Consider the following 245,342-nt stretch of genomic DNA (forward strand, 5'->3'; position numbering starts at 1 on the left):
CTATGTAGTAGCAAGGCTTTGTATGGCAAAATGTACTGTGCATCAGAAAAGGGATTCTCACAGTGTTCTAGGTGTGATTGTCCTGAAGAAACCAGTGTTTCAGACAACAGCTCTGATTCCTGTTTTTTCTTCCTTCTGAGTTTACATCTGTGGCAAGTGGAATTGTCAATGGTAAAAAGATGTGAAAAGCTGGGCAAACGTAGTGGAGCAGGACTTTCCACAGGTAACGAAAGGTGAGAGCTGAATCCAAGGACTAGATATAGATATTCTATCATGAGCCAAGCATTGCTGAAGCTAATATAAGTGTTTTATATTGAAGAAGAGGCAGGTGGACTCTATACCCTCCATTGCTAAATCAATAATGTTGGGGTGTGCTGCTGAAATCCAGCTGTGTGTTTCCTTTTTTTTTACCTCTAGTGTCTCTAATCAATATAGAAAAGGTGAAGAGGAAAAGAACAAACAGTAGTGTGAGGTAGCTTTGGTTCTCATTAAGGATATTCTCTTCAATCTCGGTAACATGAGATCCTTAGAAGAAAATTCTGGAGATATTTGCTGGCAACCATAAGACTTATCTCTTTACTTGAAAGGATTCATCCGTTGTGTCTCCTCAACTCCATCCAAAAAAAGTGATGACAAAGCTTTTAAGTTTGTACAAAAAGTTATATTTGTCTTATTGGTATAATTTCTAGTATGTATTATGCAAAACTTGAAATCTCCAAAGAATTATTTACTGAATGCAGGAGATAGGTGATAGCTCCAAGACTGATGAGTCATCACATGGTGGTGCACATTACAAAACACAAAACTAGTGCATAAGAGTACAACAATGTTTGAGCAATCATATTCTAACATCAGCTGGATGCTGCTGGAAAAGAAATCGGATGGGTTTACTATTTTTAAAGGATAGCCAATGTTTTATTTCTTTGGCTTACATTTTTAAGTCACTCCTAAATACTTCATAGAACCTTAGACTGTACACTGCCTGTAATCTTAAATGCATCCAGGAGGATACATAAATAGATATAAAACACCAATGAAGGAATAATATAAAAATATTCCATCCTAAATTGAAAAATATGCAGAGTCATTTATGTTTGGAGAAAAAAAATCTTATATTGCTCAAGACATGATAAATACAAGGACTTTGGAAATATGTGACAATCTGAACTTGGGAAAAAAATCTCTAAAGCTCCTACTTCAGTTGTAGCTTGCATAGCTGTAAACAAAGCAGGTGTGATCAAGTTAATTTCTGCTTTTGGACAGTTACTTGGCATAGTGCAATGCAATAGATAAAGAGACTTTTAACTTTTCCAGTATTTTCCAGTGGATAGCAACAACAACATGCTCCATGGTGGCCTCCCTTCAGGTCAATGTTTTCATAGTGCTTCACAAATTATTCACACCTCAAACATATCTGCCCTATGAGTATTTAGCACTCATTTCAGCCCAGCTGATTTAAGTGTGTTGCAAATCCTTCTTGCTAAATACTTATGTGACCAGAGAGCACATACCCCTGAGTACAACCCCTGAGAGTGTATCTAAAAAACCTAAGGTCCTGGTTTAACTTTAAGCAAAAGTAGTTTCTTTGAACATAGTAGGACCTCTCACATCCTTAGAAACTATACAAAAGGTGTTCTCAGTGTCATGCTTGTTGAGGGCCCCTTAATGGGTAGAGCAGTTGGCTGGGGACCACATAAATAAATTCTTTTAATGTTTAACATGTTCAAAAGATGTCAGATGAAGAAAGCTCCCTCTGTAGATGACATGCAAAACCTTTGTAGGACATAGGTGGCTGTTGGTTCTGCTCTAGAAGACTTTGGTATAACAGAAATGAAACCACTTAATAGTTGACATTAAATAATTAAGTACCTCATTAGAATAAAGGTTCATCTGTATGCTACTTGGTTGAGCCTATTAAAGATGCAGATTTTGTGGATCTCTAAGGCTAGTATTTTAGTCTCACAAAATTTGTTCCCAGTCTTTCAGATTTTTCTGTTCTTGATAGTTAATACTATGTTCCTGCTCCAAAAGAGATATTAAATTAAAGTACAATACCTTACTCTCTAGACAAGAGGAAGTCTACGCTATTAACAAGCTTAGGGAATAAAGCCATTGTTGATTTAAATGAAAGGAAAACTCCCAGTTGTTCTCAGTAATGGCCAGGATTTCACTTTCTAAAAAAAAACCAAAAAACCAAAAAAACCCAAAAAACCCAAAAAACCAACCAACCAAAAAAAACCCAAAAATCAAAAAACCAAAACAAAAAGACCCAAAAAAACCCAAAAAATAAAGCTGCTGTTACCTCAGGGGCAGTACTTATTAGGAGGAGTTATATAGGGTATATATCACCTTCAGGTTTTCACTACAGATTATGTCTATACCTTTTTCTTACCTTCCTTCCGAAATTTGTTTTTCTCAAATCCTTTTCTTCCCTTCTTCCCTCTTTCTCCTCCACTCCCTTGCCCCCACCTTTTGTTTGGATTTCTTCTACTTTCCCTCCTACTCCTTTCACAGCATCCCTAATATAGCCTGTGAACCCATAAAATTAACATTCCAATTAAACTTCAAGCTCTCAACATTTGAATAGATTAGAATAGAGGTGAGCTAATAAGCAACCCCTTTTGCAGATCTGGTATAAAATGGTGTCATCAAGACCAGTGGGACAATTTCCCCAAGAATAGGGTATTCAGGAGACTATAAAATGTAGTTTTGGCTTCTGCTATCTTTTTATTTTTCCTCTCTATAATAAAATATGAGAGGAACTTTCTTAATTTTCACATCAGCATTTGCAGCTCAGGACTCCATTAATGCACCCCTCTCCCTGCTGCTGTTCTCTGCCCTAGTTTGCAGTCAGTTCATTCTGCACTGATGTATATTTCATTGCCCAAGGCTTAATTTTGATTTATTGTCCATCCATAAATTAGAAAAATATGCTCTGGAATTCCATCCCGCTGAAAAGCTGTGCCTGATGTCAGGGGACTGGGTGATATTTAAGATGTCAGAAATACATATTGGATTAGTGTGCTTTGTTTCCCCACAACAGCAGGTGTTTAATCATAGCTGATGGCTGAAGTTAAATGCATTAGGACAGGATCAGCCAAGAAGATGGAGTTTTTCTAAACCATACAAACTCCTGATAAATAACTCAAAACTAATTGTGTGTCCACATCTTAGATACAATTTTATTTACTTTAATACCTTAAACAATGAATATAGACCCTGGTACTTAACTCCTCATTTAAGATCTGTAGAAATATTTGATGCTAATGAGTGACTGGCTTTTGCAGGATATATATGCTCCCTTCTTGGCCCTTCAATGGCTTAAGATGTTTTCTACAGTACAGATAATGAAAAAAGAAATACAAGGGAGTAAAGTTCCAGAAATGATACACTGTTATTTGAGGTTTGGTGGGGGTTATTAACATACAAAATTCAGGACATGAATTCCTAAAAAAATCACTTAATATACACAAGACCCTAAATAGCACAGACCACATTCTACATCTAAGAGTTTTCTTTAATTTTCTTCTTTTACTGCTGATTTTTGTTTGTTGCAGTTAAGCTTGCTGCTCTGTTTATGTTAATGAGAAGTCTCTGCGTGCAGAAAAATGATCAGGCCTGGTCTTGAGCAATTTAGCTGGAGGCCGAAGAGAAGACGCTTAGGAGAGCAAACATTTTCAAGGTTAACCGGTGAACTGTAACAAGCCAGTGAGATTCATGGCGAGAATTGTATATTTTGACACAACAGCGATTTGATTAAAAGAGAAAGTAATGGGTTTAAACAGTCGCTATGAGGATGTAGCCAGACTTTGTTAGCTTTTCGCAAATTACTTAACAGAGCAGTGATGGAACTGGAAATAGGGCTGTTTTGTGTAAGGTAAAGAAAAGAGGGTTATGTTCAAAACAGGAATAATAAAGGATGCTAATGTTTGGTGTTCAGTTTCACTTTATTCACATTGCAAAAATTTCTTGAAAGTTTAGAATATTATAAATATTATAGACAGTTATGATAAAGTTTTCTAATATTTGAAACACAGTTGCTGTTACTGTATTTATAAAACCACAGCCCTTTATGAATAAATAATACTCTGCACATACAAGACCCTTCTCACTGAGGTTTTAGATCACTGCAAAAGGCAGGCCATGGAAGAGTTACTGTTCACTTCATATGCTGTAGGGAGAAATTGAGGCAGAGAGGCTCTGATTTGCACAAAATGAATGAATCAAAGGAAAATGTATGATACAGGGCCTCATTACCCAGTCTTTAGATCCAGGGCCTGATTGTACATGGTATTTAAGTGTGAGCTTGTAGTCTAATACTGGGTACTCCAAAATAATGTTAGGCCCATCTTTCCAACCTTTGTTGTCTCTGTATCCCAGCTAAAGAGGGGATGCTAATATACAAAAAAAAAAAAAAAAAAAAAAAAGCTTTTTTTTACTGACATTGTGATTCTTTTGCCTTCCTGATTTAAAATTATTTTAAACAGAAATTTGAAACCATGGTACAAATTCAACCCTTACCATGAAGTGAACTCCAGTTTGCATGTGTCCTGGAAGAGACATTTTCTGCACATAAATTCCACCTTGCCTCAAAGCAGAGACGTACTAGTATCTGGACCTTATGCAGAAGAATAAAACTTAATGTTTATAAACAACATTATGAGCATTTTATGAGGCTGGGTGTTTTAAAATTATATTTACTGTGAGTGTCCACTGGAGACTCATATTCCAGCAAAAAATGGTCCTTTTCCTTCTCCTGTTGCATCTCTGTTTAATGTTGTTGACTTAGCTTCTTTGTATACACAGAGGTTATGTGACAGAGGGCACGTCTGCTTTAAAAAAATCCCCAATGAGTAAACAAAAATTCCTGTTCATGATGAAAGATCAGTGTCCTACAGTGGCAGAGCAGGAGCAGGTGCTGGAATCTTCCCAGGCATACGGGCTGTAAGATAAGACCATGGTAGCAGGATATCATAGATAATTGAATGTGACCATAAACATCAGAATCATAATTTCTGTTGGTGCAGGTTGTATTTCACAAATAATCTGTTTAGAAAAAAAGTGATTGTGCTTTCTTAGTCATAATTTCTTAAGCTCCCAGTATTCAGGGTATATTATTGAGCGGTGAGGTGAATCTTCACATTTGAATTAAGCCCACCTCAGGCCACGCTGCCATCAGAAAGAGGCAGCCCTGCCTTACTCAGTACCTTGTGTCTGTGCTCTCCAGACCGCACCAGGACCACACCGAGACTAAAACCGGTTCTCTAACCTGGCTGAAATTCAATTATTTTTGTGGTCAGCTAGGTCACTGAGTCAATCCAACTCACCACACAAAAATGTAGTCACTACTAGTTACCTTCAGGAAGTGGAGGGAACATGTCACTGGGGGTTAGATGGGGCAGGGCAGAAGAGGTTGTGCTGACCACTGACCAACTTTTCTAAAATCACCTTTAAGTTAGGTTCTGGTGCTTCAGCACAGCTTCAAGATCTGTTCTCTTTAGTCTTAAGGCATAGAAAGATAATGATGAAAACCTGCTACATACTAAGGTGGGTGAGAATCCTCAAGTAATTTGCCTTAAGTTTGCTTTGTTTAGAATTAGTATGATATTGTAGCTGCCCTCAGCAGACAGGATTTGCTAACAAACCCCCTTTATACTAAGGCCAAAGGAGGTTCAAGGCATACTCCTTGTAAGGATTCTGTGGACAGTGAAGATGGTTTTTATTTTAGGAAAATAAAAGTAATGAATTTTCAATTTGGTGTCATTTATTCAGAAAAAAATTCCACTGAATTGCTCCCAATAAGTAAGAGCTGGAGCATATACCTCTAATTCAGATTTCCTAGCAGTATTCGAGAATGTAATTCACAAATTAATGCTAAATTAATTTTTAATCTAAGGAGTGGTAATTCTGATTTAAGACTGCAAGGCAAAATCTAATGGGATAACATGTTTAAATATGCATAAATAATAAATAACAGCTTGTCTTTAGCAGAAAAAAATTATATTATATTATATTATATTATATTATATTATATTATATTATATTATATTATATTATATTATATTATATTATATTATATTATATTATATTATATTATATTATATTATATTATATTATATTATATTATATTATATTATATTATATTATATTATATTATATTATATTATATTATATTATATTATATTATATTATATTATATTATATTATATTATATTATATTATATTATATTATATTATATTATATTATATTATATTATATTTTAATGATGTAGTAATGTAATAATATAATAATATGGGATCTACATATTTCAAATTATTGGTTAATTTAAATGGAAAAATATTAACAATGACAAAACTCAATACCAACAAGAAATGTCCAAGAAAGATTCCAGACTATTCCTCTATGCAAAATCAAATATATCTGTCTTCACTTGATCTCCAGATTCAATGTTTTGCAATTCAAAGCCAGTGGAAAGGATCTTCCAGTTATGTACATCATTTGACCCCTACAAAATCCTAATGTGCTACCCTTGGTATATGTAGTGAGTTCCTTCAATTTTCACTCAAGCAGACCCCAAAATTTAATTGTCTCAAAAAATATTTTCCAGGGGAAGATTTTGGATTGAGCAGAGTATTTATCAGGAATCACAATTTGGAATTTCTCAGCTCTTCCATGGATTCCTTGTGTGACCTTGAATAAGTCAACACACTTCCATTTCCATTGTAGAACAAAAGATATCCTATTTATCTCCTAGTGGCCTTGTGCATCTCAATCAATATTTTTCATGACATTTTGAGATCCACAGATAATTAGAGATTCTACAATAATAAACCATAACTACTGTACACATTTTAGAGGCTGTTTTTTCCCCTGCAGTGTCTTGTAATACCAGTGGTATGAATGAATATCTGCACATATTTCTAGTGTACACTAAAAGGAAATAACTTGCTAAAAAGAACCCAGACAAGACTACCAAACATTTCTCCTGTTTCATTGTCCAAGATGTCCTATGAAGGAAAATAGAAATTCTGATGAGCTCTGACGTCTATCTTTTCCTGCAGGATCACATCACTACAGGAAAATGACCTATCATTTTGAAAAGGAAGCACAGAAAGTTTGATTGTGCTTGAAGTCTAATACAAAACTTAAAGATAATTGGAATCTTAGAAAAACTGTCAATTAAAATCTAGAACCTAGTAGTATCATAGGACATTTCTTTGGAGACAATATACAGGGAGGGTCCCACACTATTTGTGTGGTAGACAATAGATGTTTCAGTGAGATCTGTAATTAAATGATAAATGATATTGTAGTCTGCTATGTTTCCACTTGCTCTAGTAATAAATCACTGGGACATTGAAATGTCCTAGGTTTTGCTACCAGGCCTGCTTCTCCTGAGGCAGAACTTTGAACTGTGAATTTTCTCCTCTGCATGAGATACTTTACACTTCAGAAATAAGAAATAAGGGCAGAATTTCATATGAAAACTTCTCTAGGCACTATTTATTCTTAAGAATTGCGGTTACACACTTTGTACTGTAGGGTCAGCACTGTACAGAAGTCTGGGACAATTCACAGAGAAAACATGCAAAGTATTTCTGATGAGTCACATATTGCATCATGTCATAATGCCACGTTAAAAAGATCTGAAAATATGCATCAGAAATAAAACCATTATTAAGAGTGGTAGGTTTCTGGAGTCCTGTCCATCTAGAGACCACAGGAATAATCAGGAATAATATCTCCACAACAAAATTGATCTGGATACCACATGGGCTGAGATGATGAAAGTCAAACTTTTGTCCTAGCTCTAAGCAAAACCAACTTCTTCATCATCAGCTGGGCAATTTGTCTATCTGAAATAACTGAATTTGCTAACAACAATGCTGATAATGAAGTCATACCTATTATTTCAGACTGAAGACAAATGACTGCAGATAATGAAAAGTAAAATACATGTTTTTTATCTATTCATTTGAAAACTGAAGTACTGTTTAGAGCTGTTGAAATTACAAAAGGAAGCTCATCACTTCCTGGATATGCTTTTAAATCACATTTGCAATCTTCTAAATGTTTAGTAACTAATTTTTCATACTTCCTAGTGGCACAAATAGTTCTTTAACTTTTTTTTAAGCTGTTCATGATGATACACATATGGTAACACTAAGATGAGGCAATTCACAATTATGCATGCTGTCTATTCCAAAAAGTGAGTAGGTAAAAGATTCCTGTTGTAAAAGTCAGGATAGTGACTAATGGGTAATTGATTTATTAATTAAAAAAACTCAAGCAGACCGCAAAATTTAATTGTTTTTAATTGAATATATTTAATGTTCTAATTGCCTATCTACAAATAGAATAATTTTGCTAGTCCCATAGTTTTGAAAATGGGGCCTGTCTTCTATCAAAATTATGTTGGCAACAGGCACAGACTACAACTACCTCTGCAGCAGGTTAGTTCTTTTTTTTAAATCATACATACAGCCAAATGACTTTGGAAGATGTGAATCTTCCAAGATTTCACTTGAAATCAGATTGGATTTAACTACTTTGAGAATTCTGTCACAACTCCAAAAATCATACCAAATATTCAGATGTCCTGAGTATATAACTAGAGACAAAAATGTGGTTTTATAAAAACCCATAGCACTTAGTTTTGATAAAAATCAAGCTAAAGTTTCCAAGGCTGGAAAGCAATTTTGTCAGTTTGAAATTTTACAAAATCTGCTGTGTTACAGTTGAATTTTATTTTGACTTTATTAATACTCTCTAGAAAGGGGATTCAAATTATCTGAGAAAATGGAAATCCTTGCGAACAGAAATGGATACTGAATTAAAAATGTAATTCTTCATGCACCTCTGGTTTAACTTGACAGAGCATAACAATTTCAAAGGAGTATTTATAGTTATTTAACTAAAGATAACAGAGAAAACACTGTTCTCCCCTACTCATTGTCTCTTACCACAGCTGGAACTAGTGGGATCCCTAATTATTTCCTCCAACCACTGCAGAAAATTATGTTTCATAGCTTAGCTTTAAGAGGGAGGATTTCTTTCAGGGTTAGGCAGCTCTATAGTATGTTGGGAATGGAGAAGTCAGTGAGGAGCACAGATTAGTCTACAGAATGAGTAGCACCTTCCTTCTTCTTGGTGATTATCATAAAATCATAGAATGATGGAATAGTTTGAGTTCGAAGAGATCTTAAAGACCATCTAGTTCCAGCTCCCCTGTCACTGGGCATTTCCCACTGGAGCAGGCTGCTCAAAACCCCATCCAACCGGGCCTTGACCATTCCCAGGAATGGAGCATCCACAACTTCTCTTGTCTCACCACCTTCACAGGAAAGAATTTCTTCCACATATTAAGCCTAAATTTTCCCCCTTTTCAGTCTGAATCCATTGCTTCTTGCCGTATTACTACAGCTGCTGATGAAGATTCCCTTTCCAGTTTTCTTGTAGTCTCACTTAATTAATTTTATTAAAGTCAGAATATCTGTGTTGCACAAATATAAATCTACAGCCCTTCGTCATCTGCTTCAACATGTTGGACTCATCTATTTGTGCTTAATATATGGAGCTAGTCAAAGGTCCATGATGCACTACTGTCTTCATAGCTCTTTTAATTTCCACAGTTCCACTTCAAGTGCATGTTTTGAAGAACCTTATGTGCTGATGAGGACAAAGGGAGTGATCGTAGGCATGGAGCGGCTTCCAAACACAGCAATTTCATCTTGGAAAAGAGACAAGTAAGTGAGGAGATAATGGAGGCAAGTAAAATCTAGCTGATGAATGGATGAATAAATGAGAACAGAATAGCGAACAGGGTCAGACAGATCAGTCAGTAGGTTTAAGACAAAGTATCTTTTCACAGAACATGAACATAACCTGGAAACATAACCTGTTGAGGAAAGCCTAAGTATATACATATTTAATAGAGGATCAGATACATGCATGGTAGGTAGAGCTACCAAAAGTGAATAAATACATGGTTCCAACATGCCTTAAATTTCCTAAATGGCTGATTGTCAATGAGAAGAGGGATAACAATGTTTTTATTTATACTTTACAGAAGCAGGTTTGGAAAGAAAACTACATTAGACAGGTCTTTCACATAGGTCTTCTCATGTATTTTACCCTAGCTAATGTAGTTTGGTGTGTAAACTGAAAAATCCCTGAAAAGTTTACAATATCTGATGAAATCAATTATGAAAGCTGAGAAGCCTTTGCAAAATGGCAAGCCCTATAAATTTTCTTTCACAAGACTATGGTCTAATAGTCTTCACCAGAATAGAGAAGCAAATAGGAACTGAGACATATCATTTAGGAGTGTTCCACTCCTGATTGTCGTGCTACAGGTGATCACTTTGCTGCTGGATCTTACACATAAAGTTAAGGAACAGGGAAAGTAAAATAAATCTGACCTGCACACCAGGGCTTGTTTAAGGGCTCTTCTCCCTGTAGCTCTTCTGGATCTGCTGTAAACCTGATAAACTCTCTATGAATGTTGTTCTCCCGCCACTAATCTCAGGAGAAGCTCTGATATCATCTGTACCTGCTGTGCTCTGCTGATGTTGAGGGAACAGTGAATAATTCCATGGCATGATAGTCTGGCCTTGGATGTGTTTTCAATGCTGCGACCAAACTTGCAGTATTGACCCACTTTATGGGTCTTCACAGGGAAGAAACAAACCATTGTCTAGAAAGATATCTGCAGAACTCTGATGAGAGAATAAAGAGGCCTGAAAATTTTCAATGTGCAGTCCTTTTCATACTCTACTACTCTACTACTGCTTAATGCTCTCCTTTCCCTTTGATTCTTATTAATTCTCACCCCAGCTAGATACATCCAGAAGGTGGGAATGAACATGACTCAGTCCTATGTGCCTTTTTCTCAAACTGGACCCTGTGCCCCTCTCAGGTTTTGCCAAAAAGTCTGAAGGAAGGGATAACATGTCCATGGTCCCTGTATCATAATAGGGCATGACACCATGGAGTCTTTGGCTCTATGCTGCTGCTTTCTCCATATTTATGGCTTTTATCATTACTCAGTTCAGCCACACAAGGCAAATTGTGTTTAATAAATTAGCCTAATGGATTCAGCAAGTGGTTTGTGAGCAGGGTGCTTCCTCCGGTTAAGAAAAACATTTATATTCCCTCTCTCTTTGCTTTTCATGACAAAGAGGGTAAGCAGAGGGCAGGGTACAGTGGGGAGGGGGGAGCAAGCCTGCCTGTCATCCCTAGGGCTGGGGACATCATCAGGGCCAGCCCCAGAAGGTTTGTGGGAAGCCTGGGGCGCCGGTGCCCTTTGTCTTGTCACTAGTGTCCAGGCAGCCCAGGGCTGAGGTACCTACCACAGCCTCCCTGGCAGGCAGCTCCCTCCCCTTCCCTGTGCTGCACATTAAACTCTTCCAAAGGGGCCTCTTTAACAGCTCCCCATGAAATAATAATTCATTATGTCACTAGGAGGGAAGAAAGGGAGTGTAAGTGTCTTGATGGGATTAGCGTAAACCCCCGCAGAGATGATTTAGGAGCCGTGATAATTCATTTAATAGGGGCCTGGGGTAAATTGCTAGACAGGGAAATGTAACTGAACCAGCTTAGAAAGGGCGCATTACAGGTCTGTATATGATAACTGGCTTCATTAGCAATATTTAAGAGATTTCATTTAAGAATGAGTCATAAAATGCAGAACTATTTCATCCACCTGGTTTGGTGGCCTTTAGCTTTACTCTGTCTGAATATTAAATTGGAAATGGCGCTACAGCAACACATTTTGGAAACTGTTCTTTTGGCTGTTATTTGTATGGTTGGTTTAGCTTCTCATTTGTTAACCTTTTAAAGTGAGTATCATTGAAGCGGCTAACGGTACACCCAGAACTCAGGGAGATGAGAAGGCTGCAATGGCTGAGAACAGACTGCTGCAAAACTTACAAAAAACACCAGGTTCCCACCACAGTACACACACAAGGGTCCAGAGAGTGTCAGCGAACAGAAAATGCTTTCCATGAAGCTCAGTAAGCTACCTCCTTTCCCACTGAATACCTCTGATTTTACAACAGCTTGGAGGGGTGGAACAACAAGCATGCATACAGACATATGTCAGATGGACTTTGGGAAACCTACCATCCTGTACCATGGAGCTGATGTTTGCCTTGGATACTGTTATTAGTAAATGCTGGGTTTGAGTTTGGAAAGATAGATATGATAGTTTTCTTCCACTTACCAACATTTTTAAATTGGTAATCCTGAAAAAAGTCTGCTTTTTTTCAAAGCACAGTCCAAGTAAATTTTAATTGTGGCCTAAGTAATTGACTAGAGATTCCTATTCTATGTATGGGTAAATATTAAATGGGTAATATTTAAGGAGTAATTACTCTTGTGTAAAAATTAAACTGTATTATATGAGGTTAGAGAACATAAAGAACTTAATTCTGTATAGCCTTGCAACTTCATTAACTCCTCTGGGGCTGTGACACGTAAACAATGGGAGAACTTGACCTGGTGCTTACATGGTTTGGATGTGTGTGAGGTGATGTCCATTATTCACACAAAAGGAATTGTTCATGATTAAAACTAGTGTAAAGTGTTTTATTCATCCTAAATATAGGGGTCCTGTGCTTGTCAAGTTATGTTTCAGTAATATTTGTCACCAGTACTTATGATTTCTTTTGGCCCATTAGATGCATTTTAGAAGTCATTTAGGATGCATTTCAAGATTTGAGAGAATGTTTAACAAAAAAGGATTAATAAGCCTACAAACTTTTTCAGTGCTCCCTTTTTATTTATCACTATTGATTTTTTTAAATCACAGAAAACAAAGGAAATGCCCTTATAAAGAAGCACCATCAAAGAAATTATTAAAATAATTCTGTTATAAAAATGTGTGCTACTTATTCTTCTGCTGAAATATCAAAATGAAATAGTGATATTTTAACCACTGCATAGGATTAGATTAAGATTTGATGATCATATTTTATCTGAGGATGTTGCCAACTGGAGTGCATTGTAATTCACTGTGCAAGCTACTATAATAGAAAACAAAAAACTAAATTCTTTTCAACCCTCAGTTAAAGTGTGGATATATTAATAAACTCTTCTAATAGAAAAGACAAGTAATTATACACAAAACAATGCAATAAGAAATATAGGGTTGTAAAAAATGAAACAGATTTTCTTTGGGTATTAAAATTTAGCAAAACCTCTTCTGTCTGTCTACCATAGAAATCCCAATGATATTAGTACCCTTTTTTTTCAACTTTAAAATACCACAATGAAGAGGTTGCACTTGATATACTATTGTAAACCATTTAGAAATATAGCAAGCAGTATCTTTATCAAAGGTAGCTAAAGATATTAATAACCATGACTGTCAAATGTAGGAATAAGACAAGTGTTTTAATAAATCTTCACTAATACTCCATACAAATATAAAAGAATGACTAGCTTTCTCTCCTTTCCTTTCCCTAGTGACCACTGCCCGTTATGACTTTGAATGATTCTCTCTAATGGAAGACAGCCAATACTGTCCATTATTCCAGATGGTCAGCTCGGCTGTGAAGTTCTGCTAATGCTTCTCAGCATTCAGACATAATTCGGCAGGTTGGGGTTTTTCGTGTGTGTTTTTTTTTTTGTTTGGTCAGTTTTTTGGGGTTTTTGTTGGTTGTTTTTTTTTTTTTTTTTTTTTTAGCTTTATATGTATATCCAGTCCAAGATCAGCCATTTAATAGCTGGCAGAAAAAAAATCTGGGCTATCTTGCTGATTAGTTACAAAATCTATTTTGGTATTCATGCTAGAAAGTAAACAGTGTTTTCCTGCTCAGTTCATATTAAAAGAAATTCAAAACAGACCAACAGCTCTGTAATAGCCAGTAGAGTAATACATTAATCACTTGATTCTCCACAGCTAAGAGGTGACAGGTAAAAATATAAGCAGACTTTCTGGGCACATTCTCAACTGGGCTGTACCTGCAAAATAATCCTGCCTGTTACCACAATCTGCACTGAACACAAACAGGATTTGGTCCAGTATCTTCCATGTAGCAGATGTTGCTTTTTCATATATTGGGGATATTTGACATGCTTTGTCCTGATTTCTGTAAAAGCAATACAAATCATGCAAATATTTCATGCTCTAATCAGCAGAAAGTAGATAAGTACTGGCCTGTGCATGCAATTTACCAAAGCTCAACTAATTTTTCAGTTAGTAGATAATGGCTGGATATTATAAAGTAATGTTCATCACTTCACACAAGCAGCATTTGCTTAGTGCTGTTCTCTATTAATACAAAGAGGCATTAGCAGACACTTGTAAATTTTCCTATGTACAGCTTACATAAAAACTAATGACAACAACAACAAATGACAACTGCTCCCATTTAAAGGCACTGCACCTAGAATAAATATTCTAGGTGTCCTTGGGGACAAATATTTCAAGTGCTTAGATATCTTTCTGGTATGCCTTCTAGCATTCTTCTCCTCTGAAAAACCATGCTACAAAAAGTGGGCTTATGCACTACTTACAAGACACTCTGTAACAGGAAGCTTATAATGCTGCATTTCTGGCCTGAAAATTAAAATTATGTGATTAATTTTACAAATAATTCTATTAAAAATGGAATGGTAATTTTGACATTGAATTATTCTCAGTTTTTATCTTTGATCAGGAATGCAAATTGGGCTGATAACTGTGCATTTCATTTCAGCAATAATCACTATTTAATCAATATATTTTATTCCAGGCAATAAGATATTTCTAAATATTCAAGGAACATTCAGCTAGAAGGCACCATTTTTTTTTTTACTAAAATTGTTTTTGAGAGAAAAACTAGCTATACATTTGATCTGCTGACTTTTTCAGAAATTATTATCCCTAAAGCACTCTTTAGGTACTCTTGGTACTCTTGATAAAATAAAGTTTAACAGTTTAACTTGTGTTTGAAACACACATTACAAATAGATGTATAGATGAATGAGATATTGAGAAAAGGAAGAGTACAGATTATGAATATTAAGATTTATATTAATCTATAAGTCTATTAAAGTACAGTAAAACCTGTCCTTCAGACCACCTTTTTAAAGATATCACCTCCCTGATGGGACCACTAAATTTCGGGCCAAATTATTTTCCCATAAAGAACAATGAAAAGAAAATGATTATATTAAGACTGCTTCTACTATGGTTTCTTTTCATTGTTCCACCAAAAATGATTCCAAACAGTAAAATAACATTGATTTTGACCTTGTTAATGAACCTGAAGAACTTCAAGGCATACTTGACCATAGATTTCCCTTTAAACAGGAAAAAGTAGTCATCATAATTTCATCAGCCTTGGCAGAAGAGATGTAATTTTACTGATATTTTGGGTAACCAGCTTGTCTTGATATTGTTAACGTTCCACAGGGACAAAAGCATGGGGTTTTTCATCATACCAACACTCTTAAATGATTCTGTAATTTGTATCATGTTGATTAAGTCTTCTGAGAGCTAGGAATATTTTAAAAGGCTGTGTTGTATAGATTTATATACTATTATGGGATTAATTTAATTTTTCTAAGATGTCCATCTTCCCTATGGTTGGAACTTTCCAGATGTGTCTCACTGGGACTTCCTCACTCCCTTTAAGAGGCAAAACCTTGTCTGTGTAAAGCATAGATGATCACAGTTTCCATTCATATTATGTCCTAGAGATACAGGTCCCAGAGTGCAATGTCCCATTTTGATTTAAGCTGCTTTGCATAGACTGGGACCTCCAAACAATACCCCTGACTGGTTTAGGAGATTTCAAAATATGGGTTGCAAAAAGCATGTAGGTCCATCACCAGCCACAGTCTTTTTTGTATTTTCACATTTTTACCTCTATGCATGCACAAAATTCATTGTGCTTCCCACATATTTTTGCTACTAATTTTCCTGTGTTTTTATCAGTGTACTTACATGAAATCATAAAACATGCTGAGCTGGAAGGAGCCCATCTCCTGGCCCTACACAGGACACCCCAAAAGTCACACCATGTGCCTGAGAGCATTGTCCAAATGCTTCTTGAACTCTGTCAGGCTTGGTGCTGTGACTGCTACCCTGGGGAGCCTCTTCAAGTGCCCAACCAACACTGGGTGAAGATGTCCAACCTAAACCTCATCTGGCACAGTTCCATGCCATCTCCTTGTCCTGTCAATGACCACCGCAGAGAAGTAACCAGTGCCTGGCCCTCTGCCTCCCCTCAGGAGGAAGTTGTAGGTCTCCTCTCAGTCTCCTCTTATCCCTAGCCAAAGTACCTCAGCCACTCCTCATATGGCTTCCCCTTCAGGTCTTTCATCATCCTTATAACCTTCCTTTGGATGCTCTCTAATACCAGAATGACTTTTTCATACTGTGGCACCCAGAACTGCCCCCAGCACTCAAGGTGAGGCTGCCGCAGAGCAGAGCAGGACAATCCCTTCCCTTGCCTGGCTGGCAATGCTGTCCCTGATGCCCCCCAGGACACGACTGGCCCTCCTGACTGCCAGGGCACTGCTGACTCATGTTCAACTTGCCACAGATCCCTTTTCATGGAGTTGCTCTTCAGACTCTAGCTCTCCAGTTTGTCCACACATGCCCTGTCCCAAGTGCAGAATTCTTACTTTATGTGAAACATCCTAACCACTGCTGTCACGGGGAAGCACATAACTTGGTCTTTACATCTACAATACGAATAGCTTATTATGTTCTAAATGGTTTTCTTTCTAAGGCAGTGAAAAAACACACTTAAAACCCAAACAAGCATCATCTTCCAAACTCAGAATACACTTGAATAGTAATTCTGCATATAACCTTAATTTTCCTGGAACCATGCATTTTTAATGTTAAAAATCAGACCCCAAATCAGATCTTTAGGATTATTATGTTACTGCTTTCAGAGCTTTGTATGGTTTTGTTTGGAGTGTATGTCTTGCTGTGGTGGCACACAGGGACCTAGTGATCATCATAGACAGAAGCAGAGAGAAAATCCATTTAGAGAAGAATTAGAGTTTTCCCTCATCAGAATTTCTTTGGCATCTCAATAGTGGGAAATGTCCATCCCACCCAGGTCCTGATGTCACACTCAGAAAAGAAGAGGCAAGGGAATTTTTCAAGGTGTACATTGTTTGCTGTAGTTTAAGTTGAAAGGCTTTCTATACTTCAGCTGTCTCAATGGAAAAACCCTTACATCTGAATTGGGGGTTCTCAGAGGACCCTGTGCTGGTGACCCATTCAGTCAAAACTGCCCCACTGTGATTGGAAGTACCATAGGTGGTTTCTGCACCTTGACTTATTTTCACTTGTCAACATGAGGTTCAATTAAATTATTATTCTGCTAGATGAGGCACAGTCTACCAAGCTGCCACTTGCCTTTAATCCAGTGCTTTTACTGGACTTGTGCCCTCTTGCCTCCAATTCACAAGCTATTCATTGTGAATGCTAATAGTTTTGCTAGTACTTTAGCCTTTGTGTCGGTAGTCTTGGTGCATGAATGCTTCAAGTTAGTGTTGTCATTAGATAAATCATACAACAAAATCACAATCCAGGTCTGCAATTGTAGGAGTAGCTGTCTCGTGGTTTGTTGATTCCCAGAGAGGCAGATCTTGACTCCTCTCCTCACTAGTCCTTTCTTCTCTCCCCCTTCCTCTTTCTCTCTCTCACCGTTGCCACATGGTCCCACCACCTGCCTTGTACCATCTTTGCTCATCAGAACCTCCCTCCTTTTCTTTCAGCTCAGTCACCCAGCAGAAAATCACCTCCTTTTAGCTGCGTTAGTTTTCTGCCAGGTTGGCATGCGGAATCAGTTCTCAGAGGAGCCTGGGGACGGTCAGTGTGCATGACAAGTGCCAGAAGGGCCTGGCTGGGAGCAGGGGGAGAGGAGGGGAGGAAACAGAATGGAAGTAGGACCTTCCCTCCCTGGTGGCTGTGGGCTGGCTGAGTGATTAGCTGATCCCATCATGCTGAAGAAACCAAAAATATGAAGGCACTTTATAGGATCCAGTAGCTGATTAGATAGATTACTCACATTTCTTTGAGGATGTTCAAACCCACTGGTAAACTCTGCTTTGTTAACTCACATTATTAACCCTTCTAACCAGTGCTTTTATTACTAAAGAGAATAGTTGCAACTTACAGTTAGCAGTCTGGTACTCACAAAACAAAGTGGTAAGAAATACAAAGATTAATAAAAAAGCTGATTCACTGAAATTAAACTCTGTGATTTAGGTCTTCCATGCCCAGACTTTAATTTACACCATGATACTTTGTTGTGTGAAAATGTCCAATAGAGCCAAGATTGCGTTCCTGCTTCAGCCCACCTTTCTGTAATGGGTGTTTTGGCAGAGTAATTTGGCAGCCCTACAGTACTTGAAAGGCTGTTTTTTACTTGTGCTTTTTTTGCACAACAGTACCCCTTTTTGTTCAAATGAGATTTTGTTGAAGCCTCTAATAATTTAAACCAACCCTCAACTGATATTTGTTCAAACACATATTTTAATATGATGTTTAAAATGTTTGTGTAGGTGTGTTAATACCCATCATATATTTGGGCTAAAAAGCAGACCATCATTTTAATATTGTTTCATTACTAGTATTTGATGTGTGACACAAATTCATGACTGGTTAATGAACAAATGTCAGCATGGCACAACTATTTCTGTTACAGAGCAATCAGTGTTTCAATAAGGGTTTGTTAAAGCCAGGGTTTAATTGTTTTTCCTTCCTCAACAGTTCAGTGAACTAAATACAACTTACTGTCTTCTCACTTTTTTCTCATTCTTCCTGAAACATCCCAGTGTTTGCCTTGCTGCATCTGTACTGGAAGCCATGATCATCTCTTTACTATTATCATCTATACAGCATGATAGATGCACTTGGATGATTTATATATAAATAAAACAAAAACTCTTTGTCCAGAGGAGCCTACAATCAACTGTTTGAGTGCTGCAATTGCTATCACATGGGCGGGATTGCTGTGTCCATGTGTTATCAAGTTGAAAATTGTGGCTGAAAGCTTTAATTCTGCAGTCAGCTCTGCTAGTGAGGAATAGATTTAGGCCCCAGTCCTGCAGTTGGCTCTGCTGGCCAGCAGCCCAGCGCCTTTGCGGAGCCTGGCAGCAGGCATCACCAGCAGACAGGATGATGCAGTGAGGTCCTTCACAATTGGATTGTGCTTGTTAGTGCTACAAATCAACGCATTTTTTTTTTCTTTTTTTTTCTTTTTTTTTTTTTTTCCCTGTTCTTCTTCTGCAGGAAGGGCTCTAAATTCTCATACCTAGTGGCACATTCCTGTTTGTGGGGAAAACACAGGCATTTTCTTTTGGGCAACACTATTCAGAATCCCTCAGTGCAAAAACACTCTGATTGGCATGTTTTGCTGCTAATTGTGCAGTCCTTGTTCAGGCAAAATTCCTGTTGTCTCATCTGGGCATTTTGCCCAAGTAAGGAAACAGGATCCATTTTACATCAGTCTGTAAAAATGAGCATCTTCCAGTTCTAACCTGTTTCAAACAGTTCATTGGCTATGAACAGTGAATCTATATGGTTAAAAAATATTAACTGGCAAATTTTAGGTAATTAAAAAATAAAATATCAGTATTACATAGATTTAAGAAACTATCCCTTGATTTATAAATCTTTGCTGATATATTGAACAGTATTGCCCAATATACATGATATGTGTTGTAGTAATTATGTATTACAGGGTTGTATATCTTTTTGAAACAGCAAAATGTAAAATGTGTATTTAAAGCCTTTGGTCACCTATTGGGACCGATGTTAATTATGATTTGTGAATTATTTTCTGCATGAAATCACAATCTTTACAATAACAATATATAGATTATGAACTTCTCAGAAAACATAATGCCTGTGGGTGATATTTTTGTTGTTTAAGTACTGTCATTTTGGCAGAGCATTAATTTAGATTTTCATGCTCTAGTCAGCATCTTGGATGTCCTTAGAGTTTTACACTTGGATTAAAAATACATTGAATTCATCAAACATATTGTTAGCAAAATGAACTTGGGACTTCCCTGTTGCAAACCCAGTTTTATGATTTTCTGACTCTAAGTGACCTGGGAGAAACACAGGAATGTTTGCAATTTTGTGGTATAAACCTTTTCTCCCTACCCTTGTGCAGTTTTGAATTTCTGAAATAAACTGTATGTAAATAGCTATTGGACTGGTTTCAATATTGAAAATTGATCTTATTCCTTCTCCAATTATGTCAATAGCAAGGCTACCACTTCCTGGAAATCATTAAGCAGAGTAGATCAGATCTGCAGCTGGTTCAATTTCAGACATGGATATTTGAAACATTTCTAAATGAATCTAAAGTTTAAAGCTCGCAAACCCAAGGTCTGTCACCTGCACACACACACAAAAAAAAAATCCTATCTATAAGCAGGGGAAGATCAGGATGCAAGAGAAATAAGGGAAATTTGCATCAAAGTACATTCTATTGTGGTACAAAAGAAATAAATCTTATGTGTATGAAAATCATAAGCTTTAAGATTTGGAGAGAGTTGTGCAATTGACAATCAAATGGAGCTTAAAGGAAATTATGAGGTTTTACACTAAAGGCCTGAAATAAAGAAAGTAATATTTTACTGCAAAAAATTGCAAATGTCAAGATTAAATCATAAGACTGCACCATTGAGCCACTAGCTAGTTCTATAGCTTCTTCACTTCTTAACACGGGGAAAGACCAACTTTCATGGTCAATAAAACTTAAGAACTTTAGAAATACATTTAGTGATATAAATCATGTATTTGTGACTTTTTCTCCTTCAATAGCTAATTATGGGAAAAATGAATACTTGAACTCCATGGCTGCTAACCTATTTTTGCATTTGTTTTCAGGCTCACTTTTTAATCACTTTTGTTTGTTCCAAGGAAATTATACTAATTTCTCAATTTAAAAAGAGGTGGCTGCTGTAAATGAAGAGAACAGGGTGGTTTTTGTCTGTCTTACTACAGTAGTGAGATCTTGAGTAGATATACCTTGGAATAAGCAAGACAAACCAGATTCAGAAGTGGAAAATCCAGAGCTCAAATGCCTAAACTGCTTCCTCCAGTCCAAAGCTGGACAGGTGGCGACCCAGATTGAATCAGTAGTTGTGGGAATGATTTGATTCACAAACAGGGTTATAAAATTTTATATAGAGATGCCAGTGAAAGTCACAAGATCATAGAGCAAAAGACCTTATTCACATAAATTACCTGAATGGCTATGAAGCATAAAGGAAATAAATTGAACAATATTGCCTATACTTAGCTTACAGGCATATGGTACATAGCTTCACATGATATACATGCTAACAATGGGCATATTTGTGAATCCATTGAATAATATTGATACATACCCCCTTAATAATTCACTGAAGGAAGCAGTTGCCTTGTTCTGAGGGTTATGAATTCACACATATGGATTATGAATTTTACTGTATAAAGAAGGCTTTTTTAGCACAGAATCTTGTCTGTCTTTCCTCATGCTGTATCAGCTGATATAATATATTTCCTTTCCTTACAAGGCTTACTTATTTTATCACAGATACAATCACACATACACATCACAATACACACATATCCAAGTATGTTTGTACAGAATTAATTTTGGTAAATGTGGGGGTATTCAAAGGGGGATACGAATTTCTGGAGGGGGAGCCTCTGATGGTACCTGGCAGTACAGCACACATGGTTCACATTTGGCACGAAAACAAATTTTTTTTTTATGGCTAGCTCCACACCTGTACCATATGTAAACACATATAACAGCAAAATATTTCCAGCCCTGTCTACCCAGCTGATGCATTGATCTCAGCGGATTCTGAGATATAAACTTCAATTTGGCCCACAGTCACTTAGTGGACACTGCCACCAGCAGCTCTGACACCGGGTTATTTGTTGTTGCTGTTTGCTGTCCCTGTTTGCACATTAATCCAGTGACAATTAGGTGTCAGCGAGCGTTGTTTCTGCTCGCTGATAGCCTTGGGCTCTGCGCTTGAAGCCCTAATCAGGAGTGTAAACTCTGCTATATTTCAATTTGGAGAAGCGCTCTTCCGCTAAGAGGCCCCTAGCACTGCGATAAATAAAACGCCTATTTACTCTATTGCCACACTTAGACATCTAATGCACTTACTACCGGCCCCCTAATCATGGCCCACAGTTAAATCTGCCTATAAATCACTCCATTCTCATCCTGCAGATTAGTGAAGCCATTTTCCCCAAACCCCACAATGAGCACTGTTTCCTTTTCTTGTTAGTCAAAAGCGAGATGATTTTTATTAGGTTAAAGACAAGCTCACAGATGGTAAATCGTGTGGAGGGAAATAAGATGAAGAGTCCTGTGGCCTAGTGGGGATGGCAGGTGGGACAGGGTGGGCCATGACTCTGGTAGGCATTATCCCACCCTAGTGCATCACACCCCCAGTAGTGCATCATCCCAAGCTCCAGACCCAGGCGACATCTCTCCACACATTGCACAAAAAGGCAGCAGCCCACAGGTGTGGCGAATGTGTCTGGCTTCAGCAGCCATCAGTGCAGGCAGTGGGGAAAAGGGGCATGTGGGGGGTGCTTTTCCATTTTGTATCACCCACTGCTGGGTTTATCTGCAGAGGCTTCTGGGTGTGCATAAATGGGGCTGGCACAGAATAAGATCTGGAGAAACAAGCATGTGCCATCGATACAGTCCCACCAGGAACAGTCCAGCTTTATCCTCCACAGCACTGCTTCGCACAGTGGGAGCAAACACACACTGAAGCAGTGCATTTATTACAAACAGCTTGGACCTCCTTCAAAACAGGACTCTATATCAAGCCTTCTTTATACCTTCATATAAGTAGCACTACCTTGTGTACAGCTGTTTTAGCATAGCCAGGCACCTAATGTAACTGTAATGCATAATACATTTTGCATTTTTTTCAGTGGCTGGTAAGAAAGAGATTCTAGGTTTTTAAAAATCTATTCATTATTCTCAACCATTCACTGAATATTTCTGTGAACAATTTCTAGTCTTATTCAGGTGAATTTGTTGCAAATATATGATATTTCAAATTCTATCTGGGTTAATTGGTTGCAGAGGTCACACACTTGTCTGCATATCTTTGGTTGAAGGAGCACTGTGCTGAGATACCAGGTTTTCTGTGCAATAACTATAATAAATTAAAAATTCATTATCTGTAAATATTCCGTGACATTTGCTCTAAATTTTGGCACAAGGTTCTGATAGCAGACCCCTGCATCAAGAGGACCACAGAAAGCAAGCAAAACAGAGATGCAAAGCACAGCCTGATCAAAAACCTCAGAGTGAATCAAAGAAATCATACTTTTATTTTTACAGCATTAGTCTGTTACCCTTGATATGTGGCAGAATTGTGTCCCCTTTCTGGGTAGGGAAGCTTTCACATATACACGTTCACGCAAAAGCCATCCAGCAGGATGACAGAGATTTACATCACCCACGGAACACGATTTACTACATACGTGGACGTGCACCCATATGGGCCATTGAGGGGGAAGTGGCAGCTGTCATGGTGTGGAGGCCCACACCACCACAGGCTCTGCAAATTGACCCTCTAACACTAAGTCCTAGTTCCATCTCAACATCCATGGGGATAAGATTCATCCCCTTTTCTCAGCCTTCTCTCCCTGCTCCTTACTTTTCAGGTTCTAAACAGGATAGATTGCAGTGAAGAGCTCCCTGTAATCTCTCTTTAACCATTTCCATATGACAACTGCTTTGGATCCCCACAGCCGAATGAAAAGGCCAGAAGCCTTGGCTCTGCTGGGGGGTGGGTGCCCCTGGGGAAACATATGTAAACAAAGCCCAGCTCTGTAGCCTTTTGCACCTCGCTCTCTTTTTCCATTCTTGCTTGGATCTCAGGTGGAATTAAAGGGATTAAAGCTGAGCGTAAATGAGGCGAGTGTGTAAAATGACTCCTTTCTGAACCAAACGGCATGTTCCGTGCTGAGGAAATGAGATGCCCATTTAAATCTCATCCATCCACCGCCTGTGGCCACCACCATGTACCTGCCTACTTAGCCCAAGGGTTAATTAATTGAGGCTTCAATGCACTATTGCAAGAGCATTATTGCATTTGATACTCTACATCTGTGATTTAAAACTCTTTCAGTCCCTTGTCAGCAAGGGAGGGTTTTAACTAGGAAATTAGCATTCAGATAAGGGTACGCTCTATTTGCTTCTGAAAGGAAGGAAATATTAAGGATGCTGGTGCACAAACCAAGCTGTAATATCCTGTCCCATCCTAGAAAGGGCTCTTGGGCCCCACTTCCCAAGGGGACACTGTGTACAAGGGGACTAGAACACAGAAAAAAAGAATTACAATTTTCAGTGGAAATTTCATAAAGTAGAAAACAGACAACAAATTGTGGTTTATTTTTCAGAAACTTCTCCTTATTTCATAATAATTATATGTTTCCTGTCTTGACACCTGGCTTATTTTAAATACCCAAACACCCAACTGCCTTATATCCATACTATATTTCAGTCTTCTCATGGAGTTCAAATATTATTATCCCTCCCCATCTAGTTAAGAAGATTTTAATAATAACTTTTATTTTCTTTAAATAAGCAGAAAAATAAACATTCCTTTTCTTCACATAATGCATTATAGTCAATGGCATGTGTGTGTTATCCCCACCATTGAAATGAAACACACATTTTCCAGAAATAAAACACAATAGTTTGGGATATGAAGTGACAAAGGAAGTATCCATCTGAAACAGCAGGAAGAATTAAAGGTAGAAAGTATGCAACTTGCCCAGCCTTGAGTCTAGCTACGAAACCTCAAAACTGTGAGAAAAATGAAAGCCATACATGAGCTATGGTGATTGACACAGTAGGTCACCTTGCTGCAAATTTCTTACTGCTTAGTTCACATGGAGCTTCATTCCTGCCTCTTTTGGAAAGGGCCACTTGCACAAGAAGAATTTCAGAAAAAGGGCCTGATGGGTTTAATCTAGAGCCACGCCAAAATTGTAGCATGCTCCCGCTCTGCCTCTCCAGTCCAGAGATAAAAACCTAGAAATGAGTTTGGTCAGGCAAGAGGCCTGGAGTGAGATGGACAGCCACAACTACCCATGCCAAGGGATGATCCATAAGGCATTGTGCCTTGGAAAGTTGGAGTTACATGACTCAGCAGGATGTCCCACCAAATAAGTGCTATTGCCATGTGCTGGTGTTGCAATGATTGATCTGTTTTGAAGAGTGCATTCCCTTTCCAGGATGTCACACCATTTTGTTGAAAATAAAGGTCACAACTATGCCCTCTTCTTCCACTCTCCTTGGGGAATTCGTGGCTGTGCAACATTCAGTGTGCCTGCACTGGCTGTCACTGGAGCATGTCACAGGAAGAAGCACAGCAGCTGTGTGTCCGAGCACAGCAACAGTTGCACGGATATCTAAAACAGGAAGTGCAGATTAACTTGTCCAGTTGAAACTACAGGGGGAATTTAGGAAGACAGAATGCAATCAGCCAGGACACTGAGGTTAACACAGTTAATCTTGTGGAAAGTGCAATGGGACCTTTAATAACTGCAACTGGTCAAGGCCTCAGTTTTATGTCTCATCCCAAAGATGGCACTTCCCAGTGTTTGGTGGTGCTGTTGTGGCTGGAAGAGGGGAATAGTGCCACCTACTGCAACAGCATCATCTCTCATAATACCTGGGCTTACCTGAAAAGTGTCGCCAGCATCCTGGATTGTCTGAAAAAATAGAGTGCTAAGTACAGTTTTTACTGGTTTTCATTTATAGGTGGTTTGTTCTTCCTTAGGACCCATTTCATCTATTAGCTATGATGTCTGACCTTGGCAAGCAGAGTTGTTAGTTGGGGGATGGCCAAGCACTGTCCCTGAGGAGTACTGTATTATCCCACCAAGCATGGGGATGGGAGCAACTGGTGCTCTTTTTGACCAAGTCCTGTCACTTTTGTTTGAGCTTCTTGACAGACAGCTCTTGAGTACGTCACAGGGCTAATTGTCATCGACTTAAGATGCTTGTTAGATGTTTGCACAAAGGTTTTTATCCTTTCAGCAATTAATCTTTGAACTACAGTGCTTAATAAGGCACTATGAACCTCACTGTGGTATTTTAACAAAGCACTGAGACTGCTGTATGCAGTTCAGGTTTATGAACAATGACACAGGACTTTATTTAGCAGGAGGCAATCTATCCAGTGTAAATCAAATATCTCTAAGCCAGCCTCAGAACAGTGGTGGGCATAAATCAATGTGTTGTCAAGCAGGCCATATCTGGTCTTTAAGACATATGTCTGTTCTGTGTCTTCCTTTGATCCGTGGAGCATACACACAGTTTTACTACAAAGAGCATTTCATGAGCCCAGGTTTCTTAGTAATCACTGTATTCCTGGAATAGCTCTTTAAAGTAGGACTACCTTTGAAAGTCTGTAAATACATGCATATGTTCTGATACTCACTGGTAGTTCTGATATTCTACCCACAGTACAGAGGGTACCTGCACAAATGTTTGCATATGAGGCATACTGCAGAAGGCTTAAAAGCAACGGGAACATTGTATATTTACTTTCCTAAGATGTAAATAAGATACAAGCTCTTGCGTGTGCACTATGTATTTGTTGCAGAGGTTAAAAAGAAGACATAATGATTAAAACCAGAGTTGTAATTCCAAAAATGAGAACTAAGGATTAGTCCCGCAAGGGCTTAAATATGCTTTCAATTCTGACAGAAAAAGAGAGGACCTTGAGGAAGTTCATGTTATAAGGTTGCATGTTTATATAGGGTGTGATTAACAGAGAAGAAACTAAAAAAGGTTACCAGATGAAGGTCTACATCCTGTGGGTTAATCAAGCACCGGGCAGAGAGGAAAGTACCTAATACTCCAGAGATGAAATGGTTTCATGAGAGCCACACCCCCGAAGTTGCCTTTTTAGAAAGTGTAATAGGACTTTTTCAGTTTCATAAAGTATCTTGATAACTGGAAAGTGCCAGTTAATGGTACAATGTTCCAACTATGAATTTTACAAAGATTAATCTACCCCTTTAGGATCCAAAGGAGCCAATCAAAAGCTGCCCAGTCTTCAATGTTTTACAGTCTCTATGGGCAAAAAGCTCAGCTGAAACTACCATTCCACATCCTAAACTGTCATCTTCATCTTCTTCTAGCATAAAAATACATATTTTTCCCCATAATAAAGATTTTTTATAATAGCAATAAAGTAACTCTAGAGAACATGGTTGTCTTGAGATAGCTTAACTGTGTGTGGTACCTCATAACACCCTGGGGACCCAGCCACCTCATAATAATCTCTTTCTTTACCATGCCCTGCTTAATTAGGGAGTGAAGCCAAAAGGTCAACGCAGGATAAAAATGTAAATCTTGAAGTTTTCTTGTGGACCCTAACTCCATATAATAAAATATATATAGTGTGCTCATCACAAAGCTTAGTACATTAGCAGATAGAAAGTGTAATGTTTTATGTTCTCAACATTTTAGTGTTTTAGTGAGACAACAAATAAAAGCCTTAGGTTCTTCTGTATAAAATTATTTCTTTCTTCTGCAACAGATAATTACTAAGTTATTAATTTATTCTCTGTGTATGAAAACTTCTTTAGCCTTGTACTTGTCTTTTATAAATATGAGATATGATAAATATAATAGTTTTACAGTATTTGGGTGTACCTAAGACTTCCTTTATTTTACTTGCATATACCAAACACTGTGCATGCCACTCTGGAGAGACACACAATATGGTACTACAGTCTTCTCATTGTTGTTCCAATTCTCCAATGAACGCAAACATAATTTCATTTCCAGATCTTATTACTACATTTGAGTATTGATGTCATAATAAACAACATGCTTTGGTTGTTTATCTTCGTTCTTTCATTATTTTCTGTGCTCCTTTCCAGTTGCCTCCTGATGTTAAAAACATGCCTGCATTCAAACTGTATGTATTTCTGACACTGTTAGATATATACTTAAACTCCAGTCTCAGTTCTTAACCTTTTTTTATCATAAGTGATGGTTGCAAACTAGTAAATACTTATTTAGCTTTAGGTTACAGAGATTTCAGATTTCATTTATGCATTCAATAATCAATGTAACAATGCGATTCTGCCAGAGATCCAGTTATGTGGTTTTTTCCCCTTCTCTGATTCTAGGTAAATAAGTGGACAAGACATATGTTGCCCTGATTGACATGTGACCAGCTGATCTGGATTTAGATCAGATAGACAATATAAAAAATACAATCATTTTGCCCCTCAGATCTTAATTCCCCCTTGTCTTTAAAATAGCAACACAATTCTAACAAAGCATATTTGCTCTCAGAATTGCAGGTACATGATTTTTCTGGATATTCAGTTGTGAAACATTTCTTATTTTCATTTTTTATGGTATCATTGCTGTGATTGACACCCTGTCTGTACCAGAACCCACAAGACATTTCATTAGATAGTATATTGAAGTATGTAGCTGTTTTACAGATTAGGTCTAAGAGAAGAGAATGTGCTTTCCCTTTTGGTTCAGTTACCTATTAAGGAATAAACACCTACATTTACACATCTTATATAGGTTTTCCTGACAGCCAAAGTTAAGTAATGCTGTCTGGATGTTTATATCTGCTTGTTTAATCTACTATTCAGATACATCACTTATATAATACTTTCCATAATGAGTTGTGGTTGAGATGTTTATACACCATTTTTGTATAAGTCAAAGAACAGGCAGCTCAAGAATCTCCTTCCAAAGTGCTGGTTGTGTTGCACTATCCAGTCTAAAAGTTCCTTCAATTCAAGACCTCTAGATCCTTCAAAATCAGATTCCTATTTTTATTCACAAGCACAGTAGACTGCAACAACACAAACACACCTAATGGACCTCAGCTCTGGACTGAAGGAGGACACATTCTGCTCCGTCACCCTGTCTCCATTTCCATTCTGAGTCTTCTCTAAATTGCTATACAGTGTGATAATTGTTTCTTACAGAGTGGGCAATTGCTGCACCAGAAACTGAAATGGTTCTTCAAATAGCTTGGAAGAGGCCACCACTCCTTGTTATCAGCTGCAGGTCTCGTAGCAGCAGAGAAGGCTAGCCTTCTAGTTGCCTACTGGAAGCCTGGAACCCCTCCAGACTCTCTGGAACTCTCCATTCAACACACAGAATATTTCAGCCCTTGCCTGCAGTTTTAACTTAAAAAAAATTTAAAAGTGTAAATCATCTACCTTCCATTCTGCTGGGTTTGTGTTCTGATGTGCTAACAAGCAGAAATATTCCAGCAATGCTAGGAAGAGGTTAAGAACGTTATCTATAATTAAAACAAGAAGGTTGAAGAGAGCTGGAAGGAAGATTTTTTTTTTTTCTTTTCCCCAAACAGAAAAGACAGTAATGGTGCTGGAAAAGCAAAGCATCTAAAAATTTAGCACAAAACCCCTCAAGCCATATCAAACACATATACTCACCCACAACCTCCCACTCACCCACTCACCCACCCACATACACCCATATGTACTTTTTGAAATGGTCCTTTAATAAGGTGTGAACATACCCCTGGATTTCAGCTCAGGGCAAACTGTTCCAGAAGTTGACAGGATATTGGACCATTACATTATTTTCCTGTCATTTTATCCTCATTTATTGGTTTAGAAAGAACAAAAACAACCAATAACATTGTTAAGCAGGAAAAAATGAAAGAATAATGCCACACCAACATCCCAAAAATTATTTCCATTATGTTTTCTAAGTGGATGAAAATGTAACAGAGGTTATTTTTTGTGCATTTTTTGCTTACCTATACAAGATGAAGAAAGCCTGAAGTGTTAGGACAATACTGGTACTAGGAGGGTTATGAAAGCCTTTACCCCAGTGGTAGACTTCACATTTTTGGTACCTGTTGACATGATCCGTGCCTCAAGTTTGCCCTATTGCCCCTCAAGATGAGCAAAACTGAGTAATCCTAAAGATTCAATGCATCCCAAAAGAGACAACACTTGGGCACTGCTTAGTTATCTCCTTTTCAAGGGACATACCTTTGGATTCACACCGTTATCTTCACAACTCAAAGTATAAAGCCCATCATTTAGGTCCTGCATGGTGACAGGGCATATTCCTAACTCCAGTCAGCACTGGCTTGTTAAACATTGTTTTTCAGAAGTTAATTACTATTTGGTGTAGCTAAGAAATTAGGATTCAGTTAATTATTATTACTATTACTATTTGGTGTAGGTAAGAAATTTGGATTCCAGTTGCATTTGATGGACGATGGGAATGGTGTCTCTTGGCTAATTAAAACAGTTTTTTGTAATGCAGAGCATAAGAGGCAAATAGGCCTCAGATTTGATTTGAAGGCCACTGATTTCTTGTGTGAGGATCTGATAGGGAGCTGTTTTATGTTTATTAGTATATTCATCATGTAGATGAGATGAATTGTGTAAAACTTGCTTAAATAATGTGTGCACACTCTGGGGTACCTATGTGTTTGAGGACAAAGAGCTGAAAGAAAGTGAAAGTATCCTATTAAGCCTCATTTAAGAATGGCTTTAGCATTTGTGAAGTGTAGGGCCTCATTAAAGCCACCATTTCTGGAATCCAGGCAAAACACTTTGCACAATTCAACTGTTGTTTCTACAACTAATTATTTTTATTTTCTAATATATGCCTTGTGCCACGAGCAAAGAGCAGATTTTTTCCCCCATTCCATTTAGCACAGCTTCAAATGCTTACAATAAAGGTGAGTGCATTTTACTGCTCTTTGGCTTCAGCTATTTTTGTTCTATAACAAAACCAATTAGACTGGTGTAGTCCCAATTTTTCCCCCTCATTTCCAGCTGCTGAACCTGGATCTCTCTCAAAAGTACTTTCTTCCTTAGCCACAATATTTTTTTAATGTCATCATCTACTGATTGTTGTTTGGTTTAAATAGAAGAGATGAGAAAGCAATGGAACAGGCAGCTTCAGAACAAAAATTGGAACATGAAGAGACACTTCAAGTCTTTGCTTTTCTACTGATGAGGCAATCTCTATTTATGAAAAATAAATTAATTCCCTGCTTATGTTTGCTGTTTTCCTAGTTATATGCATTTTCACCATTAATTAATGGAGAGATGAGAGACGGCAGAACAACAAGCCCTGTGCAATATGAATGGATGCTTGGGCTGACTGAATAGCTATTCTCCTTCAAGCATTGTTTTAGGTGGTGGCTGCATCAAGGATAAGACTCTTTCTCCCTTTTTGTGGTGCATCCTGAGCAGCCGCTAGAGACCTAGTCATACATCTGAATAAAGGGTAGGAATCTTACCAACAGGGAAAACATTAGTATGGCAGATAATATAATGTTCTGTATGGAAAAAAAAAAAACAAACCACTCATTGGTTTGCTTATTAAAAAAAAAAAATGAAACAATTCTCTATAGAGACTGTCGGAGAGAAGCAAGTTCTTTCTAGCTGTCCAGCTCCAGTGCATTTTTAGTGCAAATAGATATGTTTGACTACTGGCCTGTCTTGAAATTCTTCCTCTGTAGGTCTTTTGTCAAGTTTAGATGTCATTTAGACGTCATAGTGTAAACAGGTGCTGTGTCTTTGTCTTATGTTAAAATAGCAAAGGATCAGAGGAAGAGCACCTAGCCTTTTACCACCCGTGTCCGTGTTGCATGCTAATTACTTGCTACAGTATTAAACTATTTTTGGTAGGTACCAAGCAAACTTCATCCCTTTGTTTAAGATCTGGCTAAAAGGAGTAAGAAGCTACAGCATCTTCAGATTTCCTGAGAAAATAGTGTGCAATAACTGGAGAAGGGAAGATCCTCCATACTGCTATATTCATGGTTTACATGCTAAAGTCTTGTTAGCTTTTGAAAAAAGTTACACATAATGCCTGAAACACAACACATCCTTAGGAATGACAAGAGGATATCTAAAAACCTAATATTAACAACCATAACAAATCTATTCTAGCAGTAAAATGAAGGAAAGTACAAGCAGCTAGAGAAAGTTCCTTAAAAATGTGAGACTCCTTTAATCCATGTAAGCTTGTCACAGAGCTATGTAATAAAGCCAAGTCATGTGAATTTGTAGTTAAAAGATGAACCAATTAGAGACTGAATAATTTGTGATATAACTGATAATAGGTCAAAGTAAGGTTATTGCAGGAAATGGACTTGACTTTGGAAAGAACATTGGATATTTGCAGGGTTAGCAAAAACAGCTTCTCAAATTGAAGTGTTAGTAAGCAGTGAAAGAACAGAAGTGCATCTCATTAAGAACAAATATAAGGGTATATTAGGGTATACAATCAGAATAAAGGACCACAGTCAATGAAACAAAACCAATACAATGAGGAGGGCAATATTCCATGTATGATTTGAAAGAAATCATGTTTAGTTTTCATTCCAATGTGGACTTTTCTTTTCAAAAAGGAAGATGTTTATATATTTGCATTCGGTATTTAAATAATGCAAAAATCCAGAAGAAGCAGGCCAAAATTGTGGCTCACTTATTCTCAAAACATGCACAATACCAAAGATATGACAAAGAAAATCATACCAAATTATCTGCAGCACAATAAGATCAATCTCTGCTGGTGGGCTTCCAGACGAAGTCTTCCTCATGGCAAGACTATTGTCAGGTCTATCTCTGGTTTACTTCTCAAGAAGTAAATGGCAAGACACCTAGACTAGTTTGATAAGAGATATATGTATACACAAAAAAATGGACCTCCACCTTCTTATGGAACCTATTGCTTTGCTTTCTGTTAAAAAACCCACCATGCCTACGTGTGGCTGAACATTCTACACACAATTCACGCAACCACACCACTCCTGCTCATATGATGACACAAGGGAAGTATAATGTAAAAGGAGGCAGTGTAACATGTATAAGGCATGATAATTTTTATTTAGAACTCCACAAAAGCACTAAAAACCCCCTTAAATATAGACACATACATCCAAATATATCAAAGTCACACTTCTCATCTTGACTGTAAATGCAAATGGAGAAACCATCCTTTCTCACACCTAGGGCTGTGAGAAATATGTTTCATATGGGAAACACAGAGACTATGACATATCTCACAAAAATCTAAATAACACATACTATTTTTCTTCTGCTTTGTCTAGTGACCACTTTGAAAAATTTTCTAGTTTTGCCATCATTCCTAAAGCTGCCTATTTATTTGCCCTGTTTGGATTCTGTACTATAATGATATCACCTCAGTCTCTTTGGATCTTCCATACATGTGCTAGCATGAATGGAATTTCTGTGAAAACATAAAGAAAACATACGAATTTAGAGTGGATTTGAAGGTGCAGGAGAAAAAGCAAGAGCTTTCCAGCCAAACTTTAATGGGTTTGCATGGCAAGCTTTTGGTAGGGCAGGATTACTGGGGTGGCTTCTGTGAGAAACTGCCAGAGGCTTCCCCTGTGTCCAAAAGAGCCAGTGCCAGCTGGCTCTAGGATGGAAGTGGGTAAAAATCTGCCCAAGAGCAACTGCAGCCTCAGAGAGGAATGAGGTTATGTGAGAGGAACTACTCTGCAGACACAAAGTCAGTGGAGAAGGAGTGTCAGGAGATTATCCAGGCACCAAAGCTGAGATTTCCCCACAGACCCTGGTGCAGATCATGGTGAGGCAGATGTGCCCATGCAGCCCATGGAGGACCATGGTGGAGCAGAGATCCACCTCCAGCCCATAGAAGACCTCAGACAGTCTTCTGAGGCAGGTCAATGTCTTTGAAGGAGACTGTGACCCCATCGGAAACCCATGGTGTATCATGTTTGCTAGCAGAATTTGTGATTCCATGGGAACCCACACTGGCGCAGCCTATTCCTGAAGAGCTGTATCCCATGGAAGGGAACTGCACTGGAGCAGTTCATGAACTGCAGAACATGGGAAGGACCCACACTGGAGAAATATGTGAAGGAACATCTCCCATGGGAGTGATCCAACACTAGAGCAGGGGAAGAGTGAGGAGAGAAAGAAGTGACAAAGTGTGTTGACCTCACCACAGCCCCCATTTCTCATTCCCCTGTGCTGCTGCTGGGAGGAGGAAGACAAAAAAGGCAATAAAGATGAACCCAAGAAGAAGGGAGGGATGGGGGAAGCTTTTTTTAAGATTTGGTTTTATTTTTTATTGTGTCATTATCCTACTCTGATTTGCTTAGCAATAAATTAATTTCCCCATCAAACCAGTTTTGCCCATGACAGTGGGTGATCTCTCCCTGTCCTTAGCTCAACCCATGAGCCTTTTGTTATATTTTGTGTCTGCCAGATGAGGAGGGGAGTGACAGGTGCTTTGTGGAAATGTAGTGTCAACTCACTACATAAACCCATTAATTAATTGCAGATAAAATGAAGAACCAAAGGGAAACATTTGCTTTACAGCAACTTTCACTTCAAAGTATGTGAAAAGAAAGGACAAATTTTCAATTAACACAACTGTACCATCCCCTTAAAAGGTGAACCCAGGTATTTCAGCACACTACCAGTCTCACCAGTGCTCACTATGGATTTTACTTTCAGGTACAGGGAAGAAGCCATACAGTGAGGATGCTGGAAGCATTGCACTTTCAATAGTTTTATCTTTCCCTTTTCTTTGTGTTCTGCAAGTTGGCCCAAGGAGTTGCTTTCGGAAGTGGAGCAGTGAAGTGAGACTTCCTGGAAAACTCTGCTTATAGCCATTAGAACTCCAGAAGGAAAAAAAAAAACAAAAAAAAACAAAACAAAACAAAACAAAAAAAAAACAAAAAAACCAAAAAAAACCCACCAAAAACAAAAAAAAAAAAAAAACCAAAAAAACCCCAAAAAACAAAACAAAAAAACCCCAAAAAACAAAAAACAAAAACCAAAAAAAAAAAAACAAAAAAAACCCAAAAAAAACCAAACAAAAAACCAAAACAAAACAGAAAAAAACACAACAAAACAAAACAAAAAAAACCCAACAAAACAAACAAACAAACAAAAAAAACCCCCAAAAAAACCAACAAAAAAACCCAAAAAAAACCCCAAAAAAACCAAAACCCCCCCCAAAAAAACCCAAAAAACCCAAAAAAACCAAATCAGTAAGAGAAGATGGATGAATGTGCTCTAAATATTATGAAATTGAAGACAAAGATGAAGTCCTTGGGGAAAATACTCTATTTAAAACCAGCAACTTTTAAGGGTCCCTGGAAATTCAGCCCAAAAATTTCTTCATAGTTAAAAGAAATACTTTGAAAAAGGCAATGTAAGTGATGCCATCTGCCTGATTCTTCAAAAAAAGAACAGATTTTTACTTTTTTTTTTCCCCTCAAACATATAAAATACAGTGCTTGGTAAATAAACTGCAACATTTGAATGGAAAAACTCACAGAAAAGCAGAAGCAATCAAAATGGGTACCAAGCTATGAAGAACTGCTTTGATAATAGGGCCCTGAGAAAGAAAGGCAGTTCAGATATGTTGTCAAGAGAGATATGATGGAATGCAGCAAGAGTAAATAGGTGAATTATGAAATTCATCAGTGGAGACAGTGCTGTTACTTTTTAATTGTTCTGTAGAAAGATTTTACACCTCCTGAGAAGTACATATTTCTGACAAGCAAAATAGGCGTATATTTTGTTACAGAGAACCAGTGCAGAAGATGTTCTTTCTCTGGAAAGGCAGGCGCTAGCAGCACTTAGCAGTATAAAAAACAGTCATGTGATGTGTATTACTTAGTAGCAATAATTTGAGTATTGGAAGGCACGTAATCTTAATTCATAATTTATGCAACTACACATCTTCATAATTGTGTGTTTGACCACTTCACAGACCAAAGAAAAAGAAAGGGAGACACCTGGCCAGGAGATGAGAGCACAAAAAGGAGCAAAGCAGAACTTGCTTTTGTTCCCTAGTGATATAGTCCCAGTATATAAACTTAAACAAGGAGTATGTAGGATGAAAGATCAACTAGATTTGAAATATTCCTTACACATTCACAGAAAAAAAAAAAAAAAAGAAAAAAAGAAAAAAAAAAGGACTGGAAATTATCTTGTCAGTGTCCTAAAGCTGTACTGTATGTCATACTGACAGATTCTTTATTTAACTTGTAATGATTTCTAGTTCTGGAACTTCCAGAACCACTCCAGCCAGCCTGTTCTGTGACTGTACTGTCCCTAGTGTCAGATATTTTTCCTGTGCCTCAACTTAGCCTTGCTACTTTACTTTCTATTCATCATGGACATGGAGAACACACTATTCAATGATCTTCCCAAGGGTCTTTTAAGATATTGCAATAACAGTTTGCATGTTACCTAAAGGCTGTTACACTGTCCTCCACAAAGGAGTGGTATAACCTGTGTATCACAAAGCTGTTTACACAGGAAAAATGACATCTTCCCTGAATAATAAAGTGTACAAGCCGGCTGAATTAAAAAACTACATACTGATTTTGAAATTGTTCTCTTGTTCATGGTGCACCATTGTATGTGCACAGATCTACTCTGCAGACGACAAATTCGGACCTGTACTTTGGATGTCATCCACAGAATTTCTAGGTTGCATTGCCAAAGATAAAATCTACGTCTGTCTTATTCAAACCCAAAGAAAACAAATTATGGGCAACTTCTGATCTCCACTGAATTCATAGGAGGGCTAGGCAGTAAACCAGAATATGGAGAACTCATTGACAAGTCAAGGTGTTACAAATGCAGGAGCCACAATCTCACCTCAAGCAGATAAAGTCTGCTTGAGATCATGATATTCTAGACCAAGCTTGCAATCAGATGACTGTTACTATCTGCAAGCCATTGGGTACAGCTGGATATAGGCATATCCATCTCACTTGTTTCAGCTTTTGTGTGTCCAGCTGAAGATGGGCCAAGGATTTGCTTCTCAGTGGACCATGAATTGAACAGAGAAAATCAGGTGCTGTCTATAGTTTCCAGTAATGTATGATGCATTTAAAATTACTTATTATTTCTGAAAATGTACCCCATAAACTTTTTCTACTAAAGTCTGTTCTCCATTTGTAAGTTCTACCTCCTGGTGCCAGATTAGATGCATATCTGTCATATCTTCCAAATGACTTTAAAATGGACTTAGTCTTAAAAGCAGGACAGTAGCCAATTCCTCCAGAATAGAATTTAGTATTTTCTTTAACTTATTTCTGTTGTCCCTGATATGTACATTGTGCAAGATGCTGTTTTAGGATGGCTGCCACATAAAATTCTCCTCCACTAATATTCAAGATGGTAACATTTTGGTTTCTAGAACACAATTTTTTGATATATCAGTTTTGAAAATTTTCTGCTTTTTCTGGGTGAACTACTTGTCCCTTAATTTTGTTTGGATGTTGCTTGTGGCTGTGACCCAGGAAGAGGGTAGTTAGCTTTAATTTTAACATTTTTGGCATATTCTTACAGCCATTTCTGGATGTATTTCTGGTGAAGAAAGACTGGTCTTTGGGTGTTTGCCAATGGAAACAATGGCAAAGCCTTTTTTTTTTTTTTTAATTTGAGCTGAAAGCAGGCTGATAAAATGAAGTTTCTGCAATTTGTTGAATTATTAAACTAAGCAGAAATTATTAATAATTTTAAACAAGAGAATTTACAGGTTTCTTCTCTTGGTCTCACTCAACTTTAACTGCTCTATTTGAATTAATGCTCAAAGCCAATTATTGTTTATATCAGAGCAACACCTAGAGGTTCCTACTGAAATCAGAATGCTCTGCACAAAGTACAGAAAAGTGAGACTCAACCTGTATTCTGCAATCCAAACTGGTCAGCAAAAGAAAGAAGTGCGGGGGAAGCAGTAGGAGCCAAAAGAATGCACCTGTGCTCACAAAGGTCATTCATGCTGAGATGCCCCTTTGGCACCTAAGTGGCAACCCACATATTTCACCATCCTGCTCCCAGAGATCATAGCCAAAATCAGATGGATACCACCATTGCTCTTATTCTGGCACTCAGGCTGCAGGGAACAGAGTGCTGGGCAGTCTGCACAGGCACTAGTGGAAGAAAAGCACCTGTTAGGGTAAACACATCCAAGACCAGCCCTATCTACATCATAGCAGGACTTCTGAGTCTAGAGCAGCGCTGGGAGGAGTGTAAGGAACATGAGGAAGTGCATAAGGAAGCAGTGGTTTTGCTTATCAAAGTGTTTTATAACATTTCTGCTTCTGTGTAGTTTTGGAACTAACTAATGATTTAGAAATGACCAATGGAAAATTCTGGGCTCACTTTCTCCAGCTCCTGGGGTTAAACAGGGCTACAAAATGTATCAGGGTTTGGAAATCACCCAGCAATGTACATTAATTTTTGACTCCAGGCTTTTATTGGAGCTTTAGTGGAGAGAACTTTAGTTTTGACGTTAAATTATTGGTTGGAGAGGACAAGAACAGACAAAAGACAAGGGGTACCACATACAACCTGCAAGCTGGATGTGTAACAAGAATGATTTGGAAATACTGCAAAGAGCAAACTGATCCTGGTGGTAGTGTCAATAGCCTCCCCTGTGAGCACTAATTATATTATTACAGAAACAGACTAACACAAAACTAAAGCACAAAAACATACATTTAAGATCTGGCCAGATGCCAGTGTGCTCAAGGTACATTCTTCATAGCAGCAGTATGATATTTTGTTATTTGTTTTGCTGGACTGCTCAGGAGCACTAATGGTCAACTTACATTCTGCTGTGGTCCATGCATAAAAATACAGAAGGTAAATATACCATCTACTCCAAAGAGATCAGAAGTTATATGCAAGGTCAAATGGCAGCCTAAGATGGTGTACCCCAGTGAGATGGCCATTTGTCTCCACATATCCATAGTCTGGCTGTTATTAAAGCACAGAACTTTGAAAAAAGGTTTTGAGGGACAACAACATTACTTTAATGACGTTTTCAGTAATATTATCATTAAGGAAGCATATGGATTTTTTAGTAATTTCTCCTTTTGCCTGTAATCCTCTTACTTCATACCTAGTAGGTGAAATGTTCCAAATCAAACATATTGCAATGTATTGTAGTGAAAGAGGTCACTTAGACAAGCATCAATAGCTGTTTGTGAGAAAACAAGGACGTTACAAACAATATATCAGCCCCTTGCTTGACGCTTCAAGTTTAAATAAATAGCATCTTCCATTTCCTGGATTGTAAATAGCGAGTATTTGGTAATGGTACTTAAGCAATTCACAAAACAGGGAGGAAGGGGAAGAACACCCACTTTATTTTTGGTGGATCAGATGACGCTGGAGAACATGTTTGTGCATGTGAGGGGAATGGGGGGGCATGGGGCCAGACCCACATGGAGGGGATTTGTATGCAATGGGAATAAATCTGTGAAAACGTCTAAGTGGAGCTGCAGAAGGAAATCTGCAGCTGCCTGAGCCAGGCAGTTGAATGGCAGAGGGGATGGAGGCTATTTGAATACTGATGTGGCCCTCACTTTCTTCCATTTCCATTAATGACATGCTCATCAAGGGCAAACAATGGGACCGGCTGCCTGCGCCTGTCACACTGTGTGGGTGCTGGGAATGCCAGGCTGTCATCCCGGGGCTGCATTTAGAGACCTGCACGCTAATAAGAAGTGCTCTCTGCCGTCAATGCAGACAGGTGCTTCCGAGGCTGGGACATGCTCCATTCCCTTCCCCTGAAACCCTCCTCTCCCGGCCCCCTGACAGACACCATGAAATGCACAAATTAACAGCCCCATCATGTTGGGCTGTTGCTGCCTGTGGTGAAAGCAGAAAATCAAGTTGTCACCCAGGGTGCAGTGATAAAGCCACAGCCTCATTTCTCTGTTGGTGCCCTATAATAGCAAATGCCAGACAGCTGGATGGATTGGGAGGTTTTAGATTAGGGCCCTGATGCACTTTGGCCACTGAATTAGCAGTTGCTGTTTTCATGCAGATTATTTGTGTGCAAAGCAAACATCTGGAGAAAGCAAAGGCTCTAGGGTCAGATATTCAATGCTTCTTTCCCCTAATGAAGCAGAAATAACAGAAATTCTACAGTGTCATTGAAAAAAATTCATTTCCCCCATCAATGAAAAAGGAAAACCCTTCCTGGATTTGCCTTTAGAGACCTTCACAGCAAATGCTTAAGGCTATGCTTGCAAGCATTTGTGCACAGACAAACTGAACAAGAATCTCAAACCTAGATATGTGCTGAATTTTACAACAAAAGTGGTTGGAGAAAAGTCACAGCAGGTGTCTTTGGGAAGGAAGAAGAAAGGATGAACACTCAGAAATAATTTTATTTCCATAGTGCAGTATGCCCCTTTATCAGAAGGTTCTTCCCACAGCCATCCAAGACCGACTGCAATGAGAGGGTTAGGCCATTTTCACACGAGTGGCTCAGCTAGAGTTGAGAATTGACGTCCGGAGCTCAGAATCCAAAGTGGGGCCACAGCCATCCTGAAACTCCAATTGTCTCCTCACAAAGGCAGGTATCTGAGCTTCTGAATAAAAACAAATCCAAAATGGAAGCAAAGAGAGCCATTGACAAGGAAAGTGATGATGGACAGAGACTGGTTACACTGACATTTGCCCCACAGCAGACACTGCACCAGTGATAAGGAACAGAGGGGCCTGAGCCCTTCAGACTCCATGGAGTTTAATGACATAACGGCCTGAGAACTTCAACATAAAACAGGAAGAGCAACTAACGAAACTTACAACATAAAACCCCCCTCCTGTCATTTTTATAGTAATAGTAAAACACTTTATTGAATTTATGAGCTACATAATGACTATGAAGAATGTAACTTGAATTAGAACCAACTCAGAAGTATAATATCAACTATAAACCCTTTTCTATTACCCCATCTCTTTATTATCATCCTATCTGGCTCTTTTTAAACAAAGGAATATTGCTTTCTTCAAAATTTAGTCTGAGATCCATCTCTTAACTTCTCAATAAATCATGAAAACCCCAAGCATCTGTAACAGAGACAGAGCCAAAAAAATCAAGGCATGGCACAAGTACAGATTTTACAGCTAGAGTTAGGAAATTATTGAAAAACCAAAAAAAACCAAGCAAGTTTGCCTGGGAAGACATGGAGGAACATCCTGAATCCTGAAGGTTTTGGTTGTGAAGCTGTGTAGTGAGGCATAGCACAGCATTATTAGGTGGTTCAGGCCCCAAAATGCGAGTCATCAGCACAGACCTTTGAAACAAAAGCACAACTCCGCAATTCAATCCCTGAGCAGTATGGAAGTCCATTTAGGAGCAGAAGCATTAGCAGGACTATGTAGCACCCCCTCTGGAGCCCTTTCATACCCAGGGTTTGACATGAACGATAAAGTCTGAGTAAAGCTGGAGAATGCATCGAGGGGTTGTTTATATCCAGATCCATTATTTTTGCAGAGGAGTTTGTAAATGAATGATTGTGGGGGAGGGAAATGTATGTAACACAGCTAAAGCAGAATGTTTTACTGTGTTTTCTGATTCCATTTTACTTCTTTAGTCTCTCTGGTCCCCAAGGATTTTTCTGAAGGGCTGATAAAATAAAATGGGTGAAACAAAGCCATAAGCCAGTTAAGTCTGAAAGACATGTCATCTCATCTAAAAAGAAGAAACGGACCATTTCCATGCCTAGGGCTGACAGCAACGCCTGAGCTAGCAATAGCGCTATTCCATTTGATTTATAGAATAATGGGGTGACAAATGATGACAAAAATAAACTTTTACTGCACTGAACTGCTCCTTTATTTATGAAATTTGGCCAAGTAGTGAAATCTTTTATCTGCAAGTTGTAACATGGAGTGGAAACGAGCGATTATGGTGTGGTAATAGTAATCCAGTGATGGAGGCCGAGTCAGTCGGAAATGGATTGAGGTAAAATAACTACCGCACCATGATAAATGTGAACAGCGCTTTGCTGACAGATGATCTAACAGGTGTTCATAACAACTATATAAGAGGATTTATTTATGACTAGCCACAGCCGCAGCACTGTAAATCAACTCCAGCAGCTGCACACCACTGAAACCAAGTCCCTGATGGAGAAACAGTGCAAGAACCCAAAAGAACACAATTCACTCCAGAATCTTAATCATCAAATAACATGTTTTTTCAAGCAATTACACCACAGTGCAGAAATCAAAATGACTTTCAATTTCATGAAGCTGAGCCACCAACTAACTTTGCCCAAACCCAGGTACTGGCAGAGGTCCACAGATCCTTCTGAAGCAGAACAGTTATTTTTGGATTCAGTATCAAAGAGGTACCTTTTTTATTTTCTGATAAAAGTAACCACTTTGGTTCTTTGAGCACTGACACACACGAAGTAAGGGCAAGAGGAAAAGAGAGGGAGTATGTTTTGCCTTCCCACAGTGTACTCCTTCCTAGCTGTGTCAAATCCAAATGTCTGTAGGGCTACACTCCAAACTGTATCAATGAAATTACTGGACCACCAAAATCAACTGCAAATCCCACCAAAACACTGCTGTCTCATAGAAAAGGTTATGAGGTTTTTAGCCCAAATGATCCTGCTGTTTTGCTTTAGGGGATACATCTGCAAACATATAGAAAGACAGCTGAGGGAGGAATTACTGGTACCAAGTGGGATGGGTTCCTGTTTTTTTGACAGTATTGAAAAAAATGTCTAAAGAAATAACTGAACTGGTGTCTCTTTCTTCTCTTCTACCTCCTTCACAAGTGATGTTTCAGAGTCACTTTTCAAACCGGATTCAGAAAGTGCTGGCACGCTGTGCACTGCTGGTACATGCAGACAGCAATTAGGTGCCTAAAAGTCCTCACGCAAATATACAAAATTGGGCAAAACCAAAATTAAATTATAGGAGATTATAGATACTACAGGATCAAATTATTCCATGTGTTAAACACCATCTGCAAAGAGAGAGAAGTGCTCCAGTGCAGTAAGGTATGCTGTTATATACAAGCAATTTCCTAGGCACCTTTTAGGAGATCAGAGGGTCTGCAGTGACCCAGGGCAGAGCCAGCTGCCCCTTGTGGACCTGCAGCTGGGGTCTGTCAAGGTCTCCAAGAGTGGCAGCTGTCACAACAGGGAGGCCTCAGCCTGGTATAGACTTCTTAGCCTAGAACACTCCCCAGCACATGTGTTACAGAAGGAAAAGAGCTGATGCTGCCTCTCCAAAGGGTCCTACCTTCCCTACACCTCCCTTGCCTGCTGTGTTCCAGATGCTGGGTTAGGGTGCTGCTGTGAGCCCAAGCTGGTGTGTGTCCCATGGTCCAAGACATGGCTGAAGCTCTGCAGGATGGCTGGAAGTACCAGGGTACTCCCTCACCCTCCTATCATTTGTTGTGCCTGGCAGCTGAACGCCTGCCAGTCACAGCTGCTACAAGAGCAGGCCTTTCACCACCTCCCGCCACGTGTCCAGAGTCCACCAGTGTTTTCACAGGATGGGAAGGTGTCCAGGACCCAGGTGTGCCAACAGCTCTTGCTCTTTTCTGAACATGAGCTGCGACTTGTCAGCTGGTTTTGCAAGGCTTAGTCTAAATCCTTCCCATCAAGGAGAAAAGACAGGTCTGGGTTGAGCCAGAGGGGTATATGAAGGTGTGGATGGCAACTCACAACTCATATACTCCATGAGATGGTGCTAAGGGCAGAATCATCTTCCCTCTTCTCTGAAAGCCATGACTGGGAAGGTGGGCAAAGGAGGAGGCAAGTCACCAGGAGCAGGATGAGAGCAGGCCAAGACCTGGAGAGGAGTGAAAAAGCAGTGGTGGAAGCCAGCAAAATTAATTTTTGCCCTCTCCCCTATGCATGGATGATAGAAAAAAAGAGTTTAGAATTACCTGTAAAGATTTTTTGTGCTGGAAGGGACCTTAAAGACCATCTAGTTCCAACCCCCCCGCTAAGGGCAGGGATGTCACTAACTTCACTAGGCTGCTCAGGGCCCCATCCAATCTGTCCATGAACACTTCCAGGCATGGGGCATCCACAGCCTCTCTGGGCAATATGAAACTTGCCTCTGTGGCAATAGAAATGTATATGCACCACAATGTACACAATTTAAGTGAACCAGGATTTGTGGCACTACAGTCTAAGCAGGGGCTCAAGAGTTAGCAGCCATTGAAGAGTAGTTCACCTTGCACCTTTTGAGGCAAAACCTGAGGGACTGGAAATGCAGTGGCATTCACAATCTCTTTCTCTTCCAAACAGATTCACTGGACTGTTCTATATAAAAACACAACTATACCAGCTGAGATAAAGACAGCAGAATTATTACTTTTATCAGAAAGGGTCATGCACAAAGGCTCCTATAAGCAATCAAACCACATGTGTAAACATAGCAAAGCATGGCTTCTGCACAACAAAACATTTACTATATAAGTGTTAAACAAGTGTAAACTTTATGTCAAGATAAACAGAAATGTGTGGAAGGGGAGAACAATAAACTGTTAGAAATAGAAGGGAACAGAATCCAATCCTCACTTACTTGTTTCAGGGCGCACACAGAAAATCAGGTGAGGGCTTGGGACAATTTTATTTACCTGAATATTGTTTACCAGAATCCACGTTAAGGCGTTTAAGTGCTAAGTTAATATTAATTCAAGCATGTAAGATATTGTATGCAAAACTAGGCAGTTCAGTAATCGAATATTTAAAAAAAAAATATTAACACTACTTTTGGCAATGGACCATTGCAAAGCAAAGTGTGCAAAAGGATTTTACCCTATCACCCAATATCAGCAAGTAGCCCAAAGGCTCAGATGAAGGGAATTTAGAGACCTTGGGTTTTTGTATCCTATCTATATACCTGTATATTTCTTTGCTGATGTACACCTGCAGTGGCTGACCAGAACTTAAGTACATGTTGTGTTTAAAAAACAGGGGAAGTAAAAGTAAATGTCTTCCTCAAATTTAAATATATTGCTTTGGAAATGTTGCAAAATGTCACTTTGATCCTGAGTTAGTAGAAAAGATCATCAGGAAAGCTCAATTTATCTTTTCTATGTAATTCATTATTTCTTATACTGTATCATGTCCCAGTTCTAAAAACACTTTCATTATTTCCACTATCCTTTCACATACTGTTCTATTTATATCTTCCATTATTTTGTCTCTATCTCCAGACCCATTTTTATTTCTGCTATTTTTCTTCAGAGATTAATTATTAGAATTAAAGCAGGGTATGAAGGGAAAAAATACATTATCCTTTTACACAATATCACAAAATGTCAAAGAAAAATAAGTAGAAATATTACATTATTTTTGCTGTCATGCATCAAGCCTATGTTTATATTCTGCCATCAACAGTAACCAAACAATTTCTCCTTGCACCCTATTCTTTCAAAATGGTTTATTTTGGAGTAACTGAATTTGAAAGTTTAATTGTTAAAAAGAAAAAATAAAGAAAACCCTTACTCTTCACTAAGGAGAATATGTATGTTTCTGTAGAAACAACCAAGCACCAAAACAAAGGTAAACTATCAATCTCTTACTATGCAGAAACTTTCTTACCTGTTTGTCCTTGCTCTTGCTGAACAATTCTTCAATTCAGAGTTGCCACCACTAGTCTTATAGCTTGTAGTAGACCACAATAATTTTGTAGTCTTTTTGAGGTTCAATACCCTCAGCATGATTAAAGTTAATAAAATGATATCCCAATTTCTCTTTATGGTAATGTATGTGAGTTGGTACTTGTTACTGTTTTTCCTATGTTTCTGAATGTTCTGTTGCATTTGAAACCTTGCTAATTTAAGTAAATAACTCTCACCTCCCACCCCTTAAACTAGACCTTGATACAATTGCAAACCATCTTAGCAAAAACGACCTCAGCAGTCCTACAGTACCATGCTTTAGCCTTGCTCCCGTGCCTCGAGCTGTGCATGCAGGTATGTGCCAAGTGTGCCCAGGCTTGGGTACTTGCTGAAGCCAGGTGGCTCTCAGTGTGTAGCGCCTGACTGATTAGCCTGCCCACAGAGGTAGGAGCTGCTGCTACCTGGTACAAGCAAATAGCTCCAAAGAGAATTTTAGATTGCAATTTAGACTAGGCATCAACCTTTAATATGCCTCTACAAATGATTAAAAGAATGGAAGAACTCAGTACAAATTATATATAGCCTATATAGCCAAACTAAGAAACTATTGTTAACTACTGCTACTGGTTGAATTATGACTGAGTGCAACTTCCACTGTTAATGTAAGACAGGTACACATGCTTATGTTTAGATTCTTCAAGAGTTGAGTTTTCATACATGCAGAAATATATGGCTATTTAAATACCACCCCATAAATAAATTTTCTCTCCAAATTACTACTTTGGGAAGGCAGCATGAACTTTCAAATCACAATATCATGCTGGCCTGACAGAATCCCAAGAGGTAATGCTGCCTACCAGGGACTAAGATCCATGATGCTGCCAAGAGTGTAGCCCATGGACCAAGAGCATGGACCATGGCCTGGTATTTCTTTCTCAAGTGAATACAAATGACACAACAAGCCAAAAAATAGACAGTGTGAAGAGCTGTCCCTGAAGAATACCCATGAGCAGGTGGAAAGCCTGTGGGTAGGAGTCAGAGACCGAGGCAGCAAAGGGAACCTTTGGCTGGGGTCTGCTACAGCCGCCTGACCAAGGGGAGCCCATTGACCAAACCTTCCTGCTCCAGCACAGGAGGCATTGTGCCCGAGGGTCATGTCCTGCAGGGGGATCTCAGCCTCCCCAGCAGCTGTTGGGAGAGCTGTGGCAATCCAGGAGACTCCTGGAATGCATGGAAGATAACTTCCTGAGCCAGGTGACAGACAGCCCTGCCAGAGGGAATGTGTTACAGGATCTGTTGGTCACCAATGCAAGCGAGCTAACTGGGACACCAGGGCTGGAGGCAGCCTGGGCTGCAGGAATCATGCACTGGTGGAGTGTGCATGAGGGATAGGGCTTGGGTAAGGAGTAAAAGTTCAGCTCTTGAACTTTAGGAAAGCAGACTTCCAGTCCTTTGGGAACCTAGTCAGTGGGATCCCCTGACAGACTGCCCTCACGGACAAAGAGAGCTGGCAGATCTTTAAGCAGCTCTTCCATAGAGCACGAGAGCTGACAATCCCCTGAGCAAGAAATCAGACAAGGTGGGCAAGAGACCGGCATGGCTGAGTAGGAACTTGCTGGTCAAAATTAAGGGAAAGAAGCAAATGCACAGGCAGTGGAAACCAGGACACGTAACCTAGGAAGAGTTTAGAAACAAAGCACAGTTGTGTAGGGAGGGGATGAGAAAGGCCAAGGTGACAAAACTGGAACTGAACCTGCCAAGTGACACAAAGAATAATGGGAAGGGCTTCTACAGGTACATAAACCAGAAAAAGAAGGTCAAAGAAGGGGTACCCCCTCTGATAAACAGCACTGGAAAACTGGAGAACTGGTAACAACAGACAAAGAGAAGGCTAAGGTACTTAACGACTTTTGCCCTAGTCTTCAATGGGAAACTCTTCCCACACCTCTTGACTGGACGGATAACAGGATGAGGACTGGGAGAGCCAAGTCCTTCTTTCCCACTGTAAGAGACAATGAGGTTTGTGACCACCTGAGGAACCTGAATGTACCCAAGGAGATGCACCCCAGAGTGCTGAGGGAATTGGCTGATGTAGTTGCGTGGCTGCAGGAAAGGCAGGTCCTGTCTGACCAAGCCAGTGGCTTTCTATGATGGGGTGACTGCATCAGTGGGTAAGGGAAGGTTACAGATATCTACGTTTTTCTGGACTTCAGTAAAGCCTTTGACATGGTCCACTACAATTGGGAGGAGCTGGAGTAAGGAGAGGAGACTGGGATAATGGAAGTACCATCATAAGAGGTTAGATTGCAGTGAAGTAGGGTGTGGGGATCAGATGGGATCCAGGCATGAAATGGGATAAGGAGACAAGTGGCATTTCCCTGTGGTTATGGGCCTCCTTCCTCATGCCCTCCTGTGGTTTAGTATCTGCATTAATGACATAGAGAGAAGGATCAAGTGCATCATCAGCAAATTTGCAGATGACACCAAGCTGAATGCATCTGATACCATCCAGATGGACCTGGACAAAATCTAGGACAGGACCCATGGGAATCCCATGAGGTTTAACAAGTCCAAGTACAGGTGCTGCACCTGGGTCAGAGCAACCCTGGTACCAGCACAGGCTGGGGATGGGCAGATCACAGCAGCCCTGCCCAGAAGGACTTGGGGGTGCTGGGGGATGAGAGGCTGGACCTGACCCAGCCATGGGCACTCACAGCCCAGAAAGCCACACGTGTCCTGGGCTGCATCCAGAGCAGTGTGGGCAGCAGGGCCAGGGAGGGGATTCTGCCCCTCTGCTCTGCTCTGCTGAGACCCCACCTGCAGTGCTGCATCAGCTCTGGGGTCCCAGCACAGGAAGGACATGGACCTGCTGGAGGGAGTCCAGAGGAGGCCACCAAGATGATCAGAGGGCTGGAGCAGAGGGAAAAGAGATTTGGGATTGGTTCAGTCTGGAAAAGAGAAGGCAAGACTATTTACAATGGCATGTAGAGACAGGACAAGGTGGAATGGGTTTAAATTGAAATTGCAAGAGAGTAGGTTTACATCATATATTAGGAAGGAAATCTTTACTGTGAGGGTGGTGAAACACAGGTTGCCCAGCATAATTGTGGATGCCCCATCCCTGCAAGTCTTCAATGCCATGTTCAATAGAGCTCTGAACAACCTGGTCTAGTGAAATCTGTCCTGTTCCATGGCAAGTGGATTGGAACTAGATGATTTTCAGGGTCCCCTTCCAACCCAAATCACTCTACGATGAGCCAAAGACCAGTACCAAGAGTTACTGAACCACTTGAGTGCTGAAAAATATAAATTACTACCAGAAACTCCACAACTATTCTTACTATACATGTTTCTGGGCTTCACTGCTAAAATGTACAAAGTACTCTAAGGAGGCAGAAAATACTCAGCAATGTGTGTGACTTACACAGCATTAATGTGCTTTTCTTTGACTTATACTGTAGTATGAGATGCAATTCTTGGTTTTTTTCTCCCTTACAGCCATGGCGAAAGCTTTTACAGTTCAGTCTTTTCTCAGGATGCATGTTTCTGTACCTTTTCCTCATGATTTGCTCACTGGGTCTTAATATTAAAGATTATCTACAGACCAATCTGCAGTTTCCCTGAGACAACAGTAATTTCTACAACAATTCATTTTTATTCTGTTTGAATAGCTTTTACATCATAGTTGAAAACTAATTCAATAGCAAACATTGCAGGATTGGGACTTAAGAAAATGTGAATGTTGATTAAGAACATGAACATTTCTCTTGAGGGCGTAAGATTCTTGTTTCTTTTTGAGCGCTAGAGCAAACTCTAGAACCACATTTCTCACAGAAGTGGCAAGATAACTGCCTAAAAAACCTAACCTCTCTTTAGCATTTGGAACCTCTTTTTAGTTCTGCTAAATTTTAATAAAAAATTCAGAAGAATTTAGTGTGAAGCAAGACAACATTTTTGAAAAAGCAGCATTTTGTATAATTCTAAACTAGAACAGCACTAGTTGGGCATCTAAGGACCACGCAAAGGTCCTAGTGACACAGCAAGGTTACACTTATTCAAGTATCTTTGTAGCAGAGCCATGAGTTACTAGGAAAAAACATTTTGGAAGTGAGGAGAACTGATAAGAAATTAAAAGGCTCAGGATTTTACATCCTGCCATGTAACCAGAATGTGAAGGGAAGGTCAAAATCAGTGACCTGACAAAATCACTGAGCTGTACCAAGAAAACCAGGTACACCAACTGGTGCAAGGCTATTGGTCTTCTGTGGCTTAGTTCAGTTGATATGGCTATGAATTTCTCTCTGCCTCAAGCCCTCATTTATACAAAGTTGGGAAATGTTTTAGTCTAGTTTAAAAAAGAAATTTGAAATAAAGCTGAACTATTCATTAAGCTAGATGACAGTATTTGCCACAACAGTCTAATAATCAGTATTTCATTTAATACAAATTTGAACAATTCAATCAGTATTTTATGAGCAGGCCAATTTGAAAATAGGCAGCTGCTGGCTTTGTTTATTAACAAAAATGTAACCATATAGCAGACAATTATCATAGGAGCACAAACACTGGCTACTTTTGCAAGAACAATTTGCTGATATGTGTATAGTGCCCATCTCATTTGTATTTACTTTAGTTAACTTGGTATACACAATACCAGCATGTCTGTTATCAATTTTCTACCAAAACAAGAAAGAGTGAGCCTCTGTTCACAGCCACTACTTTATTAGCATCTTAACAAAATATTTGGGAAAATGACAGTAGGTAGGAACAACGTTCTCAGTAGATGACTTCAGGTTTACAAGCATTTCTAGAAAACTATTTTGCTGTACTTACTGTGTTTTCACACACCAAAATTCCCCCTGACGCACATACTTGTGTATGTTGCTGGAACCCACCTGTCATTTGAACTCTGTTTTCAAGCAGTGTGATTTCCCTTGAACTTTATTACCTAGTATTTGTCCACTATGCAGGGGAGTGGAAACTGATGGGGAAGGAAGGTAGTGGGGGAAGGGAAGAGAGAGGGAAGGACTAGGGTAGAACAAATGGGAAATACATTTAAAAGCGCAGATAACTGACAGTAAAATATATGTTCTTTGGTTAGCAAGCAGAAAAAAAGGAAAGGACTTGCATACATGATAGATACACACTAGCATTCTAAAGCAGAAGACAAGAATGTCAAGAGTGTATTCTTTCCCCACTGCCAGATGGAAGGGCTATTATTATAAATGAAAGGCAGCAGTAGTGGATGCCAGGCACTTTTGTTGTGTGCCAGATTCTGAAGTCCAGATGTAAGCAGGTTACCCCTGGGACAGGACAGGCTTCAGCTCCCGCAGCAGAACAGAACCAATCACAGTTTTCTCAGTGTTTATGATGAGCTGTGCTGTAGAGCTCTCCTTCAGCTCCACTGTGACTAGCATCAGTGACCCACTGTGCATAGTCTTAGCTGCAAACCTAGAGGGAAAAGGAAAAATAAAAAAAAAGAAAAGAGAAAAATCACTAAGGATCTTAAGGTTAAAGACTGCTAATGTTTTTTTCTGCAAGAGTTAAATGAGCTCAAATATAATAAAATACTTCTAAATTCATTAATGCATTTCAGGGGATAAACCATAAAACCTCCCATAAATTCTTCAAACATAATTTATGTAAATATTTTTGCATTTTATAAGGGCAAAGAAGTATCATGCAAAATTTTGTATTTAGTAGTATAAACTAAATATTATTTAAATAATTTTAATATAAATATTGATTTTTCAGTTCATCTACAATATTCATACACACAGACAACCTGACTACAGCTGTATAGAATTTTCCAAGGATTTTCATTAGTTGGTGCCCCAAAGACAATGCAACTATGTTAAATGTAGTAGAACACATACAAAAAGCAAACTGTTGTACTTACTGAAATATGTCTCCTCCTGTAATCCCAGAAATTAATTCAAACTAAAACCAGTCAAAATTATAAATATATGAAACAATCCATTTGAAATTACAGTAGCAGCAAGACAGAGTTATTCTGTGAATTTATCTCCAGAACCATAAAAATGTGGCCAATACTTTTAAACATTTTGTAATTATTAAAAATTCTACAAAAGAAATAAAAAACTACCAACCAATCAGACAGACAAAGTTAGGACTAATGCACCATTACTAAATTCCAAGACATGAAGAATCCACTAATTACATGGAATTAAAAGCAAAACTAGCCTTTAAAGCACCACAATTGATAGAAAAGCCATTTTAGGCACAATGAACTTCTGTCAATCCTGTTAATTCATTCTGTGCGCAGAGCCAGGCCCAAGAGACAGGAAGCAAGAGGATGGCAACAGCGTCCATCTTTCCATCTTCCACAAGGAGCACAACATGCTCTCCCCCATTCTTGGTTACTTCTCAACAACAAAGTTGCTGCACATGGGCTTTTGAAAACACTAACAAGTGTAGAGCAGGTCTGTGACCCTGTCTGACCCCACTTTGCAGGGCCAATCTCCCCTCCTCTTTCTGAATGACACGTGTCTGAATCAGAGCCATCTGCCTCAATTTGCACAACATCTTCAGTCACAATAGGACCCAGTTAGCCCTGACAACAGCTCACAATACAGAAAAATCAAACTGCTGCGCTGACAGCACGCTGTGGGCTATTCAAGAGCAAACCAACTGGTCAGTGTCTCCTGTCTGACAATCAGCATGGGCCTTGCAAAGCGCCTACCCAAACCCTTGGGGATCTGTTTAATTACCATCAACATAAAGGAGGGAGTTTATCAGGAGATACTCAAAAAACTTCACTCCAGACTTAATTAAAATATTAGCCACTTAAGCAGGAAGCAGGTTCTTTTTAAACGAGAAGTAATTTCTGTCTTCTTCTTCTTTTTTTTTTTTTTTCCCTCCTTTTTAAACTAAGCATATCAAAATCTCATAAAACATTATACTAATTGAGGAAACATGGGGCACTTTTCTAATGTCACCCCTCACAGGTCAATCTATTTCTTTTGTCTGGATTACAGATACATTCAAAGACCTCTCTTTTTAACAGAAGGTTATAAAACAATATTACTAGTACAAAAATTACCTACTTAGCTAGTTATATCAGTGATTTCATCTATTTATGCTGCAAGGTGGAAGATGACTATTTCTCTTGTTGACTTCAACAGGGGGATAATTATAGAAACAATAGTCTTATTAGTCACTTTATTTACTTAACAGTTGTGTCTTGGGACAACACAGAAGCAGATTATCTCTGAGTATGCACATAAATAGGTTGCTAGTTGGCACTCCTGCTGTGCTTCATAGCCCCGAGGCTTGATTTTACCCTCTTTTATCAAAAGCTGAAAGTGATACAAAATCAGCGTTCTGGGAAAGCCAAGGTGGTCCAAAGCATGAGAGACGAGTTTTGTGCTGATATTTTTACATGTGAATTTGCAAAATCACTTAGAGGATCAATAGTACTTTTCCATAGCCCTGAACAAACCACACAAAATCAATAAAATGTGAGTTTGCATGTGGTTTGCAAAATGCAAAGTGCCTGATACTCAGGTAATTTTACACAGTGTTAATATGCATAATTAGCAGCAGCTAATCAGCTTCTACCCATGGTCACCGATATGGGGGTCTGGAATTGCTCAGTGAAGGAAGAATTGGACTGCAACAGGAAGACTTATTTCACCATTAAAAATGCATGTCTAGAAAAGAATCACTCAATGGGCTTACTGCTGCTTTTGAATTTTGAAAACAAAAATCTGTTCCTTAGAATAGGGAATATAATCTAGTTTCTAAGGAGATTTATAAATATACTTGTATAATCTGTAAAACGGAATAAGTTATAACAGGATGAAGCAGTTTGCAGTAGCAGTAAAACCAGTTTGTCAGTTATTTAGATGTTTTAAATACACCGTTATTGAAGGATTTAGTTAATAGCTGTTTTTTCAACTAAATACATGCTACTGCATTTATATGCTAACTCTTACCTTAAACCCTCAACAATTTTCCAAAAGGTATGTTGTGCTCAACTAAATACCTAGAGAAGCGTAGAAAACCACAAAAAAAATCTCTCAGCAGCAAAAAATTCATCACTAATAACATGTGTTCACTCTCAATGAGAAACTTTCATTTTCCCCATGAGGTCAGTAATAGTTTTTCACTTTGTAGGTTAGAATTTGAATTAAAACCAAACAAAAATCCCCAAATCAAACTAAACCAAAAAAGACAATAAGCCAACAAGAAATCTTTGGCTTTAATAAGCCTTGAAAACTGCACTGTGATACATTTACATCCAGGATGTACATTGATTGATTGTAGGTCCAAAAGAATGAATTTGTCCTGTGGACAACTCTAAATGTAAGACATGTATTATGAGCATGGTTCTGTTGCAACAAAGGATCCATCCATAAATATAAAAAAAAAAAGCCAAACAAACAACAAAAACAAACCCAAAAAAACAAAGCAAATGAGAATACATCCAGAAAACAAATCCAAATATTTACTAATAGCTTCAAGATGGTTCTTTCTGCTATGATGCAATATTTAATTCTGTAATAATATTGATTCTAAACTTGACTTTACATCATAAAAATATTGAGGAACATTTACAGCTGTTCATATTTTTCCCATTTAAAAAAATCAGGGAAGATTAGAACAAAACAATGTGAGAAATATTTGCATATTCTGAATGTTTACAATTTTTTTTTTTTTTAGAAAGAATGTTCTGAAGCACATATTCTGAGCATATGTGCCATGCAAAAAAAGAGGAGATAATATATTGTTTTTATATAAATATAGTATCTATCAGTAGATAATGAAATATACATTAGGAATCAAATTCAACACCAATAAAGTACTATGTATTTTTAGAAAGTAACTTGGTCTTTCAGGAGTTAAAAATAAAGTCCACAGTCTCAGTGACTTCCAACGAAAATAAAATTTGTTCATGATAACCATACAGAAAAATTTGATATATAGTTGATATCAAGAGAAAACACAGAGTATCAGATACTACAATGTGACAGCATTTGCCAAACACTGACTTTGCAATGATGACTAGTCTGAATACAGACTGGGAGTAATTTTCTCTTTTTTTGTAGACAAAATATAGCTACTATAAGGAGATGTACTTTTTTGGGGAAAGATTCTGAAAATTTCAGTGGCAGTGAATATACAGCAGTAGACTAACTCACTTAAAATCTGCTCTTTAAAATTTAACATTTGAGAAAGTAAATTTACACCCGAACACTCACTATCGGAGTATAAATAAGTGCAAATTGGGATATTTACAGCAGACCTGGGTTCATTATGCATAATTCAACAGCATTAAAACACACTCTCTCCTGTCCAGTGCTTTTCTTCCTCTTTGACTTTTCTATTCAATCTAAACGTTCTTCTTTTTCTGTTCTACTGCTTACCACAAAGAGTGACAACAGCCCATGGAGGCTAAAACTTTTTTTTTCCTCTGCCCTTTCTTTAAATCTTGTACATGAAGCCTTCAATTGCTGCCTGCTGAAGCAGACAGAATCCTATTAGTAAAGAAGACAATCAGAAGATGCAATGCCCTGCCCTAGCTGTAGAAAAATAATTAGTTCAAAGCTGACAAATGTGTAATCAAGTTATGCAATGAATATATTCAAAGGGAAGAAAATACTGCTGTGAATTAGTCTTCAATTTGTAAATGTAAGAATAACTATGAAGGAGCTTCCAGCATGTCAACTGGACAACAAATATACACTTATAGTTTCAGTACTCTGAATCATCCTATTGCTCTGCTATGCACAGATTTCACCTTATAAATAACTCATCTAAAAATTGCCTACTTGTATTTATTTGTATTTAAAAAAAAAATTACTTCTATTCATTCTCTGAGTAAGCCTTAGAAGGTGAAAAGGAAGTATTTAGGTATTAGTTCTGACCTGGGGATAGAGAGAGCTTAATACTAAAACTGTAAGCACAAATATACCCACAAAAAGAAGGAACTTAATCTGGTGATTTTAACATTGGTTACTACTAATAAAATTTGGTTACTATTTACCTTAAAAATCATATGATGATAATGTGACTTTCTTTTTCCCTTCATATATAATGCAATTTTAACACTATCTTTGAACAAATTGTTCAAAATACCAAATTCATTAAAACAATGTCATTATTTTCCAACATTATCTATTTTTCCAGGGGGTATAAAATAACAAAATTGTAAAATAAATTGCAGTCAAACGTACATATTGTTACCATGCTTATTTGTATTGCCTAAATAGATTTTGAGTCTGTCCTCAGTTTCCAGTAAGCAGCTACATGGCACCCCTAACAAAAATGCAGAAATGCAAATGAGTAATATGAACTTACTGTCCAATACATAGCACTACTCCACATATTCAAAAAGATGCTGCATGAACTTGTTACCATCTTCCAAATTTATCATTAGTTTAAAAATATCAGCATTTTAATATATAGGTATTTATATCTCCTCTGCTAAACTTCAATGAGCTAAGAGCTTGAATCAAAATATTTGGTCCTCCCACCTTGAAAATTCTAATTGTAATACTTGATCTATTTTGTTTTTTCATATACTTCACTCTTTCTTTTTTTTTTCCTGTAGAATTGGACATTTAATATGATACATGCTTGAGAATTATACTCAGTCTATTTTTAAAACAGGCTATAAATTTTAATTTGCAGGAAAATTATTTAATTTCAATAAAGCAGATTATTTTATAGAAAGATATTAAAATATTAATATTAAATACTCAGAGATCTTTACAGTCAAAGACAGTCTTCTGCTCAGTTAGTTCTGAAAGTGTTAAGAATTTTCTGTTTAAATAACTGGCTCAAAGAGCTCCTGTTTGTTTTTCAAAGAAAATGCTGCACATATTTATCACTTTATACCATTCAGATACAAAAGCAGTGCTGTCCTCTAGTGGACAGCAAATAAGCCAGGCTAGAACAATCTGTTTTGGTCAACAGCATATCTAACATGACTCACTCATATACTTTTAATGTTAAGACCAAATTTAATTTCCTAAAGTTATTTAAAAAATTTGCAATTTGTATGTTAGCTCCTTAATACAATAATATATCTACAGTGTTAAGGGCATTAAAATGATTCTGTGTGAAGGCATTCTCTTGATCAAGTATTTTACACCAGTTAATTAAAATCTTGATATGATGATAACACATGAAAACAGTATTAGTATACACAGGTTATCTTTGTTAGCAGAGAGAAAATTTTGAGGTTTTGGAACATTAGGATTTGATTAGGCTTGATTAAGGAATAATTGTAATAGGAAGAGTAATATGAGGAACTACAGAATGAGTACTTTCATACTTTAAAAATTCAGTTTTGTTTTCTTCTATTAATAAAAAAATTAACCTAAGAATAGTTACTAAGCAGAAAGACTTCTATTCCTGCCTGTTTAAAGAAATATAAATGGTTAGCCTAGCTGGGTTTGTTTTTTTTTTTTGTTTTGTTTTTTTTTTTTTTTTTTTTTTTTTTTTTTGTTTTTTTTTTTTTTTTTTTTTTTTAAATAAACAAAACCAAACCCTCCAAAACAGAAAGTTGGAATTGCTTCCATCATAAAGCAAGAAAACATTAAGAGTTTACAAATCCTGCTTAAAATAAAGGGTGAAATAACTGTGGACATGGATATACTATTCCATTTAAAATTCTGTCTCCTACAGGTAAAGACTAGCAGAGAAGCTATTTTGCCTAGGTTATTTAGGTCTCTAATTAATTCCGACTTGAGAGATTAGGAAGCAAAATCAAAGCTGCATGCCTGTTACAAGTTTATTTATGCAGCTGAAGCTGAACCCACTGAAGCTTTCTAGAAGAGTAGAAAAGGAAGACTGAGCCCCACAGCTAAGGAACTACAGAAGCAAAACAGTCTCAGGTAACTGCATCAAAGGAGCTACTTTGCAGGAGCAGAGGTTGATTTCACTTCCTTGGAGCTCTGCAAGAGTCTAATTGCTTAGTAAAAAATCTTAGAACAGGTGTGCTTGCACACAGCACAGAAAAGGCCTTTAAAAAAGTCTTTGTGGATTTATAGATCTGTTTATCAGCTACTGACAACATATACTTGGATTCAAGTGAATAACTATAAAGAATTTATATTTCTCAGAAATTTATACATGATGCTTATCCTCAATAGATGGGTATTTTCCTTTCCAGCAGACATGCTGGAAGCAGATGCGGTTGTTAGTTATGTTAAGGTGATGGGGTCTGATTACTAACTTTCTGCCTTAGAATTCTTCCAAATTTAGTGCAAATTGCAAGAAAAATTTTCCAAGTGGACCCCATTAGACAGAGTTCAGTTCAATACAAATGTACCTACATAAACACGCCATTGCATACCTTTTCTCCCCATATTAAGTATTGCTGGATTAAAAAAGATGTGGGGAGGATAACTGATTACTAAGCACAACATTCTCTGATAATCAAAATTGTCTGTAAACAAAACCCTCTTTCCTTTGAGAATCCGTCTGCCAATATTCTATAAATGGGACATGACAGGTTGCAAAATGATAAAAAGGGATGAATACAACCAGACTGTCAAGCTGATGCATGGGGTGAGAAATAAAGGCTAGTGAAACACAGTTTGGATTTCTGTATTTTCTGGATTTTAAACATTTTATGCAAGTTTCTACATTTGGTGTCATTTTCATATTATTCAGAGTATGAATTCTCACCAATTGGAGTGTGTCTACTGTCATAATAAATGATTTACACAGCATGTTTCTTATTTTGCTAAAGGGTAGCAACACAAGTCTCCACAAGACAGGTGGACAGTATTTTACATCTTGTTCAGTAACTGTTTATTCAAGAAATCAGGTAGTTAAGGGTACACTAATGTCATACTATGGACAGCAAGCTCTGAAGACACTACCATATCTATGTGGTTCAGTGAAGCATCCTTAAAAATGTAGGTCTCAGAACTGCACAGTCACTGCACACACTGCGGTGCTTGAGCTAGATTAGACCTGCCCCAGCAATGAGCAGACGTGCTGTTTCATGCTTTTTTGTTTAAACTTAGCCTGCTTGCTGCTAATTCAGGTGTCCACTATGACATCACACTAAGAGATGTGAATCCTTCCTCTACAAGTCCTGGTCATGTCTAGAAAGAAGAGATGGCTGTTAGTATTGCCACTTTTCGTGACTGAAATGGAGAAAATCTCTACCTTAAAATGTGAAATGGCTGTTCTGAAGCACTTTAGAGCTTCATTGTTGAAAGAGATTTGATTTTCTCCAAAACCTCAAATTGTCCTATATTGGGTTGTTGAAATTATAGAATTGACCATCTGAAATTTGAGGACTGAAATGAATGCTGTCGTGTGTCTCAGAGTGCACGTCAATAGTTACAGCCATCCTGATGAACTGTTGAACAGAGATATGTATATGACACCACACTCACTTTCTAATCCTGCTACTTCCTGTTTGCAATTGAGGATTCCTTCCAGAATACAAGAGCAGCAACTAACTAGTGCAATGGACTATTAAATAAGTTGAGGTCAACTAAACTTCATTCTTCATTACCCACCCTACTAGCTTCAGAGTTTTATCTCACTGACTGATTGGGCAATGCACAGGTAGTCTTCAAGAATGAAAAAAGTGGAAAAGATGATCTATCTTGCACACTTTTAGAGCCACAGTCATTGAAGTAAATAATATTCTGTAGTACGATGCATCCCATTTAGGAAATGCTTTGGGAAGTAGAAGGTAGAGAGTAGGTAGCTGAAGACAGCCTGATTCTCCATCCCATTGCACATTATAGTCTGACATCAATGGAAGCACACAAGTATAAAACAAAATGAGAGTGAAGAAGTAAATCCAGTTTGTGATCTTTGCTCTGAACAGATTTTTCTGCCATATGCTGCTGCCAACACTTTAGAAACTTTGCAAATATTTTTGTTGGTAGTGTGAAAAAACACCTTCTATGTGTGTTTCCATTACTTTTTTTCTTAAGCCAATTTAGCCCGAAACACCTCCCCTTCATGCATAGAGCCTTATGTAATAGAAGAAAATATTTTGATACTTTCTAGAGGATTATGAGAGTATTCAAGTCTTTATAAGATTCAAGTTTGCAACTAGCCTTTTCATTCTATCACCATCTGTTATGTTTTGCTATAATCAAAGTGAAGCAGATGATGACTACCTACACTTGTAGGAGATGAAAATGAGTAAAGGAGGAAGAGACCTGGGGACCTTTTAGAATATTCATCTGAGAAGAATAAGCAACACATTGAAAGTAACACTAGCATGAAGGGCATTTCTGGGTAAAAATGTTAAATAGAATATGACTGAAAATATTGAATAATGCCTTCATCTCATCATATTTTGAAATAGAACAGCCTGGATTTCTCTTTTTGTTGTTGTTGTATCTAAAGCAATGAATGTTACTGCCCAAGTAGAGACCAGAAGCTCAAGTGATATTCTATAGATGAATCAACTCTGAGGGAATAAATGTCCTCCATTATGTACCCTCTTGAAGATAGAGCAATTCCTAATAGGCTTTCTCCACTGACAAGAAACAGCAGACATACTTCAACTGAAAAGTACTAAAGGTAGTTATTCAGAGTGACTTAATTCCCTGCAGGAACAAATTCTTTCAGTGTCTTTGTCTTCAGATATTCAAACGGTGCCCTCAGTTGTGGTCTGAACCAAAAGACAGAAGCTTGGTGCCTTAGCTGACTCATTGAAATCAATTTATCAACATCAAGTAACAGTTCTTAGGACATTAAAAGAGCTATAGATATTCCAAAAATTATGCTAATCAGTCTTGTGAAAAAATATTTTAAGGAAAAAAAAAGTACTCTTCTTTCAGAAGTTTTCATATTTAAGAAAAGACATTTCCCATTCAAGAAAATCTCTCTTTTGAAATGCATTTCATATTCTTGCTTCCAGGAGAAGCCTTTTAAAATTGAAATAATGTTTCCACTTATTAGCAAAAGCAAGAAGGATCAATACATAAAATAGCTAAATCCTATTAAGAACATGTAAATACATGTTGTCTTACAAGGCCCTGTAATCTAAGCCCTTGAATAAACTCCATTGAAGATCAGGTAACTACTCTAAAGGAAGTAAAATAGTACAGCAAATTTATTTCTCAAATAATAAATATTAACCTGCACCTTTGTCTGCTGATATCTATGTCTGTATCTATATCTACATCTATAGGCTACTGACTTTAAAATTTTTGCAATTATCATTTCAAATAAAAACCGGTCAGAAAAGACAGTTTAAAGCAGAATCAACTATGTCACCTGGCATATTGTTCCACATTCATTTAACAGTTAAATTATTACACTGTAACTAAGTACACAAATTTAGTAACCACATGATAAAGAGAGAAAAGAAATGCATGTAAGAAAGTGCTGCTAGATTGTCATATGCTCAGATACAAGCTAATGTATTTGGCATTTGTTTTCACTTATTTCATTTTTCTTTGGTGACTGTATACTACTCTGTTGATATTTAATTCAAGTATTTACTTTTGAATCTTCATTATATTTGCTCTAAGTGTTTTTACTTGGGTGCAAAAATAAAATCCTAATGAGGTATTAATTTAAGGACCAGTAATTGGATTCCACCAGCATGACAACATCTTCAGCATGAATGTGAATACGTTTAGACTGAAAGAAACCATAAAACACACCTGTTCATGTCCATTAGATACTCTTGCACTTGTATTAAACTGTACAATTTCATTTTGAATGAGTATATTGCATTACCAGGCAATACAATTTTTTTGGCATTAGCCATCATTAAGCAGTAATACTCAAGTTGGGGATGACCAACTGATAGGTTAATATAATTTATGCTGCACAATGCAGTATGCCAGTTAAAAAACAGTACTTATTTTTCTGTATAAAAAGGCTTCTTCCCAGAAGTCAGCTGAAGTAGTCCTCACAGAACAGCATGATGAACTAAAAGTTTTTGGACATAATTTTTTTCTGCAATATCACTTGCAATAAAACAAGACAAATGACAATCCTGTAAAAAAGTAGAAAATTCACTTTTAATGTATTTTATTGAATCTGTAACTGTTTAGACAAGATAAAAGGTACTGTTTGTTTTATTATCCTGAAATTTTGTGTCAAATATAAGTCACAATTCTTGTATCCATGAGACTTCTGCCAGAAGAGATTTGATTTTTGTTTCCTCTCATGACAGAGTTCATTTAACCCAAACATATGTTTACCTTAGATACATATATATATATAAACTATTTTGGTAATTTTTTTCAGCATTTGGATAGAATTATTTATCTAATATCTGTCTCAAATATTTATTCATGTGAATCTAGGATTACTTTAATGATGAATCATTACTGTTTCAAAGATTAACAGATTAATCACAGTATTCATTAGGTAATGTTCTTGCTCAGTAAAATCTAGGTGGAATTATGACTACATAATATCTGTGAACTCCATTTACTTATGGTGAAGCAAACAAAGGACTGTTTTCTAAATGCTTGTCAACTGCTGGGGATTTCTCATAGGCTACTTAAATTGTTATAAACTATTTGTTTTGCTTCATGGATTATTCTATAGTCTATTCTATAACTATTGTATCAGACTGAAAACATTGTATTTTGAATCTAAATAAAAAAGAAGATTTCAGAATTTTCTGAAGCACTCTGAATACTTCAGCTTGTCCCAAACATGCCTTTAAGCACTGTCTCTGAAGGAGTGTACTCAGCAGTAACTGCATCTTCAATATATTTACTGTTGGTTATAGACTCTGCTGTAGAAAACTTCCTTTAAAAGAAACCAAAAGAGCAAAAGAAAACACCATCAAATTAGAAACTTATCTACAACCAGGAAATGTGTGGCTGAGCTAGGAGCTAGGCTATTATTTTAGGGAGCCTTTTTGAGACTCAGTCAACAAAATAATCCATGCCTATGCGATAAATCTCATGTGATAGATAGGGTAAAGATGGAGAGCACCTGTAGGCAGCAGACACTTCAGTCTCTCTTGATTGACACTCTCACCTAGTCTTTGAATTGATGTTGAGAACACAGGCTATACAGATCCCTCAGGGATGCAACAAATGAGGACTCTTTCATGGAGGATCAGGTGTCAACAGTACAATCATTTCAGTGCAATTGCACTAGCTGTGCCATGTTTTTATGGTGAAACAGAATTTTATCATTAACCGTATCAAATACATAGGAAAATCCAGCTGGGTTAATGTTAATGCAATGCAATACAAATGTCCAGTAATGCAAAAGAGACTACATCCAACAATACCAGGTTATTAATCTTGTGTAGGCTACAGCATTCTTACCCTTTCAAACAACCATCTCAGTCAGCAAAATTTCAAAGAAAAGCATTGTTGTTTTCTTTAAAAGAAGATACTCTGCTTTTATTGAATAGCAAAATTCAGGGAACTAGAGATAATTCAGAATTTAGTGAACAGTTTTAGTAGATGGTAAGAGAGATGTATTCGTTTTCTTATTTCAAGACCAGGTTAACCTGTTTGCTCCTGCCACAAGTGAGAAGCCATACAGATTCACAAGACTAAATATTTTGAGTCAATCACATTAAAAGCTGTCATTAACCAACAATTGCATCAATTCCACTGACGTTCTTGTATTATAGCATTTGGATGGAGTGAAATGGATAAATCTACAAGTAAAAACTGGAAATTTGACAGGGACATTGACTTTCTTGGCTGATAACTGCTTTTGTTTACAGATATATATATATATATACAGGAAAGTAAAAAAAATAATGTAGGAAAAGAAGTTGCTCCTCGGACATGATAAAATAGAGCAGGCTACTTACTACGGGAAACAGAATCAAAAGTTAAAAAATCCCCAAAAGCCTTCTTGAAAGTACTGTGCTCTAAAAGGTTACCTCTTCCCTTTGAAACAAAACAAGGGATGGACAATTTCCTCTAACCGTGTACAGTAAGGTCTAGACACTTCTATACACACTCAAATAATAAGCTGCAGAGTACTTAGTCTCAAGTTACTATCTGCTTAGTATTATATATTTCAATATAATTTGGTACCTTCTTCCTTAGAGGTATAGGTAATAAAATTTTCCCTAATATTATCAAATGTTGATGAATTTTGAACAAATTAATATTAAAAGATGATCATACTTTAAATAACATACAATCTTACCTGTGTATGTTATCTTGACCAGAAGGAACTACACCCAGGTTTGCTGCTTTCACTACTCTCTCAATTATTACAAGTCTAGTAGAATTCGGTGGAGCAACAGCTATTGTAGTAGATGTCTCATTCATTCCTGTCAGCATTCCTGAAACATTAAGTATTTAATTATGAATACACTAAGATTTGCTTGCTTATTAAGCATTAAACCAAAATAGTAGACATCTAAACAGAAAAAAAAAGCATTACAAGTAAGACCATTTATTGAGAAAACAATTTCATAAGAACTCACATAATTACCTTACTTTAATGTCTTACTTGCAATGACCTATTATCAGAAACAAATTAATAATAGCTGAACAATGACATGTGTGATACTAATGCAACTGAGAAACCAAGGCAGTTTTTTCTCATAGAAAGCTTAATTTAAAAGCAGAATGCAAATGCAGAAATTAAATATTAAGTAAGACTGATTTTAAAAGGTCCAGCTTAGGTAAGAACATACATAAAGATCCTTTATAATCTTTCAATCATACATTTAATTATAATTCCATATCCAATTGCTAAAAATGATCTTTAAATTCAGATAGTAGTAATTGGTTCAATTTAGTTATTTAAAAGAAAGTTATTTAAGAGAAAGCACATTAGAAACTGGTAAATTCAGTTAACATCCAGCTCTCTAAAATAACAACATAAGCTATTTGAGTAACATTATTTGAATATGACTACAAAATGGAACAGAAATATAAAGATTATATCCAAACATATGATGAAAGAAAAGTAAAGAAGGATATGACATTCAAGGACATTTTAACAAAACTCACGCTTTTCTATCAATACCCATTGTTTAGAAGAATTATTTGTTGGATGCTCGTGTTGATTAAAACACAACAGTAACTACAACTTAACACTGTGTGTGCCTTTTCTGAACAGTATATTCAGAAGCTGAAAATGCAGACAAAGGAGCATGGTACTTCAGGCAGAAATATGAAGCATCTGAAGGAACACTAACGATGAAAACAACGTAAAAGTCTCAAAAGGCCAGTGTTTTAGGGTTGCATATTCAGTTCTAACCCAGAGGAAATACTAGTACCAAGATGCTTAATAAGAACAATTAAAACAGTAAATCTAGCATTTTAATGCCCTGGAATGTGCTGCTATCACAGAATAAGAAATATGAAAGTAAAAATGGAACAGCTGATGAGTAGATAATAGGATATTTTGAAAGAAAACAAAAATAGGCATACAACTTTTATAACAATCAGATTTATCTTGAGTAGAACATTCTGTTTCAAATTGTTTAACTATTAGGCAAAAGCTTTACAAACTATATACACAAACTAAAACTGCTTTTAAGCAGAGCACAGGGACTGACATAACACTGCTGAGAGATATGTGTACTTATTTAGGATTTAAACCTTCTCCATTAAGCTCTACTGAAGAGCAAATGCTGAATAAATGAATGCAACTATGTTTATGTTAAAAGCCTGTTTCCTGCAGCATGTAATTAAAGGAAATGTTGTACAAAGCCAGTACTTTTGTCAAGCTCCTGTAAATGGAAAGACGGATAGCACTCAGAGAAGTGAATGCATTGCTTCATATTTAACCTTAACACTCTTGTCATTAATGGTTTGTCTAACTTGTTCTATAAAAGACAAGGTACTGCTCCATTGAAGTAAAATTAAAAAAATCAACTAAACCATGCTTTTCAGAACAGAAGATTCATTATCGTCGACTAATGTATTGGCATAAAGCAAAGTAACATCCTATCAAGTAAGGCACACATTCAATCTGCTTTTTCACCCCCCTTTATTTTTAACTCATGCTGTTTTATTGTTATAGGCAATTTGTACCACTCAGCATGACAGTGTAAACTGAATCAAGATTAATTTACATGCAAAAGAACACTTAGGAGAGCAGCGTGGTAAGCAAATGTATTGTCTCGATTGCTGAGGTGGAAAAGAACCTGGAAATAAAATAGGGTACTCTAATTAAGGAGCATCAAATATGATTGCTTGGGGTAGTCAATGGCCAGAAAATAGTAAATGTCCAACCATTTAAAGAATTAGCATCTTGCTTGTTAGGAAAACAAATTTTATATATGTACAGTTTTAATAAAATTAGGTAAACTATCTGTTTACTTAACCAAGGTTGGTTTTCGTGTTGGTTTGATTTTTTTAAAATGTGATTCAGGAATACACTTCCAAAAAAAAGTTGACAAAATTATTTAAAAACATGTCTCTTGAGAGAAAAAAAAATCCTAAAGTAGTTTTAATTGCCTATTTTAAAAACACCATCAGAAAAATTCTGATTAATATCCAGCTTCAACAATCACATGACACATTTAATATTGCTTGAAACACAAGAATCCAAGAAAATTCTAGCATGAGCACAAAGCAGCAATTAGTCTGGGTTAGCCACCATATGATGAAATAACTGTATGTATTTTAAATAATAAAAGAAAATTTAATTGGAAAAATTACAATGATGGGTAACAAAGTATGCTAGCCAGCAAGACTAGTCCTATTCTGAACTGAGAAAATGAGAGTTTTGCTACTGAATTTTGAACACAACAGACAAGTTGAAATCTGGATACAGAGTTCCCAATAGTAAATGTTCCATTCATGCACAATTCCTGCTATGGCAACTCGACTTTTCATGGGGATATGATATAAATAGGGTATAAAATTCTGAGTCCTGAAGGATCAGAAGAAATACTTGAGTAAAAAGGTAAAGAGTGTTTAACAATATAATTTTAATTCACTCATTCCAAATTGTCAATCACAACAACCACTAACTCAGCTGCTTCTCTGGGGTATTACTTCACCAGAGGATTCCTGAGCTCAGGAGGGAAGGAAAGGGGAGATGGCGCAGCAAAGCTAAGTAAATCATACACAGCATGTGGACAAAAACAGCTTTTGAGATTCTGCCACTACCACCAGATAACCTTCACAGCCATGAATATTCAATAACCTATCTGCTCCTCTCTCTTTATGCCATCAGGAAGAAAATGGACATACACAAATGTAACAGACAATGCAAAACAGCAGAGTGTAATTGAGTAAAGATGTGTAGCAATGAATTGTCTTCTACATAGCAGTATAATACCAGCTATTTTCTCTTTAGCATTCTTATTAGGTTACACATGCCATTTAGATGTAAAAATCCTTAAAACCCGTATGTATTTTCATTCTCTTCTTGCATTTCTAATATTCTCCTCATTCCTTCACTATTTTTTACCTATCTCTATTGGTAGCAAATAAAACCAGGCATCTCCACATACCAACCAACCAAAAAAAAAAAAAAAGAAAGAAAGAAAGAAAAAGCATGACAAGTAAAAAAGAAAAACAAGTTATATAAATGAGATTCATTTGGAGAATACAAGCAAATTGAAGTTAAACACAAGCTAGAATAATATATACCAACTTCTAAATTGCCCTGCATTTATTATTGTAATTTGGATTTTTCATTTAGCAAGAACACAAAGTAATTCTTCCCATATGCTACCTGTTCCTAGAGCTTTGTAATAAATACTAATGCAAAATGTAGAATTGAGACCTCTGTTACCAAGAATATTCTATATTCTGATACAGCTGATATCCAAAAGAAAAAAGATGCAACAGGAAAGGTTTTTAAACATGTAGTAAATTTGCCAGCCTGCAAAGTCCTGCATCAAAGAATGAATTCAGGAAGACAGAGCGAGCTATACAGAAATGCCAAGAGACCTTCATGGATTTACAAATACTTCATATAAACAAATTTTCAAATAGCTTTATTCAGAGTAGCCTTTCTGCTCTATTAAACATAGCAAACAGCTGCCAGATTTATTCAGACAAATAATCAACAACCATAGAAGTAAAATGGCAGAAGAAAAAGGAATTTTGGCAACAGCTCCACAGAGGACCACAGCTATTCTCCAAGTACACTTCTTCTATGTCCTCACAGTTCTGTATGGCCAGTCAGGAGGAAAAAAAGCCCTCAGTCACAGTAAAGCATACAAAAACTCTATCAGAATATCACAAAGCAAGAAAACATAAAAACAGGGAGGGGTGAAGCACAGTAATCTGCCTTCTTTTCACTACAACTTCAGCTACAATTTTTAGAAGGGAACAGTTTAAAATAAATGTACACAGCCTCGTTCAATCACTCACCTTGGTTTGCTGAGCAGGTATAAAGCAGAGAGGCAGGCTTTAGCCAGCAAAGGGTAAGAACAGCAAATAAGTATCAATTGGTTATGAAAGCAAAGCACAATCCTAACTTTTCATTGCAGCCATAAGCTTAACTGCAAATGATCTGGACAGTATTTAAACTACTTTCTTAATAATTCAAAAACACAAAAGCAAGAAATGCTCAAAAGCAATAACTAATAATACATAACATTACTCATTGGTGTTCTTGACTGCTTGATGGATATACTGAGTTTCTGAGCCTTACACAGCAATGAGATAGGATCCCATGGGCATATTCTTATTTCAGTGTGAAGAGACATACACATGTAAATCCCCATACATTGAGATAGATGAATAAACACTACTACATTTGAGTGTATCCAAAATGTAAAACTTATATTTTAAAATATCCAAGAATCATATCCAGATTAAGGACAGCAGTATTGACTATTCCATTTTAACATATGCTTAGGTCAAACCTAAGCAAATTTTTCTCAAATTATTTTGAATAAAATATTTAAGTTACTAAAAGCTCTTATGGGGGTTGCTGTCTGGACTAGTATAAGAGACTTAAATTCTCTGAAAACACAGTATTAGTAGAATGCAGAAGTACAAATAAGATACCACCATTCTAAAACAGTATTCCAACAAGAGTAGTTTTTTATATATGAAGTGTTTGAAAGTGAAAAGATTGAAACAATCTTCAAAGTAGCTGAGGAACAGGTACATTAACAGTATTGAAAATTAGTACTGGAATAAAGAATAGTAAAACCCAATGCAATACCAACCAATGTATAAATGGTCCATTTCCTTGAGCAAGCATCACAAGTTTCTGTTTTATTGCTAGTAGGAAAGGCATTCACACTTCATGATGAGAAGCCAAAACTCTTGAGCTGAAAGACTGTTTTAGGGTAAAGAGAGGGCTTTAACCCTTTAAAGACTGCATCATATCACAGCACATCCATCTCAAGGTATTTTTAAGCTACTTAAAATTGTCAGAGTGAATACTAACAGCAGCTAACTCAACCACCTACAACTGGAAGCACTTTCTGTATGCTTGGAAGTTGAAAGGCATGCAGTCCTCTTCCCATCCAAGTAAATTTACTGAAGCTGCTGAAGTATTTCTCACCTTGCTCCTTCTTAAAATCTTTCTCTGACATAGTGACAGGCAAGAGCAGTTCTCCAACAGAAGGTTGAATGTTAACATTGAAGTGATCATCCTTTGTGCTACAAAGAGAAATTACAGAGACTTAACCAAGTGCTTCAACACAGATTAATAAATATACATATATCAGTTTCAAATTTTCTGTGAAATCATTAAAAAGTGTAAAAACTACCTGTATGATTTCTACCTTATTAATTTGAAAGCTGTCTAACTTCTTACATTAGTAAAGCTGATCTATTTTCTCCAGTACAAATGTGGTAGGCATAGTCTTATATTTCTGAAAATGTAACTTTTGCTCAGATCAATGTTTATTTGTGATCTACAAAGCATCACACTCAATCTAAATGCTTGCAAAGGACAAATTATTGTGCATTTCACAAATCTTTTAAGAGAACTGTTACACATACTGTCATCAGCTACAGCTGTCCTAGAAATAGGGGTAAACATAGAAAAGATATAATTTCAAAAAAAAAGGATGACATTGTCTGGGAAAAAAAAACACAAACAAGCCAAACAATAAATACAGTAGTAAAAGAGAAATAAGTTTTGATAACTTCAGTTTTACAGTATTTGGTACATTTAAACAAAACTACGCAGCATACTGGTAAATGTAAAAGCATGCTGGAAAACCACAGAACTTGAGGCCATTTTTAAATGGCAGAGTTAAAAAATACTATCACTAGAAACACAATACTATTAAATGTTACATATTTCTCCTTAAGAAATAAATATCATACAGTGAACTTCCTCTCCCTATCCATTCAATTCTCTTAAGTTTCCAACTATTTTGTCTAAGACTTCTTCAAGGCTACACAAACTCAAGATACATTCACCCTGCTAAGTTTCACTGACTAACTGTACCATAAGGGATTTGCCTAGCAAATCAGGATCAGTCAGAATCTTTGTTAATGCTTTAAGGCCTGAGAAATTTTTAGAAAAGAACACTTTATTTTTTTTTTTTGGTGTACCAAATAGCAAATATCTATTGATTGGTGATATACCTCAGATATCTTACTTAAATATAATGATACAATCATTAGAATGGAGAATACATTTCATCCATTAACATCCATGTTATTTAAATTAACCTAAAAGATGTGCTACTGATATTTTATAACTCTGCAACTTCAAAGTTGACTGATGGAAAACTATAGCACTATAGATCAATAGTATAGAAAACATATGTGTCTCCCTCCTAAAGATGCAAGACAAGGCACCTGGAAACAGAGAAGCATTCTACCGTCCTTCCATTCAAAATTCTAATACGTATCCGTAATTACCCATTTTGAAAAGGAAATGCTTATTTTCTAGCTTCTGATGTGCTATAATTATGCTTATGAGTGCAGTCTCAAGTCTGGGCTGTTCAAATAAAACTGAACACTTATGCTAACTTTTTTGAGAACTGCCATTTAGTAAACAATCCCTTCAAACTTTCTAGTATTTCCTTTATAAAAAACATTTATTAAGTGCTGCTTTTAAAAGCTAACAAATTCAAACTTTTCACCTGTACTTCTCTTCCCCTCTGTGCTATCTTAAATACCATCTGTCTCTAAAGTCATTATTATAATAAAAGAGCAGGGTTTGTTTGATTGTCTAGCCTGATTAAGTGCACAGTAAAATAAGCAAGAAGTATTTTTTTCTTTGATTTTTCCTTTGAAAAGTGATTAAGAACTCATCATCTTAAGAACTGATGGAAGGGTCTTTAATCAACTGCCTCATTAATTTTTTGCTATTCATACCTACTACTTGGACTATAAGACTAACAGTTTCAACAATACCTTCATTGACACTGTTCAACTGATTGTTCAACCAATGTTACGTTTCATATTTAAGCAAGAAGTACTCTATATAATTCAGCATGAAACAGATAAACCATTTGGTGTACAATGATTTATGTCCTACATTGACTGGAGGGATGCCATTTGTACATAAACTTGACTTATAACATCAATTATTAGATTGCTTTAATGCTTATAACAGTATTTCCACAATAAGAAGGAATAAAAGCATGAGTACAGCTTGTGTTTTTTATGTCTGTAACTGCTCAAGAGGACCACTTGACACCTCTGCTGTTAACAAACATTCCACTTCCATTTCCTCTAGTGAATAAATAGCTAATATATATTCTTTGATAAAACATGATCTCTTCGTAGCCTACAAACAGAAATTCTGATTGCTAGTTGTTCTTCAAAACCACTTTGTTCTTAATTTCACTTTAGTCAGCATCTGGGTTCCTTTGCATTACTTTAATTCCAGTATGCTTCAGTAAATTTCTTTCTCAGCTACAGAAAATCATCCTTCCTTATAAGTTCTCTTTATCAGACACTTCACAGATTAAATATACAGCTTTTGTTTATTGATCTGCATCTCTTTTATTACATTTTTATATTAGAGAGCTCATAATATCTAATTTAATAAAACTTACTTCATAATTCCATAGAACCACAATACGATTCAGAAGGGGCATTAGAAATCACCTGATTCTACCTCTTGCTTAAGCGAGGGTCACCTTAGCTCACTTTGCTCATGGCCTTGTTCATTTGAGCTCTGAGTATCTCTCCAAAGATGGAGATTTCATCAGATATCTAATGGAGAAATTTGAGAATAAAATTGAGGCTTGGAATACAACTACTTAACTTCCCCCAGAACCTAGTGAACTAAATTTCAGTGTATTTAACTTATTCATTTATATTTTCAAGACTATAATTAATATAAATGATGCTTAAACAAAATATTATATTAACTTTTAAAAATTGGCTGGACAACTGGTTCAAGCTGCATTGAAGCATCTCTCAGGTGGTATTTCTTTAACTTTCCTGAAAGATCAAGGTGAAGCAGCTTACCAGAAAAAATACCCTAAGTTTCTCAGGCCAACAGAACATGTTTTTTGATTTAAAATACTAAAGACTGCATTTTCTGGTATTAGCATGTGCAGTTGGTAAGTTACAGCCTTCGAGGAACATGAATACTTAATACTTCTTTGAGGGAAGCTCTAAAAGGATCAAACAGTTGGGGATGTCTGACAACAGTACCTTTCCAACAGTAGCTTGCCAAATCTGTTATGTATTTAATTGTGAACTTATGGGCAAATGATATTACACATCGTTACTCTTACTGACTCCTTAAAAACTGCTGAACTGTACATATTCTATGTTTAAAAGACTAACATCACTTTCATGATTCAATTGCAAGTATCACATGAATTTATCTTCTGATGCACACATCAAGATGAAAAAATGAGAGACAAAGACAATAATGCTCCTACATGAATGAAGGGAGACTTATTAGCTCCACAATAAATGACACTGCAAGACTAACATTCAGAAGATGCACAGTAAAGATTTCTGTATATGTCTGTAGATGGAGTGGGAGCAGCTACCAGTTGTCACTTGAAACCCTTGGCTATTCCCTCTCTCCTCTCAGTTCGGTTGAGTTTCTTTTAAAGAATTGGCTCTGAAGGGTTTCTGGTAAAGAAGTTCTCTACCATATGAAAAGTCTTGAGAACAGTGATGGCAAAATCTTCTTTAAAACGAAAGTAAAAAATACTAATGCTTGTGAATTACTTTTTTTAAAATTCCGCAATAGCAGTGGTTAAAGTCTTAACTCCAAGGCTTTTAATAAATTAGTATTCTAATAAGACTGGGAATATTCTTCTTGCTCTTTATACTATGCTTTTTTGCTTCATGCCCAGGAGCAGCTTGTCCCAGAACATATCTATCCCAAACCAGCTTACTGTTTTTGTCTTGTATTCACAAAAATCTCCACACATATTAAAAAAAAAAAGAACATGAAAGGAAGAGCAACACTAAGAGAGAATTAATTTCCTGCAAAACAAAACACAGAATAGAGAAGTATAGGGGACTTGATTCCTAGTCTTGCTGAAGAAAGGAAAGGACTGCATCCTGCTTTTGCATGAGAAAAAGGCCGAAGTAAAAGAACAAATGAAAGCCGTTGTTCATGTCCAGCCTTGTTTTTTCCAGGTCAGTTATTTATCTTGGCATAATTGTGTTCTGGAATAGGGCCAACTGACTATTTTAGAGTAATGAAATAAAGGGAAGAGTACCAGATTGCTTGTCTTACATTTATAAGCAACTTGGTGATCCGCTGACAAAGCACTAGGGAAGGAAACAGCAAGAAAAAAGTGAAAATGCAAGTGACAGCAATGAGAAGACAATCCTACATCTCTAACATTAGTTTTTAGTATATTCCATAACATATTCCACTACATAATTTTAATCAGATGCTTTTGTGGAAGCATCTACACCTGAATGCATGCTTGCACTCAACAGAAATACTGACTGCTACCAAACCAACCCTCTTCATTTACTTGCTTTGCAGGTAGAAGTTTTGCTTGGGAAGATTTCTACATCAACACAGAGTGAAGTAAGTAAATTTCATGCTGCAAAAAATCTCTTCCTTTGAAAATAAAATCCAGAGGAAAAGCTTCTACAATAAGATGAAACCTGCAGAGAACAGACTGAACAAAGTTTTTAAATCACATCCACAGAATTTACTTAATTTAAGAAATTGCTAGACTCTTTCTGCTACACCAAACTCTTCTGGAGTAATCAGCAAAATGTTTTCTTTATATAGTACAGGACAAATGAAATGAACAGACATACAAGAGTATGTATTCTGTTTATCAGAAGGAGAGGGTCCTTCTGATGACAGTGGGACATTAAGAAGTGCCAATATAAAGTAACCAGTTTAAAACCTCTGTCATGTCATGCTATTTTCCAATTACCTAATTATTTTGAAAAATAATGAAAGGCACAAAAGCTGTTGCTTTCATTCAATTTTTCTTTCTTCTTGGGAGCTCTGCTTGTGTTCTTTGCACTTAAACCTTGAGAAAACTAGGGAGAGAAAATGCAAAATCAAAACTAGGGAGAGAGATGCATGGCATGGACAGCTTCCCTACACCAAACAGTTTCAAAGAAAGCTAAACAACTCCCTGCGTACTTATCAAAAGAACAGAAAAAAGAAGAGAACCAGGCTCTCCATAAATCAATTTTATCTTTAAAGCTGTGGTTCTTTCATGGTTTTGGGAACAACTAAGATAATTTGGAAAGAGATGATGAAAAGAATAAGAAAGAAAAGGTAAACACAAGCTTTCTTCTCCAGCTTTCAATGTTGTAAAAAGGACACCTCCCCTTCACCTTTAGTTATTCATCATGACTACAAGAAATTGGAGATTTGCCTACTGAGCTATCTAAACATGGACAGGAATTCATAATGCTAAATACATATACAAAAAATAGAGTAAGGGCATGTATGTGCTGTAACTCTCTGTCTCTATAACCTTCCTTGTCTTTCATCTCAAGGGATTAAAATATTTTCATTCCAAGGATCCATGGGCAAAATTCTGACATAGTAAAGCTCCCATATCTTTGTTCAGACATCCCAAAAAACTAGTAAGCTGAGAAAAAGACTTGAAAATATCTGAAAAGCAGAGACATGCAAGACAATTAAGGTAACACTAGTGGTAGGATTGTTGAAATGGTGAACACTAGGAGCTCAAGGATTCAACAAAAAACACACTGATATGGAAATCTTTAAGATCTGACATTGGAAAAAAAGGAAGTAATTCCACAGTCAGTGGAGTATTGCAGATGGTCTGTTATATCAAGAATCCATTCCAACCTCTTCTTTGCTCAGCTGAGGCTCAGGTCTCTTACTTGGATGGTGAATATACTAAACTTTAACCAGAATTCAACAAGATAGCAACCTACCTTGCATGTGAGTTAGTCAGTAACAAATTGCTTTAAATTCCTAAGCTGTGTATATCCTGCTTGCAAAATGAGAACAAAGTAGCATGAAAACAAAGAGTAACATTCAAAAAAATCTTTTAAAAGGCTGAGTTCCTCCATTTATTCCTCTTTAACTTTGTGCTTGAGAGGCATTATCATGCAGAACACCAGTGTGGTTGAAATAGCTGCCTCTGGAAGGAGTTGGCATAAGAAAAATAACAATGAAGAGATATTCTCCTTACAAATACATGCTGTGAACATCCTAATACGCATTCTAAATAAATGCATTAGGCACAGTTTTCAAGTTGAGGCATTTCACCCCATTTTAATTAGATGTGTGATCTTGGTAAGTTTTGTTTACCAAAAATAGTATTCAACCAGGAGGTCTTTCAAAGCTCATTCCTTCAAACCTCCATATTGCAGTTTCTCCTTCATTGTCCTTGATTTGTACAACAAATTCAGAAAAAGGATATAAATATTTTATGACTCATGTTAGTTTTTTTCTTTATACAGTTTGTATTTATTGAACCACTAGTACAACAGCACATCCCTAAGCAGAGGGTAGTGTTTGCTATGCAAAACACACAGTGCATGATTGGCATCTAAGACCAATTGATCTACCCATTACCATTATGTCCCTACCCCCACAAGCTTTACTACAAAGCTATTGATTTAAACACTGCCGATCGGTTTCCATTTTCTGATTTTGGGCAGGCCAATTAAGAAAGTGAGTAATTGTGATTACACTGCTTCAGGATCAATTACATTTGATGCAAGATAAAGTGCTCCTCTTAGAACAACATAAAGAAAATTCTTATGATCAGGAACACTTTACTGCTGAACATGCTTCTATCAAAAATATAAAATAATTGACAACATCTTTCATAGAGATATGTTAATAGGAAATACAAGAATATAGACACCTTTGTGTGCACATTATTTCAACTACATTTTGACAAACTTCTAGAAGTCATTCCTTCTTTTGGATAAAAGCTTTTTGAAAAGTATGATAAGTTACAGAGCCTGCAGCTGAGTTCTTTGAGACATTGCTCCCAAAACATCACACTGCACATTTTCTTCAGTGATACTGAATATCAGTAAGATTTTGAACAAAATAAGTTTTCAGTGTAAAATAGCAAATTTAATGCAAATAACATTTCACCTATTTTTATACTATTTTCTAGGAACTAACAGCAAAGAAACAAGGCCCTATCAATTAGCAAAGGAACAAAGCAAGCAATTCCTATTCTTAATTTAATTTTAAACTTAGCTTGAGCGCTTTTGTCATTGGACTCACATTGTCTAAATCATTAAAATGAATACACCACTGAGGTCTGAGGCAAATCTATTTACAGTGATGTTACTCATAGTCTGGTTGGTGTTCAGGAATATTGATCTGTCTTGTTTGTCTAATAGGAAAATAATAAACAATTACTAGGCAATGTTGGAGAAAGTAATCAGTTTTTATATATCACTAATACAGCAGACCTCCCAAAACATAAAGGTGATGATCTGCATAAAATCAATGTGTTATGCTACATTGCTTATCCTCATCACTGCTACGATTCTTAGCAATAAATGGTGTAAGTTAAAAATCAAATCATTGGTAGACTGAAATAACATACTTGAAAGAAAAATATCTGCTTTATTTAAAAAAGAATATTTCTGCCTGATAAACTATCAAGCAGATACTATTTTATAAAATTCAAAATATATTTCGATAAAGAGAGTCAAGAGTCTATGATTTTGAAGCAATTTGGAAACTGCACTGCCTACAAGGGAACCTCCTTCCCAAACAAACACCAGGCAACAGTTCAAAGCTGTTTCCAAATTCAGCAAATAGCATACAGACCAGCTATAACAACATGATGTGCATAAACTACATGCTGCAGAGATTTTGCTGGGAGTACAAATATGTGTAAACTGACTATGCAGGAGCATCTATTGTACAGGGAAAAGTTTGAGAAATGGAAAGAAAAAATCCATTAGAAAAATCTCCTTGCCCCTAGAACAAGAAATGTTATTTTAGCAGTGGTACTTTAGGAATCACTTGGGTACATCTCTATTATTAGGATTTTCATGCTATCTTCAATAACTTGTCAGTTGAACAAGCTGTGCTTAGTAGCAGTATGCTAAAATTGCTAGAGAAATTTTCAAAAGGAAGAAGTACAGAACTTTCACGAAGGGCTTCCCTTAAACAGAAATGCAGCAATGTGAATGTCTATTCAACATCCCTCTTTTCATACTTAATATTGAAAGCTGTGTCTCTTGCAACAAAACATATAAAAAAATCCATTACTTCAAAATATGTTAAAAAAATTAAATTGTGCAGATCTGTATAGTGCTTTTACACAGTTTAAAAGACTACATAAATCTGAAAAACCCCTAAAAGAAGGTTCAAGTTTTCTCCCATTCATTTTTTTTCCACTGTTGCAATTACCCCATTTTCAAATGCTAGTTTATAACAGAATTCTCACTGGGTGAATGGGTTCCCTGCTAGCCTAGGATGTAGAAAGAAGACCTAGCACGTGCCAATAATGAGCACAAAAACTGTAAATCAGGCATATTAGACAAGATTTAGTTGGCCAGCCAGTTACTTGGTTTCATTCTCACTATTGGTTTAAAAGAAACTACAGCATTTCTTTGTTGGGCATATTTTGGGGTTGTTTTCAGGCAGTCATGTTACAACAACCACAAGCACCCATAATAAAGACTCAGGGTAGTAAAACAGCTCACACTACGTGCCATTTTGCCTTGCTGTTTCTTACAAGGAAGAACATATAAAACACTAAAGCAGAATAGTTAGACATGACTGCTCCTTTCCAGATGGTGTTAAGAAGAATCCCTAGAAGAGTGGGACAAAAAAGTAAAGCTTCTAAAAGTAAAACTGAACACTAATAATGTGCTATTTCTCTACAAACAAACTTGGATGTATATCATGTTGTCAATTTCGTTTAATTCTTTGAATATTTAATAAAACAGCTAATCTGATACCACCAAGTAGACTTCCAGTGAAAACTATTTTTCCCTTCCAGGAGCAAAAAATTACTCTCCCTTTCCCAAGAACTTACCATAACTGGAAACTGGCTGTCTGGGTAGAATCACAGAAGTCAATACCCATTGTAGCAGTAATGGATCCTCCAGGCTCAAGGCACTCTGGATGAAGAGATTTTTAACAGATAAAATACACATGCAAGTCAGCAGAAGACGTCAGATGCAACCCCCCACACGTCACATAATTAAAACCCCCAAAAGCTCTGTAAGAGAAAATCCAACAGTTGTAGTTTTATTACAAATACGTATCACCCAAATGTCACACTTGCACGTTTAAGCATCCTGGATTCCCCCTCTCACACAGTTAATGCACATGAAGTGTTGCCATTTCAGTCTTAGAGCTCTATCAACAAAATAAGTTCTTGTATCAGAAAAGCAAGGAAAGGAAAATTATTTACAGAAAAAAATTATTGAAGTGACATCCTTTTAATTGTGCACAGATACAGCACTGCGACTTCATTTTCAGTAACACTAGTTTGCAGATTTAGTCAGTAAATTGCAAAATACAACAAATAAAATCTACATTAATACACACAATAATGGAAAATAAGCTGAATTTAAACTTTATTTCATAATTACTGTGGTTTACTTGTGTCTCAATATTCTACTTGCATTGGTTGGAAGGGAAAAGAAGGATTATGAACACTAAATGGAAGATGATTTTGTGCTATACAAACAGTGCAGACTGAGACACTCTTGGCAGTGAAGGTATCAAGAGACATACTCATTCTTAGATTCTTGGCTAAATCACTACACTATTTCCCTAACGTTGTAGAGATAAAGCTTTCATTAAAGGCTTTTCCTTGTAAGCTCTTTCTTTACATAAATAAAAACAAGTACTGAAGCAGACTTTGCCTTCTCAAGATTACAACAACACTTAAAAGAGAGGAATTCAAATAAAAAGGAATAGGCAGGCAGAAAAAAGTCTGATATCCAGATTATTCAAAATGTACCTGACACTTTTCAGGAACTGAAAGTAGACAGTTGCTCCATGACAAAATGCAACCAAATTTAACTATTTCAAGATTAGGTTTGTAAAAATGCAGAAAACATGGAGTCAATGCTGCTGGCTAAAGTCTGAACCAACACTAGGAAGTGAATAGAAAAGAAAGTATTCCAAAAAGTCTGTTTAAAGCTTTGAAAGATTAAAGGCTCCAGCTCAAATTCAGAATTAACTTTACCAAAGTCTTTGAGCTTAATGTTTTCAAAGGGAGTTTCAAACACACTTAGGAACAAGAAAGTGTTGTGCACAGGGATTTGGATGAAATAACTTGAACCACTTCTACTGGAAGAATCAGGACAATTGCCAACAGTAATTTCAGTGACTGAGGCAAAACTAGACTTATATTCCAGCAGGAATACCTGTCTATGCTGACACTTCTTCTGTCGGGTCTGCTAGATAGATTGTAGGATGTGTTTTCCAAATGCTGGAAACACAAAATATAGTAAGAACAGGGTGTACAGGCTTAGTTCTACACAACATGACAACGAATACAGAAAATTTGCATTCAAGCAAGAAAAAGAACATTTTGGGAAGAACTACAGAACTTATTTTCTGCAGAAGAAACCAACAGCTTTTCAGGACAAATACCACAATGTCTTTCTTGGGGAAATAAATACCTTACAGGGTAGGATTGTTTTGTGAAGCTCAAGGAACCTGAAGTGGATAATTTATTAATTCCACTTTTTTTCCCCCATGTTTTTATGTGAGACAAGTGAATGCTACTGTTAATTGACTGTTATTGTGGGTACAGCATCTCCTGATCTGATTTGTAGTATCACTAGATTTCTACTTGTAAGCCTTTGTGCTTTATTTCTTCAATTGTTTACAGGTAGGGATATAAAATTAAGCTCATGGGCAAAACTAACTTGACATTTCAATTCTGAGCTGGACTTATTTTGAGGAATAAGCAGCAAAATATTCACTTAAAAAAAACCCAAAACTGGTTAACCAAAAATAGAGTTCTGAAAGTAACTGCCTTGATCAAGTATGTATCATTACCAAGATGCAAAGAGTTATTATTATTAATTTTAACTCTGAAATAAACCATAGCACTGGACAACTGCTTTTGTAGCTATTTGGTTTAAATCTGCATAAACTTTTCTACGTTAAAAAAAATTATTTCAATAGTTTAGAGTCATGTAATACATGGTTCTAAACATTTTAGCTACTTAAAACAAAGAATACTCTTTAGTTCACTGTTGTGCTTTAAGAACATGTTCCTGTATTCTTTTCTCGCAGAGAATATAATAATGTAGCTCATTGAAGGAGAAGAATTTGTATTATGAAACAGAGATGCCTCTGCTCCTTCTGACTACACCACAATGTCCTAAAATAAAGAACTGCTGAGAAAAGAAAGGATTGTGTACATAGGTATTACTCTTGAAAAAAACTTGCTGTAATCTGTGTTCTTTCTGAAGTGTTATACTCTTTTCCACAGAAATTTAGCAAAAAACCATCCTGATTAGAAAGTAGAAAGTAAAACAATTTAGATCAGGTCTGACTACACATTGCTTTTTATCTTATCTAAGCAGACACAATTTGTAGAACTATGGCAGACACAAGCTAAACTAAAACATACACTTCCACTCTACTGCCATAGCTCACAAGGAAAAAATGACAATGCTCTGAGCCACCAATACAAATCATACATTTAGCTTCACTTAAAGCTTCTTCTTAAAGTAAAAAAATAATTGGAAATATAAAATCAAAACCTCCTTTTTAATAGAAGCCCATAATAGCCAGTCTAAAATAAGACAGTAAGAGACTCAAAGTTTGTAGGGATGCAGAAAGATTTGGTCCTAACAAGTCGATAGTTGATGAGTGTCTGTATAGGTATGTATACCTACCCTCCCCGCCACACACACATGTGTGAGTATACATGTAACTATGCAAAACCATTTTCCTGTATTTGAAATTTTGCTGAAGATTAATAGCCTGATTTTTTTAACATAGGATCTGGTTACCTATTGGATTAAACTCATGCATCCTCATGCCTGGAGGTAATTTCTTCTCTCCAATGTGAATATTCTCTATCTTCTGATCAGTTGTATTTGTTACTGTCACTTGCACAGGTACCATACGATCACCAAAAATGCTTGGCTGTCTTGAGAAGTGATAATGAGCTGCTAATCCTTTCCCACTCATTCGATGAAGCAGTTCATGTGTTTTTGTTGGCACAGAGACTTGCATAGTGACCTGTTAAGTATAACACAATAGTTGGCAAATGCTGTATAAGTCAAGAACAGTAAAAATGACAACTGAATACTGCATTTTTCACTCAGTTAAAGCACCTGCTTTTGAGCTGGAATTTTAGTGAACCAGAAACATGTGAAATACATAAGCAAATTGCAGTAATAGATATCAGATAGAGAGCCTAAAACCATTTCTGGTGCTGAAAATACTTTTGTTGTATCTGTCTCACTTTCCACTATAAATCCATTTTCAATTTTTTAGCTTTATAGTTAGCTATTAAATTACCACGTTTTTTAAGAGTTACAGTTAAATAGTTATGTTTTTTCCAGCCAGAAACCTTCTGTGCGTAAGAATTCAAGGGTATTCCCAAGCTCATTGTGTAAGGTGAAAGTATATTGAGAAATTGTCTTCTGTTTCTCTTGTTAAAACCACAAAAAATGTCTAACAATTACACTGGTGAAATAGTAAAAACATAGTTATATAGACCAGAAAGGTGCTGACATTTTTAAATAGTCTTGCTGCTAGAAACAATAAGAAAAATCCCAAGGACGTTTCAGTCCGTTCTATCCTGCAGAAATAGCATTAAAAAAAGAAGAGATTCAGTTTGCAAACAAAATCCCAGATACTACTGACAAGGAAATAATGAACTCAAAAGTAAGGAGTATACAGAAATATGCAGATAAGTGAATTTGAGTTCTTTACAGAAGTTTTAAGGAAAGACCAGACTTACTTCAAATTATATTTATAAAATAATGAATCATTACATGACCAAACTTACAACTAACACAAAATGAATGGAAAAAGTATCATTTCTATAGACCTTCACAGTTACTGAAAACTCAAAAACATCTTTAAATAGAAGTCCCAAACTTTCACAGATTAATAGTCTGCTTAGTTTTCTAGAAATAACTGACAAGGTCAAACTCTGGAAAAAAAATGCCTCAGTTGTCAAGAAATAATAAAGGAAATACCTTGAATAATGAATATCTTATCAGTACACAGAAAGAGACAATAACAGTAAGAGGTTATTAGCAGTCAAATTAGCATGCTATTTAAACCATTACTCAAATAATGAACAAAACCCAAGTTTTAAGATGGAATTTAAACCTCATTTTTAAGCTTAAGCTTAGCCTCTAGCTTTTAATATTCAATTCAATTTGATCAGGACATGCATAATAGAAAAGTTATTTCATTAAATAGGTCTCCCATTTTACATTAACAAGTTTAAGAACTATGTTTAACTCACATTAACAAAAGTATTTTGAAGTACACTAGCTTCTCTGTGCTAACTTAGGGCTGGCTTTATTAACCATATTTATTAATAGGAATGAAAACATAAAAAGTAGTCAGAAGTCCATCATGTAGATATACAGAAACACAGAGCCATAGAGGTTGGAAAAGATAATCAAGTTCTGTGTCCAACTGTTTACCCAGCCCTGCCATCTTCAGTGAACCATGCTCCTAGGTGTCACACTCACACGCTTTCTGAAGACTCCCAAGAATGGTGACTCCACCGCTTTCCTGGCCAGCCCATTCCAATGCCTGATAATTCTTTCAGTGAAGAATTTTTTTCCTAATACCTAACCTAAACCTTCCCTGCCACAACAGGAGGCCATTCCCTCTTGTTCTATCATTTACCTGGGAGAAGAGGCCAACCCCCACCTGGCTACAACCTCCTTTCAAACAGCTGTAGAGTGATAAGGTGCCTTCTGAGCTTCCTTTTCTCTAGGATAAATACCCCCAACTCCCTCAGCTGTTCCTTACTGAACTTGAGCTCCAGACCCTTCCCCAGCTCCACTGCTCTTCTGTGGACTCACTCCAGCACCAGAATGATCATCTTGTAGTGAGTAGCACAAAACTGAACACAGGATTCAAGGTGTGGCCTCACCAGTGCCTAGCACAGGGGGACAATCCCTGTCCTGGTCCTGCTGGCCACACCATTGCTGATCCAGGCCAGGCTGCCATTGGCCTTCTTGGCCACCTGGGCACACCCTGGCTCATGTTCAGCTGCTGTCACCAGCACTCCCAGGTCCTTTCCAGCCACTCTGCCCCGGCCTGTGGAGCTGCCTGGGGTTGTTGTGACCCAGGGGCAGAACCCAGCACTGGGCCTTGTTGAACCTCACACCATTGGCCCGAGCCTTTTGGATCTCTGCCTTTTACAAACCTGTGCTGGCTGGGCCAGAGCCCCTGGTTGTCCTACATGTGCTGCATGATGGCACCCAGGATGAGCTCCTCTAAAATGCATACACATAGAGAAAAAGACTCTCACTACAGTTAAACTGTAACACCAATTCAAGTTTTACTGAATCCTTTCTGTAATTTTTAGAGATTTTAATCTATGCCAGTGCCTCCTTCAGCATTACTTCTTGTTTCGGTAATAAAAAGCTTGTGAGCCCATTCACTTTTATTTTCAACATCATTCTATACATAGCAGCAAAAACACACAGGACCATCAGAATAATGACAGTATGTTTAAGTCATCTTTCTTTGTGCAGAACATTAATTTTCACTTGCATTTAATGTGGCAGTACTAGAAATAAATAAAACATATGTATGTTGAACAAAGCAATTTAATTCTGGAAAATTGGAATTTTCAAGACCTCTACTTGCTAGCAAGGATTTTGAGCTGACAAAGGCTGATGTGACTGTAATGTGATATATTTAACAGCTGCATCAGTCTGGTAAACAGTTTTTTGTTTTAATTCTAAAATTTTTAATGCAGTTGCGATAAGACTCATGGGGCAGGTACCTGTAATCATTCTGGGGTTAAAATAGAACCACACAGAGTTAACAGAACAAGAAGCATCTACTGTGCTTACCACAATCTACTAACCAGGAGATAATCCCCTACAAATCTTACACAGCATATGTTTAAATAATAGAAGTCGTTTGTGTACCTTTGGATGGTTTATGAAAATAACCAATCAATTCTGCAGACACAACATTATTTCTAAAGGAAATCTATGTGACTCATGATGCCTGCAGATACACAGAGACAAACCACACATATTTTATCAGTTTATTACAGTAAGCAAATAAGCGTGGAATGAGAGTGCACATAACTGTCTACTTAACGCTTACTGAAACATTTATAAGAGCTGTTATCTCCCTAATAACAGACAGACAGTGTGCAATTTTAGAGAGGAGAAAAGCTTCATATTTTTTAACACTTCACTAAAAAGTAACTGAAGAGTGTAAAATGAAAAATACTCTGTGCAGTTAGCTGGTAATGGACCATATTATCAACTCAAGTTAGATTTATAGGATACAAACTAGTCACTAATAGTTATTTTATGACAGAGCGTATCTGCTTTTTTGGGTTTAGATTATTAAGATTAAACTTGCAAAACTTTTTTTTATACAGCTGTTTAGAAAGAGAATAAAAAAATTAAAATACTGACTACCCTCCCACCCCATTTTGACTGAAAGCAACCACATGTAAGGACTCCACACTGATACTGTATGGTTACACTATCTCGGTACCATCCAGATTAGCCAAAAGGCTGACTGCATGTGCTGAAAGATAATTCATCACCCTAAAAGAAGTGCAAGTATTTTTAAACTAGCTCTTGTATAAGAACAAGAGCAACATTAGGGTTTTGTCCCCCCTCCTTTAATCATGGGGAAAAAAGGGAAAAGTGTAAGATCACTAACAGTAGTACTTATCTTTCTTTATTACAGTAGTGGCTTTCTTTATTACAACTAAGCTAACTAGTTACAAACCACTGAATCCTCCCAAAATGAACATGTTTCTTTTTGCCAGCTCAGCAAGTCCTTATTAATTAAGCTTACATTGATGCAAAAACCTATTTCCCCTAATTATTTAAAATAAAAAGCACGACATGGTTTATTAAACCTACTACCGAAAAGAGAGGCGGTCATACATTCCTGTCCACAGTACCATAGAGTCACAAAGAATCAAAATGGTTTGGGCTGGGAGGGACCTTAAAGAAGCATTGTTACTATTAATACTATTATTACTACAGACACAAAATTCTGTTTGTTTTATTTTGTACTTGTTCCTTAGTTTCAAAATCCTTCAATAATGAACAGAGACGTATTCTTGATCCTAGCTAATAAATGTATATGTTTGGATAAAAGATGTATTATTGGAAATAAATATTTGCTTCAAAGGATGATGAAAATTATAATTCTATTCCTCTAATTTACATTCTGTTAAATGTAACATTTAGTCTAAGTAATCCTCCTACTGGCAATATCCATGACATAATCCAAGAATTACCTATTGAGCTGTGAGAGCTATAACCTCTCTCACTCTCATAGTGAGGCTATGCTCCAGTAACTCTGCAACAGCTAAGACGAGAAGGGCTATCACACAGTCCAGCCACATTTACATGATCTTTCAACTGAAGCCATGAGAGCAACTTAACTATAATTTTCTAGTATTAGGAGAAAGATGGAAAACCAGAGAAACAATAGTCAACTACTGGCAGGAAATATGATCTTTTGCTCAGTTAACAGTTATATATTACTCACAGCCACCATGCAATGTCTCCCTTATACAGCTCTTAGTAAAACAGTTATAAATTCATAAAAAGATAAAATGCAAGCAAAGAATGTCAGCATCCTAGTCTGCATTATTTTAAGAGGCTGTTGGAAATCCCAACATTACAGCATACCTAAATCACAATAATATGGATTGCCAAAGTAATGACAATCCCCTGACAGGGAGCAAGGAAAGCAAACAAGAAATCAAACTAGCTCCTATTTTGTACAATCTGAGCAAAGCAACTGGATATTGTCATTTAATTTGGGCTAATTTATCTAGACATACAGACACTCAAGGACATATTTTGAATTTTCGAAAACACTTTCCACCAAAGGTGCCTCTAACTGCTCTACATCTACCAAATACCTACTAAAAGCATACATCCTAACTCCCTTCTTTTTGCATTGTCACCAACTTTTAGGCTCCACAATTCTCATAATTATTAACATGTCAATGAGGCTAATTGAAAGTTACCATATTAATAATCATATCTTTAAACCGTTACTGGATTCAGACAATTTCAGACATTATAAAATGAGTTCCCAAAATTCTTACTTGACTTTGATATTGATAGATTAATACTTTTGTCTCCAAAACCTTGCAAGAAATATAAAAATCAGAAGAAATAAAACCCAAAACTGCTCAGATAGCTTCCACTGATTTTTACATCACCCAGAGATGGATCTCAAACAAAAGACCACTTTTATTATGCTGTCCATAGTCTGCCTCTGTAAAGCTGCCAAAATGAATTGTTTCTCTCCCTTTTTTTTTTTTTACTGTAATATTTGTATGGTTTCAAATCATCCTTTCAAGAAGAATCAAGTTTTCAAGGTAATCATAAAATGGCTTGGGTTGGAAGGGATGATAAAGATCATCAAGTTCCAACGTGCCTGCCATGGGCAGACATACCTTTCACTAGGTCAGGCTGCTGAGAGCTCCATCCAAACCAGCCTTGAACATTTCCAGGGATGGGGTATTCACAACTGGACAACCTGTTCCAGTGCCTCCACCCTCACAGAACAGAATTTCTTCCTAATATCTAATCTAAACCTGCCTTCTTTCAGTTTGAATCCATCTTCCTTGTCCTGTTACTGCATGCTCTTTTAAAAAGTCCCTCTATCTTGTAGGCTCCCTTCAGGTACCAGAAGGCTGCAATTAAGTCACTCCAAAGCCTTCTCTTTTCCAGCCTTTCCTCATAGGAGAGGTGTTCCATCCCTCTGATCATCTTGGTGGCCTCTGGACTCCCTCCAGCAGGTCCATGTCCTTCCTGTGCTGGGACCCCAGAGCTGATGCAGCACTGCAGGTGGGGTCTCAGCAGAGCAGAGCAGAGGGGCAGAATCCCCTCCCTGGCCCTGCTGCCCACACTGCTCTGGATGCAGCCCAGGACACGTGTGGCTTTCTGGGCTGTGAGTGCCCATGGCTGGGTCAGGTCCAGCCTCTCATCCCCCAGCGCCCCCAAGTCCTTCTGGGCAGGGCTGCTGTGATCTGCCCATCCCCAGCCTGTGCTGGTACCAGGGTTGCTCTGACCCAGGTGCAACATGTTGCACTTTGCCTTGGTAAACTGCATGAGATTCCCATGGGCTCTCTCCCAGAACTTGTCCATTTGCCTCTGGATGGTATCCTGTCCTTCAGGTGTGGCAACTGTACCACTTCACTTTGTGTCATCTGCAAATTTGCTGAGGCTGCATTTGATCCCTTTGTCTATGTCATTAATGAAGATACTAAATAACACTGGTTCCTGAGTGACACCACTTTATCACTGATGTCCGTCAGGATTCTGAGATGCTGACCATCACTCTCCAGAATGTGGCCATCCAAACGCTTTCTTAATCATCTAACAGTCCACCCATCAAATACATCTCTCCAATTAGACAGAGGGTGAGGCAAAATAGGGAGAGCAGGAGGGCATGAGGAAGGAGGCCCATAACCACAGGGAAATGCCACTTGTCTCCTTATCCCATTTCATGCCTGGATCCCATCTGATCCCCACACCCTACTTCACTGCAATCTAACCTCTTATGATGGTACTTCCATTATCCCAGTCTCCTCTCCTTACTCCAGCTCCTCCCAATTGTAGTGGACCATGTCAAAGGCTTTACTGAAGTCCAGAAAAACGTAGATATCTGTAACCTTCCCTTACCCACTGATGCAGTCACCCCATCATAGAAAGCCACTGGCTTGGTCAGACAGGACCTGCCTTTCCTGCAGCCACGCAACTACATCAGCCAATTCCCTCAGCACTCTGGGGTGCATCTCCTTGGGTACATTCAGGTTCCTCAGGTGGTCACAAACCTCATTGTCTCTTACAGTGGGAAAGAAGGACTTGGCTCTCCCAGTCCTCATCCTGTTATCCGTCCAGTCAAGAGGTGTGGGAAGAGTTTCCCATTGAAGACTAGGGCAAAAGTCGTTAAGTACCTTAGCCTTCTCTTTGTCTGTTGTTACCAGTTCTCCAGTTTTCCAGTGCTGTTTATCAGAGGGGGTACCCCTTCTTTGACCTTCTTTTTCTGGTTTATGTACCTGTAGAAGCCCTTCCCATTATTCTTTGTGTCACTTGGCAGGTTCAGTTCCAGTTTTGTCACCTTGGCCTTTCTCATCCCCTCCCTACACAACTGTGCTTTGTTTCTAAACTCTTCCTAGGTTACGTGTCCTGGTTTCCACTGCCTGTGCATTTGCTTCTTTCCCTTAATTTTGACCAGCAAGTTCCTACTCAGCCATGCCGGTCTCTTGCCCACCTTGTCTGATTTCTTGCTCAGGGGATTGTCAGCTCTCGTGCTCTATGGAAGAGCTGCTTAAAGATCTGCCAGCTCTCTTTGTCCGTGAGGGCAGTCTGTCAGGGGATCCCACTGACTAGGTTCCCAAAGGACTGGAAGTCTGCTTTCCTAAAGTTCAAGAGCTGAACTTTTACTCCTTACCCAAGCCCTATCCCTCATGCACACTCCACCAGTGCATGATTCCTGCAGCCCAGGCTGCCTCCAGCCCTGGTGTCCCAGTTAGCTCGCTTGCATTGGTGACCAACAGATCCTGTAACACATTCCCTCTGGCAGGGCTGTCTGTCACCTGGCTCAGGAAGTTATCTTCCATGCATTCCAGGAGTCTCCTGGATTGCCACAGCTCTCCCAACAGCTGCTGGGGAGGCTGAGATCCCCCTGCAGGACATGACCCTCGGGCACAATGCCTCCTGTGCTGGAGCAGGAAGGTTTGGTCAATGGGCTCCCCTTGGTCAGGCGGCTGTAGCAGACCCCAGCCAAAGGTTCCCTTTGCTGCCTCGGTCTCTGACTCCTACCCACAGGCTTTCCACCTGCTCACAGATACAAGCTGTGAATCTAGAGATGATCAAAATATTCAGTAGTACTAAATTATCTATTTTCTAATACTTTTATACCCTTTAGATTTTTTCCTATGGTTTTATTAAAATAGAATCAACTAGACAGAATTGCAGTTACTCTATATCAATAGAAAGTATTGCTCTTTGAGTATAAATATGACTATATGATATAAAAGAACGAGAATTGGGCCTTAACCTGGAGTTCACAAACAGTAGAAAATTCTAGTAGTTCCATACCAGACTAATCAAGAATTTTCAAAACAGAGTGTGCACTTGTTCTATGTAACCGGAGGCCAGTGAGACAGCTTGCATTTTGCATAAATAATAGAGCCTAAAGCTTTGTATTACAATAACACCTGGTTTTATTTCAGATTTGTCATCTTTGCCTTTTTCTTCTGCTGAACATAATGAATCACATGAATAATCAAATGAAAATATTAGTAATATCTTTTAAAATGCCACATAAGAAAAAAGTTTGTTAGCAACAAAATGGGAATATTCTCATGATTAAGTCAAAGTTATTAAACAAGCATGAAGAAAAGGGCTAAAGTCAGTCACATAATTGAGTGATTCCATTCTTCCACTGACCACTAAACTGTGAAGTCTGAGAACCGCACTTCAGGATATGGTTTAGTGGTGGCCTTGGCAGTGCTAGGTTTACAGTTGGACTCAATGGTCTTTTTCAACCTCAATGATTCTTTGATTCTATGATTACCTGAAGTAGTTGAGGAGTTAGAAAAACAGAGTAAGGTGTCAGCCTCACCTTGCATCCTAATTATGAATTTGAAATAGTGGACATTGCTGAGATGGATTAATAGAGATTTTGGCTTTGAGTCTAAATGACTTCAAGGAAGTTCCTACAAATGGTTTCAAGTATATTATTTTGATTTTTGGCAAACAGCCAGTACTCTAAAGTGAAAACACACTGTACCCTACTGACCATAACATATAATCTTACAGTTAGATTTATACAAAAACAACTCCTGCATATTGGTTCCTTTCAACAGAAGCACCTTGCTCAAATTTTTCCCCAGAAAAGGACATAATCTGTTTGGATAAGTGTATAATTTAATTGAAATGCTTCTATACAGTATTACCCACAAGCCAAAGTGAATTCTGCCTTTAATTCACTATATTCAAAATCTAGTACAGGTATTTATGAATGCCAAAACATAAATTACATCTTTGCTATCTTCATACAACTATATTTGAATCTTGCTCACTACACTGCTGTTGAAGAATGCAACACATTTTTCTGGCTTCTATCAGGATGATCCTAATGCACAGTAGACGACTCACATGGACAAAAACCTGAAATAAGCACTGAACTCATTGCAGACAGACATCTGTATCAGCACTTCTTCAATGCAGAAGAAGAATCTCTGTGTGTACCACACTACATCTCTTATACATGATATTGACATGCCAATTTTCTCCAAGTTTTATTTAATAATACACATAATACTTTAACCTAAACAAATCCAAAAAAAAAAAAAAAAGTGCAAAAAATTGCAGCTGACCTGAAGCCATGATAACATAGTTTTTCTGTGTTTTGTTTTCCTTAAGCTTTGCTTTCCATCCTTAAAAAGCAAGAAAAAGAATTCCTACACTAGTTAGTAGTCTGTTAAGCAACAAAGAGGTTTATTTATAACCAATTATCTTCAGTTTATTTGTTTAAATTTAAAAGCACTATTTTTAATGAAACAAAACTTGTGGTGTCAAATGACATATTCATCCTTCGTAACAACATTTTTTTTTCACACTCGCAAGAAGAAACACCACTCAATCCCATTCACACTGCTCAGAACAATGCAAGCACACCAAGCACAGCATGCTGCTGTCAAAAACATCACCCCATGGATGTCTCTAATGAAGGCTCCACTGTACAGACATAGACACTAAATGTAGGCATTAGCTATGGCCATGGTTAAGGCCTTTAACCATGTGGATGACTGATGGCAAATTAGGTAGGTAAATTTTTCTCATCTATTTTTGCAATTATCTTGGTCCTACTAATGTAGAGTATTACTGCTACTATTGACTAAGACTGCCACAGATTGTTAGCTCACTGAGCACAAATGCAGCAGCAGGAAGACTGCAACAATGATCATTATTAAAACTTAGACCATTTTAAAACATCTTTTAGTACACAAGCATATTTCATAGTAGTTTAAATTTATGATTCGTATAGCAAGCATACATTCTAATGGTGCTGGTGTTACAAAGGTCCTTCAGTGTAAACAGTAGAATGATTTTTATATATTTTTTCATAAACCATTCTAAAGTAATAATAGTAAAGTTAAACATACTTTTGCAGTCATGAACTCCTAAATTACACCATGCAACTGATATATTTTAGAATTCTTACAAATGTACCTTTCCTCCATTCTTCTGCCATTTTCAATTAAAGAACACAGATGTCAGGGACTACAAACAACAACCAACACTTGCAACCATATAAAGATGGGAATGTTTCTTAACCCAAGTGAAAAAAAATTAAAAATGAAAATTTTTATGAACCTCAAAGAAATCAGTATGAATTATGAAGATTCTAGAACTACTTTTTAAAATCTTAATATGTCAAGGCCCTGTTCACCAAGCCATTAAGAGAAAAGCACATAAAAATAAAGTGAAAGTCTGGGCTAAAGCAAGCTTTCAAAAACTCATCTCCCTGATGACACAGTGTTTAATCATAGCGCTGTTCAACAGCCTATTAAAGAGTCTTCTGTCTCTCCAATATTCTCTAGAGTCTGTGGCACAGGAGGGCAGAAAACATTTCCAAATTATTCTGATTTGAGAACACAATGGCACATTGTGTACCAACCTTTTTAAAAGCAACCTTCACACGTGTTTGGAGGTGGGTGATGGAGGGGGTCCCCTTCCTGCAAGAAGCGTATCCCCTTCCTGTTAGCAAGAACTTCTAGAGCACATTAAAATGCATCTGCATTGACATAATTTAAAAGATTCTAAGTCACCCAATTTTAACAGGTACAGTGTCCCTGCATTTCACTTTGTACTGCTAGCCTACAAGTCATGTGGCAACATACTACTAGTGCACAACATGGAAGATATGGCTTATTGCCAATAACATCTCTCCACTAGTTGAGCTAGTCCCATGCTTAGCTTTTAGTTTCAATGATCAAATACTTATTTTCTCAAAAAAGTTTTATTTTTAACATTTTTGGACAAATCTCAGTATTATAATTTGAATTCCAGGTGTTTCATGCCATGTCCTGGTGATTCTTCAAGTAAAAGTGCAGCTGCAATCCTACATGCATCAACCAAAACCTGGTTATTTATTTTTTCAAGTATGCCAAGCTAAAAAAAAAAAAAAAGTTTCAGTTATCAATACATTTTGTTAGCTAAAAAGCATTTACTTCTATTTCCATCTATATTTAACAAGCAAAATTTAATGTCAAGGCTTATATACTCTCTGAATAGTTAGATATATGTGGAATTGGAATGAAATAATTTTAAATTATAAAGGACCCCTATGGCTTTAGGAGTCACCCCTCTCTACAAAAATCCAAAACTATAATCAGTCATTTAAAAAACCCACAAACAATTCGTAGCTGTAGCTGAAGGAAGGAGGCTTCTAAAAAATTTTTGCCATAATAGCAGGAGTCTTTGAATGCAGAGACTATGAGAAGTTGTATTTTTAATAATTTCTACGTAAAGCTCAAAATTCCCTCCTATGTATAATCCTCAAAATACTCATCATAATCTCACAACGTTGTGCTGCAGATTGAATGTAAGAAATCTTAACACTGGAAAACTCAGTTTTCTGTTTATCAATTTTATGTATCATATGGGGAAAAAATTGAAATATTATAACTTGCTGAACAGCAATTGCATAGATAGTTTAAAAAATAATTTTTTCTGCACACCTCAGAAAAGTAATGTTTTAGGCATACAGTTGTAAAGAAGCTGAATTGACTATTAAGTATATTTAATGTGTGTTACATAAACATATATCGACAGCATTCTAGATTATATATAAATTTATATTCTATTTCTATTATAATTCTGGTTTTGCAGTTAAACAAACTTTGTCATTGGATCATCATTTACTGTGACCCTCTGAAAATGAACACTGATTAGCATGTTTTCTGGCACATGCTGTGTTTCTGTCACTAAACAATGTCTTATTTTAAATTCTGGTTCAGAACCACTGCTTTGACAACTACTGTCACTGTTCAAGGTCTGCCTGAAGCTTCAAACTGCATATTATCACCCATTGACAAACTCGACATTTTATGAAGAGCCCCTTCTCACTCTGACTTATCCTCCTTATCCTGTGTAAATAAGTAACGATTCATTTTATAACCTTGACTTTAAAGTCCAGCCCTTCCACCCTCTTTTTTCTTCTTCCTAAACAAGTGACAAAGAACAAGGAAGCTGATTGAAGGGGTCCATTATGTATCAACTTAAAGAAAGGCAAAGTGATTGATGAAACTAGCAGTCACCTTCACTGCTAGCTACAGCACCTGTATCCTTTTTGTCAAATGACCTGAAAATCCTGCTGACAGTTTAACATTCACCACAAGGATACACGTTCTAGTACTGTAGTTTTGAATATTTTTATTTGCTCAGAAATTTGTGGGAACATTCTTTAAGACGGAACTACACATTTAAAATTAGTAGCAATTTGTATTTTCTTCACACAGATCTTGTGCTTTCTTAACAGTTACCTAGCAAAACTATTAAATAATACTTGCCAGTAAACTGGCAAACCACTTCTCTTCTGCAATTGTCACACATTTAAATTGTTCACATTATAATCACTTATACAGTAAAATTTGCCAATGGTAGTAAGAGAATCTTAGTTAATTTCCTATCACAGAAGGAGATCAGTTTTCAGGTGTCAGACTAAGTTTTAGAGCTTTTCAGTATCCATCATTTAAAAACAATACCAAACAAACAAAACCCTCCCCCACACACCTATTTTTCTTTAATAATTATATTTTCAGTTAAAAATAATATTTGGCTGCTTTCTGCAATTCTGGGTTAGCAGATCAAGTAAAACATCCTTTTAGTCTCAAAAAAAAGATTAAAATTGCCAAACCCTAACCATTCCTATAGTGCTGGAAATGGTCTTCTGCTCTCTGCATGAAATATAATTTTAACTGGGAAAGTGACAACTGAGAGGCAGGAATACCTCAAAAAATAGCACCACCACACTCCCCACTCCAGCTTTACTCTGTCTGGGACAGAGCACCATTTCCTTTGGGCATTTATTACCTGTTAAAAACCAATCTTTTGGTGAGTGGCAGTTCAGGGTTTTTGAGAGCAAGCTGCAATATTTCTTCAGGTCTGCAGAGTCATAATTAAAGCTGAACTGAGTGGAATTGGAGAGGGAAGGTCAGCGAGGTGCCGTATGAGAGATGAGGCTGGGCTGATGGGCACCAAATGAACAAATTATGATGGGCCCCACTCAATGTGATGAGGTCAAATGCTTGTTTCTACCCACTGACAGTTCAATTTCCCTGAAATGTCTCTCGGTTCTCTATGAGCTAATTATGAATGAAAAGTTATCAACTGTCCTCACCAAAAAGAGCTTTCTTGGAGCTTTTAATGTCAAAATATTGTTGGAAATGCATGGTGGCCAGCTTTTTTAGCCAAACAATACCTAGAATAAAGTAAATACTATTGTTATACAATATACTCTCAACCTACTGCATAGATATAAAATATTCTTCAACTACTGTTAAACACATAAGTGTTATAAAAGTAAACCCATATTAATATTACTGTTTATTATTAAAAGACAGTGTGCTTATAGTTTTGTATAACATAAACATAACTTCCATATATAACTTTCAAATATTTGTTAGTCAAATGTTAGTATTGATTTCCAAGAAAATAGTGCTGGATTTTTAGGTCTAAAGTAAAAATGTCTAGGTATATTTCACCATATTTCAGCATCACTCTAATCTGACTGATAAAAATACATAGCTCTTTCATGAAACTTTAGTTTTCAAAGTGTCCTGACTGCCTTTTAAAAATATTATCTTTTGAATATCCAAGAACATATGGTAGCATATACTTGCGAAGTTTTAAATAAGCAGTAAACATAGAAATTGTTAAATACCCATAGAGAAGGTGGATCTTTAAACTGAAGGGAAAATATAAGTGAACAGACTTTAAAATAGCAATTTAGAACAGGAGTGTCTGAGAAATTCCAGACTATTTATTTCTATAGAGAGATAATTTTGATAATTTATTTGGGCACAATTATTCACTGCTTCAAATTTAAGAAATGAGAGAGTAGTTTAATGTTTTGATTCAGAATGCTACTTTATTTTTCCTTTATTACAAAGCTTTTTCTATTTGATATATTTACTTACAAGTCAGGAATTTTAAAGCAAATTCCTAGAAGTGATCAGAACTTTACTTTGCAAAGCATTTTTACATTTGCAATTGATGCATATAGTTGGCATTGCATAAGTATAGGGACTGTCTGAAACCATGAATTATACCAACTTCTAAATTATACCAATTAACGCAATCACAGCATACACATAGTTACAGCAGGATGTTAAAGTCAGAGTGCATCTGATATACATTAATTTATAAACTAGAATTATTTTTCAAATGTTTAGAATTTCTCATAAATTCTAGTAGGGATAATGCAAATGGAAACTTTTCAGTGTTTTGTAAAATTCAATATATTTTTAAGGTTATTTAAAGAAAGTGTCTGAAATAAGCAACTGCAAAAGAGAAATAAATCTAATGACAATGTTCAAAGCAGTCGTCTATGTGTCCAGCACATATAGCTGCAATATAAATATAAGTCTGAATGTTTTCAGTAGAGCACAGTATTAAATATATCAGTATAACAGTTGCTGTCACTGTGGTTGGCATATTGTCTTATTAGACACACTGTTGATCCACTGTTATTACAACAACAACAACAACAACAAAAAACTATGCTGCACAGTCTTCATGTTAAAGTACCACAATTAAGGACAGAGAAATGCAGTTCATTTATTACAGAACCTTTTCAGGAAGTTGTTTTTTTCTAATTCTTATTGTAATTGCATTGTTCTAATCCTGTATTATAAAGGCAGCTGCTTGCCTATCATTTGTACTTTCCTCGTTAATCCTGACTCAGTGAATTAACCTTTAATTACAGCCGTTAAAATTGAAATGAGCCTCTTGTCTGGCTGGGGCTGCCCCCTTCCAGTGCATGAGACTGATGAAAATTTTTAGGGTCAATGAATATGTCCCATGTCATGTCTGATAGATGCTAAAGATGTGAGGAGGTAAATGTTACCTTAGAAAGATGTGGTTGAAATTTTTAAGAGCTACATTTATTGACAAAATAACAGAAAAATACAGCTTAGGTTACCTCTCTCTTCTGTCTGAGTTACAGAGTGTAACACACATACAGACATACTCTGTTTTATATACATTACCACAATACTTATTTAAAGAATAACTTATGGAATCATCATCATGCATCACACATGCTTGTTTTTAAAAACCTGGCACCAACCCTGTTTACAGCAGCCCTATTTTAAGGAGCACAATATATGTATTCTTCATGTTGGAAAGAAAAAGAAATATAATTTTAAACTCTGCCATAGCCCTAAGCAACTAATTATTTTTTTTTTAATTAAAAGAAGTTGGAATAGTTTTAAGGACAGTACTGAATTTTAATAGAAGACAAAAAATGATCAACGGTGTCCTCACAGTAACTTACTTAATCGAGCTTCTGTTTTGCAATATCCCCACAATTTAATTTCTATTTTATAAATAAGACTTTAATGTTGCAATTGCACTTTATTTTGCTATTTTGGCACTTTTATTTTTAAATACAACATTTGAGTGCTGGGCTATTCTTTATAACTCAAATATAACAAAACAGCAAAATAGCAATATAGCAATGAATCAAGTTAATCAGTGACCTGGTTAGCCAGAATACAATTACATTAATATACAAGTTGCTAACTACTTACACATTATATTTATATAATTTATATAATTATAAATAGTATCTCATTTATAGTGTATATATTTGAAGAAAATAAGGAGATTTTGAAGTGCAATTTTTTAAAGGATTAATGCATTTAATAAACATGAGATGTGTATTTTTAAGGCTTAAACATTATTAAATATCACTATATTGTAAATGCACTTAGAAGTAAAGAACAGAGGTGAAATAACAAACAAGTAGTGTCAAGGCAAGTGATTTTTTTTCTTTCAAGCTAACATTTTTAGAAATATGTGGAAGCAATTTCTGAAAGGACAGTATAGCTTTCAAATATCTGATGCTACACATATTCTCTGTAACCAATTTAAGAACATCCACCTATACAGCAATTCTACAGGAACAAAAAAAAACCAAAGTGGGAGTCATTGTTTAATTTCTTTTTCTTCTAGCTTGGCAATAGTTAATATCTGCTGATGAGCAGCTACATTCATTTGTAGATTTCCAAGTGCTTTCCCAAGGTGAGTAAGCATCATTATCCTCATTTTTCAAATGGAAAACTAAAAGATTAAGATACTCCCTCCAGATCACACAGCAAGTAGTAAGCCAAAAATAGAACTCATTTTCCATATGTAACACCCAGTTCTGTATCCACTGGACCACACTGCCTTCCCACAAGCATCAGTCACACCTAATCAGCCACACAGCTGAATTTTGGGTGGCATTAAGACAAAGTTATTTGTTAACTCCTAAATTTAATTAAGACTATCCCTTTTCATTTGCTTCACACATACATACGAACTTTCCTAGGCACCCTACTAACATACATTGTAGAACATGGTTTCAATTATGCCTTTTGCCAGTTACTAATCTTGCAGGGCACAACAGAGACTGTTTCACAGGGAAAAAACCCACCTTCACAAATTAAGCTGAAAACTGCAAAACTGCAAAAATATCTCTGCCTAATGTGCAGTTGTGGTCAACAACACAAGCAAAGTCATGAACATTCCCAGGAATAGGATATATGTAGACTGTCTTGTGGCACACTTTCTCCCTTCGCCTCCCCACAACAAACCTTCCCAATTTCAGTCTGTATATTAAAACACGGGCTTCAGAAGTATAATGGAAACACTGAATATATAGGAAAAATGTTGTGATGGAACAGCAAAGGGATAAGACTCCTTACAGGAAGCTAAACAACAAGAGGGCAACTGATAAGCTATAAAAATAATAAAATTCTATCATATGCTTATCTTAACACAGGACTACAAAACCTTATGATGGAAGAGAAGATGTGGCTAATATTGAAAGGTTATTTAAAAACATCCTCTTTTGCCCAAGTAGAAATTTTACAAGCATCCTTAAGAGAGTATGGATGTACTTAGAGAAATGTAAAACTAATTATCTGAAATACAATGGTAATTGATCAAAATCTGCCTGAGAACAATGGGCAGAGGACCACCATTGCCCACAATCTGCTGGTATCTAAGTGGTTGCACTATGTCTCTTTCATGACAATAACAAGTCAATGTTTCTTCTGATGCAGCCATTCCTGAGGTAAGCACCCAGACCAGAGCTTGTATGAATAACAAATGTACATAGTTAAAGAGTAATTGCTGTTAGTAAAGCTCTAAAAAAAAAAAAATCATGAAGTGCATGCCAGTAACTATTTGGAAGAACTATTTATTTCTCTACTGTAGGATTTTGAAAATTCTTAAAATGCCTCATGCTAACCTTTCTTGCAAACTGCATACCAGACTACAGCCATTATATGACCCACTATTGCAGCCTTTGTGTACCCAGTACTTCTAAGCAGAGATACTTCAAACAGGAAAAGAATATACTTTAGAGTCAATCTTAAGACATAGTGGAATTACAAACAGCTTAAATGGACACAGCCACCTAAAGTATAAGAAAGTCTTCCCCTCTAAAGACTATGTCAACAACTTAGAAATAAAATACCATTTAAAGTGTTCTCCTAGTCTGAAAATACCTTTAATTAAATATTGAGGGAGTTCATGATTACTGTTTCTCAAGGAATTCTCTAAGTCTGTACTCAATTTAAAATTAAATGTATTTATCACCTGATTTGACAGGTCTGCAGCTTGACCCTGACTTTTGACAAAGGCTATTATTTCTTCTTCATACATCACCACTCCAAAGAAGCTCTCGAAGTGTAGATTGGTCAGAAGTTCTTTAGAATATATGAAACAGAAAACAAGATGATGTACTTCTCCCTTCCTAAACAGTTTTTCTGGAGGGCCCGGTAGTAGGGAACAATAAAACATACCATTGGTAGCAACAACTATCATGACAAAACACTGAACATATTGAATAAAACCATTGTGAGTAAAGCAATACCACTTCTACAATTATACCTTGATTCTATATGCAGAATAATTGATAGCAAGCCTTAATTGCTCCAGCAAATATTTTTATAAGCACTTTCCCACTACAACAAGAGTTTTCTCCCCCATTTGGTACATGCATTTTTGTGACATTTTCCTAGTCACCCCTGACCTTTTCCCTGAACTATCCTACTGGGGGCAGGGAAACAATTTTCTCTCCTTAAATGCTACTCAACTCAGACCATACAGCCACACACTTTTTTCCTTATCCCACTTCTTCTTTTACCAGAGCTCACACAGACCTGTCAGTTCTCCCTTGCAATAATGCTGTTCTGAACCATAACAGGTTTCTTGCTACCATAGAAGTATTTCCTTCTCACTGATTTTATTCATAAAAGCATGTGTCATTTTTACCAGTTAATTATCATATGCAGCATACTCAGGGGTCTCCACATTTAGGAGATATATTTTTACCATCTAAAATCCTAATGAGAAAAGAACAGGTGGTTAAGCTTTTTTTTTTTTTTCTCATCACCTGTGTGACAGGTAGGAACAGATCACTCCCCTCTTCGGTTTCTTTCTATTACTATAGCTTTCCTCTCACCATTTCTGCTCAAAACATTAATTATTGTAACAGATTATAATCCTCCCTGTCCTTAGGTCAGTCATGAGTTTTGCTTACAATTCCTCTTTTTTCACTTTATAACACCCCTTTGGGGACAACACCCATTTTCAGTGTTTTCCAATAACTGCTTCACACTGACAGCTTGCAGTTTTGTCTCACCTCCTGTTTTTGATTCACATCTTTATGCATCTTCACATATTTTTCAAATCTGCAAATTATTCATCTGAAACACAATCAAACTGCAGTTTCCTCAAGCACTTAGTCTTGCTATCACTTGCTTGCATACCATGAGAATCCCCACAGAAGCCTCCAGTGACCTCAGTTACCTGGTTCACTCAAATCTGAAGATGAACCACATGTACCAAGGCAGAAGAATGCACAGATTTACTACATTTTGCATCCAGTTGAAAGATGGTTATCTATTAGTTACAAGAGAATTTTGTTTTTCCTGGAACAAACTATAATATGCATGCATGTGTTTATATCGGAGGAAATGTACTGTATGTAAACATGATGATAAAAACAAATGAGCCACAGGACAAATCATTAGATTGTGCAGTTTCTATTCACGAATATTTTGGTTTTGTAGGTTTTCCCGTAACTGTAAAACCATTCTTGCATTTATACTTCCTGTAACACTCAGCAGCTATGAATTTGGAGTTAAAGTTAAAAGTTTTCTAAAAGCTGTATCCAATTATAGTGCTGAATGATTTGAATAATAGACTGTTTGACATATTCCAACATAAGTGGCTGCTACATTTCTTTGATATTAGGGTCATATACCATACTTATCTAATTTACTCCATGCTTTCCATTGCCTAGTAATAAATTAATTTCTCACTGTTAGTTTGGCATGCCCTACAGTTATATTCACTTTCTCTCCCACTGAAGGAAGAAGTTTTCTAAAGTATTTTTAGAATTAGGCCACACAGATTAAATTCAAAATACTATTAGAAGATGCACAATCCCACATAAAATCTTAAAAGCCAGTTTTATATTTTCATTTTTAGAAAATTACCTGGTGGTGCTGAACATCATGGGATTATAGTTATCTAACTACTTGCACACACATAAGACTTTTTAAACCATATGGATATATTTGAAAGAATTAGTTTTTTAGTATTTAGTATTTTTTTAGTATTGAGTATTTTTTAGTTGTTTAGTATTTAATTTCTGTTGCTCCCTGGTGCAGAAAACTCAGTAAAGGACCTCACGTACATCTGCAACTATCAATTGCAATGAGAGCTGAGCTTAGATCTGAAAACTGAATACAGACCAAAACGTAATCACCATCCAGGCACAAACAATTAGATCTTACATGATCTGGGTTCTTTCCAGAGCAGAGAGAATGAGGAAATGTTCCAGGTTCTTTGCTGGTTACCAGACTTCAGTAAATTGAGGAAGCAGTTTGCACAGCCATCATACAGAATTCCTTCTACTCTTTGGCCTCCACCTTCTAGCTCTGTTTATCTAACAGCTCTATTTCTTTGTAGGTGTCTTCAGAAGAATGGGGAGAAGTAGTTTAGCGAATGAACAGTGGCAATCATGAGGAAAGCAAGCATCAATATGTGAGTGGAATATATGTTCATGTACTGTAGACAATGAAAGGAATAAAGACATTGCCAAGCAGGGGCACCTAAGCCTCTGGCATTACAGATTGCTACCTCTAATTTATCCTCAAAGGTGATAATTTTGACGTAAAGCAAAGACACCAGAGTCATTCTTAAGCTAACCCAAAGCCAGGTAAACATATGACAGCTTGTGTTTTGAGCTGTCAAAGCCATAAAGGATGGCAAAGAGGCGACTGTGGCGTGCAAAGAGTAACACCACAGCTGTTGTTAAACACAGACTTGCCACCTAATACTGTACACTTCTCTACAAAATAACATGGAAGAGAATTACTGGCATCTTCAGACTGTGCGACACATCAATGACTACACATCAGTTGCAGTGACTGCATGTCCATGGATTGTTACTGGCCTGCTTGAAATTTACATTACACACCAATTTTATTAGATAAGGCTAATATCCAATAAATTATCTGTAAGTCTCCCATTTCAACACCAAATCTTGAAGCCTGTAAACATGAAACTGAATCATAAGCAAAGGTCTTCTATTTCTTGAGTCAAATCACTCATGTACTCCTTTACTAAACAAATATTTCATGTTGCAAACTACTGTTCCCTATAGCAGCACAAAGTAGGTTACCAGTGACTAATTAAGTTGCAGCATAGGTTCTAGATACCAACCTCATTAGAAACAAGGCTACGCTAAAAAATTGCCTGTATTTTGTCTGGTCACATCCATCCATTTTCACAAGGATATGTACCCTATGTACCCACTGCATTATCTATTTAAATTGCAAATAAAAATTGGACACACACAAAATACTAAAGAAAACTCAATTGAAAGAGAACAAACTTCTGTTCTTTCCCACAATAAAGAACACCCTCTACCTCCATGAGTTTGCTAACCCTAATTATACCTATAGTTTTGAGACTCCCTAATGGAAAGTACTACAAAGCACTAACAGAATGAATCATGACACATACTCATACACCACTGATTGTAAATCTATACCCTTTATATTCGCACCCAGGGGCTATGTTTCATATATTTATGAAAAATTACTTCCATGTAGGAAAGTGTCATAATGGGAAGCATGTATGGTAAACAAACAGACTGAATACTAGCAAGTATGTGATGTTCTTGTAGCTTATTTTTGATAGTCTAGCAGATCAATTACTTGAAAGACCTCTGTAGTTTGGATACTTAATTTCTGAATTAAAGTTTCCCTGAGGCAAAGAAAAATACAATTTGAAAGAGAAGGTTAAAAATCCTTGAAGGCATCCTTTTCAGACACGCAATACTCATACTTTTCTCCACATTTCAGAATGCAATCACAGATTGAAAAATGCTGCCAAGCATGCATGTAAACCATATAACACTTTTATAGGTGAAAGAACTGTAAAAAAAAAACACTTAATGATGGCCTCAAAACATGTAAAATGCTTAAACTGACATGCACCCTCCCTCTTTTTAAAGGTTACTTACATCAATGACTGATGAACTTGACAGACTTAATCCCTCTAGGTCTGCTGCTAAACTTGGGGACAAAACAGCTGCTGTAGGAACCGCCACAGGAGTTGTTACAGGACAAACTAGAAGCAAAAAGGCAAGAGATACTTAAATTGAAAAACAATTTAAGATACTGGGAAAGACAGTGATTTTTTTTCATTGCACAAAAAAGGGTTTACATCCTCATGTGAATGTTATATTCTTGTATATATTTTTAATGAATATTGATGAATATATTGATATCCATCTTCATATTGATTAATATTTGAAGAATATGTTATATTCTTGTTTCTAAATATAAGATTACTTTTTCAGACATATAGCCCCAATACTCAGAATAAGCAATGAAAATACAACTTATACATGAACAGACCATGTGATTTACTTTAAAAGTATTTTCTCTTCCTTTCCCATTTTTCCTCTATTTTATCATTCTGTTTGATATATACTGTGTAGCACTTTTTCATTTACAGACTACATACAAAGTACATGTTAATGCAATTCAGATGTGCTGCACCTATAGAAGTAAACTTTAAGAAGGGTACTACAAGCAAGCATAGCCAAAAACCAGTGCCAGCTCTATCTTACTCTTCCAAGAATACAATTTCACACTGTTCTTCAGAAATTTCACAATGTTCTTCAGATTTTTAGCATATTAATATAATACCATAATTGGCTTATAGATTGCACAGGTGTTGCACAAGTAACATCCATTATTACCTGAGAAAATAAGCCCACTTTAACAGAAAACAAGTCCAGACACATACAAATTCTCAAAGTAAATATTTTATATGATGGGAGATTCTAAATTTTGAAACAATTTTTCAATTATAAAACAAAATCTTGTAATAACTGTGCTTAAAAATAGCTTTACAGTCTAAGCATTTATTTTGTCAGGAAACTAGTACAATAAATTAACAGAATCAATGTTTCAAACATTTAAATTCGTTGAATTAACTGAACTGAATTTATGCCTTTGGAAAAATGAGGCTTTAATCAAGATACTTACAATCATTTAAATCTAAGAGAAACATGTCTTGGTTTTTTGAAGTCTTTCTATCTTGTACTGGTTTTTCTTCTTTCTGTCAAAATAAATGTATATTTAATCTTTCATCATATCAGCAAAAGAAAAGCATTTAGTACTTTTATAAAGCAAGTGCATTTATTTTACTACTTCATAATGCAAAATATATCCATTTTCACTGAACCTAAATTCCACAACTGAATTTCTGTAGTCCCTGTATTCATCTAATATTAATCACTGTTGCTACACAGAAAACATTTGGTGACAGATCAGATACTTCTGTTGAGAGTATTAAAAAAAAAAAAGCAGCTATCTCTTTAAGACAAAAGATTTGCATATTAACATTTCTGTTTTCATATAAAAAACAGGTCAAAATCTATTCAATAAGAAATATAGCATTATTTGCACTTATCTAGGAGCATGGAATTCTGTCCAATTATCTACTGGGATTTACTTAAGAGGAAGTTGATTTTTCTCACCAAAAAAGTTTCAGTTTTGAGCTCAAGATGAATTCTAATAAGAATTGGCTGTACCAGAAGTAGAGACTAGGGAAGTAATAATCCCAGTACCTTGACAGAGTATTTCAACAAAATTTGTTTCAATACCTAAAAAAGTTCTAAATAAATCTTGTAAGAGTAAGTGTTGGCCATACCTATAGAACATGTCTAGACAGTGGTGATTCAGGAAAGAATTCAGTGAAAGAAGCTCAGTATACCCTGCCAAGAGGGTGGTTTAGTATAAAGCATTGATTTTTGGATATACCCAGAGCCTTGTGTATCAAGGAGCTTTGTCATCATGTTGTTCCTACCCACTCTAAAGCATCTTTCATTTGTGTCAGCTGAAGAATTTCTTCTACCTTCATCTTCTCTGGCTCACATACCAAGCAGAAGGCTTTCCCATTTTTTTAGAAAACATATTAACTGCCTTTAGACTTTAAGACATTGCTCACTACCCAAGTTATTGCAAGTAATTTAAATGCAGTCTTTCCAAGAGTCACACTTTCTAGTTTATCTGTTTCCTCTTAAATGGTACATGACAGCCAAATACATAGAGAAATATAATTATTTTACCACTTCTAATAAATTAACAGGTCTAAATGAATCAGTAAATCTCTTTATGCCCATCTAGGCCATCATTTTTTGAGCATTTCAGACATTCAGGACAGATATTTCCAGAAGAGCTTGGAGTCAACTCAGCAGCTAGAACCACTTCCTTTAACCGGCAACATAGAATAAAATGTGCACTCTTTTCTCAAGGTGCATTCCCTTTCCTCCGGTCTCTCAGCTTGATAGTCAATTGCAAACAAATTATAATAATGAGTTTATTTTTTTCAATTTTGCAAGAAATTCTATGGTTGCCTCCAAAGAACATGAAAGAAACTAGCCAATGTTCTTGCTATTCAAAGCCATTGATGTTAATGACTACCAGGTTTGACCTCTGCCATGATGACATCACTTATCATGTTCTTCCTATAAATACCATGGCTCAAAGAGACAGTAGCCACTTACATGATCCCTATAGATATGCTTCCGGTATTCTGGGAGAAGAATCATCTTGTTGGACTGAAAAGAACAGGAGCCACTATTTTAAAAATTATTTTAACATCATCATACTTTGATGGTCCTTATCACTACAGTATTTGAGTGTTCTACTACTGCTGATTTATCTGAAACCTAAAACTCTGCTAGACAAAGAAAATATTACAAAATAGCTCTAAAATGGCGCCAAAGTTATACTATTTCTTATATGTTTTGTCCAGAATTAGTGAGGGACTCTTGCTTACAAGACTTTTCTACAAGACAACTACAAGACTTTTCTTCTGAGATGCTTTTATTAACAAGTCACTAAGTTTATTTTGGCCACTTTTGTTTTAGAACTGTGAAATAACATCAAATAGTGTACTTCATAAGATGTAAGTTCTACTTGAATTACTCACGTCAGAGACACAATTTTCTGACAATCCTTCTCATGAATTCCAAGCCACTTTATAGTATCATTTGGTGAATATTTAGCCCTGAATCTTGGGTTTAGCCATTATTTCCAGCACTTTTACTATAAATTATGTATCACAACTTTTTCCTGAGCTAGAAAACTCTTCAGAAACCAAAACAGACTACAGGAGAACTCAGTTAAACAAATATAAGTTAAGCAAATATATTAAAAATATCCTCAATATCTGAAGTCTTCTGCTGTCTATCCCCACTTATCCATAAGATACAGTTCTACCTTCAACTATGATTAAAGTTCTACAGCTTTATATTTGCTAAATATTTCCATAGAGATGGGATGTCTTCATCTCCTTTTATTATGCAGCCAATTAACAGTCTCTTAAAAAGTGCCTCAACTCACAGAAGAGCCATACAAGGATGAGACTTCTATATGCTTCAGTACAAGTTTCTAAAAAATTAGGAGTCTCTGCCAAAGAATCCTTATTGTTTACTGGATCTGTTTACTGAAGACAATGAAGATGGACAGTCTAAGTCACAAATAATACCAATAGCATGCTTCAGTTTGCTTTTTCTGTCACAAGTACGAAAAGTACACAAAGGTTGATGTATACTTTATAAGGTGAAATCCATCCTTGCACTGATATTACTTTGAATCTATTACATAAAAAATGTTGAAAAATGGGTAAAAAAAAAACCTTTGAGAGCATTTACTTCTTATATTTCAAAACAAAATAAAATGGTCCTAAAATAAGGCACAAATAAAAAAAAATATTGAACCAATGTATGGCAAGGAAAACTTTCACTGCACACTTTACCAGAAAACTGCATTTAAGTGTATCAGTTTACTATAAAGAATAAGCAAGTAAACAATTCCACCAAACAGAAAGCAAAAAATGCACAAATCTGACCCTATCATCTGGGAAATGTAAAATCAAGGGCTAATTAAATAAAGATAATGTTTAAGTGTGATCATGTCTTATTTCCAACTTCAGTCAAGTGTTCAAGCTTAAGAAAATACTGGGCTACTAATACATGTGTTTGGGTGCTATATATACTCAAAGCCATAAAAACATTTTCATGCTTATATGTATGTCTACATGGTATGTACATTATTATGTGCAATTCTGCAGAAAACACCAAAGAAATCTTTTACTTATGTGGGTCCTGCCTATAACAAACATGATTATTTTTAATTATTTTTTTCCAAGAAAAGAAAATTGATTTGCTATCTATGACCAATAAATAGCCAATGACTACAGATATTTAAATTGAGTAAAAAAAGCTTTGCATTTGAAATCTAGACAATAAAAAGGTTCTGACGTGTCTGACATTTCGCTGTAACACAATTTTTCACCTTTTTTTTTCTGAAAACTAAGCCTACAATATTACCGAAACAGTATTCTACCAAGAAAGCCCACTATGGGAAAAGCAGAATACTAAACAAAGAAGTTAAGGTATATTCCATCAAACATTTCTCCATTTGCAATTCATCTTGATAATAGAGATAGAACCTGGTAAATGCATATAGGACTTGAAGCAGGAGATTTCTCTTGCTCAATGCATAATTCATGTGCTCCGCCTGCAAAGTGTTTAAAATGAGAATTTCACACCGCAGCATGAGCCATGGAGCTGCAGAGAAAAGGCAGATGAAATCATATTCTGCTGTGCGAATTTTATTTCTTATCCTCCCAATATTTATACAAAACCATCACTGACAATCCAAATGCATTGACAGATCACCCACTGTTTCCATTGTGTTAGCACTTGAAAGGAGATCAGGCAGAAAGATAGACAATTTGTTTTTGTATATTTTTTAAATAGTGGATCAGGTTTTTAACAGCTGAGTGACTGTATTATACTTGTAGAAGGAGGTCAACAGTAGCTGATTTTAAAATCCCACTGTAGAGACACCTACTTATACATGCATCATCCTCAAATCTGCATTTTAGCTCTACAGTATTTATGCTTACAGTATAGTATGTATCTGAACACCTCAAATTATCCATATTTCAAAATGATATACAAGACTGCAGTACAAGAGACTGACTTTTCTATTCACTGCAGCTCAATTACAGTGAACACAACAGCTTTTTCAAAATTATATGTCAGGAGAAAAAAATACTAAACCATTAATAACATATTCAGGAAAATAATCTGAATTTTTTGTAGTGTATTTTAATGCCAGTAAGTGCATGGATGTATGTAGAAATTAAGCTCCAGTGTGAATGTACTAGAACCTTTTTTATTAAGAAAATTTTGCAGAACATGGAAATGACACCCAACAGAATATATAAGGAATGGCAAACATCACCCAAAACATCTGCAATGTAACATAGTTCACAACATGTGGCAAACTGAGAAAGCACAAAAACAGAGCTCACTAACCACAACTTCTTTTATTATTATGTATTTCAGAAAATATTTTCAGTTTTACTGAAAAGGAAATCCTAATGAATAATCTCCCCATATGGACTGCCCAAATTAAGAATACACTATAGCAGAATAACATAAGCAATGTCTTTACTAATGACAAACTATCAGAATAAAGCACGCATTTCTGAGAGCCTAGCAGAAACCATCTGTTTCCTGGGCGGTCTGAAAAGGGAAGGGAGCAGAAAAAAAAAAAGTGTCATTCTTTTAAAATGTAACTTGACACATAAGGGATCTATATATAAGATTTAAACAATAATCTTTAAAGTTTGTTAAAAATTGTTTTTTTCTTTCCAGCTTGGAAGATGTTACCTAGGTTACCATCAGTTACCTTCATCTATCATTATAGGGCTCAAAACAGGTTTCTCTCAAAAAACCTATTAAGCTAGTTAGCATAGCAATCACCTTTAATAAAAAATACCTGTGTTTCTTTTCCCCCACCCACTTATATAATTACATGTCTAAAAATAAATAAATACTAGAAACATTGAATGCAGACATCAAACATGGTTTAAGTGGAAGCTAACTTCAAGGTTCCAGGGATTAATATCATATACTGAAACAGTCCTCTTTGTTCAAGGACATTAAATTAACTGGCCCCTGCCCCTTTACATACGACCATTGTTTACAGTTCATCAGCCAAGTTTGTTGCCCTTATATTAAAAGTGCTAATTCTAAATGAAAAAGAATTTAAGGAACATTTAGCTTCTGCACAGTGAGCTCTACACTTTTCAATAATCTCCTTGCTACTTTTCTTGCTGCTGCGCATATAAACACATTGCTATTTGTTTTAATGTCTTTTGTGATGCTTAAAAGCTTTGCAATTTTTCCCTTCTATCCTTTGACTCTACTCTCATCAACTCTTCTGTCACCTGTTTAAAAATACTTCTTCCTCCTAACACATTTCCTTTTAGGTGCTTCTTAATCAAGTAAGACTTCAGAACTACTGCAATGTTCTTTCTCTTCTCTTAAAATCCAAGGCCTTGACAACTTTCCCTTGACTTCAACAATTCAATCTCAAGCTTCTTGGACATTCCAGTTCTCATATTCAGTGTATTTGACTTCACACATTCTGTTGTTTTAAAATACAAAAAGCTTCTTTATGCTAGTAGTCCTCATATATCCTGTGAAAGAACCAAGCAGTTTAGAGACTATAGTGAAAGTAATTATCAACATGGTGTCAATACCCTGAGAAAAATGGAAAAATGCAACAGAGAGAAGATAGTTTGAACATGGCTTTGCAGTGCCTGCTCAGAACTAAGCACATCAGAGTATGTATTACTTTCTGGTGAAAAAATACCCTGATGATGAGAGAAGCTGCGAACTGTTAAAATTAATTCATGTCCCATCTAGTATCAAAGAAGTTTATTCTAAGTGGATTTAAGTTGTATTTTTTGTGCTACCATTTTTTTGCAAGAACCAGTCTGGCTGCTCTAGAAGAAAAAGCCTTTGACACAGGTGTGTTACCCTATGTGTTATTTGGGGAGGAAACAATGATCAAACCATGGAAACACATCTCCACTTCACAGGCAATACAGCCTCACTTCATCTTTTGCTCTACTTGGTTGAAGAAGGGAACAGATTAAAAGTTAAAGTCACAATTCAAGAGTACTTAGGCAGACCTACAAAGTTAAAAAACAAAGATCATGTACAATAAGTTCAAGATTTAGAGAAACAGATAAGTTCAAGATTTAGAGAAACAGACAGTCTTACCTCCTTATTTAAAATAAATACACACCTCAACAGCTTAATCAAGTAATGGCCTTACCTCTTAACTGGTCAAAACACACCTATTCACCAGCTTCAAAAACTACCAGAAAAGCAGCAAAGGATGTCTATTTTGACTATTCTGCCATCTATACAGGAGTCATGACTGAAATGGCTTAGCTTAATTTAAAATGCATTAAGAGTTTAGCTTAATTTTCAATGCCACATATCAGAATTTAAACTGAAACTTCTGAGCTTCTACTCTTCAACTTTTTTTTTGTAAATATATAGAAAGAATTGCATAGGAAGCATTTGATAACAGAAAAATAAATGTCAGAAATTGTTTTACTCTTCTTCCCTAACAGATTTAGCAAAAGGTTACTCTTTTATTTATTTTTAAATGCAAGGTAGGTAAACAGTAACCAATTAATTCATGCTAATAGCATGAATAGTTAGTTCTTTAATGCTAGTTTGAGTAATGAACTTTTAGGGTCTTTTTCTTCACTAAGGTAAGTAATTAAATCCTAAATGACACATGAATGGCTCTGCTGCACATTTTTGCATCTTCACATATTTTGAAACCAATTAAAAATACGTATTTTAAAGCTTGCTATTTCATACCTGTTTTAAGAAAGGTAACAGAATTTGAAGTAACAGAACTCTTTATTCCTATCAAACACAGACAGCAAGTAGAAGATGATTGCTCATTAGGAATATTAATGCTACTAATCTATATATACATCTCAGTTATAGATTCATTAAATGTACTATTCTCAATTTTAACAGAAAATTTTAAAACTAAGCTAAGAGTTCTATTAGAACATCTTCAAACAATTAAGAAACGATGTACTAACATTTGGTTCTTGGTTTTCTTTCCTCTCAGACCCAGGTATTATAGCTATACTTTAAGATTCCATTTTAATAAAATAACCATCAACATGTATTAAGTTTCACCCGTTCAACAATAACAAAAAATTAAATTAAAAACCAATTAATTTTATTATAAAAGCATAATAGACTACTAGAAAAAAAATGTTCTGTGTATAAAAAATAATTAGATTCTATTATTCTTCTTCATCTATATGGAATAAAAACATAATATTGCAAACTGAAATTTTGTAATTTATATTTTTATAATTCAGGTTTTTTGTTATAAAAACACTCTTACTTGCTTAAACAATCAAACAACTTTTGGACTGCTCTCTATAAAAAATTTTTTTTTTTCAATAAATTCTGGATTGTTTTAGGTATGCATAAAACTACTACCCATCTTTACGCCGACAGAAAGAAACGTGTGTAGATGGTTAGATACACATTCTCATATTTTATAGAGGTTTTAAAAAAACATATTCTACCTTACTAACCTTATTAGAGGTAGCATTTCTAGATTTTCCAGACTCAGAGTCACTTTTAGAATCAGATTCTGACTTGGATCCTGAAGAACATTCATCTGATGAAGTGCACTCTGTATCAGAGGAACTGGACGTGCTTCTCTTTATGGAAATCCCCTCTGTTTTCTTTTTAATATCCTGTGAATCACTACATATTTTAAAAATATGTTAAGAGACATCTAAAACCACCAAAGGAATCTGCTAGGGCAATATCCTACAACAGCATTTCAAAGTTTCATTAGATGAGTTTTAAGTCATGATTTCTCCACAATAAAAAACTCAGCTATAAATGAAGTCGTTTATTTAAGGCTACACAAAACTGTTCTATTGTACTACACAGTACACCATCACATGCAGTCTAAACCAGCAAAACAGCCAAACAAAATGTGAACATCTGAAATATTAAAAATATTATTTGCATATATTTTGCATCAAGCTTGTGACATTACAAAAGGAAGTGCAGCCATCTTTTAAAATAAAGATGCTTTCATACTATTCCACCTATGGTGAACAGAAAGTTGGTGTATCATCTTTTTGTACAGTAATATTGCTTTAAAAAATCAATTAATTTAGTTTATTCCTTTGTTAATTCTTCTAAACAAAACCGCATCACCTAGAAATAAGACCTATAACACCTACAAATTGTTCAACCCATTAAAGAGTTCATACACAAGAGCTGTTATATTCCTACACCTTTGGTCACATTGAATGCCTTACAGCTTCACACAGTGAAGTTCTGTTCTTCACACAGTGAAGTTCTGTTCACCCTACCAATGCTGGATTATATTAGTCTGTGTTAACAGCTACTGAATATTATCTGCCTCGTTCATATCTAATAATACTTTAAATACCACTTAGTAGATTACCCTTTTGTCTCAGAGGGAGTTACTACCAAAGGAAACGAAAATTGTTTTCTAATAGTTATCATGGAGCAGAAAAATTAATACTGCATATAGAAAAAAACCTCTGTTCTTGGATATGCAAACAACCATTTTATACTTCTAAATCAGGTGTTTCATACGCTACCTGATTCAGCTTCCTTCTCAAGACAATGAATTGGCTATTGAAGTACTTGAAGGGTAACAAGGTCAACAATAATTAAACAAATCTAGACCACTCAACTATTAAGAGTCCCTTTGGATTCATAGTAAATTGTTAGACATTTTTGCTTAGCTTTAGGAGCAGTACCAAAGAATGTACTATGCTGCATCACTGAGATAGCAATGTTTTTAGATGAAAAAAATACAGAGAAGGAGAAAAGAAAATCTTAAATGACAGAGATCAAAACAGAGTAAAGTCTTCCTCCTCTCAAGAACCTCCTATGACTGAGTTGCCTAAAAAAAGTTAAGCAAAATTAATTCAAATTAATAACATTTAGGCCATGCCTACCCATTTAACTGAAGTTAAAATTGCCTCCTCAAGTTTTAGTCAAAAGCATAAAGCAGTAAATTTGAAGCTTGCAAAGCTAAAAATGGAACAGTAGTACACTTCACTAAAACAGTGTAATGTAGCATATCTGATTGTTAAAATCATGGTGAAAAACAGGTACTGAAAATTATGTTTCAGTATGACAACACTTAAAAACTTGTTTGAGGTAAATGACTGAAACAAAAATTCAATACCATATACTGTTCAAGGTTTCTTCAAGACAACAGAATTAACTATATCACTCTCATTCAACAGTAGCTACAGTTGCATTAACAAATAAGTTGTTGTGAACCCATTATATAAATGAAGTTGTTTTTTAATAATTTATCTTTAGCTTAGCTTTAAAACTAGATTTGAAGATTAAAAATGTTACTTTACTGCACATCAGCCGGTTTTGATGGGTAATAATTGTTTATCTTACTGCTTAAAATTTCAGATGTTATTCTAATGAAAAGAATTTACTGGTAACTAGCTTTTTAACTTTGCGATGATGAAAAGCCTGTATTAATTTAACCTACAGATTTCATTTGTTCTGAACAGGAAAAACAATATAAATCACTTTTAAAATCATTAAATCCTGACTTAAATTAATAAAGTCATAATTAGGGCATTATGCTGTGTTTGTTATGGAAGTGGCAAGGCGAGCTGCTTTAATTACTGTCTGTAATAAAAGGAGCAGAGTGTGTACTGCGCCCCAATCAGTGCTGTCAGCCACGACTGAGCTGAGCTGCAAACTCATCAAGTGAGCTGGCAGCAGACTACAAAGTAAAGGGCGATCGTGTCTGCAGAGGCCACTTGCTGACAGCAGTGGAAGAAACAGATTCATACAATACAAGGTATTAGCCCCAATTACTCAAAATTTTAATGATACTTTAATACATGATAATAGGCAATCTTAAAAGCGCTAACACTTAAATATCTTATGACCGTTTCCCTTCACAGCTCTTGCCTCTAATATTTGGATCATAATCTTTTTAATATAACATTATTTAGAAAAATCAATTGTCTTAGTTATATAATGGCAAGTGTTGAAGGACTTAATTTTAGCTCTCAGCAAAATTGCAGCAAAAGGTAATTAAGTGTTTCACACAACTATTTGATCACTTATTCAGCCTCCCAAGGTTACATCAATTTTCAACAAGCCACCCAAGATTTTACTGAACTCAGAAATTAATTCCAAACATAAGAGAAGTCTGATTAATGAAAAGGATCTAGGTTCATACACTGACATCACTCCTTGGCCAATACATGCCCAAAATAGCCTAATTAAAGGCTTGGCAGACTGGTAACAGGAAGAGTGCTTTATAAGCTAGTATCACAAAAAATTAAAACCAGACAAACATCTACCTACCTTTCATTGACAGCTCTACATGTTTTCTTAGCAGCAGTTTCTTTGCTGTCTGATTCACTGTCAGATGATTCTTCACTGGGAGAGGAACTCCCACTACTCTCATCAGTGCTGCCTTCCTCTTTATCTTCCTTCTCACTTTCACTGTCAGACCCACTCCCTGAAATGAAAACAACCCTTATAATTTTGATCTAAATATCTTAAATAATTAGTATTTTAGAAACCCAATTTTGCTTTAAATTAAACAGTGATTTAGTATTTTAAGATCCAATTGCAAGCTTTAGTATTATCTACCCTGTGACAAAAGCAGGCAAGGGAATTACTTTCCCCTTATCTCTACAAAATTTTGTTAGTTAAAAACCTGTCCTCTTTAGCCTACAGTATTATACTTTTTCAAATTAGAAATTTGAATAATAAATTAATCACATGTGGATTCTTCAAAGTTACATAACCCTATTAGGAGCTGGAAATGACCTCAAATTTTCTAGTCTTTACATTCGCTCAGCTGCAAAATTATCTTCTCAAACAGTTGTTTAATTAGATAACCTTTTCTTAAATACCCATAGTATCTATGATTGAATCACTGATATAAACAAATTATTAATCCCGTAATTAATCATATAGTTACCAAATATTCAAATATCTGAAGTGAGTATATGCTTCTATTACTTCAGAAATCACTAATTTCAGTGATACGATTCTTAAATATTTCTGCATATTTCCTCAGTTTAGGAACTGGAAGGAAGCAGCTCCATGTTTGTATTCTAAGATGATCCTCTTCCATTCAACTAGATGATGATAATTCTTTCAAGTCTCTAATGCTAAACATTTTCTGTGTCTAAGATTTGGACCTGGAAGAATTATGATCTTTACTACATCTGAAATATACTAACATCTTCTGAAACGGCTGTTCTGGGGAACTGCCTATCTGACAATAAATTATAGAACAGATAACAGAACCACTGCTTACTGAACTTGATAGGCAGCTGTTACTCTCTTCATCAATATCCCCATTACAATAAACGGAAAACATCATGTAGAACTTCAGAGAAATAATGTAACACAGTTTGGTGAATAAATCTCATGAAAGACTACATAATTAAACAGATCTGGCCATTTATCAGCATAGCAGCACATGCTATCAAAATAATTCTTCACCACCACCAAATCCCATAAACCAATTAAGACTTAAGGTTCCTGACAACCATTTGCCACTTCTCCTGCAAACAGATATGTGCTTTCAGTTTTAACTGGAGTTACAAACTCTCCTTACTCATACTAGACTCCAAAGAGGATAAACATAGCATGCCAGCTTTTTTATCTGGGAAACAAATCAAAAGCTAACTTATTTAATATAGTGAATGTAAATTCCCCCCCCCCCCCCCCCCCGCCAATTTATGGAGTTTACACACAGCTCTGGCTTTGTTTACAATCTTTTTTTTCCTTTTTATGTACCAGACAGTTCTAAAGTCACAGTTTTCCAGGTAGTGAAAATACAAGTTGCTTTCCAAACACTTACCTGATGAACTGGTACTGGCAGACTCATCTTCCTCCTCTTCTGATTCAGAATAGAACTTTTCAGTAGGTTTCTCATTCTTTGGCTTGCCTAGAATTCCAGTCCATTCCTTTGCCTGTAAATAAATTTCAATTTAAGTTTACTCTTGCAACCAGCAATACAAATATATACACACAAAACATAGAATAAAAACATTCAGAGTAGTGGTATTCAGCTGTTGCTAAATAAATCATCTAAGCAAGTCAAGAGAAGCTATTAAACATCTCTTACTGTACACAATTAGGAGATCTAGAAGTCTGGTACATACCTATAAAAGGTGAGAGATGTCTATTAGGTAGTCCAGAAAATGATTTAATAAGGTAGATTAAAAGCATCAGTAATGATAAATAAATTTCTATGCCAAAAGAACCTGAAGTCTGAGAGTTTTATTTCTAGATCCAGCTGACTAAAATGAGAATGAAGGTTAAATAATCCCACCACCTTCATCATCCCAAGTTTTTTGCAGAAAACAGATGTGGACACTCAAGGTAGCCACAGACAAATTATATTTCACTTCTGTTGCAATTCTCCAAATAAAAGTAATTTTTTACCACCAAGAGAATGCCAAAATGAGGCAGTATTTCCCCCAGACTTTTTTTCTTTCCATATACCTCTATGCTACTAGAGAAGGCATGTTAAAATTCAGGACAGGATAAAAAAAACGAACTGGCAGACAACTCTATCAACAGTGTGATACAGGTCTGCCTCATTGATTAATCTGATCTGGAATAACACTTAAGTTTTGAAATAGGCTCTAACAATTACCTGCAAGGCTAAACAACTCTAGAGACACACTGGCTTCCTCTTAAACACAAAAGCTGGCTTAAAAAGCTAATATTCTTTTTGATATAAACGATAATTTGCATGTGGATTGCAGCTTAACTCAGCTTTACTCACATATGCTATGTAGGCACATGCTGTATTTAGGGAAACCACAAAATTAATGAAAATGAGAGATCCTCTGAAGAAAATAGTTGCAAAAAAAACCCAACATGGCTGAAGGATTTTCCTGTTTGATTTGAGGTTTAAATAGTTGGAAGTGTGTTTTTTTTACTATGTTGTACATGGATGTTATGCCATTTGATCAATTTCCTGAAATACTTTTTGGTCTTTTTGGTCTTATGGATGAAAGCACCTTCACACATTCTTTCATGCCAACCCTGTCATTTATAATCCTCTGTTTGAGCTGATTATCTAAAATTCTTCCCATAAAAGCTTTCAGAAGTTTTTATACAAATATCACTTTTCCTGAAATGTAAATAAGAAGGTTGACACATTACAGTATTAAGGAGAAACACTTCTTCTACCAGATTGCTGTCCACTGGCTTTTCTAAGTCTGATCTATTTTTTATATTTTCTTGCTCTTCCTGTGTGCAACATCTCATAAGCAAATTAATTAATCTATGATTTACTGAGGAAGTTGGCTCATTACCGGGACTGCATGCTTTTCTGTGTTTATCTGTTACAATGCCATGCCTCCAGGAGCACTATCGGCACACTATATACCGATATATTTGTATTTCAGCTACTGTTCAACAGCTTTCACTAGCATTCCAGTAGGACTCTGGTACCCAACACATAAATCACAATTCTGGTACCAAAATATGACTTTCCCTCAGAGTTTACACTACAGTGACAAAAAGCTATTGCTAGGAGATGACAAATCCAATGTGTCAACACATGACTAGTGCACTAATATTTTCTTATCATAAAGTTTCCTAAACCACTCCAGATTATCTGAAATGTAAACCCTCATCTCTTCCAAACTTGACACTTCAGAACATGCATAATCTAATCCGCTGAAGCTGTTTTTTGTTGTTTGTATTACCTTTTTCCTTTTTTTCCTTTTTTTTTTTTTTTTTTTTTTTTTTGTTTAGCCTTGAATTTTTCTCACAAACCAACCTCTTCATTTCTGACTTTGGTAGTCCAGCTACACTCAATTAACATACTGCAGCAGACTGGAGATAAAAGATAGGAAATCAGATGTGAGATGGAGTTGAAAAGAGCCTACTTACTCCACAAATGAAGCAGAAGTGGCCTACAGTTTATCCACTTCTGTCATTGAAAAGAACTAGCATTAAGTAAGTTTTCAGGTGCTTGATTTCTAAGATAAAATAAGCAACAGGGACATTCCCATGCATCAGTGGCTTTCAATACAGCCCACAGATAGTATTTAAATACTTGCAGTTTTGGGCTAATACTCTGTATTGACAAGTGCCTTCAGCAAAGTTACTTTCAGTGACGCTGACGTACCGACTCAGCCACGTCGACATTTCGGACAGACGGGTCAGGTGCCACCTCTGGCCAGTCGGATAGCTCCAGGTACCCAGTGGCTCGGCTGTTCAATGTGTGAGACAAGGTGCCAAGCTGGAAATGATCCCGATCTATTAAAAAAGCGGGAGGAGGGAAGAAATACACAAACACTGTGAGCTCTACCACAAGGAGCAATTTTAATCAGGGCTAAAGGTAATTGCCATTGTATTACCTCAAATGTCATGGAATAAATATAAACTAGGAAGCTCTTCATAGGTCAAAAAACTGATTTCAGTCCATAGATTACAATAATCTCCCCCATAATGGTCAATAAAAAAGCTAATCAGTCAGTGTGTTTAGAGGTGTTGCTCTGAAATGTAGCTTCTCTAAAAATTACTTTACTGTGAATATTAAGAATGACAGCGCAGTTAAACAATCCATATACATGTCTTGGCACAAACACATCCAGAATTTCAATAGTTTTTCTTCAAAATGGAGCTCCTTTTAAAGCTTCAAAACTAGACCTAATTAAGTATGAAAACTAAAATGCTAATTGTCACAATAACAGAGTATTTTTAATTTAGATAGCCTGATAATCTTTTAATTTGAGCAGACAGACAATGAATCTTACTTGTAAAACAACAAGCAAAATGCAGAGGGAAAATTATGATTTTTGAAAAAAAACCCCTAATTTATTTCAAATTCATGTAACATTTGCAATACTCACATTAACAATATTCTAGTAAAGTCCAGATAAAATCCTAGAGCTATTTTCCTAAATTGAAGAATAGTTTTCCTCAAGACATACCTTCTGTTATTTAAATAAAATTTAAAATCCACATGAATAGAAGTGGATCAGTTTGCCAAGGTTTATCATTAGAGAAATGTACTGTGCACCTTTGCTTGCTGAAAAGCAAGTAAGCAGACCGAGCATCCTTGCATATTAATCTTTTCTATTTGCTAAGTGACACAATTTGTGAGAGTATTTGAAATAGAATAAGCTGCCACATTCCTTTACACAATGAACATCTACCAAATGATTTTGGCAGTTATACCTTTAAAAGGAGACTCAAGCAATGGGGCAGGTTTCTGTGCCAGAAATATTTTTTTGGCATATTTGCTTAAAGCTCCACTCTTCTCATTCGGAACAATAAGCTGCCTTATAAATCTTGTACGGTCTCTGATGTCGTAGCTTTGATCATACTTGCTGAGATTTAATACATACTGGGTAAGCAATTTTGTCTGTGAAAAAAACCAGGACAAGAACAGAATACAAGTTATTTATGATTATTGATAACTCTGGATAAACATATTTAAAGAGGTAATAAAAATGAATGGTTATGTCAAACAAATGTTGCTCCACAGGGAATATGCATTTCTAAAGCTGCAAATGGAATTCTGCAGCCAAAGCACATGTCCTCTTCTGTACTGGGGAGGTGAATGCTGAGTACTGAGAAGCAGCCATGTGCTAGATTATTAAACTGCTGAAGTGGAAAGAAAGGCATCATTAAAAAAATAATCATATATGGCAAACCCGCTGAAGGGTCTACGTGAGGATAATGAATGTGGAAATACAACTAAAAACATGGCACTCAAAACTTAATCGGAAAAATATGCAGGACATCAAAACATCAGAGGGTATTAGGGGGCTGGCAAACTGCTTCTGCTGAGGTGTGTTTTATGAAGAGATACTGTCCCTGGCATAAGCAGTGTCTGCACTCTGACTGCACTCAGTTACTTTATCCTGAATTATGACCCATTAAAGCAGACACATGAATCACTGAACTGGATTACTGCAAATTATTTGCAGTGCATTTAGCTGTTACTTTTTCATAAAAGCAAGCTGCTGATGCCCTCTAAAAACCAGGATAAAAGACTTCTTCCATTTTTTCTTGAAGCTTAAAGCCTTCAGTAATATCAGTCATTTATTTATTTATGTAAGGGAGCAACTTATACTATCACAGGTTTTTACAGCATAATAACAACTTCCTAATTTGATGCTTGAGATATTGACATCTCTTAAATAATTTTAATAATTCAGATAATTTTTTAAGCTAAGAAAATAATATAAGAAAAGAAGGAGACACAGAAAATAGAAATAATGTAGTGTAACCAGAACAGTGTTAAATAGACTGGAATCCACTAGATACATTTGAAACATATACACCACTTCCTTTATATACAACCAAACAGAAAAAAGAGCAGAAATTATATACCATCCTAAGGAAGTAAATTTTGGTACTTCAGCTCAGAACAGATGCATAACACAGGGTTAAAAATGTATCATCATGAGAGATTTATCTATCTTATACAAAGAAACAACCTTGCATATATATATTGTTTATCATGCTATTGCTACAACAATAACACATTTTCAATCATGTGAACAGAAAAATATGTCCAAAGAATCAGTCAATTTTTGTATATGCCATTTGCTAAAAAGAAGTTCAGATTAATAATTTCCAACTTGAGGATGCAAGTTGATGTTTTTTTCTGGAGATATAAAAATGCTTTTTCAGAATAATGATTAACTCCTGTAAGTGAGATACATAGTAAAGAGAAAATTATTCTAATTTAAACCCCATCAGTGCAACATATGCAAGCATTTCAAAAATAACCTATGGTACCAAACATCGGAAGAAATTAGTCATTATACATTAGAATAATATAACAGCATAGTTTAAAAAAACTGTCAATTAAGTATCTTTTGTTTCTTTTTTCTCTCCTATACCCAAGAATGGCTCTGTGAAAAGTTTGTTTTTTTTTTTTTCTTTTTTCTTGAGGTACTGTCTTAGTTCTGGGAAAGGCAAAACTTTACCATATAAACATTTCACAGTTTATTGGCAGCTAATTCTGTATGAGGGTATAAAATTTGAAACAACTGCATCAGACTGAGCCTACATAATCTGCACTCATGCAGGACTTACACTGTTCAATCTAAATGGAATTGGAAGGGAGGGTTCCCAGGTAGCATGCATGAAACTAAATGAGGGATACTTCCTGAAGCCTTTGCCATCACTTCACTGTAAAACAAGACAAGACTCCTTGCTCTCATGGCAGGAAACTCAGGTGAATGGATCATAAAACACAATGATCTTAACCTGTGAATTGCTATAGGGATGGGAAAAGTTGAAGGCCTTGTCACAGTGGGCATTTTTTCAGTGAGTGTTGATGGAATTACAAAAAGACAAATTAGATAAAGAGTTGATCCTGAAAGACTGCATTTCCTTTAATGGGATAATTTTCTCCATGATCCTTTCCCTTTTCCTCCTCCCTGTTCTGTCCCCAAAAATATCATTTTCATATTGTTCAATACAGATACATACACAACAAACTTATATGTAAGAATGTTCTTTGTCTGCAAGAAGTCTCTTTACAATTATCATATACATTGTAATTTTCATGGAAACCATGAGGAAACATAATTTTAAAATTTTTCTTATGGTAAAGCAATCAAACAAGCAGGAAACCTTATCTACATGGAAGTAGCTGATAGAAATAATTATTTCGAATTAAAAACAAAAAATAAACTAACGAATGCTTGTAGGTTTTTCCAACAAAGGAGTTTTCAAAAGAGGGTGAAAATCATTTCAGCAAGCACGTTGATTTGGTGAAACATACAGATCTGCATACCATGACTGCTTCATGGAATAGTGACAAAGTATTCTGATCTGTGATTTAATACACTTCTTATCACATGTCAATATTTCCTGAATATCTGGACATGAACATTATATAGGCTGAATATAATTTCTTTTATCCTCATACTGCTGGAACCTATTATTATGTTTTGTACACTTTGTTTTGGCTAGAAGGGTTAGGTTTAGGTGTTTCTAGAATTCAATCACCCTTCAGCAACATTTCTGGAATTTTCTAGTGACAATAAGTCTATTTAAGGATTTAATGCCTATCCTGCATTAGCAGCAATTAATTTTTTGGTAGATCCCCACTTGAAAATTTTATGATACAGGTTTTACCAACAAATGGGGCTCTACAATGAGAGAGAAACAGTTATCTATCCACTCCTAGATATCATTAGCTTCCAGTAACTTGACTCTTTAGACACACAAGATAAGGCTATCGTGCTAAACCACGACTGACATGTCTATTTACACTTTACAACTTCTTGGGACTTTTTCTGGTAGGAGTCCTACTACTTTAGACAACAGAAACCTCTTTATTCTTTCTGCTACATGCAAGAAACATCTTAGGCAACTATATATTTCTCTTATATGAGCTATCTAGCACACTCAAGTTTTTATGACCCTAAGTGTTGAAAAAACAAAGCAAGTTTACCAAAAAATACAGACAAGCAGAGGGAAGCCTGTTTTTATTACATACCTATCCAGATATAACTGAACCTGAAACTTCCTTAAATTATAAGGAAGCTTTTGAAAGTCCATGTGGTGATCTCAGGATTTAAAGTACACTTTAAACTTTTATATATAAATCTTGTTAAAAATCATTCCTGTGAATGTGTTCACTTTTCACCATATACTTTTCAGGAAACTACAAGCAAATAAAATATTTAGACAAAACAAGTAAAACAAGCAAGTCTTATTTACTCTAGAACTTGATGGTTTTCTCCAAACAAGACTTAACAGATGAGTTCAACCTGCCTTTCCCTCACCTGGTATGAAAGAGCTCTTTTCTTCTACTCGGTCAGCATTGAGTGTCTCTTTGCCATTCTACCACCACTTTTCAACAAAGTGAGATTTTACTTTTGAGGTTTTCACAACTCCATTAACTTTGGATGAAACTGATGAATTATTCATAAAATTACTATGTCATAGGATATGATATGGAGACAGAAAACATGGGACTGAGGAGAGGTGGACAGACTGGGCAATCAAGTCTACAAGATTTGACATAAAATTTAAAAAATGAAACTGAAAAATGGCTGGACTTTTTAGGAAGGGAAGTAATTCCTGGAAGTAATTTTACTAATGAGTAGAGAAGAGTTACTCCTGGAAATAATCATGTAGGTATAGGAAGAGTGTTGCCAGCCTCTAATGGGAAACCCATGGTACTCTAGTCTGAAAGGAACTTTGAATCAAGCCAAGTCACCAAACTTACATGGTTAGAAATTTTATGTGAATACCTTGACCACTTGAGATAATAACTTATTTTTCCACAACCTAAAACTACAAGAGGAAAATGCCCTTTGATGAAAGTCATAATTTAGTAGGCATCTCAGAGACAGTTCCTTCTGCACATCATCATTACCATGTTTGAATAAAGTGCTATGCAGCACTTACAATGATGATTTAAAATGTATTAAGATATGAAATAGGAAAAAATGCATCACAGAATCATCATCTCGTCGTATGAGTCCTTTGGACTGTTGACCAAATACGGTGTGGAAGAATTTATGTGCATAATTACAAAAACTATATGGAAAACTAATAAATATTATGGGCTGAAAGAAGACAATTTAGTCAACCCATTTTTTCCTTATCTCAGTCAGCATTTTCTTTAAGATGAGCAATACTAGAGAGAAGTCACCTTTTATTACTGCCCCACTTCAGACTGTATAAGCAAAGCATTCACTACTATCTGAATGCAGATGGCAAGGCAGTTCATCTCCCACATGCCCTACAAAATAAAGCCTAAGACAGACCACATGTGTAGACCACATTGCATATAACTATCAAGGAACAAGAAGACATCACAGTTGCAGAGGTGCAAGATCCTCTGCAGTGCAAACTGTTTTAAAACAAAGAGGTCTAGCAACCCAGGAAAGTATATATATCAGACAATGTATTTCTTCTACATTTAGAAAAAATCTTTTATTTTACAATCTTTTACAGCAATAACTGGGTTTCCAGTGAAAAAATAGTGTAAACATGCTACATTTCATAGTCAGTGATGGGATTCACAGTGCTGTCACTTAGAAGAGTGAGGCACCTGGCACCTTTCAGAGCCATTGTTTCCAGCTGCTTGGAGATCTAGGTTCACATCTTTGTGTTATCTGACATTTTTAGATTATTTTTACTACTAGAGATATTAAAACTCACCCCAAGGTAAAAGGAAATAGGAAAAACTGAATCAAACCAACCAACCAACTAAATAAAACAAAAAAACCAAAAAAAAAACACAACAAAAAAAAACCACCAAAAAAAAACAAAACCAAAACAAAAAAAAAAAAAAAAAACAAAAACAAAAACAAAAAAAAAACCAAAACAAAACAAAAAAAAACCAAAAACAACAAAAAAAAAAAAACAACACACCCAAACCAAACCAAAACAAAACAAAAAAACAAACAAAAAAAAAGAGAAACCAGTTACTATCTTTAAAACAAGCACTGTCGGAAAGACAAAACAAGGCCTATTACTGGTATCTCCTTTTAGATATCCTGAACAAAAAAAGTGAGCAGCTTCTTGTTCAAAATGACAGCATTTTATTGGAAGTTCTGATTTTGGTTTGGGAAAACATTAAATCACATCAGCAAAATCTTCTATCTGGTATTACTAACACAATTTACAGATCTTCTCTGTTTATGTGAAGTAAAAATTTCACAATTTCCTAAAGACACATACAAAAAAGAGTTTATCTCATCACTACATTCACATTTATGATCCAGCATACACTGAAAGACTCATGGTTAGATTTAGTCTGTTATATTTCTTGAACACGTATGTTCAGCTTTTCTTCATAGAATAATATGGACTAAGTTTGGTTACTTATATAATAGAAATCATTACTGATCTATACAGACTGTACAAAGCCTGCCATGACTCTAAATGCATACAATACTGAATTTAGGCTTACCTGCTTTGAATTTGTTAAGTAGAGTTTTGCACCCAAATTTAAGATCTGCAATTTTACAAGGTCATCTTCATTCGTGAAACTCTTGGCTGTCTTCCTCAGAACATCAGGTGCGATCTTTGGAACCCGTTCACAGTACTCGCCAATGAGCCAAAGGATGCTGGCTCTGGCTACTGGAACCTGAGAAAACAGCAAGCTAAGTTAACAGAGTCACAAAGACTACTTGCATACTTATATGTGTCTTTGTTCAACAAGTTAAACAAAATACTATTTAAAGATAATTGCCATACAAGTTATGCAGTGTCAAATTAAATACAGTCACTGTGGAAGACTGAATATTCATACAAATATAAGGTACTGATTCTGACCCAAAACTCATGCCTTATGATACAGAGGCACACAGAAGTGACATGATGTTCACAGTACAAGCTGATGAGATCTGGGAACACAGTCCAAGCCTTCAAGATGTGGTTGTGAATTCCTGCCACCAGGTTGTGGTAAACACCATGTGTAAACAAACAGAGCTTTTTTTTACTATATTCATACAGAAATGGTTTCCAATAATACAGCCTTCTCAAATCCTGCCTATCTAGTTTAGAAGCATATGGATTTCTTTTTTTCTAGCTTTCCTTAATTTTTATTCAGAATTTTATGACAATAAGATTTGTATTTTTGCAAACGTCTAAGACCAGTTGAAATCAGAATATTGGTGAGACAGAAGTTCAAAATTGCAATTCACAATTTCTGAATGAGATCTACCATCTTAACTGAAACACTTTGACCAAAAAGTTCACACAGGACTTACTATTTTGGAGCTGCTTAACAGTATCACTGAAATAACTGGCAGTAGCAGCTTTTAGATGAACTCCCAGTTTATGATGCTGAGTTCAGAAGCACAGTAATGCCAAAAACAGAGGGAAAGTGAAATGGAAAAACACAGAAGGGAACAGAAGCTCATGCTCCACACAGTTTAGACAGAAGCAGTTAAAATTTAAATGAAGTAATACATACATACTCTTGTAAAAGGTGAGCTAGCCTACAGTACCTAGTGGTCAAGTTAAAAATTGCATCTTCGTTACATACATCCCTTAAAAACATTTTTCTCCTTCCTTGAGCAGAAGGAAGAAAGAGTGCAATGAGAAAGTTCTGAAGCATGTCTTGTATAGTGTCTACAGACTGTGGTGATCTAACATTCTCTACAGACTCTTGTTCAAGAAATGTTGAAATGTCAGGGGAAAAGAATAACTGTTCTAGTCTATCAAAAACTGACTGTCATTCAGAAAAAAGAAAGTTTCCACAGCAATTTCACCTAATTTTATTGCTTTTTCTGAAAGGATCAGAAAAACTCATATTAACATTTTTCATCAGTCCTTATACTACACAGTGATCTTTATTAATAAGCTTACACTAATGGCAGGGTGAGTTTTGCCTTGGGTAAGATTCACAGGATATACATGCTTTAGAAATGCAGCATTGTGGTTCTCAAAGTATTAATTCTTAGTAACTTTTATATATGCTTTAATTGCTTTCTAAGCATGTTTCTTATTAATATATGAATATCTATTTCTCAGAATTACAATGGGAACCTAATATTAAGTATATTACTTAGTAATCTCATAACATTTGAAAGTACTACTTATGAAAGTATATTCTAAAAGGGTAAAATGGCCTACCAAGCCTACTAAAGAATTTCACAAAAATGTTCATAAGAATTTCTAATGATTAAATGTGCTCCAAAAGGTTTGGAAACAACTCTGAATAAAGTCAACTTGACAATATTTGCCTCTGTACTTGACATGGTTGCAAATATATATGCCAATGAAAATATAAACAGGCATGTCATGGGGAAAACAGAATACTGCCTCCACTGAAAGAAAAAGCACATAATGGATAAACAGAATATAGAGTCCAATAACAACAACAAAATGTCCTGTAAGGGCTAAAGGCCGATTCTGATTATGGGGAAGAAATTTAAGATAGAGGTAACATAATATGTTGAGAGTGGTATAACACAGATTTAACATATATAGCTATATGTAAATACAGATCAAGATACAGATGAATTCTTTAATTTGAATGGACAAAAAATTAAATAGCCTCAGAATTCACAGTATAAGAGAAACAAGCTACTGAAGAACCACTATGTATAAAAACTTTAAACTCAGTCAGGGTATGTTCATCTGCAAAATGGTAAGACTGATGCCATTACTGAGCACTGATTTCAAAAGGGAAAGAGGTTATTTCTAATGTTCCAAAGGTTACACTGCATTAAGACCTCACACCCAATCTATTATTTTAAATTGGTCTAAAGAATAGTAATTGAGTGGTACATTAGATTTTCCAGTATTGGAGCAGTTCAAGTTGCCTACTGTACAGATAGATACCTCTAAATAAGAATATATAGACAACTTCAAATTTCAGTTATGCTAGATTTATTTTTCTAAAATATTTTATTACAGACTTGCTAAAATGCTAAAATTCTACAAGAGATCACCAAGTACCATAGTTTGGGCAGCAGCCTATCAGAAACATTATTTTGCATATTTTTGTCTTTTTAGAAAGCAAACATAGCTCAGAGAGCAGACCAATTTCAGTAATAACATTAATGACATGCAAGTATCATTCTTGCACTTTTCCTAGTCAAGCCCACAAGTACACTTTAAAACCACAATGAAATGTATTTAAATATATTTAAATAGTGTGCATTTAAGCACAGTGTTTTACTCTTCAAGTCTTTTTCCTAGTTTGTAAAATAAAATTATTAGAGTAATAAACTAGTTTTACAATGCTATATAATTAGACTAAACAAAGCCTCATTTGAAAAACAGTGACAATCAAAGACAAAAATTACTTGTGAGGATCTGCCTTTCAACCAGAGGGTTAGCTTACTATGTAAATATGCACATATATTAAACACAATTTTGTGCCACAAGAATCAATACCAATTAAGAGATTTTTTGAATCAAACCCTGAGCAGAAGCCATTTTAATGAAAAGTCTATGTTGAACTGATGAACCCAATGTTTCTGTGTCACTGGATTCATTTGAGGTCAAAATCACACAATATTTTCAGACTTCTTTTTCTCTGTTTTAGTCTTCCAGTTCTCAACCATGTAATATCAAGTGCATGTTCCTACAGCTGTTGTTTCCAGAGCACTCAAAACAGCAAACAAGAAATGAAGCCCCTTCTAGACGTTCACTGCCTTTTCCAGTATAGCTTAAGTAGGGACCTTGAATTGACAAAAATGCAGGAAATAATACTTTCATTATTCAGCCCTACTCTGCATTATCGTCAAAGGCAAACAGGATTGTAAATTACTTTGCTAGATGTTTTATTCCATATGGCCCGAGCAAGTGGTTAAGTGCACTTTTTAAGCCTTTAGTACCAGGAGGCAGTTTCTATTGCCATTTCAATCCATTATGTGTCTCAAGGAAAATAAATAAATAGTTACAAAAGAAAAACAAAAAACCAGACACACACTCCCCTCAAACCAAGACTCTGGTTACTTACAACAATTAGAGAAAGATACCATAAAGACTTTACAGATTGCTTTAAGCAGCACAATTGAAAAACTGTTGAAAAGTAGTTCAACTCTCAATATATTCACACAAAACAAAAGTGTAAAGTACAACTTAAAATCACCAGTTCTGGTTATTCACATTGTCACAAAATGAGAGATACTCAAATTACAAATGAGGTGGAATTTTCTCCATCCAGGAGAAAATCTGCATAGCTAACATTTTTTAAAACTTTTACTTGGAATCAGAAATGGAAAGAGGGATAAAGTTGATTTGAAATGTCAGACTGACAGCAAGAAGAAAAGATACATAGGAAAGAATAGGAGCAAAAGAGAAGTATTCGTTTATTGTTTTCAAATAGTAGACCTTCAAGACCCCTTTGTTTTTTTGAACCTCTACATATAAAATTCCTTTAAACCAGAATTTTTACTGGTGACTGCACCTCTTATACAATTTTTTTTTAAATTGTGTTTTATTCAAGCAGAATATTTACTTCAAGTTCAGTGTCTCTGGACACAATGTCCCAGAGGCCACATATTCCTCTCAAATTCTAAGAAACCACATAGATATCAGAGTCAGTAAAAAAAATTGTCAAATTATGATAATTGTATGTTAAATCATTGCTAATACAAAAGTTTAAAAATCACTTATTAAAGTAAGAAGGTAAAAGAATGTGGCTAGAATCTGAAGCTTGCAGAATTGAAATACATACAAAGATATGGATGTTATAGTTTGTGATACCTTCCCAATGCTGCAAGAAAGGAGAACTAAATTAAAGAAAGCAAGCTGCCTGTTCTGTAAAGCCATATTAGAAACAGAACTATGAGCAGTATTTATGTAAGACTAGGAAGTCAAGTTTGTTATCTGTGAATGAATGGACAGAGCAACATTAAAAACTTTTGAGTCCACTACTCTTGTAATAAGAATCCCAATCCAAATGGGTAAATAATAACACCTAATTGTGTCCATAAGTGACTTGATTTTCCTTGCATATTAAGCTCTTAAAAATTACACATCACTATCTTAATTTTGCTCTACATTTGGAATGCCTTATCCAATCAAGAATATTCCTCCTCATCTCTAGATCAGAAAACCCTTCAGTCTTGTTTCATATTCTTGCTCATATTCTAGAAGGAACTAGGAATAAGTCTGTAATGAAAAACAAGATTGTAAGAATTCACCAGCTACCAAAAGAAAAAAACCTGTCTTAGTAGTATTGTAAGAGAAAAGTCACTCTAGAAGTCAAGATTCCCATCACCCAGACAGCAGTCCTTACAGGATACAATGTTCCATAATAAATACTTTTTTTTAAAAAAATGAAAGGCAGAAACAAATTTGGAGACTACTGGTCTTGGAACATCAAGAAGAGGACGCAAAAATATATTCTACACATACTGATGGACTCCCAAGGTATTTCTAAGGAAAAATACATCTTGGAATCATGACCGTTTTCAGAGAGTCGTAGAGTTGTTAAATCGGTGTTCTGCAGAAGTCAAAAGGCAGGCAAAACCAGGAAAGTGAGATAAAAAGCAGTACAAAACAAGCAGTATCACTACATCATTGCGTAAGAATTCTCCAGCATATCTGACTACTGGGTACACTTTTGGTCACCCTACTTTAAAACCCACACATCAGTAAAAGGCAAAGAGAAGAGGGCACAGTTGACCAGAAACATGGAATAGGAGGAGAAATTGAAATTTTTAGATTATTAAGCATGATGATGTGGATAGTAAGCAGAAGCTTCTAGTAACTGGATGAGAAGATATACTGGAGGTATGAACTTCTCTTATCTTTAAAACCCTTTCCCTAAAGCATCAGATTTTGTTGCTGCTGGAGATGAAACTCCTAAAATGGGTTTTGAATTTACCCTTCTTTAAATGGCTCCTTCCCATAAGTATATTTTTTTAACTTCTGTCACTCTAAAAGCTGTACACACAAAACCAGTTAAGCCTACCTCAGAGTGCATACCTAACACAAATGAGGACTACTCTAACGTATGGCTCACAGTTTAGCAAGTCAATAAATTGCAAAGCATGACGTTATTAACACATTGACAGCCAAATGGAAATGTTTTTATGATTTTTAAAAATGGAACTTTAAAGAGATTTAATTATTCTCTTGTTTAATGTCTTCTGGACACCATGTACTTCTCCATTACAGCTTTTGAAGGGTGTGAGGAAAGGAGTTGGAACACAGCTAGATCATGCTGTACTATGCACAGGTCTAAGTATGCAGCAAATATCACACACAAAATAGATCTTAGATTTTTGCCTGGGCACACCTGGGATAAAAGTTTAAGGTACAAATGAAAACACATAAAAGTAAAGGGACAAAAATAACCACTATTTTCAGATATGAAAGAAATAATCAAAGGACAAACTGAAACAGACCTAGTCTTTATCATGATTTAGAGTCAGTGATCTACAAGAGTTCAGTATTTTTTAAGTGAACTTCCTAATACTTCTTATAGTTGGTCTTACTATTTTTTTTATATATGGTCTTAATATTTAACTTCTTATTTAGTTTTTATTTATTTTACAAGGCAAAATTGTTATCTTCTAAATATTCTGTATCCCACCCCTTTCTAAATGGCTTCCGTGGATGAAGGAGATGAGAACAAAAACAAGTAAATTTCAGTAAACTAAATGACCTGAAAAAAAACATTGCTGTGAAAGATTTTCAGACACCTCAGCATTGCCAATCACAATCTCAGGCTTGCACAAGTGAAATTCATAACAATATCAATGAGAAAAAAATCAGGCACAAACTTAAAAATCTATTCCACTGAGTTTACACCAATTTTGCTTATTTTAGTGGCTGTTTACCATTGACTTAAACTAAATCATGACAGAACAATCAAAAAGCTCCATTTTTCCTTAAGGGCTTTTTGATTTAATAGTATTTAATTCTGTTAAGAACTTCCTCTTCATGCTTTCATCTGTGTAATACATAGTACTAAATTAATTTAAACATTAAAAAGAAACAAAGAATTTCTTTGTTCACATTCTCTCATCCTTCACTTTCCAGTCCATTCAAGCCCACATTTGGCTGCTTTTCCTACATCCAAATGCAAGAGTCCTCTAAAAAGAGGGGTACACTCCTATATAGAGCTATAGGGTAGGTCCTCTATGTTTCAATCCTAATACTTTACAACAACAGAAGAGAGGCCGAGAAAAAAAAACAAAAATAACCAAAATGCCAAAAAGCCCTGTGCAAATGTATATTGTTTGTCAGTGTAATAAAGGTCAGGAATCCTTGACAAAATCCAGACAAAACCCAGGGCAATTGTGTTATGTCAAGTCACAACCACTTTTACCATAGTAAGATCAGTGCTTAAAGTACAAGTGCAGATGTCAGGAACTCCAGTAATACTATATTAAGTATTGACATCTCAAACTAACATCCCCAGTAATTAAATACTCATTCTGAAATGTATACACTTATCTTTTACAGAAGTAAGGAGCTGAGGGTTTGGACTAGATTATCTTTACAGCTCCCTCCCAACCCAAATCATTCTGTGAAGGAATACATTCATTTTCAGACACAGCAGGGGCAGTCAGAAAAATGATACAGCATTCAAATTATAAATATGAACTTCTTCAAAATGTATTCTTTAATTCAAAGTCTTGAGCATACCAAGGTATGTATGTTGAAGTTATCATTTAAAATGTCATGGAAAGATGTAGAACAATCACCTTGGAGAACCTACAGCTGCCATGACTGTAATTCTTGACCACCACTTCTTTGTTCTTGAATAAAAGCCAGGATTCAGAATCGGACTTTGATTTTTACTTTTTTCCAATGACTGCTCTATCCCACAGACTGTTCTCCTACCACTTAACATTTTCTGATATTCTGTATTACCTCATATTGGAAAACCTGAGAACGTTAAAAGTAGTTTGAGTACAGCATGTCTTCTCCCCATCCCCATTATTTGACTTAAAAAAGGATTTTCTTTCCCAGAAAACTTATTTACTTGAAAGTATTAATTATATAAAATAGCTACAAAACTCTTCTAAGTTTTAAACAGAATATTTAGAAAAGTAACTTTTTTATCTTGTACAGTATATGGAAATAAGATGCCAAACTCATTTCGTAAAGTGGCAGAACATTGTTTTTGAGATTGTAATATTCCATCAAAATATTGCACAAATTTTCTGAAAATATAGGCAATTATTATACATTAGGTATTACTTATTTTGATACGTAATTAGCAACAGTATCTTATTTTGATATGATCAATTCAGTAGAATTTATTTTCTTTATATCAGTTACAAACTGATGATCAGCTCTTAGCAGCCAAAGATTTATATAATTTTTCAGTAAGCATGAACCAAGAATACCATCTTTCTTTTTCTTTTAATACTCCAAACTTTGCTATATTCAACTATGGAGAAATGAAGGTTCACTAATTTAGAAATTGGTCCATTATAAAAAAAATATGTAGTTTTGTGAAAATCAACAGTTAAATATGTAATTTTATGAAATTAAACAGTTCTCAACAGAAAAATAATTGTTGATAGATCAAAATCTGACATCTTCGGTTTAGGATATAATAGATAGCTGCTGGATGTCATACCTATACTCTAATTTAGGATAGATCACTAAATGTTTTATCAATTACTGGGCCTGTGAGGAGAATTTGGGAACTAAGTATTTGCATACCTAAAGGTCAATTAAGTCTAAAGACAGATTCATAGGGAATAATTCAAATTTTAATGTTAAACACCACAGAATCTCCAATACTCAGAAGATAAAAATGCAACTTCAAGACACTGCAACACACTTCCAGGAGCATGTCTGATACTATGAAAAGGTCACATAATTTGGGGAAAAAGGTTTAAAATAAAACCTTTAAACTCCACTCCAGATCACTAAGACAACTGGTTAATAATCCTTAAGTTAACTGATTATTTTCATTTCAATTTACCCACCCCACATTCTAAACCTGCTGTTCATCCTGGAGTAACAGTACTAGCAATAATCAGCATTTCCAGGGATCTCTTCAGAAATAGCTTCCCAGAACTAAGGCACAAATTGGAGCCATCTGATAGCTTCTACTTCCTTTCCATTAAGATAATGAAAAATATATTTCATGTCATAAAGAAAAAAAATATTTTGCATTTCTCTAATATACGTACTTCCATTTACAGCACAAATTCGAAGGAGATAGAAATCTCACTATCAATTGACAAGGCAAATAAGAGTGTGTGAACAAATACTCACCATAATGTTATCCAAGAGCTTGGCCATATGCTTAATAATTTCACCATGGTGTGCTGGCTGGGTTTGCAGTAGTTTCTTAATGACAACAACACTTTCAGCAACTACAATTTCTGTTTTAGACAAAACAAATTATTAATTTTAAAAGCATTTATGCAAAAGAAAAAGCCATAAATAATTGATTGTAAAAGATGTAACAGCCTTCCAAATACACTTTGCAGAACTGAATTATATTAACTTGGTAAGAAATAGGTAAACTGTCCTACTAAGTAATATTAAGTTCAGCTTCCTGAATCATGTTACAACCAGCAAAAAGAGGACACAAACATTCTAAATGTAAAAATACCAATCTAGTATATATTGTATGAAACTGCTTTTTAGTGAAGCTGCAATTCAGATTTTTCCTATAAAACTGAGGAACAGTGTAAAAAAAAAATCTGATTTTCATTAAAATTATGCATATTCAAAAGTAATTTGCAGTCTGCCATGAGAATAAAAATGCTTGAATTAAAAGTAACAGCTCATTCATACGCTAGAGAAATATCTAAACATCTCCTTTGCATTTTTTCTAAATGCAAAGAATGTTTCTGCATCTAAACAGTTTCTCTCAGGTCTGTAACCTAATCTCTAGTACATTCAAATGAAGCCTCTAAATAGCAAGCTGTTTAAAGATTCATGCCAAAGTCATGCACTGAGTGTTTAACCACTGCAACAAGTAACATTCACAGCCTGATCAACTTGTATGAAATGTACAATTTTTTGAAGCTGAGAAGACCCCACATGAGCAGAGATAAGCTTCCATGCAAGAGTAAACTCATGTAAGGAAAGATGAAGAAGCCTAACTACCATTTGTTAAACCGAGTTATTCCTGCATTTCTGTCTGAGTTAATCAGACATATGGACCCTTCATTCATCAATTAAGCATGCTCAAGGTTCAGTAGAACAGTATGGGGCAGACATGTCTAAATTTTGGGAAGTTGTAGGTTTTCTTGCTATTTTGGGTTTTTTTGAGAAAGCAAACTTCTTTATGGAGAAAGGCTTTCCAAGAGCTCTGAGCATATAATTACGTCATATGCCTCTGAAATGATTAGATTTTTGCTTGTAGCTTTTTGTGTCATCTTTTATTTGATATGACATCTGTCATTTTTCTAGACTAACTTCTTGAAACAAGGTTAACATCTCAAGGTCTTGCACAATCTTACAGATCAATTTAATTTACGCTGTATTTTGCCAGATATTAAAATAGGAAGCCAATTCTTGAGACTCGAAAATTAAAATCTGGAATATTTATAGTGGGGAACATTGGAATGGCAACTTTCATCATTCAGTATTTTGTGATACACTGAACAGTTAAGAAAAATAAAACTGAACCCAAAAAAATGAGTGCACATGAAGTCATTATTAAAACCACTTGCTGACAATGTAAAACTGACTATGGTAATATCAACTACAGCAGATGAGATGTCACCACAGGAACTACTTTCATGCTATCTGTGGGAGCAACTTTAAAGAAAATAAATCAAAATTGTAAACAATTTATTAATTACAATTCTAAACAATTGTAGACTAGTATGGTTATTTTACAAAAGTCTAGATACTGGAAAAAAAATACAAACAAAATCAAAAGGCATTTGTATCAGAATAAGCACTGGCATAGTCATACTCGGTGAGGCTTACTTTGTGCACACAAAGGATATCAAAAGTGAGCAGAAATAAAAGAAAAACACTTATGTTCAAAACCGTAACAAACTCCAGCAAAATACTAGAAGGGGAGATAAAACTAGCATTCTGAATGTGCAGTAAGAAAATTTTAAAATGTAACTCCTACTAGAATTATCAAAGAGGAAGTCCATACAAGACAATGATAAATGAACACAAGAATTTTGAAACAGTCTAAATCATATCCAAATAATTATAAAAAGTAAATTAAATTCTTAAAGTAAAGACTGAAAATCACAGAAAATCTGATCAGGAATGCCTTTATCAACAAAGAAGACTACACAGGGTACCAGCAGTTTCAATTTTTTTAGTTTCTTCTAACTATTTTGAAGCGATGTGGAATTTACTACGTGGGACAATCTCTGAAGACCCTGAAGCCTGACAACTTCTCAAAAACTTAAAATATACTCAGTCATATGCTGTTCCAGTTTGTCAAATAATGATGCATGCAAAAAATTAACAACGCAGCAGACAGTAAACTGTAGAAATAAATTAAAGACTTCTTCCATAATTGAGAATTTGGCTGCATTATGACAGAACCTCAAAAAATCATCTCAGCATGGAATATATTACCAGAGAACATTCAAAAAGTGAATTCTGAAATACATTTGAAACCATTAATGTTGCATCAAATTTTCTTTCACTTACATTAACCCACTGTCGCAGCAACTAAAACACTCAAGTGAAGACTAATTTATCCACAGTCTATTGTTTGTATAACCACTTTTTCTAAAAGGAGAAAAACTGCACCAGCTGTTTTTGGACAGGATGCCATTTTGGTGGTGCCCCTTCCCCAAAAACATTCAAGGTCAGGTTAGATGGAATTCTGAGCCACTTGGTCTGTGTAACGTGTCCCTGCCCGTGGCAGGGAGGTTGGACTACATGAAATTTAAAGGTCTCTTCTAACCCAAATCATTCTGTTATTAGGGTTACTAACAACACTATTAGGGTTAAAAACAAACTAATCCCTACAGCTAATTATCCAGACAGACCTACCTTTCTGCTTCTCAGAACTAGCCAAAGTTTAAGCTTTTACCGTTAACTTTTCCATCCTTATAACATCAATAACAAATCTCAGAAACCCTATTAATACGTACAAACTGGATGCTACAAGTTGCTTTTCTTTATGCCATTCTAACAGTAATTAGAAGAGATATGTACTAGTTACTAGTATTAACAGTTCCAGTAATTTCATGACTTGTGATTTCATACAGATTTGCAGGGCAAAAAATGTTTTAGCTATACATTCTACAACCATGCTAACATTCAACCTGCAACTCCCAACAGAAAATGGAAGTCACCCATCTAAGAAAAACCTGCAGGATTTCTAGTGTATGCAGTACAGTTAGACAAGACATTTCCTATAATCCCAATAATGTATCTCTAACATCTAAAATTACTTTTATGTCACAGTGGGACAAACAGACAGTTGAAACTATCAATACAATTGCTTATAGGAAATGCATCAGTCAAATGCCAAATGTCACACTGGAGAAAGAAAATAACATTTCTTTTTGTCCTTCCTTCAGCAGATGTGGAAGGAAAATAATTCTCAGCCCTCAACATAGCTTTACAAAGACAGTCTCTTAGGAGTCAGTCAAGTTTAGCTTGTGATAATCATTCATTAAGGTGTCTCATCACTGAGATTTCTAGAATCTGTTGTGCTTCTGCAGTTCAAATGTTGTCCAGTTTTTTTTTCCCACATACCACAGCTTTCCTGAGCAAGAAAAATCTGACTTTAAGTCACTTCTAAACATGCAAAGAAAATTTCAAGAGCAGTTATTGATATCCTTGTTTCTGGAACAATGTCCTGCCTCTTATCACCCAAGTTGCAGAATGACTAAATGTAAAGCTCTTGTGACAGATATAGCCAACATATTCTGAGTGTTGGGTTGTATCTACAGTTAATAAGCACATGGAATCAGAAGGCACTTTTCCCACAAGCTTGTACTTCAGGATTCTGTTATGGTTTGGTAAAATTAGTATGAGCACCTCTCTTTTCCACTCACGTGAATTCTTCGTAATAAGAAAATAGTACTGAGAAAGCACAGCTGACATTGCTGTCACAGATCTCAAAACCTGCTGGACCTACCAGCTTGTGCTTCATGCTACACAAAGCAGCAGAACTACTTCCAGGCTTCAAATGACCACGAAAGAAGCAGCAGAGCAAACAGATTGCTTACATACTTTAACAGTAATGGTTGGGGGAAAGCAAGATTAACCAAGACTCGTAAAGCTATTCTCATACACTATGCTAAATCTTTTTTTTATTATCTCACCATGCCAAAACTCTTACGTTCAGTAAACTGTGACTATCAGTAATTTCCAGCGACCTGGGGAAAGGTACCATGTAAATGATGCCATTCTATTCATTCCTTCTATTTATTCCTTCAAAGAAGGAATAAAGACACTGCAGCTATGGTAAAGCAATTTGCCAGATGCCAGGTTTAGAAGATTTTCAATATATCCTTTGCAGTAAGCACAAGAAGATAATTTTATTTGCTAGACAACTACTTAGAAACAGACAAGAAACTGATCTTGTTGAGACAGACCTTTGTATACATGCACATGCATATATGTGTGTATATAAATATATACTTATATATACATATTGAATCACTCTGAAGAAAATATTAGACTGACAATCTATGCTAAAAGGAAAAAAAAACTTTTTCCTCTTGTCTTGAGTCCTTTTTAGCAAAAAACAAAAATAAAGCAAGAAAACAGATTGTTAAGTAACAAAATCTGTATTCTTAAGTGACAATTTTATTATTTATTTAAAACATAAGAAATATGGAGATTTGTACATGCTGAAGGAAGCCTACTCAGAGGAAGATTGCTAGAAGAATCAGGCAAAATCAAGAACAACCTTTGAACCTTGCATTTCTACTATGGTTGTTGCTGAAAATAATACAAGAAGGTGCACTGAGCATACATGGCTTTGTAACATGATACGGAAAGATATTTTAAATGCAGTTGATAATCAGGAAGGCTTAAACAGAAATAAGATCTACAGCACTAAGAAATGAAAGTCACATGTATTAAAAATACAAAGATATACCCTGAGGCCACTCAAGAATTTCTGATACAAGATGAGGTGGTTGAGAATGACAACTCAGTTCATAAAACAAATAAGAGAAAGCTCTATGTGCATTAGTGGGTCACTTGCCAAATATGTGCTGCCAAAATGATGTCCCTAATAAAGGCCTTCTCATGATTACCATGAAAAATATGTCCAGGAGATATACAGAGGCATTAATGCTGCTTTTCAAAGCCAAGAGCACCAGCACATCACTAGTTCTTTGAACTATCGGAACTACTCCAGGACACGCCGCAATTATGCTTTTGCTCCTTCCTGACATTATTTATTAACACATATTACTGACTTCTTAAGAAATAAGACTCTGCCATATTCATTGTTAAGTAGTAAGGAAATACAATATTATTAGGTATTGACTTACTGTGCTGCTATACCCTCTTTGATTTTATCTGCTCCTTGTTGTGTTCCCTAATGATTTGAAACTTTGTTTGGCTACCCAAAAATAACAGAAGGCAAATTTGGTTTTGTACTCTATACAAAACCAAATTTGGGGCCATTTATCCTAAAACTATTTAATACATATTTTCATTTAGGCATTCATGCACTACAAAAAAAAATTCCAAGCTTTCAGCACCCTCTACAGGCTAACTGCTTTGATGCAACTTAACTTGTAACTAACTATTGCTACCTATGATAATCAAAACAGTACATTTTAATAATCACAGCACTTTAAGAAAAAGTAGGTAAACATGTAATTGAGGAACACAACAAATTAATTTTTCTGTCAGAAGAGAAAATAACTACTCAGTGAATATCAGAGCCTTTGGAAGTGCAGGATTTTTATCCAGCTGTCAGCCAAATTCTTAAGAAGTCAACTCTCACTTCTTGACGTGACCTGCTGTGTGGTTCTCTCTAAGAAAATGTTTCATGCTATCAGCTACCCAGAAAACAAAAACAACTTCAGCTTACCATCCCTGTTGGACAGCAAACAGACGAGGCCATTAAGGCACGTGTCAGTCACTTCGGTGATGTTAGTTGCGCATCTGCCTATAGCTTGAATCGTAGCTGCAGCAAACTGCTTGTCTTGGCTTTTCACGTAAGTCTAAAGAAACAGGATTTTTGTTAGTCAATATATAACTCTTGTCAGACAAAGACTTACCATATTACTCTCATGAGGCAAACATACTGTATAATAAACTAAGCTTAGCTACAATGCACATTAGAAGCTGTAATTTTTCACCTCATTGTCACTTGTAGAAGACATGTTTCTTGCAAGCTTTGGTCACCCATGGCCATGCAAACCTCTGATTTCACGAAAGCTTGGGGCAGGGGGTACTTACCCAAAAACAGCCATTAGTTTCTGTGCAAGGCTGGAGGAGTTGATGAGCTCTCTCTTCAGAGAGGTTTCAGTTCATTTAACTAGGAGCATCTGTGAAACTATGAATAACCTACCTGCCTGAGAAACAGTACCTTTCACAGAAATCCAGCCAGAGAACTGAAGCAATGCAAATAGATGTCACAAACAAAGAGGGAAGAAAGGACAGATACTGTTTCACAATATAGGCAGAAGATCTTGCTGATACATAAAGATATTGGACACAATAAACACACTTTCATCAAATGACTTATGGAAATGAGGTTTGGCAACAAATCCTAATGGCCAAATACTGCTAAAATTAATTTTTCTCATAACTTTTGTACCTTTTTTTTTGGTTGTTTTTTTTTTTTTTTTTTGTTTTGTTTGTTTTGTTTGTTTGTCTGTCTGTTTGTTTGTTTTGGTAGCAGGAAGGAGAGTGAGAAACAAAATATTTGGATTCCTTTCCATATATAAATAGCTCCTTTATCCACTATGGTATGAGATGCTTTAATTTCCATATTTGGAATATTTCATCCTTGAAAATACTTAAACTTGAAAAATGTAAGCCTTGGAGAAATATCTGACAATGGAAAAAGAGATCATAAATACAGAAAGAATACACTTTTGCACAAACCTGAAATTCTCGAAGCAGAGTTGATATGTTGGCTTCGTTTGCTAAATTTGTCATGATTTCAAGCTACAAGAAAAAAACCCCAGTCATATTGTCAAAAGTTAAAATAAAATATTATAAACAGTACCACATGTACACTATACTTTTATTGTATATGAAACATATATATTAAAAATACCACTCAGAATTCAACAGAGTATACCAGATATCAGTACAAACTGGTAACACCATTGTGCTCAGAAGGCATATTTTCCTTGCAAGTACTTGCAAAGTTTACAAAGCAGGACTCTGGGTTTCAGTGACGCATTTTTTATGAGCCCGAGATTTAGTGTTTCATTGCATATCAAATGGGCTTGAAATACTTCTGTCAGCTTTCCAATGTTATACAACAGGCCTTAGCATACAGAAACCACACAACAGTGTAAGAAGAAATAACGGAAGTCACAACTGCATCAGGGGAGAAATAAATTGCCCATTATATTCAGATGAACTGTAATAAAAGACCTTTCAACTCAGGAATGAAACATTTGCATATATGAGATTCCTCAGATCTTATTCAACACCAATAACATCAGATCCTGGAAGCCCTCCTCTTTGTTCCTGGTGAACAAAAGGATGATATATAATACTTGGCATATATTGTTAAGATGCTATGCTTCCAGGCTATTTCAACTTTGAAGTGAACTGAAAACACAACCTCGTCTCTCCAAGGGGAAGTCATGCCTTGGAAATATGTCGGTATTTTTTGACTTGGAGGCATCCAGAAAATGATACTCAAATGATACAGTCTACCTGTACTTCAAAAGAATTTCTTAAGACATATCACAAAGGCTCTTAAAGATATGTATCTAGAATAACATAGGAAGTAAGAGGATAAATGAAAAAGAAAAACATGCAAGAGAAAAGGAGATTACTTTATAGTAGAGGGGGGCTATCAATGGAACATCACAAATATCTTCACTGGCCTTTTTCACATATGAACTGTGAAAGTAAGGAGAAGATAGGTGACAAAGTTTTCAACTGATGCTACAGTTTGCAGGGATATGGAGACAAAGGCTGACTAAGAAAAGCTGTGTAAGAGTTCCAAATACTAGAAGACTGATTAATAAAACAGAAAAAAAAATTAAAACATGTCTGCAAAGTAACGCTCGTAATAGGGAAAAAACCTTAACTGTTCAGAAAACTATAGACTCTGAGATGATGACAACTAATTATAACTGAGAATTTGTGATTAAAATAGGTTACTATGAAAATACAAGCTCAATGCTAACCAGTGATTTAAAAAGCAAACCTGATGTTGGAAAATAAAATCCCAGAAATCCATACAGCACAGGAGATAAATTCAAGGGTTCTCCTACAAATTAATTACAGCCATGGGTCTCACCATTCTATTTTGAAATAGGTAGGCTTGAACTACAGAAGTAGAAGAGGGAGAAAACCACAAGATTTTTTTACCTATGTTAAAGTTTACGACCTTCTAAATTTTTCAGCCATCATGAAACAAATGAAACAATGAAAGGAAAACCACAATTTCTACTTCTCCATCTCTTCTCCAAGATATTATCAATTAATATAGGAATTTAAATGCATCAACTTTCTATTATTTTTCAACTGACTATTCTCGGATAACAATAAGGCATTCCTCACAATATTCCTAAAATGTAGATAATATCTTTTTGCTTCCAACTGCCTCAAATTTACTTATGTCTTATTGTTGGTATAAAATACAAATATGTATTTATTTTGTATGTAAACATGATAGCTTTGGCATAGCCATCTTGTACTTCACCACTCTTGCACATATAAGTGCAATATGCATGTAAAACAAAGATAAGGAAAAAATATTGCTTCTTTCAGAAAACTACCTTCCACACCTAAACATAAGAGCCGATTACAATCTAAATCAAAACAAGAGAAAAGGCACATAATAGTAGACACTTTTTCAGCCATTGTTTTGTCAAGGATTTCACATTTGTTAAAGAAATACTACAGAGAAAGCAACAAGACAACAGCTGGAAACATGCATTTAGATGTGGCCTTGAGGAAAGCCTAAAGTACTTCTCCTGTCAAATGCTGACTTCAAAGAAAATTTGGGACTCAAACACTGCCCCATTTTGTACAGAGGAACAGATTTAAACTCTTTTTAAGCTAACAGTATTAAAGACTCTTTTCCTCCCATGAAATAGTCAAACTCTCAATGTTAGAATACTTGGTTGAAAAAAAAAATACAATGCTCTCTACCACTGAAAGATCCTAAAAGCTCTAGTGGAAAATATAGCCATTCTTCTACCTGCAACACCGTAACAGGAACTTTCAGACAGCTTGACAAGCCTGAAGGCCCCTTGTGGACTTAACTAAAGGCCTCCATACTTCTTAGTGAGATAAAGAAACAGCATAGAATGACCTGTGTCATATCAGTGAAAAACATTTTACCTTTCTGTTGCAACCTGCTTTCGTACAGCACTATACAGAAAAAATTGCCTTTAATAAACTCACCTTGAGTGTTTTGATCATAGTTGGATCAGTTGATCTAACATAGAAACTCTTCAGATAAGGTTCAAACATACCCTGAAAATCAGAATATATTTAAGTACTCTCCTGTGTTTCATATACAGTGTGATTTAAAAAATTCTAAATAGGGTATACCTTTCTCTGAATTGACATAGTGGCAATATTTTGCAGAACAATATACTGCACCTCTCTAGAAAAGAAAAATAAGAGTCATTCCACAAAATTACTGATACATAGAATAATTCAACATGGCAAAGAAAGTTCAATTCTATTGAACAGCAAGGTAGTTATCCATTTGTTTTGGCACAAACATAGAAGGCAAAGCTTATTGCCAACTGCCAGCTTCATCATTTGATTCACAGGAAGAGAGACGCATGATGAATCAGGCTCTCATTTTTTAAAATTCCAATACACAAAAATATTCACTGACACCAGTGCAATGGTGCCTTTTGTAGGCCGTAGGTATTTATTCAAGCCAGAATTACATTTATCATTTTAATATAATGGAAATAGCTTACAAAATCCTTACATTTCATCCACCTTCTTGAAATAAGTATTTCAGGATGACATAGCTGAGAACAAAAATATACAAGCTTTATCTGCAGAGTTGAAATAACTGCATTAATTACAAGAACAGTTAATCCTTGCACAATTAGCAAGAAACACTATGACATTTTTCTCTTAAGAATTTTTCTAAAAATCCAGGATCTCCTGTGACTCAAGGGTATACACTGGCAGACATATACATCTATAAAAAACGAACACTTTTATGTAATAAACCTTGCAATACATAGACAATAATATAATACAAAAATATTAAACATGTTTGGAAAAGGCATTCTCATCATTAATGTATGAGTTTAAAAGCCTCGACATGAGTGAGCAAAAAGAAATCTGGATACTAGTCTGAAACTTTTAAAGTGCAGACTTTGTGTTACCAATTATTAAAAACTAGGTAATAACTTATACACAATTTTTCTGAACCATGAGTGCTCAAATCCTTGCATGCTACAAATCTCATCCTAACAGAGAAATCATCATACCTATTACCTCCTCTTACTCAAAACTGTCTAATAGCCCTAAGGTAATTACAGCTGTTGCTTACAAAGAAAAGTGATAATAGAGAAATACTTAAGATCTTTTAAACCAATTTTATGCAATTCTTACATAGGTGCATGGCAATAGTCAGCTACACATGATGAAATCAGACTGGAAATTGCTATGAGATGCCCTTTCGGGCACTCTCACCCTAACTAGATTATAGCTTAGTTGACACTAATTTGAAGGCCACAGGCAAATAACTTCAAGGGCAAACAGCAAATGCTTATTTCGAAGTGGTTCTAAAAGCAGAAGTGTTTCACCCAGAATGGTAACAGAAAAGACAGAAAAATCAGAAGACTAGTGTCATTTAAGGTACTAGTTGAGACACAGGAAAGAAGTAACTTTTCTTTTAATGAAAACTGAGTATAAACAAACAATAAACAACATACAAATGATCATTTCAACCTATGATTACGAGTTTATACATTATCTGCCAATTGCTTTAGGCACTTTACTCATCTTCACATAAAGAGAATGGGAAGCATACTGTACTATAAAGCCAAACACAAAACCAATAGTGATTCATTCTTATCTGAAGTAAAAGAATGAATACACTAACAAGTCCCATTTTGCTTCTTTACCAACTTTTAAACAATAGAGTTATTGAGCTGTGGAACTTTTACAGAGAAACAACCCTTTGATGGCAGGGCTTACAAAAGTTAAGATATCTCTAGGATGAGTAATCTTGCCAGACACACAAAAGTGATGTTTTTTTAAAAGCCTTTGTGTCCGTTTGACAAAACTGATTTAAAAAGTAAATTATTCTCACAGCAAAGTTCCAGCCAAAAATACCATTTTTAGTTAAAAAGTTATTCTAAAAACACTTAATATTGTCTCATGTAAACCCTTCAAGGTTTTTCATACAAAGACATGGAAGTTCAAAATCTAGAAACTGAATAGGGAAGAAAACCACTTCTGTGCAGCAAATATTGGCACACTACTATGGCACAAAAACTATGAAATACAAATGAAAAAACAGCACAAACATTCTGATGAAATGTAGCTGACAAGACCTTTCATAGAAAAACAGACAAAATACTATTGAAGATGATTAAGTCAAATCAGAACGTTCTGAATTAAATATAAACTTGGTCTTTAAAAACCATCCAAGGATTAAGGAAACACAGAAGATACAGCACTATCAAGTGGCAATATCAATTTTAACACATATGTTGTCTCCTTCCCCTGAGATACCCAAAAGCTGACTGGACACAGTCTTGAGTACTGTGCTTCAGGAGACCCTCCCTGAGTAGGGAAGTTGGACTAGACAATATCCAGTGATCCCTTCTAAACTCACCCATTTTGAGATTTGTGTTACAGTGCAGGAAAATAAAATATACATCAGAAGACTTCTTTAGTGCTTAGCAGGACAGTAAGGAAATCAACAGAACTAAATTTCCAATAATTCAAAAAGCATCAAGGTATTAAACAAACCAGTTAGTACTGACTCCATTTAAATACTAACTAGGCAGCCATGTTCTTGTCAGAACAAAAGTCATACAAATGAAACACAATAACCAATGATCCCTGGACAGGACATCAAAAATGATGGAATAACTTTTAGTGATCCTCATTTGTTGAGTGAAAATGAGTATTACAGGACAATTTCAAAATTAAATTAATTTTGTAATAGTTACATTCTTATAACTACGGCTAAACAAATATGCACAAAAAAGTACACACAGTGATGTGAAGTATGGACTTGACCTACCTATTACTGCGGAGTAAACGCACCAATGACTTAGAAACAATACCAGCTTCAGATTTTGGTGCCAAATGCCAGTAAAGCTGTGCAACTGCCATTACCACCTAAAGGAAGAACATTCAGACAGCATGTTAACTTCAAATCATCATTCATATCTACCACATTTGCTTCAGACCTGCAGGACTACCAGCTCACTCTTCTTCAAAAGCAAAGTGCATACCTGTGGTCTTTGAAATCAGCAAAGCAAACTGAGGACGAACATTGGAATAAATATATTTTTACTAATTAAGTACCTTTACTTTCTCCCAGTATTTACTGTATAATATAATAAATAGAAGGTCATAGAAATAGGTACAAAGAGAAGAAGCATTAGGTAATTTAAATCACAAACATAGTGATATCATCCTTGATAAATCAGTATTGATAACATGAGCTGTACAAAGTAATGAAGAAATATTCTTTTTCTAATGTGCTTTTCCTTTATTACCACAGGTTCAGTATCACCTTTTATCTAGTTTCCACTCAAAATCTTTCATTCTATTATTCTGTTATGCAATTTATAAAACAACAGCTGTCTTTGCTGGAAAATTTTAAAGTATCAAATCCAACAGAAAGTAAAAGCTACAGGGGTGTATACCAATATCCAGGCTAACAAAATTCAGAAGACTGAGACATAAGCAACTTAAAACCTGTTTTTTTCTTCTCAGATTTTCTCATAAATAAAAGACAAAATATGATCTTTATGCTATCGAGTGTCATGTCACAACCTTTCCTACAAGTCATGATCAACTCTCTGTTTCAAACATAACAAATCATAGAGACTCCAAATAAAGCCCTCATAGTAATACTTCACTTGGTATCTTAAATCCTAGTACCAATGAAAGAAAAATTATTATTCAACAATACAAAGCAATTAAAAATATCTAAAGCCAGGAAATAACTTTAAGATTTTTAGCAATATACCACAAGCATCTTTTACTGCTGACAAAAAACATAATGTCATATGGAAAGCCACTAATTAAATTAATTGTAGGTAAATTCTGTGAATAGTATGAATAACTCCCTCTGTAATAGTAATTCAAAGTAGCATAATTTCAGTAACACCTTCCAAAATGCACTTTAACATCTCAGTTAACTTTATACCAGAAAGTTAAAGATCGTGTGAGAATAAATACCATATTTAATAAAGAAAATTATTTATGGAATGAGGGCAATAACTAGCTGAACCTCTCAGTGAAGTGGGATGGCAAACATATCAAACATACTTGTTCTTTACATGAAATTAAGAAACATCACAGACACTGAACAGTGATTTTTAGCAAAGAGTTGTAAAAATTTAATCAACTTGTTTCCAAAGTCTGCTGGGCTGCCAGATCAAAAATTATTTTGAAAAGAGCAAGACATGAGTTGGAATCTCAAAGTATGTTTCAATGGAGAAATATATCCTGATCTATTTAGCTTATTAAGAATAGGTGGCAAGGTGACTTAATCATGGTGGACTAACTGTTTTTGCAATGATATGAATATTCATTATCACTGGATGACTTCTCTCAAAATACATCTAGTCCTGATTAACAGGACAATCTCAAATTACAAAGTAAATATTCTGTGATCTGATTAACATCACAATGATTCACCGTGAGCATGGCTTTTTCCAGTTTTAAAAAGTTACCTGTATTTTAAAATCTCATGGAAATAATCTAGCATACCATACTTATAATGTCATATCTATCCTGGAACCCTGCCAGAGCAACAGCTCTAGAAATGTGGTGTATAATTGTCTACTTTTAAAATGCAAGACTCAAAAGAAAGAACAAATCAATGAATCAATAACAAGTATGATTTTCTTTGTAGATCTGTACCAATAAACTGTACCAATAAATTGTACCAGTTTGTGCTATCCTAACTGTTGAGAGTTTTAGCATTGAGAGCTACCTCTGGTAGAGCCATCACATGCTATGTAAGTTGGATTCAAATGCTCTCTTTTTTTTTTCTAGTATTTTGTTTGTCTGTATTATTTGGAGCACATACCACAATCAGTTTAGGTGTTTCGCTTACAAGCTAAGTTAAATTCAAAATAGATCCATCACACTTCTCCTAGAGTTACTAAAGGGTATTTTCATCAGTCCTAAGGAGGTGTAGATTTTACTCTTTAATTTTAAAAAAAATTTTAAAATTAGATTATTTGTGATTTAACATTTTAATCAAAAAGGATTTTGTCATACAGCAGCATTTCGGCTTTGAAGCAGAGGCTTTGTATTTCGTAACAGCAGCCTGTGATCCGGGTCCATAGTATAGATGGTTTTCAGTTTCTGATCCTTTTCTTTCTGTTCTTCATCAGATTCATAGAAATTATTTTCACTATATTCATCCACCACTTCATCAACCTATCAAAAGACAAAACGACAAGGACATATACAGAATATTTGAATCAACAGGTTTTATTCATTAAGGAAGTAACATACAGCACCCAGTTTCATGCAAGATTTATATGTTTTTTAAAAATAGGTTTTGGCTTTTCTACCCATTTGCTCCAAAGAGTAGATGAACTGACATGAAAAACAGATTAACAATATATACAAACTTTCCTTAAAAATAACTTGTACTGACATATGAGATATCTTTGCTATTATTCAACAAACTATTTTAGGTATTTTTTGGACTTAAAGCCTATGATCCAAAATTGGCATTTGTGGAAAACACCTAGAAATTAAAATAAGATATAGGTTTTCAGAAAACTTGGAAAGGCTGCATGCCTTGGTCAAAATTCAGGTGTAGTGGAAGAACCCATAAAAAGGTCTTCAGTAGAGGTATATGGACAGGGGGAGGGAGGAAAGAAGTGACAATGAATTAAAACCATAATTTTATTCTGGTTTTAATTACAATTTGGACAGACATTGAAATTTTTTTTTAAACTAAGAAATATGAAGGGAAGTTTCATTACTTGATGCCAATTTTGCTCTCAGTGTTTTACAGGATGCCTAGCAAACTCGTAGATATTTTATGCAATAGCAACTGAAGTATTTTAATTTCCTTACTTCTCTTCCCACAATTCTTTGTGGCAGTCACATTCTAAACTAAAAACCCAGGATGCTATTCCAGTGGTAACTGAATTCCTCCCTTGCCTATAGGACAATGTGAAAGGAAATTTCCCCATCCCAGTGCATCACAACCTGCACTAAAGAAGCTTCCTCTAACAGGAGGAGGATAATTCAATCTTCATTGATTCAGTCTTCAATATCCTTGCCTTGACTGCTAACAGACATGCAGATCAGTACTATTGAATTCAACAGGAATATTGAGTTTGAAACAGTATTTAACTCATTAATAACTGTTATAAAGAAACAGGTTGAGCGCTCACATTTCTGACTTTTTTTTTTTTAAGAATTGTTTGTTTGGAACATACTTGAAGGAGCAGAGTTCCAATAAAAAGCAGCACATGCCCCTTATGAAAACACTTTTATTTTAAATCTGATTAAGGTCCGTCTTCATACCCCAAGAGCAGAAGTATTAAGATGATCTTCTCATAATCACATATTTTATTGTAATTTTAGAATATTACTATTTTCTCAGATCTGCTAAGTTCTGGTAGGAAATAATTATATTCCAGACAAAGGATGATGACAATACAATGATGACAGGGAAATTATTATAATAAACTGAAATTCATCAAAATCAAGTTGATGAACTCCTAATTGTTTAGAATCTGTAGTCATAAGGACCCACTAAGACAAAGAGGACATGTAATACTGCACGATTTGCACATTGTGATGGATAGGAAAGCAAAGTATTATGCAAAAGAGTCAGAAGACTAAGTTAAAAACCTGCAGCTCCTTGGTGTACAAGAATTGTTATTTCAAATTCTATCAATAATCCCACACATGGAGAACAGTTACCAGACAATGTGAAAACACTTAATCACAAAAAAACCCCTTGAAGCCTCAAGCTGACCTACTGACTATATTCAATGCCAAAAAGATACAAGGGAAAGTTCAGAATCATAGTATTTTTTGGTTTGGAAAAGACCTTTCAGCTCATATAGTCCAATGGTTAACCAAGCACTGCCAAGTTCACCACAAAACCATGTCCTGAAGTGCCATGTCTACAAGTTCTTTAAATATCTCTAGGGGTGTTGACTCTACCCTTTCCCCAGGCAGCCCATTCCAGTGCTTGACAACCTTCACTGAAAATAATTATTTCTAATATCCAATCTAAATCTCCCCTGGTGCAACTTGAAGCCATATCCTCCTGTCATGTTGCTTGACCCTCACCCAGCTACAACTTCCTTTCAGGTTATTGCCTCCTTTTCTCCCAGCCACTCCTCACAGGAGTCATGTTCCAGACGCTTCACCAGCTGTTTGCCCTTCTCTGGACTCATTCCAGGACATCAATGTCTTTTCTATCATGAGGGGCCCAGAGCCGGATGCAGGATTCCAGGTGTGGCCTCACCAGTGCCCAGTACGGGGGACAATCCCTGTCCTGGTCCTGCTGGCCACACCATTGCTGATCCAGGCCAGGATGCCATTGGCCTTCTTGGCCACCTGGGCCCACCCTGGCTCATGTTCAGCTGCTGTCACCAGCACTCCCAGGTCCTTTCCAGCCACTCTGCCCCGGCCTGTGGAGCTGCCTGGGGTTGTTGTGACCCAGGGGCAGGACCCAGCACTGGGCCTTGTTGAACCTCACACCACTGGCCTCAGCCCATGATCCAGCCTGCCCAGATGCCTCTGCAGAGCCTTCCTGCCCTCCAGCACATCAGCACTCCCACCCAGCTTGGTGTCATCTGTGAACTGTCTGAGAGTGCACTCGATCCTCTTGTCCAGGTCATCAATGAAGACATTAAACAGGACTGGCCTCAGTAGTGAGTCCTATGGAATAGCACAGGGGACCAGCCACCAGCTGGATATAACTCCATACACCACCACTCCTCTCTGGGCTTGGCCCTCCAGCAACTCTTTCAACCAGCAAAGCATCCAAGCCATGGGCTGCCAGTTTCTCCAGGATAATGCAGTGGAAAATGTTTTCAAAGGCTTTACTAAAGTCCAGTTTGACAACATTCAAGGGCCTTCCCTCATCTACTAAGTGGGCTATCCTATTATACTAGGAGCTTGGGTTTGTCAAGCAGGACTTGCCTTTCACAAAGCCACGCTGGCTAGGCCTGATCCTCAGGTTTCCCCACATCTGCCACATAACAGCATTCAGGACGACCTGCTCCATCCATATCCTTGCTCACCACTGAGGTCAAGCTGAGAAACCTGACAGTTCCCCAGATCCTCCCTTGAACCCTTGTGTAGATGGGTGTCATATTTGCCAACCTCCAATGAACTGAGATCTTCATGGTTAAGCAGGACTGTTGCTAAATGATGGAATGTGGCTCAGGCTCTGGCTTCTTCAGCACCCATGGGTGGATGCTATGTGCCCCACAGACTTGTGGGGTAAGTGGTGTAGCACTCTATTTCCCATTGGATCATGGGGACTTCATTCTCCTCCTCCTTCTGTCTGTCTTACAGATCAGGGGCTGGGTACCTTGAGAACAATTGGTTTTACAATTACTGCCCTCTTCACTTCAGAAAAGGCACCTCAGTCTTCTCCTCATCCTTAATACTTTTTCCCCCTGCAGTTTCGCTGGAGCACCTTCTTACTTCTCTGACAATGAAAAGCTCTGTCATTTTGTCATCACAGTTGCCCAGAGAGTCTCCAACCATCATATCCCATCACCCACCAGTCCTCCTCTGCTCAAAAAACAACAGTTCCAGTAGGGTGCACTACCTTGTTGACATCCTGACCAGCTGTGTCAGGGCATTATCTTCCAGGAACCTCCTGGACTGGTTCCTCTCCACTATACTGTATTTTCAGCAGGCATCTGGTAAATTGAGAATGAAGACTATTGACTGTGAAACATCTCTCACCTGCCCACAGAATATTTTATCTGCCTTTTCTACATTTCTTTCAAGTAGCTCAGAAAATTTACCTGAGTAAGCAAGTCTGTTTTGGCATGCACTAGGTTATTCTTATAATTTTTGCTATCACTGCCTGGCTTATTTCTAGATAGAACACAATTCTAGGATTCTCTTCACTCATTTCAAGCCTAGCCAGAAAATCTGAAACTGAACTCAGACACAATAAATTATCACCAACAATTCAGACCACCAAGCCAAAACCTCATCTTAAGACATCCAGCTGAATTGTTGCTCTGTCCCCAGATAAACCTTGCTGTACAAGTACTGAAGCCTGTAGGAAAGAGATTGGGACAAGCAGTAATTCTCTTCTCAAGTGGCATAGAACCAGCCTCAAGGGGGCAAGCACAAGCAAAGCCTCTTGGTTCTAACAAAAGGGGAAAGCCTTGTGCAGAGATCTTAGAAAGTGCCTCCATGCTCAACAATAGTGTTATGGTGTTCTGGAAAAGAAAAGCAACCAGAGTAGCATTACATTGATACGAGGCCTAAATCTTGAACTTCAATCAGAAAAAGAAGGCATGAGTAGGGTATAATGGAAATATAAATGCTATTAACATTAATATTTTTCCTGCCAGCAGAGGACTGAAAGTAGGACTCTTACTCTGGGAGATGAAAGTTTTTCTGTTTTAATTATTAATTTAACCCTTTAACTAATTAATTAATTAACTATTGAATCAACAACTGACAGATTATTTCCTATGCACTTATTCTCCAACTTCCACTGTCTATAGTGGACTACACTAGACTGTGGAATATGCTTCTTCACACATCCCTGAAGAAATGCTAAATATGGGTGACACTCAAATTTTACTTTCACAGATACCTAATTAGAACTCGAACTGATGATAACCAGTATATCTTAGCAACTTTATCAGAAAGAAAACAAATCCTCTGATCCTTTTTGACAATGGATAGATAGCATGAGCATTCTGGGACTATATTCAAATATTCCAACGCTTTCTGTTGTCATTTCAATCCCTTTAGATGCAGTTTCACAGTTGATTTAAGATCAAACAGTCCAACAGAAGTTTGTTGTTTTGTTTGCTTTTTTGGAAGTATGTTTTATTTTCACCAAGACTAGTAAAATGATTTGTCTGACCCTGTGGTCATAGGATCACTAGAACTAGGATTCAAAAGCACTAGGTGGTAAACAGAGAACAGAACAGAAGAGTGGCAGTAGTTAGTTAAACCACATTAAATACACTTAACGTTTGTAGTAGCACGATTAAATTGTGCAGTTAACAGCTTTTCTAAATTGCAAAATGACTAAAAAGTTCAGAACCCTGGGAGAATAAAATTATTAAAAACTGAGACCATAGTATTCCAGACTACAATTTGCAAATAGACTCTGTGCCTTCCCCATCTACTACGATTTATTCACAGCAGAGAAGTGAGTATTTTAGTGTGGAAGAACAAGCATAATTATTTTTTATGTTATTCCAGACATACAATTCAGGGACATCTTCATGAAGTATTAACAGCTTAAACGAAGAATCTGACAGATAGCAAATTCCATTAGCCTTTGTTTAAAGTCACTAAGTAAATAAGCTAACATTTAACTGAGATTTTTCTAGAAGTTACATTTAATATGGCATAAAAGTTGAGAATGTGACTTCCATTTAGGGTAAAATACTACATCTGTACATATATTATGTGAATTCTACAATTCCCTCCAAACAGAGCTTCACACAACCACATACTGAGTTAAAACAAAGCTTCAGTGATATCCAAAGCATGAATACACTGTATCTTCCCACTTTGCCAGCCTTAACTCCATCTTGTATTGAAAAAAATGATTCAAATATTTGTATTCCTTGGTTAGGTATAAATGATTTGAAGTTACAAATTTCAGTTTCTCTCCTCAGTTTTATATAGAATACTCACAGCTTTCTTTTGATGCCTGTAGCAAAATCTTTGGCAAACTATGTCTATCACTATCTTCCAGAGACCTTTCTAATATTTGCAAGAACTGTTCTCAAGTGAGTTTTGGATAAGCTAGATTTTGAAAGTAAGAAGAATTTTGGTATTAGTCACTATTTGGTGAACCTGACAGCAATACCAAAAACTGGTTTAGCCCACCAAGGTCAGTATTCACCTGCTGTATATAGAATAGTTTCTTTGAAAAGGGAAAATGGTGGATAATCTATGAATGGTTTGCTACTTAAAGTATTAATGCGTTACATAAGACAGACCTGAAATTTTGATGCTGTATGTGAACATGCCTACCTAAATCCTTCCACATGTTTTATAGATGAGTCTCAGAACACCAGAACAGACCTGTTGTTACTCAGTAGGTTAGCTGTGAGAAGTTTCTGACAGAAGAGCAGACCTCAACCAATCACACTTGTTAACAGACACATGCTACTAGAAGTATTCATCTTCTCCACAACTGCAAGTCCTTGAATATGATTCAGGCTTGTCATAGAGATAAAGCTTGACAAGAATTGTTAGTGGTCTTAAAAAAAGGCACAATATCACATGATAAAAACACTTGAGACAGTAAAGTGTAACCAACATAACATGCAGCCTGGCTGGAGAGAGGCTTTAGAGGGCACAAGCGAACTTTGACAAGTTTGCCTTATTAAGCCAAAAGGAGTTGAAGAGATAAATAATAAAGGGACCAGATCCCCCACTCCATAAATAATAATTTCCTTTCAAGTACTAAACAGTCTGCAAAGGCTGTTTAGACACCTTAGACTCCTTCAAAGGTAAGCTGTAATTTATAATCAGTTGTGTGATAAAAACTTGTGCTACTGTGAATGGACTGATAGAACCTAGTGATGACTCTGAGGTCCCTGTAGAAGTAGGGAAGTATTTCAAACACCTAAGTGTAAACCTCTAGTGCCATTTTATGCTCCCTTGAACATGAAAAAATCTGCATGGATCTGGCAGATTCTGAAGGTATGGAGCCTACAGGAAATCCATAAAAACTGAAGACTAGGAAGGGCATCTTGTAATATTTTGAACAACACTGGACATCCAGATAGATTACAGAATTATCATATCCTAGTCTGTCTAAAGGTTAAAACTTTCAGATACTTACCCTTCCATAGGACAAAACTATCCTGTAATACTCAAAATATTTTCCTGTTTAAAAATAGTTACTGAAACATTTTCTTGTTACATTGAAAGAAAACAATTTTCAACACCTAACAAACTCCTGATGTACATGAGTTAAGAACCATTGGGAAGGAACAGGCTGGGGATTATAAAACAAATAAGAAACACACTCGGCCACAGAACCAGTATGCATGTTACAGAAATTATTACAAACCGCACCCATTTCTGAATGGACTGAAAGCTGGTGTCTTTTCTTTCACTAGACCAGAACAATGTGTTCTGTGTGGTCTTGGACACAATGCATTTACAGCTTTCAGCAACAAAGTTACTTAAAAGCAAATAAGAATTTTAGAAACTCAATTTATCCCTTCTGCCTCACAGAACATAAAAATACTCAGGTAATGAAGTAGTGGTCTGGGATATGACATGTCTTTTATCAAGGAAGAATTTGTAAGAAGGCTTCCTGAACAAACAGGCAGTCATAGGACCTCCAGAATGCAATGATTAAGTAGTGCACAATATAAATAACAACACATAGCCTATATTATATATATATAAAATATCAATACAAAATTATCACATTATGTAACATTGCATTCTGTCAGTCTTCCAAAGACGTGCTGCTCCTATGCAAGTCCAAAAGTACATACACATTTTCACTTAAGTGAACAACACTGGAATGAAGAATCAATACAGATTGCAAGATCACAGTTATATTACTCTGATTTCCTTATATATTATGTTTTTTACTTCAATTATAACCATAGTCTATTCATTACCATTTGGATAAAGAGGTTAGAAGGAAAACCTATGGGTTCAGTTGGACTTGTAGAATTATGCAGATCTGAAGCCACTGAAACAGACTTCAACTCAAACAGTACTCTCATTCAAGGACACTTTTCAGATTACAACTCTATTCAAATGAATGTAATGGAATTGTACTGAAAATGTAATATAGTAACATAATTACATAGAAGATACAATATAATTCCAGTAAATTACAATGGAAACTTTAGTTTTGATGTTTTGGTAAGAGATTTGCACACTTTTCTGGATTCTGTACATTTGTGGATTTTAAGAATTTAGCTATACAAAGGGATAAACATGCTTTCAGTTAATAAAAATTGAAGTATTAATGGAAATTCCCAGGGCAACTTCAAGGCATTTTTCAGTAAAAGGACTTGTATTTCAAGTCAGCTTGCCTTGTGATATTAACCTCTGGAGATCCATGTTTCATACCCAGTGAAACATTTTTATATTTCTTTAAAAAAGCTAAATTTTATTGCAGCTAAGGAACATACAATAAGATTCTACTAGTTTGAGAAGATTTTATTTGCAATTCAAAAAAAGCTTTCTCTATAAAAAACTTCCAATTTTCAAAAACAGTGAGCTTTGATACTTAAGCTACACAAAGGAATTAAGACATCTACTCAGTCTTGAGAATCTGACTAAGGCAGGTGAAATTTAACATTAAGGTATTTTTATTTATATCATTCTTAGTTTCCTTCAGCACATATAAAAGTTACATGATCAACAATACATAAATCAAGTTTTATTTGTAGTTTACTAATAATTTTATCATCTATACAATACCCTGTATAATCCCAGTTCAGATGAACATGTTTATTTCACTCTAAAAAAAGCCCCATAATTTTCTGAAACAATATGAGTATGTAAACACATTTATTACTTGAAAAACTCTTCAAATCCTTCAACTCAGCCTTGCAGAGGCTTTTAAAAACTCACTTAGCCAATAACATAATTTCTAAATATAAACTAGAAAAGATAATGAAATAAGAGCTTAATGAAAACTAAAAAAAACCCCAACAGCAAACATCCTTAAGAAAACCCGTATTAATGCAATTTTTATAGTACAGCTCTGAGACAAGAGCATCACATATGTTACTGTAGAACCCTACTTCACGTGTGGAAGTAGGGGTCTATAGTATCATCTCTGCTAAGTAATTTCATAGCAAACTAATGTGAAAACTGAGGAAGTGTTCATTCTCATTTCTCTAAGAAGCAGCGATTAAGTCTAGGACTGGTGTCTAAAAATAGGGGCTAAGACTTATATATGCTACAGTAGTGAACATCTTTCTTCAGAAAGAAGTTGTGACACTTGGAGATAGAATGAAAACAATCCATTATGATTTTTAGATCACTTTCATTTATTCAAAACAATTTCATACTCCTCAAAACAGAAGTGAGACATAAAATAGCTTAGTCTTACCAAGAAAAAACACTTCCTTTCAGTAGTGTGGGGAAAAGGCACAATGACAATGCAAAGACTAACAGATGCAAAGAACAGAAAAAAAAATTACAGCATAAGAAAAGAGGAAGAAAGTATAAGAAAGAACAGGAAGGGATAAATTAAACAATGCAAAATAAAATTAAGAAGGAGCAAAGCTGAAGGAAGAAAAAAGATACCATTTGTTTCTAGCTAAAAGTTCACCTCTTTCTACTCTCAAATCCAAAAATTAAAGTGGAATTTGGAATTTGTATTCTGATGTTTGATTAAATGTTTGACCTGTTTTTTAAGTTAAAATTTAATATCAATTTACGTATCTAAAGAGGCAGTATAAGACATCAAATACAGCAAGCAAATGTGAACCAACTGCCAAGCAAAAATATTCTTCCACACGGTTGCTAAGTGAACCATGAAGAAAACCAGTTAATTGTTAGTTAGTTTAGGACTGCAACCAAGAGAAGGGTACTACATGCTCTAGAATTAGCAGTCACCACCTCTCATGACTTACAGACAGGGTATGCAGGGACAGGGATGATCCCAGATCTTCAGAACTGCACATCACTTATGGTGCAGTTCCTGTACGGAACTGCAGTTGATACCAGTGCTCTGTCACGGTCAACATGGACACACAACACAACAGTCGAGGTTCATGTGCCAACAGCAAATTTTCCTGAGTGCAGCTCCCTTTCTATAGTCCTCAAAAGCCCGCGTGGCTGGCCCTGACTGGCTGAATTTGGCTGCCACCCGGCTAACTGGCCACTAGCTGTCCACACCCCTAACAGCCGGCAGAGACTTGTCAAGTTCTAATTAGGGTTATCTACGACTGTGAGGTCTCCAGGCCAGCTGTTAGCCACCACAGTGCTCCTCCTTTTCTACCATTCTGAGTACATACTCCACTTACATCAAACCATGTATACTAAAGCAACTCAACTTTCTTTTCTCTCAGAAAGGAATACATTATTTTAAACGGTAAATTCAGTGAGAACATCTCCCATATATAGAAACATACTCATACAATTATTTTCATGTAGCTTTAGGATTGTTTACAGCTACTAAAATGTTTATCCAATATTTAAATGATATCTGGACTACAGCCATAGCTCAATATGATAATTAGGAGACTCAAATTTTTAAAACACAAAATTATCCTAAATTGTTGAAGAATGATAACTGTACTTGTACTTAGATTGGCAGTCTGAAAGGTGGCAGTTTGCTACCCTTACCAGAGAGTCTGACATATTCATCTAAACATCATCAATAGCCATTAAGTCCTGCATTACAGAATTTTTTTCTCCTCCACTGTAGTGCTTAAGTATGCAAAGAAGAGGAAAGCATCTTAAAACATCTGCTGATTTACGTGAGTGGTATTCTCACCTAACAACTGGTGGTGTATCTTTTCTATTGATAAAAGGATATGTTGTCATAATTCAAGCCTCAGTTACCCCCACTCTTCTTGGTACATGGTACTGGCATTTCTCACCATAAAGTGCAGCAAACTTGTGCATACACTATCAAAGAGAAGAATTGCCGGAGCCTTCCCCCAGATTGGGGTGACTCCGGGTGGTGGTAAAGTCTCTCTTCTAACCCGTGCCTTTAAAGAAAGACTCAGTAGTCTTCAGTCGTGTAGTCTCAAGGCAGTTTATTGCATGTTATCTCAAGGTACACAGACTCCCTGACATTGTCCCTGACTCCTTCTCCCTCTGCGTCTCTCTTCATCTTCTTCTCTGTCTCTGTCTCTGTCCCTGTCTCTCTTCTTCTCTCGAGGGGCTAGTGCCATCTTTTATATCACACATTACATATTAAATGTTTATAGTTTTTCCCCAATGCCTATTACCTATGTTGAACAGTGACTTTCTACTCTAAACTAATCTGTGAGTGCCAACACCACTAAGAACATGGAGAATAAGAAGAAAAAAGAAGGAGGACAGGGCATGCCCAAATCCCTCCATCTTAAAACCTCTGACCCCCATGTACAAAACTCAGACCCCTCTGTACAAGGCCTAAAACCCCCCTGTACAGCACTCAAAAATCCTACCTTTCACTTTGTGACTACTTCTATTATAATATCTAAACTTTTGTGATTTCTTGTTCTTCCTGCAAAGTTGGTAAATTGTTCCATAGGTCAAACTCAAAACCACAGGAGTTCCTGGCCGCCTGCCAGGGTCTCAGAGGCTTCTGCCCTGGGCCCGGAACATCCAAGAGTGTCTGAGGGACACCTTGGGTTCCAACAAAGAATGATCCAAATAATTTAAATTTTTTTCACATTTACTATACCCCATGGTCCTTTAGTGAGCTGCCACAATCAGTCAAGAATTCTACCTGATAATACAAACAGAAGTGTACAGGCTCAGACTCAGAAGCCTAAAGCTTTCTCGGAGCAAAGATCTGACCTCACACACGTGTTCCTCACACAGCAGAAAAAGGTTTATTTTCACAAAGTAGCTAAACAAGTTTATTTAAAAATTCTTCTAATTATCCAGAGAAAATCCTGGTACAATTATGAAAAGGCCACAAAAGTTACTAGACAGAAAGGTGATATTCTGCAGACAGATGCCCAGAAAAAAATGCGTGATTACTCTGGCATTCAAGAAGGCCTCAAAGTAATCTAACAAAACATTCATGTCATACAGTTTACACAATGTTCTACAACAAGTAGCATTCAAAGGGCCAAAATTAAAGCTAGAAACTTTAGTGGCTCATGAGATGATGGAGATCTGCCACATCTAATATTTAAATTAAAAATGATTAGCAGTTACACAGTTAATACTTAGATTTCTATAAAAAATATTTGTTTCTTTCCAATTAATTTTTGTCTCCATAAGTCAGAGAAAATTATTTAGACAGAGATAAAAACAATTTTAACAACTTATCTGCAACAGATGGCTAGAATGTCTCTCATCCTATATATATAGATAATAACAAGAAACTCAGTCTGAGTCAAGAAGATGAGACTACAGTACTGCATGGAAACATGGAAACTTTGCTGGTCAAATTTGTAGGAATACAAAGGGCTTCTTTCTTACTTTGAGTTGATACACATGTCCTAGAGAACATGCCTAGAGAGATTCTACTAATTGCTGCTGTTCCTGCAACTCTGTCATGGGACTAACAAGAAACCACAGCAATACATTCTGCTGCAAAGACAAATGGCATTTTTATCTGCAATTGTACTTCTGTTACACCAACAGTAAGTGCTGAGCAGCCACAAAGCAAAACAAATCAGAAAATTAATGTGCCCAAAATTTAACCCTCTTGTCAGGTTTTCTTCTGCTGGAAGAGTTTTTTTATCCAAACTTTCCACAATCAGCTTGATGTAGTTTTTTTGTTATAAATCTATGCACTAAGTTATTCTCATCATACTAAGCAGGACACACAAAAGGAAAAAATAAAACTGATGTGACAGTAAAATAGCTAGCTAGTCCATTTTATGCCCCAAACACTTCACTAAATATCTTCAAATAAGTTAATCTTATATTAAACACTGACCCCACCTCATGCAAATCTAAAAGAACCCGGTCAGAGAATCCTGAGCTCTGATAAAAAGGGAAACAGTAACTGAATCCAGACTGCCCCAATTCACGCTGAAGATTTTGATGGATATACAAAAGGAAGAAATAAGCAGCATAAGACAACTTCACTGTAAACTAGTTTTCCTAAATTAAGTTTTTGCTCTTAGCAGGCAGTTTAGGGTCAATAGAATGCTCTGGTCTCACAATCTTTTAGAGCAGGGGGGGAAAAATTAAAAACCAGCAAGAACATCACCTGGTATATCTACAAAGAAACTTCACTGAGACGATATGTTAAATAAGTAATACATACCATATCATGGTTAATTTTATCCTTAAAGATTGAATTCTATTTTGAGTATTTCTTAAATACGCATCTATGCCTCCTTACTGCAGAAGAGCATAATAAAACTTGTAGATCCTCTACTGAGTTGGAAAACAAAAGAAGGAAAAGATATATTCAGGCTGATTAATTATTAAATTATGATATATATACAAAATACTTTTAAAGTATTCTAATGTGTTTCATTTTTACTGCTTTATCTAGGTAACCTAGTTAACTGGAGGCTATTACCCTGAATACACCCCTCCCTTCTGTTCTCAGCTTCTAAGCAGAGGATTTAGAAGTTTTATTAAATTCTGTAGTAAACCAGCAAAACTGATTCAGGATGCTCATTACTGTTAACAAATTCTACAAAAGTAAAGGATAGACACTATTTTCTGTGTGCGGTGCTTGAAGCTTTATCATTCACAATTACAGTTCCCTCAGTGCACACCCCAACACAGAGAACAACAAAAAATAAAACATCCAAAGAAGTTTTAGGTACCGCTCAGCTGTCAGAAGCAGCCATTAGACACTGAATTCCATCACACAAAACCATGACCTTTATGGCATACACTAAGAACTCATAACTAAAAGATAATGAGAAAGTTCTGCAACAGCAGGAAACAAAGCATTTAACAAGAGACAAAGAGATCAACTGAGGTCAGAAGGGACCTCAGTATTTTGTCAGAACAATCAAGCAAAATAAATATTTTCAATCTGTTTCTTCCCGTAATTACTGAGAGCTGGGCTACTTTCCATGAATCATGCTTTTAGATACATAGACATTCAAATACTTCATGTTTTTCTCATAGAAGTCCTTATTCTTTAAGATGGTTTTCTTCATGCTTAATTTCCCTTTCCATCCCTCCCAGCCCAACAATTATGCCAAATTCTGAGCACTTTAAACTGAGCAATACTTCAATAAATAATTCTAAAATGTAAGCCTGAGACATGTTTCCCTTAAGTACTTATCAGCAACTTCATAATGACTGATGATCAATCATGAATTCACCATTCATGTTCAATCTGAATTCACCATTCCAGTCCTTACTGAACACCAAGAGAGTTTATTTATGTAATCTTCAATTGTCTGAAATGAAGCTGAATGGCCCTGAGGGGCACGGTTGTTTTGCAAGACTGCAGCTCCTAGCTCCATCTTGCTCTATACAAAGACTGTTGAAACTTCTGATCGAGTCACCTGTTTTCAGATGTTGCCCTTCCAAATGTCATACAAGTTTGGTGGTAAATCTGCGTACCAGGACAGCTGAAGTAGTTCCTACCTCCTGCGATCCTCATCTCCTTGCAGAAAGAGGGATGGCTGAACAGCTTGAAAAACAGTTCCTGAATTGCTAGACTGCAACTCAATGTATTCATGAAAACTACCAACACTATTTTACCCATCTTTATGTATTAGGCTGCAAGCCTAATGGTTATGGTTCAGGAGGTATTTACAAACAGTTTGGCAGTCCCAACAACTTCTGCAACAAGGACAGGACAAAACATTTAAGCTGAAATGCATCACAGTTTTATCTGATATCAAGTATTTTACTTCCCAGGAAACCTGGAATTTTTCTTAGCTGGTTTTAGTCCCAAACAGGTATTTTTACTCCAGAATATGAATATCTTGTCTCATTTCAGCTAACACATGTTAAAGCAGAATACATACAGTTCATACAGAAAAAACGTAATTCTGAAAGTGCTATTTGCACATAACTACCCAAAAAGCACCCCCAAGTACTTCAAGACAAATAGGATAAACCAAGGATAAACCATTCTTCCTTACTTCATTCACAATTACAATTAAAAATTATACTCCTCAAAGAAGCTAGAAATAGGAATAAAAAGCTAAGTGTTCTTGGTTAATGGGTAATTCCAAAAATTTTAAGTGTATTGCTTAAAAAACAAAAATCTTTCTCCATAACTGGTAAGTATTCAAAAAAATTTTTAAGGTTTCTAAATACTCAAGAAATCAGTTCCAAACATTACACCATTACTTGCTAGGAATTAGCTTGACTTAAACAAAAGCAACATATGCTCCTCAAGAAGTAAGGGAAAATTTTACTGAATAAAAATGCAAATATGCATTTTAGCAGCCTTGAATTTATTAATCTGATAGGTTTAATTTCCATTTTCCTGCATCAGCTTTATTTATAAAGTGTCGTGCCCTATAAATATGCTGTTATTTTCTATAGTAAAGCACCCTCTTAACAAATCTTCCCATTAATATGTAAATTTAAAGTCAATCGGTCTTCTCCCTGACAGCACCATGAATTCCTAGTGCACTGTATAATCGGCTTTGACTTGGCATCCACTATTTATCATCAAAGATGTCAGTTAGAAAAATTATGGAAAATGCACTGCAATTGATATGACTGCAATCTACTTTGTCAACACTTAATTGTTCCTCAAATCATACATTTACATATAAACAGCCTAAATACTGATCCATAATGATGCAAATAAACTAAATTAAAAATCTCTTCTACTGCGTAAGATGGCCTGCTGTATGATGAGTTCATTTAAGAACGTATTGACAAAGGCATGCATTTCAACTAGCACCACAAAAAAAAAAATCTGCTAATTAAATTGCTGAGTAGGTAGACAAACTAAATTTTACACTGAAGATCTTGAAAGTGAAAACAAAGTGTTATTAATACTATACTACTGATGATTAATTTAAGGTTGGCACAGGCAGTATTGTCACACAAATCTTTTACACTCCTAGAGCAGAAGCCACAGCAGCAACTATAATCCATCCAGTTTCAGTGAAAAAAGAATTAGAGTCTTAAAGAAACTAAATCCCATCAAGAACTCCAACCTCTCAGTCCAATACAGGAGGTCACGCTCCTCTTCAACTTTCCTTTTGTCCAGTTACAGACTAAAACTGGCTGAAACATATTGTAGGACTGTAGCTTTAGGTAAAGCAGATTATCAATTCTGATTCTCTCTAAATGTCAGAGAGAAGAATGCAAGTTGCCTTCTTCCAATAATCAACATGTAATAAACACTGCCTCAAGGACATTAGGAAAACATATAATTTAAATCCCTCACTATCTAAAAATACTTTCCTTATTTTAAGCAATGTTATGGGAAGTTGTGTTCTTACAAATTTACTTTTCATAGAAAAGGAAAGAGGGTGTTTCAGAATCTAACTAGTAGCCCAGAAATATGATTCTACTTCAGACATTTTTCCTATATTCATTATAAATCCCTGGTTTTTTAAGAAGAAGTTCATACAATTGTAAACTAAATCAGACTGAACTGTTTATCCAAATATATCTCCTTATAATTATTTTCACACAATAAATTATACATATATTAACATAAAATGGCACTGCATTTCCATTTTTTCCCAGGCAAAGGATATTAAGACAGTTAAAAAGAACTCAGTGATAGAGTGATAGTTGGTGTCATTCCCTATTCTAGTGATGAAAAAAGGAATCTTTAAAAAACTGTTAATGTGCTACTTACAAGTGACAATAATCTGCACTAAAATGTACATTTTTAAACATGAATGGGTTACAAATTAAATGGTAAAACTTAACACTAGTAACATCCCCAAGCCTTTAATAAACACAAACAACCAGACTTGTAGAGCAATTTTAAACAGTTCTTTCCAGAAGTAATCTTTTAATTTCAATTGTTATTCAGAGTTAGAGCTCTATTGAAACAATGTTAACAGCATTAATTTCTTAAGCTGTGCCCTTTTTACTGTAAGAAGTGACAGAATTTGTGTCTTGAACCTCTTTTTATAAATTTTTTAAAGTATACTCATATTTACATAATATAAATGAAAATAACCACCTCCTTTTTTACATTTCACATTTTAAATACATATGTTCAAGTCTTCACACAGTGCCTCAGCACATTAACAAAACCTAAACAAGTAGTGTAATGTTTGTTATGCAGTGATACTGGGTATCTGCAATATAAGTAGAGTCTACTCAGTTTCAGGACAGAATGGCAAACATTTCTGATTTTGACTCACGTAAAATTGTCTAAATAAAAAGCAACATGGCTCAAAGAACCACAGAAAAAGGAGTCTCTCTGCTACCCACGGGATGTGCCATGGGTAAATATGAAAAGGTTATACCCTGGAAGGAGAATTCTCAGGCTCTGAAGAAAGGTAGATGCCTTTAGTGAAATCCTAGAGAGCTGACTTATGTATTTGATCTCTGTTTTTACTAAAGTCTCCATAGAAATGCATCTTAAAAGACTAAGTAAATCCAACAATGGAAATAATTCAGAAAGCAGGCTCAGAGCAGTAATTTAAGAAGTCGCAAACTTACCTTCCATGGACTTAAAAACTGAGTACGTGCATACCGAGTTAGCATGTGGATTATAACAACTTGACCCCACTCTTCCACATCAACCAGCAAGTTACAGAGCTTTCGGTAGTTCTTGTGAATCAGATCTATTCTATCTGGACACACTTCCTCAAATGCCATCACCACACTCCCAGCTACCAGCTAGAAAACAAAACAGAATCCAAAGGTCCGCATTAGGTATACAGTTAGACAACAAGTAAGAATCAGAATTAATACTAGCAATTCTCAGCAATTTAAAATTATTTCTATTCAGCAAAAACAAACAAAACAACAACAATAACAAAATAATAAACCCACAGAAATGGTATCTTATTTAAAATAGAATTGGGGTAAGGTTATTAGAACAGAGAAAACACTTGCTGTTTCTATTGCAGACATAAATCTTAGCTCCCAGCCTTGAAGACACAGTGCAATGTAAGCATAATTTTTTTTTCTTACAGATTTAGCTTCCAAATAAATTAACAGAGAACGTGCAATTAACTCAGAAGTAACAGGAAACAACAAGAAGTAAAACATATGCCCAGCAAGATCTTTTGGGATTCTATCAACACTAGCCTGGTCAAAGTAAAGAAGAACTGGGCCAAGTTCCCTGGGCATTACTGGAAGTCAAATTTATCTCTCAATATGGCAAAACTAACTGTCACAGAAAATTTTATATTTAGAATTTCATGAACACACTCCTCTCCCCCTCTCCCACCCAAATAATTTCTGCATGTTGTTGTAGCACTTCCAGTTACATAATTGCAAGAATGCATCATTTATATCCTGCTGTGTTCTCAAACAATTTTTCCTTCATAAGAAATATCTCTTTATTCATGCATAAAGATCATCATGTTATGACTACAAATCAGCTTTGTTTTTATGAGAAAATTAAATAGGTTATCAACATTCTAATACCTCAAGGACTATTAAAAACTTCTGCCTGGCTGTTTTCTCTTAAAATAATGGGAAGGAAATATATATTTGAGTTCCAGTTAAAATTCTGTCTTTAACTGCAAGAGAATTACTTTACTGTTACTTTAACTGCAAGAAAATATCAAAAGCTGACCATGCCTTATAAGGACATATGATTATGTGCCTAGGATTAGTGTTCTTTCTCTTCTAATTGCTTTAATTAAGATTTGTTTTGTGTCAGAGTACATGTTAAGTCAAATAACTAAAATGATGATACTTTATATGAAGCAGCTGATATGTATGCAGTTAGCATGCATGCAGTATAGCCTTCTGGCAGCAAATTAATGTCATATTCTACCCAAGCACTAGGGATCTGCATTTCAACCTCTATAATTTCCCCAATGACTTAAAGTAAGCAATTAAATAGAAGTGCAGTTTATTGAAATGGTACTTTTTGAGAAATATTAAATACAATGATATTCATATGTTACATTTTTCTCCCTGTATTTGGCTGACATGTGGTTTATTAGTATGCGCTCAACACTACAATTGAAAGAAAACAGCTCAGAAGATAGTCTTGCTATTATGCTAAACAAGTCTTAGGCTCTGTGGGGATTTTATGAATTACCAATAAGAATAAACGTGAAGTTGCATTTATTGTCTCCAGCCTCATCCACATACTGGTATGTGCTGGTCCCAACAAGAATGCAACTCATTCCAGGGATCAAAATCTGATTATTTGATAGAACTAAATACACTTTACATCTAAAATAATTTGCTGTATCATAAAAACAAAAGCTTTTTTTTATCTGTTGTTGTACTAAAATTTCTTTAGTTCTCTTAATAATGTGCTGCATCAGTAAACTATCTGTAATTTAAAACTGTGGAGAGTTAATGCCAAGGCGGGTGTTCAAAGCTCAGCAGAAGGTAGAGCTTAATCCCAGACCTGTCCTGAGAAGGTATTCATTTAGGCCACAGAAGATGAGAAGCTTTCCCACTGGAAAAGTGCAAAGTTTTTTAATCAGAATGCAGAGCTCTGAACTACAGTTAAGGTCAGCTTGCAGAGGACAATATGACAGTCTTGAAGTTTTAGAATAAAGAGATAACACTTTAAGACCATACAGAGAGACTACTTGCAGGTTACTGTTTCGAATCAGAGACAAGAGAGATAGACACACATCAGTTTATGACCATCAGAATAGTCACAGTCTAATGGTTAAAAATACCCTTTAAGGTTCATAGGTGAAGGTCGACACAGATTTCCAACAGTAATTCTACAGAGAGCACCCTTGTCTTTTACTACTAGTAGTTCAGTACACACATTTTGCTGTATTTCTCTTTCATTTGGATATGATTTAGCTTGAAAGCTGACAAAAAATACATATAACACTAACTCAGATAATTTAAATCTGAGAATATAACCTATAAACACTGATGGCTTTTTAAAAGCTCAGTTACTGTGAATAAAACACAACTTAATACAAAGAAAGAGTCAAAATGGAATGCAGGAATTCTAAATAATTACTTATTTCAAATTACATTTATCTCCTACTCAAGTTTACAATGATCATGCTGTCACTTGTGAACACTAAAAATACATTAGTAAAAAAATTTAACCTATGCTATGAAATGCAAGAGGTGCATTGGATAAACAAGCATTTTATTCCCGTGGCAAGTCCCCAGATTTACAAGTTAATATAAGAATTGCCATTCATTATAACATTATTAAGATCATGCCTCTCTCCCCATTATTGTATTTTTAAAATTTGGCTTTTCATTTTAAAGTGGAAAAAAAAAAGTAAGAATGTGACAGACTGAAAATGCACTGGTAACAAGCATATTTCTCTGAGAAAATTTCCTAAGGCTTTCTTAACAAGAGATTATTTTCTAGTCTACACTGTTTCCCCTATAGTATGATCCTACTATATATCTAAACATCAGTGGAACAGCTAATAATCTTTGTTTATTAAATGCTCAACATTCCATAAAAGTATTTAAAATTAAAGCAAAATTATTCAATCAGAATATAAAACCAAAAAATATCAGTTTCTAAAAAACAGTCAGTTAATTTCCATTTCACTGTGTCAATAGTAGCTTTTTGTATAAGGAGAAAATATAAATCACTCCAACAAAACTAGCAATGAGCTCATCAAATTCAAATGCTGCTTTCCATTTATGTATTTTTTATATTAAAGCAATAAACATAGTTCATTTGTCTTCCACTAGGTGCCACATTTTTCTGTGCTGTTGCTATGAACTTCAGCCATTAGCTGTGCTCCAAGGTAAACTATAGGAACCATCAACAAAAGTGACACCCAATCTATGGAGTTCATATTTTCTCCAGATTATCTATGCTAGTTGACAAGCTGGTAATGAAAAAAATCACACTAAGCAAATGGTTCCTCTAATAACAATAAATTTTCTATAAAATTATGAAGGGTACAAAACGTTTCCTTGCATCTATTTTGTCATGAATTCTAATTAACACTGTGAAAACCTGAGACTGCTGGGTCATCGCAAGAAGTGCATCGAGGTTTGATTGATAATACAGTGCAAGTTGGTCCATGCTGCCACGATTCTTCTCTCTTAAATTAATGGCCACCCCACCTGCCCTAATCATACAACCCAAATGATATTCCCCTTCTTATTTCAATTTTCTCGAGGCAAGGAAAGTGGAAAAGATCAGTCATTTATCTTCTAATAGCTGGATAATAGATCTATCACAACAAAACATCTGCACAAACTCAGTAATTTTTTCCACAAAATTGAAGCATTTACCATCATAAAATCAATAAGTTAAGAAAACATGGTCTTACCCACACATCTGGGTTCTAAACTAAAATATTGCATTATCAGCTGAAGACTACTGTTTAAAAGAGTACCCAGCTTTCTTTCCCCATTATGCCCGAATACACTGCTTTAGTGTAAGAGCAAGATCTTCATCACAAAGCCATCACCAATTCCTAGGATGATTTTTTAATCAAAGCAATGTCACTGAGAAAAAATCTGCACTTCATCTGGTAGCCATGCAGTCTGCAAAAAGAAATCTCTATGCTCACATATTTGCATCTACATTGACATATTTGCATAAGGTCTTTTCACCCCCAAAATGTTTTTAATACAAAGTTACACATTATTATTAATAGAAAATTATAGCACCAGTACAAAATAATAAATTAATTATAACAGAGGTATGTACCCATAAAATCTGATCAAAGCTACAGAGGTAAGTCAGCAATAAATTTGGGCATTTTTAATATACCCATCATCCATACAACTACATCCCAACTACATCCTGCCTTTCCTTTATTGATGAAGTTTTTAATACACATGGGATACTTTAATTTAGCCTGTAGAATGCAAGTCACAAGTTCTTTTTGCTTTACAGGTTTGGATAACAGGGATAATTCCTTTTCAATGCCAACATGGATTTTATTTTTCTTTTACCTGCTATAACTCAAATATCGTTAATGAACTTGATTTCCATTGTTTACACAGCATTGTAAAACACAGTTTGCTAACTACAGTCTTCACAGTATCTTTTTCTTACAAAAGAAACTTTTGCAACAAATCTTGCCTTAAACCCTATGCGTCTAAGCTAGGTTATCACTGAATAGAAAAAAGAGAACTAGAGTGAAGTAATACAGAATCGACTAAAAAGAAAAGGGAACTAGTTTGCTTTAAAATACCCAGTTAAACTTTCACAGATGACTAGCCAGATTACTTTCAGAGAAAATCATTTTAGCATAGAATACAAGCATGCTCTTACCTTCCTTTCTACATAAAATTGCATCAGCTGCTCAACTATCTAGAATTACTAGAAAAAAAAAAAGGAGCAGGTATTCATGCTGTTGTACCTGCTTATCAAAATGTGAGGTACGTGTAAAGCAAGGGTAAAAACATAACTAGGAGTTTATAAGCCTCAATAGTAAAAATAATTGTAAACATCTTATCTGTTTAAAATATAAATACATTTGCAAAAAAATCACAAATTTGTTGACAGACTCTAATTCCAAGTCAGCTACCCCGGAGGGTATGTTAACAATGGCTTGCACTTGATGATTTTGCATTTTAGATTAACCGAGAGCTTGTGTTTTAATTGAATCTTTGTGTTAAGACACTCTAGGAGAGAGTGATTTTTCATTTATCTCACCAGAAATTTTAATGAAGTGCTGGGTTAAGGTTACATCTCATCTCATTTTAAGTTTTGCTTACCTCAGCTTATATTAAAATTCACTACTGATTGAGATCTAAAAAAATAAACACATCCTATACTGTCTAAAAAAGGACTTAATTTTACTAATAATAGTAAAATTCCCCTCCAGATAATGTCTTGCTATTTCAAATGTAAAATTACTCTGGCTAATTGAAATACATTGTGTCTTTTCTGTGCAACAAAAACTGCAGTAATAACATACAACAGCATGCTCTCTCTGAAAAAACTTCCTGCTTTACAGAAATTTAGAGGCATCTATACTTCTTAGCTATTCTATCTCTAACATAGAGATTACACCAGTAAATTTCAAAAATCCTGCTTGAGGTCAAATAGCTACAGAAAATAAACAGATTTTGAGTAAAGTTTACTTCTCATTAAAGTGCAGTACCAAATATCACCCGAATAATATTAGACTGTTATATACATAGTTAATGTTACTAATTACACTCTCCCTCCAAACATGGATTAAAAAAAAATCAAACTAATTAAAAAGAAAAAATATTTTTTAAAATTATAATCAAAATAACCAATAATCAATCAACAGTGGATTATCTCAGATCCAGTGGTCAACACACAACATACTATGGCTTGTCTGAAAATTATCAGCCCTTAAGTACATAGAAGTGCCAAAAGTAACTTGACGTTTCCATCAAGTGAAAAAAAGTGGGAAACCGCTGATATTCAACTAAAGTCAGTAGGACTCTCCCACTCTGGTAAAAAAACTATTTAATGAACAAACTGATTTGCTGATATTAGATTAGAGCTAGCAGGAGATGACAACTAATATTAATGTAAGGGAACAGCTCTGCATTTAAGTAGAAGGAATCCAAAGATCAGTGTCAAACATTTGTGGTTCTAGTTCCACCTTATCACCCTATAGATTTCAGGCACCTTGACTGTCAAACAGACAACAGGAGCTGCAAAAAGCTGACACATTCCACTAATCAAATACAGGCACTGCATAAGTCTATGACCAAAAGCTGTTATTTTACAATTTGAAGAATTCCTATGGCACCAAATGGACCTAATTTTCTTCAGCAAGATTGTAAACTACTTTCTAAAGTGTTTGATTTTTTTATGTATGTTGAAGGAGCTTTCTCTTTTAGGCTAAATGTATGAAGTTAAGCTTCCCTCAAAGAATTCAAAAAGATTAATCAAATTAACACGAATTTCCCTAGGATACAGCCTCATCAAACCTATAAAGTTGCCAGCCTTTATGTACACATATGTACACACCTGTACTTAAGGACCACCACCTTAAGCAGCTGCATCTCCTCCAATTTTAAAGGATGAATCTAGCTACAAATGGCACTCTTGATTTCCCCACTGTGAGCAAATTGCTGTTTTCCAGTTAGGGGCAAAGAATAAGCTTATTCAGATTGGAGTTACCTGCTAACAAAACACTTGCACACTATGCACGTCCTGTTAGTAAATGTGGAAGCTTTTTGGGAACATCCAGTGGTATGTGACAAAAGATAACTACTTAAGATAAAGCTTTGCCATGCTAGAGTAGTCCTCCCAAAGTTATGAAAGATTAAATAGACACTGATCCATTTTAGACCTATTTTAGAAGCTATGGAGTCTGGGGTGAAAGAGCACACTTAAGATGCAGAGAGACTTAAAGAGAGATCTGTATGTTTTCTTTCTGAAATACTTAGTCTTCATATTAGTTCCCAAAATAGTAAGACTTCTGAAGCTGAGATGTCAGCTCAGATTGGAATCAGGTCTCACAAGGGAATAGACAAAGAGGGATCAGAGTGAGCAAAAAATTGTAGCAGTTAAATTAGTTTGAGACCAAGTAGGTCTCCAAACAAATCCAGCAGACCTAAGTCTAGTCTATCATTTTCAGCTATTGCTTCAGCTGGTATCTTTATAAGTATGGTGTCCAATACACAGTGTATGAGCCCAATAGGCAATGAGCCCATTATCTCCTTATAAGTAATTCCAAATTCCAAGGAGATAAAAGATCCAAACCTTCTCTATACTATTTTTGTTAAAGTAAATGTGTAAATGACTAAGTATGGGATAACCATTTACTATATGCTGTAAGGCCTAGGAAACAGAGTACAAACTCAGGGATTTTACTACTTTTGGTAGTTTTTAGCCCTTTATTCCTCCACTGGTACTAACAACCTAATCCCACATTCACAGACTGCATGTATACCATGAGCACGAACCATGAAATAAAATACAGAAAGAACCACTGCAGGTGCAGCTTCACACAAGCTCAAAGGCCTCTATCAAACCAAGCACAGATGCAGTCAGGAGACCTAACTGATTTACTGTCTGCTGAGCCACTAAGCTCTAACACACATCTTTCAGTAACCCTTCAGTGGCAGCTACAGGATGTCTTTTAGCCAGCAGCACCTTTTATGCTCTGAACACCTTGACTGTGATAAAACAGGATGCAGTCCTGGATACTGTATCCTGGAGGATACAGTCATAAGTGTAACAAAAACACTTGGAAAATAGCAGATGAAGCAACACACTATCTGGTACCTAGTAAAACTTTCACTTAGTCAAAAATAATTTCATTCATTAAATTAGTGATCTGAACAAGAAGAACATGAGAATGTTTTAATTCACAAATCTGGTTCCTCTTTGAAATCTAACTTTGAGTCTTTTGGTCAATTACCTTTCTAACTCACAAGTGGGAAACTTATTTGCAAAATAAAACAAACTAAAGATTGTGAGACATCCAGGAGTACATATGGAAAATCTGTAGCTGTATAGGACAGGTTAAATATAAGTGGAGTGTTAAATTTACAGAAATTATGCCAGAACATCTCTTATTTACCAGAGTGGAAATGGAGATACTGGCAAGAACAAAAAACTGCATATTAAATATAATTTTTTAACAACTAGGCACACTGCAAAATAGATGGATGTCAATAGGCACACTTGTGCACCATACACAAGTAATTTATTCCTACACTACTACAAACTAACTGAAATTATCAAACTAATATGCATATGAAAATTTATAAACACACACACACACTGATTCATATTATATAACTTTAATTTTCAAAATAAAGTTTAAAGAAGCATACATAAAACACATGCTAACAAAAACATTAATTAACAGACTCATTATGCAAGTAAAATAACATCTTATTAAAGGACAGTCACTATTACAGTCATACTATAAATGCATAAATACACAATGATACTTACATCTAAAAACGTACAAAATCACATTGGCAAGGGCTAGGAAAGTGTATTACTGCTGAACGACAGTCTCAGGAGTAAACTCTATAAAAATATATGTATATGTCACAAATCTGTTTCTTACCGTACTTCTATCCTTCAAAAGCTTTTCTATCACTTCAATCAACATTTCCTTTTGCTCTGGATCAAGACTAGAAGGAAAAATAAAATTATTTTATCTAATTTGGTCAGACGTATCCAAAATTAAAGCAGGTTTGATTTTTGACCTTTAGACAAACTAGGAACAAAGAACTTTGAAGAAACCACTTCCAGAAAAATCAAGTATTCCAAAGAACGCATTGTAAAAGAACTTGACTGAAAGTAAGTTAGGAGTATAAAATTAAATTAAAAATATAATTTTATCTTATACCCTTTATGTGTGTTCTATAGGAAACTTAAACTCTTAAAAGTCCTAGGATCTAAGAAACATTAAGACAGGCTAACCAACATCACAGAAAACTTGACTGAACTTCAGATGTTACATGACAAAGTTCTCACTGCTCTTGCAGAAATTAATTTCAGCATGAATGTAATTCAATACTGAATGAACATCAGGGCAAAGAAGATTCATACTTTTATTATCTAATTATCAACACAAAGCTTTGAGTAAGACACTTCAATCACTTTTAAGTTAACCACTAACTTTAGTCAGAAGTATTGGAACTCAAAAATGTGGACATTGTATTCAAGTGTACCTATACAAAGCTGGTGTGCAAGCTAATGCAAAATAGAAGTGCTTGAAGTTCTAAATAAATAGCAAAAGCAGAGGAAAAGCAGAAGTTGCAAGCAACAACCTTTGTAGCATTTTTTCACATTACAAGAGCAGAGAAAAATTTGCCAGATATCCACTATTGTCAAACTTGCTTCTTAGGCAAGTAAGAACAAACTTTTCACTCCAGCTGCTTCCCTTTCATGGATCTATACTGCACAGAAGAATTTAAAGCCACGTCAAAAGAAAATAGAAAGTGAATACAAAGACCCTTAGAGATGTGTAGTTCTATGCCTTTGAAAAGTCATTTCAACATGGATACAATTACAGATAAGTGAGAGAGTATTTGGTCATTTTTGCATACTTCAGTTTTAATGCTGAGTGATAGGCTGCCCTAATGCACAGTATATCCCTCCAGGTACAGATTCACAAAGTCATTATCAGGCTGAGTACTACTTCACTAAGGCTCTAAGACCTAGCAACATCAGAACATGCAAAATGCATAACAAAACTTTGTTAGAAGCCACCATCATCATAAGTAACACAATAGTACATTGTTCCATAAGTACTTTCATGATCACCTTTCATTCCAACTTCTATTTTTGTAAAAGGAGTTTTACTGGATCATCTGTCAAGGACCAAAACCTTCACAGGAACAGCCAAAAATCTCTCAAAAGGTTTTATTTCAAATTTTTAAAAATTAGCAGAAAATTTAGAGAGAAAGGAATACTTAAAGCTAAAAAACTTGAGCAAAATCATTTTCTTTATGTGATCAAGAAAGTCTTCAGAAAGGCATCCAGTAAATGAATTTAGATTCCTCCCCTTCCACTGTCCTGATATTTAAGACAAGTAAGGGACTGTTTACAAAGAGAAAATAAGAGGCTAAAGAGGTCTGTGATTTCCTCTCATTATGACATCTAGTACTACTATGGAACCTACTAATACTAGTGATGGGAAATAGTCCTTCTCCAAACATCACTGCAAACACAGTACAGTTTTCAACTGATAAACAGAAACTACTAACACCTTTAAAATGCACTCTTAAATGAAGAAAGCAAAAGGTCTGACATCTTCAGTGATGAAATTACTTCAACATACCAGGCAATGTTGACACAAATGAATTTGTGTTCAAATGTTGACACAAATGCACTTATGTAACAGTAACATTTGTGTCCAATGCTGTTCAGACCATGTCTGAAATATTTTTTGTTTGATATGTAAGCTTCCTGCTGCTAGGATTGACTGAACTGCTAATAAACAAGATCTTCTAGGGCAGACATCCATCCAAACACCATGACACTAAAGATAGGGAAGACTGGTGTATCAAACTTGCATCCAGAACCCTGACTAGAGCACTAACTGTAATACAAAACTATCAAACAGGTAGAGAAGCTCGGAAAACCAAAAAGCAAATGGAGCATACAGACATATTAGAATAAACTGTTACTACTTCTTACTCAAATGGTTGCAGAAGATGGAGTAGCTAGATGTAGGAGAGTGTATTAACTCTTGAGTTTTACTTAAAAAATCCATCCCCTTCTGGATTCTGATTCTGACCGACTCAGAAATAAGTATTCTGAAATTACCTACTTGTTGCAGTAGGCCAATAGTCAGTCTTGCCACCAATGTATGATCAGTATTGCGGAACTGTCTAGCTATCAGTCATGAACTTTTTTAAACAAAGTATACAAAGATGGCCTGTTATCTACTACCTATTTTTACTTGCTGCCAAGCCAAATGGGTCTGCCTGTGGGCAGGTTAATTTGATAGCCTCTTCACCAGTTTCCAATACTGCTGCTTGCTCCAGTGACCAAGAAAATTATACTCTCTCCCTCGGTTCCATGGTTAACGAGCACTATGCGATACAGCATTAGTACTAGTAAGTTTTGAAAATGTGAAAATAAAAGTTCACATGCTTTTTATAAACAGCTCCCAAATCCTACTACTAAGGACACAATATTTAGCTGCAGCTCCACTCAGTAGTAATCATGAAGCTTATTCTAGTCCAAGTAAGGAGGAATTTCCAGCTATAGTAGATCAAAATCTTGCATCATGATACCTAGGACGCTTGCATGAAGAGAGCTTTTGAAGGATGCACCCTCTGAGGCCCTCTGAACCATTAAGGAAACAGAATATCAGTTTCACTAGTTTTCCTTTGTTATGTAAGCTCCATGTCCATTTTACTACCACTAAGAATACACAGAAAATAAAAGGAGGTAAGGCCAGTTTCTCCAGATTCTGTTACTGTGTTTTTTACCTGATTCAGAACCTCTAACATCTCTCAACCTCCACTTTTTGGCATAGATGAAATAAAAGTGAAGTAGTAGAATATAGAAATGCCTGGAAATGTTTTGCAAAGGTACAGGTTGACTCCATCTCTGCAAACCAGTACCCACACTTTTATAAGAGCTCCTACAAAGCAAGAATTTATGAAGTAGGAAGATCTGAAAGATTTGGACTTGCACGGGTAAAATTTCTAGAAGTTAGCATTCTTTTGTCACACATGCTGCAAACTACCTTCAGGCAAATGCTTCAGGATGAAAGATACACACTTGAAAACAGCGAATTCATAGATTCTAAGAATACCCATCAAAACAGTTGTTATATAGATGAAAATAACTAGTATCTTAAAAAACAAAAGATAGTGTATCAGTTTCTTTTTGTATTTCTTTATAGTTATCCTGCTAAGTCTAGCAATCAAGAGAATTGCTTGAATTACAACCAAACCAGACAGAATGTCTACACCCATCCCATACTTTTAAAAGAAATGGATCTGAGACATTCTAAATTCACAGTAGTCTTTATAAGCATGGCCCACAACTGTTGCAAACTGTTTTTCGGTAATTGCCAGAATCACTTACCTGTACAGTTTTTGGATTGCATGGGCTGCATTCTTTCTCACATAAGGAGATAAATCAGAAGAGGCTTCCTTAATAGCAAGCATCATAATAGGAACAATGATTGGGACACGTATACTGGATAAAACTCTTAAAGCACTTGCACGGATTAACTGATTAGGATCCTAAAGAACAGGAGTGAAGGGGAGAAATAAAATAAGATAGTGCAGTAACAAATAATTAAATACACTGCTCTGCTTACACTAATTAGTGACAACACATTAAAACATGTAAATCTAAGTCAGACTTGCAAGTGAAGGCCATGCTAATAATTTCTTCACACAAAGAAATTTCCAAAACCAAAAAAAGTAAAACAAATAAAGAAAGAGAACATTAAACACTATAAAATATGAAAATTTTACAAAGGAAAACATTAACATCATGCAATTTTCCATACAAAATATGTTAATTATGGATAAAAAAGATGAATATTTTATTTAATAATCTGATACATTTGCTGCAATTCAAGTGGAATTCAGATATTCTGAGAGACACACTAACTCAATTTTATTAGTTGTATTCACAAAATGTCAGATAAAAATGTTGTTCTCAGTTGTGACATTCCCATTCAAGTTCTTGACAAAATACCCATTTTATGCTTTGCTGCAGGATATAGACTGAAGCCAGTAACAAAAACAATTTCAAAGAACATGTCAAAATATTAGGGTAAATGTTTTGAGATTTCTTTCTATTTCTTATCCTCTCTTCTTCTGCCCCAGTTCTTGGTCAATTTTACAATACTAGAGATAACTTGGAGATCCAACACATCTGTATTTGGATGAACTATTATGTAAACTTTATCCATTAATCATGGGCTTGGAACACAAGGGAAAAATGTTGCTTAATCAAGTACTAAATCCCCTGAAAACTAGCAAAGTGAAATTGCAGCATCAGTAATTCATTATACTGTACAGTGTCTTGCCAGAAGGTAACCTCCCTAAGAATATTTCTTCCAAGGACTGAGAGCTGGCAACATATATTTTCAGACTGGTATTGCCTAATTATCAATTCATCTAAGATCTCAAAATCCTTACATCTTAGAAGCTTCTAAGTAGTATCTAGATGGTGAAAGCCCTTTATTTGATTGTTTTTGGAAAAATATCTTGTTCCTACCAGAGTTTGTGAAGCTCATCTGCAGCCAGTTAAGTTTAAAATAAAAAGTTCCTTCGACAGAGGGAGGTAAAAGAAAAAATCTCCACACATAAAGCCAAATTATAATCATTACAAAATGAGAAACAAAACATTACAAAAAAAAAAAAAGAATAGAGACCTACCTTTCATAACAGGCTTAGTCATTTCTTTATGAAATTAAGTCATTTCTTTAGTTGCTGACAAAAACTGGTTTGGTGTCTACCCCCTTGGCACACCACCATTTCTTTTTTTGCTACTCAGCCACAGCATTATCACTCCTCCCTCTGCTCTCATTACCCACAGCTTTTAAAAGAGTTATGCCATGAGGCATGTTCACTGTATACATATATCACAAAAAACATTGGATACAAAGTCATTTTAATTCTAGCTTTTCACGGCAGTCAGAGATAGTGAAGGCAGTACATATGACATCGGGATGAAAGTTCAAGGGAAGGGGGCAGAAAACTCTAGTTGATGTGGGATCCTCCTACAGCTGCACAATTGGTGCTCCAATTGTAACATTTTCCAACAAGATGCAAAGTGTGGGTTAAGTAACAGAAATAACAGAAATGAGCCTAGAGTATAAGAATGGTACACAAAAAACCCAATCTTTTCTTATTATATAAACTGGCCAAATTTCAGAATAGAATCTTAATAAATCTTTCTTCTCTCCACAGTCACACTTCAAAGGCAATCCTAAACTTTGCTGTCTAATCCCATTTCTCATTGTTACCTCATTTGAAATAAAAGACTATAAAAAGCTATTTTGTCAGTGCTTTTAATGAAAAAGTACCATGTGCAAGACACTGAATATTTTAATTTAGGTACTACTGTCTTCCTTATGTTTCACTTCTCTGTAGTACACAAAGCTCTTTCTTTTACATAAACTAAAAGGAACATCGGTGGTTCGTAGTAATAATGGGGTCTTTTTTCCATGAGAAAAGTAATTTCAGAAATTAAATGTTTGGCATGTGGATTTGAAAGCACCATTCTGCTGTTTTTCTTAAGTGATGCAATTTTACTTCTTTCAGGCTTACTTAGCTGCTTGACAAGGTTTGAGGTAGCAGAAAAAAAATATGTCAATCATGTAACTTAGAAATATCCTAGCAGATGTAGATATTTACATATTTAGATATTTACATCTCTCTGTGTAGTTAACCATACTACACTTACACAGATATACTTTTTTTTGTGCTACCAGCTCAGAATTCCCTATAAAATGTTATTTAATAGTCACTCACTTTCAAAGCACGCTGGAAAGTACTGATGGACAATAATGCTAGATCTTGCTGCTCCTCTGCGTAGCGCATCAGATAAACATACACAAGCTTTTTTATCTGAAAAGAAAAAACACAGTGAATAGCACCATGAGAAAGTTTTACAATTTTATAAAACTTCCTTCTAGGTTTCACATTTTTATCAACATTTTCTTTTTTGAAGAAAAAGCTAATAGATCCCGGGGCACTCACAAGCTTCTCCCAATGTCTTATGAAACACCTGAGGCACTGCAATGCTACCTAATTAATGAAACAGATGAAGACTAGTAACACAAAGTTCTGCTTTATATTATTAACTAGTAAATTAAGGATATAATAATCTAAGATGCTGACATAAAGAAACTGATCACTTGAGCACACTTCTTTCTTCCTTATACAAAATAGGTTAAAGTGCAATAGCCAAGAATTACAACAAGTTAATTTTATTTTACCCTGAAACTCAAAATAAATTACTTTAACACATTTGAAAGTGAATATAACTTTCAGCTGAATATAACTTTTCAGCTTTCAGTGAACATGCGTGGTAACTTACCCATCTCTAATCTGATTAAACGAGTACTTATCTTCGATGAAAACAAAGGATGTTAATCTCACCTTTGCATGACTACAAGCATTCAAAAGATGCAAGATAAGCAAAGGATGCAATGTCCAAAGATTAAGAAAACCTCAGTATGATTTTGGGGAAGAGGGTATTCAATTTAGTGCACTTTACCCCTCATACCCAGGAAGTAGTGAAAACATTTTTTACATTTGAGTAGTAAACTGATTGTTGGGGTTTATAATGGAAAATTCTGAAAGACCCTCAACTACAGCTGTGCTAATAATTACTGCTACTATCAGAAGATCTATCTTTGTGCCAATTCTGGCAAAAAAACCATAATATTAAATCACAGAAGGTTACACCATACTAAATTATTTTTTTGTTCATCTATAGAGAAGTAGCAATCAACATTGACCACAAGAGGCCTGTGCACTGAATGACTGCAGGTGTGCAAAGAAAGCCTCCTTTCCTTGAAACCACTCTGTGACTAGAAATGGAAGCACTCAGAGCTTCGTGACTACACTATTCTTTTACCATTTACCTTCATTCAATGTTAAAATGCTCTGTTCTATAAACCTAATCATAACAGGGGCACATTAGGCTTGAGGAACACAGGCAGATTTATTTAATTAATTTATCAATATAAGCACATCAAAATCCATGAATTATTGATGAAGACTTATTTTTGTTCTATACCACCAATTATTTATTAGGTCACTTTTTGTATCCTTACCATTCATGACTTAGTGCACATAACCAAGCTGAGGTCAGCATGCACTTACAACAAAAAAATCATAAGGCACTTCTGTAAACAATAAGATGCTCTTTGCATCTCTTCAAATAAATTAACATGTTATACCACTTCTTCATCTCCATTTTCCTGCATCAGAGCACTGAGACCTGATTTAAAAAAAATATAGCAGCCATTTCTGGGCAGAAAATTCACATGGATACAAAGTCACATAATTGCAGAATGTTCTGAATTGGAAGGGACCACAAGGATCATTGAGTCCAACTCTTCAATGAATACAGGGACGGAACTCACAACTTTGCTGTTGCATGTTAGCACCATGCTCTAACCAACTGAGCTACTCTCAGGGTTACTCAGATAAACCAATCTATTTTATGCTACCGCGTTGCTGCAACTTGTACAGACAGATTTGGTTAAGAATTCTTAGAAATAGGGAAAAATTTGGCAAAACTTTTTCAGGAAACAGGATCAATGTACTAAGAATCTGACTTAATCTAGTAATTTCTCATAATTTCAAAAGCATCCTAAGAAATGGATAATGATAAACATTCCTGAGACAGAAAAGGTCTGACTAGATGGCTGTAAGTACACCAACACTATGAGCTAAATTTGTCATCTAACTCAAATTGATGAAGAAATTCATCAGACAGCTTTACTGAACGTCCTCATCTCTTTTTAGTTTAACAGTCTCTTCCTGCACAAATATGTTATAAGTGGTGGGAAAATGAACAAGTAGGGAAGTTTATCTACAGCATAGATGATGACGTGAATTCACCTAACTGTTTATTTGTTTTAAAATAGGAGAAAAGGTCCATAAAATACAAACAGGGAAAGGTTTCTACTAATAATGTTTGGTTATGTGATAAGACCTCATTTTCACACCCACAAAGCATCCCTCCCACAAGGGGGATGGGGGAATGTGTGCACACAACACTCTACTCTAGTTTCTCCCAAGCCCATGACAGGAACCATCAGCTCAGAGATGCAGAAAGAAACATAGTAATAGGAGGGAAAACAAATATAAGACTCAGAGAAAGGATGCCTTGTCACACTCCTCCCAGAAAAACCTCAGGAGAACCTCAGCTTCTACGTCCAGGTGTTAAAACCACCAAGAGTCAACAAAGACCAAAGCACCTTTCAAATTGAAGGTGTTTACATGTACAAAAACATGGGACACGGATCAAAAGTATTTTAGACAAGATATGGGATGTTCTGGGGAAGAATTTAAGTGAAGAAGAAGCAAGGGAAATCTACATGATCCGGAAAGGATTAAGTCAGGGATAAGACAGCTGAACAGTTTGATAATTGGTACATCTATCCTTCTGTTCCCTGCATGTGAATAGCACAATCTGTTACATTGACTCACTAAATTTCATTTTGAACTGTTTTCCTTAGTGAAGTACTCTTTATTTGGTGTGAAGATACATTTACCTGCCTACAACTACAGTCAGGCCACAGGCACCAGCAACTAGAGAGACCAGAGTGAGGGAACTTAAGTATGACTCCAGCAACTGCAATGCATCATCAAGCCATAGGGATCTCTAAGTCTAGGGTGACCAGCATCTGGAAAAAGTGAGGTTTTGGCTGCCAACACCTGGGCTGGGCCCACAGGCTAGACGGCCCATGAGCACGTGTGTAATTGAAGAGACCAGAATATGTGAAACCAAGCACAAGCCAATGTGTCTGTGGTGCCAGTAACTGGAATGAGTGCAGGTGTACGAGTGCATCAAGCTGCACCAGCTGACAAGTAGGTGGTCTGGGAAGGAAGTAGGTGGGGGCATGAGCATCTAAGGGCCAGACCACAGGAGGAGCTGCCTATGCCACAGACCAGTGAAGTCCCATCCAGCTGCAAGGAAAGCCCATGGCCTCCGGGTCTCTAAGGGCAAAAACCGTGTTTGTTTTTTTTTTTTTTGCATCTCTTCAAGGGTACAACCACAGGGGTTTAGATAGTAGAGGAGTAAGGAAGTTCTGGCCAGGTCCACTTGTATGTGCGCAGAGGTGCTCACACCTGTGTGTCCAAGGGTGAGTCCATGAGGGAGCAGGAAAGTCCTGGTTTAGAGGCATTCATATGTGTAAAGACGTTTATACCAGCAAACAAGAAAGCACTACAGCCTTAGGGGCTTGTATGTCCAGGTGCCATCAACAGGGGTGACTGAGATCCATGGGCCAGACATTGGGCAGACTCCATGTGGATGAACACATTCCCACTAGCAGACCATCTTGAACTGCCGAGCTGCTGATACTGTTTGTGTTCACCTGAATACCCTGTGACAATTAACAAGACTGCCTCTGTACATACATATTTGTTCTGTATATGTACAGATACAATATTTATGTGTATGTGCACACCTACCAGGGATACAGTCTCAGCTTCACTACTGGTTGGGCTGAAAGCCTGGAACTAGGACAGTCTTGCTTCTATCAGGCTAGAGGTTCCAGCCCTAACAGTTAAAAACACCAGATAAATAATATTTTTTAAGGCACTCCTCTTTGTGTAACGTCTCCATGTTTAAAGTTTGACTTAAGACTACTCATAACTTACAAACATAAATTACATTGGAACAGAATATTTAACTAGTCTGATTTCTTACTCACATCTTTTTACTGCCTGTTACTAAAAGTACAATTACAACTTCTAAAATTATTTTAATACAGTAAGTTTCTGAAAGACTCTGAATTAGCATCTTTACACATTTACACCTCCTTGACTTACCAGAGTTCAATACTTGGCCTTGGCCAAATAAATCCACTCTCTCAAAGAACAAAAAACCCCAAAGTTTTCTAAAAAACAAATAATTTCTTTAAAGCTAAAATTAAACTCAAACTTGACTATTACTATCCATCCATGTAAATAAAGAAGAAAACTGATGTTTCATCCATTCTATCACGGCATGTTAGAGTGAGAAAGGAGTTTGCTGAATCCATTATTATCAGAAATAAAATCTTTAGTGTCATAAGCCAGGGAAAAAAAAAATTTTGTTCCCACTAATAATAAAGCTTGAAGTACACATTTTCAGAAGAGGATGGAAGAACTGAAGTATGCATTATTTATATGACTTCTCTCCTTAAAATCCAATACTTCAAACAACTGTTGCCCACATTTTTTAAAAGTTACAATCCTGAACAGTAGGAAGTAACTGAAGTCATTGCATGTTCACTCTACTTTCATCAAACTGATGATTGTTAGACACCATGAAGTCTCAAACTACAAACTTACAGATGCTATTTTTATCAAAATCTTATTTGTCAAGTCGACTATAACTCTGACACTTCTGCAGGGAAGCCGTCAGTGTATGCACAGTAATGCTAGTGAGCATCAGAGTTACATTTTCTACATACACCCTGTGGTTATACAACAGTAACCCTGTGGATTTAAACACATCATCGTTTAACAAAATCCTCAATTTTTTAGCATTCTGGAAATCTAAATTTTCACGAGTCCAAGATGGACTTTTCCCCCTTGATTTCTTGCAAGAAACAACAACAACAAAAAAAATTATATAGAAGCAAGCTATTTGTGTGTCTAAGAACACCCAATACAGATGCAAGAACACATCTTTTTTTTTTTACCCAGACATTACCTTTCAGCTTTGATCTGCAAATGTTTAAAAATACAACGTAGCACAAACCCAATCTTTGCAAAAAGCACCACACTTCAAATCCTGAACTACAATAACTTTCCTCAATTACCATCATACTTCATAAACTTTCTAAAATTAAGTAATTTTTCTTTTAAATGTAGAGCTACTATTTCTTCCTCCAAATCACCCAACAGGTTTCCTTTATTTATGCATAAAATTATTAACAAAATGTCACTATTGAAAAAAACTCCTAAAAAGTTTCATTAATGATATTAGAGATTTTATGCATTATGTTGTAGTCGAATACAATTAGATAAAATTTTCATAAACAGATTTTCCATAATAGTATGTTTAACAAGTTAGAGGAATACCTCAATATTTTTACTGGCAACATTCTTCACAACAGCAGGAAACAGTTCAGAAGCATTTTTTCCCTTTGCAATCATCTGAAAAAAAAGAAGAGACAAATCTGAGTAATGTAACAATATAATTTATTAGAATGTGGTTTGGGGTTTGTTGTTTTATTACAGATCTGTATTTCAAATCTCATTTCAATGAAATTGAGGATAAAGATGTGGGGTTTTGTTAATTACTAGACCTTACAGGATACAATCCATATAGTAAAAACTCTTGGGTGCTGTGTGTTTATGAGTTTGCTGGAGTGGAATCCATGAACTGGATTTTAACATATAAGACAGCAAATAATTTTTAATGCTTTCAAAATTACTAAAAACAAAGATCTTTCTAATCCAAAAAGCCTTGCAGAATGATCTTTTGGGAGGTGGGGGCGGGGGGGAAAGGCCAACCCAACAACCCAACAAAATCCAAAAAGTTATACAAGCTTAAGTCCCACTTCTTTTCCTTGGAATATCTGTGGCTTGCAGCAGTACCAAGAAGAAAAATAAAAATAAACACTACAGCTTAAAAAACAAAACATGGTTATTTTCCATAGCAAGTTAAACACAGAGGGTCATAAAGTACTCCTACAGAACAAAAAAAAAAAAAACAAAAACCAAAAAAAAAACCACAAAAGCCACTCAGTAAAAGCAAGATCAATCAACTCACCAATTTTTTTTTTTGAAACAAAGTTTTCATGTTTGATCATGAGCAAGGCATGTCACAAACAATAAAACTGTCACAATAAAGATCATAAACATCAAAACCCCAGTTCAACCTCAGCTCTTGTACAAACAGCTTAAGAAGGAAGTTATTTGTAGGAAACCGGGTACATAAGAAGGAATAAAACAACTTTCATATACACTGTAGCTGCACAATGTTCTGCTTAGATATAATTCCAGTAGAATGTCTGTAAGTGGTTTATGTCTAAACTGCAAATACTGGAATTTCAGGATGATGTTACATCAAGTTACATCAAGTTCAGTGCTGCTGATACAGATCCAGAGCATCCCCGTCTCTAAGAATCTGTGCGTCTTGCTCAAGGTCAAGATTCAGCCAGCCAAGCATCAAGTTAATCAGAAAACACAAAATCTCACTAAGAAATCATAGAATAGTCCTTTAAAAGCCATCTAGTCCTGCAGCAAGCAGAAACATCTTCAAGATGTTCACAGATCAGGCTGCCCCTCACTGACTGTTTACAAAGATGGGATATTCACCATCTCTCTGGGCAACCTGTCCCAGCCTTTCACCACCATCATCATAAGATCTTCTTCCCTATATGTAATCTAAATCAACTGTCTTTTAGCTTAAAAATATCCCCCCTTGTCCAGTCATCACAGGCCCTACTGGCAAGCCGCTCTCCAGCTTTCTTATAGACCCCTTTACGTACTGGAAGCTGCTGTAACATCTCCCCAGAGCCTTCTCTTCTCCAGGCTGAATAACCCTAACTCTCTCAGCTTGCCCACAGAGGAAGTGCTCCAGCCCTCAGATCCTTTTTGTGGCCTGCTCTAGACCCACTCTAACGTGTCTGTTTTTTCTGTCCTGAGGGCTGCAGAACTGTATGCAGTTCTTCAGGTCAGGACTCTGTTACGAGAGTGGTGTAGAGAGGAGCATAATTGTCTTCTTCAACCTGCTGGCAACACTTTCTGGACTATTAGTGAACACTGTCAGCTCATAACCACCATTTCATCTACCAGCACACCCAAGTCCTTCTTGTCAGAGCTGCTCTCAATCCCTTGCTCTCAATCCACCAACCTGTGCTGATACTGGAGGTTACCCTGACCCAAGGGCCGGACCTTGTACTTGGCCTTGTTGAACCCCATGATATTGCTATGGGCCACATTGCAAGTTTGTCCAGATCCCTCTGGATGGCATCCTGTCATCCATGTCATGCATGTCAACTGCACCACTCAGTTTTGTGTTGCCTGCAGATTTGGTGAAGGTGCACTCAATCCCACCATCTATGCCATTAATCATGATATCAAACAGTACAGGTCCCAGTACAGATCCCTGAGGAACACCTCTTGTCACCAATATCCATTGGGGTCCAACATACATAAGCAACAACAATACACAGGGATCCAACAAAGAAACAAGAGTTCTGCAGCTATAGTTACTCCTGTCTATAACCATTACTCCACATTATACTGCTGATTTAACTTCATATTCTCAACTCACAGATGTTTGTGTATTTCATTGATAAAACACATGAAAAGCTTAAAGAATTAGGCCCTCATGAAACAAAAGCAAGAACACACAAAGCCAGGAAACAGCTAGTAAACTGCATATTCTGAGAAGCTTAGGAGGAGGATGCCAGAACGAAGAAGGTAGCTGTAGTTCAAGCTATTACTCAGTCTTTCAAAAGGGAGTAAGAGCAGTTGTCCAGCATGACATTTTGATCTAGCCCATTTAACATCTTAAACTATTCATTGCACCTGTATTAAAACACAGGAAGTGAGAAAAGCACTGTGAAAAAGCAAACACATTAAATGAGTTGCAAGGGGTTTTTAACTAAGAATCTAAAATCAATTTACTACTTTCAGGACTGGAGGGTCTCCACAATAAATGCCAAATTCAGAATTACAAGGTAGAACTTAGCAACAAGATATATTGCAGAGAAGTAAGATAGAATGAAAAATTATCATCTTATCTTGGTGCAACAGAAGTTACAATACTCAGAAACAGGGATGATCTTCAGACCTCCTTGACAGACTGTAATGGTATGACTCTATGCATTACTGGGATTATTTAACTGATCTACCATAAAAGCTCCAGTGTACCATGTAAATATGTATTTAGGGTCTTTTAAAAGAGTGCATTTTGATTCATTATTGCATAGCAATTCGTGTAGACCCTCCTTAGCTTATGGATCGTTAACCTAAAAGAACATAATGGTTCTTTCCAAGTCTAATGTCTATCAGATCATTTTTGTTGCTGTACCTAGACATTCACCATTTGTGTTGTCTTATACACCTGGAGTTTCTGCACAAAAACATTCATTCTAGCAGAAGTGCTGTGTAATGTCAAGATGTACTAATTTTTTTTACACGTGAGAGACACACAGACATGGATGATACCCCCTGAGGGAAATCAGGCACATGACTGTTTCTTAAACTTATGCTCTAAAATCTTCAGGAATGAAATTTCACTGGTTTTTCCCCAGAAATTCAAACAGGTTTCAAGCCACGGTACTGGTTGCTGTAATATCAGTGAATGTTTTGAAAGAAATATCAGCTTTATGTTTTCATGCGTATAGTAGAATATGTATACCCAAAAATTTATTTCTAAACCAGCTGTGTTGTTCATATTCTTCCAAAGACTGCAATTATTTTATTGCATGCATATAAGGAAGAAACACACAAAATAACCTACTGATTTTAAAAAAAGGTCATTGACCATGAAAGTCATATTTTAGCTAGAAGTAGGTTTAGGTGCCTTCATGCATAAAAGAAGAAGTGAGAAGCTCAAAATTGGACTACTCTTATGCTTGAAACTATATTATTTTAAGTCACTCTCTGGAAGACAGATTTGTTTTGTTTGTAATGAATCTCCTTCTCCTTAGGAGAAAGTTCACGAACTACCTTAAAGGAGGAAGCAACCACAAAAAGTGCCATAACCAGCCTTGTCCTGCTACTTTGCTATCACACCTATATGAACAAATGAAGGTTTAGCCTCTTAAAGTCTACTAATATACTAAGATAACTGCTGGTATCATAGAATTATAGTCATACAAAATAGTTTAGGTTGGCAGGGACCTTAAAGACTAACCTGCCTTCTGTGGTTAGGGACACCTTACTGAGCCTGTCCCTGTGAGGACAGGCTTCAGCCTAGAGAAGAGAAGGCTCTGGGGTGACATTATAGCACCTTCCAGTATGTAAAAGGGGCTAAAAGAGAGCTGGAGAGGGACTTCTATAAGGGCATGTAATGACAGGACAAGGGATAACAGCTTTAAGCTGACAGTGGGTAGGTTTACACTTGATGTTAGGAAAAATCATTGTGAGGATGGTAAGGCAGTAGAACAGGTTGGGCAGAGAAGTCCTGGATTCTGTATGCAAGTTTTTTCAGCTATCTAAAACTTAGAAAATAAGCATTCCAGTGAGACATGTTAAACAATACTCTGATGACAGAGTTCCTTTTCCCTGTAATAATAAGGCCAGAGGAAACCTTTCATCTCTGAAAAACACATCTCATCCCTGAGAGATGTAAGGTCCCCTCTGTATGTAAGCACAAAAGCACCTTTGAGCTCCACAAGAACATTATCACCACTATTACAAGGTCTCATACTCATACTGTGCAATGTCCCAGTCCTGACCTGTAAAGCTCATTGTTTGAGTTTGTTATGTCAGCCAGAGGTTGGTGCCAGCTATCTGGTATGAAACACACTTTAAACATAGCAGAGGAAACAGCAAATACCTTGAAGATATGAAAGAAACTGAAAACAGAGGATTCAATAAATCAAACAAATCACTTGTGGTTAAGTATGGTCAGCCTTACAAGCTAGAAGACTGTTTCTACTTCAAGTAGCAGCAGCTGAGCAAGGGAAAAATATCCAAAAATCAGAAAGTGCACACTGCCTTGGGGAAGTAGTGCTCTTCCTGCAGTGCACAGTGCTTAAAACAGGAACAGAAACCAAGGACCATGAACTTAAAAAGGGCAGAAATCTGCTATTGGAAACTGGACAGAATTGTCAGAATTGGAAAATGGGGGAGCAGAAGAAAGAATGTGCCCAATAAATTCTGCCTTCCCTCTGAAGACCTCTTGAGCCTGATCACTTCAGCCTAAGTCCATCAAGGATCACACCTATCACTGCTAACTACATATCTCCAGCTTCATGGTATCACACACTTCCAGGAAATTAAAGAAGCTGTTAAGACCTCCTTTGAATGTTCAAGCAGCAGCAGCAGGTATCTAAAATTAGAGAGCTTGCTCATTGCACACTCATTTCTAATAACAACATTTTTGTAGGAAAAAAGGAAAATAAAAAAACCAACCCAGTAAAGCCTTGGTTTAAAATTTAAAGCTGATTCCATTTAATGTTTTTTAATTCCCCCCATATACATACATACACAACTACATTCAGTTTCAACAGTTTCCAAATGCAGATAAAGATTTGGCCAGCTTTTAAAAAAAGAAAACCGAGGGAGCAAGAGGCAACTTGCCACAACTCTCCTGCCCACAGTAATAACCAGAAAGAAAAATCTTTTCTGAGGGAAGCAGAAGAATGTAAGTTTACCATGGCCCTTATAAAAGTTATGTGTTTTTGCAACAGCACATTTGTATGCCAGACTGGTCAAACCCTTGAGCAATCCCACATCAGGTTGGAGATGAATCAAAAAAACCTTTCCCAATCCAAATAAAGATGTTATGAAGTTACAGTTGATAGGTTACCCAGACCTCACAGGTAAATGGTGTCTCTGGCAGGACTAAGGGATTACAGGCAAAAAGACAACCATCCTGAGTAAAATTCTCATCACTAGACAATCATAAAGGGAGAAGAAGCCAGCTCTGGAGTCAGAGGAAAGAACATGATCACATGACACCACCTGTACCTACTCACCTTGGTACATACTTGGACAGGTTTAGGTACGCAAAAACCAAGCAGAACAAAAAAGCACATCCAGAGTAGATTGAAAAAACAATTACAGAAAACAAATTCAAAAGCCTCAAAACAAAGAAGCCAGGTGGACACTGAACAATCTTCTGTAGCACATTCTTCCCATACTTTTAAGAAGAAATAAAGGCATACCATCAACTTCATGATATTTTGTTTATAGGGTTTAAACATATAATAGTGTTAAACATTATTCAATCACCTCTATGGGTACACATTCACCTGAAATACGTTAACAAATATTCAGGGATCATGCTCAATCAAAAAAGAAAAACCTCATAAAATAATAAAATAAAAATAGTAAATGCAACTTGTCATTTTATTCCTGCAAATTTCTGTTGTTTCCAGTGTGACGAATTTGAAGCTTCTCTTCAGGAGCCATTTCCTATTCAAAGTCTCACTGAAAATAATTGTTCACAGGCATATTGACACTGTTATATAAATATTTTTAAAGCTGCATATATGAATATTTTAAAGTGACTGCATATATCTAAATATACCAATTTCTACACAAAATTCTAAGTTAAGAATTTTACCATCTCATCACCACAACTTTTAAAGATCATTTAGAGACTTAAGTGCTAATCTGGTGAAGAATCTGTAAAAGGAAAGCATTATTCCCATCCAAGAAATAAAAATAATAATAAACTCCCATATCCCCTAACAAATAAAAACAGTAACAAAAAAAAAATCACATACCTCAACAATCCTTTTCATAGCATCCAGCTTTGCAGAATCTTTACTGCTTTCCAACATTTGTTTTAGGTCTTCATTTCTATGGTAGAAATACAATAAAACATCAATTAGAAAAACTAAAAAATGAAACCAGAATACCATTTTTATATTCTTGCATCAGTTCAGCAACTTTTGGTGAAGCACTGCTCCATCTTGCCCACTTTTAAATTTTATTTACTAACACTCTGTATAATGAAGTGCTCAGGAAAAGAATGTATCAGATTCTAACAACAATGTAAGACCAGGCAACTTCAATCTGCTGTTAGCTGAACCTGTCTCGAAGGTTGAAATCTTAAAGCACAAGAAGAGATTAGTTTAAACCAACAACGCATGCAGCTTTCCCTTGTCCCCCAGGGAGGGCCAGATGCAACAACTAGAAGTTGGCATGTTTGTGTTAAAATATAATATCAGCTTAGGTAAGTCAATGAAAAGTCCAGACTTCGGTATGCTCCGAATTTCACTAAGAATCAGGGATATAACCTTGCGCTCCTACCTGCCTTTCTGGACTGTAAATTGCTATCCCCTATCCTGAGGATTAAAAGCCTCAGATCTGCAATATGTTCTACAAGCTGTAAGACTAAGACAGCCTGATGATTAGACACATACAGTGTGCAAGTACTTTTTACAGCTGAAATAAAATTCTCCCACAAAAATATCAAGTTAATAAGAATGTTTTCTTGTAGATACAACTTTTCATTAGCTTCACTAATAAGAAACCTCATCCTGCTTGGCTTTTTAGATGCAAACAGATCACAGTCTAACTGCACTTATAGAGTACGAAAGTTTACAAAAAAGATTATTTGAAGAAACAGCTTTTTTGTAACATCTGGATTGCCTGATTTCCTGAAAGATACAAGCGAATAAAAACTGAAGACACCTGCAATATTCCAAAGAACTCTGAAGGCTTTCCAAGTTCAAACCCTGTGAACTTTCACACAAGTGAAAGGCAACATGGTGGGTAGTCCACGGCAGGACACCAGACGCCCACAAAGCCATTCTTTCCCTCCCCTCCTGAAGCAAGATGGGGATGAGAAAATAGGATGGGGAAAACCTCATGTGTCAAGATAAAGACAATTTAATAAAGCAAAAACAAAGGCTGCATGCAGAAGCAAAGGAAAACAAAATATTTATTCTCTTCTTCACATCAGCAAGTGATGTCCAGCCAGCTCCCCAGGAAGTAAGGTTTTAGTATACATACCAGTTGCTCTGGAAGACCAACACCATAAGAAAGAATGCCCACCCCTTCTCCTTGTTCTTCACTTTTATTGATGACCAGTCATTATATGGTATGGAATATCACCTTGGTCTGCCTGGGCCACGAGTCCTGGCTACACATCCTTCAAGGTTTTGCCCAACCCCAGGCTGCTAAGGAAGGGGAATATTGGAGAGACAGTCTTGACTCCTGTGTGAGCACTGCTCAGCACTGCTCAGCAATAGCTATAACACTGCTGTGTTACCAACATCTTTCTCACTACCAATACAAAGCACAGCATGATGAAGTCTGCTGTGAGGGAAATAATTCCATCTCAGCCAGACCAAATATATCTAGACAAGATTTCAAAAGTGAATGCAGAACCTAGATATATTCTGATTTATCACTGCCCTCATAATTTCATATGAAAAGAGGAAAAGTATGTAAGCCAAAGCTGGAATTAGTTTCAATGAGAAAAAAATATCATCATTCATTTGGTCATAAACTTTTAAACAGTATTTTTCCTACTTGCAACGGACACAGTCATTCTAACAGAAATTTCCTCATATTTTCAGAACCAGTACTGCATCTGCTTTGTGCCTCCCCACAAAAAATACACATTACCCACATTTCAGTATACACCCACATAAGAACTGCAACTAAATGGAAAAAAAAACACCAACAAAACAATCAGTGCATTTCCTACTAAGCTAAGGCACATAAAATTCATGATATCTACATGCAACTTAAAATTTAAGTATAACTCCTTTTTCAAAATCAAGCGTTTCATGAAATAATTGGAGCAACCTATTATAGATTCCCTATACTGTCAATATTTGCTTCACTTGACAGTTTAATATTTAATTATTATTAAAAAAAAAAAAAAAAAAAGTAAGTATTCCATTTCCTTGCCTGCTTTAGTACCACTTCCCAAATATCACTGGTAACTCCCTCTTGTGTCTGCATCACACTCAAAGGTTTTTACTATCTTTAGCTACTCCTGGACATGTTCAAAGATGTATAAGGTCAGTCTTCTATTGCTACATTTGTTTGGTTGTGTACTTTGGTCATTTAAATTGTATGCCCCATTTAATTTTGTCCTGCAGTTTTGCATACTGCTAAGATCAGCTCAGTAAGTCTCCAGCTGGACACCTTCCTCATGGCAAGTCGTAACATACAATGTACCTTCTCCTTGTAACACCACTCAAGGTTGACAGGTCTGTTAAAAATAACTAATGCTGTGACGTCACACATGTTTTCCTATTGTTTGCATTCCTGTTCCAGGATAAAGTCACACCTTTCTATACATTAAACTCTACATTTTTCTGATTTGACTCGAAGATGCTTGTATTCACCTCTATATCATCACACTTCTTTTAGTCACTCCGTATTTTCCCCTCAGATCTATATCCTTACTTTTTATATCAGAAATAAAGTATATGTTGGTTTGGGGCTGTACATAAAATATCATTAATAATTTGGGCTTTTTACCTTTCAATCCCTCTGTATAGTTCCATTTGCAATTAAATTTGGGAAGCGTAGCTTTGATTTAATTTTTGGCAACTCTCTTTATTTCCATCACTCTTGGCCACAGGAACAGCTGATTTTGCTGACCATTCCTACTCACCTATTCCTCATAGGATACAGAATAAGTCTCGGTTCTTTTTGATCAGCTTGTAGTACTTTGCCTGACACTTTGCTCTAGCTGGATTCAGAAACTCAGAAACCTCTAATTCCTTCTACTTAAGTCATAGTTTTTCCCTGTGTAAGAATCTGTACAACATGGTAAGAAAAGTTAAACAGCAAAAGGCAGCACTTGATTTAGAAAGTTGTTTTTAGTCCTATGCTCTTGCTTCCAGTTTCCTACTATTGTTGCAAAATGTGAAATATGGAAAAATTTTAAGAAAGGATGTTCTCTGATGTTTCAACTTTGTACACTTTCAAGCCTAATCAACACTAAATGAGATTCAATCTATGAAATGGATAGCAGCTAACAAGCAAGTTCGCAGTGAGGTCTGTGTGTTAGAAAAACAAACGACTTGTCTGTAGAATTGCCTTGTTAAGATTTAGGGCTTGACACGTTTCAACAATCTCAGACCCCAGATGAGGTTAGCAAAGCTTGGAAAGAAGGATGCACCTCTGAGGGTAGACCAAGAATGCAAATTTGATGGGCCACAAGGACGTTTTGCAGGATCATCAAGACAAAGAGGAAACTAATAAAGACAACTCAGCAACAGTGTGGAATCAGCTCCAGCTGGGTAAAAGGCAGGGGGAGACTGTGACCACATCCCACCGTCTTAAAAAATCACTGACCTAGAATAAGAGAAAGGCTGAGAACATCAACCAGTTATCATGAGAAGTGAAAGATAAATTAACCAATGGAAGGTAGAATATTAATTAGCAAACAAACAAACAAACAACAAAAAAAAAAGAAGAATATGTCAACAAAGTGGAAAATGTAGAAATAATAATTTGAGCTTGAGGATCAAGTAATAAAAATGGAGGAAGTTACACAGAACAAGATCCAAGTACATGCTGAAAACTGTCTCCCAGAATGTAACAAACAACAACAACAAAAAAAAAAAGCTAATTTAAGATGTGAAGACAGAAGAAGTGTTTATTGATGAGCTCTACTTCTAAATGCTTATAGAAAATATTCTATCACACACTTCAGATTAAAACATTTTTAACTGTTAGCTGGGAAGATATAAACCACAGAAATTTATACATGAAGACCTGTTTTCAGCCAGCCTTGTTTCCATAAGAGAAAAGCAGCAGGGAAAAAAATAAAGAAAAATAGGAATTAAACAAAAAGTTCCTGATGAATCCATTTGGAAATCAATTGTTACTTGAATAGATGGTTTGTTTAGGTTTTTAAAAATCTTTTCTAACAAATTATAATCCAGGATTAGCAAATATTAGATACTTACAGAGTAAAATATTGCTTCGTACATCCACATGGATCACCAGCAGCAGCAAGCCTTTTTTCTTCTACAGTTAGACATGGTTTCAATGTAACATCAAAGTCTCTCCCTTTAAGAGCAGACTTAATACTGCAAGACACCTCAATTATTTTGCCCAGTATCGTGGAGTTTTGTTCCATCCTTTTAAGTGAAGTATGTAAAAAGCCAATAAAAAAAATTACTGAACTCAACCAAGGTTACCTGCCAAGAGTGAGGTCTACTCTAAAAAAAAAGAAAATCTTACAAAGTAACAGGATACACACTCCCTTGCTGTTTTAACTTCCAGAAACAAATAGCATATGCAGATTTCAACGGTCATTTCCCTCCAAAAACAACTCTTATCAGAGCCTCAATGAACAATGGGAAAAGCAAGTGCATTTCAGTCTTTTGTAATACAGTTTACTGTACAGTACAAGTATTTTCATCTTTTGATCATTAAGAAGTTTTAAGGAAATTTCAATCGTTTAATAAAATCCCACTAAATAGAAATAAATGTAAATATAAATGTAAGCTTTGTAGTCACACTGGGGTTCATGTTTCTATATTCATTAGTTATGCTGAGGTGGCAGTTCCTCAATACACAATCTCAGACAAATACTTTCTTTATCACTTCCTTCCACTTGCCAGGGCTCAGGAAAATGCAAGCAACCCTCAGCTGCATCAATAGCTTTGCCTCTCCCTACTAAAACTTTGAGAGAGTCTACCCTCACAGAGTTAGGGACATATTGTAGATGATTGAAATATAAACTTTATTACTTCAGGAGCAACACCTTTAAATAAGGTTTAAATAAGGTTTAAATAAGCCTAATCTGATAGTTGACAAATGATGTGGAACTATATGAAGCAGCAAGGTAATGGTCCCAACAACAGCAGATGAAAAAATAAGAAACCTTTGGCAGAGTATAGATATATAGTCCCAGCCATTTTCCCTAAAAGTAAGAAGAGGTAAAATGACTCTCCAGGAGCAAAAATGCCCAATGATATATTCTAAGAACTCAACAAGACTTCCCTTGAGTTCCCAAGCCATAATCTAGTGTCTTAACATCTACTTCAATATAGGCCCACTGTCCTCAAAAGTTGCAAGCTGAAAGCACTGGGATAGACAACAATTAGAAATATACTTATATGAAATATTAAGTATGTGCTATGAAATATGATCTTTAGTACTTGTATAGTATCTACCATAAAGATCGAGTCAATAAGGCAATTATTAATGTATTAAAAAATCAGTTCCCAGCTGCCTTTGTAATCTTTAGCACCACAAGCTTGTATTCCTAAGTATTACAAATTGAAAGCTAAAATAGTATAAATTAGAAATGCAAACTCATCATCTAACTCTGCATGTTGATTACAGCAAAGAGCATCCAAAGAGAAATTCTGAATATGCCATACTACTGTCAGCACACACTTGGTCACTAAAACTGGCGTCTTGCTGAGGTTAAGACTAGGATTACAGATTCCAATGAGAAATGTTACCCACTTCTACAGAAAAATAAAGGTAGACATAACTATACATCACTGAGGTTTAAACAGCTATGTTAGCAATAAATCTGGGCCTCTGTCTCAGTTCATCTGTCTTTCATCTCTCCATAGGAACTATGACAAACTTCCAATTATACTAAAATATTAATCCAGAATCTGTGGCATGTCATTAGGTACTGCATCGACATGTTCCAAACAACTATTATTAAGAAAACATTTGCTCCACTCTGGTAAAATACACATTTATTTTCTATCGGTTTTAGCAACACTGTAAGATTAAATCCACAGATTTTCAAGTTTTGCTACAGTTCTGACATGCCAGTTACTAAAAGAAGTCACCCACTAATCATAAGCCTTCATTGTAATTAAGCCAAAGATTCATGAGTATCAAAACTACAACTGAAGCTCAACTAGCAATGCAACAATAACCTCGGGAACAGCTGTAATCCTCTCAAGGAAAGGAGAGTGAATTCTAAACAGAAGATCTTCACATATAAGGACAGCATTATAGCACTGTAAGGCAAGATACAGGAAGTGGTAAACAAATCCACCACTGGGAGGAAGCAAGCATCATCAGTTTCAGTGTTATGGAATAAAGCTCTTATAGAACAGAAGTTTCAGAAGTCTCATTCAGTTGAGTTTTAACAATGCATTTCTTCATCCACTGCATAATTTCAGTTACACAATATCAATTGCACTGTTCTTGCATTCAAAAGGACATACTTTTAACCACAGCACATTAATTTTTTTTTTTGGCCTTCAAGATAGAATTCAAAATACTGTGGATGAGTTTGAAGCAGAAAACACACATTTACAGAGCAGTGTAACCCTTGCTCTTGGCACCTGAGTAGCAATGAAGTCCTAGGGAACGTCCCATTTTTCCTGAAAAAATTACTTTTTTTTCATGACATTTTGTTGGCACTGCAAATTGCTTAAAATAAACTGGTTTATTCTAGCTCATGCTATTATGTAAAATCTAAACAAGTTTGAATTTAACATTTAAAGAGGAACTGCAAATTTATTTCAGACCCATAAAACACAGAAGTTTAACTGGCAGCAAATACAGGCTGCAATTTGAGTTAACTTTGTTGATTTAGGGTTTTCTTCTAGCAGGAAATTAAGAAATCTGAGTTCCACTGTGTTTTGGTCTATGCCATAAACTGTTTGAATGACATCTTGTGGTGCTGTTCAGTACTACCATCCTTTTCCATTATAACACTATATTTACTTCTAATTCACAACATAGAACTCAACTATTACTTCAAGGAAGCCTTGAATCATATGGCTGCAAGTGTAGCTGTTATATGGTTTAAGGAGAAATTGAGATAGGAATTTCTTTTTCAGCCACCCCTAATTTTTCAATCTGAAAAAGACACATATTATGCAAAAAACCAACTAAATAGTATTAAAGGACAGACTAGAGATGTGAGGGAAACCAGGATAACTGTAGTATCCTGTAAGGGTGAGAGCCACAGAGAACAAAACCAGTTATAGTGACCAGAAGCATAATTTAACTCATTTAATTGTTACTTTGCCACTAATTTCTCAAAGCACTTAAAATCTGGATATTTAGTTACACTCCTTCCCTCTCATCAAGGAAACAGGAAAGTGTAAAGTTAAAAACTAAATAAAGTATCTCCCAGTTCTCTGTCATGAACAGAAACTACCTGAGCAACACTTGAGCAACTCAGCGCATCAACATGTGTTAAGTTGCTGCTATCACCATCATCAGTGCAGATATTCAAACTACCTATATTTCAAAAGCCCTAACCAGATGGCAGCTAGTATGACAAAGCAGTTCGAAATCCCTTCTGGATCGGACTGTGATTTGAGCTAAGATTATCTGCTGTCAGTGGAGTAGTTAAAGATACTATTTCACCCAGCAACAAGAAATGTTGTCTGAAAGGATGAAAAGATTCAGTCTTGCAATTGCACTGCATATAATCATTTCTGACAGTACCAACACCACCAATACGGCGGGGAAACTTCTGCCAGAGAGCAATCTTCCTCAGTGGAAGATAGTTTTCTGAAGGCTGAAAGAGTATCATCAGAAGTGGTGCTGCCATTTAAATGGTTGTGTCAACTCAGAGCCTTTCTTGAGGCTAGTGCTCAGAATTTGCAGACATTTGTAGATCACTTTGCAGCCTTTGATAGTTGTGAAGGGATTATAGGAAAGTGAGAAGAAGTATCACAGAATATTCTCAGCTGGAAGGGACCCGCAAGGATCATTGAGTCAAACTCCTTGTGTTTCCAGCTTTCCCAAAAATGTTGAGAAAAGGCTTCTTTGAAAGATACCATCACAGAAGTTATGTTGCCAGAACCTACTCAGTGCTTGGATATTTACATATATGTCCAAGTTTCAGAAACACTGTTTAACAGCATTATAATGCTGCTCATCTTCTGGCAGATCGCAAAAACCATTCTGGTTTCCTCCAAGTATCAAAACTATCAAGGGGTGGAAGAAACAAGAACAGCATTCAAAAAATGCAGAACTAAAAACATGTGGAATTTCAGCCTTGTAACAGCTGTAGATATGTCTATTTAATACCATTCAGGATGCAGATCAAAGCAAATATCTAAAGCAAATATATGACAATGCAGTAAATAGGCAGAAACCATACTGAAGACCTTAAAATTGTAAAACTTGCCTTTCTGAGCAAATAAAAAAGCCACAAAAATATAGTAACTACATTACAGAGAGCCACAGCAAATAATCAACAGTTCATTGCTTGCATCCTCATATGTGCCAAGTGCATGGGAATAAGAACATATTCACTGTGTGGTACTTCCCATCAGATCTGAGAGATTTCAGCTGGAGAAGTGTTCTGCAATAGTATGCCTACATTTGTATACTGCATTTAGTTCCTATCCTTAGACTAGAGGGTTCAGATTTTATCTTGTAGACTCATCAGTTCACCCAAACCATTCATCTTTGCTGGGCTGTACATCCTACCGAAACTGGCATATAACCATATTGGTGGGCATAGGGCCATTTTAACAGATGGAGAAAGAAAGTAGTTGTGCCAATGAGCTAGTGGATGCATCAAGTTTGAATATTAGAGCTGGAGTCTCCTCCAAGAATTTCACAAATGGCAATCTATGTACAATCTCTCTATGACTGGTTGAACAGAATATGCCAAGACAAAACTAGATCAATTTAAGACTCCAAGAACACCTCTGGCAGCTGTTGAAATCAAGTTTTTAGCTCCGATAGGTTTGGAAAAGTCTTCTGCACAGAGAATTGGGGAATGAGTATCTTAATGAAATCACCACCTTCAGCTCTCTGCAAAACAGGCGTGCAAATCTCTGCAAAGAAAAATGAGTTTGCAGCACTGCCGAGTTTTCTGATGAATGGCTCAACAAAACATGTAAGCCAGACCTGCAACAAAAAAAATCTAATAAATTACAAATGTATTTTGCTTGGCAGAAATAGTTTAAAGATGCAAATCAGTAAAGTTGAAAACGTGTGTTATAAATTTTGCCATCTGCTTCAATACTGCACTTAACAATTGACATCTACTGATGTTACTCCTATGGTTCACCTCTTAAGTTTTTATATTTTATCAGTTAAAGCAATAACTAGTTTTATTGCTGAAATTGTACCACTTCCAAGTACCAAACATTATTATATTTTAATTTTACATGCAGGCAAGTTTTTTGTTTAAAATGCCATTAATATAGATGAAAATCCTACGTCCATCTGCAATTTACTGTAGGCAGTTATAGTTGTACCCTAATATATGTAATTAACAGGGATTCTGGATTTCTAATTAGCTCTCCAGGTACTCTTACATGTTGGAAGGTGGTTAGAATTTTCACTCCTCTACTTAGAGCAATAATAATGTAATAAAGCATAATGTAACTATAAAAATATTCTATTAACTTAGGTGATGTGAATCACATAGTATTTCTCTACACTAAACAGAAGATTTTGAAATTCCAACTAGGCAGTGCTTACGGCATGGAGTCCATCAATCTAGAACTAGGAGAAATAGCTTGAGGCCTACGTGCTGGATTCAGCTTGTATGTAAGATTCACATAACCTACTGGCTCTTACAAATTTTCTGCTGAAAAGGTCTGTTATGGGCAAAGACTCCTCTGCAGACTGTTTCCATTACTCTGGGGACCAGAATCTGACCCTTTCTCTTCTTTTTGAAACATGTGGGATGTGTGAATATCTAGAATATTCTAGTTCACAGACAAGTGTCAAACTACCTACTGGAATACATTCTTAAAGCATAAATACACAAGTTTTATAAAGGAATACCATACATGCCAGTTCAAGGTCATGTTCAAGTTCAAGTGTGAAAGAGAGGAAGGAAAGCAAAAGTCATATCCAGTCATGCAATGGGGCCCTTTCCACACAAGAAGGTTCAGACTCACTCATCTCAGATACGTAAGATCTTTCAATTTTTTAGTTATTGAGATGCTTAACAGAAAGAACACAAAAATTCCATTCCCCAAACACCAGATCTACTTCATTCATCTAACTAACCAAAAGGCTTTAACAGCAATACATACCAAACCCACAAGTTCTATTTGCCTCTTTAGTCAGGATTAAATACACACAGAAAAAGCTAGCACCAGTATAATACATTTGTTATGGAATCTCTTATTCAGTAACAGTTTTAGTAAGACCGGTAAGAAATCAGTTTCTTATGTACATGTTGTAATACTACAGAGAGATTAGAAAACCCTCCTCCTTACCTCCTCTCTTTTGTCCTAAACACATACAGTCATCTCACAGAAGCAGACCAAAATTGTATTTCTATGTTTTCTATTTTCTTTCACTGCAGTGGATACATACAGTGTATTATCTAATGAGACACAATGTTTGCACATGGTGTGTGCAACATAATGCACCTTGCTTATATTAAGATAAAAGACCATGAAATAAACAGTTATCTTTAATAATCTTCTAATAGTAAAACTACACTTTGTCAGGATAAAGATGTCACCAGGACAGACATTTTGACAAACTAAGATATTTTCAATACTGATAGCACACGTTTGAACCAAACTATAATACAAGCATGTACTGAAAATACTATGTTCATTAATCGAATTGAAATTATATTTGTAACTGAAAGTTAGTGGATAGATCATTGAATGCTCAAGGTAAAAAAGGCAGCTTTAGCAGGAGAATGATACATAGGCTTCTACACCAAGGGATATTCAAAGCTTTTAGATGAGATAACTTCTGCAGAGTAGTCCTACCAAAATATGAGAAAAAAAACAGGACAAATACTTCATATTAGACCAACTTTGGATTTCAGATTTAAGTCTACCAATACTGATTTGTGCCCCTGTGTGGGCTCTTCTGTCTCAAAATCAAAGACAACTCATCCTAACCACTTCATTAACTTCATAACCATTTTGGCTTACTTCTTCATGACAAACGGGGAAGACAGACAACACAAAGAAAAAAGACTGGAACTTTTTCAATTAAGTGCTTACAGTAGTATCTTGATACTTATACATTAACTACATGATATTGTTCTGATTGACTGGCAACAGGCAAGCAGAGGGTTCTGGTCTAACTGTTACCGCACTTATGTTCTGGGCCATGAATTATATATGTATCCCTCTGCTGAGTAGGAGTATTTCTTGTATCATCAGTAGACCCAAAGAAGAATCCCCCCACTTCCTCAGCAACAAAAAAAGTTTGCCAAGCATTGAAACAACACAACAATATCAGACACGAGTATAACAGCAATGATGAGAGAATCTAGAGAGATCAGCAACCAAACTTTAAAGAGCTTAACAGTAATTTTCATTTCAACAGTGGAATACTTCACTAAACCCACACCTTCATGCACAAGATGCAAGGACACATCTTGCACTTCTCTGTATTCTCTTATATTGCCTTGTGATGAGCAGGTTTTGCACTATTACTAGAGTGAATTATTAGAAATACAACATATATACTTGAAAATTGAGTACTGCATTTTCCAAATGGAGTGCTACACAATCTGCTTTTCTAACAATAATCCTCACTTGCAGTACAGTGGGTTTTACACACTACACAAATCACCTTCCCTGCACAGCGTCTGTTCTTCAACTACCCAATCCATACTTAGAGCTTAACCACGCAAGTGTTAAGCTGAAGCAAACTGCGTTAAGTGACTTGTGGATAACACTCTACTTCAGCAAGAATTTGCTTGTCAGCTACAAAAGACCACAGACAGCTATGTCTATTTTCCTCTCAAGTCATTCCTTTAGAGGATTACACTCCTGTAAGAGCAAATCTAGAGGAGCGAAATTAATTAATTTGGCATGCTCACATATCACAAGCTGCTGGTTCTTCCATACTAAAAGACATCCATATACATACAGATGTAGAAAACATCTCAGGACCCCAGAACTGTATTTCCCTATGATCACTGGGGAGCCTCGGGTAGAATCACTCACTTCAGCTTCTGCATTTAATAAAACAGAGAACTATACTTGACCTGCAAAACAGTTGTAAGTTTATGAGTTATGTAGAAAATTATGGCCATGATCAATGAACAGGACACCCTCCACTCCATGGAAAAAAGAAAGTAGCAAGATAATAGTTTAGAAATGCAGTGCCAAGTTGTTTCTACGGAAGGGGATGAGGAAAGAAGGGTGCCAACAATGTAAATCAGCTAAAACACACCGATCTACAAAAGTACATTTATACTAGAGCACAGAAAATTTGAACTGGAACAGAACAAAAAAGTGAAGTATTTAGCAAACTAGAAAGGGAAAAAGAAATAAGACTCATCTGGCAAACTGAGGAGGCCCATCAGCTACTGTCTCATAGAGCTAAGCATTAGAGTGTCTGCAGCTTCATGTTTTTGTGATTTACTCTGCTGTGGCTCACAAATAAACACATCAGTCGAGGTTTTCCAGAGCATAGATGTTCTCTTTGTGCAGAACAATCAAACTGAAGATGCAGCAATTGATTTTCTAATGTACATGAGACCTTAAGTTTATGGTGCTTTTTATTGGTTGCTCTTGGAATAGATTTCCAATTTGTTGTAGAATACAATTCCAGCTCAGCAAACCTTTTGATCCTTTCATTTGGACATTCTTCCTCTCCAATCCACTTTTACTTTAAGGAGCTGAAAGCTTTCTATACCAGTGCACTTGGCTGGTTTTTTTTTTTACCTTCTCCATTTCCTCATTTTGACTTCTGACCAAGACACTGTTAACACTGTTAACACCCACTTCGAGCTGGCCACCTCGCCCTGATCCACTACATTTCCAACCACAACTATCACAAACACTTCTTTTTACAAACACTTTTTATAGATATACACATTTGAAGGCAAAATTAGGATAATTCCACCGCGGTTAGCTGTCGAAATAGAGGAGAATCGATAAGCATTTTTTCAAACAAACTAAAAGAAACACTTTACAGATAACCCACTATCTATGCGCACTTTAAACGTAAGCAAGCGAACTTTTCCGCGGAGTCACGACGGCAGTCAAGCGGGAGGCGCGGCTTGCTTCCCCGCCAGGGCCGCTGGAAATGTCCCTGCCCGTGGATGCCCCGCCAGCCCAGCACCACCAGCCCGCGAGCCCAGCGAGCTCCCTTACTTCTTGGTGTCGCTGCTGAAGAGCCCGAAGGCCGTGGGAGCCGAGGGGGTCACGGTGGGAGCCGCCTCCTGCGCCAGCTCGGGCGCCGCCTCTCCGCCCTGCTCGCTGTAAGTGAGCCCGTTGCCGGACATGATGGTGCCCCTGGTGCCGCCGCTGTCCGCCCGCCCCGCCAAAGTTGCCGTCGCGGCACCCCCGGCCCTGCCGGCCCGGCGCTCTCCCCGGAAGCTGGGCGGTCACGCGGCTGGGGGCGGGGCGGCCCGGCCCGGACGTGCCGCCGGAGCCGCGGCCCCGGGGCCGGGGGAAGAGCCGGGCGGGCCTGAGCGCCGCCGCGCCTCGAGGTCCCCGGCGTCTGCCGTCCCCTTAAAATGCAAAACCTGGCCTAGCGCATCAGCTCGTTTGTTGCTTCTAGTGACCGTGTTACGAATGCCAGTACTCCACGCTGACGATAGAAGTACGGTAACCTAGACTAGAAGCAGCAGTTTACATATGCGACGCCAGAAGTATAAAAGGGTAGTTAGAAGTCTTCTGAGGGAAGCTTCCCCTAATTCCTTTTTACAGTCTTATGTAAAAAGGATTGTAAAAATGAATAATCCTATGTTTTCCTATGGGCATCTTTGCCATCTCCCCTAGTCTTTCAGGAATAATCTGTGTTCATAAAAACAGCCTTCAGTCCATCTCCTGGCATATGCTAGTGAAGTGCAACCTTTTACTCCTTAGAACTGAACTAATTTCCAAAAGGTTACGTGTCCACAATCAATACTTTTTATCTTGCAGAGAAGAAAAAAAAGGCAGGGAGGATATTTCTCTGAAGCAGCTTTTTTACTTGCTTGCTTTGCAGCAACTTGTACTTTTCTGATTGAAACTGAGGCAATACCAAGCAATTTTTTATTTATATTTTTATTTAATCCTTTTTACAAAATTATTTACCAGTAAAGGCTGCTGTAAAGGTAGCTGTCCTCAATAGCTGCCTTTTTTAGGTGCCAGAGTTTTAATTTTTTAATGATCTCTCACTGCTTTTTCTGTGTAGCACTGTTTTTTGAAAGTCGTGGTTTAGATTGTGAAAGTCCTAGTGTGAATATTCTTGACTATCTCCATTTTACATATTGCTTTTTAGACTTTGATTTTTGTTTATAGTAGCACTCATCATAGTTTTCTTTCCCTGTAGAGAGAAGTATCTTATTATTACTACCATAAACTGTCACAGAAACTATTGGTACTCAGCCAGTGATTTGATTTGAGACAGACACCTGTCAGTCACACAGAGCCAGAAAGGATTCTACATTGTGATTTTTAAAGCATCAAAAACCAGAGTAGGCTTGTGGAGAATTGGGTCTGAACCAAACAAAAATGGACACCCACTCCTCTCTACAGAAAGATCTGAGAATTCCTATCAGCAGTCCTTAGAAATTGTCTCTGTTTTTCAGACCATGCCTATTTATTTCAAATTGTAACAGGGACAGCACCTGAACTTTGACTACAAACATGGTTTTGTTTACATGAAGAGGTTGCTAGCTATGTCTTATATTTGTGTTCCAGGCACATATAGTGTAGGAAGGGGTAATCTATAGGAGGCCAAATCAACAGTTTGTAAGGTAGATCTATTCTAGTTTCTTTTAAGACTGTCTACTTGTTCTCTGAGGCAAGAGCTTTCTTATTAGTATAAATCTATAAAATAAGGCTGTATTAGCACTAAGAAACTCCTTAAGTACAATAAACTATATATTTTTTACCATGTATATCTACTAAGTATTGTTTACTATGTATACTACTTAAGTATTCTTAGAGTAAATGGAAAAAGAAAACAATAGACTTGTAGAATTTGTCAGAGTAATTTGTGGGAGTACAAATGGCAAAAAATAAGACAAATGATTATTGAAGTGGATGAACATGGGACTGTGATATGAGAAGGAAATAGTAACAGTGATGCAGAGCTTCACTTAAATATTACGTGAAGGTTTATTAAGTGTAATTGAAAATTCCTATCAGGAATGTTAGCTGTGAGCTTCTGCTATCAGTTCTTGATCTAGTTTCAGCTTGAACTATGCCACAACTGTTCAATGAATAGCCCTTCCCTGTCTAAATTACGTCTTCGAAATCACCATGCAGTGATAAGGTATTTGTACATTTAATTTATACCTGTATGCAATTATGTCAAAATTACAGAATCATGAAACACAAAGTTTCAAATCTAAATTCTCCACTTACATTCATTGGTTACAGCACTGTATATTTCAAAGTTTTGTGCAGCATAATAAAATTAACAGACGGGGCTTAAAAGAGAGAATATAAAAGGCTTTTGCTCCTCAGTTTTCCATTTACATTTTTTTCTAAAACTATTTTACCTCCTTTATTCATACCATCTTCACAAATCTACTTATCTAGTGTCTGGTAATTACATGGTTTCTTACTTTCCACTCATACATGTTAACAACTATACAATATGTGGACACATACAAGCATGTATACATATAAGCATGGACAGCGTTTAGAAGTTAATTGGACTGAGAAATAGTTTCTAAGTCTCAATGGAAGGGAAGATGTATTTTTTTATGGATAAATACATAAGCATTTTCATCAAAACTCATGCTTACATATGCATTTGAAGGGAAAAAGATTTACATTGCTCCACAAGCTGTAATTTTGTAGTTCCAACAAACATTAACTTTTCTAGGCTTTCTGAAACATTTACACAAGATACTTTGCAGTGTTTTTTACAAAGTTGTGTACATTTATGGCTACTGGGCTCCTAAATGCTTATTGTGTGCCCCCTTGTGGCTCAGATTACTAGTATGTTATTTGTCATGAAAAAGACAAAAGATGCATTGAAAATTATTTTTTAATGGAATTCAAGCTCTGTATAAGAGAAATGTCAAGCTACTAAAGGCTTCCCTTATACTCTGTGTGTTGCTGATAGACTCTCATATATGCAAAATATGCTGATATTGCAGATTCTACATAAATGTATAAGAGTATTGTCTTTTAAATGTCATTGATAAAGGGTAAATAATGATACAATCCAAACTTCTTGTTAGATAATTATTTGTTCAGTAGTGATCTAGAAATCTGATGCATAGTAAGTTACTTTAAGCACCAAGAACTCTTTCCCCAACCTGACATAATGGATTTTCAGTCTGAGGCATGAACTCAGTTTCCAGTAGTCCATCTGCCTCCCTCCAAGTGAATCAAGACTTGTGACTGTAATGAAAGCAGATGAGTTTTTCCCAAAAGTACCAGTTCTTTATTCCTTCATAGGAGGACTGGCTACCATCTTATCCACAGAAGTTGAGCTCACGTATCAACTCTTGAAATCAGGATACTCTAAATTCTCTTTTATTCCTTTTATTATACAGCTCTTCTGTAAATGCTAAAATTATACAATATATATCTTATCTTCATTAGTTAATATTCCTACAAATGGTTATGATGATTTTAGCTAAATGATGAATAGGAAAAGTAGAAGGCAAAAATCAAAAACATAGAACACAAACCAGAAACATTTGAAAAATAAAACAATTCTTCAGTTGTAGAGTTCTTTTTAATTTCTTCAAGCATAAACATGCAAAATAGGTATTAGTAGAACTGGAAACATAATATTACATACTCATTTCAGATAGAGAATATATTGGAATTTAAAAAATTGGGATTCTATTAAAAACTATTACAGAAATACAAATATCTCCAATGGAATAAGTGCTGTGATACTCTCATACTGATATCAGACCTGGTGTGTTTGATGGTAATTAAAATCCATGTAAAATGGAAGGTGAACCAGTTTTCAAAACTTCCCCTGAATAATAATTGAAAATATTATTTGGTTTTCTTCATTGTTTAATCTTCCCAGATATTTAAATATTATACTGTCGTGTTGTTAGCCTCGTGGGGTCCTGTTTGGCTGGCTCTGGACCCCAGCTTCACTGACAAGGACAAAAGCAAAAGACGGGAGGCTCTCTTCCTTCTCAGGATTAATGTCCCACAACTTTATTGTGGAACTACTCCAGGGGAAAGAGAGTGTCTGGGAGGGAGCCGTCCAGGAGAAGAAAGAGAGAGTCTGCTGCATGGCGGGAGATTTTAAACACGGGGGGAGGGGGGCAGAGGAGAGGAGCTACAGCCAATGGGATACAACTGATGCGAGGGGAGAAGGAAGGAACCAACCCGGGGGAAGACTCCCACCACAGGACTTTGGGAGAATTATGGAACAAACCATGTGATACAACATAAACCATTAAGAGTTACATTCAAATTAACAAAATCACCCAGTGCAAAATAATAACTAAAGAAACTACTCAGTGCAACACAACATCATACCATCAAATATGATATCAAAGCAGGAAACCTAAATCTAATGCCAAATTTCCCATTACTCCCATGACAGAAATGCTCACAGACCTCAATAGGTTTAAAATGTTGAAAACTGTGTTCAAATGTTTATTGCACTATATCCTAATTTTTAAAAACCCCTACTCCTGAAAAAATGAAAACATTCGGCTTTTTCTCAGATTTGTTTTAAGTAGAAGAAATTCAGGTTGTGGTGGATTCTCTCAAGTACCCCAGCTAGTCATAACTGTCATTCTGAAGAAGTCACTAGTTACAGATTCAGCCTTGATTGGCCTTTTCTATATAAATTCTAGGTTTCCTTCTAGATCTATTACTGAAACAACTATAGGCTTGAGTTTGCTGATTTATCTTCTCCTTTTCTTAATCTAGAGAAGCATGGAGTCTGCAGTTGCAACAAAATATTTAACTGGTTTAAGTAATGAAGCTGAAACAACTTTTTAAAACCTTGTGCCTAGATAAACAGTTTGTACTGTAACATATCTGCCTTAATTAGCATTTTAGTTTGATAGTTACAGTTTGTAACATACATTTATTTAAAGATCTCTTTAATTTAGTTTAGATTAAAGACTTTAAGAAGAGGGTACATGTACGTGGTTTATCTATTTATTATAAGATCTCTTCTTTATTTTGCTGCCATTATCTAGATGCTCCACTGAGTTAGGCTGCTCTTGAAATACATGCCTTGACAATTGGAATACTTCAAATGTCTTACTGGATCCTGAGTTTTTAAAGCAAGTCAAGCCACACTTACTAAGGGCTTCGACCTTGGTGTTGCTTGTATACCTGCACGTCCTTTATGATCTACCTTTTAGCTATACTAGTGCAGGTAATATGTATTTGTGTTCATGTTTGATTTCTAAAGGTACTGCAAGCGAGTAATTTGGCAGAAATAAAGAGATAGATATTTATAAAAAGGAGGTTTATAAGATCTCAGAGTGTTTCTGTATCTTCCAGTCATCTTAGATCTCTCCTTAAGAACCTCTATTCAGTTCTTGAGATTAAGATTGTAATTCAGTTTATTGCTGGATAAACAGCAATTAAAATATGTGCAATAATAAAAAGAGAAAAGAGGCAATTTTGAGCAACTGGCTCTAAGCAGAGAGAAGGCTAGTGTATTGCAAGCACACTATAAGCACATTGTGATTTCTTTGCCATGGAGTCAACTATACTTTAGTCCAGGTATAGATTACAGTGGTACTAGAACAGGTTTTACTGATATTGAATGAATATAGCATGCTCCTTTCCTCCATAGCTGGAGCATGATTCCCTTCAAAAGTGACACCTTATTTCTACAGCATGCAGCATATGTTATGTCAAATGGAGAAAAAAAAAAAAAGCCAGAAAAGTGCCTGTTTAAGGAGATCACAGAATCAGAAAGGATCATCAAATGGCTACAGTTGGCAAAGGCCACTCTAGGTCGTCTGGTCCAACCTCCTTACACAAGCAGGTTTCCCTAGACCAACAGTACTTGGGAGTGTGTGCAGACAGCTTTTGAATAATCTCTTTTCTGGAGAAATAGACTCCGTACTCTCTCTGGGCAATCTGTTCCGGGTCTCAGGCACCCTCACAGTAAAGAAGTTCTTCCTCATGTTCAAGTAGAATTTCTGTGTTCCAGTTTCTGCCTATTGCCTCTCGTCCTATTGTTTGGCGCCTCTGAAAACAGCCTGGTCCATCCTCTTGACATCCTCCCTTCAGATACTTATGCATCAATAATAGATCCCCTCTCAGGCTTGTCCAGGCTAACCAAAACTAACTCCCTCTGCCTTTCCTAATAAGTGACATGCTCCAGTCTCCCGATCATCTTTGTAGCCTCTGCTGGACCCGCTCCAGGAGCTCCATGTCTCTGTTATCCTGAGGAACCCAGAACATCTGGAGTGCTGTATCCTCACCACAACTGAATAAAGGGGCCAGATCACCTTCCATGACCTGCTAGCAATGCCCCCCAGAATAGCACTGGCCTTGGCCTTGGCCACCAGGACACGCTGCTGGCTCATGGACAGGTTCTTCTCCACAGAGCTGATCCCCAGCAGGTCAGCCCCAGGCTGTGCTGGTGCCTGGGGTTGTTCCTTCCCAGGTGCAGGACCTTGCCTGTCATTAGAGATAGTATCAAAAGACTTGCTGAAGTCAAGGTAGACTATAACCACTACTTTCCCCTCATCCGTATGGGTACTTGCCTCATTGTAGAAAGTAATCAGACTGAGCAAGTGTGATTTCTCCATGCTGACAACTCCTGATCACCTTCTTATCATCCATGTGGATAAAGATGGTCTCCAGAATGAAATGCTCCATTACTTTCCCAGGAGTTGAGGTGAGGCTGACTGGCTGGTAGTTTCCTAGATCCTCCTTCTTGCCCCTTTTGAAGACCAGAGTGATTATTTGCTTTCTTCCAGTCCTCAGCACCCCTTCTGATCTCCATGACCTTTCAAAGATGGTCTCACAATGATGTCCACCAGCTCTTTCAGCACTCATGGATATGTCCCATCAGGGTCTATGGACTTGAGGATGTTAAGTTTGACTCAATTGTCTCTTACCTAATCCTTCGCAATCAAAGGAAATTCCTTCTTTTTCCAAACCTTCTCCATGATCTTCTGGGTTAGAATTCCTAAGGGGTGACCTTGGCAGTGAAGACTGAAGCAAAGATGGTGTTCAGTAATTCTGCTTTCCGTGCAACCTCTGTCACTGGGGTCCCTGTTCCATTCAGTAGCAGACTCACATTATGCTTAATACTCATTTTGTTACTGATTAATTGATGTATTGGTGTATTTGAAAACAAAATATAAAGTGGAACATGGAATTAAATAAGAGAAAGCAGAAAATTGGTTTTAGAAACTGGAATGAGCAAAAAGGAAGAATGAAGTCTCAGAAAATTATGGAGGCTCTTTCAGGTGGTGATCACAGAAGACAAAAATTTTAACAAGAGTGTAATAGGGTTTGTGTGAGAAACATGGGATAGTCTCTTATTGCAGGAGAAACAAATGGAAGAATTAAAGGTGTAATGACAAAAAAATGGTTAGTCTTCACAATTTCCTAAGGGTGAAACACTTGCGTTACTTATCCTAACAGATTTTTTTAAATGTATGATAATTTATAAATAGTTTCTAGAAAGAACATAATGAACTGGCTGAGAATAAGGTCTGTAAGCAATTCCTACACTCAAGTGCACTTGTATATTAAAGGGGTGAAAAGGTCAATAGATTATTTTCCTGGCAGACCAGCAATGAGGAAGTTGAAATAACATCTTGGAAATAAAACTAGAAAGATAATTTCAGACAAGGGGGGAAAAAAACCAAACAAACCAGCATTTTTTTGCCAGACACTTCCCTTTCGGTCACATCTGAATAGCAGCCATTGCTAACCTGGCACTCCCAAGGCCATGGAATTGTGTGTTCTGTTGAACAATATCTCTAGGTTGTTCTGGAATGAGATAAGGGCTTCTCAGGACCCTACAACTCATATTCAGAAGCTAATTCATGTATTTAGTTAACTAAATCTTGAGGTTTTTCCCTATGATTAAGGGTTATTGCTCAGACATGTTCTGTTTCTCAAAAAAATGTAGGAAATGCAACTTATATGAAAAATTTCCTTTTAAAATATATTATTTTAATAAACTTTCTGATCGTTATTATTAAATTGATAATTATCTTTCTTTAAATTTCATTTACTATTAAAATGGAATGATATATATAGAAATGTTCATATAATTATAAGAAAGTTTAAATTATTAATATATAAATTAAGAAAAAATCATTTCAATGAAATCTTAAAATAACAATATCTGACTATGTCTCTGATACTTATTCTTCTTACTCTCACTGAATCATGTAAATACATATTTTTCCATACTTTTAAAAAGGAACTTGCTAAGAAATAGGTGAGAAAAGTAGATTTCTTTCATTTACTATTTCAAAGACTAAAATAAAGGAAGTATAATGCACATTTATAAGCTCTTACTGTTGAAGCTATTTTCAATGTGTATTCACAAGTCTTTTTTAGAGCATGGGCTTCATTTATATCAATTCGTAGTTAGTCCTGTTCACTGTATCTGAGGATGTATTTAAGAAAACTTGAAATGATACACAGAGATCAAGATAAAGAATGACTTATATATGAGAGGAGAAAACCTGAATAGACTTGAAGTCTGTGGCCTAGAAAATAGATATTTGATGGAGATCATTCTGGTTTATGATCTATATCTATAAAATCATGAATTCCACAGAGAATGTGACTCATTATCCCATCTGCTTGGCATTATCATATAAAACCAGTAGATTGTAGGTCCAAAATAAAGAGATACTTGTCCTACAGCACAAGTGAATTTGTCCTTTGATAGTTGCCATGAAGTACTGTTGATGCAGAAGTTTCCACGAGTTCAAAGAACAAGAAGACAAAATCATGAAAGAAAAGGTTATTGAACATAAAAGTTATTGAAACATCACTGGCTTGGAAAGTTCCTGAACCACAAGTTTATTACAGAGAAATATCATTATATAGTCTCATCATTCTTATATTCTTCCATAAGATTCTGATTAATACTTATAATTATTTGAGGCTAGATAGATCTTTGGTGGTGTGACTGTTCTTATATATTTCAGTTCACTATTCCTATTGCAGCTAGATAAATGTGTAGATACTCCTTTAATAACACAGTTCAGCAGCTGAAAAATGAGAAATTAGCACATACATTATCTAATGGACTAGTTCAACTTCTACCTATGTAGAAGTCTACTTCTACCTATGTAGAATTTCTACCTACTTGTAGTCTGTAGAATGCGAACTAAAGTCATGCTACCTTTCTGTTTCTGCTTTCTCTTCTAAGGGACACATCAGTCTACTTTATATATATTTGAAGAATGCCACATATGATGCAAGTCAGGCTACACATCCCCTTCTGATCACAAAAGCTGACACTTTATTCAGGCTTCCTGTTTTATTTTAAAGAAAAACAGAAGCATCCTCTGTTTTCAGTCTTTATTTATCCCTCCATGTCTTGTTTGATACTTCTTTTGAAATTGAAAAAAAAAAATTAGTGTTTTCTCCTGGCAAACCATTGTGATGAGTCTTTAAAAAATATTAAGATGTTTATATGACTATCGTGGCTGTTTTTACTATGTACTTGAGATGATACAGCAAGGATGACACATCTATTCTGCTCTCAGGGGTACCAAGTCCAACCTTGCTGGTAATCTAATCCTTCATTTATAATGCTTTGGTGTTGCATGGTTATTGGATCCAGTACCTCATAAAGCAGTTCACCCCATCTAATCACTTGAGACAAAACAGCAAATATCACACAAAAATTCCGTTTAATCTGAAGCAGTGAACTATAATCCAGAGTTTTGTTTCTAGATTCCAAGCTCCTTCAGTCATTCATTTTCCTTTGGAAGAAATATGAAATAAGATGACACTGATGAGGCAAAATCCTATTTGGCCTTCTATACCTCTTTCTTTCATAACTGAACTTACATGATGAAAGCTTTTCTACAAAAAGTCCATTGGAAATTAAATAGTATCTTAGGAGATGGGTGTGTTATTCAAATATCAGACAAAAAACTAGCATCTAAGAGTAGCAGAGGTCTTAGACATACTTCCTTTCAAATTTTAATAAAGCATTAAAAGATATGCTAATGTGTTGTGCAAACCTTTTGACACCATTCTCATCAGAAACTTCTGTTTCCATGACCTTTGATGTCTGCATTTCTCTTTCTTCTTATCATTAGTGACTGAGTCATGAAATGCTAGTAAAAGAAGCTAGCTGCATTTCCATTACCCTTTTTTACTGGGTAGAGAAAAATATTTTTTACAGAGAAAAATGTTAAAATTAAAAATGTGTTACAGAGAAAAAACATTGCTTGTTAATGGTCTGAGTTGCTTCACAACAAGCAAGGCTTGTAATAATTATTCTATTAGAAAAATAAAGGGATGGAATAAGCAAAGCCAAAGTAATGGTCAGTGTTGTACAAAAGGAGCATGTCTACCAGGACATTCAAAAGGAGTCTAGGAAAAGGAACTACTTTGAAACTGCAAAATTGAGCATATAGCATAGGCAAACCTGGCACACTAGTCCGAATAGTGAGGGTATGGGAGTGGAGTGAGGAATCCAGTTGGGGCAGCAGGGAATATATATACCTACGCAATGACCACGGTGGTCTGCATCTGGTTCTCCTCAGCAGAGCCTTGTGTATTGGGCTTTGCTTCTAGGGCAGAAATAATGCTGAGCGTTAAGAGAACACAACCTCACCCATGGACACATCCAGTTAGAATTGGGATTGGGGAAACTGAAGAAAGTTAAAACATTGAGACTTCACCCTGGATACCAAACAATTTCTTCTGCTTTGACAAAGGCGTTTCTTTAATACAGCTTAGTATATAATGTCCAATTCCTTGAAAACAGGGAGACAAAGACCAAACTGCAGTTTCCTTCTGCAGTTTCCAAGCAATTTTTTTAGCATTCTGGGGCCAACTCCTATCCTTGCAGAGGGAAAGTCCCACCAAGTGGCTGAGAGCATTGTCTAAACTGCTTCTTGAATTCTGGCGGTTTTGGGGGCCTATAAGCAGGTGGTCTGCTGAATAGATGAGGGGAAAACTGTGGATGTATTCTACCTGGACTTCAGTAAACCTTTGATACTCTCTCCCACAGCATTCTCCTGTAGAAGCTGACAGTCAATGGCTTGGATGGCTGTTCTTTTACTCTTTTTTTTCCTCTTTCCTGAGTAAAAAAGTGGTTGGATAGCCAGGCTGAGAGAGTGATGGTGAATGGAGTTACTTCCAGCTGATGGCTAGTCACCAGTACTGGTGCCAGTCCTGTTTAATGCCTTCATTGATGACCTGGACAATAGGATCAAGTGCACTGTCAGGCAGTTTGCAGGTGACACCAAGCTGGGTGGGAGTGCTGATGTGCTGGAGGGCAGGAAGGCTCTGCAGAGGGATCTGGGCAGGCTGGATCATGGGCTGAGGCCAATGGTGTGAGGTTCAACAAGGCCCAGTGCTGGGTCCTGCCCCTGGGTCACAACAACCCCAGGCAGCTCCACAGGCCGGGGCAGAGTGGCTGGAAAGGACCTGGGAGTGCTGGTGACAGCAGCTGAACATGAGCCAGGGTGGGCCCAGGTGGCCAAGAAGGCCAATGGCAGCCTGGCCTGGATCAGCAATGGTGTGGCCAGCAGGACCAGGACAGGGATTGTCCTCTGTACTGGGCACTGGTGAGGCCACACCTGGAATCCTGCATCCGGCTCTGGGCCCCTCATGATAGAAAAGACATTGAAGTCCTGGAATGAGTCCAGAGAAGGGCAACAGAGCTGGTGAGGTGACTTGTCCTCTGGAGGACAAGTCCTGTGAGGTTTAGCTGAGGGAGCTCATGTTGTTTATTCTGGAGAAAAGAAGGCTCAGGGGAGACCTTGTTCCTCTGCAATTGCCTGAAAGGAGGTTTTAGCCAGGTGGGGGTTGGTATCTTCTCCCAGGCAACGAGAGACAGGATGAGAGCGCATTGCCTCAAACTGCACCAGGGATGTTTAGGTTGGACATCAGGAGGAATTTCTTCACTGGAAAAGTAGCTAAGAATTGGAGTGGACTTTGCAGGGAAGGGGGAATTCACCACCTCTGGAGACCTTCAAGAAGTGGCACTTAGTACTGTGGTTATTTTGCATGGCGGTGATTGGTCAAAGGTTGAATTTGATGGTCTTGGAGGTCTTTTCCAATCTTAATGGTTCTATGATACGTATAAGAATACTATGATACTTGCTTTTCAAAAAAAATTGAGGACTTGAATATTTTTCAGCAAAAATTAATTTAAGCAGAGTTAGTAATTAGAAGAGCAGGCTACTTTTAACCAAGTCCTTGCAAATGCATTGAAGTGTGTCTGAATTCAGGCAATATATCTGAAGAGAGTATACCAGCAAAACTCTTCTAAGTGGAGATGAACTTTCAGGCTTCCTGAAACAACAATAGGTGTAAGTTTAAAGCTGTATAGGAACTCAATAGTTTAGCTACCTAAGTGTATCCCTTCTCCACTGCTTTGGACTTATATCAATACTGTTCTTCCTTTGTTTCTGTACATTGTTTTCCCCTTTTTAGTTTCTCTGAGTGGCAGTCAACTTCCCATACGTTAGAAATCTGATACCAAACATAAAGGAAGGCTGGGGGAAATCTCAAATCTCTCCTCTTTGAAGGCAGGAGACTAAGAGACGACCTCTTGTTCTGGCCCACTCTGGCCTTTCTGATGCTCTTTTAATTGAGACTGTGACCTGGAAGCAGTACAGAAAATCTTTTCTAAACTAATAAGGGTAAAAAAAAGTATGAAAACTTTATGGAACAGAAAAAAAATCAGAAATAAATTACCTATAAAATGAAGTTTTAGAAGAAGGGTTGGAGGAATACAGAATAGAAAACCTTGCCAACATCTCCACAACACAAGGTTAAAGGCACCAAATCTGGTTCTCTAAAGATTTTGATACCATTTACTGTTTTCTACCCACATTAAATAAATCAGAATTCTAAGCCTCCTGGCAGCAAAATAAAAATTCATATTCTTCAGGTACTTCTTACTCTTGAAGTTATGCTAAGATTTTTGAAATGAACTTAGATTTGGCATCTAATTTAACTTAGTTGTGTTAGAAATCTGTGCTTTTGAAACTTTTTTTACATTGTTATTTCCTGGTGTGGCCTTCTTCCATAGGAGACCCTGTCCCTCACTGAGCCCTGATTTTTAAGTCCATAGAGAGAAAAGGATTGTGCAAAGATCCACATTCTCCTTACACTATGAAGAGCTATATTATTAGTATGACTCAGCATTGAATGGAAATAATGATAATAATAATATATTAAGCTTTATTCTGTATCAGTTAATGAAAATTGTCTGTGGCAGTTCCAACTTTGGGCACAAGAGGTAGATGTTTTCACATGAAACATTTGATTCCATCAAAAATATAACTAGTCAGCTTTTTTACTTCAGGATAAGGGATAGTCAGCTGTTGCTAATTTCCTCTTCTATGTTTTATGTAGTAATACATTTACAAAAAGTGAGATTAATTGTAAAGGTATATTGTGGAGAATGAGAGTTGCCCAACATTTATTTATAATGGGTTATTTATTTTGCCCAGGGGATCTTGGGGCTTCACAAGGAATGCAGTGTCTTGTCAATATTTTGTTCTCTCAACAAAATATTTTTATATGCACTTACATGCACTTTTGAGATCAGAGTATGCACAGTGAAACAGATTTTGTGCAGGATTGAGTATACGTCACTGGCATTCACCTGACCTGCACTGAATCTAGCGACATTCTGTGTGGGTTGGGACTGTTTTGTTAGTTATTTCTTGCTCTCTTCAGCCTAAACAGATTAAAAAGCCAAGATTGAAAAGCCAACCTGATTAAAAGTCAAGCGTATCTCTACCCTTAAACACTTACATTTTTCACATATTAAGTTTACATTATATAGTTTGGAATTTTTTAAATAAGAAGTCATAGGGAAGAATTACTTGAGTCCATTAATATATTTGAATTTTTGGCATTGTGAAAACTCTTCCATTCCTTAATATCATGGAGAAAAAGCAACACATTACCTTTACTTAATTTCCATAAGGACAACAAGCACATTCCCTGGTTAACAGCTGCATAAAAGAAGGGTTATGAATAGTGGGGTCTGGTTTCTGTATATGTTCATTAGAAGACACATGAACTTTATTGTAGTTACTTACATGAGCAAGGATTGCTTGCATGAATGAGAATTTCAGAATGGGAACTTACTGTATGATATGTTGCGGCCTGTAATGCCTTTTCAGGAAATGCAGTCAATGACAGATGTCTTGTTTTTGCAAATCACTATTTCTACTTATTATCTGAAGATTTTATATGTTTTGTCAGTGAGAAAATTGTTGTATGGAGAATTGTAGTTACTTCAAAGGAGTCTGAAATTTTAAGTAATTACTTGCCATTAATTTTCTGAAATCCTATAGATAAATTGTTCTGTTTCATTTATGTGACAATTCTAACTTTTCTGTAATGGCGCTTTTCAGTGGATCATCAATGTATGCTGTTATTTTGTGATAATCCGTTTTCATTGTGAACACTGCCCTGTGTAGATTCCTGTATCCAATGCATCTATTTTCTTCAGATGTCATTGTGCTGAATTATATCAGGTAAATTTTCCTCAGAGGTTTGATGCTGTGAGTACATAATCCCTGCTACATAATCCCTGATGCTGTGAGTACATAATCTCTGCTATGGCAGAGATTGTAATTGCTGTGTCTCACACTGCGCAATACCAATCATACAAAAAAGTTAGCCTTCTGTTGATCCTTGTAACATTCATTGGCTTGTCAGCCATTCACTGTATTCCAAGAGGTTGTTGAAGTTGAAAGTGAAGAATAATTAATTGAGGTAGTATATTTGACAATACCCACAGAAATCTCTGCAATACCATTCCACATCAGTGAGAGCATGAACATTATAACACTAGCTTATGTTAATTTAATAACTTTCTTCATATACATGCAGCATTTTCCACATAAAAGAAAGCCCATTGTGGAACAATAACTGAAGAAAACTCCAGCTAATGCAATTTCATATTTCCAAATTAAGAAACCCTCAAGATGAATAATCCAAATAAGTTTTGTTAAAGCTGTATTAATACCTCAGGAATTTAAGCAGCAAAAGCCAGAATGAGACAGGCTTTCACAGTAAAATGCTTCCGTTTTACCTTGGGGTGTTTGCAGAAACCTCCTTCAGCACAAACTGGTTACAGATTTGGTAGGAAAAGGAAAACCAGTCCTGCCTACAGGAGCTGAACATGACTTCAAATGAAATACTTTTCTTATCAGCCAGACTGTGACAGGCTGTTTCATGCAGCGAGACCACAGACACTCTATACTGTCCCCAAGGAGTGAGAAGCACCCAAGGAGCGAGAAGCCAAAAGGAGCAAATCTGCAGCACTACAACAATGTGCGTTTCAGGTCACATGCTGCTTCTGTGAACACAGATCAGATGCCACAGAACAGTTTCGCTGTGGTTCCTTTTCTTGGCTTCACATCCTGACTGACCCACTTGATATATTTTTAGTAACAAGGTTTAGAGTTCAGTTGGCATCCTGGTTCTCTACTACATAAAGCAAGAGCGCCCTAATAGAAGGAAGAGTCATATGCTATAATAGAGTATTATGTAGAACAATGCCTTAAACTACAGCTACCTAAATTAGCTTTTGAATACTTGAGTGTGCCTAGGATATGTGATTATTGTTCATGAAGCAAATAGTCTTATAGTTATGTGATAGATAGCAGATATAATAAGTTGCACCAGGAAACTGAAGCACAATGAAATTACAAAACTAGGTTAGTTTTTACTTTTGAACTGAATTGGATTTCCTTTTCAGTACCAAAAATGCACCAGACAAGAAGGTAGATGGAGGGAAGAATGTAGAACCAGTGGAAAATAATGGGATGATGAATTGGGATCACTATTTCAAACTCAACTTCTCCTACCTTAAAATTAGGTGTGTAAAGTTTAATACTATGTAGCTTTTGATGTTTTAGCATAACAATGTATGAAAAAAAGCTAAACATAACAGAAGTTATTTGAAGTCCTGAAAAACCTCCTGGTTTGTGCTTATGAGATCCAACCGGGAAAACTTTTTCTATAGAACTGGAGAGTTTTACTCTTAACTGCAGCTTTCATTTGAGAAAAGGTAATGGATACCAGAAAATTACCAATATAATAATTTAGGCCATTCAGCACAGGGAGAAGAGAACAGAATGTGGTTTGTTAAGATTTTCCACAATGGCCCAAGTAAATAGTAATAGTTAATAGTGATAGTTATTGCTAATAGTGATAGTTATTCAATTCAGAGGTTACACTTTTAAAAATGTCTTATTGTTTACTGGTTTCTTTTTTATATTAAAATGGTAACTAAATTGAGGTTAAAGCTAATGAACTTGCAGTGAAAAAAACCCCATCTCTTCTTTCACTTAATAGCACAAATTTAGATTATCCCAGAAACATGATTACAGAGCAGTGGGTTAAGTTAGCTGAACTATTTTAGCCGCTTTATCTGGGACAGTAAAATTCACCCAAAAAGTTTTGGGTATTAATTTTAATACAGCTTCCAAACATGACTGAAATGAACATTGCTCTCTTTGATGTCAGAAGGAATGAAATTCAAGGAGCTGGTTCTGTTCTGCAAGAACTTAAATGGTCCTGTGTGTCACATGTTTAAATTTATCTCTCTCTTCCATCTGACTATTTGACTTGCACTAATCTAAAATTTTCAGATGTGTTTCTTGGAGGATGAAGCTCATTGCTTCTGTTTCAGGACTGCCTTTCTTCAATGCACTACTTCTAGATTATTCTGAAGCATGACCTTGATCTACTTGCAAAAAGATGGAATTTGAATCTTATAGTTCCAAGCTTTTATAATTAACTATGCACAATTCAATAAGTGGCAGGAACTCATTTAGGCTGTTGTTTTAGGCTGCCTAAAAGGAGAAATAGAAGATATTTTTCACTACTTAATGGTTAATATTTCTATTGCACAGATTGCCTAGTAAATTGTTTCTTTGATTCTTGTTTTTGTTTATCTTAAAATTACCAGAGGTACTGTAGTAAGTTGCTTCATATAACTAATCTCTTTATGAACAAAAGCTAGCTTTGGAAAAATAGCTCTTCAATGCGAATAATATCACTACTTCTACCACCTTAACTTAGTATCTCCCTATTGCAAATCTTGAAAAACTATAGCCACTATATATTTCAGGAGAAAAAAAAGTATTACTTTATTCATTTATTAGACTATATGAACATTATTTTCATAATTGTATTTGAATTGCAAGGAACTAACAAACAGATATTCTTTGCTCAGCCTGGCTAAACTTTTAGAAATGAACTACCTAATTTGAAACCCAGAAATTGCTCAGTGCACACAGAAATGTATGCCAAATGATGATGTTAATGCTTTTAGAAACAATTTTGCATCAAAACAAACAGCTATAAAAAACCAAAATATTAAAAAAATCAATAAGAAATCTATTCCTGAGAGAGCTGTAATTTTGGTTTCATTGATTATGGAACAGGCCTTAGTGCTAGCAAAAGGACGTGAAAATTGAAGAGCGATACTATTTTTAAAATTAAGGCATATTTGCAGATTCCCTTTGCTATAACTGGCCATGTGTCTGAAGACTTGTTGGAATATGCTGTCATGGTACACTTCAGGACCCTTGGAAACAAGAGGAAGAAAGGCAGGGAAATATACTGGAAGGCATTCTAGTCCCAGGATAAAGGGAAAACATAAAACAGAGAAGTCAAATAATTTGTTACACAGCTAGAATGAAATTTGTCATTTCTGTGGAGTCCTAGGCTGCATTTCATGAAAGTAGTTAAAAGTAGTAGTAGTACCTACAGGACTAAAATATTCAGTTCTGCAATGAATACAAAAAATGTGATTTAAAAAAAAAATAATTTAAGCATTAGCAATAGCTTAGCACTGCCAGCAGGTTGAGGGACCATCTCTCTTATGAGCAAAGGCAAAGGGAGCTGGGCCTGTTCAGCTTCGAGGAGATAGGACTGAGAGGGGACCTCATCAATGTCCATCAGTACCTGAAGGGAAAGTGCCAGAGAGATGCACCAGGCTTGTCTTGGTGGTGCTGAGCAATAAGACAAGATGCAATAGGACAGAAACTTATGCCCAGGTAGTTCCACCTGAACATGATGAAGAACTTATTTAATGTGCAGGTGACTGTGCACTGGAACAGGCTGAGCAGAGAGGGTGTGGAGTGTCCCTCTCCAGAGATATTCAGAAGCTGTCAGCATCCTGAGTACCATTGGTGTAGCGGACCGTGCTTGAGCAGAGAGGCTGGGCTAGATGACCACCAGTGGCCCCATCCACTTAACTAATTCGTGTGTTTCAGTGAACAAGGAAGGGTAGAAAAGAGACTAAACAAAACTTTTCAACAACTCTAAAGAAAAGATAAAACCTTAGAGAAACTTAGAATTTTATCAGTTCAGTTTGACTGGGCAACAAAAAGAAAGATGAAAGATTATTAGGATGTATTTGTATATCCTCAGGGCAAAATAAATGGTAACAAAGGATGGAGTTACCCAAGGTAAGCACAATAGTAATGAATTGAAATTACAGCCATAAAATACAAAATAAACCATTTCTCCATCAAAACTGAAGTGGTTAATCACTGGAACAAAAAAAAATTAAAATCATATTCAGATGAAAACTAAATGGTTACTTTCCACTTGTTTGGTCTAAACTCCATGTGTTTGGCTTAAAACTGGATTAACCATATAAAGCTTTGTGGTCCATGGTACATGAGAAATCTAAATCATTGAACTCAAGATTTTACCTTACCCTTTACAACTGTGATTGTGTGAATTTCAGGTTTTAGAAAACATTTACTGTAAGTAACATGGAAGAATTTGAAGCAAGCATCATACACTTTTTGTCCTATTCTCCCTGGTCTCCATTCCCAAACAAACACTGCAAAACAAAATTAACGTGAATCTGACAAATCTGGAGCAGAATATGAAGCTTGTAGATGTGTATGTAATGTGAGTTAAGCAGCTGTAGACACAAGACACAATTAAAATAACCTAGCATTTTATTACTGTATCAGTCAAGTACATGCCTTTGTCTTTCCTAACTCTAGAACTCACCCATCCTCAGATTTTTGAGTAGTTACTACTATCCTCTCTCTCCTCCTCAGTACCATCAGTATGGAAAGGACTCAAACCCAGTCCTGGAAAGCAGTCACTACATGGCCTACCACTGTACATAGCTAATACATAATAATGAAGATACAGAAAGATGATTTAGTGAGCTGATAAATGTGATGGACAGCTACTTAATTGCAGAGGAGAAAGTTAATTCACTGCTGAAGTGTCATTGTTTAAGTAATGCTTGTCTGTTCAACAGGCATCTACTTAACAGAGATGTTATTAAAGCTAAATTACAGCAAAGTGGTGAGACATCTCCATTTAAATAAGATAGACAAGTCAAAATGAGTGATGAGGTACTAATTTAAAAAAATTTTGGTTAAGCCATTTATTATAATTACCCTATGCTGTACCTTTAGTTTCTTCATTTGTCAGTTCATGTGTGGAGCCATTTGATTTGTATATTTCTTATTCTAAGTAAATAACAAATACAGACTTTTTTTTTACTTAAAAAGTTATTTAGTTGAAGGAAGTAATATGAAAGCAGGAAGCATATGGAGCGAGAGAAATTCGGATATAATAGGAAAAAAATAACATCAACTGTTACATGAAGATAGGCACATGAGAATATCTACCTTAAGTATAAAGTCTTTCATGGCTGCAAGAGATTAGCTTTAAAATCTAATAAAATGGCTACCTCCAAAATACAAAAACTAAAATAATTATTAAAACTCATCTTTCCCTATTATTTGAAGATGACTGAGTTTTAGGGCAATATTTTGTTTATAAGCAGATAAAGTTACATATTAATATAAAAATAAACCACAGTAATACCAATCTTAATAAGAAAACATGTATAAAAACCTAATACCTAGCTCACTCAAAACCATGAAAACATTGAGAATAGAAGTCTGTGGGAATGACAAATGTTTTACAGCAATCATAGATTTACAGAGTAAATGAACGATTTCTATGTCTATCTTCCAGCTCCCATGAAGATGTTGATCTCAAAAGACTGGGATTCCTCTAAGAAAGGAGCATGAACAGAATTACTTTTCCACACTAACGGCCTTCACATTTATTTTATTACTTAGGTCCCAGATATGACAAAACCCAGCCAGTTTTACTGCTTTCCTGCCTAACGTTAAGCAAGAGCTTCCTTCCCAGCCTGCGTGTTACACACACACCAACAGAGGGGGCAGCTGTAACAAGGCCCACTGCAATGCAGATACTTTGTAGGCTCCAAATCCCACTTGCACTGGCTCCATCAGACAAGGGCAAGCTTCGGTCAGCTTCCCAGAATCAGCCTGGCAATTCCCCCCTCCCTCGGCCCCTGTCCATCCTCCCCAGTCCCTGCTACCAAAACCTTGCCAGGCAGTGCCATTTGCTGGGCTAGATAAAGGAGTGAGTTTGATTCTTCTTTGGTGCAAATACCAAAGCTCTTAGAAGTGAGAGGATAATGTTCACACCTACTCTGCTTTACCTAAGGAGGTTGGTGGAGGCCCAGAGCGGGAGACTGGTCCTTTAAAGAGAAACTGAAACTGAACTACTGATGTCTTAGTTGTGCATGTGGATATTAATTTTATAGAATCAGAGAGGTTAGAAAAGTCCTCAAAGGTGGTCAAGTCCATCTGTCCCCCAAAATTAAACAAAGTTATGTTGCTGGGCAACAAAAAGGACTAAACCCGCTGCTTTTATCCCTCCAAATATAGCGAGACAGGACCACTTGTTTAGATCGAAGTCACTGAATTAAGCAAAGCGTCCCTTTCTACTTGCAGCCAAGATTTTTAGGAATCAAAGGATGAAACCCCACCATTGTTTCATTGGCAGTAATGGAGACAGATCTTTGTAAGTCCTGCCAGCTGAGCAAGGGGCTGGGCCTGTGGCAGACTCACATGCTTAGATTCTTCTCTCAGGGTAAACGCTGTGTTTGCAACACCCACCAAATGTAACAAACGTTGCTTGAGTGATTTCATACAGACAAAAAGACAACATGAAGCAAACTTTGGTTTAATGATAAAGACAGATTGTGTCTCAACAAAGACAAAATGACAAAAGATAGCGAACACCAAACCTCTTACATTTACTGATAAATCTAATAATACTAATGCATCTTTAATAATACTAATGAATCTTAACTAATAAATGGAGAGATTCCTATCTAGTAAACTAAGCAGAAGAATAAAAAATCTAAAAACTTAACAAACAATCTTATTTCTGTCTAGTCCTCTTGACAGCTAACTCTTGCTAGCCCTAGACAGCTGCAGGGCTAATTTGGTCTTTTCTTCTTGGAGAGAGGCCCTGCTTCCTTCTGTGGGCAATGCCTTCTCCTGTGTTTATTCCTTTCCGTCATGGTTTCAAACACCCTGGAAGATAGAAGACAAACCATCCGTTGTTAATTTAAGACACACCATTAAATCAAGCGCCGAGATCTCTGTTTTTGTATGAATTTCTGTCTTTTCAGGCTGGGACACATTTGTAAATTGATCAGCACCGTGAGTCTGATCTTTCTTGTTTTAGTTCCTTCAAATTTCTTCCTCTTTTTGCTTCATCCTATTTTTAATTTGACTAGTCCCATCAAACCAAGCTTTGATGTATCTACTCCTACTTGTATGAATTGTATCTTGTTGGGACACGGCAAGTTTTCATTCTGAATACTGAGTTTTAACTAAGCTGTTTGGGTTTAAAGTGGGTTGTAACCTTGACCACGGCTGTGAGGTGCGATCCTCCAAGTGCCCTCAGCTTCCCCAGTGGTGCCTTTGAAAACGGTCAGCCTGTTTTAGTCCAAAGGTGCAGCTTTGAGCAGAAAGAGCAGGAACTTCCTCACCGTTTGCACTGCCCGCATGGAAAGGGGCCTCCCGCCGAATGAGGCGGCTGCTGCGGTTGGCAGCAGGGACACTCCGCGCTGCGGGCCCTCTTGCGTCTTCTCTTCCCTGTCTCCCCATTCTCCTTTCTGGGAGGGCTTTTGCTCCTCTTTGCTTTGCCCACAGTCTGGAAATCAAAGTATCCTTATCAATGTTTCCTTCCTCTCAGAAAGCTGGAAATCAGAGTGCCCAGCACAAAAATCTATTGGCCTTAGCAAATTCCTCCAAACCCTGAAGAGCTGAGAAAATGGCTGGATTTGGCAGTGGGCTGCAGCAGGCTGCCAACGCAGGACTTGCAGGAAAATAATCCTCTTTTCTACAGCCTGAAGGGGTGGCATAAATACATGGGTATCTATAGTTCTATATTTCTTATTTATACCTCTCTGCCTAACATCTATCTATCTATCTATCTATCTATCTATCTATCTATCTATCTATCTATCTATCTATCTATCTCTATTTTTCCTCCACAGATGTCTAGGGAATGGGTCAAATTAAATTCAGTCAAATTAGTGAAGACACATTGTTACCCATTTTCTACTACCCAAAATAATCTCTTTCTCTCTTTGTCTCTCTCTCTCTCTCTCTCTCTCTCTGTGAACCAAATTGCTGTTTGCCAGTTGGGGAAGTTTTAACAGAGCCACAGCATTGGCAGCTCCTTCTTGGGGAGTACGCTGGGATGCTACAAAAGGTCCCTGAAAATCTGCAGCATCTCCATGAATGCAGCCCAGATTACTGATGTTAGCAAGCAGTGGGGAATTAAGGATCTGATTGGAATCAGTGAGGGTGCCAGCCCTTGAGAAACCAATCTGTAGAGAGTCAAAGCCCATTTTGGTGATGGTGCTGCTTTGTTGGGTCAAAGTTATGCTCTAGGATTTCAGGGCAGCAGCACAATGAAGCTCTGGGCAGCATCTGCTGCACCTTTCCCAGTGCATGGGACAATGTGATCCTGGCAAAGGGGCGTCCAGCAGATTTTGTCCCCTTCTCCCAGTTTCTTGATCCTCCTGGCATGTCTGGATCTCCTTCCCGCTCACCTGAGCAAGAGCACTGGCAAGTTTATGCTCTTTTTTCCAGGAGTAGTAGTACTCCACACACTGTGCCACGGTCTTACTCTGAATCTGTTGTGAAGAGAAAAAGAAGGAATCTAAAATGGCCACCATGTAGGGTGCATTGGAGAAAAAGTAGAATATGGAATAAACAAGTAAAATAATGGAGTAAATTGAGTAGGATGTAAAATGAGATCAACATGGAGTAAGAGAGGCATTATGCAATGTAGTAAACCCTGTATTATGCTACATAGTAACAGATGTAATGCACAGATCAAAAACAAATCCATCTAGCACAGTTCTTCTTTCCCCTGTTCACTCCAATTATCCCAATATAATGTGTTGTGGAAGCACCAGCACACCTATGAGACAAGTCTGACAGAATAAACCCTCGTATTCCAAAACAGCTTGGAGAAAAGGCTGGAGAGGCAGGATCATCATTTTCACATAGGCCTTCAATGTCCCATTTCATTACTACTTTAACATATTTGGTACTTGAGAAGAGAGAGACTGAATTCCAGTATTTGGTACCAGAAATAAGCGACATTTCCTGCTGATGGTGTGTTAGAGTAAAGAATGTCCTATGGCTTTACCTGCTTCTGGATGAGATGAAAATCCTTGCCATAGGTGTGGAAAGCCTTTTGGAAGGACTCCTTCTCCTCAGGTGTCCATGTATCAGAGTCTGGCAATAAAAAGCAGCAGGTAAATTGATCCCTCTCTCCACTTGAAGTAGATCCCATTGGCTGCCGAAACAAAATTGGCACCATCCATCATTCATGTGTGTACATGTCTGCTCCCTCAGAAGGTAATGAGGACAAGAGCAGGCATTCCCCAGGGAAAAAATCATGGACAACAAGCTGAAGGAGTAGATGCTGGTGCTTTCCCTGCCCCCAGAGAAGATAAGACCTTGTGCTGGTGTTACTCTTTTAAGCAGAAATGATTGACAGGGCAATTAAGAGGATGGCAGCACCTGTCAGTGAAGGAACAAGCTCTGCTTTGGTTACCTGCGTAATGATAATCAGCCAAGGGATGGCCTTGAGGTGTTGGAGGCCCCCCAGAGAGCAACATCTCCAGAGCCTCCTGCAAGATCAAAGAGAAAAGGCTTTAGCTGCCCCACAACAAAAAAGGAGCCAAAAACCAGAAATGCTGTCTTTCAGCTACTTTGCCTCTTCAGAGATTCTGGCCACTGCATCTCATATGGGTCAAACAATGTGGTTTGCTTCTAGTCCTTCATTTTTGCTGCCCATCCCTTTGATCCTGGTCCCCAAGAATGGCATTTTGCTGACCAACTCCATGATTTTGCTCCTCCTGCACCCAGAATTGCCTCAGCTCACTGAGGCTTCTGGGAATTTCCCCTCTATGCACCTCAAAATGTCTTAAAGAACACAGATCTCCAGGAAATTTACAAGGGAGTAGGCTGCAGGACCCTCTGCCAGTGCCTCCAGGAGAGATATTCTCCCTGCTCGAGCCATTTGGGCTCACCCCTGATGCAGCTGGAGGAGACATGGCAGGCAGCAAGTGCTCTGCTTCTTGTTAACTCCCTTCTTCAAAGGGCAGCCAGGAAAGGCTGTCCCAGTGCCCGGGCATTATTAATTCCCTGTCTCTGCACCAAAACAGCCGCTTCTTACCGGAATGCTGCCGCGTGCCTGGTGCAGGCAGTGCAGGGCGAGCTCCAGGTTAGCTGCTGCCCCGGAAATGCCACGGGAGCTGGCCATGTCCAACAGTTCTCTTACTGCAAACACAACAAAATCCCACCGAAAGTCAGGCTTGAGCTGAGGAAGGGGAAAGGTTGCCATACAAGGCAGAAGGAAAGCGCAAGAGCTTAAGACAGTATGTTGGAGAGCATGAAAAGGAGAGCAAAGAAAGGGGCAGCTGAACCAAGGGCTCATGTAGTGCTGGCTCTCCCTTCAAAGCAGCTTTTGTAATAAGAAGCGGGGGCCAATCTCCCTCCTTCCAGTGGCGAATGCCTCTGACCAATTTGGAGAGCAGGGCGGTTGTTCTTTTTCCTGCTCTGCTGCAAAAGCAGAGCATCCTCCTTGCCTCTAACACTCACACGTGGGAAGATGGGTGAGATAAGGAGAGAAGCAGAGCCTGCAAAAAACTGACTCTTCACCCAAAAAGGAGCGTTTTACACACCCGAGTATCTCAGGGGTGGGAAAAAAGCTTGACAGCTACCTCTGTCTGGTTTTTCCATGTCAGAGTCATCTTCCCCCCAGGGCTTCCAGACCAGGGTTGCAGGCTCTTCATCCTCACTTGGCGGTCCGGTCTGCAGCTCAGGGAGCTCAGCCTGAAAGTCACTGCCAACATTGATGCGCCTAAAGGAAGAAGGAGGTGGATGTAAGAAAGGCAAATGGTCAAGAGACACCTCCCATGGACCCGCAGGCTTGAACCAATCCCACCCTGACTCTGAAATAGCAGTTCTCCTCCTTGCCATTCCTCAAGTTTGCTGTCCTTTAACCCCTGTGCCAAAACTCACGGCTGAATGTTGGCTTTTGCTTTCCTTTTCATTGTGCCTCTCCTTTCCACCTGAAAGAGATCAAAACAATGCTCCAGATAAAAATCGTTCTGCCAAGATGTGTCAGTAGCCTTCCTTCTTATCCTCATAATTGCAAACCACAAGCGCCTCTGTCCCAGCTCCCCTCCGTTTGGTGTAATTGCTGCCTTTTTCACTTGGAATTTCTGAGGCAGGACCCTCTAGCAGTCTGCAGCTTCCTCAAGAGGAGAAGCAGAAGGCCAGTCTTGGGGCTAGTGAGAAGACTCAAGAGAATGGCATGGAAGATGTGCCAGTGGATATAAGGAAAATGTTCCTCACCCAGAGGATGGTTGGGCACTGGAACAGCCTCCCCAGGGAAGGGGTCACAGCACCAAGCCTGAGAAAGCTCAAAAAGTGTTTGGACGCTGCTCTTGGGCACAGGGTGTGATTCTTGAGGCCATTCTGGGCAGACCCAGGAGCTCAATGATCTTTGTGAGTCCCTTCCAACCCAAAAAGATTCTGTGATACTGTGATTGTGTTCTTGAGAAGGACCACTCAACATGGCATTCCATGGCTGCCTCTGACCATGAGGCAGAACCAGACCTACAGGCATTGGAAAACATGGACAAATCTATACCAATATCTCTATAGAAAAGAGATCCAATGCAAATGGGGGGAAAAAAATCTATAAAAATATTGAATTATACTGTTTCTGTATATGATGTAAGTATGTAAGTATATAAGACTCACTGAAACCAGATCATTTTTGTAGGTGAAAGCCAGTATTGGAGGGCAAGCCTGGCAAACTGCTTCCATGCCCTGAATGACAGAGATCACAGAGGAGAGGTCCCATCATTCTGGTTTTTAAAGTTTTGCAGGAGGCATGAGCAGAGTCAGAGCGTAAAAGGATTTGTTGACACTGAACTCCTGACCTCCTCAGTAATATTTTGGGGTGACCACAACATAGGTTTAGGATTTAAATGGGCACCAAGAACTTCTAATCAGGTCATCAGTGAGTGAGAATCTGCAAGTGCACAGTGACAGCTCTCTATGTCCTCTATGGAAAGGTCTGTATTTCCACTGGAGGCAACATTATTCCTACAGAAGTTGGACCCCACGTACATGTGTAAGCTTGTCTGGGGAAAGTGACCACAGACCAGGTCTGTCATGGTTGGTGGGACAGCCAACTGGATTCTCCTGCCATTCTGTTAGTGGTTTGAGGGCAAATGGGGATTTTCTTACCTTTGGCAGTCCCAAAGTGCCGTGGGGATGCCTGGCAGCAGACAAGGAGATGAGGATATCAATCCAGAGGCCAGATCTGGTGCTGAGGCCAGAGGGCAGCTGGTCAGGGACAGCCCAGGAGCAGATTCTGCAGCCGCTGTTCCACCGCTGCTCCACCAGTGTTCCACCAACGGCCGCAGGAGTAGGAGACAACGACAGTTGCTACGGGCACAGCCCAACATTCCATGCAGAACCCCAGGGGACCCAGGGGACAGAAACAGGGATAGGCCACATTTGCCTCTGTTACTTCTTCTGGTGCAAGTTTGCTCTGAGGACCTTCCCCCTGGGGCATTTCTCATCAGTCCTCTGGGCGGGGAAAAGCAGTGCAGAGACAGCTCTGGGTCTTCTCCGTGCTTCTCTGTAAGGTGCCTCCAGCTGAACATGCTCAGGAGCCTGGCTCTGTCAAAGGGCCCATACCACATTGCCTGCACTGGAGAACCAGAAGGACTCCTGCTGGCTCTGAACCAGAAGGCTCTCCTCCGGTTGAGGTAAGAGACCAGCTCGGTACCCCAAAGGAGAGAAAAACGTCAAGTGACATTCTTGGGCACCAGCCAATTAAGAAAGGGTGGGGGTGGGATGAATGCCTCCACTTTGAGAGAAAGCTTTGGAGTTGGTTCAGAACTTCTCTTCTCTGAACCAACAGAGAAGTTCTGAACCAACTCCAAAGCTTTCTTTTTTTCTCTGAACCAACAGAGAAGTTGTGAACCAATTCCAAAGCTTTCTCTCAAAGTGGAGGCATTCATCCCACCCCCTGCCACCCCCCCACCCCACCCCCCCCACCCCCCCCCCCCCGGTTTCTCAACTGGCTGGTGCCCAAGAATGTCACTTGATCTTTTCCCTCCTTTGGAGTACCAAGCTGGTCTCTTACCTGAACACTCCTTCCTTGAAACTTGGAGAAACAGGATGTTTTTCAGGGGAACTCATGGGCACACACACACACAGGGACAACCCACCAGCATTTCTGTAGCAAACATTAATGAAGAATTTCTATGTCTATCTTCCAGCTCCCTTGAAGAAGCTAGATGTTTGTCTCAAAACTCTGGGATTCCTCTAAAACACTAACACAAACAGAATTACTTTTCCACACTAATGGCCTTCACATTTGTTTTAATACTTAGGTCCCAGATATGACAAACCCAGCCAGTTTTACTGCTTTCCTGTGTAATGTTAAACAAGAGCAAATCTTGCTTCCTTCCCAGCCTGCGTGTTACACACACGCCAGCAAACTGAGGGGACACTATTCTTTAAAATGGCGTGCTGCAAAGCAGTACTTTGTCAGTTCTGCACATCCCACCCTTTATTTGAAGAAATTCTTGGCTGAAATACAACAGCCTTTCATGTAGTCCTGAGCTCTGAAATTATGAAGTACCTCCATGGGATGAATTGGCTTTTTCCTGTTCCATCCTCTTCCAGATAATTGAAGCATAGACATGAAACTCTAGTATTTTCTCCCTGATAAGAAACTGGTTGAAATTAATTTCATTAATTGCTAATCAATTCTGAGTAAGATAAAGAAACTAAATCTGAATTTTTCCTTTCTTGCTGTGAGTGGGCCTTATTTTTTTCCCCCTTCTTTATTATGTTATCCCAGAAATGCTCCCAGCTTTGCTGATGGATTGGTCTTGGCCAGGAGTGGGTTCGTCTCAAAGTCAGCTGGAACTGGCTCCATCAAACATGGTGAAGCTTCTGGCAGCTTTTCACTGAAGCCACACCTGTAGCTCCCCACATGAAGTGCAGCCAGAGGATCATCAGGCCTTTTCTTTGCCCTAGGGAAGCCATGAGTTGTGTTCCGGAGAGCAAGAGCCACCACAGAAAACTGTCTGCAGGCTTTTTTTTTTGTCAGAAAACTCTTAAAGAATAAAAATTACACATTTTGACACTGTCCTGTAATTTGCTAAATTGCTGAGTACAATCAAAATATTCTCCTCGGCGTTGTAGCTGTTGGTGGATTTCCCATATCACTTTTCCTTACACAATTTATGAGTTATATACTGTTGTTATTATTCCAATAAATAATTGTAAGGTACGTGTTTTGTTATTTCAATTTGTTACCAATATGGATCTTGGCACCCTCACCAAGCCCATTAGTGGAGTAATTACAATCACATCACTGTTGTGTTATTTAAATATAATTTGGGGTATCTGAGTGTAATTCAGGGGATTTAATGGAGTCATAATATTAAGCTGTGGGGTAAGTGTGGAATCTTGCAGACTGCTGAGATACTAAAATACCTGAGGAACTTAACTGCCACCCACCTTGTTGCTGGCATGCAAGGGTGCAGCTGACACCAGCAGGGAGACAGAGGTCACCAGGGGAGGCATGTTTCCATCCTTTGAACAGGCACTCAGGGTTTGCAGGGGTGTTTTTTGTATCCCACTGTCTACAGTGACAGCTCCTGAGTGTTAATGCTTCTCATGTCATGCACCATAACACAAAAAATGGGACAAGGAGGGGGTGACTGGGCATTGGCCATCCAAGAACTTCAAAGTCCTTTGCAAACAATTCTTAAGTCCTTAGGAATTGTTTCCTCATTACATAAAATAAAAATTATAATATAAGCAACTACACCAAATTTTTCTGAGCACAATGTAATTCAGAGAGATCAGAGCAGGAATCCTTAGTCTTCCAATTCCTTGTCTTTGTTTTTAAAAACTGAGCTTGCTATTGGCTAGAACTATTTTTTTACCCCTAATTCACAGCTAAAAGCTAACAAAAGTAACAAAAAAGTAACGAACTCCAGAAACAGTAACATTATGTGGAAGAAAAAGACATGGACATTTGTAATACTTACAATATTTTTAATTAGAAAGCCATTTTGGATAGTTGTATGGGGACATAGAATAAGGTAGAGAGATTTACCTCCTGGAATCAGCAATTAGATTTCCTTGTATTTTTATGAATTTATGTTCATCATATAATATACATAATAAATCTGGGAAGGATTATAGAATATAGGCTTTTTTCTGCAATAAGCAAATTAATTAAAACACTCTAAGTCACATACAGCATTGTTGCTTAAAACAGTAAAGAATGGCAGATGTCTTCAAAAGTATACAGATAATAGATGTTTTGGCACTAATGTTACAAAGGAGGACCTGTTTCAATGGTATATGGAATAGCAATTGCTTCCTCTTTTTTAAATGTGAAAATGTTATTACCAGTGAAAATAACAGGTGAATTCTTCAACTTTAAATGTATAGTAGGACTTTAGTTCTCTCTTTTTTTTTTTTTTTTTTTTTTTTTTTTTTTTTGAATCTGTTAATCCACAGAATCTTGAGTAACTCTATAAAAATGATTAAACAATTCCTAAATGTTAATTTGTTACTTAGTACACAAAATAGAACAACTGAAACAATTCTGTGGTAGGACAAACCAGGACAATGCTGTCACAAAATTCTTGTGGAAACACTTCTTCAGAAACACTGATGGAATGGATTTTACTGACCTCAATCTTGTAATGAAGCTGGGTTAAAATATTCAGTTTATTTGTTCACCAATTCTTGCAAGCATAAACAACCTCTAGAATTTAAAAGCACAAGTGGCAGTCTATGGCACATTGGGCAATATACAATTAACCAATATAAATACAGTGCAAAGAAACATACACACATTTACATACACAGACAGAAAGAGAGGAAAAAATGTTTTCACTCAGGCTCAAATTAAACATTCCTCAATTCTTAAAACAAGAGTAAGTATTTATCTATGGCATACCATCTTGGGAAACATTGTATTTTTAACAGACATATTTAAAGATAATTATCTGTGGTAGGAGTCTTTAAAAGCAGTCACTTACAAGAAGTTTATAAAAGCAGTCAGCCATTAGAAAGCAAGCTGATAAAACTATTTACCTTATGACCTGTCATACAGACATCTGCAACCTTCAAACCTTCAACCTCAAAACCTTCAAACTTTTGAGCAATGGGAATTGTTTTGCTATGTATTATTTCAATGCTATGTTTTAAAAGGCAAAATTCAGAGTCTCTAAATTTATGGAGTATGGATTGCAAATATGAACCAACAGCAAAAAATCAGAATGAGCTAATGCAGACCACAACTGTGACATCAAAATTAATCAAGCAACACAAAATTAGTACTATCTGTTGCATGGAACATTTTAATTTCTATAAAATTTGCCAGTACTGTTGTCCCATATGTCAATCTGAAATGTAAGATTACAGAGACTCCACTGTATACAGGACATATTGGAGAAGGGAGAGCTCATGTAGTGCTGTAAAACTGAAGTGAAAATGAATTTAGCAACAGCATTCTGGGAAGAGATGCGCAATGAAAAATGGATTCGTCTGGGAAAGGCTGTTACAGTAAATGAGACATGAAATGATGAAAGCCTTGCTGAGTGTTTTTAGGTGTTAGGGTGGATAAGAAAAGAGGCTACTATGACTGTGTATTTCTAACATTTTTACTTCACTTTATGTTTCATTGCAAATGCTTGACAGAATCATTACCAAGCTTATCTTTTGGATGGGACATCTAAGTGAAGCTGCATTGCTTTTTAACATGTCCCAGATAGTTACTAAGAGGATGGAATACTTTTGTTGTATTTTTCACATCAATTTTAATCTGAATTAAATACCAAATATATTATTTTGCTGTCTGCATTTTCTCAGTCTTTCTGTAATGCTCTAATAGAAGTTCTTTCACAAAAATAGGAAGGATGTTATTTGGTTGCTAAATATTACTCAAATGTTAAGTGCATCTCACAGCATGTGCACGAAGCAGAAAGTATACAGCACCCTTAAACTGATATTACGAATATTGCAAATCAAAGAAGAAATGTTTTACAATGAAATTACCCTTTGGAATAGAAATTCCAATAGTATTCTTGATTCAAAATTCTGCACTTTGTGTTCTGTATCGCTTTTGGGTTCTTTATTATTCATATTTTCACTGATTTTAGATATGGATTTTCTTCCATATACAGTTATGGGAGTTAAACAGCATGAAAAAATAAGTGATTTTTAGTTACAATCATAGTTTATATCAAAAAATATTAACTCTTTTGAGTCCAAGAGTAAACTTCTCTATACTACTTCTAAGAGATGTTTAATAGGCTGGTACCATGTTTCAAAGTAAGTTTCTTTCCAATAATTGGAATATATAGCTTCTGGTGACTTCTTTTTTAAATTAAGTTTAATAGAAGTGGCACCTTATGTATGAAACCAGACACACCTACCAAAAGCTAACATTTAAAAAATGGAAAAGACTTTAGGGCTTTCAAAGCAAACCTGTTTTGAGAGGAAAAATAATAGTTTATTATTTATTATTACCATCTTTTCCTGGCCACTTATGAATATTTAGACAATGCTGGTACTCTCAAGATGTTAATAATCTAGGACATTAATAATACACTAGTAGATTAAAAAATCAATCCTTAATTTCTGCTAAAAATGCCATGACACTTATCAAAGAAAGTTATTTAGCAATTTGCAATATCTGGCTATGAGCTGTACTCCAACAATTTCAGTGGTTTGAGAAGTTTACAGATATTTCAGTGTTCTATTACAGATTTATATGTCCTTAATTCATAAGTCATTAACTATAAGAGAGATGGAATTTTCTAAGGGGAAAACTTGTTTTGGGTTGATTCACAGTATTTTGGTAGTACACACATGTAAACATTTTTTATTCTATGAGAACACAGGCTGGAGCAGAGGACTCTGCATGCACTACGGCTATACCACACAGAAATAATGGTACCTTATGATATTTGAAATAATTTGGCAACTCAGCTTAATAGAGCTGTACTAAGTATATCCTCTATCCATAACTCTTTATCCACATAAATGCTGATAGTATAATCTATTTCATCCTTATGCAAAGACAGAAACAAGAATATCTTTGGCAAAACATTGACTTTGTCAGTGGCCAGTCTTTTTCATCATGGACCTGCATGTTTTCTCTCCAACACTTCAGACCTCTGTTTACTAAAATGATGATTTACCATTTAGAGCTTCTAGGTTATTCTGAGTTTTGAATTTTCAAGTATGGGATAAAGCTTGCTGCACATTTGTACTCCGGTATTTCACAGGGAATAGTGATTCCGCTTTAGCGTGCTTACCAACAGTTCAGCATTGGTGCCATGACCTTTCATGTCAATCACTTTTGTGAAGTTCAGGATTTCTTTACCTATTCATTCAGATCATGTTAAAGTTTATCAGCATATAAAAACATTTTTGGTGTAATTTTTAATTATCTTATCATAGACATAAAAGGCCGCATAGTCAATAAAGACAATGGGTTGGAATGGAGATTAATGGACATCCTTAGCTAATTCTGCAATTTAATGTAAACAGCATCTTTCAAAACTAGAGAAAAGGCATTTCTTTATTTATTTTAAATGGGGGACAGAGGGATGTGACCCTAATAAGAAAATCCTTCCTCATGAATTGCTGGGTTTTTGGCATGTAATCTCCTGAAGAACTTTAAACTTTTGAGCTAATAATGCAGTTTTGCTTTCCCTCTATGCAATACTTCAGAGAGACAGGCTCTTTTCCAAAGGCAGAAAATGTATAGAGAGTTTTTTCCCCACTTCTGATATGTTTCCAGTGATGCTTGTATCAGCAATGAACAAACTAAGCTTTGGTAACCTAACATTTTAAAGATTTGAATAAAAACACTGTTGTAAATAACCGATCAGGTTCACAATAAAACAACTAGTCTGGTTCCTGTTTCTTTACAGCAACTAAATTTAGTGATGTATCTATGTACTTTGCTATCTCCCACATTCATTTTTAAAAAACAAATCTGTCCTAATAAAGAACCAGTACAAAATTGAATCCATGTTGGAATCCTTTCCTCTGGAGATCTGTGATGCTTTAAAGAAACAATACTTTTTGTCTTGAAAGTGTGCACTGAGCTACTGTTACTGAGAGAGCACTTACTGCATTTTTAACATTCGACTCCTTTTCTAATTGACTTTAAATATGAGCAAGCAAAAATTTAACAAACAATTTATATTTCTTCTTCTTCAGAGACAGTCTAATCTGCATGCTGAAATTTGTCATTTTTCATACCCATAATTTGCCCTTTCTGAAAATAACCTCTGAAATTAGTGACTGGGTAGGTTTTTTTTGGTTCTACCAAAATGATTTTTCTTTTAAGGAACTGATTTACTAGCTGTTTACTAGCTGTTATGTATGTCAAAGGGCAAATTCAGAGGGACAAGTTACTTATTAAAAATAGTAAGTTTTTTATATGAGCCCTTGTGCAATAAATCTCTCCCATTTCAAACCATGCTGAGTTGACAGCTGTGTGCCTGAAGAGCTATCAGAAACTGGAATTCCAGAGCTATTTTCTGTGTCCATTCCCACTGCTTGCTCAGTGCCTGCACACATTTAGAGTATACAAGTAAGATACAACTGATTTTTCAAAAGTCAACTGTTAAATGAATGTGTCAGGGGTTGGATGCTGGCCAAATGCCAGTGTCCCCACAAAAAATCACTCATTCTCCTCTGCTATAGTTAAGCAGAGGAGGGGGAAAGAAAACAACTTTAATGGGATTCGTGAGGTGAGGTAAGGATTGGGAAGAAACACTTTAAGGGCAAAAAAGGCTCAAAACTTAAAAGATGTAAGGAAAAAATTATTAACAGAATTAAAAGCAGATAATGAGAACTAAAATAAACCTTTAGAGTGCCTTTATCCTCCCACCCCCCACCCCCAGCCCATCTTTCTTTCCTACTGACAGAGCAGGGAGACAAAACATGGGATTTTAAGTAAGTTTGTTGCTTTTAAAGAACTTTCTTCAGTTCACTTAGGGAGAGGAGTTTCCTTTGCTATGCCATGGGGTCTTTCCCACAGGAGACAGTTCTCTGTGAAAATTTCCAACACGGTTCTAATTTTCATGAGTAGCAGTCCTGCCTGAAAACTGGCTGAAATGCGAGTCCCTCCCACAGGCAAAAACAGTTTTCCCAAAACTGCTTTTTTTTCGTGGGTCATTTAGTTCATGGGGTTTTGTTTTTAAGGATGTGCTGTTCTAGTATAAAAGCAAGGGTCTTCTTTTTTTTATCTCTAGAAGCAAGAGTTCTCTCTCTCTATGTTCAAGCCTCTCACCAAATCACAGTTTTTCAGCATCCACACGTTCCAGCATGAGCACCTTTTCTGCATGGGCTGTGGGTGAATTCTGCATCCCCCCCATGCGCTTCATGAATTATAGGGAAACAGTTGTATTACAATCCTCACCATGACTTCCAGAAGAATCTCAGCTCCGACGCTCAGAGCACCTCCTCCTCCCCTCCCTCCTTTGCACCTCCCTTAGTGACACCATGTTGTTCTCCTCACATGTTTTCACCTTTTCCTTTTCTCTGACTTAGGAGAGAATCGGTGTTCGTTGGTTCATTTGTTCTCAAGTTCTATCAAGTGGAACAGTTTTTATAGAGTTTTGCAGTGCTGAAAGGTTGATCTTGATCAGGCTCCACACTGGGGAATCACTTGTGCTTCTCGCTGTTGGACATGTGGTCTTTGCTAACACCACGCAAGATGTGCCAGCCACTGGGTCCAGTCAGCATCCCTCCTCATGTGGGGCACTGAAAAAAAGAAAAAGCTGCCACGGTTTCTGTCCTTTTGTTTGCGGTGTGGCAGGTTAGAAGTGGCCAGGCAGGCAAAGTCTATTGCTGGTCATGCCAAAATGGCGGCAGCCACGCGACCAGTTCTGGCCCCAACCAGTCTCAGTCTCAGGGCTGCTCCTGGCACAGGCCGCATGGTTGCTCATGGTGCTGGGATGGCCCCCGGCAGCATGGCTGCTGGAAAAGGGACCAGTAGGCTCCTCTGGGAAGGCACCCTGCCAGTCCCCTCACCCCTCCTTACAGGCGAGGGAGAAAGAGAGCTTCCCGTGCTTTTGTCTTTCTTAAGTACGTTATCATAGAGGTGTTACCAGCTTTTCTAATTGGCTTAGCAACATGTCTATTCTCAGAGCCAGCCAGTGACTGGTTTTGCCAGGCATGGAGGAAGCTTTTAACAGCTCCTCACAGAAAAAATCACTTCTGTGGTGAGCTCCTTCCCTCCTCACCAAAAATCAATTTATGCAAAATCAACACAATGTGCTTTACTAAACCTTACAGAAAGCTCCCATGAGAGCACCAACTACTGAAAAGGAGAACACAATGTCCATATTATGTATATGTGCCATCAGCTGATTTTGTTCACAAAAAGAAGACTATAGAGATTTGTGGAGATTTTTGAAAGCTGTAGTTCCTATGGCTTATCTTACAAAACAGACTTGCCATCTAATAGAGTAGATACCTTCTGCTTTAGGTCATGTGCCTATTACATGTGATAGGGCATTGTTTCTGGTCCTGTCATGGTCCTATAAAAAATTCCAAGGAATAAAGTTTGAGCAAAGAAAAACAAGAAAAATACTCTATGCTGTTATAAAACATAGTTCTACCCAAATGGTTATCTGGCTACCTAACTAGATATCTGGCTACCTAACTTACGGTTTACTGTCATATATTCTCCTTCCACTTGTTAAAATTTCTGGAAATCACTCCTTTCAGTGAACCAAAATCTGCCTAATTTTCCTTCAACACTATATCTTTTCTATTTCATGTTTAAATTGTTCATTTATGTATCTTTCTGTCAGCTTCACTTCATGTCTGCTATTACAGCCTTCAGAATAACTACACTACACTTTATCTTTCCAGCATTGTGATAATCTGCAAGATGAATTTCACCATTAGATACTTAGATTTAATAATTTAATTTTTTTATATCCATGACTTAGCTTCAAACTATATATGACTGTCTTAAATATCCCTTTTTGTCTAAAGCTGTTGTGGCACGCATGCAGTTCTGCACTGTCTTGTTGCCTTGGAATACAGGTCTGAGTCAGTTCCAATGTGAAGGCACATTTGCAACACTGTTGCTCAGTTAGGGAGCTATTAATGGATGTTTCTGGATGGTGAGAAGCCTGGTACTCTACTGTTTTATGTGGAGCCATTCAATTGTTCATCATCTTTCCCTCTGGGACTCCTTGTGGACTGCACTCATTGGAAGAGCTGGCCTTCTGTGTATCATACCAGAGTTCTCGTACATTACAGGCCAGAAAAAAACCTGTCCTTAAATCACTGCCTACAGCCAGGACACCATTCAGCACCGCAAACGCTACTTTTGCTTTTGATGGGGTAGTGACTGCAGCAGCAGAGGCACAGATTCCTGCCTGATGACAGCTGTACGTGTCCTGACACAGCTGTATTGAGACTCTCTGTGTCACGTGTGAGACTTGTTGTTGACTAATGGTCACATTCAGGAAGAACATGCATCTGTGGAGAGGGAATGACAGCAGGCTAACTCAAGCCAAAAACTTGCAATTTTTGTGCTTTGTGTGAAGAAACTGCTTGCACCTGTGCAACAGAGTCAGGAGAATCCAATTGTGAAGAATGCACTCTGATCTATTTTACGCAAAATCCTAGATTTGTTCTACAAAACTGTATATTGTTGAATTGATATCAAAATACCTTTTGTTTTTCATCTTTTATCCTTTTTTTTTCATTTGTTCAGAGCTTCTGACATTTGAAAACTACAGTTTTGAATAATTTTTCATTGAAATTGAAATCAAAAGCAATTATGAAGAAAATACAAGTGATTAAAAGCAATGCCAAACATAAAATAACCAAAAAGCACACAGCTATTTATGTTCAACTACAAAAACATAGTTTTAAATTTGAAAGGATGAGAGACACACTAAAAAGTTATTTCCCAGGATCATTTGGCTGGAAATGGATCATAGTGCCAGTTGTATCACTGTCTAGGCAATTCCCACTGACTACCTGCATACTTCTTATTGAGTGGTGCAGATGTGAGAAGCTGGGAAGGTATAAGAAAAGGAGACGAGCATCTACAGCATGATACAGAAAGAGAAAATACAGTGGTAGGAGACACTGAGATTTCACTGGCTGAAGCAGCTCTTTTATCACTTTGCTTAGCTTCTGCTCTTCTTCCCACTCTCAAGTTGGTAAAGGGAACATATGCAAGCAGGACAGACTGCCAGTGCTGCTTGGCTTCACTCCAAAGCTGCTTGGAAAGCACTCCTCACTCCCAAACAGCATGTGTTTGCTTCATCACATCTTCCCTCATGACTGCAGCTTACTATTCACTGCTCCCACACACTGGCTTTCATGATTAGATTAGCCATCCTCGTAAAGGTAGCATTTGTGGCTGCACCCACACCTGTCATAACTCTTTAGAAAGGAGGGGGAAATTGCTACTGTTCCAAACAAATAACTAGGTGTTCTTCCAGCAGGAGTAACTTTTGTTACATGATTGCATCCTGATGTTTTAGCTAGTGCCAGTGACTCTTACCTTTACTGTCTGTGGGACGGGAAACAGGCAGACAAGTTCAGTCAGGGAGAAGAATTAAGTTTAGTTCTGATCCTCCTGAGAGGCACGAGGAACACTGTCTGCATTCATATATTCTTACCTCAGTGTGGGTCTGGAGTGGTGTACGGGGCAGCAACAGCCACAGCAAGAGTGGTGTAGAACATGAACATTCAGGGCACAAGATCACTGGCAGTATTAGGCTGGCTTTTGGCAAAATGTCTGCAGTCTGGCTCTGCACCACTTACCTGTTCCCTTCTGCAAATCAGTTATTGCCCAGGAAATCCTTCTTCTTCTCCCAAAGAGGTGAGCTCTTTACAGAATTCCAAATATCTTGCTACAACTCTGGAACTAGTGAGAAAATCTAAGTGTGGAGCTTCAGAAAGTAGTCAGGGTTCTGATAAGAAGGGCAAGGTACTCACCAGCTTGTGAGCACTCACTGTTGTCCTTGTTAGGTGACTTTAGGGGTTTGACTTGGTTATGCACTGCCTCCTGTAAGTTGGCTCAGAAAAGAGTGCTACTGTAACTTCTGACAGTAGAGCCAGCAAAGCTGCTCCACTCCCAGAAAAATACTAATGCTACAACTCCAGGCTATTAAAACAAGCTTCTTTTAGCTCAGCATTCTGTATTCTGGAAACAAAGAGATTTTGATTCAGTCATCGGCACAGTGAAACTGAAATTATTATCTTGTGGAATCAGGGCTTCCTTGATAATGAGAGGTGAAATGAAAGTCTGCACGTATAGTTCTGCATGCTACTATGATTTCTGACTTTATTTTTTTCATGCATTTTTCTTTTAAATTGACGTAAAAGATTTTGGGAAATGCAGCTCATGATCTTCAAGTATTACAATGAAATGCCTGTTTAACACACTTCTGTTCCCTCTCCTAAAGTTAAAATCTTACCAAAATTTTGCAAGTAAATGTCTTTGTATTTGCTGTAAAGCCTAGAAAAATGATCTTGCTATTTCAAATTGTTCCAGGAGCTACTATTGAATAACTCTTCAGTTAAAGTTTTGCCTAACACTAAGTGTTTACCTAAGACTAGGTGTCTTCTCTCTAAAACTTTTGCAAGACTTTACAATTGGTATCTGCACATGATCTAATCTGAAGTTGTAACTTCTACTTGTACTACCACAGAGTTCTATTTCTCAGTTCTTCTATGTGAGTTTCTAGCAGTTGTCCAGTCTTCCATGCCAGTAATTCTGCCCAACTTCTGCAGTCTTAGCTATGTGCTTATTATGGTGGCCTGGGGTCCCAGGGGTCTGTCCGGCCTCCCAGGCAGCTGCTGCTGTAGGTGTCTCAGATAGCACTGTGCTGATGAGGTGCAGCGTGTCTGGGTCCCTCGGGCTAGCTCCCAGCCACAGGCAACTTAGTGAGCAACTCTGGAGTGATTTCAGCTCTAGTGAATTCAGCTCTTAGTGATTTTGCTCTTTTCTCATAAGTGCCTCTGGCAGACACAGGGATAGAGAGAGGAGAAGTCTGTATGGAGTTCCACAGCTGTGTCTTTATTGGCAGCTCCTGCGAAGGTTTCCAGTGACAGCTCTTCTACCAAATTGGGCAGAGATGAGGGTTTATGTAGGATTCTGGAGTGTTGGAAATTGTCCAATGGCCGGGGTTGAGGAGAATACGACCTATAGCCTTACAGAGAGATAACAAGGGTCCGAGGGTGGAAGAGGGGCTGCTTTGGTCCACTCATCATGACTATGCATTTCTTATCTTAGGCGAGTGACCGCCAGGGAGGCCTTGCAGGGCTTCTGCCTGTTACAGCTCATGTGGCACATGGACATTCATCATCCCTGCTTTCTTCTAACCATCATGCTAGCATTTGATGCTGGAAAGATTGCTCCACTTTATGAGAGGAAACACACTTCATAAGAGTTAAGGTTAAAGAGTTAAAAAGGTCTTTGTCACAGCTTGGTTTTATTATTTGAAGGTCCATTCTCTAGAAAACTGTGATCTATTTCATTGGAACAGACTACTGATCAAGACAGACCACTTGATGGTCTACTCAGCACTTGAACATTTTAGACTGAAAAAAACTGATGGATTTTCTTGTCAGCTGATCTGAGCACTCCTCACCATCACCTGAGTTTAGCATAAACATTGCAAATCCCACAAGTCATAGAAAATTGAGAGAACCAGGATTTGAAAGAATAATATGAAGTCAGTTCCTTACACAAGACTTCATAAACACAATTATCCAAGTATAGCTCTCACAGAAGCAGCTTGAACTCCTCTTTCTGAGGAAAAAAAGTAAATTCAGATTATGATAGCTTTGTTTGCTAAGAAAGCCTCTGGTTCAGATATTGAAAAGCACTGAATTAAACCAGTTCCAGAAGGCTTGAGAATCTTCAGTTAAGAAAGAAATTTTTATCTAAAGCAATTCACCCATTCTCTACTAAGAGTTATTTTTCAATAAACTCACTACCACTTCTTAAATCAGAATGAAGGATTTATGAGCTCTTTCTTGTAACAGAATTAGAAACAGTTAACTGCAAGTACATTATTCTAAAAAAAGAAAAATAAATTTAAATTCTACCATTTGGAAAGCACAGTGTCAAGAGGGTTTTTTTAAGGGTGGGCATCCTTGGCTAATCATGTCTTTTTCTAACTCAAACTCTGCAACCTATTTATAGTTGATTCAAAACTAAGAAAGCCTCATTCCCTATACCTTTTGTTTTCAACATTTTTTACTTGCGGAAAATGAGGAAAATGACAATGTCAACCCTCAGCATCAAATGATGATCAGTTATTTGCCCATGTGGTTCATGTATAGTACAAACTACTCAGTTAGCTGGACAGATAAATTCATTTTCATTCTCAATTAGCTTTCAGTCTGTTTGTATATCCCAAAGTTAACACCTATAGTACAATGGTAGCAGTTATAGTAGAATTTGGTAGCATCTACATGTTATCGAAGTTCTACCTTTTAATCATAGAATCATAGAATACTCTCATTTGGAAGGGACCTGCAAGTATCACCGAAGTCCAACTTTTGGCCCTGCGCAGGACACTGCAAGAGTCACACCATCTGCCTGAGAGCATTGTCCAAATGCTTCTTGAATTCTGTCAGGCTGTGACCACTTCCCTCGGGGGCCCAGTGCCCAACCCAGTGCCAACCCTGTGTGAAGAACATTTTCCTCATATCCAACCTAAACAGCCCCTGACTCGGCTTCATGCTGTCACCTTGAGTCCTGTCACTGGTTACAATAAAGAAGAAATCAGTGTCTGCCCCTCCTCTTCCCCTCATGAGGAAGTTGCAGACTCTAATGAGGTCTCCCCTCAGTCTCCTCTTCTCCAGGCTGAACAGAGTGACCTCAGCCTCTGCTCATACAGCTTTCCCTCCAGACCATTAACCATTTTCATAGCCCTCCTTTGGACACTCTCCAATAGCTTCATATCTCTCTTACACTGTAGCACCCAGAACTGCCCCCAGCACTCGAGGTGAGGCTGCGCCAGAGCAAAGCAGGACAATCCCC

General features: G+C 36.6%; 3 protein-coding genes across 8 annotated transcripts; 1 reads left to right on the forward strand and 2 right to left on the reverse strand.

The window, feature by feature from the left end:
- Positions 1-50,122: 50,122 nt before the first annotated feature.
- Positions 50,123-204,110, reverse strand: AP3B1 (adaptor related protein complex 3 subunit beta 1). 4 transcript variants are annotated; one of them, XM_054002571.1, is made up of 28 exons: positions 203,892-204,106; positions 190,653-190,728; positions 184,318-184,392; positions 179,038-179,133; positions 176,630-176,790; positions 173,145-173,211; positions 164,701-164,880; positions 147,544-147,705; positions 145,325-145,422; positions 142,648-142,702; positions 142,498-142,569; positions 140,005-140,067; positions 138,983-139,115; positions 133,258-133,367; positions 124,517-124,693; positions 123,763-123,810; positions 118,801-118,987; positions 117,746-117,876; positions 115,457-115,568; positions 113,941-114,097; positions 111,135-111,309; positions 103,670-103,742; positions 102,637-102,743; positions 80,613-80,844; positions 77,663-77,747; positions 68,809-68,906; positions 63,520-63,658; positions 50,123-50,868 (listed from the first exon to the last, which is right to left on the reverse strand). In XM_054002571.1, the coding sequence occupies exons 1-28, from the start codon at positions 204,020-204,022 to the stop codon at positions 50,715-50,717; spliced, it is 3,354 nt and encodes a 1,117-aa protein (XP_053858546.1). In that variant the 5' UTR covers positions 204,023-204,106; the 3' UTR covers positions 50,123-50,714. The 4 variants fall into 4 exon arrangements, with proteins under 4 accessions (XP_053858546.1, XP_053858547.1, XP_053858548.1 ...); XM_054002573.1 differs by lacking the exon at positions 50,123-50,868 and adding an exon at positions 67,662-67,698 and having other exon boundaries at positions 63,537-63,658; positions 203,892-204,108; XM_054002572.1 differs by lacking the exon at positions 123,763-123,810.
- Positions 204,111-204,158: 48 nt separating this feature from the next.
- Positions 204,159-232,407, forward strand: LOC128821474 (uncharacterized). 3 transcript variants are annotated; one of them, XR_008441128.1, is made up of 3 exons: positions 204,159-204,342; positions 218,234-218,356; positions 232,122-232,407. XR_008441128.1 is itself a non-coding variant. In XM_054002577.1 (3 exons), the coding sequence occupies exons 1-3, from the start codon at positions 230,519-230,521 to the stop codon at positions 232,309-232,311; spliced, it is 597 nt and encodes a 198-aa protein (XP_053858552.1). In that variant the 3' UTR covers positions 232,312-232,407. The 3 variants fall into 3 exon arrangements, 2 of the variants coding, with proteins under 2 accessions (XP_053858552.1, XP_053858551.1); XM_054002577.1 differs by lacking the exons at positions 204,159-204,342; positions 218,234-218,356 and adding an exon at positions 230,519-231,018 and having other exon boundaries at positions 232,122-232,207; positions 232,301-232,407; XM_054002576.1 differs by lacking the exons at positions 204,159-204,342; positions 218,234-218,356 and adding an exon at positions 230,519-231,018.
- On the reverse strand, positions 225,062-230,556 carry LOC128821473 (zinc finger protein 541-like). Its single transcript, XM_054002575.1, has 9 exons — positions 230,492-230,556; positions 229,253-229,302; positions 228,952-229,091; positions 228,405-228,508; positions 227,781-227,856; positions 227,370-227,458; positions 226,765-226,848; positions 225,694-225,857; positions 225,062-225,232 (listed from the first exon to the last, which is right to left on the reverse strand). The coding sequence occupies exons 2-9, from the start codon at positions 229,282-229,284 to the stop codon at positions 225,136-225,138; spliced, it is 786 nt and encodes a 261-aa protein (XP_053858550.1). The 5' UTR covers positions 229,285-229,302; positions 230,492-230,556; the 3' UTR covers positions 225,062-225,135.
- Positions 232,408-245,342: the final 12,935 nt, after the last annotated feature.

This window comes from Vidua macroura, chromosome Z, assembly GCF_024509145.1.
Source record: "Vidua macroura isolate BioBank_ID:100142 chromosome Z, ASM2450914v1, whole genome shotgun sequence".
NCBI lineage: Eukaryota > Metazoa > Chordata > Aves > Passeriformes > Viduidae > Vidua > Vidua macroura.

Coding starts and splice junctions, on each gene's coding strand:
- LOC128821474 (XM_054002576.1), top strand. CDS start 230,519: ATGCCTGGCAGCAGACAAGGAGATGAGGATATCAATCCAGAGGCCAGA. Junction 231,019..232,121: donor AAGGCTCTCCTCCGGTTGAG/GTAAGAGACCAG, acceptor ATGTTATCCCAG/AAATGCTCCCAGCTTTGCTG.
- LOC128821473 (XM_054002575.1), bottom strand. CDS start 229,284: ATGAAAAGGAAAGCAAAAGCCAACATTCAGCC. Junction 228,509..228,951: donor CATGGAAAAACCAGACAGAG/GTAGCTGTCAAG, acceptor TTGTGTTTGCAG/TAAGAGAACTGTTGGACATG. Junction 227,459..227,780: donor GGCTGATTATCATTACGCAG/GTAACCAAAGCA, acceptor TTTTATTGCCAG/ACTCTGATACATGGACACCT.
- AP3B1 (XM_054002571.1), bottom strand. CDS start 204,022: ATGTCCGGCAACGGGCTCACTTACAGCGAGCAGGGCGGAGAGGCGGCG. Junction 173,212..176,629: donor GCAATCCAAAAACTGTACAG/GTAAGTGATTCT, acceptor TTTTCCTTCTAG/TCTTGATCCAGAGCAAAAGG. Junction 117,877..118,800: donor GCTTGAGTCTCCTTTTAAAG/GTATAACTGCCA, acceptor CTTTTTTAATAG/ATCGGGATCATTTCCAGCTT.